Source organism: Colias philodice, chromosome 7 (assembly GCF_061535455.1).
Source record: "Colias philodice isolate Cphi_HAF_F1 chromosome 7, ilColPhil1 Martin Lab GWU primary, whole genome shotgun sequence".
NCBI classification, from domain to species: Eukaryota; Metazoa; Arthropoda; class Insecta; order Lepidoptera; family Pieridae; genus Colias; species Colias philodice.
The window spans coordinates 3,545,947-3,784,152 of record NC_143092.1 but is presented as its reverse complement, the minus strand read 5'-3'; the positions used below and the strand labels follow the sequence as shown (position 1 = coordinate 3,784,152).

Genomic DNA, 238,206 nt, shown 5'->3' with positions numbered 1-238,206 from the left:
TACAAATAATTTTTTCCTTATTTTTTGAGTGATACAATTCACAATTATTGGTCTTAATTGTCTCGTATATAAATTTCGTTTATTAACAAATTGTCGCCCTGGCAGTTATTCATTAGCCATTGAAGCACAGAGTTGAACAATCATTTCGTCCAAACACATTCGGAGAAAAGATACTTGGACATAATATTTTAATTACAAACTTATCAGTTATCATAATATACGGAAACTCTGAAACAGATAATTTTATTCATAAGTATTAAGAAAAAAGGTAAGTGAATAAAAATTCACAATAATTATTCATATGAATAAATTTAATACTTTATAATAGATTCATGATATTGTGTTAATCATAATTAAAACGCGATTTATCATTCGTCTATCATTTCATAATATAGTCGAATGTATAAACGATCATTCATATTATGTCGTATTAAATAAATATATTAATTCAGATAATTGGAAATTTTTTGTCCCCTTTGGAATCATTATGCCCTTATCTGGCAAGAGAACTCCATGGGATTGCCCATGCTGCTCAATTATATTATATTTATAGCTAACTGTGAGAGATAAACCATTAATTAATACGCATCTGTTAACAGAGAAACAACACTATTGTTATTTGTATTTTTAAAACTACATATTAAATAAAACAATATATGTACTGAAAAATATAATAAAAATAAATTTTTATTTGGTAATTAGTATAAGTGAAGTGAAGAAGTTATACTATGTTATGGTAACTTAATTTATTTGTATGTTCGTTCTAAAGTTCGGTTTAAATTACATAGTTCCAAAAAATATTATTATTCCTACAGAAAGAAGCAAAATGATACATTTCCACATCAAACGTGTGACGAAAAACGACATTGACAATGTGATAAAATTTTTAAAAAGGTATGCTATTTTTCGTCCTTTTTTATATGAATATTTTCATTGTTAGCATCAACTTTAAATACTTTGATATAAACAAAGGAAGGCTTAATACTGCCAAACTATGAGCAGAATAATTTCATGACTAAGCATCTCAATTGAGTCAATGGTATAATAAATCCAATTATATTACAGAACATACTTCCTTGATGAACCGCTGATTAAATCATTAGAATATTGTTCATCAGAAACTGAATATTGTCCTGAGTTAGAGGAATATTGCCGAAATGTTCTGACAACACTTTCAGTGATAGCAAAAGATGTTGAAGGGAACATTATAGGTGCTCTTGTAAATACTATAGGTCTTATTCATGATGTAAGTATCTAAGAATTCTTTTAAAATAATATTTGGCGTTGTCTCCCTGATTTTTTTCTCTGTTTTTACATCCAGTATGTGAATGATGTTTGATTTTTTGTTTCTTATGTGCTGCTTCGGTTATGCTTGTTTATGAATTATGCGGTCTTTAATTTAAAAATCAGTAAATAATACTTATGATAGGTATATATATATTATAAAAGAGAAAACATAAATTCCTTTAATATTCAACAATTTTAGAAAAATCAAAAATTAGCCTGTATTTATCCATTTGGATTATTTTTTTTGGATATCTACTAAAACGAATACCTAAATACAGTAGTAAATTTATGTTCCGTGTTTTTTCCCTAAAAAGTTTATATTTACAATGCCACTTAATTATCCGGTTGCCAAATTTAGAGTAATGATAATTTATTATATGGAATTAATATAATAAAATTGTACAATCATGTAACTACTAAATTATTATTAAATATGAACAAAATATTACGTAGAACAATGCAGTTTTCTCAAAGAAATCCTCAAAGAATACAGCATCTACACGCATTTTTTTTATTTTATTTTTTTTATTTAGTTATGACGCTGAAAACCCAAAGAGAACTCTCCACCTTCTCCGGTCCAGCGGTCTCTTGCCAATTATTATTGGCTCGTAGCACGCGCACAGCATTTAATTCCTATAAATTATTTCAGCCAATCGACTACCTACTAAACATAGACAAATACGAAAACATAAAAATACAAAAGTTCATACGAGTTATTGCCGGAAGGTCGGGAGCCAATTTAGAAGAGAAATACCCTGATGATAGAGAATCATTTTACATCAGCCTTGCGGCCACTGACAAGGCGTGGAGGAATAGGGGAGTTATGAAAAAAATGATGGAGGAAGCTCAGTAAGGATTTTATTGTAATATATTTAATTTAATAATGGAACAAATCTATATACCTACCTTTAAAATGAGAGTGGCTAGAATCTCGCATTCTGTCTATAGTTGTTTATTTTCTATTAGCGGTCCGCCCCGGCTTCGCCCGTGGTACATATTTCGCAATAAAAGGTAGCCTATGTTCTTTCTCAGGGTCTAAAGATTGTCTGTGCCAAATTTCATCAAAATCGGTTGAGAGATTTATGCGTGAAAACTGAAAACCATACATACATACATACATAATTTCAAACCTTTCCTCTTTATAATATTAGTATAGAAAAAATATCTGGGTCATAAAGTTGAAAAAAAAATAAAAGATTCCTCCTCGCCTCTATTAAAAGGGCTATATGCTATGGCCAGCGCTCGACATAGAACACCTGTTTGAAAAAAAATCATACAGATCGACCGTTTTGCATAGGTAGGTGTACAGATGGTGTATGATGTACACCACCACCACCACCACTTACGTATGATGATTAATTACATTTTCCTATGACACTATTACCACGAATATATGATTCACGCATAAAAATATTGCGTAGGTAACCGGAAATTATATTTAGTCTCTTTATTATTACTGGTGTAAATATAACACTCTATTTGCATTTAATACCCTTTTCCCGGTCGGCTATATAATTATGTAAATTACTTTCTTTAATTATATTGTAATAGTGCTGCCATAGTTTCTGTGATCTGTGAGTGCTGCCAATATACAGAATATACAGTAGGTACCTAACTATTCAATAACGAGTTATTTATAATTTACAGGAAAATAGCACGAGAACATGGCATCAGATTGATCCAGATAGACACATCTAGCTTCTACTCAGCCAAAGCTGCTGAAAAACTCGGCTTTAAGTGCATTTACGAGAGACGTTACGCAGATATTACATTTAACGGCAAACCAATCGTCGTACCTGATCCCCCACATACTATGGACAAAGTTTTTATAAAGGAACTCTTTTAAAAGTACAGAAATTCGCTATGAATAGAGACCCTATGTTATTTTTGGGCAAAAGTCCGTTAAAAACTTCGATCATCAATTGTTGTTATTAATGAAAGTTCCTAAAATTTTATCGTAACCCGTAGAAAATAATTTTCTGTCAATCACTACGACGAAGTTCTGCAACAGTGTGATCTAGCGTCTCTACCGGTTATGTGATGCCCTAAAAGCACGACTAATAAAGTCGCACATATTTCCCTAGTTTTTTCAATATTCTCCATTCTAGATCTGTATAGATTATGTTACTATACATCAATTATATTGGTGCATGTATAATTTATGTGGAATTAAAATAATACGCTCGTCGCTACTTCGACAGTTGAGAAAAGCTCATCTACATCGTTATAGACTACAGGCCCGTGTTGAAAAAATTATGGGTCATTTGACCCACCAGGTGACCTATCTAGAATGATATAAGAGCATAAAATAATAAGATTCAGCACTATGACGTCACTTGTAAGCTGTCCACCTGAGTGCAGATGAGAATTCGAAAGTTGAGGTAGAGATTTTCTCCCCTTGTCTCCATGATTTTTGTACGGCGTTGCGGAATAATTGATTAAAAGTAGTATAGAAATAGTACACAGATGCCGTACAAAATCAAATGACCAAATTTACCCCGGCAACTGTCGAAAAATAAAAATAAATTCCGACTTTGTGGACCACCATTTTTGTACGGCATCTGTGTCATACTATTTCTATACTACTTTTAATCAATTATTCCGCAACGCCGTACAAAAATCATGGAGACAAGGGGAGAAAATCTCTACCTCAACTTTCGAATTCTCATCTGCACTCAGGTGGACAGCTTACAAGTGACGTCATAGTGCTGAATCTTATTATTTTATGCTCTTATATCATTCTAGATAGGTCACCTGGTGGGTCAAATGACCCATAATTTTTTCAACACGGGCCTGTAGTCTATTAGGGAAAATCAATTTGCCGTAGCCTTCTTTAGAGCCATTTAGATACATAATATTTAGATACCTATTTTTAATTATTGTAATGTCCAGTTAAGTAACTAGATCTAATAATATACTTAAATAAATAAATCAAATGTGTGAAAATGAAAGTTGTTGTTATTTTACACCTACCCTTACAAATAATATTATATTGGACGTAGATAAGGATAAAGGAATATTCGATAATAATATGATTATCTTTCTGATATTATGATATTATCTAAGAATAGGTTATTATATTATCTGGGGAGTCTTCAATAATCTTTATCTGAACAAATAAATAAAACGCAGCTTGTTTAGCTGTGTAATAATATAAGAACATGAATTACATTTTAATGAAATGCTCACGATATCTTTGCCAATAATAAAATTGGAGTGTCTGTTTTTAGTATAATACATATCACAGCTAGAGCTCTATAATTAATATTCGATACTGAACTCAAATCAGGCATTAGTAAATTTATATTTTTTTCGATCTATCTGTACTTGTACTGTGTACCTAATATGTGTGTATCATTCTAACGTAACTACCGAATTGATTTTTATTACGAAACGTAAAATGCTTTGATTTAAAAAAATAATGTTTGTGTAGTCTGATATTATTAATATAATACTTTTTGTTAGAATTATGGATCTAAAAATATTAAATGTAAGTACTTTATAGAAAGTTTAAGGATTTATAATTCAGAAAATATGAAAATCACAAGTCGCAGTTCTTATTATAATTTTGCTCCTGTTAATAAAACCAGAGCAATTTATAGGTTCGTGATTTGACTTTGGTTCGAAAATCGAAATATATTTTTGATCATTCCTGATTCTCACTCATCATCATCTCCCTTGCCTTATCCCATTTATTTGGGGTCGGCACATCCAACACTCTTTCTCCACATTGTTCTGTCCTTTGCAGCTTCAGGCGTCAGGCCCTTCGTCATTAAGTCTTTTTTGATGGTCGAAGTCCAGTTAGTCGGTGGACGGCCTCTTCCTATTTTTTGTTGGTTTACCGTGGTCATAGACATTACTTTCTGGATCATGTGTTCAGGGTCACGGCGTTGCACATGGCCAAACCATCGCAGTCTGCTCTCTCTCATCTTGTCTCGGATATCCGCGACTTACTGATTCCTGATTCTCACTACATAGGATAAAACATAGTCCTTTTCACTGTCTGTCTGTCCCTATGTAAGTAATAAATATAACTAATTAGAACTTTAAACTTTAATAGATAGACAGGTTTAAGAGGAAGGTTTCTATTATGTATAATACATCAGCTGGTAAGTATTTAGTTTCTTCTTATATTTGTAATAAGCCAATATGGTTGTAGATGTTTCTTGCTTTCAAAATTCCATAGTAATAAGTTCTAATGTGGTTCTAATTGATCGGACGAAGAAGCGAATCTATAAATCAAAAAGTTTTATAAATCTATAATTCAATCAATCATAATCAAAAAAATAGATAATGTTTTGTTTTATCATTGACACACGCTATTATAATAATTCATTTATTGCATCATCTTCCTTGTAATTCGAAGAATACAGAGATAACAATTTGACTATTTTTTATTTTATTTTAATACGACTTTGCTCATAGTCATAGTAGGTACGTATAACTATTATTCACTGGTGCATGAGCGTAGAACTGACTTGACCCAGGTTCAATTCCTGGTAGGGACTAACAAAAAAGTTCCTCTCTTGGGCAGCACACAGGAGGCAGAAGGTACATCTACTTGTCTGTAAAGAAAATCGATCAGTGAAATTAATCAACTGCATCTGCCTCATACCATACCTCACAAGGGGACACGCCAGTACACTATTTGTCCCTTTAAATAGGTACTTAGTTTAAATTGAAATACATATTCAGTCTACGAATAATTAACAGTAGTAGTACAATATTTACAAATCTAGTGAAATGGACATTACAGTGCAATTAAACTCCTCGCGCTACAGGCAAATTACAATATAAAGTTGTAATGTTTAAAAAACATATTTTCAGATCATAACAGCCGGGAATTCTTCGAACTACGAACCGATGTGGAATAGTGACACAGCAATATTACATCGTTAATTTAGAATATGATATTAACGGCCCTTCCTGTTTAATACCAGCCAATAATAATTTACGAGTTCAAAGCTATGAGTGGTATAATTCTGTAACATTATTATTGGCACATCGGCAGATTAATAAGAATTATATTATTAGAGATTAATAATAATAGATATGAAGCATCGGATGACAATATTTTTAATACTCTTGAAAAAGTAGATAATTGATTTAATCTCAATCCAAATAATAATCATTAAGATTTTAGATAATACATGGTCATTCTTGATTTCAACTTGTTAATTTTTTTTTCTACGAGCTACTTATCACTCTACTCCATAGCTCTACCCCGTTTAAAAAGGATTTCAGCATATTAGTGAAGCAAGGCATAGAGTCAAAGAAATCAAATTCTTAATATGTAGTTTTAACATGGTTTTAACGGTACAAAATTTGGTTCCCAGTTGAAGCCTAATAGATAGTGGTCTGTGGGGAGAAAAAATGCGTTCATTAAAAAGCACCCCATCAATAAATAATACTACGATCGACCTTTATAAACCCCCAAATACAACCAGACTCCACACACAACGCACTATCATCACAATCAAAGCCCAACGTGATTTCCGATAAAGCCATGACACTCAACATAAATTCTCGACGCTATCACAGTATGTTTACGCATTACCAGTCAGTCCAGTCGAACATTCACGGCTACCGGTTGCTGCCAAAATAACGCGCGAATAAATACAAATAAAAAGTGAATGCATTTTCATCATTGACATCAGTTCTACTTTTCTATATATAGATATTTGTTAAGTACATGAACGATAACAGTGAGTAGACTTTTTTATCTTAAACAAATAGAGCGATAAAGTGAGCATCATTTATTTTTATAAGTTCATAACTTGCTTCAACAAAACATTAGAGGGAAAATTGTTTAGCGTATAATATTTTCACGGGTCAAAGAGTTACAATAAATTATAATAATTATCTCTAATGACTAATCTATATCTATTCTTTTTCTGATGCACTCTATATTAATGTTAGGTATGGATTTTGTGTACTTTACCTACACATTTTGTTGACACATACATTACACGAACTTTAGAAGTTTTCGAACCGGTATATTGTGTTTCTCATTTCTCTACTCTTCTTCTCTCTTTTTTCGTATTAGTCAATAAAACAAGTTCTTAAAAGTCCATCACATACAGAAAATTTTAAAACATATTAACTAATATACTCACAATCCAATTCAGAATTGTTTTGCATTTACACATTTTATTAACTTCGCAATAAAATACTAGTGATGCTCTTTTTTCTGATAGCGCATCACTATCCATAATTTTTTGTTTGAACTTCGCAATAATAAGACAAAAACTAACATAGTACATATTGACAATGCTATCGCTAATATTGACGGCTAACATACTTACTTAGTTTTGTTATGAGTTATGAAAACATTAGTATTCACATGTAAGACTCTCTCGTCTGTATATTATATCGTAGTTTTAACCTTGGAAACTATTTTCGATGCTAGTACAATTAACAATATTATGTTTTGTTACAGTCAAAATACAGTAAAACTCTCTGAAGATTTATTTAGAAAGAAAGCAAAAATGTCCTCTTATACTATTGAACGGATAGTGGCAGACGATACGGAGGAAGTTATGAAGTTATTGAGACGGTAAGTACCTAACCTCTTTTGTTTGATACAGATAGAGCAATTACATAATTTCATTATAAAAAAAGATAATTAATTTTTAAATATTTGTAATCTTATTCAGAACAACTGTAACATTAACAATTTTTTAAAACATTTACCTACTTTGGATTAGTCAAGTATTTTCATCGTAAAACTTTTTGGCGCCATATGGCATAGCGCCTAGAGCGGGATTCCCTCGCGCTACCCAATAATAAATTATTCTGCAATAAAGACAATTTTAAATAGTGTTTTTGTGTCTAGAATGGCGTAAAATTATGAATTATTTTTTATTAAGGTAGGTCTCACATACCCGACTAAATGTAATAATCCCATTAGATCTATTGTTTGATCGTGATAGCAGAGGTTTAACGAAACTAGATAATAATTGATAGTATTTTATAAAACTACTCGTTATTAGAGGTAATGTTTATATACAACTGTAAAAACGTTTCATCACGTTTAATTAAAATATCCTGTGTCGAAATGGGTATTTTCATTCTGTAAGCAGCGTTGTGCATATTACTACATGTCATGAAGATTAATATAAGTATTAATATATATAGTATGTATTAATCTTCATGACCTTAGCCTTAGCCATTAGTTTAGTCATCAAAAAGAAGTAATACCACAGACTAATAATAATATACTACGTATACAAGTAATACTTCATTTTGATTTTTGAAAACAAAATAATTTTAAAGGTCAAGTTTAAAGGTTGGAGAGTTTATGATGTTCACTAAATTGTTTCGCATAATAATCGCTTCATAATACAGACAAACGACAATACATAGATGTTACATTTTTTCACGCACCATTCATTCGCGGAATGCACGTAAAATTATACTTACATAATATAATTTTCATGTTTAACATCATCTATTTAAAGTTAATGACACCAGGAACAATCAATATACCCATTTTCTTAGTAGATACCACATAATATAATATAGATATAATAGATAGCGCCCGGCAAACTTCTTGGCCAAAAAGTAGCGTGGTGGTATATATGCGCATTGCGCAAGCTTCCCCCAAGAAGTATGCCGGGCGCGGCGCTAAGCCGGGCGCTATAGGTACCTAATTAACGTTAAATTTTTATCCTTCCAGCAATTTCTTTCTCGACGAACCGATTAACAGAAAACTGCAGTACTGCACTTCGGTAGATGACGATTGCCCTGATTTAGACGAATACTGCAGATCCACTTTACCGGGAATATCATTTAAGGCCATAGATGCTGATGGAAAAATTATTGGAGTTCTTATAAACGGAATCAGTGCTGTCGACTATGTAAGAAATATTGTCCCGACCATAGAAATCTAAATAACAAGACACTAGAAGTCGTAAGCGTGCGTGACCTTGTCGCCACTCAGGTGATTTGCACATCACCAGTGCATTCGTCACTGTTCAGTTGCTCTGGAGACGTATGAGTGTATACATGGTGTGTTTCAGCAATTCCCATTGCGGAAATTCTTCCACAAGTTGTAATTATACTTATAAAGGAATAATATTTCATCGGAAAATATTTTTTTTTAGAAATAATGCCGTTTTTCCTTAAAATTATAGAATATTTACAAGTATTACGAGTGTCACCATAGTAATCGAAATAACAATGAATGACACAGTCGACCATTCTTATTATCACGTTTGATCGTATTGGAGCAAAAAGTCTCATATACTTAGGGATGTTATTCTAAAATAAACCGTAAATTCGTGCGTTAGGATACATATTCAAAAGCTTAATTTAATAGATAAGTTAGTTTTCACTAAAATCAAGCTGTCCAATAAAAGGCATAGTTTACTTGTGTGTACTGTTTAGCTTTCGGTTTGAATGTGTTGATTTTGGCGACAGCGGTTTTCATACGAATTATGACATTCTAGCACTTCTATGTGTCTTGTTATTTAGATTTCTATGGTCCCGACCTAGTTTTAGTTTAATTCGTAGTTGAAAGATATAACTAATAATATGTTGTAATAAATAAATAAAAAACTGAAAGATTAACATGAATAGTACCTAGACTTTTACTTTAAAACACAACACGTAGCCGATATTGCTCACTCAACTCAAGTTGTTGTGGTCAATTGTGTGAGCTTATTGTGGTTAATGCCATGGTCTACAATTATGCATATTCCAATAAGCTTAACGAAATACTATTCTAAATGCTTAACTAGTATCTATTACACGAATGTAAATAAAATATACACTTACATTTATAATTTATTTTACAGCCCATAGACTACGATACAATGATAGCAAACTGCGCGAACCCAAAATTTAAGAAGATCCTAAACATCTTGCTTATTCGTGAACAAAATGCTCAGCTTGCTAAAAGATACCCGAATGAAAATAAATTATTCGAAGTCAAACTAGCGGCAACCGATTCCAATTGGAGAAACAAGGGAATTATGAATAAATTAATGGAATTAGCAGAGTAAGTTTAAGCACAGATAATTTATAGAAGTGGATGATAAGACATTTCAATAACATATGAAACACTAGATTAATGACTACGTACATAACTACTAGAACCCTGCCATTGTAGGTGTCGCAATTAACATACCTATCGTCTTATTTTACAATAATATCCTTATTTACGCGGTAAAATTGCAAAATACCAAGAGCATGAGCAATAAATAATATCACACTGTATAACTGACAACTGCATGATGACCAAGCGAAAAAAAGACAAACTTTTAACTTCCCAATGTCGATAGGTTTATAGCGGAATGCGTATTCTACTACATGTACGACATAAAGAGTAATTTTTAATTGATTCCATCGACTTTCATAGAACCAATTTGTTAATAATATTTCAAACAATTTTCAAAAAAGTTACATATATTAAATCAGAAGTAACATGTTTTAACTCTCAACCTCATATAGAATTCGCTCATCAAAAAACAGGAGCGCGAGCACGAAAGCTATCGTCAAAACGGGAATTTGAAAAGCGCCCCTGCCGTCCGTAAAAGGAACTAATTTATTGCGATAGCTTTCATGCCATCAAATATTAAATAAAAACCAGAGGGTGCTAACATTCTGGTTTACTACATTAAATTATTTATATACTTACCATAAATACACTAATAACAAACTATGTATTAATTACAGAAAATCAGCTCGGGACCTCGGCATCAGATTATTACGTATCGACACCTCGAGCGAATACTCCGCTAAAGCTGCCCTAAAGTTTGGTTTTACTTGCCTTTACGAAAGGGCGTATAAAGATATAAAACTACCCGGAGAAAGTGAACCTATAATTGTCCCCGACCCACCACATGTTACGGATAAAGTATTTATCAAGGAATTGTTTTAATGTTTAGCTTCACCTTCAATAGTTAAGAGTAGATTATTCTGGTATTACCTACTTTAAGATAACCACATAACTTTGGTACTTAAATCCCAGTGATAAGGATCATCTATGTCTGTTTTCTGTGACACAAGTAATAACCTAGTTCAGTAGACAGAGCAATAATATTATGAACAAAATATGTAAAATTTGAGAAATTCAAGCCATGAACTATTAGACTGAGTTATTACATTTATTACATTTGACGTGTTGAAGTACAAAATAAATTTAGAACTGACTTGTGACTTCTTTTGGTTTATAATATTATTACGCTGTACGTACACTTTTAAACTGAGAATTTTTAAAGTCATAGTTTGTAAATATATTGTTTCAATTATCAATGCATTTTTACTTATATTTATATAATAAATAAATTGGATATAGATATAAGAATATAAAAGATTTTGGCATATTATAGATTACAAAGACAATTTTACCTTACCTACCTCCAACTGTCAGATAAGTAGGTATTGTTAAGTAATTTCACGTAATGTACCTAACATTTTTAAATTTATGCCCCTGAAATTTTACATTATAGTTTAAATTGCTCCGCTTTCTGTAGGCTTTCTTCGTTATGTCATCCAAAATTACAGTGTTCTATTGAGGTTCTATTATTATTTATCTGTCATAATGACATTTCACGCATATAGGCTATTAATTATTATAGTCCAACTGGGTTTATTTTATATTGCAATGTAATAATATCAATCTATAGGTAGGGACGACATCTTATCTTGGACATTTTTGTAATATGATTTGAACTTATTAGATTGTTATGAAGATAATATTATAATGTACCAACTAATTAGTTCTTAGATTAAGGATTGGTCTCCGCGCGCGCGCTACGACTAGATGCCGCCGGCGTACTTGAAAAATGCGGCAACTAATAGTACGCCGAATTCGGCGTACCCAAGCCAGTCGTGTCACAAGCATTGTGTGGAGAGGGCGAACCGATAGTTTATAAAGATTTTGAACAAAATCTGAAGTAAAATGCCTATTTGTGCCATAAAACTATTTAAAAATAATACAACAAAAAATAAGAAAGACACTGGGATCACGTACCATCACTAAGTATCGTATTATTCGAAATTTCTCCTTTACTTCGAAATTTTTTTCTACGAAAATACGACGCCATTCAGTGTTGCCGTACTGCATATCCAAAAAAATACATGTGGTTGAGGAAATCTTTTAGCAATAATTTGAACTTTTTTTCAATACTATTACTAATACATATATAAAAGAGTATAATAACAATAATTTATTTCTGTTTAACCATGTTTAACTGACTCATATAATGTTATTTTTTTTATTTCCGCTTTTTTACTTTTAAACAACCTTTGTGACTATAGTATAGTAGCGTCGCAAGTGGATTTGAGTCATGCGACTCAAATCGTTCATGGATTCGATTCCCGGCCAGGTCAGGATGAAAAAAAATATTTTTCAAACTTCTTTCCAAGATGGCAGATTTCCCATTTATGAGGTAAAATTTATGTAGCTGGCAGCCCAATTCTTCACACACACTAGCGTCTTTACAAATTGCCTAACACACACTACAGAAATGAGTTGCCGCACTCACAGAGCTATTGTTTTTAGGTGGGGCGGTATCTAGTCGTAGCGCGCGCGCGGAGACCAATCCTTAATCTAAGAATTAGTTATATAATTCAATACTTCATTGCATGACATTGTACAAAGTAAATTAATTTTTTTATGTTCCTCTTAGTATATACTTAATACTGATGATGATGATATAATAAAAGAGATAATTAATTTAACTATTTTATTTACACAGCTCATAAAATATTTACAAAAATAAATTGAGGTAGTTACACCACAAAATCTTTATGTATTTTTTTTAATACATTTTTGTGTTAAATTTGTTCAAAAAAAATTCTATTCCTAGTCACTGCATTTTTTATCAATTTTTAATCATTTAATAAAATCAAGTAAACATATTTTTCTAATTTGAATAATTAATAATTTATCATTAATAATTAAATAAATAAATAAATTGCAATATCAAATTTTGAAATAAATTGTTCTAAAATCAGTTACGTTGATTTGTTAAATACTCTGTATAATTAAATCACAAAAGGCAAACACTTAAGTTTGTACGTATAGAAATATATTTTTTTCACTTTTCAGTAATTGTTACTGAAAATGTTGTCATTTTCTTTAAAAGATTATCGAATAAAAGTGATAGTCTATCACATAGGGATCTTTTCTACCAGAGATGTGGTATGTGTGCTGTAACACAGCTTAGCACATCTCTAGTGGTAAATCACTCTAATTGTGATTTATCGTCTATGTCACTCTACATCTTTTATAACAATGGTCTCACAAAAATTTTTTTATTTGTCATGTCAAATGACATTCGTCAGAGCAGCCAGCAGCCATTCAGATATTAATGAGAAATATTATTAATAGATATTAATGAGAAAATTATTATTATTTGTGAGTTTGAATGAAGACTAAGTCCCCTCAGTTATACCAACAGCCTCTTCTATTTATTTCTCATGACCTTTTATTTCTTCTCGTTTGCAAGCGCGTGTCCTAAAGATGCAGTAGCGACTGTCGGATTAGCTGCATTCACTATTTTCTCTAATAATGCCTTTGTTTGCATCTGAAAAATAACATAAATTAATGAGTATTTTGAACAATATTTAGCCAACAAATATTTTAAACTAGATACTTTTAAGAACTAAAAGAAATAGTAAATAAATATGCTATTGGATGAAATGGTTCTCTAATACTTTTGTTTTTTTTTTTCGGTAGCTTAAAAGGATAAGATTATAATAAGATTTTTACAAGTAAAGTTTTTACAGGTAACTTCACTATAATATTTGTAGCTACTGAATGAAAAAATTAATAAAAATAGACAAAGACAAGCAATTAGTTGGATTTTCTATCATTTCAATATTTGAGTTATCAATCAAATCAGACCTTTTCGAGTTATACTATACACCAAAACTTATCTCTAGATAATTAAGGCGATTTAATACTTACTTCATTAGTCTTCCCTTGAGCATTGGATCGAACCCTGTCCAACTCTTCAGCTAACATCATAGACCTTTCCTGTGTCCTTTTACGATGAATAACATAGGATTGTCTGTAAAATAAATAAAATATCAGGAATAATCTTCTTTATAATAAATATGAATCGCCAAATGTGTCGATTTGAGAATGGAGATGTACACATAGTTCAAGCATAGGTTCCTGTGGAGAGAAAATGTGGCAATAGGACAGAACGACGTCTGCTGGGGCAGATACTCGTTGTTAAAATTATGTTTAATTTGTACCCATGACAATCTTTAAACAGATTTAATTGAAATGTCTAGTCTTTATATACCTTCATATAAAATTTACGTGTCACATTGTTTATCCCAGACAAAGTGCCGTCCGCGATGGCCTCTTAAACTGTTGGATGGATTTTAAATTTGATTTGCACCGTGGATGCAGTTTTATCTAACTTTTAAGATAGGACAGGTAACATCTCAGTTTATAATCGCTATTTTATTTTTTTGCAAATTATTTGTCTTTAATTGGCAGTCACCATTATCTATATATTATGTTGACATCTGTTGACTAAATTGAATAAGTCTCCAATAGATGACGTTATATTAAAAATACAAACCATTTATATAAGAGCTACAATTTAATACCAACATGTATTGCTAAGACAGGACAACATTTGACAGGTAAGCATTAAGGTGATTGCAACGATCTGTTCCCAGCCAATATCCCGCTAGATGGCGCTGAATTCTACATTTCTAGTTTATTTGAGTTTTTGCGTAATTGGAATAGTCATCAAACCTAGGAATAGTCATGGCGGTTACTGAATATTATATTTTATTGAAATATGTTATATCATTGCCTTAAAATCCACCCAATTCGGTAAAATTATGCGTTTTAACATCTGTCATTGCATACAGGGTCGTTTACACACACAGACGTATACAAAAATGATAAAGATTTAACTCTAGATGGCGTGAATGTAAAGCGCGTCACACACGGTGAAGATACTACCTATAATATTTTATCTAATCTAGTAATATTTTATATTACAGTATCTTAAGGTATCCGGTATCAGCGTTCTGACCATCATTTTTCTTTTTTCGCTGTAGAACCGCCATCCTGTTACAAATGACCCACAAAGGAGAATGACCACGGGTGGTATCGGTAAAATTTTAGTTGTGCCACGTATTCGTTATATTGTTAATTCCTATTTGTATTTATAATGATCATATGTATCAATATTAAGTCTTAATTAAACCGGATAAATTGAAATAATAGTAAAAGTAAAAGTTTTTCTTTTGAAACATGTATGAACTTTCGCATTAGTAGGAAGTAGGATTGTTATAAAAATAAAAGTTATATTTGTTGGCGTAAACTATTTTATTGTAATTTTGGGAAATAAATAATGTCAAAATTGATTACCTACAATAAAACGCAGTTTTATTTTATTACCTACATTACACTATTGTTTTTTTTTTTATCAAAACATGTATTTGAAGTAGCAAATATGATATTATGCTGATCCAAGCATTTTCACTCAAAACTAATATCACTAATGATTTGTAAAAGTAAATTATTTCAAAATACATTTCATAACCAACAAGTAAGAATAATTATTCATACAACAACAAATCAAAAACACTATTTACTATGGAAAAAAAACCAGGAAGGTGAAAAACATATTTACGATTTCGATGCACTCGACTTTTAGTAAAATAATAGGTAAAAATATTATTATGGTTTTGATCACAGACATATCTGTGGTTTTGATTTTAGCTACTAGTATCAGAAAGCTGCGTGTTCAATGCACGTCGGGGTCCCACAACTGTGGAGGAAGGAAGGTAGAATACCTCCATCGAATAAGTGAAGTTTCTCGACATACTCGATTTGCCGGCCGGCCTCAATGAAGATTGTCCGAAAGTTGTATATGTGCTCTGTAACGAAAAAATTTCGCTAGCGCGATTCAGAGTGAGGTGTCGTACAATATACCTAATGAAGTTTTTCATCTTTTTATTTTACTGCAAATACAAAATAAAAATTAAACAATGGTAATGTAAATTCTAAACAAACTACTACCAAAATACAATTAGAACAAAAATCATTTGACTTGTTTATTTCACCCAGAGGCCAGAGGCGGCTCGTGACAAAATTGTATAGGTGTTCACTTGAAATAAAACAACGAAAATACAATAGCGTTCGGGATGATTTATTACAAAAAAATGAGCACCACATTTTATAAATGTCTATAACACTAAAAATTACAAAGTACAGGCTATTTCAAAACGAATTCAATGACTAGGTATCAATAATTAGTAAATCACCGAATTTGCATTCGCGAGCGTAGGTATCCATAGTGTTTGTCACTGACGGTCACTGACCTCTATAACTTATAGTTATAGAGGTCAGTGGTGTTTGTTGTGTAAACATGTATGTATTTGAGTAGTTAGTAGCATATTATATTCTGAATTTCTGATCCATGCCTATTCACTCAAAACTAATAACACTAATGATTTGTAACAGTAAATTATTTCAATAGGTAGGTATTTGAACATTTCCCAACAAGACGTAAGAATAATTATTCGTAGGTATACAAGATACAATAACAAATCTAATACACTATTTATTATTTTATTATTTACTAGCGGTCCGCCCCGGCTTCGCCCGTGGTACATGTTTACGTTTTCTCTCCATAAGAAGCTAGAGAGCTAGCGCAAAGCTACCTGTATGTATTTGACCAGACCTGGATTTTTGTGTGTTGATTCCCCTATACCTACTATACATGAGATGAGGAGTCACTAAGCCCAGAGTGGTGGACGGGGCGCGCGCTTAGGTAAGACAGGTGGAAATTTTTGGCGAACTTTGAAACCATTTGACCACGTCTGCCATTTTGATATTTGAAAATAGATTATTATTACTATCGGAAAATAACAATGGCAGACCATTATCACGCGGATAACATTCTGGCAGACACTTATGAAAGTGCTGAAAAAAATACAATTTTGAAAGTATTTGACCAGATCTGCCATTCATATATTTTATTTATTAGGGTCTTAAAAACTTATTTTCGAAACGGCAGACATTTTCATTGCGTACAGACTTCAGCAGACAACAAAACTTTACAGACTTCAGCAGTCAACAAGACTTAGCTTCTACATGGTCAGATGTATATATGTATTACGTTCCCTGACCTTACATCAATGATTTACTTTATTAATGTTTTTATGGTCATTTACATTTAATTTTGAAAACTATGGAATAAAATTTATAAATTTGATGATACAAAACTAAATATACATTTGTAAAGAATCTCAAATATAAAGTTGTGTTGCAAATAACAAATCATCATTTAAATATTTAGTTTATTTCTTTATTTAAGAAACAATTAACAATTACAAAACAACATAAAAAAAACACGCATGCATTTATTGAAATGTTCATTCATCATCACTATCGTATGGCGTTGTGTGACTCGTCTTCATAATCCATTGAATCGGATTCTGTAAAAGTAAAACGTAAATTATATAATAAAAGAAATGAGTCATTATAAACTTACCTAGTAAGGCAATGCCTTTGATGTCGCACGATGCCGCCGCGCCGCCAGTGTAGGTACTTCTGCTGCTACATGAAAATATGCTAGGGTTGCAACAAATGGGAAATAAAACAATTGTGATTATTACTATTATGATGTAATCATTTATTCATATTATGTACATTCAAAACAATTGCTATTATTAAATCTGATGTAATTATTTTTTCATAAATATATAATTATTATTAATTACATAATATATTGCACTGTGAAATATTTACGTATCACTTTATTTTTGATGTTCTTAATTGTCTTTTATAAAATTTAAGTGACGCATTCGCATTGGGATCAACAATCCGATAAGAAAAGAATGGAGACAACATATACATAGCTTTGATTTCAATTCTACAGATACAAAATATACAATCTATCTAAAATGATACAACGGATGTTTCCTGCGTTTTCTCGTCAAAATACCGAAACAACGTAATTATTGTATAGTAGTTGGGCGTGAAAGTAAAAAAACAAATGAAAAGTGTTTTCCATATGATTATTTATTAAATTTACGCGATTAAGAATAATTTCAACGATACAATTTAGTAACCGAGAATTCAGAGGATTAAAGAAAATACCTGCCTGATCATTTTATCAAACTCTAAAAGAATTATGGTTATTTCGCATCACTCGGTTTATTAGTTTGGTAATAATTATTAAAGGTAGTTACAACCCTAGCCATTGAGTCGAACGGTAGGCAACACAATATCGACTTTGTGCGGGTACATATGGTACATTTCTTCTTGCTGTGAAGCGTAATTATTATTATTAAGATTTTTTAGGCTATTTTGAATCAGCTGTTCTAATTTAATTCTAGAAATTTATTAAAACGTGATTTTCTTAAAAGTATATTATGAGTTTATAAATACCTCAACCAATAGTTATTGTGTCCTATCCTCATTTCTTTATATCTTGGTAGTTAACTAAAGTGTTAAATTTACATAACCTCAACAACAACATTTACACTGCCACTGCACTAAAACTAAACTAACTAGCTCTCTAGCTATAAGAACCATCCTCGTACTTCAAGGGATATAATAAAAAAAGAATTATCGAAATCGGTTCAGCCGTTCTCGAGTTATGCGCTTACCAACACATTTTGCGATTCATTTTTATATATAAGACTAGCGGTCCGCCCCGGCTTCGCCCGTGGTACATGTTTACGTTTTCTCTACATAAGAACCATCCTCGTACTTCAAGGAATATAATAAAAAAAGAATTATCGAAATCGGTTCAGCCGTTCTCGAGTTATGCGCTTACCAACACATTTTGCGATTCATTTATATATATATATACTAGCGGTCCACCCCGGCTTCGCCCGTGGTACATAATATTTACGTTTTCTCTACATAAAAACCATCCTCGTACTTCAAGGAATAAAATAAAAAAAGAATGATCGAAATCGGTTCAGCCGTTCTCGAGTTATGCGCTTACCAACACATTTTGCGATTCATTTTTATATATGTATAAGATAAGATTATGTGAAAATAACCAGGAAGGTGAAAAACATATTTACGAAAACATAGTAACATAATACCTATGGCTGTCGCTACAATAATTATATTTCAATTTTATCTTTTTATACCTAGTAGAACTGGCCGACGAATAAAAAAAATCGTATTAGAATAAATACAATAAATTACGGAACAAAAAAAGGATTGTAACATGATTGTAACTGAATTGAAATTGAATTGAAAAATTGAATTGAAATGTTTGTTTCTGGGCGCACCGTTTTCGACGACGCGACGCGCGACGTAAGCGTATAGGTATAGGTACCTACTTTGCTAAAACAAACTAATAAAATTGTGTGTCTGTCTGAAAATTCGGAAAAGCATATTTTGCAAGTTTGTAATTACTTTGATAGTTTACCGATTTATAATAATTGTAATTGTAATTGTATAATATATAATTTGCAATGTGGTGAAATTTCATAAAAATCACGGGCCAATTTTTTGTTTTGAATCCCACCGAAAATATAATTGCGTTATTAGAATAATTAATTACTATACCTACCCACGATCAATTATTACAATATAGTCTCAAATGCATACTAGAGAAATATTGCAATTTGATTCAATTAAAATGCATAGCATACAAAAATAAATTCACAACACAAGAAATTCCGCGCGCAAATCATAGCGCGTGTCAATGAAATCAAGAATGTTTTATATCAAGCCGACGCGGACGACGACGCGACGCCGAACAAAAGTACCTACGACGGACGACCACGCTTCGAGTTGCCAAACAACATGAGTAATAAATTGTTTACAAAAAAAACAAGTTTTCCATTTTTCTGTATGAGTAGACAGAACTTCAAAACGCCACCTGCTACGGTTTATATTATGAACGATTGTTATAAAAATAAAAGTTATATTTGTTGGTGTAAACTATTTTATTGATCAATAATTTTGGAATTTAAAATTGTCAACATTGATTACAATAAAACGCAGTTTTATTTTATTACACTATTGTTTTTTTTATCAAAACATGTATTTGAAGTACCATATAATATTATGCTGATCCAAGCATTTTCACTCAAAACTTATATCACTAATGATTTGTAAAAGTAAATTATTTCAATATACATTTCATAACCAACATGTAAGAATAATTATTATTATTCCTACCTACAACAACAAACCTAAAACACTATTTACTATGGGAAAATAACCAGGAAGGTGAAAAACATATTATTATTTACGATTTCGACGCACTCGACTTTTAGTAAAATATAGTAGGGAAACATAATATTATGGTTTTGATTTTTGCTACTAGTATAAGAAAACTGCGTGTTCAAACTACTTGTTTGTCTGTCTGAAAATTCGGAAGTACTTTGGTAGTTTACCGATTTATAATAATATTGTATACCTATATCGTTGTTTAAAAAATATTCAAACACAATAAAATATGATATATGTACTGATTTATCACTGGTTTCAGTGATGAACTGATGAGTCAATTATAGCCACTATACTTTCGTCATACGTGTGTATGATTGATGTGATTTGCAACGTGGTGATATTTCAGAAAAATCACGGGTCAAATTGTCCCACCGAAAATATAACTGCGTTATAAGAATAACTATACCTACGATAAATTATACCTACATAATACAATATAGTCTCAAATGCATACTAGTGAAATATTTTATTTGAATCAATAAAATAAAAAAATAAATAAAAAATAATAATAATACAAAAATAAATTCACAACACAAGAAAATCCGCGCGCAAATCATAGCGCGTGACAATGAAATCAAGAACTTTCGAGCCGACGCGGACGACGAAGGAGCCTAACAAAAGTACCTACAATCATAGGCGGCTCGTGACAAAATTGTATGGCCGTGTTCACTTGAAATAAAACAACGAAAATAGGTACCTACAATAGCGTTAGCAGTACAAAAAAAATGAGCACCACATTATAAATGTCTATTTATACACTAAAAATTATAGAGTATTTCAAAACGAATTCAATTATTATTTAGCAATAATTAGAAAATCCCCGAATTTGCATTCGTGATCGTATTCATATTGTTTGTCTACACTAATATTATAAAGAGGAAAACTTTGTTTGTTTGTTTGATTGTAATGAATAGGCTCATAAACTACTGGACATTTTACCAATGTTTGCAAGTTTGTGATTACTTTGATAGTTTACCGATTTATAATAATTGTATACTTATATCATTGTTTAAAAATATTCAAACACAATATGATATAGGTACTGATTTATCACTGGTTTCAGTGATGAACTGATGAGTCAATGTTAGCCACAATACTAATCACTTTCGTCATACATGTGTATGAACAGCTATGATTGATGTGATTTGCAATGTGGTGAAATTTCATAAAAATCACGGGCCAATTTTTTGTTTTGAATCCCACCGAAAATACATATATTACTAATTGCGTTATTAGAATAATTAATTACTATACCCACGATCAATTATTACAATTTACAATATAGTCTCAAATGCATACTAGAGAAACATTGCAATTTGAATCAATTAAAATGCATAGCATACAAAAATAAATTCACAACACAAGAAATTCCGCGCGCAAATCATAGCGCGTGTCAATGAAATCAAGAATGTAATTTTATATCAAGCCGACGAGCGACGACGCCGAACTAAAGTACCTACAGTACCATTTACCTTCAGTGTACAATACAGTTTACAGACCTACGACGGACGAACAATAATGAGTAATAAATAAAAAAAAACATAGTTTCTAAGGTCATTAGTTTTATTTTATTTTATTGTTATTTTCTTTGAACGATTGGAAATGAAATTACTCAATTTTTACACAGAACTTTGATTTATTAGAATTATGCTCATTATGCATAAGATAACGAACGCGAATGCACGACATCTAGCGCGTCAATGTCTAAACATCGCCTTTCGTTTAGACATTGACGCGCTAGATCTGTAATAAGTATATAGTCTATGCGCTAGATGTCGTGCTTTATGTCGTGTTTCGCTTGGCAAAAGTCACGCACACTACTGTAGAAGTGTCAAATTTTTCCGGTATTTTACTGTTGTTTTTCTAAGTAAATATTGTAAATTATTGATTAAAAAGGTCGAACGCGCACACATTTCATTATAGAGAAGTGATAAAATGATTAGTTTTAAAGAAATAGTGTCTGTGTTAAGTGTTTAGAGGTAATCAAAAATGTATGGAGGGACGGTCGGAACATCAACCTTAAAGTAATACATTAAACTTCACACAAGCATGGATAATTTGTTAATGACTAAATTAAATAAATATCAAGGTCAAAATTAATACTATTAATATAATAACCCTAAAAATTATATAAATGAGGCAAAATAAAAGAAACTAAAAAACCATACCTTATAATAAAAACTTGAAATAGTGTCCCGACTAAAGCCACGCTAAAACAAAGTAGTATTATTGCAATATTTGGCAGTTTCTTGAGACCTTTTACTCCATAGTAGTCTGTGTTTGTGTTCTTGGACTGCTTCGGTGGATCATAAAATGGATTCTTCCCATAACTAAAAATTAATACAATTGTTTAGCTATCGATAATATGAATTCATATATAATCGTTTTCTTTCCCGTGTTAGGGCATAAATTACTGTACAGGCTATCCATACATGGCTAGGCTTGCTCGAACAATTGCATATGAGAAAAATAATAAGGAGCATTTGGAAATTAACTTTGTGTATATTTTGATGTTTGAACCACTGTATGCAACTTGCTGTATTTATATTTCAAAACAATATTATAAGATCTACAACCATGCAACGATTTTCTTATTAAAATGAACTTTCTGAAGACTTTATAGGAGTTTAAAGATTAAAAAGAAATGACTATTCCGTGAAATTTTGCTGGCATTTCATTTCAAGTCCTATTGATACATAACGATTGTAGAGTTTATTCAATAAAAATCAAATTCTATTACATAACGTATGAAACTACTACCTTATTACTTACGTATATGTATAAGGATTATGTGTTTTATAAACATAAGAAGCACTCTGTGCCCCAACATTCATCACATGGTCGTAATGTGCTCTGCTGCTCGGCTTGCTCAGGGTATTGTATGCGTCTACGATTTGTACAAACTTGTCTTGCGCCTTAACATCTTTGTTTTTATCTGGGTGATACTGAAATAAGAATTAGATGACTATTAAATTGATATTTAGAATGGTGGGTGCTTCACCTAACCCTATTCATCTATAGTAGTATGAGAAGTAAGGAACTGATCACTAGATAGATCAGATGGCCAACTCATAAATCACTAGCGGCCTTACTAATAAAAAGTTAAACTATGGATAAATTTCTACCATTTTCTAATATAGCTGTGTCCTGCTCTTGCTCACATGAATCATCAATCATAAAAACAAGACAGGTTATTGCAATAACTAATCCATTGCATAGCGAATGGGTAACATTTTATTAGTAAGACCGTAGATAGATTCACATATGAGTTACAAGCTGGTTGTGGTCTTCTATTTAATATTCTATTCATGCAAATAAAACAAACCAAAAAATATCAATGAAACAAAAATTTCTCTTGAAAACCAGTTATATAAACAATAAAAGGTGCTTAAACTGAATGATTGATTCACCCACAGATTATTCTTTTTTTAGTCATGTAAATATAGCATGCATTTCATTAAGTTTTTCAACGGTCTTTGTCTAACAGTAATAGGTCAACAATCCCCAAGGGTCAGATGAAAGTGAAGCTACTTTTTTTAAATTTAAAACTAAAGTTTTATTTTGAAACAAACCACATAAAATGAAGTGCTTACCTCTTTGCTCATTTGTATGAATGCATCTTTTATTTCTTTATCTGTACAGTTCTTCTTTAAATTAAGGACTTCGTAATGGGACTTCCTATTTTTACTAAAATGAAAACGAAATTATGATAGGTACCTTGTTTCATATTATATTGAAATAAAAATTATGTTATAATTTCAAACCTGTATAATCGAATAAAAGAACATATTGAATGAAAGTTATTATTGCGTTTTAAAAAATACATAACGATTTTGTAAATCCTAAATGTAAAATGAATTAAAACATATTTGTTGTTATTTGGCAATTTCCATTTTTTAAAGGCAATTGACAAACTTTCAATGTCATCAGTCATGTGTCAATGTCAATAGACAGATTATATATTATTTTTAGAAGAAACAGACGGTAAAAAATCTTTAGTCGCAAATAAAGTTTAAGAACGCGTCCTGAAATCCAACACCAAAAATTACCTACTAAGTTATATCACCCTGCACAGACAGATAGGTTAGATAAAAATAAGGTATATGATTAATCATTGTATAACGGACGCAATTTTTACCTAATCCATGCGCAGCAATCCCCTCATCAATTCACTTAGCGCTATCTACATGCTGGTAATATCCTTAAGATCCTAATTAAGTGCATAAATAATAGTTATCTAAATACGTGGGAAAAATAAACTTATTAGCAGGGTGTATTATTCACGAAAAAATTACAAATAACACAGAAAATTACGTACATCCCCGCCACCTACAGCTAGCCCACAAGCCCACAACGTCAAGCCGACGGCTGCAATTAATTTCATAAAAAAAGAATTACTTTTTTTTTCATCAGATTTGTAGGATTTAGCAGTGAGATCTTGTAGGTACGTATAGGTAATTTAAGAAATACACGCAGTGAAGTTTAATAATTATTATTAAACTAAATAAACCTGTATTTAACTGTAATTTACCTTCGAAATAAGATTGGTTAGCTATGAATATTGTATATATTTCGATATAATGACAATTTTAAATAACTAATTGTAACATACATTTTTTTTAAACAAAAGAATATTTTTATTTAGGTCGTTACTTCAAAAATTAAATTAACACAGGCATTTCAAATGGTTCATAGGTATCCAATAGGTACATTCTCAATACATGCTCAATATCTTGATCATCAGGTGAACATCATGCAATAAATTATATCTATTATCTATCGAAGAATAAACATTATTAAAATTACGATTCTTAATGTTTAGTAAAATCGAAGCTTAGAACCTGCAAAGTGCAAATTTTATTATATCTTTTATATTTCAAGAAGACATATTGATCAATAAGATACCTACTTACTTATTATATTTCTGTGTTAAGTTAATTTTTTGTGAAATATGCGTAAAAAATGGTGTGTAAATATTTTTATTTAGGATAGGTTAGTAGTTAGGTAGTTAACTAATATTATATACTTAAGTACAAACGGGTTGAATAATAACAACTAGGTATAACAACATTGAATTTATAGAAACGACGAAATAGATTGCAGCGTTTGTATTTATTTGCTCAGCTATCTAAAAGTTTAGCTTTTTACTTTTTAGGCTTATGATATTTATATTTTATTATTTTATTTCTTTCAGATGCCCTAATAAAGTAACTACCTACCTATTTATTTATTGCGCGGAAAGTTTAAAACGTTGTATAAAAAAATCTAAGTTCATAATTAATTTAAAATTCAAATATCCCGCATTCTAAAGTTGAAAAGTTAAGGTTTTTCAGTTTACTTTATTAGCTAATTGCACTGAAGTTTGAACCTTGAGCGAATGAAAGCTGTGTGCAGCGTTGAGCCGATGAGCGCAGTGCGAGCGGCGCGGCGCGATCCACTACGTTGAGCGCAGTGCGTAGTGTTGAGTGCGCAGTGCTGAGTGCGCACGAAATTCAGTTTTCGCGCGGTAAACTGCGCGAGTAGACGTACGGTCATGCGAGAGTCGGCTAACAGGATGGCCGAACTCGAATTCGAGGCGCCGCTTGCCCAAATCGAAGATGCTGACGATTGTCTCTCCACTGCGGACTTTCCGCAGAAAACTATCAACGGCAATGACATAAAATTCAATAACATCAACAACCTAAAAAGTGAAATAGTCAAAAAGAAAATTGACTCCAACAAAATAAACGATAATGACGAACCGAAACCGGTGAAGTGTAAACAGGATAATATGCAAAATGGTGAGGGAGATAATTTTACGGAGACTTTCTCCGGCTCACTGGAGGATCTGGTGAACACGTTCGACGAGAAGATCACCAAGTGCTTCGGCAACTACGAGGAAAGCGTGGAGAAGCTGGCGCCGGTGCAAGTTCGTTCGCAGGAAGAAATTATGAACGAGTGCCAGTGAGTATTTGTTATCAGTTAATTAGTGAATTGTCTTAAAGTGATATCATCGGTTTAGTCATATTTGTAAACAATAAGCAGAAATTTTGTTCTTTGAACTATAAGGATAAATTCGGGGAATGGTAATGGAATAAATTACATAAAATTGTGTTATAAACAAAAAGGGCGGCTCTGCGCATGGCTGTAGTGGTTGCGGGATCGATCGATGTTTTACTTGGGGGTAACCAAGGGGTGCGTTGGGGTGGCATGACGCATCGTCACTCCCTGAGGGTTGTCAACTTTACTATTTTATCCCCAAATTAAAAGACCCCTCTAATGTTATATTTAATTAGAGAAACTATGCCAATGCAAATGCTGTAAACATTTTTGTCGTATGATAATACGACACGATACGCCTACCCTTTCGATTATTGGATGAATGAATTAAATTATTGTTTTATCAAACCCCTTTGTGTAGATAACAACAAAATATATACAAGACCAATAAAACCAATTAAATAAAAGACTTGGATAAAATAAATTTCTTTATCGTGAAATTCAATCATCCGTCCGTCACCATTTAAAGTTTCACCCATGGAAAAGTTATTTAAATTTTAAATAGCACCAGTAAACATAGATTCACAGAATAAATAAAAAGTAAATTGAAAGCCCTACATTGTTCCCATTTCGAGTTCAACGAAATGTCGACCAGACGCCAATCGCAATCTCGCGACAACGAATCCCACCCAATTACCCATATTAGTTTCACAGTTATTACTACGTGATACTAATAAGTACGAATTAATTATGACTATATACCTACCTAGTACTTTTTTAATTCGGTTGTAGGTACAAAATTGAGTTATATTTCAGGATCATTCGAATGGATGGAGCAATTTATATTCTTGGACTTGAAGTATTATTTTAACCGACTTTTCCAAAATAAGATACTTGGTAGGTAATAGGTATATTTTATTTTAGTGTATGTTATTTTCTGCTGTAAAAATAATAGGTAAATAATGAAAAGTATTTTTTTTTCATATTTACGATATAATGATATTTGATTACAATAAATTAAAAAATAAATAAATAGGTACTTTCATAATTCATTTCATTTATTCAGCAAAATAACACATAAAGTTACACATAAAGTTAATATCATAAACTTATTTGAGAAAATTATACAATAAAAATAGGAGGAACTCTTGTTATTCTAAGACTATTTTCAAGAGCATATTAATTAAGGACCTAGGTAGGTAGATGAATTATATAGTACCTATACCCACCTGTTTCATGAACATATTTTGCTTTCATGAACAACGTTTTATTTTCATAAAATCCAGCATCCATTAAAGTTTTCTCTCGCAATTATTAGATTCGATGACATTCAGAGACAAGAATCTCACAACCACAGACATATCTATATATATCTATATTTTCTAGACAAGTAGGTACATAGGTCTATACTGTATGCACAGAACAATATATGTATTATGTACATTTCTCTCGACTTTCCTTCAAGTAACAATCAAGCTCGTTTTTCACATAGAAGTGAGCTCAAACACAATTGTCTAGCTCTCACCGTCTGCCCATTGTTTTACCGAGATAAAGAAAAAAGAAATATCTTTTTTGTAAGTTCCACTATTAGTATACTACAACTCTGAAGTACGCTTACTACGCTAACTATGTAATATGTAGATTTGTATTAATGGACCTTACATTGTCTTTTCGATTAACATAGTAAGTATATTCAAAGTGGGTTGATTTGGAAATTAACAATATAAAATTAAAATATTTTACCTACATTTAAGAACGTATTCCTTTTTTATATAATATAATATTCTTTCAAATAAAATAAATTAGCCATATTATGATAACGTAAACCGAAACATATCTATAATATCGTAATAAATAATAATTAATAACTAGTGATGCAACGAATACTGCTTTTACGAATACGAATACGAATACGAATATCAAACCTACTATTCGGCGAAGAAAGAAAGACTTATTTATTTAATGAATGTTTGCTCTTTTAATAATTAAAATTTACAATAGGCAAATTTTTATTTAAAAAACATAAAATTCTTAGATTTTCTGGTTTTAGGCGATTTTTTTTCAGTCTGGATGTTTCCAGCCGTTGAAAAAAGTCTTTTCGAAGCGACTGTACATGGCTTCAGTGAAAAATATTTTTGGGCGAGTTTTTTCTGACTTGGAAAATGGACATCTTCTCGCCAAAAGGCCAGTGGATCAGCAGTCTCTGCACACGTCATATTTTTACGCGCGATTTTTAAATCTGTAGTAAATAGAGTTGCGTACAAAAATATTCGTTTTTAAATATTCGTATATTCGCCGAATACGAATATTCGGTAAATGTCTACTATTCGGCGGATACGAATATTCGTATTCGTATTCGTTGCATCACTAATAATAACTAATTGACGAAGTTTACAATTTTTATCTCCGACGGAACCTAGAAGGGTGCAACTATGCGTGTATTATCCAGCTTTTCAGATTCCATTTACAATAACAACTACCTATTTTAAAATATTATATAAACAAAAGTTTATTCTTTCGTGTCAAAATGAATATTTTGGAAGCTATCCAACGACCTACTTGCCCAAATGTCGGGGAAACCAATAAATCGAATTCGCAAACAGATGAGGGATGCATCCTGCTCCATTCATACCTCTAAACGAGTAATTAACCTATATTACAAAAATAAACTCTAAATAACATCTTTATTTCATTTTTATGAGTCGTACAATATTATTGTGAACTGTCCCACTTCGCGATCTCAGTTACATTGTTAACAAGTTTGTGTATTTTTATTGCATAATTCGTAACAATAGGTATGTTTACACATTTTATTTGTTATTATTTTGTTACTCACTACACGAATTGTTATATTTAAGACATTGACCACAGTCTGCATAATTATATTTAAACATTGTAATTTATTTGCACATTTACCTCCATACTAAGTAATACCACTAGTATTATATTATCTGTGGTAATACGTCTTAAATATTTGCTTGTAAATAAACACAAAGAAATAAGGCTTAATTCCCAACCAACCCTTTGACTGCATTAAAGGTAGCAACTGATCCTCAAACAACAGGTGCACGCATTGATTTCCCCGTGATTCGAACACATGTTAGCAGATGTCTGACCAGCTTGTGTCCGACACACCTTGCCGAATATCGGATCATATTGCAAATTATAACAATTGTATGTACGTATACATACTACCACTGCCCTGCGGCATAGCGTGATGGTATATCCTATTATCCTATTAATATTATAAACTAGCGGTCCGCCCCGGCTTCGCCCGTGGTACATGTTTACGTTTTCTCTACATAAAAACCATCCTCGTACTTCAAGGAATATAATAAAAAAAGAATTATCGAAATCGGTTCAGCCGTTCTCGAGTTATGCGCTTACCAACACATTTTGCGATTCATTTTTATATATAAGAAGATGTGAAAGTTTGTAAGTATGGATGAATGGATGTTTGTTACTCTTTCACGCAAAAACTACTGAACCGATTACAATGAATTTTAGCACACATATAGAGGGTAACTTGGATTAACACATAGGATAGGTTTTATCCCGGAAATCCCACGGGAACGGGAACTATGCGGGTTTATCTTTGAAAATGCGGGCGAAGCCGCGGGCGGAAAGCTAGTAGTCTATACTTTGTATAGACTACTAGCTTATACGTTGACCCGACCTGTTAGTAATACTCATGCAAAATTTGAAGTAAATCCATGCAGTTCTTTTTGAGTTTAGCTCGGACATCCATAGAGACAAACACACATACATTTTTAAATTTCATTATATGTATAGATTACCAGATAATTGGTTAGTTCCATTCATATTCATGCGATCGATAAGCATATCCGCTTCCAAATGCAACATCCGAAAATTAAATCAATTGAAACAATGAATCATGTTTATAATTTACTGCCTAATTTGAACGTGGCGAACAAATTATTATGTATATGCTATTAGCTTGAAATTATATTAATTATTTCATTATCAAAAGTTATGGCATTGATGCTCATAAATATTGGATTCACGTATCATATTTTCCTTCACGATTTATCAACACTGTTTGGTATATGTACAATAAAGAATAAATAAATAAATAAATAAATATAAACTCATTTCAATAACACTCCAAATAATACCAGTTATTAACTTATAACGTCGTTATTATCTACTGAATATACAAGCTCAAAATCAAAATGCAACAAGCGCAATGAACCGCGGTACGATATTCAGAACTTTCTACAAAAAATTATGAAATATAAACGAGATCGTATACATTCTCCGTTCTATTTAGTATTCATGGGGCTTTTTGCATTATCATCGAGACGAGCGTGGCACACGACTCACGTCCGTCATCGTGCACCCCATTTTGAATACTAAACATCTTTATCATTTATTAAAAAAACAACCATAAACAAAACAAAACTCCAGCAAAATGGTTATAGTTTAAGACGTGGTCTGGATATAACTTCTATTCCGTTTAAATCATTGCCAGTTGTCAACTCATGCTGGGGTAATTATGCCATTTAAAACAGAACTGGTATAAATGTTCTACGAGTGCATTTATCTTGATATTTTATTTTATGGTCAATGCATTTAAAATGGAACCAGTATCATCTATCACAAATTGGATACCAATACGAGATAAGAATACGTGGTCACTATAAAAAATATCAAAAAAGTCGTACAAGTTTCCCATGCAGCAATTACAAAAAAATCAGTTTAGTGCAAAATTCAATACGACCCATATTGGTATGTAAAGCAGTCATTAAGCTCATATGTTAAGCCAACGATGAAAATATTTCACCCACATTCTTGTAAGGCGACACGTCAGCTTATTACCCACATCACCACCCTCAGACCAAACGCAAACACGCTCAAGAATGCAGTCGAGGATTTCATCCGACACAAATGCTATATTTTGTTAGCAGTTAACACATTGTGCGTGTGTAACCTGTGACCTTAGCTGTACCCAAACAGATTTCGTAACGCTTCTCGGTTTCCAAGCAGTAAATATATTGATATACTTGCGCTTGCGTGCTGGTACCAATAATTACTGCTTAATTGGACTGGCCTTCCTGAATATGACCACTTTCTAAAACATTGGAGTATAATTTCGCTTGTTTATTGAAAAGTGAAATTGTATCGTGAACTTGACGGACCAATACCAAAATGCAATATAATAACTATAACTTGAATATAATTGAAAAATAAAAGAGCAGTGTTATTTTTCAGTTTCTGTTCTATATCTGTGATTATCTAACACCAACAATTTTTTACTAGAACCCTTTGATTATTTACACAATGTTACTAAATCGAATTGGCACTCTTCCCAACAGCTTTTAAATGAAGACAACCTAAACTCCAATAAGTTTGAGAAGATTAAATATAGCGTTATCGTTTGTGTATTGTTGAGATTTAAGAATTATTACTGTTACAAGTATTCTACTGAAGTTTAAGTGATTGATCAATCAATCAATTAAACTTCAGTAGAATACTTGACTATTTGACTATTTTCAGCTACGCACTATTACATCCTTTTTTCATATGCAAATACGAAAATATGAATACACTACCATTTGACTAGAGAGACGATTGCGACTTCTTTCCTGGACCAAACTTCGACTTTATAATTTTTTTTACCTTTGTCCATATTTTTATCCACCAAGACAAGATGCCTATTTACGTAAACCTAGACGATTTTAAATAACCATATATTTACTCAATAAACTACAATGACAAGTAAAGTCATGAAAAAGAACCATCGTTTAATCCTATTTAAGGATACATGCTAAAGATTTTATGTGCTCAGGCCTCAGACTTACGACCATTGATTAGTTATGGTTGCTCGATTATGCAAAAACTAATCAGCTGATTGTTGGTTAGCCCATAGTAATCTTATAATGTATCTGACATTATGGCTTGTTCCAACTTATAGGCTATTTTTTGTCCGAGTACCACACAAGCTAAGCCGCGGGGCGTATAAAAATATGGAGCTCCATTTCAATCATTTAAATTGCAAAATAAAACCAAGCTGCAGTTTTATCAACAATCCGCAGCGGATGCCCTAGATACAGTGAACACAAATTATCAGAGACCTGCAGCTTGTAATTTACATATTTGCATTTTAAGTAAACGCTCAGTATTTTTTCTTCCGCATACCTAGGTATCTGTGGAGACCGTTTTAAAATTACGTACCGTTATATTTGACTAATTTTAAAAATTGTTTCCATTATTTAAATTGGAATACGAGCGAATAATGGAATGAGAAAATGTACTTACAGAATAATTTGTAGATTAAAAAGGTCTATTCTGGTACAACAATGTGATTTGACCCGATCTTAAATACCGCATCTTAAGGAAGCGTAATATCTTGAAGTCATTTGATATGATCGGCTTCCCTCTTCAATGTAATATCGAATACAATCAAATAAGGAGTTCATATCCTTATATCACCTACGCATGCGGGTCGGGGTGAACAACCTCTATTTCGCGAAGACTTGCCCGCATACAAGATATTTGTACCCGCAATATCACAAACATGGCAACTAAGTACAAGTTTCCCGGAATTCCAAAACCAGTTTCCAGCCAGTAAAAAAATTTATGATGTAAATCCTGTCATAAGAAAGCGGGTGTTAATTGTTAAGTTATAGATGGCCCTAAAATTACGTAACGTTAAATCGAAGAACCTTTAGTATAGGCATAGTCATTAATTTTATGAAGAAATATAAGAGGTATAAGCGGAGGTCGTTTCGATTCCATTCGATATGATAAGATCGAAGATTTAAGGGCATCGTAATATTCAAAGTAAAGAATCATGTATCAATCATAATGTATACAGGTACTTTCTTTGTACGGCACTTTTATTTCGGCTCTAAAACTTTCAAAGAAACACAATACACTTCTGTTTTAAGTTATAACTTACACAACAGACAAAGCACCATAAAACACCATTAAATTTTATTCGTAAACTTCAAACGATTCTTTAATTGGAATTCTGGATCTTACGACAACATATTGAAAATTACATTCATCATAAAGTTTTATAAATCTAATAAACACAGTGATTGAACTTAATTTATAATCAAATTTAAATTCAGGTACAGCTACTACATATCAAAGGTACTGTCCCAAAACGTTTACGTAGGTAGAATTTGACCGGTGCTTTAGTATGAACGAAACTTGTAAAGATTACTTCCATTACTTTATCTACCACGAAGAGGCATTAATGCATCTTAAACGATGAAAGTGCGTGGGTGAATAACACGAGGTTGTTTGTATTTAACGATTATTCGATTGAGTGACCGCGATAATCGAATCGGGAGACAAAAGCGTGATGCTTTGTTCCAATAAATTGTCTTGGCCCTTATTGTAACTGAAGTTCTATTATTGAGATAACATTTGGGTACCGTTATTCTGTTATGAAAGAATAATGTAACGATTAAATATTGGATTCTATTGTAAACGTAATTTTGAAATATGTAATATCTTTGGGTTCGATTGAGCCATTGTTGAGCTCAGAGATTTTTAAATATGTTTGATTATTAAGAAAGTATTTTAATGTCGCTGTTGCTTATATACCTAAAGTAGATTCTGGTTCGCTATCAGGTAACGCACTCTTGTTCCAATTTGATAAATCTTTTATACCTTGTTCAAGAGATACGTGCGAATATTGCAAATGCATTTGTCACGTTCGTAAAAATCACTGATTAGGTGAAAGTAATTTCATTTTCTCCAATTTCTAACAAGGTAAAAATACATCAATCTATTCTAAGGTGCGGTTTGCAATTGCACGGTCGAGTAAGCCATTGTAACGACAGCTTTTAGTAATGTTTTCATTTTGAATACAATTCACTGGCCATTCAATAGAGCCTGATGAGCACATAATGGATTGTTTTAGGGTGACATTTGAATGGTGGATACACGCTTTTAACTCCAATTATGACTCAATCATTTGCCTAACAAGTGAACGCCTAGTAAAAAGGTTTCAAATGGTAGATATCATTTCACCAATATTTTTTTCTATCTTCATGGCAAGATACGTATGAACTTTTTGTTATTTGTGTATAATGTACATCATAGAACACATAATACAGAACATTGTTAAGAATTTAAAACCTTCAGAAAAATATTCGAGTTAATATAGTTAGTTCACATATTGAGATTTAACACAGTAAAAATTCACTAAGATAAAGGGAAAATAAACACATTTCTGCAATCGTTTGATTGTAGGTTATCGCTTTAATCTGGCAGCAATTGTGACCTAAAGCAATACCATATATTTCATAAAGTTCATAGACTTTACCATATTCGTAAAGACAAATTAGAAGTTAAATAGACTTCAGAGGTGACAAACTACTTTCCGAAAAGGGTATGAGACCCAAATATTTCTATACAATGTATATGGGCTTCACTTGGTAGGCTATTTGAATATACTTCACACTATATTTAGCATTTTGTTTTGCACTACGTAATACTATTATCAAGGCAGACCTGACGTGTGACACATCGTGGCCATATGTCGCGGTTTCCTTGAATTTACCCACATACATACAACATCGAAGCATACAACCAACATATTTACCTCCGCTAAGAATCCCTTTGTAAACATAAGAATAGAAACTAGAATTATGATGGTCGAGTTCAAGATAAATATTTAATAATTCGATTTATTGTCTAATTTTAGTCCCAATCTCTTGTTATTTCAAGTCCATTTATAATAGGCATTGTTATCATAAATTTTAACTATCACTTGTATAACAGGCACGCATCTCAACTACGTCCCTAATATATTTCAATGAATTTCACATTGAGAGTGACGAGGCAAAATGCAAGATGGAAGAATCACTGCAATTGGCTTGAATGGTTAGTGTGTACTGCGGACGGATCCGAGTTACGATTGACGTTTTTCAATCATGATAAATGATTATGACCCATATTGTACTACTAACTAGGTCTTTATATTCTGTTTATTTTTTAACATGATTGCGCATTTTGCTCGTCTTTTACCAAACTTTTTTATTTAACATTAATTTCTTGTCTGTTTTACACTGTGTGTATACTAAACTACTGAATTTGTCACAGTTTAAAATTTTAAACTTATTTTGTATGTTTATACAAACTGCCCAAAATGCAAGGTGGGCGGTGGCTTAGGTGGTCTTACCTGCGCATTTCGGATATGATGCCCATAAAAATATTGTTACAATACAGGAGAACACAAATACCGTGTGTTATGTTTAAAAATTAAAACATATTTCCTTAAACCAGAATACGATCGTAAAACGTCACGTAATGGATGGTTTATTTATCCAATACCCATCGTAATCACTTAATGGGGCCGTATATCATTCTTCACAGTTTTTTTTAATCGGTATGCCCCAACTCCGGTTAACGCAGTAATAATTCTGTTCACATGTAATTTTGAAACATGCGTAGTGTATGCGTAGTCTCCGCTGACCTTCCATCAATCTAAAATAGATTGGTTGGCTGTGAGGTGGGTTTGAACTTGTAAATGATACTCCTGCGCAGTACTGAATACTGGTTTCGAAGCTTCGGAGGCAGTTTTCTTTATCGGGCTGTAGAGCGGATAAGATTTGCAGAAATTATTTCTGCAACTGTTTTATTTGAAATTATAGCGGCAGGTATCAGGTGGTCCATGGTTATTGTATCTATAGAAAAAAAAATAGGAGAAATACAATACTAAATTTGGAACTGCTACATACAAGTACAGATAAAGCCAATCCCTAGTTAATAAGTTGTCACAAAAGATTACGTTGACGGTCTCAAAAAAAACCCAGCAGGTTTCGTATTACGTTTGGAAATATGAATGCTTATTTCCATATCCACCTGCGATAGCCTTTAAAACTTGTTCTTCCTAATATTAGTGCAGCTGATTGTATTTTAAAATAGTTGTAAAAGTTGGCTAATACCAAGCTGTAAAACGTATTCTAAGAAAATTATCTAGAAATATCAGAGCATGAACATCGAAGAGTTCTACAAAAAGAAACGGTTATATTTTATAATATCGGACCACGTTATCTAATTTAACACGATAGATCTCCGTTGATTGATGGCTGCGATAAAGTGATCTTCACTTCTAAGTCGTTTTTGCTTATTATAGGTTGATGCCGCTTGATGCTCTCCGGCTAGACCGTTATGTCACAAAGACAAACACATGTAGGAAGTGGCAGGACAAAAAATACCCTGTACTTATGTGATTTTAAACGATGTGCTATGCGGCCAGTGAGAAGGATTGAAACAACTGTAAATTTCAAGTAGGTAGATAGTAGCCTCTTTTTCTTTGTTCTGCAAATATCAGTAATTTTTATGTACATATGGAACCTCTTGAAGATCTTTTTAAACAAGTTTTACACAGTGAATAGACTCGAAATTCACAAGCAATCTGTAATTGTAATTTTAAGCAAAAGGTCACCGACATTCGTTAGTTTAAAAATGTGTGATTATTTTAATAGCCCTCAATCTTGTTCAATTTTACCAGATTCAAATTAATAGTCATCCTAATCGACCAATTACTAATACTACAAAATATGCTATATTATATATTATTTAGTATTGGCCACATGGCAAAGGTTCGTATAAACTGAAAAACTTTGTTTCTCAGTTGATTTCTTAAGAATCTTTCGCATTGACGTTGATTACCTCAGCGTTCCCAGTGTTGTTTATAAATACAGCCACTAGTGGGTTATTCGCGATATTCACGTCATCCCATCTGGATTGTTTGTATGACCGCAAGTATGACTAAAACTCTAATATTCCCTGTTGTATGAATGAGTAATATTGTACTGAGTATTCAATAAACGCGTTGTTTCATTAATTGTGCTCCAGTAGATACCACAAACCGCTAAAAAATGTAGAAAATTCTAGTACTTACTTAACATTTTTTGTATGATGTCGACTATGTTAAATCGTTACAATATTTTATATATTTATAGAACTAGAAATACGGTTAAAAATTAACTAAATTGTCCATAAAAATTACAAATATGCCAAGAAAGATTCATACAAAGAAAACAAGATACAATTTGTTGTGATAATTTAAACGTTCTCTCTTTTCTGTTGTGCTATCAATATTCTGTACAACCTTAAATATACCTATAGGTACTTACTTTCCAGTAACAGCAAGTCCTCGATAAAACTGGAAATCTGCAATCTTACGTGCTCAGATACGCGTAACCTTGCCAAACAGTCTTTCAAGGACGAGATCCGTCGCCCTTTCATCCGGCCTATCAAAAGACCCTCCCACCTCGCCACCCCACCCCACGCATGCCGGTAATGGATAAGAAAGACAAAAAGATCTTCAAAGAATGATTTATGCCTTATGGTCTTCAGACACGCTGTAAAGAACCTCACAAGTTGCTAGACTTAATTTTGAACGCTTCGCCTGCAATGTCCTGCTCATCCCCAGGACATAAGATTGGTCACGCACCTCTTCCATCCTTTTCACTCTCCTAAACGGCTTTATTAAAGGCCACCACTTCAAGTTGAACTTCAAAGGCTTGACGGGGCTTTTAGATTTAGTCGGCTTACAGCGTCTTTATCTTTGCACAAGTTGCGAACTGTAAATCCATGTCTTAAAGGGAACTTTGCACCATACATATTTGTCTGTTTTAAATAACTCTAGACGTCAGCTGAAAGTAACTTTGCTAATCGTCTTCCTTAAAATAGTCTGGAATTTCCTTGCCTGGCGTCCGCTCCTGACAGTATATTAATGTTATGGTATTCGCTACATCGATGATAATAAATAATTGTATACTGCGAAGTGAAACATTATCTACCGGGGTATATGAATAAAGTGGAGAATGTAAGTACCACTAATTTGCAATGCAGGCTGAAATAAATAAAGAAATTGATCGTTTTACAAATTATAGTCTGCCTATTAAAGATAAACGCAGTTTGTTCTCGGTTTCTATGGAACTTTTATAAATGTAAATGTAATCTAAAATATAAACAGCTACACTATGCATTAAAAAATTAAAATTGAGATAAATTCACAATCACGAATAGGTACGTAATAGCTATACAATTAATCACGATGTAGTTTGTAAATTGTCTACAAAAGTAAATGTAACATAAAACATAGTTGTACTTGTATAATAGATCATACGCTATTAAACGACGTGTTGTAATCTCAAAATTTATCAGCACATCACCAGCCGACAAATCTGTTACATAATCATATGTAAGATGTAATTAAAAATCGTATTACGGTATTGTGGTCGATATAATTGCTGTACGCCGCTTGGGGATTAAATTCCCGTGTTAGCAGTGGCGTAGCTATCATAGGGCCAGGTGGTGCAGTGCACCAGGGCCCCGGAGCTCAGGGGGCCCTCAAACCTCAGCTTTGAAAAAAAAAAGTGTGTGCGTGTAACCTTTACGCGCGATTGAAGTAAAACGCACATGTCAATATAACCTTGTTATTGAATATTATAAAATGTCGCAATTGTCAGAAAATTTATTTTTAATTTACTTATTTTAAAAGTAATAAATATACAAGTATATTTAGAGATTTTCAAAAAATTTTGCAATTTAAAATAATGTTTTTAAAACTGTTGAATTTTTCATTCACTTTGCTATTCACAATTGATCCGTTTGAAAATTTGAAAATAAATAATCCTAATTGATTATGATATTTGCCACTAGCTGGCGTATAAGTCAAGAAGCGTGTAGTATATGACATAATATACTTACAACCAATCAGAATTATTATTTTTAAATGGCGGAAACTACACAGCGTTACTTCCGTCAGAAAAAAAATCTGAGTTACTCCCTAGTCGCGCCTAAAGAAGTTTTACTTCAAAAAAATATTTTTTTTAATAAAAAAAAAAAATTTACGACACACTAAATTCATCAATGTTTCCAGTAAAAGTGTTCAACTGTCAAAATTGGATGACATCACTGATTTTCATACTGTACGCAGCAGCAACGGTTACAGTGTTACTAATAAATAATTAAATAATGTCCTATAATATTTATTTTATTTATTTAGTATTGACTACCCTCTCAAACACCGAACGGCCCGATCGGGCCGCGCTATGACGAATTACGCCATTCTGTTAAACATCGTGCGGCCCGATCGCGCCGCGCTTCCTCATTCGACTTTGGACGAAATCATTGGACGAAACAACGGATAAATTGAAAAAGTATAGAAATGACTTCGAGTCCTTCAAATCCAAGGCCACCGAAACCGCGAGAAAATACGATATCGATACTACCTTTCCAGAAAAGCGACGAAGAAAAACTAAAAAGCATTTCGATGAATTGGCTTCTGATCACCGATTCGAAAACCAGGAAGAAGTATTTAGAGTAACTGTTTTCAACAATGTACTCGACATAATAATCAATCAGTTAGATGCGCGTTTTATTGGTATGAGTGCAGTTTGTAAATCGTTCGACTTCCTGATGCCAAAAAACTTGCTTAGCTGGAATGAAACGATTTTACTCGAGAAATGTGATCAGTTTCAGAAGAAATATTGCGATATAATTGGACCCAATTTCTCGCTCCAATTTCTTAATGTATATCATCTGATTCTCCCTCAATTGATGGAGACGTGGTCTATTCGCCAGCTTTGCAAAGAAATTATAACAAAATTTGGCGTGCTCGAATGTGACCTTACGGAAGTGTATACAGCGATGCTACTGTTTCATACAATTCCTGTTACTTCCGCGGCAGCAGAAAGATTTTTCAGTAAACTGAAGATTATAAAAAAATATTTAAGAAACAGCATTCGACAAGATCGCCTCCGACATTTATCGTTAACTAGCTTTCCACCCGCAGCTTCACCCGCGCAGGCAAAGAAAAACCCGCATAGTTCCCGTTCCCGTGGGATTTCCTGGATAAAACCTATCCTATTTCCCGGGATAAAAAGTAGCCTATCTCGGGTATCAAAATATCTCTATACCAAATTTCATGCAAATTGGTTCAGTAGTTAAGGCGTGATTGAGTAACAGACAGACAGACAGAGTTACTTTCGCATCCATACTAATATTATAAAGCTGAAGAGTTTGTTTGTTTGAACGCGCTAATCTCAGGAACTACGGGTCCGATTTGAAAAATTCTTTCGGTGTTAGATAGCCCATTTATCAAGGAAGGTTATAGGCTATATATCATCATCCTAAGACCAACAGGAGCGGAGCAATACGGGTGAAACCGCGTGGCACAGCTAGTTTATAATATTAGTATGGATTGCAATAGAAAATGAGACGGCATCAAACTTGGATTTGAGTGAAATTATAGACGAATTCGCAAAAATTAAAGCGCGCAAGAGATTGTGAATTGGGCGGGGAATTCTGTTAAAAATCGTTTTTTCCATTAATTAATCTCATCTGTATAATAAATATTCTATACTAGAGGTCCGCCCCGGCTTCGCCCGTGGTACATATTTCGCAATAAAAGGTAGCCTATGTCCTTTCTCGGGTATCAAAAGATCTCCATACCAAATTTCATGCAAATTGGTTCAGTAGTTTAGGCGTGATTGAGTAACAGACAGACAGACAGAGTTACTTTCGCATTTATAATATTAGTATGGATTGTCATGTGCGTCGTTGTTTATTTATTCCCTTTTTCTTCTATTAAACACATGGAGATTCTAATCGAGACGATGTATGGATTTAGCCTACTAGGGATAAGTTCACTTACTGTTTTCTATTCTTAATCTTATCAATAATTTTGAAGGCAAATACCTATAAGTTCATACTACGCGGAAAGAGAGGAGGAGGAGGGCCCGATTCTTTCCCTATGCACCAGGGCCCTTGTCCCCCTAGCTACGCCACTGCGTGTTAGATGTATATTAACAATATATGCAGTAAATGTATCGTGAAAATATGACTTGTATTATCTTGATTCACAATCTTATTCATTTTTGAAGCACATTACATGACATGACCGTTGTATAATGTTGCTCATAATAAAACCGAATCCTTGGCTGAGAGAAATGACGTAACTTACACGTCTCGAGTACTAAAGTAAGGCAAAGAAAGCCCACTTCGATCGGACTGGATCGGACAATCCGGTAACCGGTTTGACCGCCGCAGATCCTGGCAGAGTCGAGAACAGTGTATGAATAATTTTGGATAATAAACTTTGCAATCAGAATAAAATGAAGTTTTCAAGGAATCTGGGTTGTTATAAATTGGCACATCTCTTGTTTTATGAGACGAACTCAAATAAGTTTTCCAGGGATTTGATTGTTCATTCGAACTTTTAATATTTTACAGAAATCGCAAATTATTAACCGACGGCGACGGTATAAATCTTTACGGACATAATATATATTTATTTATTTTTCGTCAAACTATAAAGATGAAGTTATCTCAAGTGAGTTAGTTAGTTTCTCCTTACTTGGTATAACCGTTTTTAGATTGCATGTCGATAACGCAAATGTAGGTTTATGTAATAAAACTAAACTTAATGTAGGCAGAGAAAGTACGATTACATTTACAGAAAAGGCTATAGAATCCTAATGCGCACGTGTTTATCGCATAATGCCTATAAAAAATATAGCACAATAAAATGATATAAAGCATTTTTATAACGCGACTTTTACCGCAGTACAAAATACATACCTATATTAAATTTCATAATAATGCGATTACAATTACTTTATCTGTACTTTTTCTTGTTTATCTTCGGGAGAAATAGATTTTCTTGCTTCGAAGGTTGCGACAATTGTGAAAATATAATCCTTTTAAGCATATTATTCTGCAATTCAGTGTATCTGTCTTATGTACAGGCTAATTGTATTATCTGCGAGTTAAACAATTGTTATGCACAATAACATTTGTGTATCTTACGTTATATTTGGGTTTGTTATTCACTATAAATGCCACTTACGTTATATTTGGTTTTAGGAACAATATTTAAATCATTTATTAAGCAATTCTTCAGTTGTGAAAACAACTTGCATAAGTTATAATAATATTGAAATAGAACAACACGTGATTAAACAATATTACAAATAGGGATGTAACGATACCGATACCGATACCGATATATCGGCCGATTAATCGGCAAGCCGATATATCGGTATCGCCGATAATAAAACAACCGATACCGATATCAAACAATTCAAAAAACCGCGCCCAATGAACGATGCGGGAGGCCGCCCACGCGTGCGCACTTTGTTTTCTGAAAAAACTCTACCAATAGTAAACTTTTATTAGGTACTGATTGTATGTGTATTACTTAAAGTTTAACTGACTTTGTAAAATAATAATACTAAAATAAATGGTTTTGTTGTTTTTTGATTTGGCATTTTTATTTAAAATAATACGATTAACAGTTGAGTCTCTGTTAAATGCTGGTAATTTTTTATGCATAATTCACTATTTATTTTTCTACCAAGCCATCGATATCGGTATCGGTATCGGTATCGCCGATACATTACTACAAATATCGGTATCGGTATCGTATCGGCAAAATCATGTATCGTTACATCCCTAATTACAAACATTACATTTTGATTAAAGATTTATTAAACTCAGAGTAGCAACAACTTTAGATAAACGCCTTACTTTTTGAAATTAAATATGAACATACTATTTAAAAAGTTAATTTGGCGAGAAATTAATTAAAAATGAGGTTATAAAAATGTAAGTTCTGTTATAAATTTCTCTTATTTAAATAAGTTAAAACGCATAAAACTACAAGTTCATACGATAGAAAATAGTAACAGTTAAGTTAATATATATTATATTATGTATTATGTTTGTGCCAGTGACTTCAATAAACTATTTTCCTCGCGTGCATTGCAGAAGCCAATAAACATAATCTTTCATAATCTCGTCAATTGTCATTGCTTATTATCTTTATTTATAAGTAATAATATAAGAGCCCACGACGGCCAGACTTTCCTTTCTTTCGGAAAGTTGAAAGTTTCTCTGTATATGTCTCCGATACAGATAAGAACGACTAGCGATTATCAAGTCTGGGTTGTGGTTACTTTGGCAGGAAACAGGTAGTAAGGGTGTATAAAATTGTACCTAACTTTCATTATAGTTTAAAAGCTAAATTTTATATATGTTACTTGGGGACCTATAAAAAGACATTACCTTAAGAGCCAGACAGTCTTCATGGTTCTTACATCTAGCCAGACACATTTAAAAAATAACTAACATATCATCAAATTCACATAACTACCTAAAAGCGTAACAAATATGAAATAACCCACTAAAAACATTAGTTAATTATAATTATTAAAAAAATAAAAGTATAATATATAAGTAATAAAGTTATTACTTATCTTTTACTTAGACTTATGTTGATGGAATTTCACGTATCCCGATGACTTTTTTATTGTGTCATCGAGATACGTGAAATTTCATCAACATAAACCCCCGTAAAAGATAAGTAATAACTTTATTACTTATATATATTATACTTTTATTTTTTTAATAATTATAGTTAACTAATGTTTTAGTGGGTTATTTCATATTTGTTACGCTTTTAGGTAGTTATGTGAATTTGATGATATGTTAGTTATTTTTTAAATGTGTCTGGCTAGATGTAAGAACCATGAAAACTGTCTGGCTCTTAAGGTAATGTCTTTTTATAGGTCCCCAAGTAACATATATAAAATTTAGCTTTTAAGCTATAATGAAAGTTAGGTACTATTTTATACACCTTCACAACCTGTTTCCTGCCAAAGTAACCACAACCCAAACTTGATAGTCGCTGGTCGTTCTTATCTGTATAGGAGACATATACAGAGAAACTTTCAACTTTCCGAAAGAAAGGAAAGTCTGGCCGTCGTGGGCTCTTGATCTATAACAATTACTACATATATTGTAAAAATACATATATACAATATTTTCTTTAATAGTTCTTCTACTAGCGGAGACAAATAAAAAGGTCGGCTAACCCGTTTTCATAAAATTATATTTTAACGAAATAAAAAGAAAGATAAGTATTCGTATATGTATTACGTACTATTAAAAAACTCACACTATATTCAGTGCCAGCAAATTATCTAATATCTCAAGATAAATGGCCTTCATCTTATATATAAAATTCTCGTGTCACAATGTTAGTCTGCATACTCCTCCGAAACGGGTGGACCGATTCTCATGAAATTTTCTGTGCATATCGGGTAAGTCTGAGAATCGGCCAACATCTATTTTTCATATGTACCACGGGCGAAGCCGGGGCGGGCCGCTAGTCTTATATATAAAATTCTCGTGTCACAATGTTAGTCTGCATACTCCTCCGAAACGGGTGGACCGATTCTCATGAAATTTTCTGTGCATATCGGGTAAGTCTGAGAATCGGCCAACATCTATTTTTCATATGTACCACGGGCGAAGCCGGGGCGGACCGCTAGTAAAACTATAATTGTTTACCGACACTACGTTTATTTTGCATTTATCGTTTAATTATTATGTAAAACTAATATTATAATTTATTTTATTTAATATTAACGTAATTATTTTAATAAGAAACCAAATACCTAAAAGAGCTCATAATTGCTGATAAATATTTTATATTGATATGAATTTTATACACGAAATCGTTTTAATTTAAACTTTGTTATATATGTACTTTTCACTCGCGGACTTAAACCACGGTAAATTTTTTATCCTATTTTCATCCCTTTAAGGCTTTATTTTAAAGTAGCCTATATTTTACCCTGGATCTTCACCTACTTTAATACAAATATAATTCAAATAAAAGGTCTGTGAAAGCGTAAAATATATTTGTGAAGCATTTTGTGAACGAATAATACCATTTTAAAATATTCTGTCTTGGGCTATTTTAATAGTCCGCCTGAAAATACATGTTTATTAGAGTATAAAATTCTTTTGTATTGTTAAAGTATCTCTTTTAATATCGCATTTTATTATATTCAAAGAACAATGAATTATGTATAATATTAATAATAACCCTACTGTGTATAAAATATTTCTGCAATGCTTTTGTGTATCGACAGGGATGATAATACCCAGCCTATATTAAATGCCTGTTTGTTAGGCTTTGTGTGGGATTATGAAATTGCTATAAATTCTTATTAAAAAGCTTGATAACGGAATATAAGGCAAAATCTATCAGATGTTAAGATAAAGTAGGCAAGGGATTATTATGTATCGTTATTAAAATGATAATGTATAGGAAAAAAAGGTCTTTATAGAGCCCTTGTAATTTTAGAATAACGTACATATTATTTAACAATTATAGAGTAAGTAATGATTGAGAAAACTTTTTCTGAGGTTAAAGTGCGTCAGGTCAAAATGAAACCGTTCGAATCGGATTTTGCCGTCGATAGAAAGTTATGTTGCTGTTTGAAATATAAAACGATGACTAGTCGCTTTTATTGCTCTGTGAGTTATTGCAGCAATATAATTAAGGATTTATTTACGCTTATGAAAGTTTATTGTTCTTATTTTATAGTTTATACGATAAAAACAGTAATTCAGAGCTAGGATAGTAGTAGTCTTGTGTTCAAAAACATCCTTATAAACGAAAATTCTAGAAACATTTTTACCGTCGTTTGATAACGCTCTAACACCTTGGCCACGGACACCGGCGGCGCGACCGACGGCGCGACGGGCGGCGCGGCAATTCGCGCGGCGCGGTAAGCATGCCACGGGCACACAGAGTACTTTTATATATATAGGTACACGGGCAGTTGCGTTCGCCGCCGCGACTAGTGTAGACGAGGAGACGAGATGGCTTTATCAAAGTTAGCTCGACGTATTGTTTGGAGAGTAGCAGCTTTTTTGCTCAAGATTTAATGTTTGGAAGATATAGTGGAGTACACGAATTAAATAGAAATCGTGTTACAGACGGAGAATTCCACCAAAAATATGAAAAATATAGGCATGATGAAAAATTATGTTGCGGGTGGCTAGACTTCCAAATAGCTGGTCTAGCTAGAATTTCTGCAATAAAAGCTTCCGTCTCCATTTTCGCGAAAAAAAAAACAAACTATTTTAAATTAAGTTCGCTCCGGGAGTAGTCGCCGCGTCTGCCGCTCGACTCCGTGGCCTGCGCCGTAATAACTCATACATTTGTTTCGATCGCTAGTCGTGCCGCGCGATTCGCTCGGGGAAATTCGCCGGTCGTCTCGCTGGTCGCCGCTGCGCGTGGCATGCCCAGTACATTTCCATACATTTGATTCATTCGCAAGACGCGCCGCCAGTCGCGCCGCGCGAATTTTCGCTATAGCGAATTGTCCGTGGCCAGCACGTAATAAGCATCCATAATTGAATAAAACATAGTCACCGTTACCCAAACAAATCTTCCCACGCCTCGTCGTAGTTTTTTCTCATAATTATTTATTTTGCAAAACGTATGACCGAGGTCACTGGCCCTTAGCGCTAAGTGCTAACGATAAAATACATTTGTTCCACTTTTATTTCCTTTGTTCGTTCGATAACTTTATCTAGCGACGAAAATTAACATAACCAAGCGTCTCTGCAAATTGCCGTACCTATACTTCAGATAATTGGAGCCTTGTTAGGTAAAAATAGGATCCTTAGATAAAATTCTGTTCTAATTGGCAATTCTGAAAAATTATGCTAGCGGTTATTTTTCATTATTGATTCTACAAACAAAATCTATGAAACATAAATTTCATTAAAGCTTTCCAGAGGTTGATTTACTATTTATATTCAGTGTTTGAAGAATGGATACTTATTTATTGTAAGCAGATTTATCGACCGTTTCACCCTTTCTCGTAAAGACTTATGTTACACATAATAAAGAGAAAATTTCGTAACATGAGCTTTGAATACCAATTGTAAATGTTTACTTGTGTTTGTTTATTTTGTTGCAATGAACATTGAGATTTACAAAGTATGCATCGTAAATAGCCATATGAAAATAAATGCATTGAATAAGACGATATTTTGCAATCTTGCAAAATTACAATTATTTACATCGCTTAATCGAATATTTTAAAATGGTTTAGTAGGTACTGTAATTGTTAACAACTGCCTGTTATCAATTCATAAAAAAAATAAAAAAGCATACTTAAGTATAATATTATTTGTACAAGCGTTCCTTTCTTAAATCTATATGCATAGCTGAAAAAGGGACGGAGCAAGAGTAAATACGTTGCAGACTATTGTTTTTTTTTTAACCACAGACTAGATAGAATAAACAAATACAGACTGCAGCAATGATAAAATAGATAAAACCAGCGATAATTATTTTATTTATTTTCATAATGTATTTTTTATTTTTTTATAGTTTCTAAACTATCTTCTTTAAGTACTTTATTATTATTTTTCATCAGTTGTAAGAACATTGAAGTATAAATCGAAATTAGTAATTAAGATTCCCTTTGAAGCCAAAGCTTCGAATAATCCCTTTGAAGTTGTTTTGCTAATTAACTGATATATCTGAAATGATCTACAAAACAAGATGATTAGTTAAGTTAAGTAGTTACTAGCAAGAACAATATCAAATCAATAGACTTTTATCGCATTCTTTCAAGCTATTAAAAACGGATCACCAATGAGTGTCAACAGCGTATTATAGCTTGCGGCGCGGCGTCATACAGGCGACCTAGATATTACCTAAATCAGGTCATCGGCAGAACGGGGACAGCTCTCCTGCATGGTAATGCAGCTGTTACTGTTTTGTCTGTAAGTTTGGCACTGAAAATATTTAGGGGTTATAATTTAAGAGGGCTGTAAAAGTGATCTATTATTTTGTGTTATATGTTTTACATTTTAAATTTTAATACTTACATGTATTTTAAGGAGTATATCGTTACATAAGTTAATTAATATATGTATTATAAATGTGATAGTGGATTTGTTCCATTAAAAAAAATCATTATCCTGAATTTAATTAGTGATAAAAATAATTAATGATTTTAACCCATATCCATCCTATTTAATATGTAGCTATATGTAGTCGCATAAATTCTATTGATAAAAACTCGATAAAGCCTAATCACAAATCCAATAGGCTGACCTACCTTACGTGATCACACCAAGGGGCATTTATCTTATAATGGTATTTATTTAGTTTGTAGGCGTATTGACCTTGTGTGGGTGGAGCTGGCGACATCAAGCACATTACAATAAATAATTTCAGTCACGCACATACAAATTATTAAATTAAACAAACAAAGTATAACAGGCGATCAAAATCCACTTCAAGATTCGTAATGGGCGTAAACTATAGACGTCAAAGCTATCTGAAGTTGATTTTTGTGTAATAATACGAATCTAATGTTAAATAGAATTGCATTAAGCGTGAAATAAACAAGTCATTAAACTTCTTATAGACCGGGAGATACTGACACAAAATTTCGAGTCATTTGTAACAAGGATGGCGGTTCTACAGGGGTCTTAGTACGCAATGACAAAAAGAAAAACGATGGTGTGAACGCTGGTACCGGTGGCTTAGTCGCGTGGGCATTTGTCGAACTCGTCGGAAAAATAGCGAAAGTCAAACGATTTGTAACACAAAAATTTTAGAATTTACCGATAGCCCATAAAAAAGAAGTAGGCGGTAGTGTCATGCCATACTTTTCCGGTGTGACTTACAGCCCGCCATACCGACGCGAATGTGTTGATTTAAATAAAACAATTATTCAACCATTTGTACCAGGCTAACTTTTGCACAGGTAACTATCGTCGTGCAGCCATTTACGAAAATCGCCATGCCATACTTTTCGGACGATTCCAAATGGTCGCCATACCGCCGAAAATCTGCAAAAAATTTTTATTTCGCCAAACTTTTTGTACCAGTATTGCATTTGGATTTTTGGAGAGTATTTGATAAAATGTGACCATTATTATATTTGCCATACTTCTAGTAGGGGGAAAAAGTGCTGTCATACTTGAAAACTTAATTTATTATTAATTTATATAAGTGAAGATTTCCAACACATAGATCTTTGAAATTTTGTATTTATATTTGTTGATCCTCAAACTTACAGGAAAAATAAGTGCCATACTGTTACAAATCGTTTGACTTTCGCTATTTTCCGACGAGTTCGACTAACGCCCACGCGACTAAGCCGCCGGTACCAGCGTTCACACCATCGTTTTTCTTTTTGTCATTGCGTACTAAGACCCCTGTAGAACCGCCATCCTGTTACAAATGACTCGAAATTTTGTGTCAGTATCTCCCGGTCTATTATTCTTGACAACCAATTTCCTTTGCAGCATGATATAAATGAAGAAATAAAAATAAATAATGTCGCGCGAATTGCAAATGTGCAAGTGATGTGTTTATATCATGTTAACGACGATAAACAATATGACATGCAAATTTCTTTATAGTTTAAATAAACTGCATTGTTATAAATTATAATCATAACGGATATTAGGGTTGTCAAAAATCATTATAAATATTAAATATTAAAAATATTTACTCAAGGTAAGTGGTCAAAACTTGAAATTAAAGAGATATAACATAGGTACCAATTTACAAGTAGGTATATTGTATACCTACATCATAACTTTTGTTTTTTTTTATCCACGTTTGTCATTCTCAGTAGACGTGAACTTTGGATTTTATTATTGGTATACAACGAGCTAATTTTGAACTTTAAAAAAATATTGCCCGTCCATTTAATACTACATGAAGTCTATGTCATATATTTAAACAGTAATAACAACCGAATGCCTTCATGAAGGCAGCTGGCAACAGGAAGAAATGGGGACAATTGGAGGAGGCCTATACCCGAAAGGGGCCAGGACATTAATCCGAATTACATTATAAATATTAATATTACTTTCTTAAGTGTACTTTGCTGTAATTTGTGTTGAAATGTCATGGAATAATAAAGACTAAATAAATAAATAAAAACAACCGAATGTTGGCAACCCTAACATCACTTACATACGTTATATGTTGGACAACAGAAAGTAGGTAACCCATAGTTTAGTGCATCGTAACGTTTGGTCCACAAGTCAACAAGACAAGTTAGTAGGCGGTAGCCATATATTATCTGTGGCGATAGATTCGAAGATACAATGTGAATTGTGAGGACGTATGCTAATGTTATACTTGACTCGCGTTGACATATGGCTCAACTTGATGACATTATTGACTTTTACTTTCAATTTGTAATCACAAAATACGTTCGTTTATTATTTCACGGTTACGAAAGAGCAGAATATTCAGGCTTCTTTTATAAAGTAAGATAAATTAGTAATAATTCAATACTAAACACGCTTTCCTCTAGGAAAATGTATTGCAAAAATATCTAAGAATAAATTTCAAACATCTTTCATCAGGATTTGTACATCATCATCATCATCATCGATATCAAACGTTATATTTACTTTCAAGTTTCAATATCTACCAAATATAAATAAATACTCTACTAAGTATAAAATACTATAAAAAAGTCTAAATAATCAAAAGCAAAATAAAAGCAATTCATTTACTTACCTCATAATAGATCATAATCGTATTTTCTGGCATTAAATTACGATAAAAATTAAATAAAACTTTCATATTATTCTAACCAAGTCTATAACTAAATTAATGCCACATCACGCAAACCATTTAACAATTTTTTTTCAACTGATTTAAACGCCAGCTAATATCCCATCATTATGTTATAAGTTTATAACTGAATTGAAACAGGTTAAAAATACAAAAACAAAAAACAAAAAAATCCTTAAAACTGGACCAATTATTGTCGTCGTGTGGCATCCATTGGAACGCACTTCCTAACCATAAATTATAACATAAACTATAAAGTGAGAAAGCTATGGTGTAGCAAGAAATATTAAACAAAAAACACGTTTTAGTTTTTAAACGAAAATAACCTGTACGCATCCCGTCCCTGACTTAACACTTACACATTAAGGTAACGTTAAAATGTATTAAAACTTTTTATATAGGAAGTCGGTTACCTTACCTACCTGATGCACGGAATGCACCTGCTATCGTTTGAATAGAACGGACCCATATTGTGTTAAACTGAATTGTATGTTATATAACCGGAGACCCGAGCCTACAAAACCTACGTGATTTATTCACAATTTATCATATTCGCGACGCAAACGGTGAAAAGACGAGAAAGTTTGAGAAATTTTTGAAATTTTGATGTGTTAACTTTCATGATAAACCAATCGATTCTGTAAGTTATCTCTAACAGCTCTTCATTAATAGTTATGTAATACAAATTAAATTATAATGTTTCCATCATGGTTTCCATTTCCCGAATTTCGAAATAACAATTTTTTTTTCTCTGAAAATATACACAAATTATAGCACACACATCTGCGTCTATTCACGGTTTCTCCATTCACACTTACTGGCCAGCGACAACATTAGCAAATAAAAAAAAAGTTCGAACTGCGACTGATATAAAATTCTAAATTTGAATCTCTCCCGCCGTTCTGAATTCTGAATTGGCCGCCATTATATCACATGACATAATTTTTTACAAAAGTGATAAAACAGTAGTAATGGGATTACGTATAATATAAATTTATTATTGAGTTGATGGTATTGGTATTCATATTAATTATGAAAAGATTCATCTGTGGGGAATGGGGATTTGTTATCTTAGAAAATAATAGGATGTTGCTGTTAGAAAAATGACGCCCGCTAAATCTCGTTGCAGTAGGTAAGTTTTAAAATTTAAAATACTTATTTTTAAGAAATACATATTTAGAAGTTATTCGCATATACGAGTAGGACAAGACTGAAGACTATTGTGGTTACATCACTACGGCAACGTTGATCGATATCACATACAATTCCGTTCGACCTTGTTTTTAACCGACTTCAAAAAAAAGGAGGAGGTTATCAATTCGGCCGGTATGTTTTTTTTTTTTTTTATGTATGTACACCGATTACTCAGAGGTTTCTGAACCGATTTACGTGATTCTTTTTTTGTTCGATGCGGGATGGTGTCGAATTGGTCCCATAAAAATTTTATTCGGATAGGCCCCGTAGTTTTATTTTATGAGCATTTTTGTCTGTATTTGTAAATGTTGCAAGTGCAAGTTTGAAGTCGGTTGTTTTTAACGCAGTTATTGACTTGTGTATGAAAATTATCATACTTAAATATTTAAATGAGATGTAAATATGACTTTGAACTTCGAATAGTATTACAGGACAAACGAACTGAGACAATTTTTATACCAAGTATGTAATTATGGAATGCAGATATTATTTTTGTTGACGAAATATAATCAAATTACTCGATACAAAGCACTATGTATAAAATATATCTTATTTATTTTATGTCGTGTACAAAATAGCTGTACAAGACATGCTTATGTAACTATCAAACTAATGTTTCATTTCATAGAATAATATAATATAGTTCTTTGCGCACAAAGGTTATTTAGGTCATCACTTTTTCAAGAACAGTCACGTCATTACAAAAAACTGCATAATCATACACAACGGTTAGTTAGTCTAATTACTATTATCTATATTTATATATTATTATATTATATGAATATTCTTGCAGAATTAAAGTCTCGTTGTTATACAGATAACATAGTTTATTTGAACTTAACCCCAATCGTTATCATCAAGCGATAATTAACTTTTAAATGACACGTTTACATATGCAATTCTTTAAAATATTAATTTTTTTAAATTGTATGTATCATTCATTTGTGAAAATCATACTCTGAACATCTTTTAAATTTAGAAAGTGCTAACTTTTATTTTTAATAAAGTTATAAACATTAAATTGGTCTGAATAGGTGTACACTGTACAGTAAGATAAAGTGGCAGATTTTTTAATATTAAAAGTTGTTGTTCGCCTTTTCCTATTTTAACAACTGTACAGGAAAACGCTATTTTATCTTATTACTTTTTAGAATAACTATTTTACATTAATTGTTAAGGATAAACTGAATATATAAGTGAATATGATTTTGAGAACGAAAATAACAAAATTATATTTAAAAATTTATATCATTTCTTTAAGATACCTAATTAATTAAAAGAGCAGCGTCCTAACGCGTTCATTATGTATATTACAATGAAATGTTATATTACAATGAATAGTCAACAAATAAAGCTTTGACACACTGCGGTATTGAGCATAAAACATTTTATAGAAAAGTACTGATTACATGCAATTATATACACGAAAGGAGCACATAAATATAAAATAGAACTAGTATAGAAACCTCTAACACATCATTATACAGTACAGTACATAGCTAGCGGTATTTTTATATGAGAAATTTTGCTTTGTGTTAGCCGCATGCGGTATGCCTCTTATGGTGAAGAAGGTTGTAGGGCTGCTAACAAAAAGCCTTAGTTATTTTAGTACCAGACCACTTCAATATTTTTGCTATAGAAAATTTCCTCAAGTATTAAACTTCAACATTATTAAGATTTTCTGATTGTAATTAAAGTAAACATGTAATTTTTTAACTATCTGCACGAAATATCACATTCTTACAACAAATTTTAATTCAATAAACATGCCAACCCATCAACATGGAAAAATAATATCACGCATCAGTATATATTTATTATCTACTAGCAGTCCGCCCCGGCTTCGCCCGTGGTACATATTTACGTTTTCTCTACGTAAGAACCATCCTCGTACTTCAAGGAATATAATAAAAAAAGAATTAACGAAATCGGTTCAGCCGTTCTCAAGTTATGCGCTTACCAACACATTTTGGGATTCATTTTTATATTAAGTATAAAGATTTATAATCGAGTTAAAATAGTAATAATAACTCTTCAACGACTCTCGACAACCCTAATTAAATTCCGTAAAGTTATCTCTGTGGTCAAAATCCAGTCTCGCCAGGATTCCTCGAACTAAAACTGGGACCGAGGTCAATCCCACTTTTACCCTGTCTTGATTCTTGAACCAATATATTTAACACTACCATTAGTAACACAAACCGGTTTCATGATGCTAGTACGGCACCACAATCTTATGTTAACTTTATTGTTTTTTCTGAGGTGTTTTTGGTCGGAAGAGGCATATATACTTTGTATACAGAGGATGATTGAAATAAAAACAAAACACGGATTTACTTTAGCCAAAGCTTTCTTTGTACCTAGTTATTTTAATAGTTGTATTAATGCTCATATTATTTGAATGTATAACAATTTATGATCTTAGGTTATAAGAGCCATTTATGCTTTAGATACAAGAGGATGCAGAAGGCATAAATCTTTTGATGTCTTTCCTTTTAAGAAACATAATCCAATTCCGTCCTAGCCATCCATAAACATTAGTTTGAAATCACGTTAAGGATCGGGAAACTGGATGGATTTTCGCAACCGTTTAGTTTTGTTACATATCAAACAAGTAACATCAATCTTTCTTTAGAATATATCACATAAAGATTAAAGAAATAATGTCTCACTGCTCACAGAATTCAACAAAGTTGGTAAGAAGTTTTGACTTTCACGTGAACGGTGAAAACGATTCAGCAATATGCATACTACAAAATATAAGGTTAATATTAGTTGATTTATGAACTCTGTCATCTTCCACAATCTGATAATATCCCCTTTGCCCAAAACATATAATTTTAATAATGTAATACATAATGTCAAGTAAAACGTAACCCAAAAAGTAAAAATGTAATAAATGTTGTTCACATCATCTTTTTTGCCAACTTGTATGTAATGACGGACCTTTTATAGTCATCTTGAATATTCATCATGAGCGTGGGATGTTGAAACGAATGAGGATGACCTTTACGTTCTTCTAATTCATTTAATAAAACCGATTAGACTAAAGTATTAGATATAATATAGGTGCTGAAGTACATTTTATAGTGACTAGCTTTCCACCCACGGTTTGTTTATGCGAGTAAAGCATTTCATACACGATAACCTCTATTTCTCTATCTGTATCATCAAGATAGGTTTCATGAAAATCAGTGCCAAAAAATTTAACAAAATTTTAAATTTATAATACGTTTATGAGTTGCTACTGCTGCCGCTGTGTATAATAAATCAGAAGAGCATTTGTTTCGGTCTAAAACCAACATCAAAAATCTTATTATATTTATGATAAACATAAATATATATTATAGGTACGAAGACTATATTTTTACTAACAAGATAGGCAGCATTAAATTTTCAATTAATCATAATAGAGGTATTTCAAACATACATATTAAAAACGCGTGAAGTGTAAAACTCCATTCATTGTAGCATCACATTTCATTTTATTCATTATACTAGACATGCATTGTCGGATGCAGAAATGTTTTGCTGATCCAATATTTATTTTCGAAGAATGCGGACGTAGACAGTAAGTAGATACATGCGCAAAATAAGCTAACTACTTATAACAACAATGCTCTATGCTTCCCTGTTAACGCGATTATAAAGAATCAAGCCTATGCTTCTATACTCTTCTATAAGTAATCTTAATAAATTGAAAGACGGGAAATATAAGAATTAACCACCAATTGTTTTTTATTCAAAGTATTTTTAAAAATCTCTCGTTCGTCGGCTATTTGGAACTTTATTATCTATGGTTGCTATCTTTATAAATATTTTATTTAGTACTAGCTTTCCACCCGCAGCTTCGCCCGCGCAGTCAAAGAAAAACCCGCATAGTTCCCGTTCCCGTGGGATTTCCGGGATAAAACTTATCCTATTTCCCGGGTTAAAAAATAGCCTATGTCCTTTCTCGGGTATCAAAATATCTCTATACCAAATTTCATGCAAATTGGTTCAGTAGTTAAGGCGTGATTGAGTAACAGACAGACAGACAGAGTTACTTTCGCATTTATAATATTAGTATGGATTGCAGCATTAACGTATAATTAATCGAATGTTCGCCCACCGTCATTTAACATTTGTCAGATAAAAAAGATTCTGGTAACTAATTCGGAAGCCACATTTCTCTCCTATGCTACTAATAGTTTGTCATTTTTAAATCGACAAAGTCGCATACACAAGCTAGTGAATAGACGACTACTTAACGGTAGTCTCATTGCATCAAATAAGAAAATGGTCGACACTAATTCCATATTAGTTGTAGAAAAGTTTCTCTCGATGTTTTTGGAGTCTACCATTTTTGTAGACGACCACGCAGTATGCGCAACACAAATGTTTAGCATTTAGACACCTCATTTAGAGTTAGTTTATCGTAAAGTTCGTTCGCATCGATAAATCTTTTGTATCTTGAAAATATCGGAGCCAGTTTTATTGGTGTCTAGACTTATTATTAGGTGATTGATTATATTATTAGCAGGTAACGTTGAATTAATTTTTATTCTTTTATATTCGCTAAATAAACTACGTGTGATGTGTTATTAATCAATTCATTTTGCTACTTTGGCTACTGCCAATTTTGCATAAATTTTAACAATATCTATATTACAGTTAAAAATTATCGCCAATGTTATTAAAAGGATTGCTTAGTTCTTTACAAATAAATAAATGAAACAGGCAGCAAACCCTAGTCATAAGTCATATTTATACGCGTCTTCTATTTTAACTTACAGACACACCAATGCAAACATTTTATCCGCACATGTGTCAAGCGTCCCTGTGACGTCATTAATTAGCCAAACAGACCTTGTGTTCATGCTGTCATCTGTTTTTCAAATACCACAGATAAAACTAAACAACATTGTTTATGTAACAAAACACCTACACAGATGATAAACTGACAACAAGAATGTTAGCAGTTTATTTAATTCATAGGACGGTACGCATTTAAGAGCGAAATATTCTGTCATTAAAATCCAGATTTACAACATTACATGCACATCTTTTAGAAATTGGCTTACCAGCTTATAAAGGTGAGGTGTAATCATGCAATTAATAACAAATGTCAGATTTTAATGACTCATTATGTAACTATGATTTAATAGGGAAAGAAATCTTCATGTTAGCGGTTAATTTAATATTGTTTTCCTGCTGTAGTTTTCGTCATTTGGTTTACAAATGTTAGCTTGCTTCGAATTATTTGATACGCCTATCACCAATGTAACTAATAACCCAGTATTATTTATGGTAAAGCTGGTTTGATGATAGTATCAGCAGGGGGCCATAGACACCTCTCAAGACGTCTCGATTGCGTAACATAGCTTAGTGCATTCGGGATCATTGTATTCATAATATTGACCTATAGCCTATGTGTCTTATTCTGATGATTGAGTTTGGATATAAAAGCTTATTTTGAATACAAATTTTGAATCAATTCCTGCTGATAAATCCTCTATTTCGTTCTCCAAAATAAAATAGTTACTTTTCCATTATTTATAGTACCTTTGTTGTTTAAAATTAAAATTTAATACATATTAACAATTAACGGTAGGTATAAATTATACAGACCGCAAGATTGACATGACCATAATATGAGTTACCGATATAGGTAGACGTTGATAAGCAAACTTTCTCATTGCTTATAGGTCGTTTATTATCGGTGTTTATAATTGCTCAGATGACTGAGACTCATAAGTCATAACATATTTGCAAAGTATAAATTATGACTTGATTATATTATTATTAAGAGATAGGTATTTTCTATATCATCCTAAAATTGTATAAAAGTTCGAATTTATTAGCCCCAAATTATATTAAAGATTAAATTTAGCTATAGTTCAAAAAAGGACAAGCGTCCTAAAATAAGTAATAATATGTGTTTGGTGACAGCTTGGAAATATTTTAGGACATTTCTCATGAGACGAGTTATGACTTATGACGTGAACGTATGGGCAAGTGACATATTTCTATGGAAATATACAATTTGTTTTCGGCGCTATTCCAAGTCGGAAGTATATTTTATGATGGCCCAAAGCTCAAGTTTTTATGGGAATTATAGTTCTTATTAACAATTTTGGTTTCCCAGGTTTTGGTATTCTTTGGGATTTTTATTAATAATAATTAGTTCTCAAAACACAAATTTTACGTTCGTCTTATAATTATATTTTTTTAGTTTATCACGCATACTGCACATCGTCCGCATTTTCCCTGATCATTATCAATTAAGGGAAATAACCTCTTATCTATTATCAAATATTAATCACGTAAATAAATATTTATGCCAGATATGAATACGTCTAATTTATGATCTTATTATTATTATACAAGTTTCCCAAAAGAGGGGGCGTTATTTTCGGATCATCACCCGTGAATCCGAGTTCCTCTCATAAACTAACATACCAGAGGTACTGGTAATAAAAATGACATTCCTCAATTGAGCTGTGACGAGTCGAGATCACAAATTGGCGCCAATTTGAGTCTCCGGCGTCCGCTGACTCACGGGCCACGGCATGCTTTGCATCCATGTGTTGAGCGCATACACTTTGTGAGATATGAGAATCTGTCTCCGACAAATCCGGTGCGTACGTAGACACTGACCGATCCGTTGGATTAATTTAAGAAACGCTGTTAGGTTGATAAGTCAGAACTTTTGGGAATTGATCTCGATTTCGTACGTAGGATTCGTAATGATTTAAAAGTACGAAAAGCAATCTGAATAAAAACTAGAATTTAACAAAACGTTTCTAAAAGCATCTTTGCGTCATTTCAATGATCCACGTCGTTTTAATTTCTCGTCCCCTCTTCAAACCCATTTAATATCATTCGACTGTAAAATAAAAAATATAAAAGGTTTTAGATATATTTTTTCACAAGCATTACAATATTTGTAAGTATTCCACGCTAATCTGTGTAAATGTAGGAAGCTAATAAGTTTATAGCTCATTGCACTTACGAGATTGAGCTTCGTGTGCCGTATCAAGTTGAACCCGTTTGATATCACGCTTTAATCCTATTATCGACGTCGTAAATGTACTCGAATATCGCGGATTTTATAGCATATTCAAAGTTTTAGTTTATTATTAATGTAGCTTTAAAAGAAAAGTGTCACGGTCACATAATGCTATTGAAATAACAGACCGAATTCTGTTTCAATTTTTGTGATTCAGTTGTTTTAAAATAAAAATATAAGGACACTTAAGAGGGCGTATAAAGCCAGATAATTCTACGATTAAGCCCCGCACATTACGCGCCATGCCGCGCGCCCTCACAATACCCTCATACACCCGGCTCATCCAACGTACGTAAAGTTCATCGCACGCTAAATTATACACAATATTCTTCGCTCGTTCAACGCGTATTTTCGGTAGTTAGTAGGTATGTTGTCTAAAATAATTGTATAAAACAGTGAAGTTGAAATCATCACAAATTATGTAATATGTCTTTTTATTATTATTTGTTTATAATTATTAATGATAATCGATACATATTATAAAACAGTAAAAAAACTGTCTGTATGTAATATATAAAAAAAAAACAATATTAGGGAAACAGTATAGAGCACGAATCCGTAAAAAAAGTCTGTCGAAATAGCGAGTATAGATACTATTTTTAAATAAACATACGCAGTCGACGACACACATTCCTCCAGAACTTTATTTTGATTAATTTGGTTATAGTCCATTGAATGAGTCCCTCCAAGGGGGGTCTAGAGTGGATGAGTTAGTAACGTAAGATGTTTCTTCGGAAACATGTCAAGAGTCCCTAGGTAATAAACATACTAAAACCCCGGGCCACTAGGAGGAGCCCCGGAGTGGGGGGAGGGGGGAAATGGGTCCATTTTTTCATTTTTCGCTTAAATCTCAAAAACGGTACATGTTAGAGAAAAACTTTCAAGGAAAAATTGAAAGGCCATAAAATTATCTACAAGTTGTACCTGAATCATTTTTTCCTATATCCTACCGTTTCTTAGTTATACGCAGTAAAACATGATTTTGGCTCAAACAATTTCCACATCAATCGATCAAAAAATATTTCTTTCTTCCAAAAAACTCAAAAGTGCAACTTGTGACCGGTACTGATAGATTGCTCTTAATTAGGTCTATAATTGGTAAAATAAACACATTCCTCCATGGAAGCCTTTAGGAGGAATCGATTGTCAAAATATTATATTATGGTAGTTTGAGTTACTGAACTTGATCTTTTTATTTTTTTCTTCCAAAAAACTCAAAAGTGCAACTTGTGACCGGTACAGATAGATTGCTCATAATTAGGTCTATCATTGCTAAAAATACCAGATTCCACCACGGAGGCGTTTACGGGGAATTGAATTTTATCAGGGTAGTTACGATACATGAACTTTTTATTTTTTTTCTTCCAAAAAGCTCAAAAGTGCAACTTGTGACCGGTACAGATAGATTGCTCATAATTAGGTCTATCATTGATAAAAAATACCAGATTCCACCATGGAGGCGTTTACGGGGAATTGAATTTTATTAGGGTAGTTAGTTAAAAAGTTCATGTGTCGTAACTACCCTAATAAAATTCAATACCTCCTAAAGGCCTCCATGGTGGAATCTGGTTTTTTTATCAATGATAGACCTAATTATGAGCAATCTATCGGTACCGGTCACAAGTTGCACTTTTGAGTTTTTTTGGAAGAAAAAAAATAAAAAGTTCAAGTATCGTATCTACCCTAATAAAATTCAATTCCCCGTAAACGCCTCCATGGTGGAATCTAGTATTTTTATCAATGATAGACCTAATTATGAGCAATCTATCTGTACCGGTCACAAGTTGCACTTTTGAGTTTTTTGGAAGAAAAAAATAAAAAGATCAAGTTCAGTAACTCAAACTACCATAATATAATATTTTGACAATCGATTCCTCCTAAAGGCTTCCATGGAGGAATGTGTTTATTTTACCAATTATAGACCTAATTAAGAGCAATCTATCAGTACCGGTCACAAGTTGCACTTTTGAGTTTTTTGGAAGAAAGAAATATTTTTTGATCGATTGATGTGGAAATTGTTTGAGCCAAAATCATGTTTTACTGCGTATAACTAAGAAACGGTAGGATATAGGAAAAAATGATTCAGGTACAACTTGTAGATAATTTTATGGCCTTTCAACTTTTCCTTGAAAGTTTTTCTCTAACATGTACCGTTTTTGAGATTTAAGCGAAAAATGAAAAAATGGACCCATTTTCCCCCTCCCCCCACTCCGGGGCTCCTCCTAGTGGCCCGGGGTTTTAGTATGTTTATTACCTAGGGACTCTTGACATGTTTCCGAAGAAACATCTTACGTTACTAACTCACGCACTCTAGAATTTTTTATTCAATGGACTATTAGATTGTACGACATTTTTCGACTCAGCAATTATTCTAAAAATAAAATCATTCTTATAAATGTGTAGCTGGGCTCTTATGGGTCTATATCAGATGTTCCAGATCTTTGATTTTTTTTAATCAACAGAAAATTTCCATCAGACGCAACAATTTTTGTTGACGTCACTCCTATAAATGTTAGAGTGTGATCTCAGGGTCCCTCATCATACATTCTAGATCTTCGAATTTGTATATTTATATTGCCCAGATAATACCTACACAACAAAATAACTTTCATTCAAAGCCGTCCAATAGTTCCGGAGATTGGCGTGTACAAACAAACAGACACATAGAGTTTTTTTAGGATTTACGGGAACAAACCTATCCAATGTCCTTTCTCAGGTCTCAAGCTATCTCTGTATCAAAGTTAGAGCTTAGAGAGCCAGACATACATACAGACAAACAGACAAAAATTCTATAAACTATGTACCTATATTTTTGGCTCCTATATCGATTGAAAATCACGCCCCAAGTAGGTATTCGTAAAAATATTCAATGTACAGTTTTTACTTTCGTACAATTTTTTTTATACCTATGTGATTGTAATATTATTATCTAATACAGATTGTAAATATACATAATGTGTAGTTACTATTCACAACTTGTATTGGTTATTTACTGGAGCAAACATAGGAATCTACCTATAGTAATACTATAATATATATACATATATAATATTATAAAACATTCCCGATTTTCCCGAAACGAATTTACAGAATTTACACAAATAATAATATCCAAACTCGCCTGGATAAACTTTCTCAAATGAATCTATAGTTTAGGTGGTCTGTTGCGGTTCTGCATCAGGTGTTTCAGTTTTCAAAATAAATTATTATTTTATATTTCCCGGATAATATAATAGTACCTACACAACAAAATAACTTTCATTCAAATCCGTCCAGTAGTTCCGGAGATTAGCGTGTACAAACAAACAGACAAACACAGACAGTTTTTTTTATTTACGGGATAAAACTCATCCTATGACCTTTCTCAGGTCTCAAGCTATATCTGCACCAAAATTAGAGCCCAGACATACATACAGACAGACGTACAAAAATTCTAAAAACTATATTTATGTATAGATATGTACTACATATTACTATGTAATACAGATTATGAATATATTATATATATACATATACATATTATGTATATTATAAAAAAATACCTATTCAATGTAAGTACAGTTTTGACTTTCGTACGAATTTGTTATACCTATGTATAGATGTTATGTATGATTATCTAATACAAATTGTAAATATAATATATATGTACTATTCACAACCGGTTTACATATTATTGATATTATTATTTACTGGAGCGAACATAGGATCTGCCTATAGTAATAATAATAATATAAATCTTTCTTGACTTGATTGATTGCACCGCGACTGTAAGAATTAGGTACCACTATGAATTTTATTTACCTATCTATAGTTGCTGCTGCTATCGCGTCAATACTCAGCCCGCGGAAATTATTTTACAGAAACTAAACTTTCTCAAATAGGTAAATCAAGACTTATCTTTTTATATTATAATTAAGTATTATTTATTAATATTATAACAATACTATTATAACTTACCTTCGACATTTAGTTATCTTTTCAATTTGAATCTTTTTTAGTTCTCGTTTCTTAAGTCTTTTCATTTTGTTGTTTACAAATCAATATTCGGCGTAATTATAAAACACGGCGCAGCAATTTTAGCGTGGTCTACTCGTCTCAACAGAGCGATAGCGTCTGATGTATGAAATAGAATTATGTTTTTAGCTCCCGGAACGTGCGATGGAAGATGATTTCTTGCGTAATTAAAAATATAGTAAGCGCCAAAAGTGTTTTATCGTGATTAAACCAAAACTAAAAGTAATTACACAAAATGCTCTGACAAATATATTGCAAATGTTTTAATATAATTGTTTATGAAAAAAAAATCTTAATAAGTATTACCATGTCCAGTAAAAAACGTAAAAGTGTGAAATTTAGAGGTAACTTCGTGAATTTTTTCTATCGAGTCAATTTCAATATTTTATGTTTTTGATCTGACAATATAATCGAAAATATCATCAAGTTTTACATATATTTTATTTTTTATATTTGGTCTTGAATATTACACGTATCAACTAAAAGTTGATTGGTGATTTGACTTTATACGCGCCCTTAACGTACGTCTGTATACCCGACAAACAACAAACTTTTGAATTTTAAGCTGGATTTTTAATGGTGCCATGAAGTTTTACACAAAGCATGTGTAAACTATAGCTGTGCCCTATTTAAAAATAATCCTGTCCGTAATTATGAGGCGGGGTTGCACTTTGCGCCAGGAGTCAGGACTGACCCACATTCCTAATTGCCATTCTTCCACATAATGACCTTATTATACGTTTAAATTAAATCTACTATGAAGCTCGTTACTAGGTACGTAATATTACTCTATAATTGTTGTACTATATGTAGATACCTATACTACCTATATTATTAGGTAGCATTCGTATTTGCGTGTTTTACAACGTTTATTTTTATGATTACCAGATTTTCCCCATTTTAAAATATGTACGTATTTCGTTCGAAAACAAAGAACGACGTTTCTTGAACCCACGAGTAAACGGTCAAACTATCATTTATTGTAGAAATAATAGCAAAAGCGTCAGTGCACGTTCCCAGGGGACCTTGTAGAACAAATTGTTTAATGAGAAGAGACAATTACTTTATCCCAGTGAGCTGCGAACGTGCTAAGAATTGTGGGAACATACCTTTGAGTACGTGACTCTGTGAATAAAAAAATTATGACACGTGACGGTTGCTAGAAGTCCTTTCAGTAGGTATAATGTACTCCCCTGCGCATTCAGGAACATCGCAATTATTGTCGACAAAATTTTGTGTACATGATAGTATTTTTATGTATTCTTTAATGCTCATATCATAAGAGATTCTTCTGGCACCAGTCTTCCTTTGCCTCCTTGTCAGTTATTAACTATTCTAATTCATATGATGTAAAATGGCGTTCACAACTCTTATAAATATTTGGATGCAAATTGCAATCGAACAGCATTGATACGTGATTCAAAATTCAATGTCAACTTAGCCATCCTTGTATTCAATCAAAATAATATGTACATCTTAAGATTATATAATATGCATTGTATGATTAAATACGTCGTTGTTTAAATACAATTGCATGTTCGAAATCTAACAGCCAATCATAGATTTTTATACTGAAACTTGATAGTAAATACATTACATCCCGTTATTTTGATGCAATCAAAGATACAAAGATCCCATACTTCATAAAATATTATTTGGGATCTCCATTCTTTCCCAACTCTAATCGGATACAGTAGGTATCTCTAGTGTTGTCGTTAAAGACGAAAGTAGACAGCATTTTTTCTGTAGACTATAAATACGCAATTGGAATATCCGTGTCAGCTTTAGATAATCTGTTTAAAGATCAGACAAATTTAAAATTAGCCGTCGGTAATCTTCAGAAACGACACTCGTGACAAATATCTACCTTCATTAAGCATTTGAAAATACCATAATACGAACTGTACTTCAAATTTTCTAATTAGTCAAGTGAGGCCAAGTGTAAAGGAATGAATGAAAGCTTTTAATTGAAAGTCGATGCAGATATATTACTAATACCATGAGCATGAATGTACCAAAATTATAATCGCCTGCAAATATGATGCCATAATAAATAATAGTGGGTGAATCCATTTACTATGGGTATGGGGTAATATATTACAAAATCACGTTCTAATTGTATCCATAAAGCTTATTGCGTGCAGAAATATTAAATTATGTTTCCTTTGTTACAGAATGTGGTGGACAATTACTGGAAACTTCGGCAACATTCTACCCATAGACTGGACTAAGTCCTTCTCGCGAAAAATGCACATTCCCACCTTAAACCTAAGTGATAAGAAGGTAAATACTTTAAATATATACAGTAAAACCTAGTAATTAAACATCGTAGTGAGTAGATTTAATTACAATTAAGTACAAAATTATGTCACTGTAATATTACGGGGTTTTTTAAATCTTGTAAAAAAGTAATGAAGTGTCATAAATAATTGCAAAAATGTAACGCGTACATAAAATTCAATGCAACACTGTATTCTCCAATAAATATAATCGTAAAAATCATAGGAATTTTTATGAAAAGCATATCACACCGTGGTACTGAAATAGGATGCCTACATCCAGATGATTCACGGCTAAACTCATACTGCGTAATTTGGTATAAGGTCACGCGTGATTGTTTCACTTGTAGCCCTCGGTCTATCGTGTTATCATTTTTAATATAACGTTTATATGAATATTGTAAATGTTTGACCTATATTACGAATATTGGAATTTTCGTATAATTTTAGTCGTTAATCTAAGAATAAAATATAAAATAAGGTATTGTATATGTCGCAGGTAAATTGTATAATCTCGCCGTTTTACAAACGGTCGGCATTTTGTAATATGCCGAAATTCGTCTTTTTCCAAAATTCCACAAAAAGACGGTCGCGAGCCGACGGAGCCCCACTTCATGGGGTTCCTGTTTCTGTGTAGTTTTAAAAAACACGAACCTAACCAAACCCACCCCCTTATCCAAACCAACAATTTCTGATTACGAATTTTCGACATATTACAAAATGCTGACCGTTCGTAAACGGCGAAATATTACAATTTGCCTGCGACATATACATATTTCATTTTCGACACAACAAATTACTTATTTGGCGTTAAATTTCAATAATAAAGAAATAAATACGGACGTCAGAACTGCTGTATTACTCGCTATATTTTCAAAAGCACATGTACATATAAAAGATCAAAACGCTTTTGTTTTGGTTACCCATTTCATTTGAATGGAACGAATCCAAATAAAGTTCTGCTTTTCTCATATTGACCGACTCTGTAAAATGTACGTGGTTTGTACTTGTGGTTGAATGGAAATTGAGGTCTGAATGTGACTTTGATCAAGTTATTAATTAGTGTACCGGAATATTGTTAATACGAATGATTGAAATCAAAACCGAATGGCTAATTAAGTTAGGTATCGTCTTTCTAATTTCTTCAGAAGGGATTATGCGTTACACAATGCGTAACTAAAATTATTCTAAGTATTAACTTCATTACTAATTAGTAATTACGCAGTTCACGAGTACTTACTACTATGTAGTAGTGAATCCTAAATGACGTGAAATATTTTTTTTCCTGCTTCATTAAAATCGTATAACGTGGTATAACTATGATAATTAGGGGAACTAAAAGAATATAGTATCAAGAATTTTTGGACGTACGTACAACTGTACAAGATGTTTTTCATCACTGACTCAAAAATTAATGAACTGTTTGATCTAATCAGTTTAATACTTTTTATAGGAACTCTAGTCTCTACCCTTAGCCTATAGGAATATAATATGGCATATTTTTTACGTAATTACTTATTAGTAGTACAATAGTTACAATAAATTTAATATAATGCCTAGCATAAAATTGACCGCATTAATCTAACAAGTAGTAATGATATAGAGCGGCTACACCACTTTCCAGAGCGCCATGACGCCGGACGACGAGATCCACAGCTCGGAGGACGAAGCCGTGGCCTCGGATCTCGATATGCACGCGCTCATCCTGGGCGGTTTGCACCAGGACCATGAGTGTCCCGTTAAAACTGCTGATGAGGTAATTTATTTATTTATTTAATCATTTATTGTACCACACCATTTAATATTACAATGTACAGTATAATATTATATATTTGTATGGATGCGAAGTACAAAAGGTGACCTTATCGCTTAAAAGCGATTTCTTCCAGGCCACCTAGGTAATTGATAATAATAAATTCGCAGCTTTTCGCTTGCTTTGTTTGCCAGAGATCGTTCAATTAGAATGCCTTCTGTACATAAGATAACAGTTAACCTTCTGTAGTAAGCTTTCTGTACCATAACCTCTTTTTTTTGGTTGTCATTTTCGAGTATTTAAAAAATTCACATTTAGATAAGCAGCTTTTCCTGAGCTTGCTTTCCGAGCATAAGTATCTTTCTAGCTGTCTGGCAGAGATCGTTCAATAAGACGGCCTATACCATAACCTGCGCCATAACGTCTTGTGCTTTTGTTTTTATTTTTAATCGGTTTTCATTTGACAGAGATCGTCCAGTAATACCAACTTTGGTACAATAATTATAAAATCCTTGTGTTTTTGTTGTTTTGTTTGTTTGGTCCACTGTACACGGTTCCTCATAATTCGATTAATTTATAAGCGAATTTTATCATCAGCGTTATTTTACATTAATTCCTTAATATTGAGCTTTAACTAAATTGCTTTGATGAAGTTTATATTATTATAGAGACGTGATGTTCCGCAGTCTAAGACCTAATGTAATAATATTTCATAAGTCATAACTGTCCTATTACTTAATTTTATTGAACCTTTTAATATTCTATTATTATGCCACTTATGGGAATTGAGAATAACGTAACTCGTTGTTAATACTATAGGTACCTACCTATGTAATATGTATAAATATAGATTAATTTAAAAAAGCAATAGAAAGACCGTAAAAGTTAATTTTACTCGAATCGCCAATCGGAATAGGTACATATTGATGTTGTTAGAAGTTAGAACTATAATTACTGAGCCACTCATTAAATACAATGTAACAAAGACGTATTGAATTGTACCATTAAGGAGATGGCGATTGACAAAAATAAATAAATTTAAATTCTTGAAACAATATCAAATTTACACAGACTTTAATAAATGTTTATACATATATTATTACGTTTATTGTTTTCTATTTATATGTTTTTACTATCATAAGTGAACTCAAAGTTTAAACACTTGCAAACAATTTTACTGTGATTGATTGTTTATATATTATCAATCATTTGTTTTATCTGAATAGGAACTATTCAAGCAACGATCCATATTTTCTACGATCTTATTAACATATATTTTCAATATACAATTACATTATCTGATATATGAGCAAAATTGGTTTTATTTATAGTATTTAATGAACTTATATTTATGGTAATTGAATAATTGTAGGTGATACAAGAAATAGATGACATGATGCAAGAAACTCCATCATCTGAAGGAGACATCATCGAGTACAACGAGGCTCTGGAGAAAGGGAAGGAAGTTCTGAGCTCGCCTCTCTACGAAGATAGTGAGTATTTTTAACAAACACACAAATTTTCTTTACTACCTTTTAACATATTTTAATTTTTAAAACAAGTGAGGTCACAAGCATACAGTTGAATAATTACCATCTATGCAAATACCTTTAATTTCTAAATGTTATAAATTTACATAAAAATATCCTTGAATATAAAGAAACTCGGTATGAGGTTGTTTAAATAACATTTAGTAAACAGTCCGTGATGTTTCTGCTTACAAAGAAATATCAGCCAAATTATTTGTGTTTATTCTATTTCGTGTACGAACATTTAACTAATTCAAATTTCAAAGTGAGGTTGCAACATGTAAAACACTCAGACGGTTGTTATCTTCAGACAAGACGTTTCACGTCTAGAGTCTAGACATGAAGACAGGTAGAAATTTTGAAAAAGAACAGAGATTTTTTTCTTTCGTAGCACTAGTTGAAATGCCACTATTACCTGATTAACATAATTGTGGTTATTAGCTACTATATAAAAATACTCCTATAGAACAGGAAAAAAATAAACATTCCCCTATACCAACATAAATTTTTTTCTTAAATTCTTCCCAAAGTTTATTCGAAAAGGTTCAACTTCATACCTACGTATTACACTACTCGGCGTCACTAATCAGTAATCGTGTTGTCTATACGTGACCATGTAGCCCGTAATGAGATGACCAATGTATTCAGGTCGAATGTGTCTATCACCTGTGTAGCAATACTGTGACTGTGCTTTGTGACTTATACATATAATTGAACGTAAGATATACGTCAATATGTAGTGGTATCTATGGGAGTATCAGGAATAATAAATAATGTTTGTTGTTTTATAAATCTGGTCGTTTTCTAATTATATTGAGTGATTATTGGGTGATTTGTTACTAGGCTTATCTGCCATCAACTGTTGTTGTAGGTAAGGGAGATAAATACGTCTAATCAAAAGAGTTAGACAATAAAAATCACGCGCCATTTCTCTGTATAGTCGAATAAAAACAAACTCATTCATTGTAATACCACGTAACTGAAAGTTTCCAAAAACTCCTTTACGAAAAATTCACATTTACAAATATCAGATTCCTTCGCTTGACTCGGCTATTTCTTGTTATGAACATTGGTAAAGTTTTATTTATTTACGCTGAAGCGGTGTTTTCATTATGAAATATGATGCTGATCAGAAACGATAGCGTCAGTTATCCTTAGTACTTCCCCTGATGTGACTTGTCATGAAATACGAGGAGACTAGATTTCTTCGAAGCTCATCGAAACTCGTATCATGTTCTATACATCATATAAATATTTCATTATTATTATAATAAACATTTTAATATTATACTCAACAATATAGGCTTTAATAATTATGTTTCATACATTTCAATTTACTTAATTTGGTGACATGAATCATGACTTGTATTTTTAGGTATTAAATAGGTAACCTTGTTATTTAATTTTTATTAACTACTAGCGGTCCGCCCCGGCTTCGCCCGTGGTACATATTTACGTTTTCTCTACATAAAAACCATCCTCGTACTTCAAGGAATATAATAGAAAAGAATTATCGAAATCGGTTCAGCCGTTCACACGTGATGCCATGACAACGCGAAACGGGTGCAGACCCGCCACCTTTTTATAGCTCCCGCCGCGAAGCGCGTCGAACGCGGCAACTGATACACAAAAATAATCCTTATGGCTGCATGATTCTGTATTCACGCGCGATGACTATATAGCGTATTTCATGTATAACTTTGGTGTTTCTACACCGATTTACATGATTCTTTCACTATAACCTGCCCAGGAGTATGAAGAATAATTGTGCCAAATTTGGTTAAAATCCGTCGTGTAGTTTTTGTTTCTATAACGAATATACAGACAGACAGACAGACAGACAGACAGACAGACAAAAATTTTACTGATTGCATTTTTGGCATCAGTAGCGACCCCTTATCACCCCTTCATAGTTTTTTTTTAAATATATTTCATGTACAGAATTGGCCTCTCTACAGATTTATTATAAGTATAGATTATCAAGGCCATTTCAATAAGCCCTTAAATGTGTAGTTTGATTAACTATAATTGAGATATATAGCTATGTCATCATTAAAAAGGATAAAGATACGTCCAAGTAGTTCTATCATATTTAATTGTCTATTGACTATTATAAATTGAACTTGCACAATATTCTGATCATTGAATTGGTATAAATATATTTTAAAGCATAAGGTTTTATTACGTCTTATACTTATGCGTTATTAGTCTAAGTTAAAAACCATAATTAGTACCTCCGAAATATTTCAAGGATTATTACGAAGAAATTATTACGAAAAGCGAAATATAACCTCAATTTTTTCCTCCCATTTTTCACTAAAAATAAATATTCTTCTCCCTTTTCAGAACTACGCCATCTCTCTCTTGCCCAACTGAACGAAATTTTCATGGAGTTAGAGGTCCTAATCCGCGAGTTCTCTGAAACTCTCATAGCAGAACTGGCCCATAGAGACGAACTGGAGTATGAGAAAGAGTTGAAGAACACGTTCATATCTCTTCTATTGGCTGTTCAGAATAAGAGGAGACAGTATCATATAGAGAAGAAGAAGAGATCTGGTCCGCAACGCTCGCCGTCGCTTAGTGTTACTACTACTGCTGAACCTAAGGTTGGTTAATATTTAAAAACTTTGTGGTTATTACTATATTATGTGGTGTTTATTTTACTATACAGGGTGTAATCGTTAAGTGTGCACAAGCGATTATTCCGTAACTATTGCAGATATCAAAAAACTTTAAACTGATATCGAAAGTACTTAACCTAATGAGTAAAATGGCCATAATAAATTTTTAAAAATAAAACGAGAAATAACCAAAAATGTTACATTAAACGCTCCCATACAATTTATTTCCCATACATTTTGTATTCATAGTAGATTTTCGAAGTGACGTCCTTATTGTGCAATACAATGAGGAGGTCTATTTACAGTTTCTAAATGAACTTCCCTCCAAATTTGCGAAGTAATTAAAGTAGAAAACCAAAAAAACAAAAAAAAAAGCTAAAATCTTTCATATTAAATGTATAGGTTGATCCAAAAGTAATGATAATTGGGTATTTCCTGTGCACATAAAAATATAAAATAAATGTTTTATGCTTGCTCATGTAATCACTAAGTTATCACAAAAAAATTATATCTACAGGCCACGTTTCCAAGTATTAACATTAATTTTAATGTGAACAGTGCGAGCCAGAATGTTTCCCGACGAAAAGAAGAAACAACGATTCGACATTTAGAGGGTGAATTTCTAAATTCTTAATGAGATCAGGATAATTTTTTGTCACGATTTGTGACCATGGGCGTTACCTGGGTTCACCATGTTTATGCTGAAACCAAGGAACAATCAATGGCCTGGATGCGAGCTTCCAAAGTGACGGTGAAGATTTTCAAAGTGAAAATTAGTGGGATAGATTAAAGCCGTAGTTTTTTGGGACGCTGAAGAAATGTGGAATATTTTAAGAAGGTAGCCACTACTACACAGGGCTCTTACTACACAGACCAAATTAAAAGATTGCGGGTAGGTTAGTAAGAAAAAGAGACATGGCAAACTTCGGTCTTGAATGTTGGTTCACCAAGACAACGCACCAGATCACAAAGCGTCAGTTGCGATGGCTGCCAATCAAAAATCGGCATTGAAAATGCTTGAACACCCACCCTGTTTGTAAGATCTAGCTCCTAGTTAATTCTATCTCTTACCTCGGCACAAGAAACACCGTCGATACAAGAAATTTTAAGACGACAGCGAAGTGATGGCCGATTTTGAGGGGTTTTTGTAGATGAAGTCAAAGTTTTTTTTTTTCTAAGTTAAGGAAAAAAAATATCGAAGTATATTATCTAGTTAGAAGACTATCTAGAGAAATACATAATTATTTTAACTGTAATGACCTTGTTTAATATTGATTATCATTACTTTTGGATCAACCCATGTACCTACATGGGATATTCATATCTCATACTAAATGTATGGGAGGGTTTAAAGTTAATTTTTTAGATATTTCTCGTATTATTTTTAAAAATTTATTATGGCCATTTTACTCATTAGGTTAAGTACTTTCGATATCAGTTTAAAGTTTTTTGATATCTGTAATAGTTACGGAATAATCGCCTGTGCACACTTAACGATTACACCCTGTAGACTTTGAATAAAACTTTGGATATTTTTGATAAAGTAATTATCAAAAATATTAATTTAAAATTATAATTAATTAAAATATTTGAATATTTTTGATAAAGTAATTATCAAAAATATTCAAAGTTACTACTAGTTAGTTACTACCTACTAAATACATAGTAAATTTTATCAAAAATATTCAAAATTTTCTTGGAAATTGTTATCTTGGAAATGTTAAAGTTTTAGAATTGTTATGGTTGACTTTTAATGACCTATGAAACGTTTATATAGGACTTGTTGTTCCTTACTAATATTATTAATATGAAAGTTTGTTTGTTTGTCTTTCTTTAACTCGCAATGTAGCGATTTTATGATATTATTTTTGTGTCTGTTGGATAGGAGACTAGAGCTAGAGTGATAAAGGTTTTTTTTTACCACAGAAACACCTTCTTATTTACCTTTGACTACGCAGGCAAAGCCGTGGGCGAAGAGCTAGTGTATTAATATCTGTTGTATGCATAAAATATTACTCACATTAAAGCGATGAATTTATTTTAAATGAATGTAAACAAAATAGATTGAATTCCTAAACAAAAACATGCCATTATACAATAATGTACAACAACTGGCTTATCCAATAAATAAATAGGTTCTACTCGTATACCTATATAATATAACCTTACAATTTACATTTAAACGCATGGTTACGTATGCTTGAACCGGGATTAACAAACACATAGGAAAGTTTCAATTAGCTAATAGCATTATTCAAGCGACAAAGCTGGGAAGGGTAGCTTGTAATAAAATAAAAGTAGGAACGGGCTGAATAGTTACATTAGTTCATTATTTATCAAGTTACATACTAGTTCAGAAATTTATCATATTAGCTTTCCGCCAGCGGCTTCGCCCGCTTTGTCTAAAACATAATAAATTATATACTAAAACCTTCCTCTTGAATCACTCTATCTATTAAAAAAAACCGCATTAAAATCCGTTGCGTAGTTTTAAAGATTTAAGCATACATAGGGAAATAGGGACAGAGAAAGCGACTTTGTTTTATATTATGTAGTGATTATCTCTTTTTATCCTTGAAAAATTGTCACCTATATTAATAAAATACTAATGTCCAATAAATATATTGCAGTACTTGACCACAGTGATCCCGTTCCACCTGGATAACGGGCCGCCCGACAACCAGTCGCTGCAAGTTCTTATCAAGAGTAAGTCGCTCAACTAAACAAATCTTATTAGAATTTTGTTTTTATTTTCCGTGTCCTTTATGTGTTGTGTTTACAAAGAAATAAATTTCTAGTCTTTATACTTTATCCGTGATACTTAAGTCTTAAATTTTTACAACAAAAAAATCTTGAAAATTTGTAAAATTGGAAATTGGAAATTTTCTTATTACAATATAAAATTTTATTTTGATTATTTTACGATATTAATATTCAATAGCTTTTTTTTACATTTTGATAGACTTTTTTTTTAATTTTAATTTTTTTTTTCAGTTCTAAAAGCCATCAACGAAGACAGCCCTACAGTACCGACCCTGCTCACAGATTACATTCTCAAGGTCCTGTGCCCAACATAAATCTCAAAACTTGTTTAGCTAATTAAAAAAAATATCCGAAACTACTTTATTTAAACAAATTTTGATCTACATAATCAATTTTTCATCATATATAGGTATTTATATTATAATGTCAGTTGTCACCGAATAACAAAAACAGTATCGAGTGTTGTATCGACACTTAAACCTATAAAAATACAAACTTTTTACAAGTTCATTAATTTCAATTAAATCTTCATGAGTTTAGCAAGGGTTAGAGATTATTTGTTCTGAAATATATTATTTTGTCTGTGGTCGCAAATAGGTTTATATTTTGTAAGCTAGACTACTTATAATTATATATTAATGTCCTATATTTTCAATATCGGGTGGCTAATGCATATTTTTATTTATATTGTAGTAAAGTAAATTTAAAAGGAAAAAAAATATTTTTTCAATTTCGTCATTTGAGTAACCTTAAAATATTTTAGATATTTACCGTTTCATCAAAACAAAATTAAACTAAAATTTATATGTATTTACAAATTCTTTTATAAGTTTTATGTATTTTTAGTGAAATAAGTGAAAGTTTAATATAAGCACGCTACATGGCAAGTGGCAACATTTTCGTGTTTATCTGCAAGTGTGTGTTCTGCCATGAGTTCAGTGTTGCCATATAACGCGTAGTTGTTTGAAAACATTTTAAACATTATTTTACTTTTTTGCATAAATGAACTGTGATATCGTATGATAGTTTTTTTTATTAATGCTTCCTTTTTAGATATTAATGTTTTAATCTATTTTAGTTGGTTAATATTCATTAATAATTTATTTAAGTGTATTCGTTTTATGATCATCCCCGTCGGCTCATTCGATCGATTTTATTGTACATATTATAAAAATATTAATGGAATTGTCATTCAAGAATACAATATTTATTAAGAAATGGTGCACGAAGAGGCTTGTAAATATCTAAATATCTCTCAATAATTTTGTAGATATAGCTAATAATTTGTTTATGTCTACCCGTCTTACTTTATTTTATTGTTATCAATTTACAGCATTAATTATATAAGATACCGGTTAATATTGTATTCGTCTCGAGTGTAATTGTGCTAAACATTGCAATAAATATATTTTGCTTAGGTAATTAAATATTAATGATATAATAACACGAAGTCGATCGTTGATGTATTAATGTAATGTTTGTTATTCACCACGATTCCATGCAATTGTTATTTTTACAACTGATTCTGTTTATTGCCATTCACGAAAACAAGTAGTCTTTCCTGAGTAGCTGTTTGTACGGAAACCCAATTTTTAAATTATTTACTGGATCCTTATAAGTTTTATCTCATTTTTTATGTTTAAGGGCCTTATGTTAGGCCCATAAACATAAAAAGTTATTTTTGCCTTTTAAAAGTTATTTGTGCATCTTTTAAAATTATACAAATAATAAAATGTTAAACTTTATGGCCAGTGTTTCACAAAGCTCAGAAAAGAAGAAACTGTTTTCGTGGATGGTAACATTTAAATGTGCACTATATTTATATGTTAGTTTCTAATGCTTATATCTAGTCTCGACAATTTTAGTCATAATTTTGTTAATAATACTAAAATTTAATTCAATATTTTACTAACGCAATACAATGTTGAATATATCGTTATTCTTCTACTTATTGTGTTAGCAAAATATTGATTATTAAAAAAATAATATCCTAGTAAGTACTGTTGTAATAATGAAAAAAAAAAACTCTTTAAATAAACATTGAAATTAAATGTAAAAATTTAGGAATGCTTACGTCGCACATTTGACTTAGTAGCAAACACCATTTGTTGTCTGTAATCTAAATGTCATGAAGGTACCGATTTATATTTGTCGTGTTGAATAAAATGTATGAATGTTTTAATTTAAACCTCAGATAGTTAGAAACAATTTTTTGTAACCTATTGCGCCCTGTCAATTTTTGTTGGTAATTAAAAGGCATATTCATTTTTTTAACATCTTTTTAGTATTAAAGTGGAATTTACATTCAATCGAATAAAAAACATAACACCATCAAATCTAACTGTCAAATAAACGATTAGATTTTGACATACAAAGCTTGATAAAAAAAGAAAGTGACAGAGCGCGGCAGGTGTATGGAATTGCTGACAGTAGCGGCCATTATGATTGTCTGAGGACGCGTGGTACCTGGTCAGAATAAAAGAGCTTGAAAAATACATGCTATTTGATTTTTTGTCGTCCATTTTTATCCCAAAAAATACCTAGCAGGTGCATATTTCGAGAAGGTCATTTATAGAACCTATTTAAACTATACATGTGTTCAAAATTATTAAAATCTACTTTGTCGTGAACTCTACACAATATGTACACGATCTTTGCATTTTTTTATGACATGAAGGTCAGATGAAGCAGTTTTGTAACACTAAAGTAATTAAATAAAACACATTTCTATTTTATATCTAAGTTTATTACAATAATATAAATATAAAATCAGACTTAACATATTATGACTAATCCTTTATAAATAAAAAAACCAATTCAATCTTCTGACATCGTTGCACTTTACATGTGCTGCATAATAAAGTTATAGAAGCTGGTAACCCTGGCGAATCCGGAGGGATGTGAGTTTTGACAACCAGTGTTGGCCACGAAGGAGCTGATACCAATCTGTAAACAACAATCAAATTGTAGTTATGACATTGTGATTTTATTAGAAAGTATTCCTAAGCATAATTTGTCTGTGTTTATTTTGAGATAATTACATTAAAAATATGTTAATATTTTGTCAGTTATCATACTACATATATACATTGCAGAGCTTGTATTATAATACAAGCTCTGCAATGTTTGACACTAGGTGGCATTGTTTAACAGGCAACAAAAGACTGGCCTAGCAAACAATGTTGCATGTAATCTAAACTACCAGTTCTTCAAACAGTCATAAAATACTAAAAGTATTATGAACTCCCTTTATACACATCATCTTCAATGTACTAGTATTAATATAAGTAAACAAATTACCAAAATGTGTTCTCCATTACGATTAAGAACAAGAGGACCGCCAGAGTCCCCAGAGCAAATGCCGGTACTCCTAGCGCCGCTCGTACACAGCGTACTCGCTTGAATAATAGACCCGAACGACGCACGGCACAACACTTCGCTTATAACTTGCAGCATCACGTGGCTTACTTGCGCTGCTGTTGTGATCGAAGATTGAGCTAAAAGAAACAGAAGATAGTAGGTATTTGAAAAGTAAAAAAGGAAGAATAGTAAAGAGTTTTACAGACAAAATTACGTAAAATAATATAGGGAATGAAAGAAATAACCAATAATTAATATTTTTATTCAAGTACCAAGACCACTTTTATATTTTAAGTAGGTACCTAATTGTTTTACTTACAATCACTGGTCTTTCCGTATCCAGCTGCCATTGCCCATTCACCGGTAAATGTATTCCAAAGATCGTTGTGTGGCAAGGAGACGGGTCTGATGCTTGCTGAAATTAAATAAAAACAGAAAAATAAAAAGGCCTCTACTTTTGTTGGCAATTTGTATCCATTAATCCATTAATGAGTTTGATGAATTTTTTCTTTTAAGTCGCAAAAAATATAGTTGCTCTTGTAGAGACAAAATCACTTGGATAATAAATTATTATAAAGTATTGTGTATGTTCTATTTTACTCACACGACACTGAAACACTCCTTGGCAGATAAATAATAGCGACATCGTTCATCAACATGGATGGAATATATTGTGGGTGCAAAACAACATGGTTGGTGACGATTCTCTCGCCGCCGTGGAAGAGGTATTGCGAACCGAGGACCACGGTGAATTCGCTCGCACTGAACGAGTGTCGCCAGCAATGCGCGGCGGTGACCAGGCGGTTTAGGGAGACAAGGGTGGATCCGCAGGCTGATGTACCCATGTGGTCGTGGAACCTAATCACCAGACCTGCCTGAAATATAACATTTGATTAATTACATATTTATATAAATACGTAATTGATTTTATGCATGAGTTTCCTCATGCATTTTTTACATTAATTATTAGTTATTACATTCTGACTAGTTAGGTGTTATAAAAAAATCAAATTTTAATTTTAAGTTTTCTAAGTAACTAGACAGAATCTGAGAACTTTCGTTAGGTATTATTGTTTTTCAAAAATTAAATAAATCCAAAGGAAAACATACCAAGTAAGGATATGCATCAGCAGGCGCAAAAGCACCGCCAACAATTCTGGATCCGCTTGCTATAGCTTCATCTTCTACCTGCTTGATCCTGGTTGCTGCTGGAATGCCGATATTGATGTGGTAGTCTTTGGAAAGATCTACTTCCAGCAGGGCGTTGGCTGCCGCAAGCGCAGACAAAAATATCAACAAACGCATTATTATATCAGCAAACCAGCAATAACAGTTGGACAATGTTTTTGGCTGCTTTTATATATTTGATAGCAGTGATTTTTGTAATTAATTTAGATTAATACTTTAATATCTGAGGATCCATCACAAATGAATGATAAGTATAAGTCGTTGGAGAGATCGGTATCAATTTTTATTTTTGAAATAAGAAATGCTAGTGATTTCGCAGTCTAGATGACTTAGTGGTTTAGATTATTCTCAAAATCATAGTATTAACGCATCAACTATCAGTGCAATTACCTACATCCTATACCATTCGAATTCTGTTATTCTGATGTATGTTTTTCTACGTTCACATGGGAACCTTGCGTATTTACGCAATTTATTGATATAGTAAGGCAACTTTTTGTTTGCAGTTAAACATCTCATTCTTTGACCTCATCCAGACCAGACTCGACGGAAGAAGCCGTGTGCAACAGCTACTTGATAATATTATACTTATATAATAGAAAGCATGTAGATTTTATACTTTGTAAAAATAAATCAGTTTTTTATATTCTCACGTGCAGCTTAACGTTAATCCCTCTAATTTTGATTAATTATTTCTTAATAAAGAGATAAACAAATAATTAATATGATATTCATGTAGAGATAATATCAAGTTGCAATATTCATAAGTCTTATATTTATTTAGTATTTACCAACAATGGAAATTTTAAAAACGTAAAAATATACTTAACGTAAAGTAAAGGCAGAGGGATATATTTTTTGTCAGAAAAAATCTGTCATAAAACTAGACGACTTTTATTCATTATGTTATAAAACTTGGTTAGTTCTCTACGTTAAAAAGTACAGTGTAAACTCTATATAACGACACTCCATTTAACGTCAAACTCCGTATAACGTCAAGATTTCTCGACTTTGGTTGGTTTATATTGTTGTCTATACAATAATACACTCCATATAGCATCACGCTCACTCTAATTAACGACCACAATAAGACATTACAACTAGGAACTAGGACTAGGAAGTACTGACTAAGTTGCCGAAATCAATGAAAATGTAGTTGTTTACATTCTTTTTTACTGACATACCGAAGATTCTCAGAAATGCAGTCGTAGAAAAATAAAGAAAAAATTCTGCATGCCGAAGAAGATGGACGATCTGCCAAAAACTTGAAGAAACCTCAATATGAAGACCTTGATCAAGCGATGATAACATGGTTTCATAGGCAATGTCAAAATAATATTCCTGTCTCAGGACCAATCATGCAATTTTCCCTTTCTCTCCATTTAACGACCACTCTCTATAACGTCGAAAAATGCACGGTCCCTTAAGTGACGTTATATAGAGTTCACACTGTATTTTTTTTTCTATTGACTATAAATTAACACCGAGCTACCTAGGTAAAAAGTCTTCCTTCAAGTTGTAATAAAAGCATTAATATATTAATTATAAATGTTAAATAGGTAGAACGGACATGGCAAAATAAAACAAATATTATTTCATATAAATTTCTTTATTCGATTAGATGATCGGTCTTTAGTTGAATAATATACAATATTTTATCTTATCAAATAATAAGTGTTTTTATAAACATAATCATAAATCATTTATTACAGTGAAACCTGGTTAAGTGAGACATCAAGGGACCTGCAATGTCGTTTCACTTATAGAGGTATTCCACTTACCCAGTGTCTCAGATATACAGGTATACATAAATATCTGTCTCATTTACGTTCGTTTTGACATTTTTCAAATAAACATCTGTATGATAGTAAAGCGAAACTAAAACTGAAGGTAATTGAAGCTCAAAATTTGTACTTACGTACTTGGAATTACGTGTGGAATTTGTGGGTTGAATAAGAATGAGTAAACAAACAATGTTATCTCAGTTACAGAGGTTTATGCATATAAAATTTACTCGCTGTCTCAGTTATAGAGGTAACTATGATGATAAATCGAAAGAACAAATACCAGATATAGAGGTTCACCTCGTCCCACTAACAGAGGTAATTCAGTGCCAAAGTGTTGGGACCTCAGCATGAGTTCCAGTTATGGAGGTTTCTCACTTATCCAGGTCCCACTTAACCAAGTTTCACTGTATTAGACTTACATTATATAACTGTAAAAAGTGTAAACTTTCGTATTTTTCGTCCTAAACTATTGCAATACCATTCCCGTTACATTACTAATCCAATCAAGGTAAAACTGGACCCTTGTGAATACTGAAGGCACTTCATCATTGCAGCCGCTCGAGTCGATGAACGTTGCTACTCCAATCTGTTGTACATAAGAATTAATTTAAAAACATGTATATTTATACCTCAGATTTTATGTCTAAACAATACTATTAAAAAGTCACATCTTTGCAATGTGTTTAAATAGTTACATAATATTAAAAAGAATTTATCCAAAGGTTTTGAATAAAAAAAGTATGAGACTCTTTTAAATATAAATACATAGCCGTTCTTACCAAAATATCTTCTTCTGTGTTATTATAGAAAATCGTCATTGGGCCACCGTTATCTCCCTGCAAATATAATTTATAATTGTCTTTTTACTAAGTTACCTAAGGTGTAACTTAAGGTGTGTTTGAGAAAAATAAGAAGGATAGTAATTAAAACTACATTGAGGATAGTTGATATTTTATTATAGAATTATATTATATTTAATGTTTGTTTGAGATGTTTTTAGTTGTTAATAAAATCATAATATAGAATTAATAAAAATTGAATTTAAAACCTTTTTCAAGTTAAAAACACAGACCTTGCAAGTTCCAGCGGTTGGGCTAAACCCGCACACAACGTTAGGCGGCAGACGGTTGAAGTACGTCGAATTGCAGAAGATATTCGTCATCACCGTCATCACCTTCCCACGGAGCGTAGGAGACACAAATGTTACTTCTGAAGTTAATTAAAGCACACATTTGTTAATCTTAACTTCGTACAATTTCTACGGAATCGATACCTTTCAATATAGAGCAAATTTAGAAGTACATAAAAATTCCTATAAGTAATTGTAATTTGTCTTTTAATCCTTTTATCATGGAAAATCACAAATAATTACAAGCCATCAATAGACTGAATGTAAAATACATACGTGGTCCAGCAATACCCCAGCCTGAGACTGTACCGGCTGCCCCAGCAAAGTTATGGGTCGAAATGTTCAGATATGGCAACCTCACCACATCGATGGTATCTAAATTGGACAAGAATAATTTTTAACAAAACATGAGATATTTCATTGATTTTATAATTTGAGATGATAAGGCAAAAATCGTGTAATTGTGAAAATTGAATTGTGTGTACATTTAAATAATTAGACTAATTTGCTTTCTATTTTAATATTTGCACACCCAATCGATGGGTATAATGTATTAGCCACATAATATTGTAATTAAAACATCTGTAATTTGTAACTAAGTACCTAACTACATTCTTGCAAATAAATATAATTTTAATTTTGATAGATCTAAACAAAAAAAAGTGTGAAATGGTTAGAAATTTCCCATTCTGAAAAGCAAAAATGCAGTTTAATCGAATATTAATTATCTTTATAATATGTGACTACGCATACAATCTTTTTTTATGCATCAAGCCACGTGTTATGTGATTGCAATCACGACCAGATAAGTTATACTTATGACACAAGTGATGGTAATCATGCATGTTAATAATCTGTTAAATAATTTTAAGTGGCTTGATAAGTATAAAAATGCATGATAAATTTTTGTTTTTATAAATGTCATTATCAAAATAGATACCTCCAGGAAATATTTTATAGACTCTGTATGAGAAGCTTACCAGTTAATTGCACAACATTAGCTAGTCTGAGAAGGGCCAAGTCGTTGGCAAAAGTAGCCGGGTCCCAATCGGGATGTATTTCTATTTGATCCACAGTAACAACTCGACGACCGTTTTCATACCTGTCGTAGAGAGAATGCGCTCCTAGAATCACCTGTTAATTGCAAAAATATAATACAACTTTACCGAGCACTAAATAAGAGAGATCTCATATAAAAATAATTAAAATGACTAGGTGTAAAGTGTTATTGATATTTTATACTACCTATAGAACGATCAATATTATTATTTCGGTAACTTGGAGAATTTCATACATCTAAGTTATATTTTTATTTATAACGCACCTGAACATTATCTACTATAACATCGTCGTGAAAACAACAATGTGCAGCGGTGATCACCCATTGCTGATGTATCAGGGAACCGCCGCAGAAACCCAACTGACCTGTTGTGCCCACTCGTAGGTATAATGCAACCTGAATTTGGGGAGCGTTAGTAAAAATGATAACGTGGTTTGAAATTGTACTGTTTTTAGGAGACTAGGAGAAAATATTATTTTCTATCAGAAGTCATTTGGTTTTTGGCTGAATCTGAATCAGCATTGAAACTGACCAGAATTTTTAATCACGTTTCGATAAATGATGATGATTCTCCATCAGTATTTAACGTTACAAAGATAAGAGATGGGTGGTTTATTTACACATAATATATAAAAGTACATATTTTGAACTTAGCATATTATTATATTTGAGATATATTAAAAAATCATTATTTTAAATTTTCCTAGAGTTGGAATCAATTAAGCACAAAATATAAAAAATAAAAATAGTCTACTGTTACTGTAAAAGTTTACCTGAAAGGGTCTAGAATTTTGTTCACTCCTTTCACTCCCTATCATTCTAGAAGTTCTTACGCATTTTTGATCATTGCAGAGCGTAGACGCACTTATTATAAAGAATGTAAAAATCACACAATAACACCACATTTTTTTTTTAATTTTGGATAAAATATTGCGTGTATTCTAACCGGTATATAGACTATGCAAAAGTAAAATATTCTCAGTTATCTTTATCCGACGAAGTTATCATTTTGAGAGATAGAAAGTTATCTTGACAAGAAATTTATGTGACCTAATAATAATTGTAAGATATTCTCTGATATTCTTGGGAATGTAACGTCATATGTATATCATAAGTGCCTGATACGTATATTTATTTGCGTGTTTTAATTTTTTACGACTCTTTCTGATGTAAGTAATAATATAAAAAGTAGGTACATATGTAAATTAACTATTTTTTTAAGATACATATTAATTACATTTATTTTATTGTCTGCAAAGGTACCAATTGTAGTTGTACCATGTGGATCCGTGTTTCTAATTAAACTGATTATGAATGAACATTAAATATACATACTTACATGAGAACAGATTAATTTTAAAAAATATCAGTATATTTGATCAGTAATGTATCATGATTATGTGAATTATATGATAGATATGATATAGATATATGATAGACGTAAATGAAACACAGAAGTATTTGAAAACATCGTTTATTATATTATTATATTAAAATTTAAAAATAAAATATTTAAACGTAGGTAATACATGCGGTAGTGTGACATAGGCGGTGCAAGCGTCGCCGGCACACACACGCATCGTCTATACAATAATATTCATACGCAAAGAACTAAAAATGTGTGATCGTAACATCTAAGTATAGGGTGAAAATACGTATTATTATAATTTATTAGAAAAAAATTAACAATTTGTGAAAAATGGCAGTAAAATAATTATTAAGAAATAATACGTTATTCTTATAAGCACATTACGATGCGAAGCATACTTACAAGTTTACTAAGTCGATACCCCGACATCGCTCACCGCGCCCGACTACCGGCTAGTCTACACGCAAATCTATCAAGAAATATATTATGAAATTGATATAAACGTTAAATTTAATAGCAAACTTGAAATCTCGCCAGTCAGCGACGTCGGTGTACTTCAAGAAGACACTTCATTAATGGAAATTATTTCTAAAATATACGTAGCTTAAAATCACGTTCCACCAAGCTGTCAAACAATAAACGTCGATCACTGGATAATAAATTATTACTGTTAAATGCGGTTACAATCCTAGCTATAATCAAATGCGATATTCAAATTCCGTCAATACATAAATTATTGGTCAATAATTAATAATTATTACTCTATTAAAAACATCTAGAATTTTTGATCAGCTGTTAATTTTATCGAACGACATACATTTCTAGTTCAAATGAATATACATTTATATTTTAAATTTTCCATAATATATTAATATCGATATATATAAATTACATATTATATTTATCATCTGAGTTTTATAAAATAGAGGTCGTCTATGAATAAATAGCGTCGCATTTAGAAATTTCTATAACATGTCTCATTTAAAATAGTTAAAGTCACAACAATTATACGAGGGTGGGATCATGCATACGTTAAGTCGGCCCGATTCGCCGAACAATAAATATCGAAGGCAAACAATTCAAACACTCAAATATCGAACAGTCTTAAATAACGTATTTTTGTACGCAACAAAATAATAACAATCATGTTGATAAGACAGTCGTCTTGGGGCCGCTCGACACGATTTCGTCATTAGCAAAGCTTACGGCAGCAAGCGTCGTGAGAAATTGCATCGTCCCGGGTGCGTACGCGGGCGTGCGGGCGCACTGTACCGTACGTACTGTACCGTACGTACTGTACCGTACGTACTGCACCGTACGTACTGTACGTGCCGTACGAGATGTACGGCACGGGCGGTATGCCGCACTGAGTACGGGGGGACGAGTGCGTAATGACAAACATGTGATGCTGGCTACGGGCGGCTGTCTCGGGCTCCCATGCTGCTTAGCTGTGGAAGAGATAACAGTATTATTAATGAAGGATTGCTGATTTACATGTCATTATAGGATCGAAGATCATAACTAATTGGACATTGATACAATTTTAAAGATACGTAGATAACATTTCTTGCGATTTTTTGGAAAAAATTCAAAATTCATGTCAATATTTTGATTATAAATTATAATGATTTCAAAAAATAAATTTATACTTCAAGTTGCGAACTAAATTAATCTTAAAAATAACATGCAAAGGGCATAAAAGCATGCAAGATTGGGGGAAAGGGTTAGGAAGGTGGTTTCAAAACTCAATACTGCCAAAATTGTAGGACAGGATGTTCTATTCACAAAATACTCGGATATACGCATTTTTTATGTGTTTTTTTTAGGGTACTGTATGTTCAGTCACTGTGCGAAATAATTATAATTTTTGCTTTTGTCATCGGGGTTATCACACACGCCAAAACTACATTGACTTCAAGCTCAAACAGTATCTAAGGAGGTGACGTCACTATAAGCACAAATAATACAATTTTATCCAATTAGTATTAAGGTTTTGGTCTAGAAATCTGAAGTCCCGCCCCTAAGCGTGGTATTGAATCACGGTTACCTATTTACTTACTGATTAATTTCTCAAGAAGGCGGGACCATTGGTTGAATTATATTATTTGATGCAGTTTTTGGCGACTGCTTATGAAATAAAGTCAAATGATTATTCGTAAGAACGAGCATCACATGTTCAATTACGCACACATATACGAGCTTTTTTGTATGTACAGTTATTACTAATGAGTAGAAGTTATTGTTACATAGAATATTGCTTTTCTTTGATGGTTCAAATTATTTTAGCAATCAGCTAATCTCATTATTAGCTCTATTTTTTAGCGTACAATTGAAAGCACGGAATATGATGTTTGAAATGTTGCCTTAAATTCTTTTGCACAATATCCATTTTTAAAAGCGACTCAATTAAATTTTGAATAAACTGGGGAGGGGTATTTTATGACGAGTAATGAAAGAACCAGATCAAAGCAACTATTCAAATAAAGTTAGAACAGGCTAGATTGTGGTGATAGGAGAAGGGAGGTTAAAGCGAGTAGGTAAAGGAGTCTAATAAAATATCGGAAAGGCTAGGCTGTGGTGGCCGAAGAAAGAGTCAAAAGTCAGATTATTATCCACTCAATTAAATCTATACTTAATATTATATAGCTGAAGAGTTTGTTTGTTTGAACGCGCTAATCTTAGAAACTACTGGTCCGATTTAAAAAATTATTTCGGTGTTAGATAGTCCATTTATCGAGGAAGGCTATAGGCTAGATATCATTATATGAAGGGATAAAGCACACAATTTTCGAACATGCTAAGTATGTATGTATGTGTGTAGTATGTGTAGGGAGCAGGGTAGGGGGGGTGGTATCAAGGCGAGTAGATGAAGGAATCAAATCAAAAAGCATAATGTATGTATGTGTATATGTATGTAGTGACGAGCAGACAGGATAGGGGGGTGTGGTCAAGGCGAGTAGAGGAAGGAGAGCGTGCGCACTGACTTCTTCTTGAGCGTGAAGAAGGAGCGGCGCTTGGGCTCGCTGTGCGCGTGCGCGGGCAGCGTGTGCGAGCGCGGCGCGGGCGCGGCCGTGCGGGCCCGCAGCGACTCCACCCACGCGCTCATGTCGCCCTCGTCGTGCGCCTGCAGCAGGAACTCCGCGCCGTTCGACAGCCTGCACACAATACATTATTATTACATTCCATCGCGTGTCACAAAACAATACAGTGTAAAAATTATAAAAAAAGACGTGTGGCACTCGGGGACTGCCGCGGTAAAGCTATTGCATGCTATGCCATCAAGCCACACCTCCGCGCCCGTCGGAGTGGGGAGCGTGAGGTTTTTCGTTACTAAATTTCTGGATTCGGTCCCCGCGCTCAAGGCCCGCGATAGAAGCTATGCAATAGGTTAAAAATATTGTAAGATATTTTATTACACCATACTTGATGATATCTTATTGGATACTTGTTCACGTATATTTATCACTAGCTTCCGCCCGCGACTCCGTCCGCGCGGATGTCGGTCTTCGCGTGGATGGTTTATTTCTCCATTTTGAGTAACTCTGACAATGACATCTTATAAATATCTATTGGACCCAAATACGGCTAGGCCTATAATAATACGCAACGTGTGTTCGCGGTTCTACAGAACAACGTCTATGGATAAAACTGAAAAATTAAGATTAATTTTTTTTACGTATTTTTCCAGGATAAAAAGTATCCTATTTTACGCCCAGGATAATAAGGTATAATTATACCAAGTTTCATCGAAATCGAACCGTTAGTTTTTACGTGATGCCTGAACATACAGACAGACAGACAGACAGACAGACAGACAGACAAAAATTTTTTTAATCACATATTTGGGTTTGGTATCGATCCAGTAACACCCCCTGCTATTTATTTTTTCAATATTTTCAATGTACAGAATTGACCCTTCTACAGATTTATTATATGTATATCATTTATAATTTCAACTTACAAGATAAGCAATAAGCATGACATATCTAGAAGCATTGAAACGAGCCATTAATTTTTAACTTATTCATCTATTTAAATGTAGAGACAAAAACAACATAATGTTTATTACTTTCCATTACATTAAAATGAATTCTTTCAGTAAGACCACTGTTCAATTCGATCAAACTCAATAGAATATCTTAATATATATAAATATCGTGTCACAATGTTTGTCCTCAATGGACTCCTAAACCACTTAACCGATTATAATAAAATTCGCACACCATGTGCAGTTCGAACCAACTTGAGAGATAGGATAGTTTAAACATGTAGGTACCACGGGCGAAGCCGGGACTAGTAGCCCTATAAAAAACTAGCTTTTTAGGCATCATCACCTGAGACGGAAGACGTGCTTCTTCTTAGTATAGTTAGCGGCCTGTTCGACGACGGCGCCGTTGAGGTCGAGCGGCGCTTCGCCCCGCCAGTGCTGCTCGGGCGCCGCCTTGTACGCCTTCGCGTCCTTGTAGAACGACATGCGCCCGTCCTTCGCCACCACGTACACTTTGTCCCATGATCTGTGCAAAGTACACGGGCATATAAGACATGAATAAAGAAAAATAAAAAAAAAATAATCATATAAATGAAGGTGTCATTGTAACAGCAAATGAACTGTCTTAAACTGGGAAGTATTTTAAAATTATAAATCTATAGTAGAGCCATTTTAATAGGCAACATTTGACAGTTCAACAAAATTCAACAACGTAACCTAGTAACGACGACATAGAATAATATGATATTTCGTTTTGTTAGAACTGCACATTTGCTTAACTTTTTTCAATTACGATAACATATTTATAATAATAATGACCGATACAAGTAATTTTAGGATTTGATTTTACTGATAAACCATTCTAAACATAATAAACAATTTCTGATTTAAAGAACTGACGTTGCTACAATTACAAAATTGTCACACAATAATTGACACAAGTCAATAAACCTTTTTTCTTTTTAAATACCAGAGACGTTACTCTAAAAATCGAAATCTGACATCTAGAATCGAATGCATTGATTACTTGGGAATAAAAATCATCATAAATTATTGACATGTGTTTCAAGTTCGATTGACAAATGTTTCAAGTCCGTATCGATTAATTCACTTTAATCGATGTTTTTAAGCAGGTTACCACCCTATGAAGATAAAATTGATAGACGTCAAATGTTGCCTATTAAATTGGCTCGACAATAGTTGTTTTTTTATTGAATACGCTATAAAAAAAAGAGGGGTTGCACTGGGGGAGTGCCGGCAGAAGTGAAAACTTGATTATTAACGTTCAGCATGTTTGATATTTTGGAATGGTATCCGTCTTACGCATGGAATATAAGGGCTAAAAAAAATCCGTCTTACGCTTTTTCAATCAGGCCACGTTATGTTATACCCAACGCCGCTAAAGAAGTTTTCACTTCAAAAACACTTAAAACAATAAAACTGAACAAAAAGTTATAGTTAAGACTACTAAAATCATTGTACCTGTTGGAAGCGCGTTTGGCAGCCGACTCCCATTCGTGTTTGCGGACCAACATGCCCTCTACGCCTTCATCCTCCCCTCCGGGACTAGCGCCCTCTGTGTAGCGATTCAAATGTTACAAACACGTCTTAGAAAATCACCTGAAACTTGCTAATGATTATGCATACTTTGATACGACCCTTGATTTGAAATAAAATATCTTTTCAAAGGTCGTAGAACATACTAAAAACTTAAACTACTTCTAAAGCTAATGAACACGTGTGGTTTGATACGTCACTGTGATTTGAAACTCGTGAACCTAGAACCTACTCGAATAAAACTCGAAATTGTTGGATATACTTTTATTACGGTACACACGAAAACGATATAATCAAATCATGCGCTAGACAAACATAATAGCACACAAAGCGTTCATCGCAGACAATATTGCACAATTTTGACTTTGGTAATGTTCAGAAGTGGATAGCTGTCTAAATTTTCCTGTTATTTTAGAATGTTTCGAAGTTGAGTTGACTTTCAACAATTTGCCAAATTTTACATATCATTTCAGTAGTCATATGACTAATGTATGTACCATTTATATATTTTTTTGGATACAGTCATAAATGTATGTCCCCCTTTTCTTATCGTAAATGCCATCCACCTCTATCCACTACCATGGGTACCTTCATCATCGCTGTGGTGCGCTCCAGTGAGCAGTTTCTTGGCGGTGCGCCAGCGGAAGCTCCGGAACGGCGACTTGCTCCGCGACCGAGACTTCACCTTACCGGAAGTCGACGGCGTGGCCGGGGTCGAGCTCGTTCCGGGCGCTGTTCGAGTGACCGGGACACGGGAAGTGTGGACATGTGGTAGGGGTTCGCGGAATTCAGAAAAACAAGGAGTTTGAAGAAGCAATGTAATGGAAATGTTTGGAATGAGACAGCAAAGGATTTTCGTAATTCAAGGATAATAATTTAGAAAGGTTGAAAGACGATTCGTTGGGTGGAGGATCATTGTCAGGTGGGAAGGGGGGAGAAAAAAAACAAAAACAAACGTAATTCAAAGCAACATAAAAACAACACTGCGTCGCAGCAAAATAAAACAAAAGCATTTACATGCTCACTAAATGAATTCTTGTATTAAAAACTTAAAACACCAGTACACCAGAAAACACAGATTATGTTAAGTGGAGGCATGCCTTAAATAATGACATTAGTCATAACACACAAATCTACTTCTATTGATATTAAATTAATGATTATTTCTACCATCTGCATTGGTTCTATGTGAAAATGACCGTTATCGATTCAAATTTGATTTAACTATGACTACTACTACAATTTAAAAACTGACGAAATAATGTTTCACTATGTTTTCTCCCAATAAAAATGATTGCAAACAAAGTTAGCTAAGTATGCGTATGATTCAACGGAACAAGAAAAACAAAAAGCTAGTTTGGAAGTAAACCAAAAATAAATGTTATTACTTATCTCTCAAATTCAATTTGAAAGAGATTTCTTTATTTCAAATTTCTCGATGTTACTACTATATCATTACATGAATGAGTTTATTAAAGTTTGAACAAGCACAATTTGAATCAACAACCGTCCACTGTTACCACGTGTCATACTCACTAGAGGTGCGTGCGGGTTTAACGGGCGTCTGTTTCGACGAGGAGGGGCGGGGCGGGGTGTCCGGCTGCGGGGCCGCGGGGGGGCCCGCCGGGGGCGCCGGGGGCGCGGGGGGCGGGGGCCCGGGGGCGGGGGCGGGGGGGTCTGCATGCGTACATCTACGTGCTAATTACTACACGCTACGTGCATGCATGCTACGTTACGTACATGCGTCCGTTACGAGTGCGTCGCGCAATAGTTCATACGCTCTATGTGAAATTATACGTAAGAAATTTACTTTTTTTGAAGTGAAAACTTCTTTAGCGGCGTTGGGTATAAAATCTTAAACTCGCGTCAGGACACGTGACTTGATCGAAAAAGCGTAAGACGGATACCATTCCAAAATATCAAACATGCTCAACGTTAATAATCAAGTTTTCACTTCTGCCGGCACTCCCGGAGTGCAACCCGTCTTTTTTTTGTTTTAATTCGAGCTTTGTGCTAGAGCGAGGACGCACTTGTAACTGTTTATTAAATAATAAAATCGTGCTCACAACATTCTTTTTGTTTGGTATAGTTTCCCTACCTATGTAATATTAATAAACTCATTGTTTAAATATACCCCTTTTATTATTTGTTATTATTAGGTTTTAGTGAAAACATTAAAATGATTAAGCTACTGAATACATTAAAGCACATGAATATAAAGCATAATAATAGAGTGTAGTAAACACTAAAGCAACTACAATAAGTCATGATACATATAGTTCATGGCATAATATATATTTAGAAGCTAAAGTCAAGCCGTGCATATAACATAAAATAGCAAAGAGTAACGCTGTTACAAGACATATTATGATACCTACCTTACCGTAGACAGCTTCAAGTGACAGTTGATAGACACAGCACAATATATAGCTCAGCATTATTAAAGAAACACATGAATAGACAAAGGGAAAGACAAGAAAGTATCAAACCATCACCGTGATTAGCGTTTACATTGGAAACAGAATTATGACATTGTATAACAGCACTGCAATGAGAATTGATTATGAAGATGCAAAGATGACAGATATAATAACAATCTAAATAGTATGTGCATCGTTGCAACTTTAGCGAAGATATAAATATGATAAACTTCACATGAAATGAATTGAAATATTGCTAAAGAAGAAAGTTGTGCATATATGGAAAACATCATAGAATATGAGGCGAGATTTTAATTATATTTTTAAAACATCATTTTAAATACACAAATTACACATAATCCAACATTTTATAAATACGATATAATTGTGCAAAAATAAATAAAACTGTGCGGCAAAACCCAGCTACGGATAGAACCTACTAGACGTCCCCCGAAGCTAATATCTACCATCCCTATGCGTTATTGGGCTATAACCCTTCCAAATTAAATGGTTGTTCAAACTACGATGTAAGCTCATGCGTACAACTAGCCCCGGGTACGTTTTACATCGGTAGTATAAGCGCGGTTACCTGGCTGGGAATGCGGTCGCTCTTGGGCCTTTTCAGCCGCTTTAGTGGATGTTCTCCTTACGACTACGCGTGTGCATGTTGTGAACAACACATATTTAAGTTACGACCCCCGATTATATGGCGCATCACTCGCCGAACGAATTTGACATGCCTGATGCTTGATCACACCAAAGACTTTAATTCTTTGCAAATTTATACGTCGATTATACCAAATTCAAATGTCAATGTAATATATAAATGAAATATTAGTTTTTATATAAGAACATTTTAAATACCGTTAATATGAAAAGAATATGCAGCAATTCTTTGAAAATGTTAAAGGCGGTTTTTCAAATGCCAGATAGTTCAGAAATGACTACACATATATTTTCTACAAGTCTTTAGCATGATCACAAAATGCATTCAATTAAAGGGGGAAAAGAAAAATCAATTTCGTTCGCAAGTAAGCGAAAAAGTCACAGAGTAAAAAAACTTGACACGTAAAGCGGCAAGCGACGCCAAATGTACTGGCTGTATCGCAGTGCGAACGTGCTAAGTCTTGTAACGGAATATAACCCTTATTGTAATAGTGTTATTGTTTGTTTTTGCAAGCATTCACCAGTTAATCGGTGTCAGTTAGTAAATTGTTCGTTCGATTCGTCGTTGTGCGGGTACACATGCGTGCTAGTTGCAGTCCGTGACTTGATGTGTTAACTTTTGACCATGTGTTTTCCTTTTTACTTATACCACGATTTTTTATATTTAAAATGTACTTAGGGAACATTACTATCTAGATTAAAAATTATTATTAAAGTAAATTGTTAAATTCATTAGGGTTGACCACTTTCAGTAGTTTTATGTACATGTTATAAAATTATTATCACAATTTAAAAATATATTGCCGAATCCGAAAAATATTACATATAAAAAAGAATCCAAGAATTTGCTTTTTTAAAAGTAGTCAAGCCTTATATAAATCTCACCGCTAGCTGAATATATCGTAACAAATCTACCCTAAAAGATAAAATTAAATGCAAATGCTTCCATCTTATATACGGGGAGATCTACACACATTTCAAAGAATAAAGTAAACATTAAACAAACCGCATTACAAAGGTTAATATAAAATTTTAAAACAGGACAATCTTGGAGCATTCCTATAAATTAACTACACATTCGCAAGATATATCAGATAGCGGTTTATAGGGCACAAATCTTAAAAATTGAATAAAGTTATATTGAAAATAAAAATCTTAAGATTCATGCCACTTTAAAGTGACCTATCACAAAGGTATGTGTTGATCGTGCGCATTTTCTAATGATTTTACAAATTGCTAGTGTTTTTTTCTGAGATTCGACTGTTCTGTTATAGTATCAAATATACACATTAGAATCGTATATAAAAGTTCCTCGCTTCATAAAAAATCATTATATTCACTGTAGAAATAATGTATATTTCTGTATGATGAACTTTTTAATCCCAGTACCATTTAATCCTATAATTAAGTTACATCTATATGAGCGTATTTAAATTTAACGCGCACGCTCAACCACCAATGATAACCGAGTGAAAAGTTCGAGAACATTCTAGTATTACTATATTCCTTACCGGGTTGTTGTGGTTCGGGTGATGCAGCGCGGTCCACCGCGTCCTGTGCAGCCGCTGCAGCCGCTGCAGCTTCAGCGGCTTCGCGCTCTTTGCGCTCGCGTTCAGCCGCTTCAGCCGCTTCTTGGCGGCGCTTCATTTCTTTCACTTCGAACTGAAACGTATAGTGAACGTGTTAGCTTCCATTTTTAAACACGTTGTTAAGCTGATGGGCTTTGATTTAGTAGTTGTTAGGGCGATGTCATTAAATAGTATTGTGGTTATGCGTGTGTTTAGTGTAGCATTAACAGCAGGCAAAATGCACAAGACTCAGAAGGCATATAGCTTGCAGATAGCATTTTATATTACAATTTATGCATGCACAGACCTTCGAAAAGAAGTAATTATATAGGTAAGTTTTATAAAACATTTTTTGGATAATACAATATTTATAAATTACAACTTGGAGTCCAGTCCACATTGCCTATTTAACATAAAATGTTGTGTCTTTACTAACAAAATATTATAACCCAATTATAAAACCTTATAAATTAGGAGAATTATTTTTTGAAATTAAAGATATCATATCGGTATTATTAATAAATAAGCTTTACAAACACATAGGGCTACAAGCGCGTGCAATATACCAACACCACACTTACACCATCCAAATAATCATAGTACCATGCACCATCCGGGGATAGGATATTACGGGTTTGCGTCAATAGCAGGAGGGAAGAGGACAAAGGTATTGATTTCACATCTTTTCCTAAATCATTTATCGTTTTATTGCTACTAGTTAGCCCAGGCAACGAGAGCACGGCAATATCGCTCTCACTATCACAATCATAAGAACGTCTTCTCCATGACAACCTGCGTAGCGCATTCTTTATAGTTCCCGATATTGACGGCGTACTACGACGCTTGAGCAAAGAAACATTTGGGAAAATATTCATGTACGCAAGTCTTTCCCATAATATGAAATCGACACAAGCCAGCTTTTCGTTGGTTTCTTGATTGTGACTGGTGTATTCAAAGAAAACTGAACTATAGATATCCGAAGACTGTGGTGATTTGTAAGGAGACATAGGTGTCATCGGCGGACTACTAGTTTCAGATATTGTGGATAAACTCTGATTTGTGACAACATTCCACAAGTGTGAGTCATTTTTAACCGGCTGTTTCTGCGAATAATTTATGCTTATTGCTCTCGCATTGTATTTTTCTGGAAGCTTATACTTTTCAGATTTCAAAATGATGTCGTGAACAACTTTTCCCACGTGGGGTTCGTTTTTGGGTATCACAAGGTTTTGAACTCGGGGTGCTTTTTTGGGAATAGGAGGTGGATGGTATTCGAAGGAGGATTCATTGGACATTATCCACGGTTTTGCAGTGGGCCATAGAGTTGCAGCGTTCATTTCAAGCTAAGTGTGATTAAGAAAATAAAAATTAAAATATGTATAGAGAAGATACGAAAGAAGAATAGAAGAGAAGCATTTGTACAGTGTTTTCCTTTAGTTTAATTTTGATGCTTATATTATGAAAAACATGCACAAGACTACACACAATATATTGTTTTTAAGTAAACCACAAACATTAAATTGCCGATGAAATAAAATGTTTTCAGTTAATTAATGGATTATGTTCAATTAATTAGTCAACTTATTTTACTACTCAGTAAATTATAATTATTATAATTATAAATATTAATTTAAAATGGAAAACCAGTAAATTGTTATTTGTTGCTTCCTCTTGTGCTGTTCTCTTGCGATACCACTTTTTGTGATAATAAATGACCATCTACCAGTACCATATCATAAAATAGATCCATCTACCCTCCACAAGTGTATATTAATATATGCAAGGTTGAGGTTGATGTAATCATTAACCTCAACCTTTCCACACACCCAAAAGCTTCCCAACCAAATTTTCAACCCTTGTCTTACGTCACAACATCTAGAGGTCCGTCCCGGCTTCGTCCGTGGTACATATTTCGCAATAAAAGGTAGCCTATGTCCTTTCTCGGGTATCAAAATATCTCCATACCAAATTTCATGCAAATTGGTTCAGTAGTTTAGGCGTGATTGAGTAACAGACAGACAGACAGAGTAACTTTCGCATTTATAATATTAGTATGGATGTAGGTATTACCGTGGTGAGTCTCTGCAGCGCACTAAAGCGGTCCTCCTGCGCGGCGGCCGACTTCTCGAACGCCTCGTGCTTCTTGATCAGACTTTCCACCTCGTCGATAGTGTGGCCGAGTTCCTGTGACATGAGATACGGCTCCTGTGCGATCAGCCACGCCTCCGCCACTGCTGCGTCACGCGCGAACTGGTACACTTCGAGGACTGTGGGAGGTTTGAAACAGTTGTAAAGGCATTTTGTGAAATTGGTACACTTGAAGGACTTCGAAAAGTCACGTTTTATGATACATTTGTTAAGGCATTTTGTGATACTGGTACACTTCTAGGACTGTGGAAAGTTACGTTTTATGATACATTTGTTAAGGCATTTTGTGAAAATGGTACACTTTCAGGACTGTGGAAAGTTACATTTTAGGATACAGTTGTTTGGGCATTTTGTGAGGTGTGTCATGTTCTACAGTTTGGCATGAATTAGTTATCCAGTTGGGTATAGTTACTTTTTAAGACATTTAATTATCACAGTTATTATAACGCGTGTTGTAACTGTAAAATATTGTCTGATCTAAAAATTGTAACAAGAGAAAGTTAAACACAAAAAGTATATCAGTTTTCGGGACATTTAAGCAATTTTATGTACTTTTCAAAAAATTAAAAAAAAATCTGCATATTTTTTTTCCATCGGTGTCGTAGCCAAACTACTGAACATACGAGTACAACAATCACTCACTGAGCTGCAAGTTCTCCCAGCGCTCCTCCCAGCGGCGCAGCAGCGCGTTCCGCTGGTCGGAGAGCGCGTGCAGCTTGTCGCGTATGTCGGCCGACGCGTAGTGCTGCCGCGCGAGCAGCTCGCGGCCCAGTGCAATGCACGCCGCGAAGTTCTCCTCGCGAGCTTCTATCTCCGCTTTTAGCGATTGGTGGTTGTTCATGAGAAGCTCCACGCCGCTCACGTCTCTGAAAACGATAAATTTAGGCGTTAGAAACGTATTACGAAATATTCAGAAAGATTCGATCACTACATTATCACATAATATTATAATGATAACTTTGCATATTAAGGTGATTGCAACGATCTGTTCCCAGCCAATATCCCGCTAGATGGCGCTGAATTCTACATTTCTAGTTTATTTGAGTTTTTGCGTAATTGGAATAGTCATCAAACCTAGGAATAGTCATGGCGGTTACTGAATATTATATTTTATTGAAATATGTTATATCATTGCCTTAAAATCCACCCAATTCGGTAAAATTATGCGTTTTAACATCTGTCATTGCATACAGGGTCGTTTACACACACAGACGTATACAAAAATGATAAAGATTTAACTCTAGATGGCGTGAATGTAAAGCGCGTCACACACGGTGAAGATACTACCTATAATATTTTATCTAATCTAGTAATATTTTATATTACAGTATCTTAAGGTATCCGGTATCAGCGTTCTGACCATCATTTTTCTTTTTTCGCTGTAGAACCGTCATCCTGTTACAAATGACCCACAAAGGAGAATGACCACGGGTGGTATCGGTAAAATTTTAGTTGTGCCACGTATTCGTTATATTGTTAATTCCTATTTGTATTTATAATGATCATATGTATCAATATTAAGTCTTAATTAAACCGGATAAATTGAAATAATAGTAAAAGTAAAAGTTTTTCTTTTGAAACATGTATGACTACGTATGGAATCGGTAAAATACTAGTTGTGTCACGTGTTCGTGATATTGTTAATTCCTATTTGTATTTATAATGATCATATTTATCACTATTAAGTTGTAATTATACCGAATAAATAGAAATAAAAGTAAAAGTTTTGTTTTGACACATACCTATATCTATCTCTCTTGCAAACGTCATATGTCATAGTTTCTATTTGAAATGTCAAATGAATGTGTTCGACGCATTGTTCGATGTTATTTTGAAATAATGTTTAAATTACGATTTACTTTTCACATTTGTCTTGTAAATTAAAATATTACCTATGTAATAAATGTAAAACTTAACGTTCATCGTTAGTTTAAACTCGATTAAGTAGTTTTTTGAAGTGTTGAATAAAACTATTGTTTTATTTTTAGAGCTAGCGCGCACCACGACTTTATGCAGCGTGATTATTTTATCGCAGAAATACAACGTATGAGTTACTATGACAATGCGCGCACATGCGAATAAATAATCGCAGCGATTTTAAAATTGTGATTTGTCACATTTTGCTGCGACTGCTCGCGACGCGATTGTCGCGAAAATGAAATGCAGAATATGAAATTGTATGGTACCGCGCGCACTGCGATCATAAAATCGCACACTCTGGCCCGGCCGGCACTTCACTTGTGTTTCGTCTGTCCAACAGTAAACATCATAGTGTTATAGGTATTGTTTGGTAAACATAAACTCAGTAATCTGTCAAAAGTTTGAATTTATTTATTTATTTAACACTTTATTGCGCAAGAAACAAAATATACATAAAGGTTACAATAATAAAAAAAATAAATAAAAAAGCACAAAGGATGGCCTTTTGGCGGAATTTTCATTCTATAATAGCCAAAGAATTTTTTGGGATACATCCATATCAGAAATATATACCATACATGGAAGTTCATTGTATTTCTGATAAAAGAAACCTTTGACAATTTTATCTGCTGTAAAAGGATGAGTCTAATATTGACGAATTTTCTTTTTTTTTCTTCTTATCCTCCGAAGTAGTAAATAAACACAAGCAACTTGTACGAAATCCATGATGAAAGTGAGTAATGATCACTATTAAATTATCGCTGTGCGCGCACCGTACTCTCTGCGATTTTCTACAGCGCGATTTTGAAATCGTGTCGCAAAAATTAAAATCGTGGTGCGCGCTTGGCCTTATTGTCGCGAACTGCGGCTTATTTACATAAAAACTTTAATCATATCTAAAAGTACTAACATCAAGCTTTAAATTGAGCTATATTTCATCTTGACACAATAAGTTTGATTGCGATACCAAGTGCCATAGTCACTTGGGCAATCTCTTGTGGTTTTCATTTTTCTGTATGGGTAGACAAAACTTCAAAACGCCACCTGCTACGGTTTATATTATTATGAACGATTAGCTTTCCGCCCGCATTTTCAAAAAAAAACCCGTATAGTTCCCGTTCCCGTGGGGTTTCCGGGATAAAACCTATTCAATGTGTCCAAGTTACGTTCTATATGTGTGCTAAATTTCATTGTAATCGGTTCAGTAGTATTTGCGTGAAACACACACATACACATCCTCACAAACTTTCGCATTAGTAGGAAGTAGGATTGTTATAAAAATAAAAGTTATATTTGTTGGCGTAAACTATTTTATTGTAATTTTGGGAAATAAATAATGTCAAAATTGATTACCTACAATAAAACGCAGTTTTATTTTATTACCTACATTACACTATTGTTTTTTTTTTATCAAAACATGTATTTGAAGTAGCAAATATGATATTATGCTGATCCAAGCATTTTCACTCAAAACTAATATCACTAATGATTTGTAAAAGTAAATTATTTCAAAATACATTTCATAACCAACAAGTAAGAATAATTATTCATACAACAACAAATCAAAAACACTATTTACTATGGAAAAAAAACCAGGAAGGTGAAAAACATATTTACGATTTCGATGCACTCGACTTTTAGTAAAATAATAGGTAAAAATATTATTATGGTTTTGATCACAGACATATCTGTGGTTTTGATTTTAGCTACTAGTATCAGAAAGCTGCGTGTTCAATGCACGTCGGGGTCCCACAACTGTGGAGGAAGGAAGGTAGAATACCTCCATCGTATAAGTGAAGTTTCTCGACATACTCGATTTGCCGGCCGGCCTCAATGAAGATTGTCCGAAAGTTGTATATGTGCTCTGTAACGAAAAAATTTCGCTAGCGCGATTCAGAGTGAGGTGTCGTACAATATACCTAATGAAGTTTTTCATCTTTTTATTTTACTGCAAATACAAAATAAAAATTAAACAATGGTAATGTAAATTCTAAACAAACTACTACCAAAATACAATTAGAACAAAAATCATTTGACTTGTTTATTTCACCCAGAGGCCAGAGGCGGCTCGTGACAAAATTGTATAGGTGTTCACTTGAAATAAAACAACGAAAATACAATAGCGTTCGGGATGATTTATTACAAAAAAATGAGCACCACATTTTATAAATGTCTATAACACTAAAAATTACAAAGTACAGGCTATTTCAAAACGAATTCAATGACTAGGTATCAATAATTAGTAAATCACCGAATTTGCATTCGCGAGCGTAGGTATCCATAGTGTTTGTCACTGACGGTCACTGACCTCTATAACTTATAGTTATAGAGGTCAGTGGTGTTTGTTGTGTAAACATGTATGTATTTGAGTAGTTAGTAGCATATTATATTCTGAATTTCTGATCCATGCCTATTCACTCAAAACTAATAACACTAATGATTTGTAACAGTAAATTATTTCAATAGGTAGGTATTTGAACATTTCCCAACAAGACGTAAGAATAATTATTCGTAGGTATACAAGATACAATAACAAATCTAATACACTATTTATTATTTTATTATTTACTAGCGGTCCGCCCCGGCTTCGCCCGTGGTACATGTTTACGTTTTCTCTCCATAAGAAGTAATAGCTAGAGAGCTAGCGCAAAGCTACCTGTATGTATTTGACCAGACCTGGATTTTTGTGTGTTGATTCCCCTATACCTACTATACATGAGATGAGGAGTCACTAAGCCCAGAGTGGTGGACGGGGCGCGCGCTTAGGTAAGACAGGTGGAAATTTTTGGCGAACTTTGAAACCATTTGACCACGTCTGCCATTTTGATATTTGAAAATAGATTATTATTACTATCGGAAAATAACAATGGCAGACCATTATCACGCGGATAACATTCTGGCAGACACTTATGAAAGTGCTGAAAAAAATACAATTTTGAAAGTATTTGACCAGATCTGCCATTCATATATTTTATTTATTAGGGTCTTAAAAACTTATTTTCGAAACGGCAGACATTTTCATTGCGTACAGACTTCAGCAGACAACAAAACTTTACAGACTTCAGCAGTCAACAAGACTTAGCTTCTACATGGTCAGATGTATATATGTATTACGTTCCCTGACCTTACATCAATGATTTACTTTATTAATGTTTTTATGGTCATTTACATTTAATTTTGAAAACTATGGAATAAAATTTATAAATTTGATGATACAAAACTAAATATACATTTGTAAAGAATCTCAAATATAAAGTTGTGTTGCAAATAACAAATCATCATTTAAAAAATATTTAGTTTATTTCTTTATTTAAGAAACAATTAACAATTACAAAACAACATAAAAAAACACGCATGCATTTATTGAAATGTTCATTCATCATCACTATCGTATGGCGTTGTGTGACTCGTCTTCATAATCCATTGAATCGGATTCTGTAAAAGTAAAACGTAAATTATATAATAAAAGAAATGAGTCATTATAAACTTACCTAGTAAGGCAATGCCTTTGATGTCGCACGATGCCGCCGCGCCGCCAGTGTAGGTACTTCTGCTGCTACATGAAAATATGCTAGGGTTGCAACAAATGGGAAATAAAACAATTGTGATTATTACTATTATGATGTAATCATTTATTCATATTATGTACATTCAAAACAATTGCTATTATTAAATCTGATGTAATTATTTTTTCATAAATATATAATTATTATTAATTACATAATATATTGCACTGTGAAATATTTACGTATCACTTTATTTTTGATGTTCTTAATTGTCTTTTATAAAATTTAAGTGACGCATTCGCATTGGGATCAACAATCCGATAAGAAAAGAATGGAGACAACATATACATAGCTTTGATTTCAATTCTACAGATACAAAATATACAATCTATCTAAAATGATACAACGGATGTTTCCTGCGTTTTCTCGTCAAAATACCGAAACAACGTAATTATTGTATAGTAGTTGGGCGTGAAAGTAAAAAAACAAATGAAAAGTGTTTTCCATATGATTATTTATTAAATTTACGCGATTAAGAATAATTTCAACGATACAATTTAGTAACCGAGAATTCAGAGGATTAAAGAAAATACCTGCCTGATCATTTTATCAAACTCTAAAAGAATTATGGTTATTTCGCATCACTCGGTTTATTAGTTTGGTAATAATTATTAAAGGTAGTTACAACCCTAGCCATTGAGTCGAACGGTAGGCAACACAATATCGACTTTGTGCGGGTACATATGGTACATTTCTTCTTGCTGTGAAGCGTAATTATTATTATTAAGATTTTTTAGGCTATTTTGAATCAGCTGTTCTAATTTAATTCTAGAAATTTATTAAAACGTGATTTTTTTTAAAGTATATTATGAGTTTATAAATACCTCAACCAATAGTTATTGTGTCCTATCCTCATTTCTTTATATCTTGGTAGTTAACTAAAGTGTTAAATTTACATAACCTCAACAACAACATTTACACTGCCACTGCACTAAAACTAAACTAACTAGCTCTCTAGCTATAAGAACCATCCTCGTACTTCAAGGGATATAATAAAAAAAGAATTATCGAAATCGGTTCAGCCGTTCTCGAGTTATGCGCTTACCAACACATTTTGCGATTCATTTTTATATTAGACTAGCGGTCCGCCCCGGCTTCGCCCGTGGTACATGTTTACGTTTTCTCTACATAAGAACCATCCTCGTACTTCAAGGAATATAATAAAAAAAGAATTATCGAAATCGGTTCAGCCGTTCTCGAGTTATGCGCTTACCAACACATTTTGCGATTCATTTATATATATATACTAGCGGTCCGCCCCGGCTTCGCCCGTGGTACATAAAATTTACGTTTTCTCTACATAAAAACCATCCTCGTACTTCAAGGAATATAATAAAAAAAGAATGATCGAAATCGGTTCAGCCGTTCTCGAGTTATGCGCTTACCAACACATTTTGCGATTCATTTTTATATATAAGAAGATAAGATTATGTGAAAATAACCAGGAAGGTGAAAAACATATTTACGAAAACATAGTAACATAATATGGCTGTCGCTACAATAATTATATTTCAATTTTATCTTTTTATACCTAGTAGAACTGGCCGACGAATAAAAAAAATCGTATTAGAATAAATACAATAAATTACGGAACAAAAAAAGGATTGTAACTGAATTAGGTATGTTTGTTTCTGGGCGCACCGTTTTCGACGACGCGACGCGCGACGTAAGCGTATAGGTATAGGTACCTACTTTGCTAAAACAAACTAATAAAATTGTGTGTCTGTCTGAAAATTCGGAAAAGCATATTTTGCAAGTTTGTAATTACTTTGATAGTTTACCGATTTATAATAATTGTAATTGTAATTGTATAATATATAATTTGCAATGTGGTGAAATTTCATAAAAATCACGGGCCAATTTTTTGTTTTGAATCCCACCGAAAATATAATTGCGTTATTAGAATAATTAATTACTATACCTACCCACGATCAATTATTACAATATAGTCTCAAATGCATACTAGAGAAATATTGCAATTTGATTCAATTAAAATGCATAGCATACAAAAATAAATTCACAACACAAGAAATTCCGCGCGCAAATCATAGCGCGTGTCAATGAAATCAAGAATGTTTTATATCAAGCCGACGCGGACGACGACGCGACGCCGAACAAAAGTACCTACGACGGACGACCACGCTTCGAGTTGCCAAACAACATGAGTAATAAATTGTTTACAAAAAAAACAAGTTTTCCATTTTTCTGTATGAGTAGACAGAACTTCAAAACGCCACCTGCTACGGTTTATATTATGAACGATTGTTATAAAAATAAAAGTTATATTTGTTGGTGTAAACTATTTTATTGATCAATAATTTTGGAATTTAAAATTGTCAACATTGATTACAATAAAACGCAGTTTTATTTTATTACACTATTGTTTTTTTTATCAAAACATGTATTTGAAGTACCATATAATATTATGCTGATCCAAGCATTTTCACTCAAAACTTATATCACTAATGATTTGTAAAAGTAAATTATTTCAATATACATTTCATAACCAACATGTAAGAATAATTATTATTATTCCTACCTACAACAACAAACCTAAAACACTATTTACTATGGGAAAATAACCAGGAAGGTGAAAAACATATTATTATTTACGATTTCGACGCACTCGACTTTTAGTAAAATATAGTAGGTAAACATAATATTATGGTTTTGATTTTTGCTACTAGTATAAGAAAACTGCGTGTTCAAACTACTTGTTTGTCTGTCTGAAAATTCGGAAGTACTTTGGTAGTTTACCGATTTATAATAATATTGTATATATCGTTGTTTAAAAAATATTCAAACACAATAAAATATGATATACTGATTTATCACTGGTTTCAGTGATGAGCTGATGAGTCAATTATAGCCACTATACTTTCGTCATACGTGTGTATGATTGATGTGATTTGCAACGTGGTGATATTTCAGAAAAATCACGGGTCAAATTGTCCCACCGAAAATATAACTGCGTTATAAGAATAACTATACCTACGATAAATTATACATAATACAATATAGTCTCAAATGCATACTAGTGAAATATTTTATTTGAATCAATAAAATAAAAAAAAAAAATAAAAAATAATAATAATACAAAAATAAATTCACAACACAAGAAAATCCGCGCGCAAATCATAGCGCGTGACAATGAAATCAAGAACTTTCGAGCCGACGCGGACGACGAAGGAGCCTAACAAAAGTACCTACAATCATAGGCGGCTCGTGACAAAATTGTATGGCCGTGTTCACTTGAAATAAAACAACGAAAATAGGTACCTACAATAGCGTTAGCAGTACAAAAAAAATGAGCACCACATTATAAATGTCTATTAATTATACACTAAAAATTATAGAGTATTTCAAAACGAATTCAATTATTATTTAGCAATAATTAGAAAATCCCCGAATTTGCATTCGTGATCGTATTCATAGTGTTTGTCTACACTAATATTATAAAGAGGAAAACTTTGTTTGTTTGTTTGATTGTAATGAATAGGCTCATAAACTACTGGACATTTTACCAATGTTTGCAAGTTTGTGATTACTTTGATAGTTTACCGATTTATAATAATTGTATACTTATATCATTGTTTAAAAATATTCAAACACAATATGATATAGATACTGATTTATCACTGGTTTCAGTGATGAACTGATGTTATGTTAGCCACAATACTAATCACTTTCGTCATACATGTGTATGAACTATGATTGATGTGATTTGCAATGTGGTGAAATTTCATAAAAATCACGGGCCAATTTTTTGTTTTGAATCCCACCGAAAATACATATATTACTAATTGCGTTATTAGAATAATTAATTACTATACCCACGATCAATTATTACAATTTACAATCATCGAGATAGAATGTACTACGTACTAGAGAGGCGATCGCTACTACACTCTCTTTAACACGAGCTAGAGGTAAGAATCACAAGTCTCTTTAGTCTGTGTCGGACTGTGCCCCCCGCTTGCCGCGTCAACACGTGTTATTGCTCTGTTCAAAATGCCTTCGTGTTTGCTTAGATATTGTTTTAACAGTTCCCATAATACAAACAAAGCCCGAGGAGTGACTTTTCACCAGTAAGTTTCCTTATTATGAGTAAGTCATGCATTTTACTAATATTGTTATCATTTTGCGAAAAATCACCACGCGTTCTGCGTTTCGCGCCATTTTTCATAGACTAACAGCACAGACGTGACACTATCGATGAGTCTGTTAAAAAAATGTAACTGGATTTTTTTAACTATGTATATACAATATCTACTAGGAAAGATTACCGTGGTGTAGTACCTAAATATTTATACTTTTACCCGACTACGCAAAGTAAAACGGTAGGTTATATTAAGTAATATTTATTTATTTACCTATTTTTATTTATTAAAAAAAGCCTAATCAATAGTTGTTCCAATAGGATTTATAAATTATTATGCACAACAATTACAAATAAACACAACATTCACAGAAACTAATACAGTAAAAGTTCCTTAATCGCGCTTCCTTTATTCGTGTTTTCACTATTCGCGGATTAAAAAAATGCGACCCAATTTCTATATTCACGACTAAAAATTTTTTTTATTCGCGGATTTAATAAGTACATACATAATAATAAAATTATTCCAATAGGTTTCTTACCCAATATCCTTGTCAAATGGACTAATAAGAAAGTAAAATAGATCTTATAACAAGTTTGCCTAAAGTACATAATATTATGTTCTTAAATGATATCGCCGAGGCCTTTGACACAAGCCGCCTTTGTCGCAAGCCACCTCTGCAGCGATTGATGTTTTTGAGAATGTAAATAAACAGAATGGAAGCAACCTTATAACTCAATAAATAAAGTATATTTTTAAATGTAGTTCCGTTTATAGTAAAGTTACAAAAATTGTGATCGAGTAAGGGGGCGTCCATAAATTACGTGAGGTGTTTTTTAAAATTTTCTGCACCTCCCTCCCCCCCTGGTGAGATGTCGTGAGAATTTATTCAACCCCTCCCCCATCCTCGAATCTCGCGTGAGATTTTTCAAAATGTGAGTTTCTTATACGTAAACGCCATCAACATTGAATCATCGTATCCATTTAAATTACATCATGAAGCAAAAACTGATAAAACTATGGATTACTACACAAAACGACAAAAGCTTACTAAATTGATATTATTTAAAGGAAATTAAAATACATAGTTTAATATAAAATCCTCGTTTTATTAATTCCCTAGTATCAGTACCACCAGATAGTACCGAGTAAACAGATTGCACAATGTGTCGCATCTGCACGCATTGCTTAATCTTTGAACTTGAAGCCACGCCTCGCTCGTTCCACACGTACCCCACCACATCGGCCGCGCGCAATGTTTTTGTTTGGAATAACCCCTCTAGTAATATATCTCGATGTTTACAATATAGTCTCAAATGCATACTAGAGAAACATTGCAATTTGAATCAATTAAAATGCATAGCATACAAAAATAAATTCACAACACAAGAAATTCCGCGCGCAAATCATAGCGCGTGTCAATGAAATCAAGAATGTAATTTTATATCAAGCCGACGAGCGACGACGCCGAACTAAAGTACCTACAGTACCATTTACCTTCAGTGTACAATACAGTTTACAGACCTACGACGGACGAACAATAATGAGTAATAAATAAAAAAAAACATAGTTTCTAAGGTCATTAGTTTTATTTTATTTTATTGTTATTTTCTTTGAACGATTGGAAATGAAATTACTCAATTTTTACACAGAACTTTGATTTATTAGAATTATGCTCATTATGCATAAGATAACGAACGCGAATGCACGACATCTAGCGCGTCAATGTCTAAACATCGCCTTTCGTTTAGACATTGACGCGCTAGATCTGTAATAAGTATATAGTCTATGCGCTAGATGTCGTGCTTTATGTCGTGTTTCGCTTGGCAAAAGTCACGCACACTACTGTAGAAATGTCAAATTTTTCCGGTATTTTACTGTTGTTTTTCTAAGTAAATATTGTAAATTATTGATTAAAAAGGTCGAACGCGCACACATTTCATTATAGAGAAGTGATAAAATGATTAGTTTTAAAGAAATAGTGTCTGTGTTAAGTGTTTAGAGGTAATCAAAAATGTATGGAGGGACGGTCGGAACATCAACCTTAACCCATTGAGCCCCGAACGGCCAGATCCGACCGCGTCACAATAGATTTTCTATTGTGTCTGTAATTCCGGGGCCTGATGGATTAAATAACATAAAAACGACGGTTCTATTACTTTATTGAATTAATAATTACAATTTTAATACCTTTTAAAAAGTTAAATAAAATAAAAACTACTCGAATCTAAATAATAATCATCACTAATTCCCAGAAAATAAAAAACGTGTTAACCATTTCGTCTATCATATACCATACAAAAGCTGTCCTCACCTGGGCTTCTCCCCCGTGTTCATAGAGCGCACTACATCATCCATCCATATGGTGAGCGTGCGCACCTGACTCAGGAACCGGTAGAGCTGGTCGGCGTCCTCCAGCTTGCCGCGACGCGCCTCGCACGCGGCCTGCAGCGCCAACCACGCGTCCGCCACTTCGCCCGCGCGCCGCGTTATTTCGGCGGCTTTTTCGCCCGCGTATGATGCGCCTAAACGCGAGCATTCCGCGTTTATCGCCTCGACCTGATGAACACGCTCATTAGTTAGTAGGACGTTATTTTCATAAGATCACTTATTTAATGTACAATATTGCGCGTTTATTCAATACACGAAATAGTTTGACGAGTGTAAAAATGTAAACATTGTATTCAGGTATGTAAAATACATTGCAATTATAGAAATGCTATAGAATTTCATTTCATAAAACAATTTTATACTTTTCAAGAATCTTCCCGATATTTACAGTAAATTCTTTTATTTCAAATCATTAATGTAATAAGAAATGAGTATTTTTTCTCAGCATAGATTATACGTAAAAGTCCAGTTCTTTTTAGTTTAATGCGTCAATAAACCCAATGTACTCTTCAACAATACTCCATTATAGGTATGTATCTCATGGGTCGCGGAAGAATTCTAACCAATACCCGCGGCCCCATCATTAAAGCGGCTCGACGGAACACAGTGGGGTTTTAGTCGGTAAGAATCCGACATAACCCACGGCTCCTTCCCCGGGGGCCGTGGGTATCTTTGGAAGATTTCCCCACTATAAAAAAAGGTATGTATCTCATACCTGGTTGTGCAGCGTGGACAGGTCCTGCATGAAGTTGTGGTGCTTGCGCTGCAGCGCGGACACGGAGAGCGCGTCGCGGCCGAGCTCGTCGCTCACTCCGCGCGCCTTCTCGCTCACGCGCTGCAGCGTGTCCTTGCAGTCGTGGAAGTACTTGTGCAGCTCGCGGGACGCCGCCAACATCTGGGTTACACACGTTCATTAATTAAGCACTAAATTAAAAAAAAAGACGGGTTGCACTCCGCGAGTGCCGGCAGAAGTGAAAACTTGATTATTAACGTTGAGCATGTTTGATATCCATCCGTCTTACGCTTTTTCGATCAGGTCACGTGTCCTGACGCGAGTTTAAGATTTTATACCCATTACAGAAAAAGTGCTCAACGCCGCTAAAGAAGTTTTCTCTTCAAAAATTCTCAAAACTTTGCACACCAATTACTTCAACATTACTCATTATTTTTATCTCACCTGTGTCCTAGTATCAATAAGCTCGAGCAGATCCTGCCAGGTCTCCTTAAGGCCCTCCTTCCACTGCGCGATGGTGGCGTTATCCGAGTGTCCCATGGCGATCATCTGATCGGCGATGCGTTCCGCGGTGGCCACACGTTCGGAGCCCACCATTTGGGTCTCGCGAGCGAATTCCTTGAAGCGCTCCCAGAGCAGCTGCAATAAAAAAAAATAGAGTGAATTTATAGAATACTTGCTTCGCCACATGGTTTCACACACAATAACCCGCGGGTAAATCAACTATTCTTATGTATTACATATTAAGCTACATGACTGTAAAGTATCATCAAAGCCTGTTCAATTGTTTTAATAAATCAATACACTTCTGACAAAGTTTCATATTTATAATATTTGTAGAACTAGTAGCATATGATAATATCTGAAACTGGATCAGTTTGACGCGACTTTTATAATAAAGAAAAACCCATAGATATTATAACACGGATTAAGTCACTTTTGGCAGCTTATAATGTGATTTGAGCGTTTCTACCAATATTAAAACAGGATGGTTCTCAAGAGTACTGTATATTTAAGAAAAATATGTGTCATTACTTACAGTAACATGTTCATAATCCTGTCCGAGTTCTTGCGAACTAGCGACCAGTTCGCGCTCAGTGATCCATTGCTCCAGATCATCGACTTCTCTCGACAGTTGGAAGAGTCGTAATGCTTCGTCGAGTTTGGCGCGTCTTTCACCGGCAAGGTCTTTCAAACCGGCGTATAGTTTGTCCACTTGGGACTGTTTCACGGAGATCTGTTCGCTGTTGGATTAATTTAGCTTTAGTATTATAAAAAATGCAATAAATTATTACTCTAGTTAACTTTTCGCTATATAATTCTTCCTATTTGTGTAAAACAGACAGAGAACGAGATAGAAGTAAACATTCTGTGATTAAAAAGCTCGAGCTGTAATCAGCAACCACATTTATTCCTTCTTTCTTTATATTTTCAATGTTACTACGAATTATTATCAGATATTACATTTTAGTCAGCACATCATTTGATCAATCAAACTGAATATAATATTTATGTTAATTCCAATTTAGACTGTCGTTTGTATTTAACCGAACTCCGACTCGAACCCGCATCCTTTCGCGCCATTCCGGGGCGGATGCCTGACCAATTCAGCAATTCAGAAAGGATGGGTTTGAGTCCCGCCTCGTGATCGAATTTTTTCTATTCTTTATAAATTTATATTTATAAAGCATTTGAATGCCATAAAACCAAAAATATCAATTTCAATAAATATGATTATTAATTATTACCTTAGAGGATGTTCTTCAGCAGTGAGCTGACGGACAGTTTCACCTAGTTGACGGATGGTATTCGCGTAGTCATCGACCGCTTGTTCCAAGATCTCGTGTTTCTTGATCAAGTTCTGAGCGGAAATCTCGTCTTTACCACGGTCTTCTACCATCATGTATAATTCTTGTTCGCTCATCCATGCCTCTGCTTCGTTGGCATCGAATAGATACTGGTGAGCCTTCTCCCATTGAGACAGTTTGTTCTTGCGTTCTTCGATGGCATCTTAAAGTGAACATTTGTTTAGACATTGCTCTATTTACTTTGTATTTAAATATCGTGATATCGAATATAAAACGGCCTATTTACATATTAGTTATTTTTGAAGTGAAAACTTCTTGAGCGGCGTTGGGTATAAAATCTTAAACTCGCGTCAGGACACGACGTAGCCTGATCGAAAAAGCGTAAGACGGATGGATATCAAACATGCTCAACGTTAATAATCAAGTTTTCACTTCTGCCGGCACTCCCGGAGTGCAACCCGTCTTTTTTTGTTATACATATTAGTAAACGCCACGTACTAAATGGCGTATACAGTTACAAATAAATAAATAAATTATATTTTATCTTTACTCACCTTTAAGTTCTCGCCACCGCGCGGTGAGCTCGTCAATAAGCCTCTTGAATTCGGGCGAATCTTCGTGACCCTCGTCAATAAGCTTTTGTCCATTAGAAATAACTGTCAGAATTCTTGGCTCGTGGTTGTCAGTCTCCGTTTTCAATGACTGATTCTTCTTCTGCAACATTTGCACATTGAATAAGGAGTTGCCATAGTCTGTGCTGGTCGCTATTGGCATCTTTTCATGGATCCATAACTTCTCATCCTCGATATCGCGACGGAATTGGAACGCTTCCTTCTTCTTGGCCAGTTGGCGTTGGCGCTCGAGCAATGGCGCTTTGAGTTGTTCGAAACGTTGCTCCACAAACTTCTTTTTCTCTTTAATCTCCTCCATTTTGTCAGGTACGGTCTTCTGCAGGTATTCCGCTTGCGTTTCGAGTTCGGTGACCTGCTTGGCTTTGACCGCCATCTGAGTCTCGATCATCTGTTGTTTCTGCATTAGAATATTCACAGATGCCAGATCAGTTCCCGTGTCTGTGTTTTCGATCTGTTTCTCCAACTCATTCATCCATGAATCGATATCGTCACAGGTCTGGTGAAGAAGGACTTCGCGGTTGGCATCGAATAGACGTTCACCCTTATCCTTGGTTGTTGTTTGAAGATTTTCAAATTGATCTTGCAGTTCATGCATTTTGGGTGAAATAATTTCGACGAACTCCGGTTTCTGTTTCATGAGTTCCTCAGCCGCGTTCTGTACTGCGAATAAACGTTCCTTGTTCGCTGCGATTTCGGCTTCGAAGGCTTGATGACGGGTCCACTTGGAGTGAATGGTCTTCGCTGAGCGGTAGGTGTCGTCTTGCGCAGTGACGTTCTTTTCTTGTACCCATTCACCGAGCTCGTCGCAATCTTGAAGGAATTGATGCAACTGTAGTTGATCTTGGAGCTTCTCCATTTGTTGGAGAGCCTTCTCTCTGTTGGCGTCACGTCTGGCGCGGATACTCTCAGCCTTGCGTTGGATTTTGTCGGCATCGAAGTGTCTCTCTTCGACGAGGCGGTTCGCGAATTGGACCACAGAGTTGATCTTGTCGTCGTTTGCCTCCATAGTTGTAAGGAAGGCTTCGTGTTCCTTGATCATGTTCTCCGCTTGTTCCAAATTTGCTGGTGGCTCGGTCTTTGCTAGCCTGAGAATAAAAAATCGTATTAAAATACTGAATTTATCATAAAGATTTAAAAGACATTTAAAAGTCGTCGCAATATCTTTTTTATTATTAATATTCATGCTTAATTGTGACAAAAAATAAAATTATCGAAGAGCACTATAAATAATATACAATTAATATGAATTAACTTAATAAAGGGCGCAAGATAGCAGCGCGTACCACTCGTCACACGCAGAGACAAGACAGCATAGACTATAGACATTATATTTTATAGCTAACCTGTGGTCCTGGTGCGCGAGCAGCACCTCGGCCTGGCGCGCGTCCCGCTGCAGCAGCTGCAGCTCGAGCGACTGCGTGAGCAGCTGCTGGCGGTTCTCCCACATCTGCTGCAGCTCGGCCCAGCCCTCGCGCAGGGCCTTCAGCCGCTCGCGCAGGAACATGTACTGCGGGTCGTCCGCTGTCGATGGCTCCTGTAAATAGCATATATTAACGCCTCCATATCACACGTTTCGTAGTACGTAATTTAGCCAAATGTGAGTTCGAAGTATGTTCGTATATTGACCATTATATTCGGATACAACGCAATGCGATATTAAATTTAATCAGATCTATATTTTTCTGATTTATGATTTACTAATACACTAATATATTGTGTTCAGTATCAGAGTGCATTTTTATCATAATACTATTCAAATAAAACATAATTGTCTATTACACGTAGTAGACAGCTAACGATAATTTTAAATGCAACTTAAAAATATTTTTCATCCATATTAATGACAATTACAGTACTCCAAAATTAATAATGCGCATGCAAATCTTCGCTAATTGTCGTATTTCCGAATGCACTCGAATCATTGAATCGTAAGAGCCCTAAACAATGCACTTGCATTTTACACCTTGTTCAAAAGAAATAGAAGTCAATTCACGGTCATACACAATCAATAATATTTGACGTCATAACTGCGTTAATAACAACCGACTTCAAACTTGCACTTGCAACATTTACAAATACAGACAAAAATGCTCATAAAATAAAAACTACTGGGCCTATCCGAATAAATTTTTTATGGGACCAATTCGACACCATCCCGCATCGAACAAAAAAAGAATCACGTAAATCGGTTCAGAAACCACGGAGTAATCGGTGTACATACATAAAAAAAAAAAGCATACCGGCCGAATTGATAACCTCCTCTTTTTTTTTTGAAGTCGGTTAAAAACAAATCGGGCGGTAGGTGACGGTAGCCTGTCAGTCAAAAAACTCAAAAATCCGTCAGTCGTCTTTAAATATTGGTGGTGACTGCACGTGTTCTCTCTGTGTGGAATTATATAGAGCTGCTATTACATACCCGTCTTGGTTTTGTTTTTAAAGGTGAATTGAATTAATCGATGAAATGATTTACACAGGTGATGGCAGTAGGGAAAGTGAAAATGAAGAAGAGCATAATGAAAGTTCCGATGTATCTAAAATGTCAGAAATAAATATAATCCCTGATTTTGATTGTTTTTATTTTTATTTATTTGTAATTGTAATAATATTGTTGAATGATCAGTACTGTAAATACTTTTGAACTGAGATTTTAATGATTAGATTTCTATGATTTAAATGTAAACCTGTGTTTGAAAACCATATTTTTTACAATATAAATCTTGTGTTATTTTAACCTTCTTTTCTTCCATCATTACACCAGTTTCAGTAAGACACTGTAAAAGTACTATAAAATTTTCCAAGTAAATCAATCCAACAAAGATATTTTCGCAATCGTGGGGTTATCCTCGCTATTTACTTACAAGGAATTATCTAAACAAAATCGTTACTTTCAAATCAATGTTAATCTCTTTTAGTACAAAAATCATAATTTTACTAAATTATGCATGAAGAAAATGTATTTAACCACTCTTAAACATATCGTCTTCGGATGCTCCGGGAATATGACAGTTGCCGAACAGAGGCGAAGATTTCTATGCGCATTATTACTTTTGGAGTACTGTATAAACTTACGGCAGTGATCTTTTCTCCGTACTCCATCATCTTCGCATACTCGTCCTTGTAGTTGTCGATCTCCTCCTTGATGGTCTGGTGTTGAGACAACAGCTTCTCTGCCTCCGGGAGACTTGATGGAATATCTGTATAAATGTTTAAAGAATTTTTTTAAGTCATAAATAAACTGTTTACATTCTATATAAATTATTATTTATAATAAAGACTAAAGGACTAAAGTGACCTAAGGAATAATTTTTACTTTTTTGTATATGTAATGTTTGTCCATAAAAATTCTTGTATTTTAATACCAAGTCACCATATTATAATAATTGTATTAGTGATAATTATTTTAACTCAATTCTCACCTTCTGAAGCGACATCCGTCTGTGTCTTTGTGAGCCACGCTTGGAAGTGGTCCACGGAACGCAGGAAACGGTGAAGATCACCGGCCTCCTCCAATTTGGCGTCGCGTTCTTTGAGCTGTTAATTATAATAATTGTTTTTTAGAGCTTTGTAAAAAGAGTAATTATTTTAAACAATTTTTATTCTATGTACATCCTATAATTATTATTTCAGAAATGAAACTCTTTATTTAAATTTTGGTTTATTTTAGTAATATGCTAGTGGTGTACTATGCTCCATGGAACTGACTAGTTTTGCATACGCTGATAACGTAAAAAAAAATTACAAAAAACGAAGCAACAAAATTTTTATTTAATTTTTTCTTAAACTGTTTGATTACATCCTTCACGCGGCCCGGACAGTGTTTATAAAAACAACATGTTAAAAATGCGTGTGGTTGGCAAGGACGCCTTGCTAGTCTGACGCTGTAGACGAAGTTTTTATTTGAATTTATAGTAAAAATGCGCCGGAAATGTTTTGAGTATTTTTCGTGCTTTCGTGTTCATATGAAAAACTATACGTTTGTTTGATCTAAATACACTAAATCTGTTACATCCTGTATATACCGAATCCGATTAATTCAGTATTCGGTACATGTTAGAGTCGATACTATGCTATGACGTCATCTCTTCAAGCTTACCATCTGCGTGAGCTGCTCCCAGTTGTCCGTGATGGTGACAACGCGGTCGCGTATGAGCCGCGCCTCGTCCGGGTGCTCGTCCTCTATCGCGCTCGCCTCGCTCTCTAGGGACGTGATGCGCGCTTGTATCGCGGCGAGATCGCGCTCCATGCCCGAGAGACGGCGCTGCAGTGTCATAACGCCTGCGGATTGGGGTTTATTTTCATTTTGTTCATTTATTTGTCGTAATGTCAACGTAATCAAATAGCAGATTCAACCAGGCAACGACTAATAAACCATCTTGTAATAAGCGAGTGATTGCGCGTTATAGTGCGTTCATTGCGACAAACACGAGTAAATAGTTTGACGGAAAATTGGTGACACGCGTAACGCGTCTTTGTATAAATCACGAAATATTTTCAATTCTGTATCTATTCTGTATATTGTATATAATACTCATTTAGAAAGTAATGCGGATTTTCAACGCAATTTATGAATTATAATTGTGATATTCCAAGATTATGCTGAAGTCACTAACAATTCGGTATTATACAACATAAATAACCACTTACCGTTGAGATCCATCTCCAAGTTGTCTGTCTGTTGCAGGATGCGCTTCTTGTCTTCGATCCATGAGACGGTTTCGCGGCACTCGATGTAGAACGTCTGTACGCCTTGAGCGGACTTGAGTTCGTCTTTCTTTGCCTCCGCCTAGAAAACAAAAATATGTATATTATGTATTTTTGTGATTAACTAAGTTGGTATCTTTCTATTTCCATTTTATAAATATTTCAATTATTGGATACTTAATTAAAATTTGATCGTAATCAACGCTAATATTATAATAAAGAAAGAATACAGAACTTATACCGATCTTGAAATTCCTTTTGCTGGTAAAGAAATGTAAAAGAAATTTCAACATTTCATTTTTTTTTATCTCGGTCCATTCCTAGCAAAGCTAGAGGAAGTATGCGTAGTAAGTATATATTTTTATAAAGAAACGGATTTATTCGCTAAATTTGTATTTGAACATCAATTAACAAAAATGCTATGAAAATATTATAAACAAAAAATCATATTACCTTCTCTCTCAATCCGCTCCAGGCCTGGTTGAGTTGCGCTTGTCGCTCCTGAATGCGTGGCGCTTCAGGGTGTTCAACATGAATCAGCTGCCTAGCCAACTGATTAACCACGGCTACGCGGGACGCGTTTGCGTTCATCTCCTTGTCAAAACCGTCGTATCTGTGAAACGGTCACGAATTAGTTTTTTTTTTTTTTATGAAGTACTTTCGAATACTGCACACCTCGCATTACATGTTTATTATCCGTTGATAGTTAATGGTGTATATAATATACAGCTGCGTATGCGCCAGTTCCTTCTGCTCGCTCAGTCACACAGAACCGAAAACGTCAAAGGTAAGCCTGTACATAAAAGTTACCTGTGCTTCATGATCTCCACGTCATCAATGTCCTTGGGAGGGTGCATGGTATCTAACATGCGGTCCTTCTCCGCGATCCACTGGTCAGCCGCATCTGCTTCAGCGAGCAGCTTGTGCAGGGACAGTGCGTCGAGCAGCCGCTGCTTGCGGAGCCGAGCAAGCTCGGACAGCTCGCCGAGCCGCGCGTCCATAGCGCCGAGACGGTCGCGGACTTCGGCACTGCTTGCGTCCTCGGGGCTGAGCTCGCTTGCCTGTAACACGTCATTATTTTAATTTATTACTTTGTTTTACATGTACAATAAAACATTTATTAGTTAAAACAGCAGATGAAAGAAAAGTTTAAATGTGTGTAAAACTTGCAACATAAATCCAAATGATATAATCTGTATACAAACATATGGTTCTAAATAAAAATATTTTTCATTTTCATAAATAATAAAGTTAGCAGTTGATTTACGTAAGATAAATAAAAAAATGTAAACTTTAAAAAATTTGCTAAAACGTAATTTAAAATCGCGCTTCTCAACGCAACTGATACGCTACGCAACAGACGAATACGAAATTAATATAGTAATACAAAAATGTACATTATGTAGCATAAAGGATATCATACCTGTTGCTTGAGTTGCTGAATAACATTAGCATAGTGCTTGAGTTCGTCTGTAACGTCCTTGTGTTTCTTCAACAAGCTTTGCACTTGAGCTTCATCCACACCGGTGTCTTCGGATGATACCAACCTGAACAAAAAAATCAACAACATATTTACAAACTTTGTGCATACATATTTTACAACTATATGAAGAACCCTATAGATCACATGTCGATTGCAAGTCCAAGATGACTACAAATTTCGCAGTCATCTTGTTGAATCTGCTATTTGATTGAATGACTAGTGCAACCTCTTCGCTGAACGTCATTTAGCATAGTCATTGGTTTGGATAAGGGGGTGGATTATTTTACGTTCATTGTATTTTAAACTATATCGAAATACCGGCTCGTAACCGTCTTCCTGTGAATTTTAGAATTGAATTCTGTCGTTATTTAGTAAACGCGCTGGTCATTCAATAAAATATCAGATTCAACTAGATGCCTGCGACCTAAATATGTAAAGGGCACTAACCAGACAAATTACATTGTTATTTTGTAAAAAAATTTGTGTACAAAAAGTTTTTAATAAAGTTTAAGTTTATTAACCGCAAGGTGTCCAGCATCCAGGCGTCGATGTCGTCCGCGTCGGCGAACAGCTGGTGGTAGCGCACGGCGGCGTCCAGCCGGTTGTTGCGCAGCGACACCACGTCCAGCAGGTGGTTCCACTGCGACAGGATGTCGCGGAGACGCTCCTGGACAACCATTGTAATGTCACATTACGAAATTATAGTCGTTACACGGTGAAGTTTAGATAAGCCAATCAGGAGATACGAGCCAAAGCTACATAGGTCTTGTTGTTAGATAAACTAGCTTAGGGACACTATTCAGCGACTACCGCGCGCATGTTTTACTGTTTCTTTGTAATATTGACTATATTGTTGAATTTTCGGCTTTTACTGCGACATTTTACTATTATTATGTTGCTCTTTAATATGTGATAATATGGTGTTTTTTATACAAATCACAATTGCAATATTAAACTTTTAATCGTGTCGAAGATGATATGAATCAAACAGCATTTTTATAAAAAAAAAACACAAATATTTAATTCCAAGCAGTTGTAACAAAAGCAAATTTTATTATGTACGGGCCTATCCCGTACGTGTGTATGATTAATTAATATTGAAATAAAAGAATTATTAAAATATAAGAAACTTGTAATTAACTGAATATAATAACTATATAATGGATGGATGAGTCACGCGAGGTACTCTTAATGCCCGTCGACGATGAACTGATTTTAATTTAATATAAAGTGTAAAATGTTGGATACAATTTGCAAGCAAAGCGCCTTGTTGCACTTTGGACGTGCTTGCTCGTACATATTCCCGGGCGGGAAAGATGAGGGTTAGTATGAGATGAGGTGACCCCATGATACAAGGTGATAACAATTTTTTCTTAATTATAGTGAACCCCATGATTAAGTATACATAATTATTTCTTAAACTATAACTTATACAGATCAAATATTCTACGGGAACACTAAACCTAGGTGTCTGTTTCACCATTAGGTACACACTATAACACTAGAACATTCAATTTGTTTACACTACACTGCACTTTCACTGTGGACGGGAGGGCCAGGCCGCGCCAGGGCCGCGCGCCTGTTGCTGTACTGGAACCGCTTGCAAACATTATTGCTCCGCCGAGTCCAGGATAGGAAATAATATATGTATCGCAGCGTAGTATTACTTGATTGGATCAGCTATTGGTTCGGTATTTTCATGTATTGAATATTTCTTTGTTCTTAATCTTAATCTTGATGTTATGCTTACGATAGGTATCATTTGTAGAAGATGTTTTATTGTGTATGTTTAATGTTATGTTATTGTTTACATTGAGTCATTAACAGGCTATTATTCGCTCGCCTCGTGCCGTGCAACATGACTCCGTAGCAATATGATCGCGATTGTATTCTTCCACAAATCTTATCTGGGTACTTCATATATTTTTCCATGGCCTTATTGCCTTCTAATTAGGGTTGAGTATTGTAATATCCAACTAACCACCAATCGTCTCTAATTATTTGCATGTATTTAATGCGATCAAAACAAATACTATTGTTACTAAGTTAAGGTAATTTACTTATGCTATTAAACCATGACCTACAGCTATCTTAATACAAAATAATGATAAAGAAAGTGCAACGGATGCAAAACTAAACGTTTTATAATTTCGCACGAGTTTAATTAATAAGTTTGTTAATTGTTTATATCCGTACTAGGGATTTGATTTACGTTTTCATTTACGGGTAACCTACATAACTTAACAACGGGCCGTTTCATGAAACAAATACTCTTGCTTTTTAGCTTTAGCAGTGAACCTTAATATCCACGCTAATATTCTAACAGCTTTAGATAGTGAGCTTTGCTTTTCAATAATTTGCTTAATAATTTCGCTTCCGCATATAACAATATTAACTTGTTTAATAGCCTTCAAGTCTTGATCTGTGCTATAAATTTGTTTATTTTGCTTATCAGGTATATAGGTAGGTAGCCAGGCTCGTAGCTGAGAAGCCGTAAGACCTCGGCTAGCACAATCAGCTGGGTTTTCTTTAGACGCTACATATCGCCAACAGTCAGCCGACATCGAATCTGTGACTTGTTTCACTCGATTTGCGACGAACGGCTTCCATCTGTCGACCTGCCCGTTAAGCCAGCCTAGTACTACCATCGAGTCAACCCACCCGTAGACGGTGATGTTGTAGTTGACGAGGCATTTTTTAATTTTTGCCATTAATTTAGATAATAAAACTGCACCACATAATTCTAAGCGGGGCAGTGAGCATTTTTTGCTTAGCGGTACTAATTTTGTTTTTCCCGCCACTAGAACAACTGACGAATTATTATTACGCGTAATTTTACAATATACAACAGAGCCGTAAGCTTTCGTGCTTGCGTCACAAAAGCCATGCAGTTCTATCAAATCGTTCTCTTGAGTTTGCAGCCACCTTGGTACTTGAAACTGGCTGATGGTGTCGATATCTTGTTTTATCTTACACCATTTTTCAGAGATGTGTTGTGGTACGAGCTGATCCCATGCTAAGTTTTCTCTCCAAACATCTTGAAACAATATCTTAAGCTTTGTTGTGAGGGGAGAAAGCCAACCTAGTGGGTCGAAGATCTTAGATATCTCCGACAATAGAGATCTTTTCGTAAGCTTTGTACACGTATTTAACTTAGACTGAAATATAAAATTATCGTTTTGCGGATCCCACCCAAGACCTAAGGTCTTTGTTGACTCCACTTGTTTGAAGTCAAAGCAGTCTTGATGCTGTATAGTTACATCAACGTGCTTAAGTAGTTCAGGCGAGTTTGATTTCCATTTTCTTAAGTAGAAACCGCCCTTCTTCAACAGATTAATCATATCTGTTTGTAGCTGCTTGGCTGCCTGAAGTGAGTGGGTCCCATGAATGAGGTCATCCATGTAAAATGATTCCTCAAGGACGCTAGGCGCTAAACTATCCTGAAAGTTCGACCTTTCGTCATGAGCTAATTGTTTGAGTGTCATCATGGCAAGGAACGGAGCCGCTTTCGTTCCATATGATATGGTAGCCAAGTGATACTCAAGTAAGTTTTTATTTGGACTATCCCTCCATAAAATCATTTGTAAATACTGATCTTCAGGGTTAATCCATATTTGTCTAAACATTTTTTCTATATCGGCCGTAAATGCATATTTAAATTGCCTCCACTTAATAACGAGACTAAATAAATCTTGTTGGAGATTCGGCCCCCGATACATAACATCATTTAAACTAGAGCCTGATAAAGTTTTACTCGAAGCATTAAATACAACGCGTAACTTAGTTGTCGTTGAATCGTTTCGGGTGACACAATGATGAGGTAAATAACACCTAAGGTATGTGCTACGGTCATCAGTCGCGGGTGTCATATGTCCGAGCGACAAATATTCATCAATGAATTGCACATAATCATTCTTAATAATTTTATTACATTCGAGTTTCCGTTCTAAATTATAAAATTGAGCAATTGCTTTTGATTTGGAATTGCCTAATTTTTCCTTGTAATCGGGTAACAACGGTAACCTGACCTCATATCGTCCGTCTTCCCGCCTTTTTGTAGTTGACTTATAAAACTCTATACACTTGTTATCTTCTAAAGACAAATCGGATTTTTCGGAAATATCTTCAATTTCCCAAAAATTTTGTATCGCTTCGAAGTTATGTAAAACTACGTTGCATTGAAACGTTTTTGTATTGCCACTCAAAATCCAACCGAGCTGCGTCTGTTGAGCAGTTGGTAAGGTCGAGTTTACTTTACATATTCCATCCATAATAACAATAGAATATATATCTGCACCTAATAAAATATCTACGGGGCGACTTTTATAGAACTCAGGGTCCGCAAGGGTAATATGATCTAGGTATGACCAGTTTGGTTTTTCAAAAGTACAACTAGGCAAGTTTTTAATAAGTTGTTTCATAATTAACGCGTCGGTTTCAAAGGAAAAATCGCTTACTAGAGATGAACACTTTAATGTGACCATACCCTTACTATTGCTTTCCTTATCGCCGACTCCCGAAATAACACCCTTACACCGCTGCCTAGGGATTTTCAGAGCCTGTGCTGCGTGCTCGGTAATAATACTAGTTTGCGAACCTTGATCTAGTAGAGCCCTAAGGATACAGTAAGAACCATTCATGGCTTGCACCCTTAACATTGTAGTAGGGAGTAGGACCTCGTTGGTGTCCTCCTGAATTGACACGTGCGAGTTACGTGGGAGCTGTTTTTCAGCGGTGGCATCGACCGCTGCATTTGCTGAGTTGCCCCCGCGCACGCTCAAGCCCTCACCGCTGTGACCGAGTTCCGCGCGCGTGTATTGCGATTGCGCAAACGCCTCGTGTAAAAGACGATTATGGGCCATATTGCACTCGCGACAAACTTTATTTGATTTGCATTAATTGCCATTATGATTAAATAAACAACTTGTACATAAATTTAATTTAGTAATAGTTTTAAGCCTATCACTAGGTGGCATTTCTAGAAATTTTTGACAATAATATATTCCGTGATCATTACTCCTACACAATGAACACCTAAATTTTAAACTTAAATTGCTTTTATTATTAAGAACTGGCGAAGTTACTTTACTACTACTTAACAACGTTTTATGATAATTAGGCTTATTATACTGCGGACTAATATATTGATTCTTATTGCTAACGATATTTTTTTGCATAGGGTTATCTTGTTTCCTATGTGACGATTCTAATGAAATAAATTTAACTTCTAAATACTTCAAATATTCCTTAAGGGATGGTAAATCTCGTGGGTTTTCTACCGATTCCATGTAATCAGTAAAGGACGCGGTATCTAATTTTTGACTTAATAAATATACAATTATAGGATCCCACGAACTAATATCTATCCCTAAATTTTTGATCGCATTAAGACACTCTTGTGTAGTGTCATGCATACGTTTAATTAGAGCGACTGACCGCTGTTGCATTACAGGTAAACTCATTAATGCATTCATATGCGATTGAAAAATAAGCCTTTTATTATTGTATCTCTGGTTTAGAATGTCCCAGCAGACTATATAATTATCTGAACTTACAGTTAAATGTTGTATCAGCCTCTCAGCTTCGCCTCTTACTTTTGTTTTAAGATGTTGCATCTTCTGAGCGTCCGATATTGAATTATTGTTGTGGATTGTCTCGGTGAATAAATCCTTGAAAGAAACCCAGTTATTGTAGTCTCCATTAAACGTAGGAATCTCCAGCTGTGGCGTGGACTTCGCCATATGTGCCGCCGCCCAAAGTTTCTTATTAATGGCCTTCTTGATAGCCACGTACTTACTCTCATAAGCCGAGTAAGCACGTTCATAGTCTTCATTTGCTCCGTCCAGCTCCAGGTCCAGCTCCCAGTGCAGCGAGTCGATCGCCGCCCAGCGGGACTGGACCGTGTTGAGCAAATCCTCCAGATCCCATCGCTCATTGACAGAATCCAAATCAATGCTTCCGACTGTTCGGTCGAAAGCCTTAAAATTTACTTGTTGCTTTCTCAACAGAGCAGCCTTGCTGCCGCCCGTTTGTTGGTCGCCCTTTTGTGCGAATCCCTGCTTGTTGGGATACATTGTTGTTGATGTAATATTAGGACTCTACTACCAACTATTCACTTGCTAGAACAGTATATAGTAGAGAGTCACTTGTCTATAATGCACTGTATTGCAGGTGCACAGGTCTACGGAACCACACACGCGAACGTACAAGGGTCCCGCTTTATGGTAGCTCGAAGGACCAGAATGTACGGGCCTATCCCGTACGTGTGTATGATTAATTAATATTGAAATAAAAGAATTATTAAAATATAAGAAACTTGTAATTAACTGAATATAATAACTATATAATGGATGGATGAGTCACGCGAGGTACTCTTAATGCCCGTCGACGATGAACTGATTTTAATTTAATATAAAGTGTAAAATGTTGGATACAATTTGCAAGCAAAGCGCCTTGTTGCACTTTGGACGTGCTTGCTCGTACATATTAATTAAATTGACAACATTTCATTTTTTATAAGGCCATGAAAGAAAAAAACCGTTTCTTTATTTTGCTATTGCGATTACAGAAAAAAATTTATTTAATTTTTTTATCGCATATTTTAGGAGAAATTAAATAAAAACGAAAAATGTTATGATGACGTCATACATACGGAGGAATAAAAACGCGCCCTAGCCTAATTTTCTATGTTAAAAAAAAAACTATCAATTTGACGTTTACATGGCAATGGCATGTCCTGTCACCTGTGTCATATTTCTAATGTCAATAGTTGTAGTGTTTACTGTTTACTGTTTGTGATTATTCAAATTTCAAGCTAACGAAGTATTGTTATTAGAACGTGTTATTTTGTTTTTGTTTTGGATTTTAATCTCACGATGAATCTAAATGAAAAATATACACCTTTTAAAGAGGCCAAATATTGTTTTGTTCCTTCCTGCAAGAACAATTCTATTAAACATAAAGAAAAAATGTTTTTTGTGGTGCCCAGTGCGTCTAAGCAAGACTGGTGTAAAGCAGTGGGTGTTGATTGCCCTAAGCGTAGCCTTTACATATGTGAAGATCATCTCAATGTAACATTATTCAGATTTTAGAATAGCAGAATTGTTTTTTTGAATAAATTTGTTTACATAGATTTTGATTCTCAAATCAATATTTGTGTTCTCATTAAACTAATTAAAACTATTATAGTATACTTGAATATTTTTCTGGCAATATATTTACAAACTTAGATTTCTTTCAATCCAGTATTTACATCAATATTTGTTGCAGTTAAAAGAAGATATAACTAACTACATGTATTGGTCAACTATGAGAGGACGACCCAAACTCAAAGCTTCTTTACCGCAGTCCCTCCTACCTAATATATCTCCATTAAGGGAACCTCAGCCTAGCACATCATCAGCAGCAATTCCAATGGAGATAGATAGTGTCACAGAAAATAAGATGATTTTATTTTGTAATAAAGGTGTGCAAGTGAAACCAAAAATGGCAGATCGCACCACTAACTGTTCTTTGAGTAAAATTAAGACAGCTCCATTATCTTTTTGTCAAGATGATGATGACTTTAATAGTGAACAAATTGATATTGATGATGCCATACCATCAACACAGGGTAGCACTACTACTACAACTTCTGTAGATGTTTCTGACATTACAAACGAAAACATACAAAAATCCTTCATGCTAGAAATAATTGAAAAAAGGCCATTAGATTACATAGGATTACCACAAAATTATTATTGGTTAATAAATTTTTTTGTGTCTCATTTAAAATTAAAATCTATATATATTATAATAACATTATACAAAATTAAAAATAATTTATCATTCAGGCAAATATCAGACATGTTTTGTATATCTCTAAGCACTTTATGGCGTATATTTTATAAAGCTCTTTATGTACTATCTAATTTTTTTAAACAATTGATTTTTTGTCCCCCTATTTTGACTGTAAAACGAAACTTACCATCTTCTTTTAAAACAAATAAAGAATACTCAAATATATATTGCATAATAGATTGTTTTGAAATAGAAATAGAAAAACCATCCAAACCCATAGAGCAATCACTGACCTGGTCTCAGTATAAAAATGCTAACACACTAAAATATTTATTGGCTTCAACACCTGATGGTTTCATTGTTTTTGTATCAGCTGGCCATGGTGGTAGGATATCTGATACAAACATAGTGGAAGTATCTAGATTTTTAGATGTGTTACCACCTAACTGCTCAATATTAGCAGATCGGGGATTCAAACATATTGTCCTTTATTCTTCGTCCACCAAGTGTTGCAAAAAATGTAAAATTAACAAAAAAAGAAGCCATTCAAAGTAAAGTTATTGCCAGTCTACGCATTCATATAGAGAGGGTTATTAGGAGAATAAGATTATTTAAATTGTTAAAACCACATTCTGTTATTAATAATAAGTTAATTCAATACATCGATGAAGTGGTAACAATAGCATGTGGTTTGATTAATTTACAAAGTTCCATAGTGAAAAATTGTTAAAATAAGTTAATTCAACAGATAGATGAAGTGGTGACCATAGTACATATGTGGTTTGATTAATTTATAAAGTTCTATAATATAAATAATGAATATTCTGTAAAAATAATTTTAAACAGTGTCATTTCTGTATGTAAGGACATTTAGGTTAAATTTACTAAGAAATTATTAAGTTCAAACTTAAACTTATGTATATGTATGTAGTTTTGTAAAATACTTATTTTATTTAATCTTAATATGCCTATGATTTTCATAATTTCCTATAAATAAAAGACTGTTTTTTATAAAGTTCTATTTATTTAACACTTTCCAACATTTTTGGGAAAATATATGTTTCCCAGAAATTTTCAGCACCCCTTAACAAATGTTGCATATAATCATCATCATAAAGGATCCAGTATTTGTGGATGATTTTGTTTTGTTCAAAATGTGGATCAGCTACACAAAATAATCCTTTTTTCTTTTTAGCAGCAAACATCTGAAGCATAATTTGTGCTTTAAATTTTTCTTTTATTTCATTTTCGTTTATGTACCTTTTCATTGCTTTTTGACTCATTGGACTTTTTACTTCAATGACAAAGTCCTTGCAAATGCCATCTGGGGATACTCCAATTATAGGGGATAGTAAAATTAAGCCTTGTTTTTCGATGTGGATATTTAGTTGTATTTCAAGCTCCTGAATAACTAGATTTTCTAATGTTTTGCCTCTTTTAATAGCTTGAGTCTCTGGCACTTTATATCCCCCTAAAATACTGTTGACTAATGCACCATCTGTAGTTTTGCATTTCACTGCCTCATAAATTTTGGAGCCAGTCACTCTACCCTGACGCATTGCATGCCACAATTTAGAGTCAGCCTGTTTTTTAGTTTTTTCAGCTATTTGGTTTTTGAGGTTGTCTGTAATGATGTTTGCATACCATGATTTAAATGCCATGTAACTGTGATCATATTGGACATCTTGAATAAACTGGAGCATTAAATTAAAAACGGTTAAATCAATCAGTGCAGGCTGCTGTTCTTGGCAATATTTTAAAATCATTCCTTCAGATATATTGCGCAGATTACACTCATTAGTAAATGTGGATAATGTTACATTCACATTTATATCTTCAGGAACTTTCCTTTTTCTTCCCAAATTTTTAGCCAAAACAAACTGCTTATCTGTAACAGCTGCGGCAAGTCTGGGTTTAGTCCAATAGCAAACAGTTGATGTAACCGATGGCTCATCTGATCGTTTAACAAGCCAAATTACAAAACAAATGGCGTGTTTGCACCCTCCTGCTGCTGCTGCGCAGTCGTTACATTCAACTTTTATGATTTTTTCTGCAGTCTCATCTATTGTAGCAGACACGACGTATAGTTTCCCTTTAACTTTGTGTTCTGGTGTTACACGGCATTTAATTATACACAAATTTCCTTCCCGCTTAACTTCGACGTATCCTACTGCTGTTTCGACGTAAGATTCTCGAGATGCAAGTAATGCTTTAGCACTACGAGTTTCCGCAGCATTGTAGCAATCGTTTTCATACATATATTCCATTATCATCAGATAACTAACTGAAGGTAGGTTTCTATTATCAGCAGACTGAAATCCTTCGGAAACTTTCATTGTGTAGTATAAAATTACAACAATCTATGTTAGCTATCAAAATTTAAGATACTCGAAAAGACTTGCAAATAACGGTGTGTAGTTAATTACAAAGCTTGGCGAATGGCGGTTTATTTTAGTGTCAACTGTCAAGAGTGATAAAATGTTAAATGTCAACTGTCGAGTTTTTTTTTTTTAATCTAAATTACGTCGCAAAGGAAAAAATCTATTCCTCCGTATGTATGACGTCATTTGGCGTTTACGACATTTTAGAATGAGATGATTTTCAAACTCAAAAAGATGAATGAAAACTTTAATATTTTGAAAAAGCAAAAAATACGTGTATAATAATTTTTGATCTAGTTTTGATTAAAATAAAAAAATAAGTAGGTTAAAATTTTGAAATGTTGTCAATTATACCATCCCATAATAAAGTTCCATAAATCCCAACCACAATACATAACATAAAACATAACTAACCTGTATGCGATCAGCTCCAAAGTGTCCCTGCGATATGAGCTCATCGCCCACCGCAGCGACGTCCATGAGTTGCGGCTCGTGCGCAGAAACATCTGCCTCTAGCGCCTTGTGCTTGGATATCAGCAGGTACACTAAAACAAACATTTCAAATTTTATTATGTACTTTTGGTGCCATTTTATAGCTCGAGAAGTCGAATTAATCGATGCAAATGTCTATTGACATTTTAATAGTTGGCATCGAAACATTTAAGTATTTTATATGAATGCACAAATATTTTTAGTGCTATGCCTATATGCTATCACAATAACATTTTTTGAGCTCTGTTTCGTACAAATTAAAGAAGAATATAACATTTAAATTGAATTACATTTAAAAATATCTAACAATATGATCTTCTTAACAAGAATATATACCGTTCATCCTATAATAATATCTCACTTACCAGTTGTAAGATCATGACCGATGTCATCAACAGACACGATCTGCTCCTTCTCCTTGATCCAGTTTTCTTCATCGGCCATGTCCCAGTAGAACTGCCACAGTTTGCGGCTGTCTTCAAGGCGCTTCCTGTTAGGATAAACATTTTGCATAAATTATTAATTCTGAGTTATCTTACAAGAGCGTTTTTTTGTAAATAATTCACATTCTTGTTTTTCTTAGGATTATTAGAAAATTTCGTAGGATTATGTTAATTCTGAGTTATCTTACACGAGCGTTTTTTAATATAATTCACGTTTTTGTTTTATTTATAAGGTTGATATAATGAAGTCCAGAAATCTTATAACATATTTGGTAGGAATATCAACCAATTTCCAAATTTTAATTTTCCATGTATAACTGTGTTGTAACTAATCTTACTCCCCACCATGTTAAAAATTAGTTAATTTTGCTCTAATAAAAAACATGATGATTGGCAAAAAAAAAAGTATGAGCTGAAATCTCCAGTCATATTTTCATCCAAATGTGGAATATTTATATGTAATTTTTTTTTTCAATCCTCTTTTAGCGTACCTCCTTTCAACAGCAAGGTGCACGAGCTCAGCATACGCGTTCTCCAATTGTTGTATGCGCTCCACGGTGATGGCCGGGTCACATGGCCGGTAGTTGCCCTCTTCCACTTCTAGGAACCGCTGCGATTGGCCTACAACAACCTGCAGAACGAATAATTAAATATATAAATTTGAATTTTACAAAATACAAAATTTTATCCCTGAACGTGAACAATTATAACTTTTAACATCTCTATTATAAATAGTGGAGAAATTCGGCATTATAATATCTACAAAATTTTATCCCTGAACGAGAAAAATTATAACTTTTAACTAACTAACTTCTATTATAAATAGTGCTAAAGAAGACATTGAAATGTTATTTATTCATTTCAAATGAAATAAAATTTAATGTTGAGCCAATACGAGAAATAGTAACAATACTATCCTAGAGTAGCTTGGTTGAGAGCTAAAAGAATAGCCAAAACGCAATAAATAAATAAAACATCAAAATTTATTCCGTCATTCTTCAGTTAAAAAATAAAATAAATTACCTTGACTCTTTCCCCAAGTACGTTGATGTCGGCTTCAACAAGAGCGTGCTTCTGCAGCAAGTCCTCAACGCCCATGAGATGTTTGCCGTAATCGTCTGTGAGGAGGCGCATCTTGATCTCCTCCATTGAATCCAGAATGTATAGCATTTCCTGAAATATTATGATTAAGTTAGTAACTTAAAAGTGATTATTAGTATGTACAAATAACTTTAAAGACTTTATTTTATCATAATACTAGCGGTCCGCCCCCGCTTCGCCCGTGGTACATATTTACGTTTACCGGGATAAAATATAGCCTATACGGATTTGGAAGAATCCCTCTAAGTAATGGTAAAAGAAATTTTGAAATCAGTCCAGTAGTTTTTGAGCCTATTCAATACAAACATACAAAAATACAAAGGTTTCCTCTTTATAATATTAGTATAGATAATCTAGAACTTGAAGTTGTAATCCTTATTTCTTGCTGAATTAATGATATCATCTAGGATGTTTCACTTGAAAGTTAAATAAAAAAGATAATTTGTTTAATTGTTAACAAGGTGAGTTTGAACCTGACGAAATTCTAGTTTATTAAATTACTAATATTTTGTATGTTATACTTACATCTGTACATGAATGTTCTAGGCTTATTGTTTTTACGAGATTTAACGATCAACACGTTCAATCTCCACTTAATTTATCTCATAATAATATTCAATTCACCTGGAAGTTCTGCTGCAGCTGCAAACTGAGTTCCAAACGGGCTCGACGCGCACGCAACAGTTCAAGCAGATACGCCCACAAACGTAGAACGTTGTCACGACGGGCACACACACGCTCAATGTCATGGTACCTGTGTAGATGTTTTGTTACGTTTTCAAAGCTGCCTCTAGTTATTTATTTATTTATTTATTACTCTTTAATAAAACTATACATGGGAAACTTATTGCTAATTTATACAAAGCAAAAGAAGAAAAGTATAGTTTATTAGGCGGCCTTATCACTTAGTAGTGATCTCTTCCAGGCAACCTGGGCAAAAGGTAACAAGCTTACTGAAATTACGATGGTAGGTAGAAAAAAAGAGGCAAGTTAAATGTGGTTAGGTGGCAAATTGATTTATAAAGTTGGTCTTGAATATTAATAGAAGATTGGTAATTTTGCTTTAAACCCCCTCTTAAAGATCCAAACACACAGACTTAACGCGGGAAGCGACTTTTCTATATAGTGATAATATTAGTTTACTGTAAGCCCCAATAGATGGCGCTACTGAACTTTAGCGCGAAACAAACTCGCGCTATTGATATTTTTTCTTACTTTCATATTATAAATTTGTTTGAGTGTGATGGCCAAAGTTTGTTTGAAAACGCTAATTTAATATTTTTGCTTGTGGCAACTAGGTGAATCTAGTACGCCACTTATAATATATTTTGCAAATTTAACAATTATGGAATTTGGATCACAATGACAATGAAATTAATAATGAACCTGGGCAACTGATTACTGAAGCTATCTGTCTCCTCAAAGGCTCAAAACATGAATTTTTGAAGTTGATAGTAAATGATCGTCGTTGTTTGCCGACAATACGGCGATTATGAATAGATAGACATCTACAATGACGACCGATCGCAGACATTCAGACACAATTTAGGGCTCCCACACTAAACCGCATGGACATAATATTATCTTTTAGGCCATCCACACGTCTGCCGAACAATGTGTATGTGTCCTTTGTGTTCGTTGTTTGTCACGTTGTTCGGCAGACGTGTGGATGGCCTTTTAGGTTAAACAAGCAAATTGATTGGTTAATCTAAGATTATATGTCCATGTCCAATTATTATGCCTTTTGTTATAGTATAATTTGATGCCAGAAACAATTGTATCTTTTGAGTTGTCACATACCGTCATTAGGTTCAAAGTGTCAAATTATATGTGTTACAAAAACCTTGAAGGATGTGTATCGAAAATAAAGCGGTTACGTTCCTGTCTCGATTTGTCGGTTTCTTTTAAAATCTGATGGAGGTTATTACCATAAAATTTGGGTTTTTGACGGTAAAGTATCTTTCTATCACTTAGGGCCGATTTTTCAATGCTTGGATAAAACTTATTCGTCGAATAATGTATAAAACTACCATTTTAAAAACGTATTCTAATTGTCCGTATTTGACAGTTTACGTGACATATTAATATTATCGTGTAATACATTATTGGACGGATAAGTTTTAACCAAGCATTGAAAAATTAGCCCTTAATTTAATAATAATATCTCACCGTTCAGCCTGCAGTTCCCCGCATACAGCAACTACCGCTTGCACTCGCTCCTCATACGCGAATATATCAGTTTCGATAGCTTCGTGCTTCTTGGCCGCCGCTTCAACGGCCGTGAGGTCGAAACCGAAGTTGTCCTGGCTTACTAGCCGCTGGTTCTCAGAGAGCCACGTTTCACGCATCTGTGCTTTGCGGTTGAATCTGTCGGAATTATGATATGATTAAATAATAAAAAAAAATTGGATTCAACTACTAATGAAATTTAAGATTTCAAAATCTGTAATCATCGAATTTAACTACTAATTTGTTTCATAAGAATAATAATGAAAAGTAAAAACTACACTTAGGTATTTAATTTTCATATTGCATTCAATATTGCGTTTTTAATGGAAGAAACTTTGTTTCCAATCATTTTATTTTATATCACTTTCACTGGAAGATTTTCTTGTAGCGCAAGTAAATACTTTTTTTTTTTCAATTTCGAACGTAATTTTTTAAGTAACATATCAATATTTTTACTGTCTTTTACCCCTTCTTATACTTTACATCAAGATTGTTTTATAGCAAAAAACCCTATATCAATATTTAGTATAACATTTTTTTTTTTAATTTTGCATATCCCTACCTAGCAGCCAACTGCTCCAATTTCTCCTGTCTAATCAGTTCCTCCCGCAACGCAAGTTCCCTCTCATGTTCCGCCTTCTCAAGTCTCTCCCAGGCTCTATTGATGTCATGTATCATGCGACCTTCACGGGGAGTGTAGGGCTTTTGGTTCGCCGCACGCATTCGGGATTGCAGCGTGAATAGTAGCACTTCGAGGTTGCCTTTTTCTACGAACCTGCGGGAGTTAAAAATTATATTAATTTGGTTAAATGAGTGTGTGAATATATGAGTTGAATACATATCATGATGATGGTGATGGATTAAGATTTCAGGTGTGGATCGTTCAATTCCAAGTCTGTAATGATAAATCATTGTATGTGTTGTATGTTCATAATATTATAAATAATATTATGAACATAATATCATGATGCCTTATGCTCGATCCACCACGCAGTGATAATGTTAAATAACATTTTATTTGACAAATTAAACAAACTACAACGAATAATCCTGTAACTTACTTTACACTCCAATTGCTAGATATAAATTGTTAAAAAATGTATGCGCGTGTACTAGAGTACACACGTAAGAAGTGAAACTTCTTTATGACCTTAAATATGTCACGAGTACGGCGTAATGCAAAAATGTCACGCGTACGGCGTAACGCAAAAATGTTACACAAAATTTTTGTCCAACCCCGATAAAGAAGTTTCACTTCAATAAATAAAGTTCAACTCACTTGGGCGGTTTCTCAACAGTGCGATAGTTGGCAAACTGTATCAGTTGTTGTCTCACACCTTCCAGGGAATTCGCGAACGTGCGGTCACCGAGCGCTTCGATGGTACGCTCGATCCATTGCAGCAGATCACTGAAATAAACCAATCACAATATTGAAAATTAATTTTACATTTAATATTAACATTTTAATAATAATTAATACATATATGTTTCCGCAAAATTGACGCCAATCACCTATTTTTCGTGAAATGCTAACATTTACACTACGGCCAACGTAACTTGGCGGGCCTGAACTTCGCGCAGAAGGCTGCGCACGAACGTTTTTTAGGAACGAAATGGTGGCAGGAGGCGGCGTGCGCGGGGCGGAGATCTAGGCTAGGGATTGACTCTATGTAAACACAATCATCCCTTTATTCGAACGAATATCGCAATCGATTTTTATCGATTTGAAATTTATTGATTTTTGTTTATATGAGATACTGAACGAAATAGCTTTACAAACTTATTGAATTTTGTCGTTAGTAAAAGAGATTTCGAGTTTAATAGCAAAAAAAACTAATAACATTTTATTTTCATGGTTGTAAGACATGATTTAGTTAAATATCATTTATTTATAAACGACCACTACAATAAGGACTGATTGAGAATATTTGAAACCTATTATAAAATTAAATATAAATATATTTCACAATTCAATTTCAATCGATTTGAAAAAAAAATCGATTAATCAATATCCTCAGACACGCATAGTGGACATCCCTTTTTGTTTACGTCGTATAACTTCGTGCATATTCGGCAATTCTCGGTACGCAATTATGTATCTCAGTCACACGTTAACATTGGTGTCGTGTTCGTGTCGCTATCTCTGTCTTGAGTACAGGCGGTTACAAAAGTTTTCGTTGAGTTGATCGTTATTATTTGTTATTATTATATTGTTGAGTGTTAAGTTTAAATTTGTTCGTGTTTAAGTTTGTTTTAGTGATAATTTGGAATATTCTACTTGGAATTTTGTATTATTCGGGAACAAAGATGCCACCAAAGCATAATATGGTTTTAAATCGCCAGGCGAGAAAAATAATATTCGATTTAACGCAGTATTTTAAAAAAGAAAAAGAAGAAGGCGTAAAAAATGTTGACAGTTTTTTTAAGAGTTGCTGAGTGAATCCTGAATTCATTAGGTTATTTTTATTGCTTTATGTCTCATAGCGTTTTGATATTTATTTTATTTGTACTTGGTCTCTGTATAAGGAAATTTTTATTCGAATATCAGTTTAAAAGAAATAAATGCCTATAACACTTTTTTTTACGAGTGTACATGCGCAAAAGTTCGTAGAGGCTATGTTCAGGCCCGCCAAGTTACGTTGGTCGTATTGTAACATTATATTATTATTTCATCGTGGCATAATTACACGACTTCTTGGCTTCTAGAAAATATTTGTCTTGCATTTTTAGATGAAAAAGTGCGAAATCCGACGTCCTGGTGACAGATATTTTTCTTCAATAAAATAACCTATTTACACAAATTAAAAATTAAAAATAAAATTTTATACAACCGGAAAATAATTTTAAATTTACAACTCACCTAGTCAAAGTCTCGTATTCATGCATCATTTTCTCATTCTCCATAGCGATACCGACAACTTTGCCGATCCTCTTGCCCTGCACTGTTTCTTGCTTCATCTTACTAAAGTAGTGATAGTAAGTCACTACGTAGGTAATGATAGACTTTTCGTCCGGGTGGTCGACGGCGATATCTGTGTAATAGATATAAAATTTTAAAATTTTATAAAATTTTCCAAAAATTATCAAGTAGTCTTTGTTTCTTAGGATATTGCCTGTATGAACATCTAGTTTTAAATTTATATTTAACAAATCTAGTAAGTAAACCTTAATACCATCGGAAGTATTCATACATATTAATATTTTGTTTATTATTCAATATTCAATACGAATTATATCAATCTCATGGTTACCTTCAGCATCCAACAGTTTAGTAAGTCCGAGTTTCTCCTCAGCAACATTGAAGGCGTTATTCAAGTTATGCATCGGATTGCTTCTGTGCAGTTTCTCAAACTGTATGAGATCTGGTCTGTGCTTGTGTATGATAGCGTTGAAGGCCAAACCATCACGCCAGGAAGTCGTGAAATTGCGTACATTCACGTTGTTGTAACCGGCCGTCTTCATTTGACACCATAATAGGAGCGCGTCCTTGGCGGATTTTGTCTCTTTGTTATCTGTCTCTTCTATGGTTATATCTTGAATCTATGAATAATGTTCAGGTTAAGATTATGTTCATTGTTGTTTCAATTAATTAATTTACTAATTATTAAAAATATGTTTATCGTGTTCCGCCCATAAATACTACCAAATGTATCGTGGTATTTATTCAATGTAGAACTAACGCAATGATGAATACATACTGAAGTTTATGTACAAATAAAGTTATATTTTATTTATTTATATGCAACAGGCGCCCAACGTGTTTAATAGCCTAAAACGTTACCTGGAATCGTAAAATGATAGTCCATATGAGACCCAGGTTGAGCCTCGGGTTTCCATCTACGATGTCGTGGGATCCCATGTTCTCGAGATGCACTCGCTGCTCGCGCAGAAACTGCAGCGCCTTGTCCACGTTCTCCAAGCAGTGGATACGCATTTTGCCTTTCGTTGGACGAGGCTGGAATAAAAAGGGTAATTTAGATATCTATTAGTATTATATCTTATTTCAAACCGAACTGTTTCTTATTTCGTTCTTGAACTTCTTTTCGGTTAAGACAGCTTCTGCCAATATCCAGCACAAACATTGGATATATAATTATTTCAATAAACACAGATTGTTTCAACAGATTTAATGTTAATTTTAAAAACAACATAAGTAATTACTTAAACGATTAGATCAATGGATAATGTGTTGCTTATAACTGGTATATGTATCTTTGGTTTAAAAAAAGCCGGCCATATGAATGAATTGAATATGTATAATGTATTCGATAAATAACTAAATTAACTTACCAATCTCTCCCCTGAGAGTACTTCCAGCAGTTTGATGAGCATCTTGCCGTCCCGCATGTCCACGTAGAGGTCGCCGATGCGGCAACCCACTCGCACCAAGTGTGAGTTCACCCATTTTTGAAACGTCTTCTTTTGTACGCTCTCTCGTTCGTCTGGAATGTACGTATTGAACTTACAATGGTGATACATATAGACAAGGTATAGAAACAGCAGCTTGCCGAAAAAACGAAGGATATTACAAAATAAGTATAGAAGAGCTTTACAAAGCGAAAACAATTTTGACCTTCCGTTTTGAACAAAAGTAAACATAATTATGATGCAATAGAAATAACAGTAAATGTTAACACATTAACCGCCAGTGGGGCAGGCCGCGGCGAGGGCACCGGAGTTTCCTCCTTGGACACCCGTCCGGATCAGCCAGCGACATCGCAGTAACTCACTGCAGGATTGAGTTCAGTAAGCGATATGTGAAACACAAGAAGATCGAATGTCGCCCCACGAGCGGAACTGGAGCGAAGTAAGCTTATGTAGCAATGCACCAAGTCGTAAATATATATTTCTTTTATTTTACATATATCACAAAATCACTGCTCCCTATGAGGAATATTAGAAACACCACTGTTGACACAGTATTCGATAAGACCATTGATAATAGTAATTATAAACATAGCCTTCCGAAAAAGGACATCACATTTCACGTTCACTATGAACTACACCATTCGCAAATAACCTTGACCAAGAACACCGCATCGCGTCACTAAAACAAGCACTTTTACGAACCTCTGAGTTCAATTACAACTTTATCATAATACAACTCCAATCCGGGCACTTCTATGTCGACACCTCTCTTGATGAGATCGTAGCACTCCGTCGATGTCATATCACTAGCATGGACTGATCACTAAGCTCGTGGTTCGAGACGAAAGACCGGTAACAATTAGAGCGACAAAATCTAACCAGCTACTGAGTAAGGATATTCGATACGCACGCTTCAGATGTCGTCAACTACGGGGTAATGAACTACATAGAATCCTTATTGTATTTGTCTATTGTTGCACTAAAGATTCAAATTCTCCGCGAGGTTATCAGCTCTTGATCGTGATTGGCGATGAAATCAAAGTCAACTATGATATATCTACCCGATAGAACTATGGATTTCATTACGTCATAGTAGATTTTGAGTACGAACAGTTTTATTTTAAAGTATTTACACGAATTATTTTTGACGCACGCTTGCGTCTTCGAGTAAGTTCACTCATGGTAGAGTATAGATAACACTGTACAGGCGATCTTATCAAGTATCTTTTCAGTTACTGATAAAACTTCGTTTCGTACGGTATAAAAGTATAAACATAAATTCAAACTAACCAAATGTTCAGCATACGTGTATTATAGGGAAAAAGGAAATCGCTCCATGCTCGATGATAAGCAGTAAGCTGTATTGGCATTGGTTAATTATATTTGTATGTGTTGTGATGATATTTTAAAGTTTACAATTAATTATTATGGTCGTCATTAAGTAAAATGCGTGTATTATTGTATAACACCGTAACGAGTATTGCAGTATAATTTTCCCGCTACACAATGAATATAATACACGGCTGTAATCGAACTCTTTATCAGTCGCCTACATTGGCTACCAGCCGTATCATTATCAACATTTCTTTATCATAATAGGATATCGAAACTATGTTAAGAAATATATTTAAACAAAACATAATGTTGTTAAGCAATTTGTGGTATGAGAGGCGATTTTAGATCTTTTAGATCTGCCTATAAACAAGATGGAGTCGAATAGGAATTCAAAATAGATATTTTATAAAACTTTAGATATTCAATTAAAAACATGCACATTGCACAATGCACAGTTCTGAAAAATCAAAATCAAAGCAACTTCTTAAATTTTATTGCAGGTATTAGATATCAAAATCTTTATTTTGAAAGAGCAAATTAAGAAATATGCATGTTATACGCATAAGATTTTTATTATTATGTATTTTATTTAATGTAAAACGTATGTTCTTACTTTTAAGTAGATATTATTTAGGCCAAACTATCCATAAAATGAACTCGTAACTTTGTAGCTCTCACACTAAACCCAGTTTTATTATTTTATTAGAACTCGCTTAGCCTCACTTCCTTGTCGCATAAGTCGTGCATCTGTCGTTTTATATTATAGCCTGTCCATCTGTTTTAATCCTTAATTTACAGCAGTTTCTACGCGAACAGAGACTCGAATAATTTCTTATTTTATAAAAATAATCAAAAATTAGGGGATTATAATCCTACTAGAAGACGAATAGTAAGTAGATAATTGAAATGAAATGAAAGTAATCGCGATTAAATTCGTTAAGATTAAATCAAGTAAAATGCAATATTCTTAAATACTGCCTATCATCAGTAATTATATGTATAAGTCCTTCCTCCCATTCACCTTCCCTATTTTATTAAACCTATAAACTTCTAAAAGCAATCACCTGCAAGCGCCTTGATGCGCGATCGTTCGAAAAGCCTCGACGACGAGTTGCCGCCATCGTACTCGATCTCATCGATGATCTCCTGGCCGTGGCCCACGGACGGGTCCCAGCGGGACACCGAGATGTCGGTCGTCATGGCGACCTAGTGCACCTCACCGCGCCACAATCACTTCTGCAAACAAACGGGTGCAATATTAGCATGTGTTTACATTACACATAGAAAGAGCATGCATTTGGGTCACGCGCGCGTGCTTTCGCAGTAAATCGACATTTCAGCGCAACATGGTTCATGTTTTCACATTTCATTTGACTAATAAGATGGACCAACCCTTTCCGTTCCGTTCCTATAGGTAGGCTTTCCGTTACCCAATTAAATAATTCAGAAAGTCAATTTAGAGATTGAAAGTACATAAATTAAAGTATTTATTTATACTGGAAACTATTTTATGGGGTAGGCATTTTGTAACGACTGACGATCATCATTGTTAAAAAACCATTGAGTTCGACGACGTTCAGGTCAAGCAGATGAAATAATATGGTTCAATATCTTATTTGCTACTAGTTTTTTTAAGTAAAATTAAACACTGTTATTGCAATTTGATTTAAACTATGACAATATGATGCTTTTAAACAAGTATGGTAGTGTATGATAGGTAGTCGATGAAGTAGTTAGAACATACTAGTAATTTTTATTATAATGTACTTGAATTACATCAAACCAAGTCCAATAATGGCTACAGTACCTACAATATTTTCCACTGTTCCAATATTTACCGGCGACTACTGATAAACCAAATACTAAATAGATAGCACCAATTGCACAAAATCGATACTTAATTTTGCAATGCAAATCGTAAATTAGCTGGTTCAACTTGTACATATTCCAAAATTATCGCATTAACAAGCCATCCTAGTAAATGATTTAAAGTAGTATTACCGAAATATTATTCAATCTATTTAAATTTTAAATACATGCATAGCTACATATTTAAATATGCAACTTATTATTATACTTAGCTCCACAGTAAAATAAAATCACTACAAATGTGCACTCACATTGGATTTAGATCGTTCAAAAGAAGTTCTTGTTACAAAGTCATATCAAAACTGCATACAACTACATATTTTTGTTATACTGATGACGTCACCTCGATAAGATTAGATAGGTGCTGGTTGTTCAAGACTTATCGCATGTAATTACTGGTTACTAACAAAACAGAACTATTTGAACAATGAACCGTTGGGTATTTTACGGATGGTCACGATCCAGCCATGGATATTATCCATTCTTCCTTCTAAAGGAGCAACAATCACTACATAGTATAAAACATAGACACTTTCTGGCGTCTGTGTGTATGCATATTAGATCTTTGAAATTATGCAACATACATATTTTCATGTTTTTTTTTTAAAGATAGAGCCAAGGAAGGAGCTATTCAAGAGGAAGGTATGTTAATAGTTATTACCTGTGGTTATTACTAGGGATGTAACGATACATGATTTTGCCGATACGATACCGATACCGATATTTGTAGCAATGTATCGGCGATACCGATACCGATACCGATATCGATGGCTTGGTAGAAAAATAAATAGTGAATTATGCATAAAAAGTTACCAACATTTAACAGAGACAACTGTTAATCGTATTCTTTTAAATAAAAATGCCAAATCAAAAAACAACAAAACCATTTATTTTAGTATTATTATTTTACGAAGTCAGTTAAACTTTAAGTAATACACATACAATCAGTACCTAATAAAAGTTTACTATTGGTAGAGTTTTTTCAGAAAACAAAGTGCGCACGCGCGGGCGGCCTCCCGCATCGTTCATTGGGCGCGGGTTTTTGAATTATTTGATATCAAAAAAATTGGTTGTTTGTAAAGTAGGTTTACGATCGAGATGTTTACGTGATAACATAATGCAGTGGCAGCGCTCGAGATGAAACGGGAGATCGGTCCGTCTCTCTCTCGTTATACCTGCGATCGCGCTCGTGAGGTTTTGGTGTGACACAAGTTTATGAACATGTCACCCGACTAAAACGATTTTAAAAACGTTATCACGTTAAAAATTAAAAAAAATTCAAAATTATTTATTTCTTTCCTTTACATAAACAAATTTGTGATTGGAACACTCCTAGTAAGCAAATAAAATGCTTGTGTCAGGAGGTTCCGCTCTTCCTTAACACTATTACAGAAACGGAAATAAAACAATATGAATGAATACAATGCAAAAACATAAAAGAAAAGAAAGAATTTAATAAAAAAATATCGGTATCGGTTGATTTATTATCGGCGATACCGATATATCGGCTTGCCGATATATCGGCCGATATATCGGTATCGGTATCGGTATCGTTACATCCCTAGTTATTACCAAGTTTCTTATCCTACACATAGATTCATGCAACTTAGAATACTGTTGTTAAAATAATCTTTATTTGCGACTATGAGGTGTTAAACATTTCAAGTTTCGAAATTTGAATGATTTGCAAATTAGTATACGCAGCTATGAACACCTATTGTTTTTAGCTAGTGGCTTCATTTTTATGGTCTGTTTCAGCTTAATAGTTTATTAGTGCTGTTTTTCATTGAGAGTACATATAATGATTTAAAAACATTTTTTTGTACAAAAATAGAAATAAACTTTTCCGTACGTATTAAAAATAAACAATCACATTTTCAAAGACTTTGGGGAGCTTTTTCTTTTGTGTCCCACGTTCATTATCTTAACACTTGAATGTCCCCCACGTTCAGAAAGCTAAGGGTTCTTAAAAATTGATCAAGTCAGCATATTTATTTTATTATGATTCTTCTAATTATAGGTATATCGAATAACAAAGACTAAACTAAATGTTACTTTTATAAGTAACATTTAGTTTAGTCTTTGTTGATGAGTTTATACTCAGAAACATTTCTTCTTTCTTACGTGTAATACAAAAATATTTGTAAATTCTTATTAAAAAGATAGGAATGATTTTGATCATGTAAATCAACATATTCATTAAGCCAATTTATTAGAATTTCAGAATATATTAAAAGAACAAACCGTACCATACTATAGTACGTATCGTACTTTATCTCGATTTCAACCGGCTAGATAGACACATTTAATCATAAATCAGGTCTATAAATACATAAAGGTTCGTCAGTGAGTCAGTCAGCTACGATTTGGTCGAATCACGCGAATTGCTATAACCCCAACAGTTTACTCGTCTCTGACCTTCTTCAACAATAGTTCCACTTTTTGAACGAAGGCTGTTCGTCTGTTCGAATTGACCAACCGTAAATGTCCCTTGATATCAACTTATTTGGTATAATTTATCTTCTAACGATTACGTCATTTATTGGTTTCCAAATAGTTTCATGTTGGTTAATGATACGAATGTTTATCAATCTTGTCGATTTGTTGCTGTGTAAACAAGTTATATGATCATGCAAATCATTTCCATTTTCAAGTCTTATAGGGTATTAGGATAATTCTAGATATGACTTAATCCTTAGCTTTTTACTGCGTGACTAATGTGTGAAACTAACAAATTCAATTCTCACAATAAAATGAATACGATGTCTCAATATTATCGCATGAGAAATCACGTTGGCAAAAAGTCCAGTTTATTAAAAAATATGACTTCACTTCAAGATCGGATTTGGGAAATAACACTTATAAAATATTTTATATTGGAGACATGATTATTATTCCAAAAACGAGAGTACATTCCAAATATTCATGTTCTACATTTTCTTCAAGTTCTAAGTTTTTTAGCGCAGCTCTACAATATAATATTATTCATATGATGTAAGTGTAACTGTACGCGTGTAAGTCTATTACCATTATAAGATTATAATGAGTAACTAACGGTGACTCACGCTAATAGGTATAAATAACTCATCCTTATTAAAGCCAAGATTGAGTAAACAAAAACAGAATATATCTACCTATAGCTAAATAAGTATGCGACAGCCACAGATTGGAAAAAAAACCAAAAAACTTTCTAATACTTTAATTATATAAAAATTACAATGAAATATTATATCTAAAATTATTCTAATACATTCGACGATCGAATATAGAATGAATATTTTAATTAAATTAAAATAACATGAGTTGCCCAATTGAGGTCAGCCGTCGTCACATCCACAATACGCTGAAACTGCAACGTCGGCGATCTGCTTCAGTTAGGTATACGTAATTCCTCCCCCCTTGGAACGGCGACTATTTTAGACCTTCAGTGAAAATATCGCCGGAACATTTTCAGGGTTACCCGTTTTCCTTTCTGTCTCGGTTGCAGATGGTTGCTGGTGTTCTTTCCTTCGGTTACGTCTCTTTATGCGCTGTCTAGTCATATGTATGAGAGCCAATATGACCGCACACAGAAGTATTGAGTAGACAGGTATTGTTGTGTGATGGAGGATACCTGATTGTACGCTGTCAATGTGTAAAGGATGCTGGATTAGGATTTTATCTTGGGCGTGGTGTAATCCTCGCAGATCGATGGAGTTGAGATTGATGCGGGCTGCTGCAATCTTTTGGTTTCCAATATCATAGGATATGTTGATTAATTTGAGGGGTTGGCCTCTGATCTCATCGTTGTCGTTAGCAATGGTTAATTGTCCTGTCTTGAAACGACATCCGATAGGAACCGTGATGAGATAGCTTCCTTGAAGTGATGTGTGGCTTCTATTGTTGCAAGTGAGATGTACTTTAGTTTGCTGAGGGAATGATACAACGTAGTGCTGATCATCGAGTTTTTCCATGGCCTCCCGTAACAAATTTACAGTAGTGAGTTCGCAGGATTCCTGAAGGGTTCGGTTGATGATGAGTTCTTGGATGCAATCCGATTTGGTGCGAATCTGATGAACAATCGCTTTACCACAGAGATACCAGTTTTTTAACTTCGGGCATTCTGCCTCTATGTACATGAACGACAACTCGTTTGTTGCTATGAAAGGAAAGGGTGGTATAAGGGCTTGGGCGTGTTTATTAGGAACTATGGATAATCTATAAAAGTCATACTTATCTCTAGATACTATAGGAAACTTAAAAACGAAAACTATATTTCTATCGACATAATATGATGCCGGAATAATAACATCATAATATTCTCTAAGTTCTAAATCTAAAATCTGCTCTCTACCGTAAATTACTTTTAATCTACTAACTATTGATTCTAGTATATCTATATCTATCATTGAATGATGCGTGCTCGAAGCACGAATAAAAGCTAAACTATTTTCTATCCTAAGTAATTCTTGAGTTAGATCTTCTACATTTTCAGTTAACAATTCTAGAAGTTGAGCAAACTTGGCATATTTAACTAGACTTTCTTCTCTACGTACATCACTATTGATAATCAAGTTCAACGTAGTGTTAATTTTGATCTGGTTTTCTAAAATTTGGGTTAACACACTACTATGCTTAGACATCCACTCCTTGTTAATACTAATATGATTATTAAATTCTTTAACTATTTCATTCTGATTGGTTTCTAACGTTTTAATAGCCCTATTATATGCTAAAGCATCAGTTTGATCTAAATTTCCTGTTATTCCTTTGATGATTGAACCTAATCCATCTACAAGACCTCTTTTAACGCGATTCGGTTCCAAAGATCGTAACTGCTTAAGAACTTTGTCAAGCTTGTTAGAAAGATATAATATCTGAATTTCATATATTGGAAGGGTGTCGTTTGTTAATCGGTCTTGGTAGCTTAGTAGTTGAGATTGCATCGAGTGGATATTACTCTCTATGTCAGTCAAGTTTACGTACTGAAGAAATGTATGATGGTGTGTCGTAAGTCTCATAAGTCCAAGTCTGTAGGGTAGTAACCCGGGTCCGTCATCCAGGTTCTCAAGTTTTATCTCTTGAGGTCGCGTCAATGGAAGTACCGTCATTAGCAGAATCCTGTAACAAATTGGCCGCTTTAGGTATACGTTTCAACCTTGATTTTGCTACAGGGCCGCGTTTTTTCGACGTATATATATGAATGGGTAGATTAGCTAAAACTGTATCTTGTGTATAGCGAGGGGCAGTTTTTTGTCGACTAGCAAAGGGGTTCTTAATAAAGACCTGTTGTTGGGGTGCGTATTCTATCTCGGGTTCACGAGTCTTATTTCTATTATCCATTATATCGGTACGGTGAGCAAGGGATGAAGAGTTAATTATGTCATATACTTTTGTCATTTGGTCTCTGTGATTTTGGACGTACTGTTGTAATAATGTCTGTGTAAAGTCAATGTCCATGCAGTCTCTGGGGTCAAAATGTCCTGTTAGTAAGTCAAAGGGCCTACATCGAGTGAAACTATGTATACTACTATTATAAGCTATGATTGCATAGGGCATGAGATTAATAATAGGTTCTTCTTTACGTTGTAATTTAAGAAGCCTAAGGTGTTCAAGGATAGTCAAATGAAACCTTTCGATATTTCCATTATCGTTAGGAGAATGAGCTAATATTCTATGATGGTTGATCTTATGTAATCTTGTAAATTCCATAAACAGTTGGTTGGTGAACTCGGTCCCATTATCCGTTACGATGGTTAAAGGAATACCATGATGCGTGCAATAATGTAAGAGGGATTGTAATATACTAACAGCTGTTCCGTCACGTAAGTGGTAAGCTTGACCGTATTTAGTGAAAACGTCTATAAATGTTAAGTATTTCTCGCCTTCTGCTGTAAACAAGTCTATATGAACTATTTCAAACGGCTTGGTAGCTGGAGGTACAATGTTAAACTGAGGTCTAACGGGATGCCTATCATACTTTGCCTGTCCGCATAGTGTACATTCACTTATGAATTTTGTTATGTGTTCCTTCATCTTTGGCCAATAATACTTCCGGGATAAAGCCAAAAAAGACTCATTTATTCCTCTATGGTTGGTTTTTCCGTCATGGTAGTGGCGGATAATTTCCTGTTGACGAAGGTAATCCTTAACATTTTCCAATTCCATTTTAACTAACACAAGATTCATGGATGAACTTCTAAATTTATCTTGTAGTATCGGGATAATCGAATACATTCCCAATGGAGGAGTAATTAACAGGGCGGTTTTTACCTTTGGATTTACGTATTCTTTGACGGCGTTGATTACGTCTTCCTCTAAATTAGATTCTGATAATTGAATACTAATGCGCGTGTGAGTATCAAATGGTTTAGTTACCTGGGGCCGCTTTTTAACACCATTCACGATAGTAAAGTGTACTTGTCTATTGAATTTATTGAGTGGTTCGTCTGTGATAGGGATTTCCAAAATTGGATTCTCATTACTAGTGTGAACAGTCTCAGTAGATGAATTAGCTTGAGCTCGTATGGTATCGGATGGATTTCCCATAATTGAATTAAGCTCGTCAATTTCATCTATCAAAGACATTACGTCTTTGGTGTGAATTTCTACCCGGGAAAGAGCGTCAGCATTGGTGTTAATTTTACCTTTTTTATAAACTACTGTAAAATCGTACTCACTTAGTTTAAGTCGCCATCTTGTAAGACGTGAATTCGGCTCTTTCAGATTCATCATCCATTGTAGTGGCTTGTGGTCGGTTATGATCTTGAACTTTCGACCAAATAGATAGGGTCTAAAGTATTTTGTAGCCCATACTATAGCAAGCAGTTCTTTTTCGATTGTACTGTAGTTCAACTCACTTTCGTTTAGGGTTCGCGATGCATAACACACGGGTTTATCTGACCCAATCGGACCCTGTGATAGGATGGCTCCAATAGCAACATTTGATGCATCCGTAGTTAGTACAAATTCCTTGGTAAAATCAGGATATTGCAGGATGGGGTCGTTAGTTAAGAGACTTTTGCATTTCTCAAAGCAATTTATGTATTCATTGTCGACACTGATTTTCCTTCCTTTCTTCAAACATTGAGTGAGTGGCTTAGTAGTGCGAGCGAAATCTGGAATAAATTTCCTATAATAACCAAGTAGGCCTAGGAATTGTTTTATCTCTTTAGGTGTCTTCGGGATGGGGTATTTTCTTATAGCCTCTATCTTGTCAGGATTTGGTTTGATTCCATCCTTACTGATGATGTGTCCAAGATAAGCTGTTTCAAGCTTCAGAAACTCAGATTTATCCATCTGAATTTTGAAGTTTGAATCTCTAAGTCTCTGAAAAACCTTTTCAAGATTAATCATGTGCTCCTGTAGGGATGTGCTGAACACTATTATATCATCGAGATACACTAGGCATATCTCGTTTTGCAGCCCTCTCAGGACGTTGTCCATTACTCGCTGAAATGTGGACGGAGAATTTTTGAGTCCCATAGGCATACGTAGAAATTCAAAATGACCGTGTTCAACATTAAATGCTGTCTTTTCTATGTCCTGTGGATCCATCTCCACTTGATAAAATCCACTCGCCAAATCAAGTGTGGTGAAGTACTGGCACTTCCCTAACTTATCCAGAACATCACTTATATTGGGAATAGGATATTTATCGTCTAGCGTTTTTTCGTTGACTTTTCGAAAATCAACCACAAGACGCCATTTCTGCTTACCAGATGCATCTATCTTCTTTGGTACTACCCAAATGGGTGAGCTCCATGCAGATTCAGATGGTCGTATTATACCCTGTTCCAACATTTTCTTGATCTGGTCCCTTACTTCCTGACGGTGTACGAATGGATATCGGTAGCTCTTTGTATGAACCGGCAATTCATCAGTAGTTCTTATTCGATGTTTAATTTTATTCGTAAAGGTAAGAGCTTCCCCTTCAATGTAAAAAACGTCAGAATAGCGGGAGCAAAGCTTAATAAGATTAGCTTTTTCCTCTTCGTTCAAGTGATCCGTTCGTAAACGTGAAATGACATCACGTGCGCGTGAGTTTAATTGTTGAGTACGCGTGCACTCAACATTAAATAATTCTGCGTGCGCTGGTGTATCTAATGAAAATATGATGTCATTTGGTGTAGGATTCTCAATCTCCAAATAACCACGGTTATTCTTAATAGTAGTAATACATTCGTGAATTATGCAATTACAAAGTACTTGCTCCCTAACGAGTACATCACCATCAATCGTGTCTACGGGAATACGAATGATTTTAGAAGTTCCCGCTGGAATTATATCCTCGTATAAGTTCACGTTGCAAGAGTTGTACATCATAATAGGATTTGACGCAGAGCGAGTTAACAGTTTACCTTCTCTTAAATCAATTCGAGCTTCCCAACCGCTTAATAAATCTAAACCTATAAGTCCGTCGAAGTAGTCATGAAATCGATATATGAAAAGCTTCATACTATCAGGGTCATTAAACTCATCGAAACATGGTAAGGTTATTGAATAGTTATTCCTACTGGTCGCATGTATATTGGTTACTTCAAAAGGATCGAAATTGAGAGGATAATTTGCAAAATATTTCTCGACAGCTTCAGGGCTTATGAAGGATTGGTTGGCACCCGTATCAATAAGTAGTTTCAAAGGTGGGTTCCTAATCTGAATGTATGGTAACTGTCTTTGCGTTTGAAGATTCAATTCTATCTTGGTTTTGGTGAATTCGAATCCTCCTGAAAATCCTGTTCGGTTTGATTAGGTCCTAAATGCGTTTGATAGTCGTCATGTGGTGGGTTGTTCACAGTAGTATCGTAATACGTCATGTCATAGGTGGGTTCATGAGTAAGTCCATTATCAGAGTAGTCATAATACTGCGTATAGTCAGGTTCTTGATAATAACCACCGTAACCGTAGTAAAAGTCATTATAAGCCGCGGAGTCGTTCAAGTTAAGTTCATGGGATTTAAAATAATTGGATGGTGGTGGATTACCAAATTTACTCCAATCATGACCCGCGATCATCCTATTAGTCGGAGGCAATTCTTTAGGAGTGAATCGTTGTACCCCACTCATAGGCTGAGGGCCTTGTGTCTGTGGTGAATTATGGCGTGGTTGTAATCTAAATACATTACTCCGAGGATTATAGTTAGGTGGAGGTGCAGCGAACATTCTTTGCGTGTTAGTGGGCATACGATTTTGGTTAAATGGGTGTGTAGGAGGCCTAAACGGGCGTGGTGCCATAGGGGCCTGCAAGTTGACTGGTGATTGGTGATTCTGTAGACGCGGGGGTGTGAAAGATAACGAGGGTTGTGCGAGGTTAATCTTAGGAGTTGGTTGGGTTTTAGTAGTGTCATTTCGCGATTGGAGGTACATTACATTAAGTTCCTCCTGGACGTATTCGAGCGCCTTTTCGATAGTAGGAGGGCGCATGCAGCGTATACGGGAACCTAGAGGTTCTTTAAGTCCTCGTACAAACGCTTGCATCGTCACTTTCTTATATAAATCGCGTTTCGCTTCGATGGTAGTGGCAATACTTTCATGTAACGTCACATAGGTCATGATAGTGCTGAACAAAGTTTGACAATGCTCATAAAATTCTTGAGGTGTTCTACTACCTTGCGTCGTTAAGGAGAGGTCATTGTACAAGGCGGTTTCATCGCGTTGATCCGAAAAGTTATTAATCAGAGCACTTCGAATACCTAACCAACTATCCGGTATGCCATTAGAATTAATTGTACATGCTGCGGTCCCAGTTATTTTGTTAAGGATACCATTCAGCAAGCACAAATTTGAAAACTCGCTACCCGGTTCGGTGCTCAAATATTGCACAACTACTTGATCGCATATTCTTATAAACCGAGGTAAAATGTTGGGATTTCCGTCAAAATCGGGAACTAAGCGAAGGGCTTTAAAAATTGTGTCCGGGTCTCTAGGATGTGCCATTTCTAAATTGAATAAATTATCTAAAAATAAACTATTATCTAAATCTGTATCTCTATTGTTATCTACTACACGTTGGCGGGCCTGACGCGATTCAGGGTCCCGCGACCTAAAGGCTCTAGGGTGATAAATTTTGTGCTAAAGGATACACTTAGGAATAAAGGAAGCAACACGAGAATAATTCAAGTGTACTTACATATACTGCATTTTCTGGTTTCTCTCCGTGAATCGAAGTTTGGATTCCCCTGGGCTGTTGCAGAACTGTAGATTCGTGATATCCGATGCCGGTGCTTGAAAGCCCCCAAAGTAGCTTCTCGACGTATAGTTATATCGATGTAAGATAATTGGTCTTGAATACTACTTGCGGATATCCTACCGACTGCGCCAAATAAGTATGCGACAGCCACAGATTGGAAAAAAAACCAAAAAACTTTCTAATACTTTAATTATATAAAAATTACAATGAAATATTATATCTAAAATTATTCTAATACATTCGACGATCGAATATAGAATGAATATTTTAATTAAATTAAAATAACATGAGTTGCCCAATTGAGGTCAGCCGTCGTCACATCCACAATACGCTGAAACTGCAACGTCGGCGATCTGCTTCAGTTAGGTATACGTAATTAGCTACTTTATCTTAAAGTTTGATAATACAAATATTTACGAATTTTTGTTAACATAAAGACTACATATAACAAAAAATTGAGCACCTATCTTGTGTTAACAATGTGGTATTATTAATTTTTTAAACTTCCTAAGATCGTCGTGATGGAAAGTATCGAACCAAGTGATTGTGTAGCGAGGTCAATGGCCTCAGCAGGCAGACATGGCGTCGTCGATACCATGGTAGTTACATTTACAATCATTAATAAACCACGAATATAAGCACAAAGCACTAATGCATTTATAATTTTTCTCTGATTGTGTCATAAATTCGTAGAAGTCATTTAAATACCTGATTTTATGCAAAGCGGTTGCTGCATTGCAGATAAATAGACCGTACAAAAAGTGATTCAATTAAATATTTAACAACCTACTTAAATTAAAATTCTTCTGGCAACAAAATCAAAGATAAAAGTGATATTTAAATTCCTAGCAATTGTCATGTCTTTTTAATGTTAATTAGTAATTACTAAAAAAATATTGCTATCACCAGTACTATTCTTTAAATTTCCTTCAAGTAACTAAGATTTCATGACAAACTAATAACTCAAAATTCGAACGCAACACTAAAATCAATTTATAAATATATACATATAATACATAATGTAAATACGTAAAACCCCCAACTAAGGTTGGCAAGGAGCAAGAAGCTTTTCGCTGAAGTAAGTTATAATACTTGTTATTACGCAGTCACGTGTGCATGTAAGGATTCACTTAATAACTTCCCCTAACCCTTACTTTGCAGACCTTTTACGTGTATGAAGAGTTTTCTTTCAAGCCTTTTGTAAAACCTGTATTAATTAAATAAACGAAAGCATATACTACCCGTATATCTAAAACATGTGTAGTTACTAGTAGTAGCTGATGTATGTGTGATGCAGTCAATCTATCATGTTTTGCGATAATGTCAAAATGACTGTGAAGGCAAATTATTTATGTAAATAAATAACTTTTTGTACCTCACGGTTGTGTTTTACATTTACCAGTGTGAAATTATTAGTGCGTGGGGCCTATAGCGTGTTAAAAATCCTTTGCTATTATTATTCTTTATACCTAAATGCTATTGAAATACAAAAGCACTAAATCTAGACAAGAGTCCTGCGGCACGTGATACTGTTCGACTCCGCACCGCCCGCGCCCCCTCGTTCAAATGAGTAGACGTCACGACTCACGCTACCTCCATTAAGAGGGGCCCATGATAAAGCCGAGTGTCCCTACACAAGTACAAAACACCGCATAGCAAATGACATAATATGCACCGCGTCCATGCAACTCTGACATTTATCGACAATGGCATTAAGGTTATAATAGCGAGCATCTCCGCAATAGATCCACCAGGAGACAAGTCATTCCGGTTCGAAAGACGGATGTCCTGATTCCGGTGACTACAAGCACTATCTAGGCTAGACTATGTTGAAGATTGATCACTAAGGCCCATTACCACAGACATAGATAGACTACGCAAGTACCGCGATCTGTATGAAAACCAAGCGTGTCATATTTTTTGTACTGACCTTGACGCGTTATGACGTCACGAGCGCTTTTTAGTGATGGTAATTTCATTTTACGCTAAATCGATTAGGACGCCACTCGCGCGGCGATTCTAGTATCGTCCTATCCCATCGAAGTAAATCGAAAGAAATCAGATCAAACTAGATCTATGTCTAAGAGGTAATTAAATAAATGAATCGTAATCGATTACTAAATCGATTCAAGACAGAAAAATGATAATTACCATAGACAGAGGAATGATAAAATAAATTTATAAACCTTTTAATATTCTAACAAGTAAACTAATGTGTTTTAGCTTTTTCTTACATATGCCCATTGAGTTACCGTGTAATACGTACTAGAGAGGCCATCGAAAGAAAGTAATGAAACTGTCAATCAATCAATCTTTATGTCCCGTTGCATCAATCCATTTTTCTTTTATGTTCGGGTTACTTGGAAAACTGAAAAAACAAACATAGTCTAAGCAATAAGGAGTTTTGACAAAAAAAATCTATGCCTTTTTTTCTGAAAAATTGCTCCTTCAAATTATCATTTTTCTGTTCGATTATAAAATCGATTAGAATCGAGAACTGTTGCATCAAATGAACATCACTAACCACAAAATTGGACAGAAAAATGAGAACAGAAAAATGAGAAGACGCTATACATTGCTTGTTATCATACGACTCGATCTTTACCGTGCCAAGTAAAAGCCGCAATGTATTCCGAATCATTTCGTATGATTTGGTATCCGTGTTTGTCACGATCGTTTTCCACAGATATTCTTTATTTGATTTTAAAATAAATAGTGCATATTCTGATTAGAAAATTACTTACCGGTGGAAGGAAACATCTCTGCTAACTCGGCCACTCACAGCTGTGGAGTTTCTACAGTTTATAACGGCGTAATTCGGCATTTTACTTTATTCAGCTTCACGTCTTTCCTTGGCGAACTGCAAGCGCGGACTGAGTGTAGGCCAGCGTCAAGTAAGTTTCATAATCTTAGTTTGGACACGGGAAGTACATACACTCGCTTAGTCTATCTTGATACATGTCCGTGCCCATTACAGTTAACGACTTCGATAATTATAATGCAATTATGAAAAACACAAGTATCTAGTTTGATAAGTTTAGGAAAATAACCATATTCAGAATTGTAACTAGTAGAACCACTTCAAGATAAAGCTGATATAACATAACAGCATGCAACGTATTAGATAATACCCACTCACATAACTGGTCCGTAGAATACGACCATAGAGACACACTCACATCATCTGGGGGCACGGTAGTGCCCCCGCCAAGACGAGCCAAGCGACTACGCGCACGGGCACTACCTACCTTTTCTCGAAGCGCTTCGACGTTTTTTTGAACCCTCATAACTTGGGTTTGGATTATGCTAGATTAACAAAATTTTCGGGATATATTGTCAATAGCGGACTTATTGAACATATTAAGTTTTAATTACATTAGCTTTTATACTTCAGATTTTATTTATATCTAAAAAACGCTAATTTCGTCACTGACTCACTGATGATCATCAAAATTCTTAAGGTATTTCCTAATGCCCTAGAAAGCTGAAATTTTGTATGTAAGCTAGTATTAGCACACAAACAACAAAAAAATTATAAAACTTGTAACTTTCATCCCCCAACCCCTTAAACTAGGGGATGGGAGTTTGTATGAGACCTGTAATTTTAAATTAAATTTTGATGACGCTAGAGGTCTAATCTAATAATCTAAAACTTGGTTCCCCTAGATATATATATGTATAGGTACTCCTTGTTAAAAAAAACTTTAAAAATTTAATCGACATATATTGAGACATATACTTCAGATCAGATCATATAAATATGAATGAATAGAAGTGTTGCGAACGTCTCCTGCCTCTTACGTCCACACAGTAGCTAAAAATAAAAAATAAAATTGTTACAAACAACTTACAAAAAGAAATGAAATCCCACCAAAAACATTTTCATGTAAAATGTTGCCAAGACGAGTCCATATGACTCGCACTGTCAAAAAGTTATCAGATCTCATGTAGAGCCAAGCTTCTAACACTACACGCCCTAACTCTACAAGGCCTAACTTCACAAACTCTACACCTTAGTCAAAATATGTGGCTTGGCCGTTCGTTACTACAAGAACTATTGTATAACACAAAAGTAATGAACAGTGAATTAATTTTTCACCTTACGCCGATGTGAATGTAGCGAAATGGCCAGGCCACATATTTTGACTAAGGTGTAGAGTTTGTGAAGTTAGGCCTTGTAGAGTTAGGGCGTGTAGTGTTAGAAGCTTGGCTCTACATGAGATCTGATAACTTTTTGACAGTGCGAGTCATATGGACTCGTCTTGGCAACATTTTACATGAAAATGTTTTTGGTGGGATTATGTATTCTGAACATAGTAGGTATCATTAGGATCTCACTAAGCGAAAAATAACGTATACGACCACGTAGAATCGTTTTCATTTCACGTTTACTTTTAAGTGCGAAAGAAGTACAGCTACTTCACCGATATTAATATAGCATTTATTTCAAGTATCCAATTGAAGCCGTATTCCGTTATATTACAATCCATTTTGTTTTGTTACAACAGTGAAACTTATAATTCCATATCTTTTCATCCTACAGCGAGAACGTAAACTTTGTAATTTAAGACGATGCATTCATATCCATTTAAGCAAATGAATGCAAGGACTATACCGAGGTCTTACTCATATTTTTATACCGTGACGATATTGAATATGGCACTTTAAGATAACTTTTAATCAATTTTCTTTTACATTGAAAGAAAATCTGCATGCTCAGTTACAAGTTCAGATACTGGTGGTTACAACCGTTACAATCTAGAAAAACAAAGACCGGGCAACAACAATCGTCTGAACACCGACAACGAGTCATTAGCATGTGCGTATTGCATAATATAAAAGCGCAGGAAATGATGCGATTTTAATCACGATCACGGAAGTGTGAAAGCTTTTAAATCAATGGGATAGAGTTTATTTTGAGTGCTCTCGACTAACTGTTCATCGTTTAGTTTATTCAAGCCCCGCCCCGTCACAGAACGCCGCGTGCCACGAAATTCCTACGTTTTAACCGTACTCGCTAGAGCTTTTGTTTTGTTTGTTTGTTTCCATAATCAGCCTGCAGCTATTATGCTACGGGAGCACAATTTGCAAGACATTCTTTTGTAATGGATTTTTAACAATATCGTCCTCGGTTTCCGGCGTCTAGACACATTGTTACCTCACCAAGCGCTTGAAGTTTTGGATTATATTTCAACTTCTCTCGTTTGCTTGTTTATAAAATAAAAATTAAGACAACATCAATTGAGCAGTCGTCACGATTTCAGCTTCCTATTCGCTATGTTGTGTACGTTCAGTGTTGACACCGGTCAGCTCTAAATATAGAGTCATTAGCTCAGAACTACTGGACCAGATTTAACGCCACGAATACCATGCGAGCAATCGAAATATTGTTTCTATACAAACATTTGTAATAGCTGCGTTCGTGAAATATGAGATTAAACAAACTATCAGTGGTATGGAATTAGCAAGCGACCCGACAGACAGGTACCTACTTCCCATGTCGGAGTGCGGACGGATCCATTAACCCAAATATAGACCGCGCCCGAAGCCTTGTGTGGCTTTACTGCCATACAATCCGTCTCTATTCCACCTGCTTTATTAACCTTGCATTAGTGAGAGATAGCTAAAAAGTAGCTCGTCATAGTACCGGTCATCACTCTTACCGTATCATGAAGGCATGTTACCGAACTTATTATTTAATGTTATCACGAACGACATGGAAATAAAAGATTATGTTAACTAGACTGTGTAAGTTTTTTTTTTATTCCACTTGCAAGTTAATATATTAAATAACAAGTACATAACTGCTATTGTAGTAAATACGCAACAAAGTATAACAAAACCTTGGCGTAGTTTCCGATGCAAACAGTGCGTTAAACATTGCACTGACGCTGCGCTCCCCTCTGACAGGAACCATGACCACGTGTTATAAATAATTGTTATAAACATAACAGCGGTCGAAACGTGATGATTAACAGAAGCAAAAGGTAGCGACTTACTATTTGCCTTTTGAATTATACTAGCGTCTAGCTACATCAAAACAAACATTGGTTTATAATCGATTATTATTTTATATCAATTAGAATTTAGAGTTCACCCAAAATAGTCAAAAATGCCGGGGATACAAATTTAGGTGGAGGCGCAGAGAACCTCATAAGAGTCATACAATTTTCACATCTTGATAATCATCTTACTTTTGGCTGACGTGATGTTATTTTTCCGTCCGTATGACCTAAAGCCATTATTTTTAAATTCACGTGAGTACATTCGGTGCGAATTACTTAAACAAGACCAATGAATCCAATTCAGACTTTGTTTATCAAAACGATCATACTAAATAATGACGACCAGAGAATGATTGTCATAATTTAATTTAGTTTTCTATTGACGTCTGTTTATATTGTTTGATGTTATGTTCATCAGCAGTATCTCATTGTTAATCACATTAAGGAAATAATATAAAAGCAAATATAATCACTGTCACAAGTCAAAACCATGAATTCGATTCGTCCAATCCACCTTCACATTGATAAGATTACGATGCCAACGAACGATCGCGTTCCGAAATAGTTGTCCCAAAAATAGACGGGGACGTCATCTATGTACCAACCTATAATTTAAAATTATCCCATTGTTTGTCATTCAATTCCCATTCCGTCACTGTTATTACGGTTGCACCATCATAGCTGCGAGTTGAGAGTCAATGAGATTGCGCGTGGGTGTCGGCACTGAACTCTACTAGAGCAGGATGAGTCTAATTTGTTGCCAACCACGTATACCTCTATAGGTAGGCATAGTTAATGGCGCCCAGCGGAGGTCATTTTATACCGCTACATGAAGTCAGTGCCGAGAATTATCTATTTCGTACTTTATTTACATACCTATCAGAAACATTACAATGCAATGTTTTATCACTATTATCACACATTTCATTAATTATATGGACGTCAAAAGATTATAATTCGAAAGTATCAGTAATACGATAGTAACTACACATGAGAGATCCTACCTAATGAAAACTTACAAGTGCCACAGATGGGTCGTGTTCCCAATTTTTGGTTATTTTTCTTCCCTACCAAGAAAGTCACAATTTATTTTAATTTTCATCGTTCGTTTCATGTGTGGGTTCAATACTTTCAGGAGTACATGTAAAACAGAAAAAACGTTGTCAGAAAATTCGTGCTGAGATAAATGTTGAGGAAATTTCAAGTATGTGTTATAAATTCTAATGGAACTGTTCGTGCGGAGCAAATCATTTTACCATTATTGAGAAAATCTATCAAATGAAGCGTAAATATACGTACGCAATAACAGTCACTTGTTGTCTATTAAAAACACTCTAGTTTAGGGCTAAGATTTGTAAGTCCGGTTGGCATTGTGGCGAGTAATGATAATGGTATGACATAAGCAGGTTGACGTCATCGGGCGTTGTCAGCCTGTACAGTATACAGCCACGAAGGCCGGCTCTGTTTGCAAGTCTGACCGGTTTTTGTTTTTTCAGAGTGCACTTCGGCAAGAGGCTGCGAATGTAGCACACAATGTGTAACCACTCCATCGCAACTAAGTTCACATGCAATAAACTTTGGATAGGTACGCAGCGGCGTAGCAGAGTTACTTTCATTTGATTGTACGCGTTAACGGGACTTTGTCGTTAAGAATCGATTACCGGTCTTTAAAATAATGTTAACAGGTAATAAATTTCCGAATTTAAATTGTTTACATTGATAACTTTACATACTTGACTGAAAATAAGTAAAACTTTTCCATTTATATACAGACCTTTACCCTAAAAACTTTCCTTCGTCCATGATCAATGATTTTGTTAAAAGATAAAGCAAATAGCAATAATTTTGCATTACTCCACTCCTGGTTTAGTCATTTCTAATGTGAAACTTGGCAGTGGTCCCATTCCAAGGGTTATTAAATCCAATTTTTCTTCGGTGCACACAAGAGCCACGCCCCATGCAAGATCTGTGCCTCGATGCGGCGATGACGCTATACCTTATTTAGGTCAATATAACTCGTGCCCATAAAAAATTATAAAATTGCTGACGTTGATGTTTTAACTAGTTGGCTTGGTGCTCGCTAATAAGGGTCTTTTTTGAACTGTAAATAAAGATGAAGTGGTGACAAGGATACCATAACATTGCTAATAAGAACATAGGTACCTACGCAGTATTAAGATGAAAACAAGCTAAATTTATCTCTAGCGGAAATAGCCAGTAAATTGACTTAAAAGTACTCTTAAATTCAGGATTTACAAAAAATAAGACCAGTAGTATCGGAAATGATTAGACTGTTGTTTTAATGTTAATTTAAAGACAATTCGAACGACCAGACACCAGAACAATGGAACAAAAAATATAGCTCAAATAAATGATTTCATGGTAATGGTTCTTTCTGGAAATTCAGCGAGAAATCAGATCCAGTTTCAGCGATACTAGGAATTAATCAATCATTTAACACATTGAAGATACACATGTTACTCTCGTATTGAATTACCAACAAATCAGACAGTTAGGTATCTGTACAAAACACAATACTGATAATGATAATGAAAAAATATAATATAATAATAGTAGGTATGTAGTTAAATATACATTTAAAGTTTACATAGGGATGTCTGTAAAAAAACGCGAAGCAAATCAAATATTCTCCATTAATTTATGCAGGTTCAAGACATTCTAAACATCCGCCCTTGATGAGTGAAACTTAAAATTACTTCATTAGACACTAATTAGCGATCAGAATGTTCAAAGCGAATTCCAACGTGAACGCAAGTTAATCTTTTAATTGCAAGTACCGATAGCATGGAAAAATAGGTTATTGTGCGACAACGGTCCGTGTCAATAACGAGGTATGAATTATTCACCAGGCTAGACAGTACAGTGAAATGCATCGCAACAAAGGCATCCATAACATGATAATCCGTAGATAACGAGCACTGTTTAATATTAAATTTAAAAGCTATTTTTCATACAACGATAATATTCACTACAAATTATACGTAAACAGCCTTGGTTGTATGTACCCTTGACCGATGACCCATACATTTAACTTTCGCTTACTAAAACAACTGTTGAGATATTGTGTTTCGTAAATTGTATTGTTTAACACATATTTATTATTTACATTAGAACATTAATATAATTTTTAACTTCGATTATAAGTAAAAATTTGCAACGCAGCTATGAGAGACTATTTCACCAGTAATTTTTCAATGATTATAATAATTATTCATACCATATATTCATCATCATGATGTCCTGAAAGTACAAGGTAGGTAAATATCGTGGTATCATTCTCATATTTTAGTTTAATTAACAATTAACGTTTATATGCTGTACAAGGTCGTTAATTTGTAATGCACATACTGTTTACGCAATTCAGCCATTAAATAGTAAACATGTAACTGAAAATCAAGCATTAAAAAAAATATTCGAAAAATTGGGTCCGATTATTTATAGTATACTTATCACATGTTAGACAAAAATCTTTTTAATCGTTCTTATGATAAAAATTGTACGAAGTTATAGTACCCCACCATTCGCGTTCGATATAAAAATCGTGTTCGATATAAACTCGTTTTTGTTTCGTTACCATGTAATAAATACATGGTAACGAAACAAAAACGAGGTGAATGACGTGACTGAGTACGTTACTAATGATTCGTACTTACGTAACAGTAAGTTAGAGACAAAACAACCACATCAAGACACCAGAAGAACGGCTTGATTGCCACAATTGCGAACCAACAACCGACAAATTGTTCTGTCAAATTGAATGCTGCATTCTAGTACAGACTTGAATGGGCTTCATTATAAGAGATAAGCGTCTCCATTCATATTACATAGTAACAACTAACAAGTAATTGAAATCACAATGAAATTACTTGTACTTCGTAAGAAAAACAGGACAAATAACCGAAGATTAAGAAAACAACTCACTTCTGTAATTAAGAGAATTAACGGACCGGTTAAATGAATTTTATCTGAGTTCTGATTACAGACTTGCACGAAAACACTAACACTAAGAGCTTTAAATATAATTCACTGCAAATAAAAGCTAACATATTATGTAATAGCAATGTTTGCATGCAAATGGATATTTTAATTTTTAAAAGGATGAGTTAATCATTCACAAATAAAATGTATTATTATCAAGCATTGCCTTAGAAGATTGTAAACAATATAATTTATTCATATATTTTATGAGTCACCAATTCACCTTACAGCATTGCATCGGTCCAAACTCTAGGACACTGTTCAAAGAATTGACATTGATTTTGGATAGCAATAAAGAATAGCTTATGTGATGAAATGTAAAATTATAACATTCCACCATGTGATAAATATTATGTTTTTTTCAGACTACAGACAGCTACATTATTAACTAATTTCAAAGACTAGTAAAATAGTCTAGCCTATTTCATAAGTTCCTTTGACTGTATACACGATGTCATAACATGTACATACACAATGTCATTTTAGGTACATATTCCGAATTATCAATATTTGATAATAGTGATAATACCGTGCAGAAAGAGCCCATATTGTATACAGAAAGCGGTAGTTACGTGAGCTAGCGACTGCAAGACATGAACTGGATTCGAGTTCATTGACTCTTATAGAGCAGGATTCAGGAATCGACCATCGGAATATTAAATTTTATTCCGTACGGTCCAATAGTCTTCGTATGCCTTTTGTGGCCACCGGTGCATATTATGTACTTACTAAATCTATACTAATATTATAAAGAGGAAAGGTTTGTATGTATGTATGTATGTATGTATGTATGTATGTATGGTTTTCACGCATAAACTACTGGACCGATTTTGATGAAATTTGGCACAGATAATCTTTAGACCCTGAGAAAGAACATAGGCTACCTTTTATTGCGAAATATGTACCACGGGCGAAGCCGGGGCGGACCGCTAGTATTATATAAATAATAGCATAAATAGGTACTTACTAAATATTGTACCATTATTAATTGATAGAAGCTAATTAAATATGTACATATTAAAGTTATGTCTAATGACCTATTTATATGAAAAGTTATAAAGTCATAAATTTTGTTGCACAAAATAGATGATTCGTATATAACACTCGAGTACCTGTAATATTGGTAATATGCAAAGGTCAACCAATAGAGACGGCAGAACAAAAGGTTGCCTACAATACGTAAGGCATCACAGATCACTGCCTTCAATAATATTCTCTACCTATATCAATAGCAACTCAATGTAGGTCATGTCTGCATGGAAACAAAACAACTTTAACGATTACAGTCTTAGAAAAGGATTAGAAACACGGACTTCAATTATTGCACTCTACTTACTAACATATTATCGGCTACCATAAAATATAAAGACGCTCACTCTAGACGTAATAACAGAAATATGGCTTCTTTCTGGCGATCGTTAGCTTGTCTGTACTATTTCCGACGCAGCATACTTTTTAAATTTTGTAACCTAATAATTTGAAAATGATTACGTCGGGTGCTTTGATTTAACCATTAGTTACTTAATAAATACTTTATCCTTAAATTAAGTGCTATGAAAATCATCCAACGACATAATATTACATTATTACAATTTACAATGAAAGAAAACGACATTTTTAGTAGCACAAGAATGCGTACTATGCGTGCCAAATAAGAATAGGACTGTCAAGACGCCATATTGTTCAGTAATACGCGCTAACTTCATTACCAAAGCGTATGGTGTGCAAAAAAATCAATAAAGAAATAATATTCAGTTTAAATATTTAATGTACGCTTTGTTGGTATTTCTAATACATTTCACGCCAAATTTATTATGAATGAGTAGGATTTGATAATAAAAGCACGTATATTAAAAAAAACATATATTATTTCAGTTTTTATCAATCGGATAATATTTCCTCTACACCACTTAACACAGCGTCATCGTCGTCGTATTCTGAATCTTCATTGCTGTCGCTGTCACTGCTATCTCCGCATTAACTATGAAAATGTTAACTTTTTATGAATACTGTTTCCATACCTGTATAATTAATTTATCCATAATCCATCAGTGAAATTCAATAAATAGTATTTTTTAATGAATATAACGATTATACAATAATTAAATATAATCATGAACAATAAAAAATAATTATGAGAAAATTCTTTTTCGCACATTTTTTTGCTGGCAGTACTAATTTGAGAGTTTTCGTGTGAAGTTGGCAGCAAGCGCGGTCCTATTCTTAGTTGGCACGCATAGTACTTCGAAGTTTAGGCTTTCTCCACTCATGACCCTTTTGTTAGCGTAATTATCGTGCCGGGTTACTCAACCGTGAAAGGGCCACGGATGTTGGCCGTTCAAATTTCAAATTGACTACAGTGAAGCATTGTTCAAAGTGCGGCATTTCTATGGTGGTAATAACTTCGTCAAAAATCAACAGCACTCAATAGTTCCCGAAAGTAAAATGTTCTTTTGTTTATGAAGAAATGTAGAGCTAAATGAAATTTATTTATTTAATTTCCATTTAAGTAAGAGTTATAGGTAGCTTTATTGCGAAAATGCAATCATCGATACAAATTGTTCTTCCTGCTTTATTTCGTCATATCGTGAGAATATAAGATAGATTCATAGTCCTATATTTAAACCTGATATTCCATGTCCGGTATTCCATGCGTCTGGCTAACCCAAAACTATATTTAACCATCTGTGAAAAGTAGGTATATTACAAATAGCACCAGTCGAAGGTTTGCGATAATATATGTCGGCGCAACGACGATAAACGACTACCCTCAAACTACTAAATAATTATAACTAGCTAAAGTTTACTTTGATCTTTTTTAAATAAGTGGTTGATTCATTAATCAACCACTAATGAAATAATTAAATTAACGAAATAATTAATGTTTGTTAAAACTGATGAAAATTCATTGTAAAAATTCGAGTGGCAACACTCAAACTAATTCTTGTGAGTCATTGTTTGCTTTAAATACGAGCGACCGACGGCACAGCGCACATTCACTCGCCGGCCGTCGGAGCGTACGGAGCTCTCTCTATAATTTCGACGTAGATTAAAAAAGGCAGTAAAATACCAACGGGCGTTCTACTTCGAGTATGAGCGTCTGCTCTGATGATGGTGACGTCAGAATTGCTGACGTCACTCTTTTTAAAAATAGCCTTTGGGCCCTTCTCCCGTCATCAGAAGTGGGATAGAATTCAAGCTCTCTCTTTTTAAATGTTAAACGTTTACGTAGTTTTGTAACGGCATACTGGCGTTTGTGTTTTTTCGTGCGTTGTGTAAAGTAAAAGTTTGTTACGTGGATTATTGTAACGGGAGTGTAGTTCATCGAAGGAATTGTGTGTGTTATCTGAGCTGCGCCTCTCTTTGTGATAAGCATAAATCTACGAGAAACTCCGAGAAATCTACGAGAACCTTCGAGAATCTGCCTATATCACAAATGAGTAGGTGTTGATCACATGATACGCGAACGGACTGTCTCTGTCATGTGGAGTGCTCAGTATTCTGAAAGGTCAGTGTGGCCGAGGCAGTGTGTTTTTGAAATCCCGAGATGAACTGCCGTAGTGTTGTAATACGAGAAAAGGCGTACGAGGACGTACGATTGTCAGTATGGCCGTGTTACACTTAAAATCTACGAGAACCTCCGAGAAATCTACGAGAACCTTCGAGACTCTCCGAGAACCGACACAAAATACGCCGAGAATCGTTCTCTTCTTCTTTGTCGATTCACTCTTGGCAGAGTGGTCGTGGTCACGTTGAGACATCCACATTGGTAGTGGAGGCGGACACAGCTTTCCGCACGATCTCCCGCCATGTCTTCCTGTTACTAGACTGTCTGGTGCAGTCTGATACACAAATTCCTATAGCAGATTTCACTTGGTCAGTCCAGCGCATTAGTGACCTGCTTTTACAACGAGACATTTACAACGAGGCTGGTGCAGAGCGCGCACCGCCTGTCAGTATGGCCGTGTCGGCGCAACGACGATAAACGACTACCCTCAAACTACTAAATAATTATAACTAGCTAAAGTTTACTTTGATCTTTTTTAAATAAGTGGTTGATTCATTAATCAACCACTAATGAAATAATTAAATTAACGAAATAATTAATGTTTGTTAAAACTGATGAAAATTCATTGTAAAAATTCGAGTGGCAACACTCAAACTAATTCTTGTGAGTCATTGTTTGCTTTAAATACGAGCGACCGACGGCACAGCGCACATTCACTCGCCGGCCGTCGGAGCGTACGGAGCTCTCTCTATAATTTCGACGTAGATTAAAAAAGGCAGTAAAATACCAACGGGCGTTCTACTTCGAGTATGAGCGTCTGCTCTGATGATGGTGACGTCAGAATTGCTGACGTCACTCTTTTTAAAAATAGCCTTTGGGCCCTTCTCCCGTCATATACAATACATTTTAGTATAAAAATTGCCAAATTATCTGTTTTTTGCATGATCACGTATGACAGATCAGACATGATTTTAAAGAATAAAATTTTCCTCATTTTCAAAATTCGCTACTATCATACCGGCCGCGGCATAATTATAGTCAAAACGGTCGAAACACTTGATATTCGTACTGATAATATCAGAATCGATTCAAGAACAAATAACATTTTATTATGTCAGTCATCGGGGTCGATTAATGGGTCAAATACGAGAACAGCGATAATTTTACAGCCCAAATTATATGATTCACAATTCACATATGTACATCGTGTTTATTTAAATTATACAAGCATTATCGAGTACTATCTTATTCAAGGGTAAACACAGTTACTTCAAGTTTTGAATGCATTACAAAATAATTTGGTAACAAACGTATGTTCAGAAGAAACGGACCTTTACAAGCATGTAAATCAATCATACAAATCACAATGAGATATTACTCATCTCAAGAAGGTTACGAAATCCATCAAATAAGCATACCTCAGACGTCATAATGCTAATTTGTAGCAGAGTCCAGTGTAATTTGTACTGATAATTAATATTTTATAATATTCAATTGTTTACGAAATAGATAAACAATTTATAAAAAAAAAATTGTAGTTAAAATATTCATATTGTTATAAGTATAAGTGGTTATTTGTATTATTTTATTTTTTTACTATAATAAGGAGAGACATCAATGATGGTACCCTTCGTGTTTTTTTTTTTAATTTTAAAACAACAAGCCATAAAAGTTTCCAACCGAACAAGTTCCCATAACATTAAAAACCATCATGATTAAAAAATGGACTTAACAGTTAAATATTTGTAATCGGTTGGACAAAAAACATGAGGTAACTTATGCAGTTGGAACGAAGCTTGTTGCATCGTTTTACAGGTTCCAATACGCCAAATTTGGGAATACAACTTAAAGCTGGTTGGGCAAGATATCCAACGAAACGGATGAAATATTTGTCAACTTATATTTACATCTATACCTACATTGAATAAAATTGTAGGTAAACTCGCAACTGTAAATAGTTAGACAGAAAAATATTACGTCCTTGTCGCAATTGCCATCTGCGACAGCGTTTATATTATTGTATGACATCACTGCGACAAAATCGGCAAAAACCACATCTTTAAATTGTATTTGATGAATATCTTGCAGTTACTTATAAAACTAATGACATCATACGAACGTCGAGACGCTAAGATCGTTTTTAAATAAGAACATCGTTTAATATTTTAGTGTTATTGTAATTTGTAGCGTAAGATAACAAAACCCAGCATCTCCGCAATCGCGTCTCTAGTCGGTTGAAACGGACGCCAAAAATAAAAGTACAAAGTGTTAATGTTAGATATAAACATTATTGAGAGGCGTTCGTGCGTTTCGCCGTGGGAGAACGCTAGAATAGTGAATGATATTCGATGTTTTGTACCAACTCATCTACCTATTGTGTTCATTTTGGTATCGATAAATATTTCGGTCTTTATTAAAGGAAGTATTATGTCCATTTTAAAAATACATGTATGGGAGAAGCCAGACACTGGACAAAAAGTGATGACGCACAATTACGCAGATGTGCATGTTATGACATATACATTAGGAAATTACAAAGAATGCTATTGAAAACCAAAAGAGCACTTTTTCTCAAGCTCATTAGACACAACATAGTGGCATGCACAGGGAACGAAACTTGGCGTAAAACATCGGAGGAAAATCTTAAAACGCTGTTTCATATTCTAAATACATACCTCCGAACTTTCGCAGCAAATGTCTTATTACAATGATAAATAATAAATATAAAGAACTCTTTATGTAACTGATAAGAAGGTACTTCGATCTTGCTACACATCTAATGGAATTTAAATGATTACTACATGTCTCCCACTTAATTATGGCAGCGAAAACAGCCGTCCTCGGATCATATCAATTAACCTCATGATAATTCTTCGGAATTTAAGGCTAGACATAAAGTGAAGTGAAACGAAAAATCCAATTTGTCTGTCTAGACCCGTCCGCGCCTGCTCCCTATACCTAAATTCCCAGTTTTCTAGGTCACCTGGGCGTGGAGAAAAAAATCTAGCCTGATATTTTATAATATTCAATTTAGGAAGCCTTGATTTATTAAAGTTAATCATTCGTTTTTCTGAAACAGTTAATGATTGATTCCACGTAGTCCAAAAAATGGTTTTCCAGTACCGATATTCAGGTTTCTTATTAGAAAAGCTTGCTGGTTTTATAAAATATTCTAGTATTGTTCCAGAACCAGGGTATTTCTAGTTGTTATATTAAAAAACTATGATTAAGAAAAATTTTCAAACAAGCCATCCTCCCAATTAACGCAGAAACGACACGTCAAACTATCGATTTACGAGACGAGCGTTACAAAAATGAAAGAGAACAATGCGGTATCTCGAACCTACCTTCCGAAGCGGGGACTATCTCATGTCAAATCCAAAACACAAATTCACTGCACTGTATTTTGGGGTATTATATGATACGCGAGCGACGCACAAGAGCGGACACAGCAATCCGTTGTACTGTACTGTCGCTATTGATCGAGCAGCGAACTCCCGGCGCCGGCCGACCGCATATCCCTATTGCACGCACGCCTACCCCGCCCCCCACCCGGCCATTCCACCCCTGTTATAAACTCGTACACCCTCGGTCATATTTTGAAACGTCCGTTACGGAATACATCGCGAATCTGCCATAACAATATTATGAGACTTACAGAATGTTGTTTAGAAAAAAGTATCTTCCTTAACAGGAAGCTAAGTGAACTGCGATATTTTACACATTTGTCCTTGGTAAATAGTGAAAAATAATGGCAGTGTGCACCCTATTTTTAAAACAATTTATTGTACGGATTTAAATCTGATTATCGCAGAATTTTATTAAATTTCATAAAATGATCTGTTGAAGCAGTACTATTTCAGGCTGACGAGGCACTGATTATCTAGCAAAAATAATATTTTTAAATAAAGATATTTTAAAATATTGTTCTTGAGCAAAATAATCAGTTCCAAAAATAAGGCTTTAATGATTTAAATCATAATAGTGGGAGGTCTTATTCATCTCTACATTAATTATGCATGCCACAATAGTAAACCTATGCATTATGCAAACAACCGCTAAATCCTTGAAATAATAACTATCAATCTATACTGGGCATTCTTTAGGGAATATTTACTTATTTGCCCTGTTAGCATTAAATTAATATGATACTAAGTCATTACCAAAATTTAAAGACTATGGGATCCACAAAGATTTTCTCATATTAATAAACTCATGCGGTTGATCTACATTTCTCAATTTCTTCACAGAAATTTTTATGGTGTTTATTATAAAAATTCTTAAGGCAGGCTATACATTTTCAAATTAAACTTTCTCTACATTCCATTATAAGAACTACCTTAAAGCCTAACGAATTCAAGTATTTTCTAATTTTTTACAGCATCAGCTGAGAGGCAGGTTTTTGTTTGTTTTAATGTGCGACGCGACCGAAAATCCTGCGTCAGCACAGCACCTACAGCTTCTTTTTCCATGATTAACCTTGTATTTAAAATGTGCCATTTTTTTATAGAATTACATGTTGGCTTACTCTTAGTACCAAACTTAAAAAAATAGATAACTTCATTTGAATTTCACAAAATATTTAAAATCTCCAAATATTTATTCTAAACACTTTCGTATTCCTATAACCCCGAGATAGTGGGAGAGAGATTAAACTTTTAATAATACAATATTGTAAAGTTGTTTGATTGATAGTCTATTTGAACGAGTTTCTGTCAGGAACTTCCAAATTCAATTGAAATATGCTTGTGATGAATTCATTTATAGACAAAGTTAAGTCTGTTCAAAACATCACAAATGAAAATTAGGAAAAATATATCATCAGAGAAGTTACGTCATGTAAAAGTTTAAATAATCTTAAAATTACTGACAAAAACATTATCAAAGGATATAAAACTAAAAGTACTACATATTTACAAATCCCAAATACACATGACGAGTCAATGACATCATTCCCACTAGCCTTTAGCCTTGTTACAATTGGCACTTTACTTTAAAGCAATTTCTATGGTTGATGTCATATTAGAGGTGAATATAATATTAGCGTAGTATTAATTAATTGATCCATTAATTATATTCATTAATAATGTAATCTATCATTTAACAGATTAGAATTATATTGTAAATTATAATGATTAGGATTACCTTTATATTCAGGCATTAATGATTGGCCCAGAAGTTTATTTGTGAACAAATAACGTAACGGCACCGGTTTCCGACTAGCCTCCTCTATCCGACCATTTTGATTTTTATTTGATAAAACGTTTAAAATACGCGCGACATTCGTGAAACTGAAGGCTTTCGATCCAATCACTTATCGTACGTCATCTGTCCAAAATTGGGTTTCAAATTTTAACCGACATTTCGTCAATCCAAGAAAAGCTAGGCGAGGGTGTAGTTTGTATTGGATTGAATGCGAAAAAAACATAAAACGGTGAAAATAAACATGTGGATTTTTACGTTAAATACTCTGATAAGTTTGTGGTTAATTTACTTTAAACGTTTTGTTGGTGTTTTAAATTATTAATTTTAAAATATACATGCAAAGATAGCGTGTTTTTATAGGTTTTTTTGGACAAATAATTATGGACGGAATGAGGAGCTTGTCAAAATAACAACATTCCGAAATCCGACCGAATCGGTCGGTAAAAGGAATTTCGCACTTTTTAAAAGAAGGTAATTTTCTATTATGCATGTTGTTTTGTGGAGGTTTCGTATTAAGTTATTTATTCTAAACGCTATGCTTACATACAACACCTGTATGCGACCAATGCTAACTTTAATGGATTATTTGTAATATTCGTTTTAACTGACACTCTTTTTTGATTTTTTTGTTATTCATTAACAAAGACCGGTCTGGTTTAAAAACCCTATATTTTACGTTTATGACACATAATTGCATAACTACGAAATTGTGAGATCTTTATATATGTGTACATATGAAATAGAAATGAACTAAAAATGAATATCAATTTCGGTTTAGAGGCTTTATTACGCAAATGTAGGTTTGGTCGGAATCTAGGTGCGATTTATTTCCCTGTTTCCGTCCAACTGGGTTGCTTTTGCTTGCGCTGTGCTTGAGTTAAATTGCATGCGTTTATTTCAGGTCATCATCATGAGTGATAAAAAAGAGGCTGAAGTATTCTCATTAGCTGAAATAATACTTTTGGTGAAATGGATTTTAGAATTGGGCAAAGTAGTCAATGGGACATTCTAATTTAGTGTGGATGACCAGTGAGGCATTTTATGAGTTTGAGTTTGTAAATGTAAATGTAATTGCACGCCTCATAAGCGAAGCGTTGAGGTGGGTACTACTGTCACTTCGCGCAAAACATCTGATTTTTCAAACTTAAAATGTCTTTATGTATCATACATTGCACTTGTAAGATAATACATACACACACATATTAAGAAAAAACACTATTTTTAACATTCATGATATTTTTGATGTCATTTTTGTTATTTAAACTAGTTAAAAAACAGTTTAAAAAAGTTCTGTCTTGGACGTCCGTGTGTCTGTATGTGCGGAGGATTTTCTTGTTAACACGATAGCGACCGAAATACTTTACTAATCGAGTCTTTTTTTTTCTCTTACGCTTGAGTATGCTCAGGAATAGAACCCTTTCATTTTTCAGGGTCTGATTCGATGTGGTTTAATTGTTATTAAATAAACAAAAATAATAATTAATAAACATTTATTAAAAAAAATTATGAGGCGTGCACTTTTGGATTTTCCAAATTATTTTAAACTACTACAGTCTAACATAGAGTTAGTTTTTGTTATTATAATAAATGCTCAAATATTATTAAAACTAGCGGTCCACCCCGGCTTCGCCCGTAGTACATATTTAAAATATCTCTCCATAAGAACCATCCTCGTACCTACTTCAAGTAATATAATAAAAAAAGAATTATCGAAATCGGTCCACGCGTGATGCAGTGAAAAGACGAAACGGGTTTTTACGAATTTCCATTGTATTTCTATTATCATAAAGTTGATTTTAGTAGAAAATATTTGGCTGGTCGGAATCTAGCTACTCAGTGGTCGGAAACACGTGCATTCGTACTCAGTCGGTCGGAAAATGGTGCTTTCAGTTAATTTCCAGTCGTGACAGTTAAAATCCAAATTTAAGTAATAAAAAGCCATTATGAAATACAATTATGTGCATATTTTAAAATATAAGTTCGTAATCTTTCATAATATCATTTTTTCTTATGACCTCTAGAGTATTTAATTTATCTTTTAAAGGATTCATTTAGCCGTATCAATCAGTGGTCGGAATTCGGTGCCATTACGTTAAATAAATAAGAAATATTATGAGGATAGTTTTGTATATTGTGTGAGAATTATTCCTTTTTCTCTTAGTTTCAACTGTCTAGATTTGTACAAAAAATATAAAAATAATATTTATGAACTGCTCACTCAAGCAAAAGATTTAATATTCTTAATAATTTCTGGTTCTGCGCAAGAATGGGATAATCTAGACAAGTCAAGAATATTTTTTTTATATAGATTTAAAAATTTACTACCAATCCCCATGATTGATGGCAAATGAAGTTTTTTATATGATTATTCATGTCAAGATTTGGTTAGAAGAAGAAATAATTACACGACTTGAGGTTTCCAACTTATATTTTGAAAGGTATTTTTTTAGTATTAACTATTTGCAAACAAATTTACTCTATTAGTTTTTACTTATAAAATAAATTGTTTTTGTATATATTTGTTCGTGGAATCTATTTATATAGATGCACATTATCATCAGACCTTGCACAGCAATGAATGTGAGGTGTGCGGCCTTAGCACATAGCAACATGATAGTCACAGCTCATTCAACATACTATAGGATCAAATTATATGTACTAGGTATATATTATATTATAATATATAAAGTAGTAAATATGTATACTTACTAATTAATCCATACTAATATTATAAATGCGAAAGTAACTCTGTCTGTTACTCAATCACGCCTAAACTACGGAACCAATTTGCATGAAATTTGGTATGGAGATATTTTGATACCCGAGAAAGGACATAGGCTACTTTTTATTGCAAAATATGTACCACGGGCGAAGCCGGGGCGGACCACTAGTTATTAATATAGATGAAACTATCTTTATTAATTGTCGTTAGAAGCGATATTTCGAATAGGTGGTTGTAAAATAAGGTATAAATAGGCACTTGTAAGTTTTCATGTACAAAAATGTTTGCAAGATGAGTCGATTTTTAAATGTAAAATTTGCTTATTGGTTTTGATAAGATAAGAATAAAACTTAAATAAATATATACTTTCTTTAACATTATGCAATCTGTTACGGGTGTGGACTGGAGTTACTAATTATCAAACAGTTGATAAAATATTTTGCTTGGCGATAAATATTACAAGTTGTTGCCTATTGAAATACAATTATATGTTATTTACCTTCATACGTATATTGTAGATTTCCACTTTTTGTTTGATTAAGTATACAAGCTATCAAACTCGATTTGAAAAAATATTTGGGACACCTACATCGAAACGTTCATAAACAAAATAAGTTTAAGATTGTATTTATCTACCAGATCTGTGATAAAAAATATAATACAAGTTGATATTATTATTTAATCATACCTGCAAAACTAATCCAGGAATGTATTCCTCGGGTATATGTAGTTCTTCAGTTCACACAAATACCGCTACCACTTTCGGGCTTACTCAGAAACCCAAGTCAAACTTTACACCAATAACTAATCGTTTTTTTGCCGGTTTTATCTTTTTTATGCATAACCCAATCACTTATGAATATATCAATACGTTATTATTCACTTTTCACATACAAATCTTTCTAATTATCATCCGTGAATACGAGTACGAACACGGCATCGAGGGCAAGGCGAAAGACCGTCGCGAAGCATCACCTTACCGCCCATATCATAGATTAAGTAAATTGTAGATAATGCATGCGCTAACAAAGATTAATATTTAGTACATACTTTCAATACTTTACATTCTCTGCTTTGTGCCAACAGAAAGCTTTGTGTTATCCCTAACCTTTTATCAGTTTATGTATATAATATCCTAAAAGTAAATAATTAACTAAGATATGCCTTAATATTATTTTAAATATAGATTAAAAGTTAAGGTTGAAAAGTGAAAAAAAAATCCTTAAAATAAGCCCATAAAGATAATTTACCTATGTCTTGCATTGATACTAGTTTATTTCCTTAATTGAGAAAATGTTGAATAATATTAACTGTATTAACTCTTATAATAATTGCTTATTCAAATAATAAAAATAATTTTTCAAATACAAATTTTATAAGAAGTAAGAAACAAAACATACTATGCTTAAGGATTGAATGAAAAGTAAATCTTAAAAATATATTATTAAAAGAGAAAACGATTTTAAAGGTAATTTCTTTTTTTTAATCTTTGAGCAAGATGATGTCATGCACCGGCATAGAATTTTTTAGGCAAAAACATAAACCAAGAGAGTCTATGGTTATAATAAAATTAAACTTGCTAACCAATTTACCAAGTGGAAATACGCAATCCAGTATTTATTATTCATTTAGAAAAATAAACTAAACTTATATGTATGGAATTAATTTTTAATTTGATTTAAATATTTATTGTTTGATAATCTATGTCGTTTCAATATTTTATATACTCTGTTTTTTAGTTCTATGATGAAGCCATAGATGGCGTTAAACGAAATAAGTTTTTTTTCGCATACAGCAACTTGAAATGACTATAATTTTATAAACATGAATATGTAAAGTAATATGTTAGAACACGCTAAAGTATTTATAAATTAATAAAATAATTTTAAGTGAATTAATTTAAAGTTTATTTTCTCACAGCTAGCGCCATCTAGAATGCATTATGATAATCGACCGAGGGATGTTAAAGTAGCGGGAAATTCAAAATCAATGCATTGTGTATAAGAACCATTTAATATCTAAGGTAATAAACTAATAACTATTCCAACTCCCAATTCCCATTTTAATTATTATTATTATACTTGAACTTGAATTTATGATGTTGGTAACCTTTGGTAACGAACAATTTTCAAATAGCATTTATTTCCTAGCAGAAATATAATAAACGTCATTATTTTTAAGATAGGTAATAGGTACATGTATGTAAATATGTTTATTAAGCTATTGCATAGCTTTTATCGCGGGCCTTGAGCGCGGGGACCGAATCCAGAAATTGCGTAACGAAAAACCTCACGCTCCTCACTCCGACGGGCACGGAGGTGTGGCTTAAAGGCATAGCATGCAATAGCTTTACCGCGGCAGTCCCCGAGTGCCACACGTCTTTTTATTTATTTATTTATTTATTTATTCTTCACTGTATAGGAAATACAAAATGAAGACGACACAAAATAAAAGATACAAACGGCATACAGTGGGCGGCCTTATGGCTATAAGCCATTTCTTCCAGGCAACCGTCGGGTAGAGGATAAAAATATAATAACTTCGGTAGTGTGAGCCAAAAATTAACATGAATTATAAATATTTAAATAATAAAATATATAGTAACACATACCTATACATAAATATTATATACGTACTTAAAGAATATAATAATCACATAGATACATACATACATACATACATATACAAATATCATACACATATTACATAATATACTTACAGATACAAACAGAAATACGATAATTACATAAATACTACAATTAGAGGGAAAGGTAATAATCTTTCAGCATTTTCTTGAAAGAGTTTATTGTTTGAACACAACGAATTCTCTCAGGTAGGTTGTTCCATAAACGGATCAAAATCATTTATTAGGTATCAAAATAAAACACTCCAGAATTGTTTTACAATTTTATTTTAAACTGTAAAAAGTTAAAAATATGCATAGAAAGATCCATAAAATATTTATCACATTATTTAAATATATTATATGCGGGTGTAAACATTTTCTTAAATTTTAAATAATTCGAGGAAGGGCTAATGTTCAGTGAATCACTATTATAACTACGTCTTATAAATTATACTATTGCCATAATTATTAAGTATATAATATACGCTTATTATCTATTACCACTCCCGTTATGATCAGTTGGTATTATGCTATAGCCCAACTTACAAAAGCTCTTCCTCAAAAGCGAATAACTTAAGATTATAAATATGGAAGAATTATAAACTAGGTAGTACATATATCAATGAAAGATATACAAATAAATAAATCATAAGAACAGTCTTGTATTGTTTGTATAACTAATACATTTTAAAATTAATTTAAGCCTGTTTATTTCATCAAGCTTCAAGCCTCTTGATTTGCATTTACAAAGTTCCTTTGTGTAAAAATAATACGTATTGATTTTACATTGTAACATGATTATAACTAAAGCACTCAGGTAGCCAAAATGGCTTATAAATTATATAATATTTTAATAATGATATGCTTTTCCTACAAAATTTACATAATTCGCGTCTATTCGCGTTATGTAAAATTATATAAAAATTCATCCCACCATAGGAGGAAATTTCTAGAGGCGGGTCTACGCTAGACGAACCGAGCACCAGCGAAGCACAAGCGGAGCCGTTCCCGGCTTCGCTCCACTCGTGCTCTACTCTCCTAGCGTAGACGCAGCTTAGGAGTTAAATTCGACTAAAACGGTCGAGGATATGGCCAATTGTTACTTGATGATGAGTGATGATCCATGTAAGGACTGTCTGTTAGAAGTAATTTACTCCCACTAAGACCAGAGCTCGAACTTTCGCTAGAGGAAAATAAGCTCTTGCTGCCTGTGTAGAACGAGAGGGAAGTATGAGGAGGTTCGCGGCCAGTGCGCCGTCTCGCTCGCACCAAGGACGCAAAGGCTATTGCTATTGCGCATAGAAATATTATGCCTAGTACACAAAACGCAAGAGCTAATTTTCCAGGCGATAGGCATATTGTTTTATCGCCTGGGGAAAATTTTCGGACTAACTCTTCATCGCTTTCAAGTCTTCTTGAACCTGTAATTTAAAAAAAAAAATAACTCTTAGAATATAAGTTTCATTTGATTAGTCTTTACTCCTTACTTCCAAGTAATGACTATCTGTATATAGAAATTTATAATAGTATATAGAATTTTATAATTTTAAAAATTAAACAAATCTATTAATAGTAGTAGAATAAATTATAGGGTAAAAAAACCTCAGAATTTTTCGGTGCGCTTTTATAAAAGCCTTACCTCGAATAGAAGCTTCATCTTCCAGCTCAATATTTGGTGCCAAAACCTCTATACTATTATACACTTCCAATCTATCTATAACCAATCCTTTGGCCTCCTTGTCCAACCTTGCTTTTCTTACTAAACCTTCTTTCGTACGTTGCGGTTTCTGCAGTGCCTTACAATCGATATTAGGGCATGGTCCTTTGCACAGTTCTATCCCACATGATAAGTGTAATTTGGCTCGATCCGGAAATTTGAAAGCCGCAAATGTAGTCACTGCGTGTTGATACGTCATGAAATTTTTCAACACCTGCTCTGGATCGGTCTTGGCCATTTTTAGATTTTTGTTCTCTTCCATGTTTCTTTGTGTGTCTGCTGGTTCAAGATCGCTGAAGTCCATCTCAGCGCTATAGTGATTATGTTTGTGTATTGAGGGCTTGTTGAAGATTGTCTCGTCTATGGGACAACCTGCTTCATCTAGAAGTTTCTGTGACGCTTCTCCTAAGCCGTCGTGGGCCACGCAATTGGTTATTCGCAGACCGACACCAACTGAAAATTGTAAATACTCAATTTTATTATTTGTGACAATGCAATGTAATTAATAAAAATATCCTATGAATTACGAAATTGCATTCGTGACAGATGCCTGTAAGCCAACCACAATTCTTCAGGTTTTTCTACCCAGGTTACAGGTAAGTTTTTAACTTGAATGAAATATTTTTATAGGTATGTAAGTATACGTTATTAAAGTGCATGAAACACAAAATATAATGAATGTGAGATATATAATATACTACATAATAAACAATTTCTTTCAATAACTCATTTTAAAAGTCTCAGTAAAAAATTACGCGTACCCGGTAAAGTGCATTGTATGAGCAGTCTAGTAGGCTGGCCAACCTCAACAGTGGCTGGTTCAGAGCCCGCGACAGTCGGAGCTAACTCCATCCACGCTCGAGCTGATTCCAGCAGCCATTCCCTTTGTTCTACCTCTATGGGATTCTCCCATCCTTGTCGATTGCGGCCCGTTCTGAAAACAAAAGAAGATTCTTATTTGAAATGATGAATTAAATTCGACAAAATATCCTAGCATTTCTTCTATTTCTCAGGTAGGTACATATTACGGTTTCATTAACAAACTGTATTTCTAAAATCTGTATCCAAACTTTCCAGATATTTTTGTTGAGCTATTATTACCACGAAGTAATAGTATACATATCACGTATATTTTATGTTTTATTAACCAATTTCAGGATCTATCTACAGGATTAGTATTTAGTACAGCCAACATAACATCTTTGAATTAAATTAGCATAGAAACTTTATTGCGTATTTCAATAAAATAGCTATAGGACCACCTATTAAGAACACAAGTCAAAGTAATTAGGAACTAATAAAATTTTAATAACAGTCAATAATAATTTGCCTTTACCTTGCTTTCTTCCCATCAGAAGCAGTCATTTCGCGTAATTTAGATTTTATGACGCCTTCTAACGCCGAACTGGTAATTCGCACTGCACGCGGCTGTAACTTACATCTGAAATGATAATTAATATTTTACTTCAGTAGAGATTCAGAAAAGGACAAAGGTTAAGGGCCTACCCTCTTAGAACCCCCTAGGTAGTAACTATTTAGCAATCTGTACCTCTAGAGATGAGGTTTGAGAAATATAAAATATTAAAAGGTTAATTTTCAACAAATCGATTAAATAAATAAATCATATCCCCAAAACATCTAAAAAAATAAATAATTGAAACAGGCATGCTCATGCAGCATGACTATTTGAATATTAAAAAAATAGGGCTCTTATCGACAAATCATAGCAAACATTAACCAAAGAATGTCAATGGTATTTGCCTTTTTAACATACCTCACGATAATTTCTTGATCAGTGGACTGCTGTAACTGTCTGTCCATCTGCACAACTAGTTCTACATTGTAATATAGATCTTCCCTATCGTCTGGTTCTTTTACTGTGGTATTCAATGTGGAAGTCCTCACTCCACATGCGTTTGAGGGTAGATTGATAGACACCGTTTTCTGCCTTTGCCCTGTAATATTTTGATAGTCAGCACAAACATTTATTTATTCAACTAGATTTCTCATAGAAGCTTTTAATTTTAAATCACAATCTCTGTAATGAAAATCTCGATAGAACCAATCAAGTACTTACCAAAGATAATAATAATGCCAAAGCTTTTTACTGAGCTATAAGTTACGGGATTTTTGTTCTATATTATTTCAATACGAAATACTAAAACGAACGTTGTACCACATGTTTATCTAATTCAATGAATTTTTACTTGTTTTAAAACATGTTTTGTATAAGGAAAAATTATTGGCTCTTACATATAATATATTTATTTGTATTAAAATTACAACTAACCTTGCACTCGACATTCTCTAGAGAAGTCTTTGCTAAATATGAGACCCTTGAAAGGCTGGTCCATAGTTACGTGAACGCTGATGGAGCTCTTGTCACATGATGTAGTGACGTCCACCACGCGGTTGGGTTTCCCGTACCCGAGGTGGAACGCCAGGCAGAATAGCAACGCACGCCACATTTTGGCGCGCTCTGGGGACAAAATGTTGTTTATTAGTACATACATATTAATTACTAACTGAAGCCCACGGCCTCACTCTCACTCATGTGAAATCTGGTTAAAATATAGAGTCCATTTCTCTATCTATCTATCGGTAAAATGTTTATAGTTGACAAAGATATTTTTGCGTGAAAGACATCCAGCAATCCATTAATTCAATTAGATCTTAAAACTTTAGCTGACAGTGTTGGCTGTTTTAGTCAGAATTAAATTAAAGGCCCTAAAAGCTTGCAAGCACATTTCTGTGAGGATTTAACTTGTCATATAAAAATACAGATCGTTAAATCTCCCTAAGTTTGCAATGAGAGGTAAGTTATTTTGAAAACATTATCTGAAAAATAAATTCGAGAGCTAATATTATTATTCAAATGCTATTAAAAATAATAATAAAGCGCATCAATCAACCAATCAAGGATCAAAATTATATTAACATACTTAATACAGACATTATTTTTAAACGTAAAGACTGATAAAGATCTTAGCGCTACGAGGCCATATTTATACTGTAAGATACACGGCTTAATTGTCTCACAAATAGTTTTAATCGAAGTGGGCTATCTAACTATTTGCAAAGAACGGAAATATGGCGGAATGGCATTTACTGGCTTAGAACAGCAGAACACTTTACGACTTACGAGATAGTATTTTTAACTGTGTTAGCTTACATACAAATTTTATTTATAATGTCTGTCAATTTGGTCACGAAAGCCTTAAAATTTAATGAGGTTAATTCATTGGAATTGTTTATATGGCAGATTTATTGAAGAAATACATATATACCAGTATACATACTACTTTAATATCACATTATTTTACAAATCACTGGTTATAACAAGCTCTAAAATGAAATAACGGTAATGCCGAGTTACATTAAGAAGATTACATACAATGAGAACTGTTTAAAAAGAACGGCATGTTGTGAATTCCGTAAGAATACAGGGCTGCTGAGACTTGATATTTCTGACTCATATTTTTCCATTCAGTCCAAAGATTTGTCATTTTATAGGGTTTGGCGAGTGAGATGAGTTAGACCATTTTTTTCCCTTGGACAAGGACAACTTTTTTCCCTTATCTTTCCACTCATCTCGGGAACTACTGGTCCGATTTGAAAAATTCTTTCGGTGTTAGATAGCTCATTTATCGAGGAAGGCTATAGGCTATATACCATCACGCTACGACCAACGGGAGAGGAGCCACGGGGGTGAAACCGCGCGGAGCGGCTAGTGTATAATAAGTGGGTAATTTGGTGTATCTAAAGCTTAATCTGAGGATATAATTATTATTCTTGGCTTCGGCCTTTTCTGCAATTCAAATAACTATTTCGTCAATAACAATACGCAACAAATTTTTGAAGTGGCCACCGTTTATATTTTTGCTGTTTTGCAAAATATATTGTAGACTTACTGATTTAATTAATAATACCTTATGAAATGTCAACCCTGAACGCGTGGTGTGTGGGAATAAAATATGGAGTAGGAATCCAGTAATTAGGAAATAAAAACTTAATGCGTGTTTTTTCCCGTCTCTCGTACGCATGTAGGTATATAAGTATAAAATTATTTAAACGCAAAACAAATTTAACTTGTCTCTATTTATGACGATGAACTTTTATTAGCTTGATTAAATTAGAGACTGTGCAATTAAACTGACATCAATTCGTATATTTGGTCGTCGAATTCGTTCTTATTTCAAAGACGATGAATAAGTAATTGATATTCGTTCGTGCGTTGAAATTATAATTAAAAATTTAATCACAGCTATATCCACTCACTCGCTATAGAAGAACATAAAACCCTATGGCACAATTAGGTGAGTGAAAGCTTCGCGTGCGTCCTGATTCCACTGACCGAAATGTATAATGACTTTCCAATCGTATAAGATTCTGTGAGATAGGTGAACTACATTGTATATCAATGGAGCTGAATGAATAAGAATTTAGCGGACGATTTATCGAGGTGCATCTACGAAGGCCGGAACATTCTTGTGTCCTTATTGAGTGAGCGCGGCTCGCTCAAGGCATATCAAGAATGATTTTAGATAAGTGCTTCTGATTGTGCTGTAGCTTTAGGCTTTACTTTAAATTAGTCTCTTTGTTTTGTAAAGGACATGTTAATGTTACATAATTAACATTAGGACTTAAATATTTGGAGCGATTGCAGCAGATATTTTCTACGTAGATAGTAGATACTTACCTATTTAGATAGTAAAAATTGCTTTATTTATAGCATCTACATCCATTCACTACAAAAAAGTGAATATTTTAATTTCTATTCTAATAATAAGTAATAGAGATTTCTGAAACAAGTAACATAAAACATTAACATCTTGTAAGAGCTTTTAGCTGAAAGCTCAAACGATATCTAATTTTATGATATCAAATTATTAACATAATAGACATTGCAATTATTCGTTTAATTTTTTTAGAACTATAATTATTATCCTATTAAATAATTGAATTAACTGCACGTAAAAACACATTTTATTCATTCAGCATGCTGGTGAGATGGCATGAAGAAGATTATCAGCTTATTTGCACCTCTATTGCACTTTACTTATCGACATTCCTAAGCCAGATCGTTAAGTTGACTACTCACTTATAGAGATAACAATCCGTATGAATTATCTAACTACAGATTTATAAACAATTTTTAAAGAAAACTTTATTTGTTTACACCCTTTTTATATTAATTATGTAAAAGTGAATTAGTGAGCTTTTATGTAAATATATAAATACTAGATTATAACATTCAGAAAAAATATATTGTAATATCTATACGTTACTAAATTGCACGGTTAAAAACTTTTCAACTTATACATAGGTATGTTGTAAAAGCTAACAACCAAACAAAAAGGACCAACACTGTCCCTATAATTCTAAATAGATTAGTCAACAGGTCAATTCCGTGGATACGATACGATGACTTCTCTAAAATTATAAGGATCCGAAGCAAAACGGTAACGGTATATCCAGTAAAAAGTCTGTACCCATATCTTGCATGGTCATACAGTAATGACCTTCGTTCTTTGTACATTTACGGCCTACGGTTCCGAGCTTATAATAGCCAACACCCCGCTGCTTGTAGTTATAATTTACACCTCGTACTCTATGATTATGCTCTACTATAGGTGGAAGTTCATTACCATCTAATTTTGTAACCAATTTGCTGCACTATTATTTGAACTCAATGTATTATGTTTGAAATAACCACGTAATAAAGATTAGATACTTAAAAAGGTGTGTGTGAAAATTGTTGAGGTATACATAATCACTCCATTATAGCAGCTTGATAAAGAAGTTAAGGAAATGGAAGATACCTACTGTGCAAATTATAAGTATCCGTATAAAACTGAACAAGTTGTGTATTTATCAATACTTATGGAAAAAGCTCATAATGTTTCGGGTTAAGTAGAGACATTAAAATTTAATTCAAGTTCCTATAGAATTAAAACGAAAACTCTTGAAAACAGAAAGTTTGAAATATCTTTTTTTACGAATACCCATACTCAAAAAATCAGAATAATACATTTACATAAATCGTTTTGTACTTTTATCATTAGCCTAAATTTTACAAAACCGTTACGAAGCGTGTTTTCTTCAAAGTCATTTTTGCAAATTACTGTTGAGATTAAGATGAGAAAATAAAATAGTGTGGTTCTTTTATGGCTCGAGTCAAGGTGAGCTTTCAAAAATCAGATCATTAATCTGAGAAAGTAAATGTTCTTGAAATTTGGCATGAAACATTAGCTTTCTTTAGTGTGCTTTTTCACCTTTGAACTGTTTAACACAGGCGTATAACATTAAGTGAACCTAATGTATTGAGAACATTTATTCACATACCATGTAAGTATGATTACAAATTGATGGTCATGTTGTTTTTGTTAGAATTGAAGATGAAGAAGAATGGTTTAGTTCTGACAATTTGAAGACGGTTTAGATTTTGATAAAAAAAATACGTATTCAGACGCCATAAAACGCACGTAGCTTGGAAGTAGTACTTGGCGTAGTAGCAAACAACCAATAAACATAAGTAGGTAATAAGTATATATTCTGTAAAATAATGTTTCCCAGCAATCAGCAAAGAGCTGTTGTTTCACTTACAATTTAAACGTGCAAAACAATTATACCAAAGCCAGAAAAAGTTAATTTGTTTTAAAATAAATGGATTCTTTAAGAATTTCTTTCGATTATTAAAGTACCTACATAGTCAGTCTAGCACGAATATAATGATGGTTCGCGTGAGATGTCACTGATGTGGGCGTCCTGAATACAACAAGCCCATGGTAAACTTTAATTGGCATAATCGTCGATAAACAATCTTCGAGGCGAATGTAAAGTGCTTAATCTTGTCTCGCCTGTACAAAAAGAAACAGTGGATATTATTTACAAGCGCTCTGCGGTAGATCATACAGTATTGGAATGAAAATATAGTTTAAACTAATTTTAGTTTAATAAATTAACTGAATAGTGCAAGAGTAGCTAATATAGAAATATTGAAAGGTATAATTTGGTGGTAGGAATAGAATTATCTGTAATTAGTCTACTCTGGCAGATTACGATGAACCATAGTATCTAGAGACTAGATTTTCATTGTTTTTAATCTAATCTGTGTAATAAACAAAATACGATTCGAAAGAAAGTTCTATTACTTAATTCTTCGATTTGTTATTACATCTGCAGCAAAAACTTAGCAAAATAAACCCATAATTTTTTCCTATTTACTATAGAACAAAGTTACAATATACAAAAATTCTCACGCGCTTCACTTTACTACAATTCGTATCAACAGTCCAAACGTATCTTAATTTTAACAATAAGAGCACACCACTATAATGTTTATCATTACGCAATACAGATTATTATGGCGTGGATATATTTACTATGTTGTTTACAAATTCCCACAGAGCATTGTGTGGAGATTTCTTCAGAGGGTATGGTTGACGATGAGTTTCACCTTTTTGCCACGTTTTGCCGGAATGGTTTACTTCTTATGACGACCGTAGAAAATTATTGATTGTCAGTGATTTTACAATGATTTCCAAGTATGAACATGTATGGGATGAGCGCGCTTTTCTAAATTTCCTTTCCCATTAACCGACATTGTGACTGTTATAGACAAAACAGTAAATAATATTATATTTGGAAAATCCAAAAGTGCACGCCTCATAATTTTTTTTTAATAAATATTTATTAATTATTATTTTTGTTTATTTAATAACAATTAAACCACATCGAATCAGACCCTGAAAAATGAAAGGGTTCTATTCCTGAGCATACTCAAGCGTAAGAGAAAAAAAAAGACTCGATTAGTAAAGTATTTCGGTCGCTATCGTGTTAACAAGAAAAAGGATCCGCACATACAGACACACGGACGTCCAAGACAGAACTTTTTTAAACTGTTTTTTAACTAGTTTAAATAACAAAAATGACATCAAAAATATCATGAACGTTAAAAATAGTGTTTTTTCTTAATATGTGTGTGTATGTATTATCTTACAAGTGCAATGTATGATACATAAAGACATTTTAAGTTTGAAAAATCAGATGTTTTGCGCGAAGTGACAGTAGTACCCACCTCAACGCTTCGCTTATGAGGCGTGCAATATTATCTAGACTACTTTCATACATGATATAAGTGCATAAAACAAATCTAATCTTTTTATGTTTTAAATTATATGAATATCTTTACGCCACGTCATTTGTACTTACGATTTTAAATTGTTGTTTTAATAATTGCACTTTACCATAAGCAAGCTTTTGTTGTGTTCGAACTAAAACTTTCTAACTAAAATTATTTTTATAAAATACTCTATAGTAATATGATATGGAATCATGAAGTTCTTACGAGTGACTTCTACTATCTCTTGTTTAAATTTTATTTGACAACTTTCTTCTGAAAAGCAAAATAATGTGGTACCTATTGTTAGTCTCGTACTTGCAAAAACTACTGTAATTGGCTTATTATAACAAGAATGTAAAGCGCTTATTATTTGTTTTAATGTCATTAAGATTACTTTAGCAATGTGCATTCTTGTTTATGTATAAAGATAGGTACGTTTCTGTACGAGATTTTTAATATAACAGGAAATTATCTTTTTAATGTAAATTCAAATTATTTTTAGTTAAGTAATCTTAGCATGAACGAAACTGATAAACACGAATTAATTTTTGTATTTTTACGTTTAAATTACACAAAATGATATCGTATTTGATTTTATAACGAAAAGAAAACATCGGTCATGAGACCTTTTTAGTTTTCCCATAACAAGAGCATTCCAAATTAGTGACGGTTGCGTGCTCTACTTTACAAATTACTAGACTAAAAGCTTCATTTGTTTGTCTGTTTACTCTAAAAACACGTGAACTCAAAACTAGCAGATTATCGCAATAACTGGAACGAAAAGCCCGGCGTCGGAACGTCAAACAGTTAGATTTTCCGTTAGTCAGTAACGAGCGACCTTCTGGGAACATTGAGAAAATATGGGATAAATTTTGAATTCATTATAGTACTGTTAACGACGGATGTAGTGAACTTTGATTCGATGGTTGAGTGTACTAGAAAATAAAAAATATGCAAATGTACATGTTTCGTGCTTTTTATCCAATTTTATCCCAGATTAGATGGAGATTATGGCCTTATTATTTTACTACACACGTTAGGTACATCAATATATAAAGAATATTAATCCTTACGGGCTACTCGAACTTGGGCTTAGATTGTGATTGCATTATGAATTGTAAATAAATTATTGCCTTGAAAGCGTCGGAACTCGGAACTCTACATTCGTGATATTTCCAAATCTACAACATGATTAATGGTTCGTTTTCTAAACTTTGGTTAAGCGTAAATTTAACAAGCCTACTGGCGTTTTGGATTTAAGAAGTACTAGTTTGATGGATCGACAGGTTCAAAGAAGCAATTACATAAACTCATCAAGTTTGAGAGGCTGTCAAACAGTTACATTCCGTCCGTTATACATGAGGTAATGAGACGTCACGGCCTTGCTAAAGCTGTGCGGCTTACTTCATAACTCGTGTGAGCTTTACTGTTATAATATGTGAGAAGTAGAAAAAAATTTTTCAGGCGATAATATAAGACAAAGTAATAACACAATAATGTATTTAATCTCATTATGACTGTAAACAACTTATACATATAGGTCATTCATTTAACATCATTTAAAAACAAATAATAAAATCCAGTGCTTTTGGAAATGTTTCTAATGTTTTTAGAACCAAATAAATTTTACTTATATGTATCAGTATCACATATATTACACACCAGAATATGTAGTCACTATTAAACCTAAATTAATATGCTAACACGTTAGAAATTTATCAATATCAATACCTTTAATATAAATAGAAATAGCCCAACAGGTTTAGATATAAGTTAAATATAGATCATATTGTTTCTGTGAGCTTCAGCCCCGAGTTCACACGGAACTGGCCGCAAATCTGTGGCTTTACACCAATCGAACATGACATAAACATTGCATTACGACTATGAGCCTTTTCCACTAGTACTCAATATTCATAGATGACCTTTGTTATTCAGGAACAAGTTTATATTGTTATGTTATAATGAATGATTAGTATGCAAATATTTTATTGAGTATGCTTTAGTTTTCTATATTTTACTATCATAATATAATTTTTTCTATATAAAACTACTTATGTAGGTAACACTTCAGAGTTCCGTTTCTAAGTTCTGATTTCGTTTCGACAATACTTAGATATACATATATCCAAATGATTATATAAATATTTTAGGCAGTACTATAAGATTGAAATAATTATTGGTAATGCTAAATAATTTATTACCTATGTAATTCAAGGATTTTCCTTTGAACAATTGAGATACCTACCAGTTGCAGTAGAAAGATTAAAAGTAGTACATAATTTATTAATTTAGCTAGATATTATTATCTATAAATAACATAATATTATCGTTTTACATAATCGTATTGCGATAAAGTAAAATTTAATTAATATCAATGAAATGAATGATTTATGAAAATCTAATTAAATTCATATAACACGTTGAATGAACGCATTAGTGCATTAGTTAAACTACACAGAGATTTATTGGCGAAAGAAGAGTATTCGTATAAGTAGTTATTTGCACGAACAACTCGCAAAAAATAAGGATATGCTAATGAATCGGACGTTCTTTCGTTATGTAATGAACGGTGATGTATTTGCTTCGTAATAACAGTTAATTTACATGTATTGTGTGGTGATGCTTATTCATGAGAGACAGCAGACGCCTAATTTACATACAAATTGCCTATATTTGTTTAGGTATTACGTATCATTAGAAAATCTTGCATTTGGGATGTCTAGAAAACCCTATTGGAGATTGCGAAATTGACGAATCTTGGATAGTAGATTTCCTTTTCTACGTTTTATGACACCCGCTAGGCCGCTGGGTCGCAACTCGCAAGTAATACGAACACTCATCACAGTATGAAGTAACAAGTAGGTAATTAAAAGTAGAGGTATATATTATTATCAATTCCATTTAGATTTCAAAATTTTTCAATTTTTTTAGGTTTTAAACTTTTTTGTCTTAATTTTCTTGGAACTTATAAAATACATTTTTTACGACTCGGAAGACTAGGCCATACATTAATTAATAGAGAATAGAGCCACAAAATATTCAAATAATGCTGTCCGAATGAAGTTATCGAACAAATCTAAAGATAGGCTAATGCCATTAATGCATGTAGTTAATTAACCAATAAAGATAGGTAAGTGAATATTAGCAGCAATTAGAGATGAAAAAGTGAAAAAGTTATTTGCGATATCATCATGAGATTTATAACATTACAAAGAGACTTTCAACCATCGTCACGGCTTGATTTTTATTCGCTTACTCGTGTTTACTGTTAGATAAAGCATTAAGATACTGTTAGTGGCTTTACTATTTCGGCAATTACTTAAACTAAGTGTAATACACATTAAATTACTTAATAATACTTATTCATATTATTAAGTAATTTAATGTTGAATGCTCAATTAATTTTTTAAACGCATGATTGTTATTTTTTTTTTGTATTAGTACCTACATATATACGTACGTATGTAACAAATTGTTAATCATGAATTCTTATTACCAAATAAAACCAATAAAAATATACGTATTATACACGTATAAACATTGAACGAAACGATAGTGTTCTACGAGTCGTCACTGACATTATTATGATTTTGTGTAGCCACCTGTGGTAGCCACAAATTACAAACGAGGCCAATGAACGATTAACCGACTGAATGACGATCTATTTACAAATTTAAAAGTGGAATAATTTGAATATTTCTTAAATATAATGATTTCTTGCCGCCAAAGTTGAAGATGTTTTGACGTAAGATTGGAACACATGTGAACGGCCCGTAACGCTTTCACTCTCGCGTCTGATTGTTATCTAACTGTAGGCATAAGATGACATGACAATCGTAACTCGGTTATGCTAAATAATTATAAATAAAACTATTTATATTTACTTAATTAAATTAATTAGAGTAAATCACGCTATCTTTTTATACGTTATCATTAATTCTGAGCTGGTTTGTATTTGTTGTGTAATTAATTACTTACCTACCCATTAGGATGAGGTGAAAAGTACGAAAGAAAAATCTTTTGAAAATTTTATGCTTATCTGCATAATAACGCAGTGAATTTAACTATTTTCTCTTAATTTGTAGTGACTTTTTATTAATCGCTGCCTCTTGTAGATCAATAAAAGTTTTAATAAATGAACAATTTTATTGAACCGAAAATAATTTATTATAACTTGTATAACGGATTTAAAAAGCCGACGCAACCATTAAAAAGGCTATAAAGCACAATAACACTACTTTCTAGAGTAAAAAAGTACGGACACATTAATTGAAACAAAGTCGAGTGCCAACGGTCCTGTGTCCCGCTACTCCGCATAATCATTCAACTTAACATCCTCATCACGTATCAAACATGTCTTCGTTAAAAATAAAGAATACAAAAGTAGAACTTATCAGGAGTAAATAGATATTGAATTGGCGTGGCGTTGGATTGGAGCCAAATGGTTACAGGATCGATCGGTATGAGCACCTTGTGGCGACCTTTTGTGCCTGTGACCCAGAGAACCTTGACTTCGTGAAAGTTGGGGAAAGGGGCAGCTAATAGGGATGCCATGATTCATATTAGATAGATTAGTCTACTTTCGTTGTGCTGTGGTCTGTGCTGTGATTGACATTGAAATTAGATTCGTTAATTTTTTCTTATCAACATCTATTTGTATCGTTGATCCTGAAACTGCGTGCAACTTTCATTAGGTACATATTTTCGGTTCAATTGATAATTTATAGTTATTAAAATATGTATAGTTATACTACTTATTACTACTATTATTACTTCCTACATTCGTTTTAGTAATTACTACAGGTATTTTGCTATCAGTAGGCACTAAATTACTAGATAAGGATTAACTGTATTTTTAAGACCTGAACTAAAGAATGTTCATCTAATAAACAAGAACATTAATGCCAACTAATCAACCTTAGCTCAAAGAGAATCGTAAAAGCTGGAACCTATCTACCTCTCATCACAATATAGTTGTACACATACTAAACTTACATCATTAGCACGTAATAATATCCCGTAGCAATTTCAATGAAATAATAAACGCCGATACATTAAGATTTACTATCCGAAGATCATTGGACCCTTTTTCTAGGGCGCTTTAAACCGTTACTTGACCGTGACCGAATCGAACGATGACTTGCTTCAACGACCTTTACAACGTAATACCAGGTGGAGTAAGGAAGTACTGAATAAATGCCTAATGCACTTAGTTTGCGGTTGGGTCTATCTATTTATGCCTGACCATAGTATCGGTAATAATAGAACGCTTATTGTTTCAATTCTCTTGGTTGCTGGTATAGAATAATCTTACTAAGTAATCTTTCTTGCCGTTATTGGAGGAAATAGAAATGAATGAAGAGACTAAAAGTGGTGGTTCTTATAGAAAAAGACAAAGACTTTGGTTTATAATAATTTGAATGTTGAATTAACAAAGAGTTAATCTATTTATAGGTATTTTAGAAGCTCTTCTTATGTGGTCACACATTTTCCCTAACAATTACAACATACTACAAAATATTTCTTTACTATCTAACATATCTGAATATGCAGTGTCAAATCTCCATCACATTCTAAAGATACAGAATAGAACATTACTGTCATCATGTGCGCAGTCGCAGGCGCAGGTGAAACCGCTATCAGCGCAATATTGTCACCTGTCATACACTATGATGCAACGATGTGGGTCGAATGCTCTCCGTTATGTGAGATGAGACGGGACTGTACGGTATCTAATGGCATGTGAACATGTTATGTATTCATTTGTTCATGTGAAGTCCCAGTGTAGGCTGTAGCTCAATAGATAGTTAATCCTAACGTGGATATGAGTTGCTTTTTGCAATGGGGTAAAGATTCCTTTGGTCAATATAGATGAGTGCCTCAAAGTTGGTAGCAATGTCATTTTCTGAATCGAGGTCGATCACAGGCCTATAGGCTGTATAATATAAAGCTATAAACAAAATAAAGATTTTACAATTTAGTAGATATTACTTATGATATAGTTAACTAATCACAACAGCATTATAGATTTGGACGTGGAGTAAGTATTCGTAGTAGCTTATCAATTTATCATAATTAAATATCTAATATCGTCTTAACATGCATTGACGTCAATGTTAACATGTAAAGAAAGTGCTTAAAATTTAATGTGTCTCGCAAGTTGTTTGTTATCTTGCTGAGTAATGATTTTGACCAGTAATGCTCGAAAAATTAATATACGTGTAATGTGCTTTTAACTTTCATTCAAGTTTTGCATTTCTTAAAAAGAAATGTCTCTATGTTTTATAGGTACTAGTCCTATTTTGTTTGTTGAGAAAAATTAAGGTGTGTTAGTCTCTAGCAGAATGGCCAGAATTAATAAATTTTGTGTTAAAATATACTAGACGCCTTGATAGACAATAGATTGCACAATAGATTGATTATGGAATTGAAGTAGAGCTTAATGTAAACTTATGTAGTTTTTTCTGTCTCAATTTTTCAATAAAATGATGGCATCGCTGATTTTACAAATGCCATGTGTAATTTTAGATAGCATGATCAAAATCCACAACACACAATACATACTCACATTCATTATTTTTTCATCAATTATTATCTTTGTTCAATACCTAAGTTTCCACAGCATTCCTTCATAATTTCCTTGTTACGGAGTAGACATGTAAGCATGGTTATGTTAATTTAGTTAGGTTTGTGTTTGTAAACGTGGAAGGGAATGCTTACCGTTACTTGTGGTGCTTAGACCTAAGTGTAATGCCACAGTATTTATGTATAAACATCTTTAGTTGTAAGATTGTGATAATCTGTATGTACACTATAAACTTAAGAGCAATTGTTATATTTACATAATTATAAATCATAGCGAATAATATAGACATTTTATGTAGGTACCATACTTATTAAGATTTGGGCATTGGTAATGTTGATGATGCAATAATGCATGCGTGTAGTACCTACATTTTATAGGTTGGTCGATTTTATAAGGTAGATGCAGCAAAGAACGAATACTTTATAGAAATCTTCTTAAATTTATTTCGAAGCTTTATTGAACTATATTTATTATTCATGTCTAAATGCTTTTTGTACAAAACGTAATTAAACGCGCACTAGGTTTATGACGCGTGGGCGACTTGCATTATTGGACCAATCTCTACAAATTCTAACGGTTTCAAGTAAGCACCGCTATTAGTAAACTCAAAACAATTATAATTTATTTTAATTATCTTACATAATGATTATAATTTTACGCAATTATTGTAGAGATTTCTTCTTTTGTAATGGAAATACGAGTAGGTACTTTGCAAATTGCAAGTTGTGTAATATTTGACTCTTTGATTCGATTCCAAGTTGTGATCTTTCGAATAAAAAGCAATATGCATGCAAAATACGTTTTAAAAAGTATTGCAGAATGATACGTGTATTCAAGGCTTCGTATAAAAGTTACAAGCCAGTATACTTTAAATTTATATTTTAGGTACATGGATATATTTCATTCTAAAGGCTCTTCTTGTAAGATACCTAGATAATATTATACAGTTTCATTCAGTCATTCTATAATATAGCTCACCAATTGCTACTGGCAAGACTCCACGCTATTTTCTCGCGAAATGATGGCGTATTAAATTGAATGCAGCCCCATAAATAAATCGCCATTTCACAATATTGTATAGGAATGTCTGACGGTAACTGTAACGTTTATTATACGGATAAATAGCTTAAGCAGGCCACTTCCCGTTACTCACGCCCTGGGAGAGATCAGGGTGTAGACGTTAATTTGACGCTAGACCGGTTCCCATGAACGAAATAAGCACTATTTAGCTGCTACTTGGAGGTACACGTAATGCCCCTGTATACTTGCCATTTCCCGTATAACGCTTTCAGCTGACTCATCCATTTAAAATACTTTCTCGAATAAAACTGCCCATAAACTCCGTAGCTTTGCGGAACAGTAAAAAATAATTTAATGAGTGTACTGGCGATTACTCTTCAGTCCATTGTTTTGTTATGTATTGTTATATTGAAGTAAGAGAATGAACGTTACGAAAAAATTAAATAACAGAAAATACAAAACATAAAATTGTGTATTTATAATCATTTCAATTCATTTTCCTGAAAGGTAAAAGCCATCTCAATCAGACTTAGAAGTAATTAATGATTTGATAACCTCAAGTTGTTTTAAATAACAACGTAAAAAGTTAACTTATAAAATAATTAAGTATTCAAATATGCAATGTAGAGCAACTTTAAAATATGCATGCGAACAGTTATTTTTATTATCGTAGTTGTATAAATTCTTAATTTACGAAAGTAAACTTATTTTGTAACAAAGAATAAACCGCGAACCAAATGAATAATTTATTTGTACATCTAAGAATGTTTAGTAGTATATTATCTGTGGATATACTCTCGCGGTATTTTAATACAATGAGACTATTAGTTCGCGTGATATAACCCGCGGAAGTGAGGCCTACAGCGTTCACAGTCAAGTGCAATCAACCTGAACTGCATTGTTCTACAGATATACATAGACTAATAATAATCTAATAATCATACTATTGGAATTCATGTATGTACATTGGTTTGTGAATAAGTAATTTGTTATTTTGTTAAATAATCGAGATATTGACTCGATTTCGATTCGCTTGGTTTACCTCACATTAAACATCTCGTATTTTGCATAATTAATTTAAATAACTAATACTAGGTATCAATACTAATATTATAAAGAGGAAAGGTTTGTATGTATGTATGGTTTTCACGCATAAACTACTGGACCGATGTTGATGAAATTTGGCACAGATAATCTTTAGACCCTGAGAAAGAACATAGGCTACCTTTAATTGCGAAATATGTACCACGGGCGAAGCCGGGGCGGACCGCTAGTATAATATAATCCTTTCACGTTCGTTGACTGAGAGCTTTTTTGTTAGAAAATAACATTTCTTTTCTCAAGCTATACCAATTATATCATTCAGTAGTGATAGTAGGTAATTTCAGATGTTACTTGTTTCCATTTGTTTCCTTTTGTAATTCTAGTAAATATTCACCCAAATCTACAACTAAGCGCACACTTCAATACAGTTAAACGCCGTAAGGTATGCCACTACAAATATTTAAACACCATTAAAATTTAATGTTCGAATATCGGCCCAATAAATCGTTTCTCATAAATCAACATAGTAAACGATCAAAATGCTATCGCTGCTATTACCGCGCTTTTCTCCGGGAACAAAATCCAGTTCAGTACGCTTCAGGGACGGATTTTGTTCTACAAACTTGAAATTAAAACAATAAAAAATAGGTATATAATTAATAAATGTGTGCTGCTTTTATTTTAAGTATATGTAAGTTATATAATTTTATGTTGAATTTCAACTATACAAAACACACAAATCTTTCTGACTTTGTTTATTTCTAAATACGCAACATTAAATATGTACCTACTTTTTAGTTTTTAGACCTCGAACGACCTTTTACAAACATCGGCTTATCAACGACCTTGAATAAATAAAAATAATTACGCATCGAACTTTATTCCCAAAATTGGTAGAGAATTTACACTTATTTATTCCTAGAGTTCAAATTTTTAATACCTACATAGAGTGCTCTACAATTTGCCAGATCCTTTTACGTTCAAATCCAACCCTGGTTTTGTTAGTTTTGTTGGATCCACGACTACGATAGAAGCAAATAAATAGACAGGAAAGCTTTGCGGATATCTAACAATGGCTATACAAATGTTTTGTATCAACAATCGAATCACGACTGGGGAATATTGCATTAATTGGGATTAGTTAGAAAATTAGAGGGACCTATGTTAAATAAAGTGCAAAGTTTTAGCAAACGAATTGAATTGAAGATAAGGAAAAACATAAACATTAAACATTTTGATTATCAAAGTAAAATGTGCATACTGCTTGTACATTGAACGGAAACTATAAAATAATTATTATGATTTATGGCGTAAAAAAACAACTTACATATCGATGACATGAAATGAATGGACATAGCTAGGTAATATGATTCATGCTGGCATTGCTGGCAACACTGTCCTAACAAATTGTGTTTCGAACTCTGATGATCTTTGGTGTAGATAAATTTATTTAATTAATAACTGGAGTCGGTCAAGGTTTCAAATTCCCGTTTTTTTAAGATTAATAATCTATTATAGATATACCTTTCACCATAAGACGTTTAGGAATTGTAACCGGTTATCCTACAAATTATGTATTTATACTATGATCTGATTTACTTTCAGTGTTTGAATTAAACTATCTTTTAGGATATTATAAGATAAATGATCGTGGCACACTTATGGGTATCTATAACATAATTGTTTTTACTGTCAGGCAATAAATACTACGGCACTAAGAAAGTGTTTGATTTTCAATTTTCAGTGATCTTGTATGGCATTGGACGTTTCGTGATCGAGGTATAATTTTTATAGCATCCTTTTGTTACATTATTATATGACGTGTTTTTATACATTACTAGCTGTGCCGCGCGGTTTCACCCGCATTACTCCGCTCCTGTTGATGATTGATGATATATAGCCTATATTACCTACTCGTGGATAATGTAGCTTTCGAATGGTGAAAGAATTTAAAATCGGTCCAGTAGTTTATGAGCCTATTTATTACAATCAAACAAACAAAGTTTTCCTCTTTATAATATTAGTGTAGATGTACTTCCATTTTACGGTTTAATTTTATCGATAAGAAGAAAAGCCGGTATATTATTTCCTAGTCGTACTGCATTCTAATATGCAATCCCAATTGATAAATAGCTTGCAGCTTGCAGCATATCCGCTAAAAATGCATAGTTTTTCTTGTTTATAATTTACTCGTTTATCATGTACAGGAGTGTAATTTGTGAAATATGCACAATATCTGCTATTCTATTAACTTTTTCGAATACATATACATACAAACAAAATGTTATAGTTATGTTATTTTTTCTCGTGTGGATATTTAATATCAATTTAAGTGTAAATTAACCAATGAATGTTAAGAAGAGAACCCGAAATAGATTTTAAGAAAATTTAATTAATTTATTTAAAGAGTGCCTCTATATTTTTTGGATTAGTGATAATTGTATATTCATCTGTTCTTTAACAAAGGTAGGAGATAATTTACAAGCTCACATACAAAGTCTAAATAGAGATGATTGTATGTAATTGTCGTCATAGCAAAAACACTAACTCCTCCTTCTACCTTTTATGTTGAAAATGGGTCATTAGTTCTTGCTCGAATATTTTAAAAGGACTTTTTGCGGCTCAGTTAAAAATAATTGAGTCACGTTTAAACATCAGATACGTGACATTTTTAACATCATTATACAATTGTATACTATTATGAGCTATGCTTTTTCATACTCTGAAGAGAAATTAAAATTAAATCTCTTTTATAACAGGAATTATACGAGTTACATAATGATGCATATGCTATGGTGCTCCTGATAGTTCGTATTTATAGAAATTTATAAGGATAGCACGAAGAAATTATTATGTCTTACGCAATCGATGCTCCTTTATTATAGAGTTTATATTTATTTTAAAGTCCTGCTCTTAGTTAAAACATTCATTAAAACCTTCAAAGAGGGTTCTTCAAATCTACAAATAAATACGAATCGAATCTGCGACATGCGACAACTAAAAACGACAATAACAACGACAATATACAAAATCCCACAGCAAAATCCATATAGCTCCATTCACAAACACCATAGAGTTAAGTATTATAGACGCATTCCGACATGAAAGCGTATCGGGAACACCGTTACCCTGGAACCGTGTTCTTGAATGTACCGAGAATGCAAGACTTATGGGGAATGCAGCAAGAAATAAGTCAGTGATTTTGTACAATTCGTTTGCAATTAGTAATCGTATATCTTACAGTTTTTCCCTCGCTGAGTGATAAGGCTTTTACGACATCGTAATATGCCAAGTTTTTCCCGAGCTTTTATTTGTCAATAGACCGGGAGATACTGACAGAAAATTTCGAGTCATTTGTAACAGGATGGCGGTTCTACAGGGGTCTTAGTACGCAATGACAAAAAGAAAAACGATGGTGTGAACGCTGGTACCGGCGGCTTAGTCGCGTGGGCGTTAGTCGAACTCGTCGGAAAAATAGCGAAGTCAAACGATTTGTAACACAAAAATTTTAGAATTTACCGATAGCCCATAAAAAAGAAGTAGGCGGTAGTGTCATGCCATACTTTTCCGGTGTGACTTACAACCCGCCATACCGACGCGAATGTGTTGATTTAAAAAAAACAATTCAACCATTTGTACCAGGCTAACTTTTGCACAGGTAACCATCGTCGTGCAGCCATTTACGAAAATCGCCATGCCATACTTTTCGGACGATTCCAAATGGTCGCCATACCGCCGAAAATCTGCAAATTTTTTTTTTCGCCGAACCATTTGTAACACCCTAAATTTTTTTTTCAACAACTCCTGAATGATTATAAATAGAAGTGTGATAATGCCATATCTACCTGTGGGAGGTGGCGAATGTGTATAAGATTTTTTTTATTGTATGATTTTATTCGTATTTTGAACGATTTGTAACAGTATGGCATTAATCTTTCCTATAAGTTTGAGGTTCAACAAATATAAATACAAAATTTCAAAGATCTAGGTGGTAGAAATCTTCACTTCTATAAATTAATAATAAATTTATTTATGAAGTATGGCAGCACTTTTTCCCCCTACAAGAAGTATGGCAAATATAATAATGGTCACATTTTATCAAATACTCTCCAAAAATCTAAATGCAATACTGGTACAAAAAGTTTGGCGAAAAAAAAAATTTTTGCAGATTTTCGGCGGTATGGCGACCATTTGGAATCGTCCGAAAAGTATGGTATGGTGATTTTCGTAAATGGCTAGACGACGATGGTTACCTGTGTAAAAGTTAGCCTGGTACAAATGGTTGAATTGTTTTTTTTTTAATTAACACATTTGCGTCGGTATGGCGGGCTGTAAGTCACACCGGAAAAGTATGGCATGACAGTACCACCTACTTCTTTTTTATGGGCTATCGGTAAATTCTAAAATTTTTGTGTTACAAATCGTTTGACTTTCGCTATTTTTACGACGAGTTCGACTAACGCCCACGCGACTAAACCACCGGTACCAGTGTTCACACCATCGTTTTTCTTTTTGTCATTGCGTACTAAGACCCCTGTAGAACCGCCATCCTGTTACAAATGACTCGAAATTTTGTGTCAGTATCTCCCGGTCTACAAGTATTAATGTCTTTCTATAATTGACACTTACCTATATTATCTGTAAATGCGAATTGTATGTTTGTTTGTCACTCCTTTGCGCAAAAACTGTTGAACCGATTTTTATGAAATTTGGCACACAAATTGAAGGTAACTTGGATTGACAGATAGGAGTTCTTATCCCGAAAATCCCACCGTACTTGCGGGATTTTCTTTGACTACGCGGGCTTAGCTGCGGGCAAAAAGCTAGTAGAGTCACTAGAGTACCTATAGTTTGGTGTGAAGTAAAATATTTTATCGTGGTTCATCTTCGTTTTTACAAAGCCTTGTCAAAGGATTCATTAAGCATCATAAAAAAAACCTCACGCAATATTATATAAAATGGGTGTTTAAGAACAATTAAAATAAGTAGGCAAATAAAATAATTGAATAATTTGACCTTTTAAAGCCCTCGTGCTATTATTATTAATTCATGATTATTAAAACATTATTAAGTGATAGCAACAACTTTTTTCAAACACGCAATTTTTTAATTAGTTGATAAATAAATCTTATTACGAGTCATATAATTAAATATAGCTACCTAATTATCAAACAGGAAACTGTTTACATGGATAAGTTAGTATCAGACATTGATGGGTTATGAAATCGATTCAGAAACTAACATAAATAATTAATAATTGTACGTTTATTGAACCAATTACTGCGTTCATGTTATATGTTTTTTTTTACATGATATTTTAAACAGGTAAGTATATATTTATTATTTATGTACAAAATAAGCATGAATATACTTAAAAAGTTAAAAATTAAAATATCGATAGGGATATTCCGATTTAAACATACACTCTTTATTAGCCATTCACTTACCTTTCTACATAAGTTTGATTACAAAATTTATAAATAAATACACTTTTTAACAATATCAGTGCGAGTTTTTTGAGAATGATTCTGAGAAAAAACTTTTTTAATAGACGATTGATATCGTTTCGAACAAAAATGTTTATCAACAAAAGACCAACACAAATGTTTGTTACTCAACGGATAATAGCCGCGCATAAAATAAACACAATATGAGCAAATTAATAATTTTACGTAAAATTGGTTATTTTCATATCGTAATATAAGATTAGCAGGTGTTGCGTAATAGGAAAGTGTTCGGCCAAGCGCGACTGACGTTCCACGCTTCTGCATTTCCTTCCCAGAAAACAACCTAAGAAATGTTTTGTGGAATAAATTTGTAGGTTTTTGTACGTACTATACCGACGGACGACGTTAAAAAACTGTTTACGACACCATTCAGACCAATTTATTATTCGTATTTATCTTATTTGTGGGCTGTTTCTATTAGCTCTACCATTTTATTCTGGAACACGCTACTTTTAGGCTTTGCTTTCGTTGGGTTTTCTGTTTTTGCTTCCTAATAAGCGACGAGGAAATAAGAACATGATTGCGTGACTTCGATATCAACACAATTCGATATGCTAATCTGCGGTTGGCGGAATTCGCAAAACGCAGATGCGAGATTATAAACATGTAGAAAGTGTAATAAATTCACTAGTGTTTACGCCGTTATGTAAAGGATGCGGTATTGATCTTGAATACAAAACACATGTAGTGTTAGCTCAGAATTCAATGTTTATGCAACTAGAATGTCAAATGTTTTAAAACTTTTTTTATACATAGATGTAACTAATAACAGAAATTCGTACACGCCCCTTCCATTATATGTATGTAATATGCATGCACGACCTTCAGACAATATTGTGAGAAGTAAAGATTCTTGCAAACACATCTATTTCCTTTGTAAGGAATTCGATACGCGTACAAAAGTGAACGTAACATGTCTTTGTAACCAAAAACTATGCCAAAAACTAACATTATCTGTCAATACATTTAACGAGTCTTACTTCACGCTGACCTGGCTTTGTCACGTCTTGTAAAACTTTAAAAATATGGATTTAGGTCGCCCCAATTTTGAAATGTTGTATGGGATTGAACAAGGAATGAACCATTTGTTGATGTCATTATTTGCAAAATAACAGATGTTACCATGAAATAAGGCACATATGATATACCATATTAATAATGAAACCTAAACTTACCTGTACAAATTTCTTCCATTAGATAGAAACAACCTTTTTAATTGTTGCAAAAAATATGTCAAGTTATTTATTTGTAAGCTGCAAATAAATTCTTAACGTTTCTTCCTTTAATGCGATAAATATAGATAGGTAGGTACAGCGCGACCACTGAATGCTGGATGATATTATAATGACATAGGTTCATTTTAAATTTTTAAATAATGCATAAACTTAAACATATAACATAGAAACAATCACGTATATGTATAGTTGTGAAGTAATCGTGTGGTAATAGCTAATAGACAGTTCTCGTTTAACTGAAAGTTACCTTCAAACAAAGCCGGTCAGAAGAGACTTGAGTCTGATTGTGAATTATACCATTATTTGTTTAACACGACCCCATATATCACTGTTTTGTAAGATCTACAATGATCGGAATACAATGGACGAACCACGCCGGATCTTTTGCAAGATCATTTAGTACAGGTAAGACCGATTAGGTACTTCAAGGAAGGATGAATTACTTTGTTGATTGATTTGTTAGATGAATTAGATTAAGAAATTTGTATGTTCCGCAACAGAGGTGATCCACCTTGGAAAAGGAATTCTCTAATTTGTAAAGTCATTTTGGGTCTTATAATTTTCCGCTCTACATTCAATAGGAATTTCATAATTAGGCATCTTCAAATAAGAAGCAATTACAAATGACAAAAGCATAGAGAAAAAAACTATTGACTAACGTTAAATGTTGAAATAAACTTTTTTGCTTCAATTGAAAAATTTATTCTACGACTATTGAAACTCAAGGACTCCTGAACGCGAGGGTTGAACAATAATTGTAACATATTATGTATCTTAGTATTCTAATGATTTAACTATAACTGATAAAATAATTCTTTTTTTATTTTATTTTCATACTAACTACATACAATTATTAGCTTGTTGCTTTTGAAGATTTATAAAAGACTCACCAGAAGGCAGAGACAGCAAAATATACCTAAGTTAATATTTCTTTATTGATGAACATTAAATAAATAACTAAATAGAGGGAACTGAAAAGAAATACAAATTTATTCCTAACAGTTGCCAATTAAACTCAAACCCGAGTAGAGATTTCTCTCTAAATCACGCGAATATAGTGCCACTAAAGCAGCAATCCCAAACTATAAACTTATTTATTTTATTAGTTTCTGGAAGCGAAGTCGTTTATGCAAACGGAAACGCACGCGATGATCTCTGCCGGTTTATAGTGTATAATTATATCGCTAAGCAATTATAAATAAGCCTGGGAAAACTGGCTGAAGCATCCGCGCCAGAGGAAATCTTGAGATGCAAATGGTAATGGACGCTGTTTGTTGTGATGTTAGCACTCAGCAGTATACCGATTGTATTTTATGAATTATTATAGATAACCATTTTATAAACACTTACATGTTGGTCATCATTTATGTAGTTATGTTATGTATTCAATGAAGATGATTGTAGACTTTAGGAGAGGTGATATAAATGAAACAACTCTAATATAGAATTTATTTTACTGAAGTGATGGGAAAGAGGATAAAGCCCGGAGTAGTACTTAGTTTACCTTTACCATAAACCAATATTACCATAACATACAAAAAATCTCAATGACATTCAAGCAATAATTTTTTATTGATAACTTTTACTTAGAAACCTTGATATGCGTATTAAAAATTTGTTTATTTTATTCACGAAAATGTTAAAACAATGTACACTAGATTTAGTGGTTTCCTCTTCCTGTTTCTAAGGTGAATAACAAACGATTTGCTATCATTACATTCTCTGTTGGAACGGAACGGACCGTGCATCACGTACTAATGTCTATTGCTTACAAAATTGATGGAATAACAGAAAATACCGCTTCATTTCATTCTACGTCGTTTAGTGGCAAAGAACTTTTTTTTTTTGAAAAATTTGTAAATTATTGCCTGATAATATGTTGCTAGCTTTTGTCTATTGAAGTATGTATAATTCTTTATTCTAGTTCAAGTGCTTGAAACCAAAGAAAATAATGATTATGTTTCTCGTTTTAACACACGGATACCACCAGAAGGAAGATACCCGGTCCTTTGGACACAGGTCCAATACGCAGAGAGTAGAGACCCTTGAGATATTTTTTTAATCATTATATCTTCTGTCACAATGTTTGTCCTCAATGGACTCCTAAACCACTTAACCGATTATAATAAAATTCGCACACCATGTGCAGTTCGATCCAACTTGAGAGACATGTATGTACCACGGGCGAAGCCGGGGCGGACCGCTAGTTATAATATATTGCTATAATTACCTACTACTGCTTATCATGATTAAGGTGCAGTATTTTAGGCTTACCTACTTGTGAAAAGTAAAGTATTGTACTTTAAAAAATTTACTCGCTCGTTGATGAGCTGATATTTCATTTTCAGGCAGTCAATTATCTTTCTAAGGAATTCCACTGTTTTCTCCGCAGAGCGTTCATTATTATTACTTTATATTATAACTTTAGATGATAAGCTAAAATGTGCACGCTTTAAAAATATTTAATGATGTTCAATTTAAACTAATTTTTTAAATAAAAAAAAAATGTTATTATTTACAGATGTAAATACCGAAGAACGTGCTACTTATCTATTTTTTATTAACAACAAAATACGAAAATGATCCCCTGCAATGCGAACCTCTTCGAGACTTATGAATTTTCATGAAAAGTTCCCCTCTAGGCATAACTTTTATATGTTAAAAGCCCTTCTAGGGCTACAGGAAGTTGTTGAAATTAATGTATTTTTTTTAATTATTCCATTTTTTTTATTTTTATAAGCCTTATTTTAAATTAGTTAAATGAAAGAACTCACCACTAGTGTTTTAAAATAAAAAAAAATCCACTGCCAACTTGGTACTTATTAAACTTTATTTGCATACATTCCACAACTATTGCTACGTTCAAAATAATAAAAAAAAATTAGGCGCACTTTTTAATTTTAAATGTCATTTTTCCCGCGCGAATTACACTGCTATGGCAGCCAGTAGACAACGCGCGTGCTCTACAACGCGCGCTCTACGATCTACTGAATATGAATCCCATATGAATCCCCGTTTAGTTTACACTTTACAGTTTACACCACAGTTCACAGCGAGTTTTCTTTCAAATTGCTTTATTTACATCATTACCGTAATGGTATTATGAATGAAATTCAACTTTTAAAATAATAATTTCATTTTATTTTTCTCTAAGTATCGGAAATAACTCTATATACATACTTATGAGCTTAAAGCTTAGTTCTTTCACTTCTCTCTTATTTATGTCTTTTAAAGCTTAAAGTTTGTAAATAATTTAAGGAATGGAGGAAACATTAAAAGAATATATTTTATTAAACAATTTTATTTAAATCACTTTTTTATAACATTACATTCATGCATAAAGATATGAATTTATAATAGGAGTTTCACATTTTTTGATAGAAAAATAATAAAATATAAATAAAAGCTATCCTGAATTTAATACCAAATAATACCGAACCAAATAAATTTAAATAACCATAGCCAATTAAACACTACATAATATATAAAATTAACAAAAAAAAAATAGTCTTTTTAATACCTTCACCTATGACCTAATATAATTTTTCAGTCCAGTTTTTTCCTAATCTACTAGCCAAATACCTATTGTTTTCTTAAATTTCCTAAGCCATATTATTTTTACACTAACATAAAAAAAATTTAATAACATAAATCTTTAGCCTTTTCAAAAAATACTGTGAATTTAATTTTCTTAAAAGAAAATCAAATCAAACATTAAATAAATAATAATAAACTAATATTATTTTTGGCAAATTCAAGTCTAAACCAGTTTCAACATTTATATTTTGGTTGTGTTTAAATTTAAAAAATTCCAATAATCATTAATCATTATAAAGATATAACCTACTTAGGTATTATGGTACATATTTTTTACGACTTGTATAAGTTATCAGAAAGTTATAACATTAGCATTGGATTGCTATGAAGTGAATATAATAAAAAAGGCAAATCCAACCCAATTTGTTTCTATGAAAATTATTGTTAAGGATTGCCACTCATATTATATTATTTATAAAGTACTCAATATCACAGTAAATAGTATTAAAAAAACAACAGAATATAAAGTTGAAAATTTTGGGAAAAGTATCAATTTTAAAACAGTGAAAAGTCAAATTTTCATCTCCACACTAAAAAAATATAATAATATAGGTGGCAAACTTAGATATTATTTAGTCCATTTACACAATACACTAAAAATATGGGATTGCACAACTATTAAATACAAAATATTAAATTAAATGAATGACTCATACTCAAGTGAATGACCTAACAAATTTTTAAAAACATTTTCGACTTAGAAACCTGATTGCAATGCATGTTTCACATTAAAAAAATTTAAAATCTTAGAACAAGAAAAATAATTAAAATTGCTAGCAAAAAATACTTCTACATTTCAATTAGGTGTGTATGGTTTAACATGAATAATCTAAATTATGTTTCTTCAATGTTAGGATTTTCTGAGAATAGCTGATGATCATTGTAGGTTCGTAGGTATTTCTTTGTAAATATATACAACATCAAGCCCCACTTCATCATCATGAAGGACCACACCATTCTTATTATAATACTAGACTTTATCGGTAAAATATCTGCAAAGTAAAATGTTGATAATAATCAAGCAACAGAGAAATAGCCAAAATTTAAAGGATCTTCAAGTTTTTGAATAACAAATAATGGAAATATTTTGTTTTTTTATGTCAACTGTTAATAAATAAAAAGACGATGTTATTTATGTTTAGTTTCTCCAATGATTATTAGTTGAAATTGGACACATGATCAAGGATTGATATTCAAAATAGTTTATAGGTACCTGCTTTATAATATATTTCAAGGAATATATAGAATAATGTCAATGCAGTTCCTGATATAAAGCCCACCATTCCAAAATCTCCAATGTATTGAAGAGCCTTTCTTGAAAAGTTCACATGTAAAGATTCTTTTAGGTAATGACAGTGCAGCATTAAGGTCAACGATGCATGAATACCTGTATAATCATAGAAACATTAATAAAAAAATTAAAGTGATACAAAAACATCAGCTACCAAAACATGTAACAGTTGCAAATTAACACTTTCTCAAGGAAATCAATGGTCTGCTTCTAAAGATCAGTTTAATTTCCAGAAAAGGGTACTAAATTATCTATACTAATAATATATTATAAATATAAAGCTGAAGAGTTTGTTTGTTTGTTTGTTTGAACGCGCTAATCTCGGGAACTACTGGTCCGATTTAAAAAATTCTTTCGGTGTTAGATAGCCCATTTATCGAGGAAGGTTATAGGCTATATATCATCGCGCTACGACCAACAGGGGTGGAGCCACGGGGGTGAAACCGCGCGGAGCAGCTAGTAAAAATATAAGACTTACCGGATAATAACGCCCACATTCCAGCTTCAATATTGGCGTAAACAATACAAAAACATATAAAAGCTGATAATCCGAAGAATGCACCGATAGCGCTCAGCGCTATATGTATTTTCGTACGTAACATTCTTTGAATGATGCGCCAAAATAATTAATAAATAAATCTATGCGTCGTTTATCCCTAAACATAAAACAAAAACAAACAAGGATGAAAGAAATAGAATATATATTCACGAAATGAGAATAATACTGCTTTGACAATGACTTTGACGTTGACAGTAAGCGACTTTCCAATGGCTTGGATACAAAGAAATTGGACAAAATATTTAATCAAAGTGTATTATGCTGTGGTATTATGATTTGTGTGCATTATGTTTTTTTTTTCTAATATTGGTAAAGTTCAATGTATAATGTATTCAAATGTAATTGGAATTTTAAACAACGCTTTTTATTTTCCAACAACGTTTATTCAAATTTATTCCAAGAAAATTATTGCTTATAAGTTACATAATATTATTATCTTTGCAAAAATATTAAACTTAATAATAGATACTTACTATCAACATAAATTAACTTTTTCACTAAATAAAAATATTCTTTATTTAAACTGAGCATATTGCACTTACACAACAACTCAACTCATTAAACAAGAACTAAGGTATCTTTCTTTTTGTTTATAATCTACACAATGGAATAATTTTTTTAATAAATGTAACAATGGTAGAGTGGTCAACAATTCAACACACAAAATAACATATAGCTTATTCAAATTTACAAAAATATAACTAAATTAGGGCTTCAAAAGTTTTAAATAATTGGGTCTTATTTTACTTAGAGTATTTGCATCTAATTCTGATATTCTATGTATTCTAAGATGGCTTTTCATATTCCCCCTTTGTGCGTATCCTCGTCCACATATAGGACATTTGAATGGTGTTTCGCCAGTATGCAGTCGCATATGTTCTTTTAAATAGTCCTCATGGTAGAAACTACTATCGCAAACTGAACATACTGCTGGTCTTTGACCTGAAATTAAAGAAATAATATTGACACATTAGTTAACCCTGAAATATCGATCAGACTTGAGACTTAAAGATGAAAAGGTACAGACATTAATTTATAATGACTTATCCTATACTAGAGGTCCGCCCCGGCTTCGCCCGTGGTACATATTTCGCAATAAAAGGTAGCCTATGTCCTTTCTCGGGTATCAAAATATCTCCATACCAAATTTCATGCAAATTGGTTCAGTAGTTTATGCGTGATTGAGTAACAGACAGACAGACAGAGTTACTTTCGCATTTATAATATTAGTATGGATTATCATAGACAAGATTCATTTTAAACAGATTTGTTAATAAGTAGATATAACCACAAAAATCTTGAAAGGTACTTACTAAAATAAAATAAAACTTACTATAAAGCACATAGGAATATTCCATTTTATAAATTTATTAAGTTAAAAGGATCTTAATTATGGGGAAATTATTAATAAAGTTCTTTCATACCTGTATGCACTGATCTCTCATGAACTATAACTGATTTTCCACATTTATATTCTTTATTGCATATTTTGCAGGCATATTTCTTTTTGGGTAATAAATGTTTATTGTGAACATTTCTATGATGAGTGGCCAGTTCTCCCTTAAACGCAAATGCTTTACCGCATACTGCACATATAAACTGCCTCTCAGTTTGATGTCGCCGTCGCAAATGTCTATTTAAATAATATTCAGAACTCAATATGCGGGGACATTGGGGACATTTCTTTGGATCCTTTGGAAAATGGACCTTTTTCTTATGCCTACATAATTTTTCTTGTGACGTAAATATATCTCCGCAAAGATCACATAATTTGGGTGGATCAGGTTTTTTCACCTTTGGTAATTTGATATGAACTCGTTTCGGTTTCTCCACTGATTTTACGGGTGTTTCCTTTTTAATAGTTTTGGTATTTTTAGGTTTAATACTGAAACATAAACAAAATAAGAAATTTGTTTTTTATATGAATTTTTCAATAAATATTGTAAAGCAAAAATTTACCACCATGTGTCACCAATCCAAAAGAAATCACCTTCTAATATAGAAGATGCTATTTTATTTGTACACTTTGCCGTTTTTAAAGTCTTTCGTTTTGGTTTTTCAGATTTGATTGCAACATTTTCCTTTTTATTAGTATCTGCTTCAAGTTTGATTCTATTAAAGTCTTTTATATTGCTAAGCAATTCATCATCGCTGCTTTCTTTTTTTAAATTCGTTTCTATTTCAATTTCAAATCCATTATCGTGACAACTATCATCACTTAAATCTATTTGTTCTATTTTCACTTGTAAATTATCTTGTAAAATTCGGCATGATTCCTTATACTTTTTAATAAAATCACATGTTTGATCCACAGTTACATTACACTTCTTGCATATATTTCGTGGATAGCCATCAATGTCTTCAATCTGAAAAAGATTTAAAGAGAAACATAAGAAATAGACATAGAATACATTGCAGGCTTACTAAGCTATGTTTATTGATAGGTAGTATAAATTCCAATATTGTGTTGATGTTTTCTTAATTTCATAAACTTATAAGATTCTTATATGAAATTTATAATTTACAAAACTTCAGGCTGAACTCTTGTTAATAAAAGCAGCAAAGAATGTAATGAATGAAACTGGTTCCTTACCTTTTCTTGTAAACATAGTTTCAGTTTTGACAGTAAACTATTTTCGTCACCAGTGTTTTCAAACAGAGGAAGTTTAGCTCCCTCTTCAAGGCATATTCTACACAAACTTACTGGCATGTTTAATGTATTCGCGCTATTAACTTTTTAATTCGATAGTCATACAAACATTGCTTATAAGATAATAGTGAGATAAAACTTCAAAACACAACCGCAATGACACCAAGCATGCATCCACATGCATTTTATTATATTCTAAAATATGTTTTACCATTAATTATTTTTAATTTTTTTACAATTAACTAGAATTATTTTATTATTTGCATTACTTATTTGTAAGAAAAACATTAGATGGTAACTTTAAAATAGGACAAGATTTCTTCTACCCACACTTCTACCCAGCTTTTATTAATTTAAATATTAAATTTTAAAATGTCAATATTTGACACAAATGAGATTTGGGAAATCAAAAATGTTTACAGTGTAACCAACGCATAAATTTTATTTTACCTAGAAATAATATGAAATATATTTGAGTTTTTTTATTTTCAGACTTAATTAATTCTCAGATTACTTAAAAGTACTTAAATGTTCAATATATACTAGTAGAGTCATGCTATATTGATTTCACTTCACATTATATTACTTAAATCAGCCAAATTTTTGTTCAGAGTGAGGTAAAATAAGTCTAAATTTAATCAAGGATATCATACAATAAAAATACTAAAGCACGACTTCATAAATGCCTAGTTAAGTATTTTAAACCAATATGATTTTAATTTATAAAAAAATTGTGCGTGTACTATAAGTGTACACAAGTAAGAAGTGAAACTTCTATATGACCTTATTTTTCAAAAAATAATTTACTTTAAGCAACTTTACAGAAATACGTCAATCACGCGTGGTAGGGATACTAACAAGATGGCGCATAACGAAAAAATGTTACACTAAATTTTTTTCCAACCCCGTTAAAAAAGTATCACTTTAAAAATAGTCTGCAAGTCTCCTCATTGAAGGATAAATTTCTAAGTCGGCAATACTCATTTTTTGAAAGATAGATTTTTTAAAAGGTGATCGATCGGTGCCACGGTGCCAAATGTGGTGCCAAACATTACGAAAACAAAACCAATTTTTTTAATACATAATATATCGAAAGACAAAAATCTTTCTTTTTATTTATTTAGATGATACACCAAATGCCTATTTTTAAAACTACAATAATATCGTATTGAACTCCATATTATTTTATAAAGGACTGTCACGTTTTTGTAATACATACTACCCTTACTACCATTTTTATATAAGGCATTGTTTATTACATTAAATTCAAGCAGTTTTACAATTAATAGCAATTATGTAATGATCCTACATAGTGATATATTTTTTTAATTAAATTTTATTTAAATTATACCAAAAGCCATACATTCTCTCTCGGTTTTTGAGAGCAAGATCACAAGACTAGGCATAGACAAAGTGTTGCATCGAGCTGTCTTCTGTCATCAGGTGATCGGGATTGGGAGTGAAATTTGCGACGAAAAGATTACATTTTATAGCTCAAAATGTCTGGAAAAGAAAAATTAGCTATTTTCCCCTCCCGTGGGTAAGTGTGCATATTGATATTTTAAAAGATAGCGTTATGTTCAAGTGAGATACCCCGTAAAGAATGTTTCATATGTAATTTTGTGATTGAATTTCAGTGCTCAGATGTTGATAAAGGGACGTCTGGCTGGAGCACAAAAGGGACATGGACTTCTCAAGAAAAAGGCTGATGCCTTACAAGTGAGGTTCCGTATGATCTTGAGCAAAATCATCGAGGTATGTAACTTTTTTGCCATCCTATAAAAAAATTTGGGTACTCCATATAAATCTTGAAATACTGATAACAGGTCTGTCCAGTGTTTATGCATGCATGTGTTTGAATATCAGTTGATTGCTACTATTCAAGTATAAATAATAAACTTAAGCTTATTATTAGCAACCAATGTCTTTACTCTCTATATTTATATTAGATTTTTATATTTTTAGATATTTAGGTGAAGTAAACAATCAAAAACTTTTTATTTTACAAATAAATTTACCCTGTTTTCAGACTAAAACGCTCATGGGAGAGGTGATGAAAGAAGCAGCATTCTCTCTGGCTGAAGCTAAGTTCACTACAGGAGACTTCAATCAAGTTGTCTTGCAGAATGTTACTAAGGCTCAAATTAAAATCCGCTCCAAGAAGGACAATGTTGCTGGTATGTTTTTAATTTTAAGCTAATGCATAGCTTCTATCGCGGGCCTTGAGCGCGGGGACCGAATCCAGAAATTCCGTAACGAAAAAACCTCACGCTCGGGTTGGCTTTAGTTAACTGCCGCACGAATTTGTTGGAAATATTTATATTTTTAGTTAGCTAGGTAATGTAAGATTGTAATTCCAAAATATTATCGTTAGGAAACTTGTAGTTTTTTAGTTATTAATTTTTAAAGTTAATAATTTTTTGTGCGAAAAAAGTGCATTTATCCGTTTTGTTGTGCAAAAAAGCGGACCAAGACGTTCCATTTCACTGTACTGTGATTTTACGCTGCGGCCGGCGAGTGCCAAAAGCGATTTTAGGGCGATTCCTACTCAAACAAAAAAAAATCTACGTAAGTAGGTTAAAAAACTATTAAACTTTTATTTTTAATATCCAAATAGGTAGCGAGGAGCGAAGCGACGAGCGTGTTAGGTTTACTCTTGAACTGCCGCACGAGCCGAGCGAGCGAAGCGAGCGTGCCGCGGCAGCGGCCGGCGAGTGCCAGAAGCGACTAAAGGGCGATTCCCACTCAAACAAAAAAGACGTGTGGCACTCGGGGACTGCCGCGGCAAAGCTATTGCATAGCATGCCTTCAAGCCGCACCTCCGTGCCCGTCGGAGTGGGGAGCGTGAGGTTTTTCGTTACGCAATTTCTGGATTCGGTCCCCCCGCTCAAGGCCCGCGATAGAAGCTATGCAATAGCTTTAAAAAAATCTACGTAGGTTAAAAAACTACCAACTTTTAGTATTCAAATAGGTAGCGAGGAGCGAAGCGACGAGCGTATTAGGTTAACATTTGAACTGCCGCACGAGCCGAGCGAGCGAAGCGAGCGTGCCGCGGCAGCGGCCGGCGAGTGCCAGAAGCGACTTTAGGGCGATTCCCACTCAAATAAAAAAAACTACGTAGGTTTTCATAACTTGTTTGTATTTTATTTATGTATCGTAAAATTTTTGTTACACCAATTCCATACATTTTGAGGTTAGAATAGGAAAATTGATTTTTCTCCAAAACTATTGGTTTCCTAACTTTCCCCTTTTGGTGGGAGGGTCCCCCCCTCCTCCCCCCCATCCCCCACCCACAAAAAACCTATAATACGTGCGGCAGTTCTCTAAAGAAACCCCTCACGCTCCCCACTCCGACGGGCGCGGAGGTGTGGCTTGAAGGCATAGCATGCAATAGCTTTACCGCAGCAGTCCCCGAGTGCCACACGTCTTTTTTTTATTTACATCTTGATCATAATAACTAAAAATGAATAGTTTGATTCATTGATAGTTATATACTAACTAGATTTCTGCCCGCGGCTTCGCCCGCGCAGTCAAAGAAACACCCGTTTAGTTCCCGTTCCCATGGGTTTTCCGGGATTGCGTCATTTTCCCGGGTTAAAAAGTAGCCTATGTCCTTTCTCGGGTATCAAAATATCTCCATACCAAATTTCATGAAAATTGGTTCAGTAGTTTAGGCGTGATTGAGTAACAGACAGTGTTACTTTCGCATTTATAATATTAGTCTGGATGGTTATAATGTTCATGCTCTGTCATTAATCCTTATAACAAATTAATTAATGAATGAAGCATTTGTGTAATCATGTTCTTGTAAAATTGTAAGTAACATACACAAATGGTTAAGAACTTGAGATAAATCAGATTTTGATGATTTAAAAGGTATTGTCAGTATTGTTCATTTTTATAAACAGCGCTGAGAAAGTATCTGTTCTCAAAATTTAATCGCAAGAATGTAGGTATTATCTTTTCTATTTTAAGAAACCTTAAATATTTAGGTGTGTTTTATTGTATACTAGCTTTCCACCCGCAGCTTTGCCAGCGTTTTCAAAGAAAAACCCGCATAGTTCCCATTCCCGTGGGATTTCTGGGATAAAACCTATTTTATGTGTTAATCCGAGTTCCATAAGTGTGCTAAGTTTCATTGTAATCGTTTCAGTACTATTTGCGTGAAAGAGTAACAAACACACACACATCCTCAGAAACTTTCACATTTATAATATTAGTAGGACAATTTTATACAATATTAGTAATTTCCTCATCACCTCCTTTCGCATTTACAATATAGCAAAGATTGGATTTTAATTCACGCTCAAAAATAGTTTTTTTAATAAAATTTTAAAGAATAGAAAAAAAAATCGATTACGAGGCGTGATTCGAACCCGCGTTTTTCGCCATTCCAGGGAGAAGCCTACTCGGCCATTGTCATCGACTTTTTTCTATTCGTTTAAAATTATTAAAGTGAAACTTTTATTACATCGTCTCAAACTTTTTGGTCTGTGTAGCGCATGTCGCGTGTATCGCTACACAAAGCAGTGTTTGGGACCGTTCGAACAGTTTCACTTTTACCGTGGTTTCATAAAACCACACATTTTATATTTATAAAGCACTTTAATGCCATCAAACTCTATCAAATAATTATTTTTAAGGTGTCACGCTCCCAATCTTCGAGTCGTACCAAGACGGGTCGGACACCTACGAGCTGGCGGGTCTCGCGCGAGGTGGTCAGCAACTCACCAAGCTGAAGAAGAACTTCCAGAGTGCTGTGAAGCTGCTTGTTGAATTGGCTTCGCTGCAGACGTCATTTGTGACCCTCGATGAAGTTATCAAGATCACCAATAGACGTGTTAACGCTATTGAGCATGGTAAGTTTATAGATATAAGTATTAAGTAATACTTTATTTATTATATAACTTGTTTTGATGAATATTCTCAATGTTGTAGAAAAAAAATCTTTTGAACTTACTGACCGCCTCCTTGGTACAGTGGTTGACGCGTGAGCGTAGAACCGAGGGGTCCTGGGTTCGATTCCCGGTGGAGACGAAGAAAAAAAAAATGTCTCGGTCTGGCAGGACACAGAAGGCTGATCACCTACTTATCCCTAAAGAAAATCGATCAGTGAAACAGATGTATGAATAATGCATCTGCCCCTTACACCACTACGGGGACACGGGACTTCACTCATAACTTTACTAGACAAAAATTATTGTATGCATGTAACTAAAATATAGAATTTTGACAATATTAAAGTTTTATAACTTTCTCATAGGCTCTTTATTTTTACAGTTGAAAATGTATGTGTTTTCAGTAATCATTCCCCGATTGGAAAAAACATTGGCTTACATTATCTCCGAGTTGGACGAACTTGAGCGTGAGGAGTTCTACCGGCTGAAGAAAATTCAGGACAAGAAGAAAATCATCAAAGACAAAGCGGAGGCTGTAAGTTAACTATCCATACTAATATTATAAATGCGAAAGTAACTCTGTCTGTCTGTTACTCAATCATGCTGATACTACTGAACCAATTTGCATGAAATTTGGTATGGAGATATTTTGATACCCGAGAATGGACATAGGCTACCTTTTATTGCGAAATATGTACCACGGGCGAAGCCGGGGCGGACCTCTAGTACTAAATAATTTTAATCTCAATATATACTATAAAACTTTTGTTAGTCAAAAAGTGTATTACAATTTATAAACAATAGTATCTCTTTGAACGCTAAATGAAGTTATATGATTTGGGTTCTTTACAATCACATCCCTATCTACGCATCAAATCATCATCATCTTTTTCTCTGGTTGAAAAGCACCCTAAGAATGGCTGAATGGATTTTAATAATTTTTAAGTACAATGGTTTCAAGGTTTATTCAATTCAACCTAAATTATATATAAGAGGATAATACTACAGTAAATATTAAATAAAGCATTCTAAGTGTGTGTTAATTAGAATTTATGCATTCTATTAAAAGAAGTACATTAATTTAATGGTTTGAAGTACATATTTAATAGAAACCTTCATATTTAGCCAGTCTCATCACATCCAGTGTGCACAAATGTAGTCTGACAATGACGATTATGCAAATTAAAATTAATAAATGTGTTATGTATGTGCATTAATGTCTGTAACGTTTGTCATCTTACGTCAATTAAAGTCAGTACGTTAACAGCCGTCTAGCGTTTCATTCGTGTCCTTCCGCATATTTATCAGTGGCGACGAGATACCCGCGATATAAAAAAATAAAACAAAATGTCGTTTTCGAATATGAGCATTTTATCCAATTTCGATCACAGTCTGCAAACGTGGAAGACTTTCAAAAGCAGGATAGCTCAATGGTTCATCGCGAACGACATAGATGCGGTGAAAGACCCCTTGGGAGTGAAAAGACGAGCGTTCTTACTCAGTGCATTGTCAGATAGTACCTACAAGTTGGCATCTGACCTTGCGTTGCCGAAAGAATTACAAGAGGTGCCATATGAAGACATTCTACGTCTTTTAGATGCACATTTCACGCCGAAACAAGTTGGTTTTGGGGAACGGCATAAATTCTATTCGGCAGAACAACTACCAACGGAATCGGCGCAACAATGGGCGGCGAGACTTCGCGGCCTCACAGCGTACTGTAATTTCAGTAATGTAGAAGAGGTGTTGCGCGATCGGTTTATTATGGGAATGTTGCCTGGACCTGAGAAAGAGAAGCTGTACGTGCAGGACCTGGGAGAGTTGACATTGGCCAGAGCAGTGGAGTTGGTCGAGAATCTACGCAGCGCGCGCGCGGCCGCCATTGCGGCTACGCCAAATTCATCGGACGCTTTGTTCAAGATCGCGAAAAAAGTGCCATATAATAATAACAATAGGGAGAATAAAGAAAAGTGTTCAGTGTGCGGCTACAAAAATCATAAGTCTTCAGAGTGTCGGTTCGCTAGTTTCATTTGTAGAAAATGTAATAAAAAAGGTCATTTGCGTCGAATGTGCAAAGCGGTGAAGTGTGTAAATACGGATGCGGCCGGTGAGAGTGATAACGATGATGGTGAGTTATATCTTATTCGATCATTTAAAGGGGAGCCATTAGTGGAAACAGTGTGTGTAAACGGGGTAAAAATTCCTTTTGAAGTGGATAGTGGTTCGGCCGTTACTGTCATGTCTAATAGAACATATTCAATGTATTTTTCTAATGTACCATTATCGAACACTAATAAAAAACTCATCAGTTACACGGGGGAGATCATTGCATGCATAGGCTGTGCACTTATGACGGTCGAATGGAAGGGACTTACGCATAAACTTCAAGTTTATGTTGTTCGTCACGGCGGGCCGCCCCTCCTCGGCCGAGATTTTATAGCGAAATTCGAGTTACAACTATCACCGGTATTCAATTGTAAAGTAGCGAGTGATATACATTCACTACATTTACGTTATCCAGACATATTCTCCAACAAGTTAGGTAAATTTAATAGGCATAAAGTTACGTTATTTTTAAAACCAGAAGCAAAACCTTTATATTTCAAAGCGCGCCCCATGCCGTTCGCGTTACGTGATAAAGTAGACCAAGAAATAAATAGGCTTCTAGATTTAGGAATACTCAAACCGGTATCACACTCAGAGTACGCGTCGCCGATCGTTCGTGTGTTAAAACGCGACGGGTCGTTCGATTGTGTGTTGATTATTCCGTTAGTCTAAATAAACAATTAGTTGTTGACAAATATCCATTGCCGACTATAAAGGAGTTGTTTTCCAAGCTTCACGGCGGCCAGCAGTTTACGAAATTAGACTTATCAATGGCCTATAATCAATTTATTCTAGACGATCAGTCACAAAAGTACACCTGCATCAATACCCACCGCGGCCTGTTTGTATTTACAAGGTTAGTCTTCGGCTTAGCGAGCGCGCCTGCTATTTTTCAGCGCGCAATGGACGAATTGCTTTCCGGTATCGACGGCGTACTGTGTTTATTAGATGATGTCTGTATCACGGGCCGAAACCGTGCTGAACATCTCGAAAGGTTACACACGGTACTCCAACGCTTACAAGCAGCCGGCCTCGTTTTACAGAGCGAGAAATGTGAATATTTTAAGGATGAAATTAACTACTTAGGATACACTATTAACAAGGACGGATTAAAAAAAAATCCGGACAAAGTCAAAGCGATATTGGAAGCCCCCATTCCGGCTAATGTAAATCAGCTACAATCATTTTTGGGATTAATTAATTACTATAGATGTTTTATACCAGACGCTTCGACGATATTAAGCCCTCTATATGAATTATTAAAAAAGGGGATTAAGTGGCGTTGGTCTGACTTAGAAAACAAAGCGTTTATTCAAATAAAGGAAATATTAGCTTCCGATCAAGTATTGGCACACTATAACGCTGATTCAAAAATTATTTTAACGGTTGATGCGTCACCATATGGCTTAGGTGCAATTTTATCACAAATTGCTGATGATGGGCAAGAGAGACCGATTGCTTTTGCATCTCGTACTTTAAATAGTGCAGAAAAGCATTACTCGCAAATTCAAAAAGAAGCTACTGCTATTATTTTTGGGGTGCGGCGGTTTCATCAATATTTGTACGGCCGTCCCTCACCGTTTATTTTACGCACGGATCATAAACCCCTTTTATCAATATTCGGTCCGTATAAGGGCATTCCAGAAGTATCCGCAAATAGGTTACAGCGATATGCGCTATTTTTAAGCAGCTATAATTACGTGATTGAATACGTTAAAAGTAAAGATAACACAGCTGACTATTTATCACGGGCGAGCCTACCGCTCACAGCGGCGGACGGGGGGAAAGCGCGCGGGGAGGAAGACACCTGCGACCGCGCAGCGTATATTCGATTTGTTTTTCAGGGCGCGTTGCCGATTACTATACGGGAATTGCGGAATGAAACCGCTAAAGATCCGATACTAAATAAAGTGACTAGTTATGTTTTAAACGGCTGGCCTCGAAAAGTTAGCGACGTTTTGATTAAACCCTATTTTTCTTGTAGATTACAGTTATCATATGAAAACGGGTGTCTTATGCGCGGACACAAGATAGTTATACCGAGTTCTTTGCGCAATCAGGTTTTAAAGGAATTGCATACGTCACATTTAGGTATAGTTAAAACTAAAGCGGAAGCCCGGGCGAGATTTTGGTTTCCAGGTATAGATGAAACAATTGAAAAAATGATAGGTACGTGTGATATTTGCAATCAATTAAGGTCATCACCACCGAAGGCGCCTATTGTTCCGTGGCCGCTTGCCCCGCATCCATTCTACAGAATACATTTAGATTTTCTGGGCCCTTTAAATAATCGGATATACTTAGTTATAGTGGACGCATATAGCAAATGGGTCGAAGTTTACGAGATGAATAGTTGTAGCTCGAGCGCCGTAACCGATAAAATGTACGAGTTTATGTCTCGTTTTGGGCTACCTAACACGATAGTGTCAGATAATGGTACAGCGTTCACTTCAACAGAATTTAGAGATTTCTGCCAGTTAAACGGTATTAATCAGCTAACGTCACCGCCTTACCACCCGGCTAGTAACGGCCAAGCAGAAATATATGTTAAAGTTGCAAAAAAAGGGATTAAATCTAGTATATTGAATAGTAAAAATATAAAAGATAGTAGGTTAAATTTGCTCAAATATTTGTTCGATTACCGAAACTCTGTACACTCAATAACAAATGTTTCTCCGGCTCAGTTAGTGTTTGGGCGCAAGTTGAGGTGCCGTTTTGACATAATGAACCATACTCGTTCTCCGCTTCCATCGACCGCATCCGCTAATAGTAATGTAACATTTAATCAGTGTACACAAGCTAAAAATGTACGTAAACGAGATGTTGTATTTGAGCCTGGTCAATATGTTTTATACAAAAAATTTTATAATAAAAAAGACTATAAATGGTGTAAAGGTATAATTATAAAAAATGTTGGGAAAATGGTATATTATATTAAAGATAGTGTTACAAATTCGACAGTTAAAAAACATAAAAATCAGATTATCATGTACAAAGGCGATATTTTAGTTAAGCAACCTTGGGACTCGGTAAATTCTTACGAATCGGATATGTTATTATCATCGCTTCCTCCGACGCATTCACCGACACGTGAAGCGTCAGTGGCGAGTGCAGTGGCGGATGAGAGAGGGGACGACAGGGTGACAGATTCGCCTGTAAACAGCGGTTCGCCTCAACCGGCCACTGACGGACAGCAGCGCTCGCCCCCGTCGTGGGTGACGACGACGCGAGGCGTGCGGCGCCCGCCCGAGACCGATGTGGAAGACGAGTACTTCCATGACGCGGAAGCGAGCCAGCAGCAGGGCGAGGAAGCCCAGCCGAACCAATCAGCCACAAATGCACGTGAGAAGCGCAACCGTCCCAAGGTTGACTTCAAGAAGTACTTTTAAGTTATTTTGACTATGGGGGAGGGACTGTTATGTATGTGCATTAATGTCTGTAACGTTTGTCATCTTACGTCAATTAAAGTCAGTACGTTAACAGCCGTCTAGCGTTTCATTCGTGTCCTTCCGCATATTTATCAATTATTTGTTTAAATTATGGATGCGTTTTATTAACATCTTATTGTTTATTTCAGAAAAAAGCCGCCTTGAAGGCAGCTGGCGTAGAGTTACGCGGTATCGCAAACCTATTGGACGAAGGCGACGAAGATTTGCTCTTCTAGAACATTCGCCGAACGTACTCATGCAACTTATAACCCTGTAGTAGAAAAGCTGGCACACAAACCAGCCGCCATTTTGTTGAACATGAACTGGTGTTGCCAGCTTGAAATGTTATGATATTAAAATTCATTACTCTGTACATACCTTAATGTTGTTGTTATTCACTCGCTTAGAACATGGTTGAACTGTGAATTAGGTATGTGATATCGGCTTGTCTTGAGTAGGTGTCTTGTATGTAAGCATTCCACAACTTAGTTTGTACTCTGGTTTTATTTATAATCTAACAATGTTTCCGATTTTAAATGTATTTTACTGGTTTGTTTAACACTTTTGAAGTTGATTTTTATTGCTATGACCTTTTAAAGTTGGGGCAGTGCTCTTAAAACGCATAACGCAGTATAAGTACACCGAATAGTATTTTTTTTCTTTTTGTTGTTTAGGTCAATATATTTAAGTAAGAGATCATGTAAATACAAGATTGTGAAGCGATATATGAAATATAATTATTATTGATTGAATGTTATTTTATTTTTTTATTTTTATAGTATCCCTTAATTTAATACTATGATTATTTTATAGAGTGGAATGTAGTGTAGTAGTTTAAATTAATCAAATCATTCCATTATTTTAATAAGGAAAGCAAACTGTATTCAAAGGTTCCCGAAAAGTCGCTCACCACACCCGGGACACGAGTCGACTTTTCCCTCTAGGTGGCACTAAAAAATTCCACTCTGTATAAATGTCAAACAATTTCTATTATACTAGGTTTGCTTATTTCGAACTAGATGGCGTTAGGAATCAATTTAACTAGCACCTTCCGGCTTCCGTCGCAAAGTATCAATAACATCAAATTAACAGTTATTGGCTACCTTTGCGTAAGTATATCGTAATCTAAAATTGGAACGATGGTAGGGCAATTTGTAAATCAGTTCGAAATTAAAACAAGACTAGGTATAGCATGTATCACATTAATGATTAAGGATGTATTGAAGCAAAGGGAACTGAACCTACGTACAAGTACTTTCCCTCCGGGGCGCATTCAAAATTTCCATCCTGTAGGTATGTTTCCATGTTTTGGGACTGGGACTAAGTTTTGGACAGTAGAAACTGCCGTGACAAACACCCCTTATATATTACATATCTTCTCAAATAAATTGACACTTTCACATAAATTATTAAATTTTATTAAAACTTAAATTATTACAGAGAACAAAGTAGTAATAAGAGTAGTCCCAATATTATTTTTATGTTATGTTTCTAGATTCAAACATACATGATAGCAATGATAACGCGAGTCAGGTACGGACACACATTTTAACATTTAAATTTAAAAAACACAAGATATTTTTATGCACCAAATAAGATTTCTAAAAGTAGGTACTTTTAATTAGCACCTAGGACGGTCGATCTGTTGGCGCCAGAAAATAGCGTTTACCGCGCTTTTGTAAAAGACCAAACTCAACTGCACACCTCAGTATTGTCGCTATGGATTTACCGCTTCTTCCCGGATTATCAACTTTATAGTGCCTTTTTAGAAAATTTATAAGCCGCTGTGATGTTAAGCCTTCTCTCGCAGGTATTCTGTGAAATGCCCAAAGCACTATTGAGGCGGGAACAGATCTACGTAGCCCGTAATTTCTTTGTCGTCTATGATATGAAGGATTTGAATGGCATGAGCGTCGGGACGTTATGGAGGATATTGATCGAATATATTTCAGTTTTGATTTCATCGTTACACGAAAATTTTACGTTTTTTTATATATTTTTCGGGTTTGAATTTGTGAATTGTGTCAGTTATCTGGCATAGTAATTGTTGACATGTTGACTTATTTTTTTTATTGACAAAGTCTATGTAATATTTTTAGTCAATAATAGACAATACTTATTAAACCTACCTAATAGGAATCATATATTGGATACGAATTATTTAACCAATATCGTTTAAATACACAGTGATTCGATCACACATTTAATATGTTTAATTAAAGTAGTTAACGCTAAGCTCGACAAATCGGCCGACTAGTTGACACACCAGTTGGGTTACACGAAAGGAACGAATCCGTAGGGGTGAATTATTGCGAGTTCATTTACAATGACGCAGGGTGTACTCTGTGCGATGAATGTGGAACAAGCTTTGTGCCTTTTATGGATACGCTGTGAAGGAATTTTCTTATGTTTTTCGTCGTATGATATTTCATTTGTGGGTAACATCTGAATTATTGTAAATTTATTCTGGGTTTTATTATAATAATGAGGAACTGTATGTATGTACTGAACTGTATTATAATAAATATAGAAAAATCTGAATATGCATAGGTACCTTCTATTTCCCTACCAACTGAATAGTAGTAAGTAGAGCAATGTGCCCTTTACTTAGTAGGTATCTAATCTGTGCCTTTACCATGTATAAACATTTTACTTTTGCCCTACAAGGGAAGCTTTTGTAGCAGGCATTGTTAAATAAAGAACCATAAACGAAATTCGAACGTTGTTCGAAACGTTTATTTGCATTACGAGATACCGACATTTGTTTGACGGCAATTCGACCTGAAATCCCCAACCAATTGAGCATGTGCCACTAACTCATAACTCGCGCTGATAATAGACTTGGGTTTAGATGATAATAGGTTTCTGTAGATATTATTAAATTTAATAAACATAGTATGCTTTTGAATAGGTATGGACAGGTAAACTAGAGTTCTCTTTATATTTGATATTGTTCTGTATATTTAATCATATAGATCTACGTCGAGCGAGTTATGTTATGGGGGAATTGATGAATTTACTTAAACATATTCCCAAAAAAAAATACCTATAGAGTTTCTAAATACTGTCTATGTTATATGTAACTAGGTATAAGTATTGACTATTTTTTAAATAGGTATAGTAGATAATCTAACCATTGTGTTTAATAACTTCAAATTATGTGTAAATAGACCAAAGGCTGCAAAAAGGCGAAATTTAATATTAAACCTAATATGTATAGAAAATAAAAATATGTAATTGCAAATAATTATACCTAAGTACCTATTGTTAAGGCGCTAACCGAGACTCGCATAAACTAGATAATATTATCAAAAAGCAGGATATAAGCAGATAAGTATGTAAAATTCCAGATAAGAATGCTAATATCGATACTGTTAACATGTTTTAGAGTAAAAAATACGTTTTGTATACCTATTAATAGCGGTTCATCCCGCAGCATTAACTTGACATTTTGTGTCTTTGATCAGCCTACGAGCCTACTGTCCACCAACGCGTTATGAAAATCGGAATATCCCGATTATCTAGAAAGACCTTTAAACTTTATATTGTTTAGGCTTCGTTGCCGCTAGCCACTTGAACTTTGAACTTAACACGCCTCCATTGGCTTGATACGTTTATACGTGTATAAAATTCAATCTAGATCAATCGTTGGCGGAATAGAATTTAATATGAATTTGCGTACCTACGTATACGTATATTAATTTATAGGTAGATATATAATATCTATTCCCTATACCTGTGGTGTTAAGTTCGGATTACTTAGGTACCTACTGTTTACTATTATGATAGAGAACAACCTACGTAATTCAACAACCTATGGGTTGTAAAAGTGTTAAGTTGGTATTATATTTAATAGGTTCAACTAAATGCTATTTTTTTCAATAATTAGTAATATTGAACCTACTTGTTATAACTACAGTATATACAATTAGAAAGCAAAACAAAACCAATCTTTACTAGTCATTTACTTTTCGATTAGTCTGCAGCCTTCAGCCTTGACAGATTTCAGGTTGACAGCAGGGACCGAAAGTGAATGAACGAAATGACTGAAATACGGCGAAATTAAATTCACAAACCTAGGGTCTTTGAATTAGGTGATTGCCTTTAGGCTCGATACACACATGTTTTAATATGTTTTTTGTATTTTTATGCTTTTTGAAGGACTTTATACTCTTTGGCTTATTTTATGTATGCGTAATGTAGGATAACTACAGACTAAAATTAAATTATAAAAAACTATAAGAAATAATTTCATTTCTACAGGATCTATGCATGTAGGTATATAAAAATAACACCTATGTACCTACGTTTATTTTAAATATTTTTTGATAATTTAATATATAGATGTAGGTACCAACATGTAGAAATAATAAATGTGTCTCTTTAGTGGGTATATTTAAAAGCAATAAACTTAATAGAGATATATTATTCGCCTGGTTAGAGCTTTACAGTTGAGGTGCAAAAAACTTTGTTCCAAAGGACTTGCTGTAGAGAAAATCCAATAATGAGCTCTTTGCTCTACAATTTAAGTAAAAAAGCAAAAAGGTCACCGAAATTAATCCAATTTGACTCATCATTTCATAAAATCTTAAAATAACAGATACGAATTTTAGTTGGTACTATTTTTCACAACAGTCGAACGTACAATGGTTACCTAAGTACCCTTTTCACGTAAAAAATAAGCGTAATAAAATCTTATAAAGCTTCACAAAATATCGACATAATTGTTTTTATACTCATATGCTATTTCTGGACCTCAATAAAAGAGCTAAATAAACATCAAGTTTTAGTCGTTTATCAAATGCCTGTTTTTTTAGGTACACGAATACTGAATAGTTCCTTATACTTGGTATAGCGCGATCATAGGTGTCAGCCTTCTCGGAAGGCGATCAGTAATTAACTCTTAATGGTTCTTTGGAATCCGTTCTTCGATTCAAATTAAAAGTACTGTTCGGAGTTTTGGATTAAAATTAAACTGTGATTGCTTGAATTGAAATGGTGTTATGTTAGGTTTGATACTTGTAGCACCGTATATTTAATATTTTGATTTTGTACATTGATAGCGGCTTTGTCTCTAGGTAAACTTTTACAGTGTAAAACTAATTCTCAATTAAAACTGTGAAAATTGGGACAGTAGATTTTGAATTTATCGCAGAGAGATGTACAGACAGTCATACAAACGTGGTCGAGGACTCTGCTTTATAATACACTTTTAACAAAACATAATATAAGCTTTTACTAACTAATCTCTATAAAATTTAATCAGCATTCAGTGTAGCGGGATTAGGAAATAGCGTCCAATAACGTTTTTGAATTTGCATAAATAATAAATCGTGTTCAGAGAAATCTCTTAAGATTTGATGGTACAAATGCTTGATGATGTATTTATATTATGCTCTTATTTTATTTTTTATTTGAGGAGCACTCAAGGCTCTTTGGGTTTGAGTTCCCATGTTTTCCCCGAGGTGATTGTATACAAAATGTTATTATTATAATAATTATGTAATTCATACATAGAAATATGTATTTACAGTATTTTTAATAACTTTTTATACATACATCTCCAAATTCACTTTGTAAATTGCAATAGAAATGTAAGTTAGTTTTAAATTATTATCAATATCTAAATTTAATTAGCATCTTATGAAGTTCAGATGACTTTGTTGAAGAACATTCAATGAAACTCGTATCTTAAGATTTTAAGTTCCCGCTCGAACTATCATATTTATGAGTCGAACATGAAACATTAATAAATGTTATTTAGTTATAAATTCGTCAACAAGACGTTCACGAATCCTTGGAAACTGGTACGTTGAATTAATAGGAGCCGACAAATTCGAGATATTTCGCTAAACCCAACTTAGTTACAAACCTGTAAGCAGTGAAACCTTAGGAGAAGCCCCTTACTCAAATCTTGCTTCAAATTCCGATTGGATTGTTTCAATTACGTCTAACGTTATAAATATCTTATTGAATAATATTTTATTCATATTTTAATCGTTAATGAAGTATGTTTAAGACTTTCTTAAGAGTTAAGTCCGTGTTTATCAGTAATTTAATTTAATAAACTTAAAAACATATTTAAATAAGCATCGTTAAATCTACTTTACAAAGAAATCATCGTAAAATATGTTTCATTTTACGTTAACTGTGGCTTTTTAGTTCAAGTTTGACTTTTTTCCGTATAAACCAAACACGACTTTCTTCGTAGTATCGCCGTAGCACGTACCAGAGCGATGGTTAGGGGAGGGGGAGGCTCACAGGGGGAGGGGAGGGGTCTCGAGTGTTGTTCCCTGTAAACGTCACGAGTGATCATCGTTTGAAACGTAACTTCAGATAGGTTTTAAGCGAAACCGCAATAAAAAATAGAAATTACCGAGTAATGTCGCTTTAAGTGTTAGTATGTTTTGATATAGGAATGTGTTTTAAATTTTTAGGCCCTTTATTTGATGTTAATGAAAAAGTGCATAAAATAAATGTATAGATATGTTTGTATAAAACGTGATAAGTAACTTGCAGTCCCCGCCTAACGGGGTAGACAATTTTTTGTTCCTTTTGGTCGTATTGTTTCGTTTACGGGAAAGGAGGGTTCGTAATATGTTTGAAGCCTTTGTCTGTCGTAGAGACGCGGCGTCGCTGGTTAAAGCGAACTATTTTGATTCTTAGGAGCTTCATTTAAATAAGATAGTAGAGATTCTAATCAAATAATTTAATGAGGTTAATTTTCGGATAAGTTATTCTTTAAGTGGGTTGCTGTGAAATGAATAGAGTAATATTTAATAAGCTGTAATGAAATTAGCAAGTTTCATAAACATTTATGGGTGTTTATCTGTTGGTAAAAAGACGCAATTACTTTTAATATACTTCTTCATAAATTCAGATGTATCGGATTTTTAACGGCGTAACTGGCCTATTTAAAAATTGTTAGGTAAGTACAAACAAAATAAATAATAATACCTCAGGTATCAAATTCATCCTTCAATTACAAAATCTTATTTACGATATAGTAATGTAAAATTACAAAGTTACATTCCAGACCATAACGATGTCAATACATACTTCGACTGCTGTACACATTTAAGTAGGTAGTATGTATACCTAACAATTAGTGTACCTACTTACACTGTTCATTTATTATTTGTCCCTCTGGAACATGTTAACATAATTTCTGTATAGCATTATAAATATTACAAAAAACGTAGGAATTAAATTTTAAAATATGTTTAAGTGTAACTTATTACTATACGTTTTATGCTCAAAATGGTAAGTGAAATCCAAACAGGAGGTCATGATTTCCTACTTCAGTACAGTCAATAATATGGCAGACTATATATTTCTTGGAAAGGAAGTAGAGCGCAGAGGAAGACAATTATTTGAAATATATCCGCCCAACGCCCTCAGAAACTACGTAATTAACAGTAAAGCTGTAGCATCTTTATGTAGCCTATTTATGAATGCAACGTAAATTCAGTCCAAAGAAAATACGAATAGCTATAAATTGTCCTTAGGTACATAAAACCATTAACATAAAGGAATTGCGTGCGCGATTATAACGATTAGAAGCTCTAGCTACGTACTGTCCTGAAACATGAAAGGCTGACCTAAATGAAACCAAGGCCATCCAGGTTCTGTGGAAAATTGCGATTAGAACTCTTTAATATATTTTCACTTTTAAACGAGACTCATCAGCGTCGTCTGTTATAATCCTTACTTAATGTTACGAATCTCAAAGTTTCTATGTTACACTTTCAGGTGTATGATTTCATTCAAAGAATTTTGGCAAAGAGAAATACAATTGGAGGAAGATGAGGCCTTGAGCTTTTTGAAAACAAAATTGATTACGCAAGAGAGAAGTAAGTACCAGTGGTCTGCGTCTCCTTGTGGGGTGTGGGGCAGAAGAATATATCTTCTGTTACTGTTACATTGTAAGATTTTTCTTTATAGGAAGTTAAAAGTATGAGAGTGATTATTGCCTAAGTATTACAGTACTCTTCCAGATGCAGACAATTTTTTTAGTTCTTCTCTGCGATCGAATTTAAAAAGTCTGTATTACACTAGAAGTGGGTGGATATTTGTATTGTGAGCGGCTGTTGTGCGATAAAGTATAAGTGTGGGCGTGCGAAATCGCGGTCCGAAAACTAGTTGAGAATTATTACCAAATATGACTTGGCTATTTCTTGCTAAATATCCAACGATAAAAATAAAAGTAGTTTCATAACATCGTATTTTACGAAAATGACAATCGGACTAATTTTTAACCCAGTGATTTTTCGCGAAATGAAGTCTAATTATTTTATGCGGTGATTAAAATTACTTGTTGATAGCGTTGTTGGTTTTCTACGTAAAAAGAAAATGTAAATATACTGATATTTACATATGAAGACAATCATATTTTGTTTACTTTATCTGCTTTATTAATATACCTACTTAACAACAAATTTCGTCAATAATTAACTATTTTCTTTATTCAATTTCGCCGTAGGATTTTGATCAAATTGTAATCATCAGAATTCCTTGAGTCAATAGTTCTTATGCATCTTATTGGAGGAGCAACAGACATGTATTTGAAAAAAGTCTTATGTTTCAAACAACTTTTTGAATAAAATATAAGCAGAATTCTATTTAACAGTAAAATGAAAATGTAAGGGTTTTTCTTTTTCTAGAGTAATGAAATGTTGTATGTAATTTTTTTTGCACGTTATTTTAGCCAATTAACCAACATGCTCGCATGCTCATAACATAATGCATCATAATTGTCTAGTGTCTGCTTTCAGCGGACATTTAAACAAAAAATAGCACATTTTGCTCTTTTTAAACATTTTGCCTGCAATTCGGACATTTCAAAGCGTCTCGAAACTTCGGTCACGTCGCCGTCGCGCGGTTTCCGCACTCAAAATTAATTTTTGATCAACAATCGTGGGATTAAAGTGAGAAACTTTCTAAATTACTACCGACATTATGTTTCAGAATGCAATTTTTACGAATTAACGTGTGATTTTGTTTTATTGAAGCGTTAAAAATGTTCTCAACTTAATCGAGTTTTCCGAAGTTTTGATGCGAACTGTGGGAGTTGTAGCTAAAGTTATATTGTTGTACTTGTACAGTACACCTAAGAGCTAAGTTATATAAAATAAAATTATTTATGCGTATTACTTGGTGAGACGTTAGATCTATTGCAGTCTGGCTTAAATACACACATATTCTACGCTATATGCATATGAATTAATTAAATTATCGTTTCCTTTGTCTCTTGAATGCTGAGATCTTAGTTATTCTTACTTTGCAATTTTCTGATAATGATACCACGGCGATTTTATTGAAAGATATTAAATGATTAATTACATGTGATAAATAAAGAATAAATAACAAAAAAAAAAGTTGCACTCCGGGAGTGTCGGCAGAAGTGAAAACGTGATTATTAACGTTGAGCATGTTTGATATTATATATCATATTATATATTATATTATTTTATATATCCATCCGTCTTACGCTTTTTCGATCAGGTCACGTGTCCTGACGCGAGTTTAAGATTTTATACCCATTACAGAAAAAATGCTCAACGCCGCTAAAGAAGTTTTCACTTCAAAAAATGTAGTCTAAAATAGTATTAAAAAAGTGGGTTGGTATATGTAGATTTAAATTGCTTTGGTGTGAATTTGTGAATTGCTATGGCCTGAAGTCGGTTCTCTATCCATATATGTAATGAGGAACATTTTATGTTAATTTAATAAAAGTTTATGCGAGTTAGTCATAGATCTCAAGTAACTTTAGAAATACTATAACGACGCCGATGACTGTAAGTAGGTATTGTAGGTAGTAAGCTCATCAGCAGCTTTTGTCAATCACTTTTTTAATTTTTATGTACATTGTACATTGCACTTACATTTCCCAAAAACTATAGCTCGAGATAGATTTTCTATGATTTTATACCAATTTATATTAACAAACAGACCCTATAATATTATGCCACATGAAATTGGAAACGATTTTTACTTAGTTTATGAACTAAGAGATGGGCAAGCATACAATGAGACTATTTTATTAGTATATATAAACTCTGCTTTCCTTATTTTTCGAAATTAATTTATAATAGGAAAGGAAGAGAATGACATAGGTATAATAAAACAGAGCTTTGTTTTGTGTGTCAGTGTGTGCTTAATTAAAGTTAGCTTCTGTCTCTTAACATGCAAATTTGTAGCATTTACTGGAACCAGTAGCTCTTAAAAGTAGATCTAAATCATATATGTATATGTGGATTAATCTACGAAATCAAGTATTATTAAACGTATTATAAACAATATTAGTATATTATTTAAATATTAATTTTATAAGAAATATTATGTTAATTAATGATAATAATTGTTATAAGTTAAATCTTTAAATATTCTTAGAAAACGAATGAATTTTAGTAAATTCCCATTCGGATCCGGATATAAGTATTAGTGCCACGTGTGACGCCCTAAGGTTTTTTTCACGACATGAGGCGATAGCATCGAAACTATTACAGAGACTAAATTGCATCTGTGGCAGGCCATAGGGTTACCAGTTGAAGAAAAAGTTTTATTATTTTTTGTATTTTTTTTTTGTTTAGATAACATTATATTGTAGATAAAATACCTGTCCACTATTAAATTGATTTTTCTAGTATCATGAAAATCTTGTACAGACTTGTTGTGCATATCTACAAAGCCTTTACAGATGTACTCTTTAGGCAAGTTAGTCAAATAAGCAGTTATTTTTTCTGATACATCATACTTACTATTCATACGGAAATCATATTTGAACAATAATTTTGTTTTACAACGTTTTTTGTGTAGGGTCAACCGGGGCAAATGCAACTAAAAAATAACAAGTTTCAAGTTTGATCGGTTGCAGTTATCTCCTTTTATATTTGGTCATTTATTTGACCCATTTAGTGATTTTTGTATTTATTCAAGATTATTTTCAACCAATCAAGCAATACAGTAGTCTTATAAATAACTGGTAGTGAGAATATTTCCTAAAATTGGTAGAAAAAGTTACATTAACCCCTAGTCGGGGGTAAATGCAACTAACTGCCATAGCTCTTCTTCTATTTCATATAAAACAACGAATATAGAATATATTTATGAGATTTCATGTTATTCATAGGATTTTGAACTGGATTACCGTGTAGCAAGAACGAGTTTTCAGGAAAAATCTTATTTTTCTGATTGTGGGGCAAATGCAACTATTTGTTAGAGAATTAGTGTGGGGAATGCAAAAAACTTATTCATCGATATACTTTTATTATTCTATATATATATACAATAACGTTATCTATACAATAACGTTGCGATCGTAGATGGCGCCGCATTATTTAGAGGAAAAACTCATGTACCTACTTTGATTTACCACTTTAAATCGCAACAAAAAAAAATAACAGTGTACTACCTACTAAGTCAATTTTAGTTTTTGGTCAGAACAAATAATATTCTTTGTGTTAAATATTGTTAAAAACGTAAACCAAACAAAATACGTTTATTAGTTAATCAACCGTTTACTAAAAATTACTTGAACAATCACAGAACTATCCTACCTATCGTTTTTAGTTACTTATATTCTTTAACCACGCTTTATCTAATTTGAATTTTACTTATGAACCCGTCTCTGGGTATAATATCGAAGAAATAATCGATGGTTCTTCTTTAATTAATCATAAAGAAAATATATTTTGACTACTAAGAAGGATACATAATAAAAATATCGACACTGTCACATCACTAGTGTTTTTAGTTTCATACAAAAATATAAGGGGCTATTGTAACTAACCTCACAGTTGCAATAACCCCACAGTGAAATTTTCATGAGGCAATTGTAACTGCATCAATAACACAAAATAGAGTCAACTAACGCACTAAAAATATAAATGAAATATGCTTAACGGCTTGTGATAATCGTGTCCAATCAAAAACACCTGCAAAAAATCACTCCTAAACAATTTTTTTGTCTGCAAAACTCGCCACCTGTTTTTACGCACACCAACTTCAAAATAGCGGTTTGACACAATGGCCTATCAATCAAATAGTTTTCATCGTAGGGGCACCATCTATTACTTGTAAGATTTATTAGTCGTTGAGCTATTGAATCATAGGTGGCGATTTATTACAACAACTCTAATAAATTAGTTATGATAACTAGTTGCCATAGCCCCATAGTTGCATTTGCCCCGGTTGACCCTATACATTTTGAATAAATTGTAAGGTGTGGCAACCCTCATGACGCGATCAGGATTTCGTAGACCGAGTCGATCAACGAGTTGGCCGATTCATTGTTATTTGGTGACATGAGTTATAAAACACAAAAATATAGAACGAAACAATATTTTGACATCGATATATTCAAATCAGAATCTAAATGTTGATGGATATAGGAATAAAATTGCATATAAATATAAATAATTACTTGGAACAATTAAATAATTAAATACAATATCGTAATTCATATATTTATAATATTTCATACCCATTAAACACTTTATTATATAATGATCAAGTAAAATACGAAATTTAATACCGACCCTGTTCTATCTTTCGTATGAGAAATGTCAAATGTTTATAGCGCCATTTATTTTCCGCCTACAAAATTATAAGTTCCTCAGATTATTCCCGAAGCTTTGAAGAGATGGCGCCACCATCGCATAACAGGCAAAATATTATTCAATAATAATTAATAATATAAGTATTTTTTATAACTTCATTCGATTATATGATATTTATTTCGTAGTATTATGGTCTTATGAGGACCAAATTAAACAAAACAATTGAACTAATTGACTTGATTAATTTAATCAACGACGATATACTATTTATTCCATTTTTTTTTATATTTTATTCGATTTGTTCAATTTTTTGTAGGTACTTAATAATATTATGCGTGTTGAAATCATTGTGCATATTGTCGAATTGATTGTTTCGTAAAATATCAACATTGGTTTTTTCTAATGTACTTTCTAATATATACTATAGACATTAATTATTGTTGACAGCTATATTAAAAAAAAATATTGATTAAAAGAAGCATTCAGACGATGAACTAGGTATTTTAGAAATATCTATAATGGATCATTATCCATAAGCGATCTTTAAAAAAGCGCCATGAAGTTATAACAAGATAACTAATATATCCGTCAAGCTGGCCACAGATAATATAGTATAAAAACTGCGCAAACATCGCGTCTGCAACAGACGACTAAAAACGAAGTGCCATCAACCGCTTCCGTTTTTGTATTGAAACTAGCGAAGTATATTAGGGCTTGTTTCACCTTTAATAAACGTTTTTAAACTATAAAAATTACCCATATTGACTACTGTAGAGATATAATGTAAATAGTAATAAACATGTTATTATTATGTCGAATACGGAATAATAACGCTAGCTTTCCGTTTGCAGCTTCGCTCGCGATTTCACATTATTGTGAATAGCTTTTATGGGGGCTTTTATATAAGCTTTCGTTCCTTTTTTCACTCCCTCAACGTTTATTGTCGCTAGAGAAATTAGACAAAGTGGTCCTGTTAGTAAATTTTAAGTTTATAAATAGTTTCATGTTTTTTTGTGAAATTGTACTATATGTATGTATACTTAGGTTTACATTAATAATATAGGTATTATAACTTTTCTGTTATGAAACGAAATGTACTAATCTTTATTATTCGAAGTAATAATAACTGTTAGAAACAACTCGTTGTATGTTAAAGTGTCCATACGTCTCTTAACCCCTCTGCATGTAAAAAGATTAACTCGAATGAAGCCCTATGAGCAATTACAGGTCGTTCTTCTACTTATTACAATATGGCTGGATTATTTGCACGTCAATAGAGATAAGAACTTATCCTAAATTTACTTTTATATTTGATTTAGAAAGGAAAAAAACACTAAATTCTAGTGAATTAAAATGCGTAGGAATTGGTTTAATTATTACCTTAAAAAGGAATATACTTAGTCAGTTTAAATATATGTTTTAATTACTGGCACTCAAAATGTATGCCATCAACTGGAGTGTTGAATAAAAATCCCTTTATTGTAACAACTACATATTTGTTACGAAAACAACAAAAGTTAACAAAAAAGGGCCTATATCACAGGCCTATATAGAGCAGAAGTTAACGCATCATCAGTTTCTGTGTGGCTAACATTTCTAGTCTATTTTTCGTGTAACCAATAAACTTAGATCAGCTAAAATCTAAGAATATCAGTGCAATACAATCCACCATGACCATGTGTTGCCGCAACAAAATCGTGCAGAACGGAGCGTTGCGACTGCGTCATCGCGTCGTCACGTCGCGGCGCCGTGCGATTGGCCGCGGATTGACCCCACTGTCCTCTACGACTTCAACTCGCCACGCAACCGCTGAGCAGAACACTCCCTCACTAAAATTAATTAATTCTACCAAACGCACTTTGTAATTTTAAATATTAAACTATATACGCACAAGTTTATTGTCTTCTTCTTTCGTCGTCAACATTTTCTGGACCTTCGACACCGGATCACATCCTGGATTTTGGAGACGCAATCGGCAAGGAAGTCGCAAAATTACAGTGCAGTTTGGTAAGACGGCCAGCTAATTTATCCAACCCTGTAAAGCTTCATCTGAGTGATACTGTGCTTTGTATATTCCAGAGCTTTCGGTGTTGCTTGCCTCCTCACGTGCTTTTACGCAACCGAAGAATCTGCTTCACGTGGCACGTAAGTACTTGTAGCTTTTTACTTCAGTCATTATGTCTCTTTCTGAGCAAAAGGAGCTTAAGGATTTGAGGAAAAAAAGGGGGTTAATCAAATGTAGGCTAACGAATTTTAAGAAATATGTTTCGTCTTTTGAAAACGTGGATCTTGATACACATCAAAGGGCAGAACTAAAATTACGTATACCAGGTGCACAAAGTTTAATGAACGATTTCAACCAAGTACAAAGTAAAATCGAAGATCTTGTCCCGGAGTCAGAAACGGATAAACTCATAGAATCACGCGTAGAGTTTGAGAGGGAATATTATGTTGTCCTGGCGATGCTGGACTGCATGGTAAACCCAGATAATTCCGAGGATAGATCTGTTAATAAATCCATTGACTGTTCCTTAGCGCACGACCATACGACCTGTAACAATTTTAATAACGATTCAGTAAAATTACCGACTATTTCTGTACCTAGCTTTGACGGTTCACATGAACACTGGGTAGAATTTCGCGACACGTTTTCATCCTTAATTCATAATTCGAAAACAATACCACCGGTTCAAAAATTCCATTATTTAAAGGCGAGTTTAAAAGGCGATGCCAAAATCGTTATAGAAAACGTTGAATTTTCATCCGAAAATTATCTGGTTGCATGGGAGCTTTTATTACACCGTTTTAATAACACGCGATTGATAGTGCAAAGTCACATTAAAGCAATATTTTCACTTCAAAACGTCTCAAGAGAATCGGCTAGTCAATTACACAATTTAATTGATACAGTTTTAAAAAATTTACGTATTCTTAAAATCTTAGGAGAACCCACGGAATACTGGGACACTTTGATTATTTATATCGTAGTTTCAAAGTTAGATCCTACCACTGAACGCGAGTGGGAACAATTTAAAAACACTTTTTATAAAATAAACAAGGACAAAATTATTAAACTAAACGATTTATTAGAATTCATTAAAGAAAAAGCCGATTTATTAACTACACTATCCGTAAATCACAATAAACCTAGTATTTCAAATAACTCAAATAAATTTTCTACTTACCAAAATAAAAATTCATCATCCAAAATTCATTGCAACATAGTTTCGGATAACAAACAATCTAAATCGCAATCCAATAAGTCGCGCAGCCATTACAAGTCATGTTTGCTATGTAACGAAAAGCATCAGCTGTATTCATGCCAGAAGTTTCTCGACTTATCCCCGCAACATAGGTTTAGTTTCATAAAGGATAAAGACTTATGCATTAATTGTATGCGTCCAGGTCATTTAGTTGGTACTTGTCTTTTTGGTCCGTGTAGAAAGTGTGAACAAAAGCACAATAGTTTACTTTGTGATGCAATTAAATTATCACCAATTAAACAAAATACAGTGACGTTAACTACGTACGAGCACCCCTCGCTTACTAATACGCATCCCGTTTCAGTGGTTTCAGTAGATAACGCACACATGCAACCTCAATGTATTAATCACGCACAAACCGTTATGCATACAAAGGATGACAATTATTCGCAACAGATTGTCATATTGTCTACGGCGATAGTTGAAGTATATAATGAATCGGGTGAGTATTATTGCGCACGCGCAGTTCTAGATAGCGGAAGCGAGCGATCCTTTATAACGCAATCGTTTGCAAATAAATTAAATATACGAATATTACAGTCCACTCAACATATTCACGGTGTAGGTAATTCTATTACGCAATGTTCGCAATCTTGTAACATTGAAATTAAATCGCGCGACGGGAGCTTCACTGCCCGTTTTCAATGTTTGATTTTGCCCCAAATTACATCAAAATTGCCTACAACCACGGTTAATTTAAATCAATTTAATATTCCTCACAATTTATTGTTAGCTGATCCCAATTTTTACGAAAGTCAACCTATTGATTTACTGATCGGTGCTGATTTATTTTGGGAATTAATAACCGAAGGAAAAATGCGCCTGAAAAGTGGTCCTTTCCTTCAAAACACCAAATTAGGTTGGATAGTGTCAGGTGCAATTAAATCTTTTCCGTATACTAATAATAAAAAATTATCACATATTAATTGTAATTATTCGACATTATCCACGGAAGATGATTCACTCGATAAGTTAGTTAGGAATTTCTGGGAATTAGAAGAATTATCCGCGCCTAGCAATAAATTACAGCAATTATCGAGCGAAGATAATATTGCTTGTGAGGAACATTTTATTCGCACAACACGTCGACTTTCCGATGGTCGTTTCTGTGTTTCAATTCCGTTGAAACAATCACCTGAGTTATTAGGTAATACACGCGCACAAGCTGAACGTCGTTTTTACGCGTTAGAGAAACGTCTTCAGCAAAATACTAATTATAAAAAGATGTATTCTGATTTTATACAGGAGTATATTAATTTAGGTCATATGAGTCTCGTCAATACGTATGGGAATCCGCACTATTTCGTACCGCATCATGGTGTGTTTAGGGAGCACGCCACCACAACTAAATTACGCGTAGTTTTTGATGCGAGTATGAAGTCTAGTTCCGGCGTATCATTAAACGACATACAAATGATTGGACCTGCTATTCAAGGTGACTTGATTTCTATTTTATTACGTTTTCGCGAGAATAGGTATGTTGCATGCGCTGACATTGAGAAATTTTACAGGCAATTGAATATTGCTGAAGATCAGCGTGACCTGCAGCTGATCTTGTGGCGGGATGATCCCTCAGAGCCGCTGAGGGTGTACCGACTCAACACCGTGACGTACGGAACGGCATCCGCACCGTATCTAAGTTGTAGATGTTTAAAGGAATTAGCCAAACACTCGAATATTCCGTATGTAGCCGATACTATTAATAATTGTTTTTACGTTGACGATCTCATAGTTTCATCGAATTCTATATCCGAATTAGAAAATATTTGTAAAGAAACTAGTAGTCTTTTAGAGTCAGCTTGTATTAAATTACGAAAATGGATTTTTAGTCATAATTTAAATTTAATTACGCCTAGCGTTAATGAATCGCAAACACACGATCTATGTTTACTGAATAAAACTTGTAACAATAAAACTTTAGGTATCGGATGGAATAGTCTCGATGATTATATTTATTATTTCACGCAAATTATACAAAAGAGTGAAGTCGTGACAAAACGTATTATTTTATCGTGCGCTTCACAAATATACGATCCGCTAGGATTATTAAGTCCGTTTATTACTATCGCAAAGCATTTATTACAAAGATGTTGGTTGTTAAAATTGACGTGGGATGAATCGGTTCCTAACGAAATTTCGCAAATATGGGATAAGTTTATAAATGGATTATCTTTTCTTAGTAGTTTACGAATACCGCGTCACGTTATGTGCATTGATCCAGTGCGAACCGAACTACATATATTTACCGATGCTTCACAGGTCGCGTACGGAGCTTGCGCATACGCTCGTACGATCAATGCAACAGCTGATGTCACAGTGCGCTTGATATGTTCGAAGGGTAAGATCGCGCCGACTAAACCTACAACTATACCTAGATTAGAGTTGTGTGGTGCGTTGTTAGGTGCACGATTATATTATAAGCTTATTGGATCACTGCGTTCAAAATTTGATAAAATTGTATTTTGGACAGATTCAACTATCGTTTTAGGTTGGTTAGGTATGCCTATTAATTTATTAAAACCTTATGTTCAAAATAGGACGGCAGAGATTCACGAGCTGACCAAGGAACATCCATGGCGTCACGTCGCAGGCAAGGATAATCCAGCCGATTTAGTCTCACGCGGGCAAAGTCTAGAAGCGCTTAGCTCCTCATCTTTATGGTGGGAGGGTCCGTTATTTTTACATAATGTACATTTTGAATTGTCCGATTTAAAACATTCCAAATTAATTAATACAGATTTACCGGAAATTAAATCTACAAATATTTGTTGTCACATAAGTAATAATTTAAACGATAATTTAATTATTTTTTCTCGATTTTCACAATATAATAGACTTAAACGCGCAGCTGCTTATGTATTACGTTTTATTAATAACGCGCGAAATAAAACTAATAAGTGGACAGGTTTATTATCAGTCGAGGAATTAAATCGTGCTGAATTAACGTTAGCAAAGTTGAGTCAACAGGAATCGTTTCCCGATATTTACTATGCGCTTAAAAATAATAAAAATATAACGAATATATCAGGCTACAATCAAATTTCTAAATTAAATGCATTCTTTGACGCAAATAATAATTTAATTCGTGTAGGTGGGCGTATTCAAAATTCGCCAAATTTTAGTTTTAATAAAAAATTTCCTATTTTAATCGCAGCTAATCATCATTTTTCACTTTTGCTTTTTCGGTTCGAGCATGAACGTTTACTCCACGCCGGGCCACAGCTTCTACTGTTTACGCTCAGAGAGATGTGGTGGCCGGTCGGCGGCAGAAACCTCGCTAGGAAGGTGGTACATTCGTGCATGCGCTGCGCACGACTGCAACCGACTACGGTCGCGCCTATTATGGGGAATCTACCGCAGGAGCGTCTGGACCCAGGTTATCCGTTTATACGTTGTGGTGTCGACTGTCGACTACGCTGGCCCAGTGTTCACGTTGAATCGTAAAGGCAGAGGTGCTAAATTACAAAAATCGTGCATATGCTTATTTATATGTTTTGTTACACGCGCGGTTCACTTGGAACTTGTTAGCGATCTATCGTCGGAATCATATCTATTAGCTTTGAAACGTTTTATATCGCGGCGAGGTACACCCGTGACTATCTTTTCTGACAATGGGAAGAATTTTGTCGGTCTCATGAATGAGTTCAAAAAATTTTTAGCTACCTGTTCTGATGAAATTAAAGCATATGCAACTTCGCAAAATATTAATTTTAAAATGATACCTTTTTACGCTAGTCATTTCGGGGGATTGTGGGAAGCTGGAGTAAAAAGCTGCAAGCACCATCTCAAACGTGTAGTAGGTAACGCACATCTAACGTTCGAGGAGTTTAGCACAGTATTGACCCAGGTTGAAGCTGTCCTGAACTCCCGTCCTTTGACCCATCTTTCCACAGATCCCAATGATTTCCTTCCACTTAGCCCTGCACATTTCCTGGTTGGTCGTCCGCTGACTGCACCTGTAACGGCTGAGCTGCTATACGACGTGCCTGAGCTTCGTCTCCCGAGGTTCCAGAGGGTGGAACAAATACGCCAGCACTTTTGGAATCGTTGGTCCAAAGAGTATGTCTCCGAGATGCAAACGCGAACCAGATGGCACCAGCACAAGGGGGAGCTCAAGGAGAACACGCTCGTTCTCATTAAGGACGACCGATTGCCGCCGTTGAAGTGGAGCTTGGGGCGCATCCACGCGACATATCCGGGGAAGGATGGAGTAGCACGAGTGGCCGACATTCGTACTGCAGACGGCATCGTGCGTCGGGCGTTCACTAAAATTTGTCCGCTTCCTTCACCAGATAGCTGATTCTTCGCTTCGTGGTCGACAGTTCGTTGGAACCAGCACGTTCCAAGGCCGGGAGCATGTTGCCGCAACAAAATCGTGCAGAACGGAGCGTTGCGACTGCGTCATCGCGTCGTCACGTCGCGGCGCCGTGCGATTGGCCGCGGATTGACCCCACTGTCCTCTACGACTTCAACTCGCCACGCAACCGCTGAGCAGAACACTCCCTCACTAAAATTAATTAATTCTACCAAACGCACTTTGTAATTTTAAATATTAAACTATATACGCACAAGTTTATTGTCTTCTTCTTTCGTCGTCAACACCATGGATGGACCATTTCTATGAACTATACACGGACACAAACGGAATATGAAAATATACTTTATTCGCTAAACCATAAGGTTAAAATTTGATGCTATTATCCTGGCCCTTTCAACTCAGGTAATAAT

The 238,206-nt window shown here is 33.7% G+C and overlaps 12 protein-coding genes and 1 long non-coding RNA gene across 25 annotated transcripts; 5 read left to right on the top strand and 8 right to left on the bottom strand.

The window, feature by feature from the left end:
* Positions 1-596: 596 nt before the first annotated feature.
* Positions 597-3,508, top strand: LOC149486983 (arylalkylamine N-acetyltransferase 1-like). Its single transcript, XM_089697063.1, has 5 exons — positions 597-736; positions 816-894; positions 1,066-1,246; positions 1,937-2,136; positions 2,935-3,508. Exons 2-5 carry the CDS (start codon positions 827-829, stop codon positions 3,131-3,133), a joined length of 648 nt encoding a protein of 215 aa, XP_089553189.1. The 5' UTR covers positions 597-736; positions 816-826; the 3' UTR covers positions 3,134-3,508.
* Positions 3,509-6,844: 3,336 nt separating this feature from the next.
* Positions 6,845-20,167, top strand: LOC149486982 (arylalkylamine N-acetyltransferase 1-like). Of its 2 annotated transcripts, XR_016315862.1 has the most exons (6): positions 6,845-6,992; positions 7,727-7,843; positions 8,966-9,146; positions 10,086-10,288; positions 10,966-11,410; positions 18,927-20,167. XR_016315862.1 is itself a non-coding variant. In XM_089697212.1 (5 exons), the coding sequence occupies exons 2-5, from the start codon at positions 7,776-7,778 to the stop codon at positions 11,168-11,170; spliced, it is 657 nt and encodes a 218-aa protein (XP_089553338.1). In that variant the 5' UTR covers positions 6,845-6,992; positions 7,727-7,775; the 3' UTR covers positions 11,171-12,000. The 2 variants fall into 2 exon arrangements, 1 of the variants encoding a protein (XP_089553338.1); XM_089697212.1 differs by lacking the exon at positions 18,927-20,167 and having other exon boundaries at positions 10,966-12,000.
* Positions 13,168-24,390, bottom strand: LOC149486981 (dnaJ-like protein 60). Its single transcript, XM_089697211.1, has 6 exons — positions 24,244-24,390; positions 24,073-24,166; positions 23,252-23,424; positions 22,648-22,809; positions 14,207-14,309; positions 13,168-13,823 (listed from the first exon to the last, which is right to left on the bottom strand). The coding sequence occupies exons 1-6, from the start codon at positions 24,303-24,305 to the stop codon at positions 13,725-13,727; spliced, it is 693 nt and encodes a 230-aa protein (XP_089553337.1). The 5' UTR covers positions 24,306-24,390; the 3' UTR covers positions 13,168-13,724.
* A 1,478-nt stretch (positions 24,391-25,868) lies between these two features.
* Positions 25,869-76,581, top strand: Unc-76 (fasciculation and elongation protein Unc-76). Of its 2 annotated transcripts, none has more exons than XM_089697038.1 (7): positions 25,869-26,422; positions 65,316-65,424; positions 67,024-67,176; positions 68,546-68,666; positions 71,049-71,308; positions 73,954-74,029; positions 74,318-76,581. In XM_089697038.1, the coding sequence occupies exons 1-7, from the start codon at positions 26,013-26,015 to the stop codon at positions 74,398-74,400; spliced, it is 1,212 nt and encodes a 403-aa protein (XP_089553164.1). In that variant the 5' UTR covers positions 25,869-26,012; the 3' UTR covers positions 74,401-76,581. The 2 variants fall into 2 exon arrangements, with proteins under 2 accessions (XP_089553164.1, XP_089553165.1); XM_089697039.1 differs by having other exon boundaries at positions 25,870-26,422; positions 67,045-67,176.
* A 242-nt stretch (positions 76,582-76,823) lies between these two features.
* Positions 76,824-78,312, bottom strand: LOC149486979 (epithelial serine protease-like). The gene is made up of 4 exons (XM_089697099.1): positions 78,051-78,312; positions 77,766-77,861; positions 77,387-77,583; positions 76,824-77,032 (listed from the first exon to the last, which is right to left on the bottom strand). The coding sequence occupies exons 1-4, from the start codon at positions 78,289-78,291 to the stop codon at positions 76,928-76,930; spliced, it is 639 nt and encodes a 212-aa protein (XP_089553225.1). The 5' UTR covers positions 78,292-78,312; the 3' UTR covers positions 76,824-76,927.
* A 2,522-nt stretch (positions 78,313-80,834) lies between these two features.
* On the bottom strand, positions 80,835-83,629 carry LOC149486978 (brachyurin-like). 2 transcript variants are annotated; one of them, XM_089697097.1, is made up of 7 exons: positions 83,384-83,618; positions 82,875-83,006; positions 82,531-82,684; positions 81,827-81,925; positions 81,494-81,630; positions 81,201-81,257; positions 80,835-81,007 (listed from the first exon to the last, which is right to left on the bottom strand). In XM_089697097.1, the coding sequence occupies exons 1-7, from the start codon at positions 83,513-83,515 to the stop codon at positions 80,888-80,890; spliced, it is 831 nt and encodes a 276-aa protein (XP_089553223.1). In that variant the 5' UTR covers positions 83,516-83,618; the 3' UTR covers positions 80,835-80,887. The 2 variants fall into 2 exon arrangements, with proteins under 2 accessions (XP_089553223.1, XP_089553224.1); XM_089697098.1 differs by lacking the exon at positions 81,201-81,257 and having other exon boundaries at positions 83,384-83,629.
* A 439-nt stretch (positions 83,630-84,068) lies between these two features.
* beta-Spec (spectrin beta chain) lies at positions 84,069-172,246 on the bottom strand. Of its 7 annotated transcripts, none has more exons than XM_089697201.1 (38): positions 166,684-166,842; positions 138,853-139,024; positions 136,376-136,527; positions 135,867-136,040; positions 135,337-135,625; positions 134,946-135,117; positions 133,365-133,493; positions 132,648-132,860; positions 132,026-132,223; positions 130,481-130,610; positions 129,779-129,928; positions 129,247-129,386; positions 128,678-128,802; positions 128,235-128,365; positions 118,182-118,327; positions 117,601-117,724; positions 116,988-117,238; positions 116,631-116,790; positions 116,121-116,259; positions 115,570-115,751; positions 114,893-115,007; positions 114,546-114,670; positions 112,820-113,010; positions 111,399-112,561; positions 110,785-111,046; positions 110,076-110,280; positions 109,481-109,675; positions 109,019-109,198; positions 108,227-108,471; positions 96,969-97,192; positions 96,249-96,445; positions 94,122-94,272; positions 92,534-92,596; positions 90,113-90,256; positions 89,450-89,543; positions 88,314-88,493; positions 86,964-87,134; positions 84,069-85,427 (listed from the first exon to the last, which is right to left on the bottom strand). In XM_089697201.1, exons 2-38 carry the CDS (start codon positions 138,986-138,988, stop codon positions 85,424-85,426), a joined length of 7,050 nt encoding a protein of 2,349 aa, XP_089553327.1. In that variant the 5' UTR covers positions 138,989-139,024; positions 166,684-166,842; the 3' UTR covers positions 84,069-85,423. The 7 variants fall into 7 exon arrangements, with proteins under 7 accessions (XP_089553327.1, XP_089553329.1, XP_089553330.1 ...); XM_089697205.1 differs by lacking the exon at positions 84,069-85,427 and adding an exon at positions 91,061-91,201 and having other exon boundaries at positions 85,617-87,134; XM_089697203.1 differs by lacking the exon at positions 90,113-90,256.
* Positions 124,370-125,994, top strand: LOC149486977 (uncharacterized). The gene is made up of 2 exons (XM_089697303.1): positions 124,370-124,676; positions 124,930-125,994. Exons 1-2 carry the CDS (start codon positions 124,536-124,538, stop codon positions 125,992-125,994), a joined length of 1,206 nt encoding a protein of 401 aa, XP_089553429.1. The 5' UTR covers positions 124,370-124,535.
* Positions 172,247-174,157: 1,911 nt separating the features above from the next.
* Positions 174,158-202,123, bottom strand: cyr (cypher). Its single transcript, XM_089697198.1, has 7 exons — positions 201,901-202,123; positions 177,897-178,085; positions 177,381-177,561; positions 176,943-177,047; positions 176,368-176,540; positions 175,529-176,059; positions 174,158-175,310 (listed from the first exon to the last, which is right to left on the bottom strand). Exons 2-7 carry the CDS (start codon positions 178,072-178,074, stop codon positions 174,961-174,963), a joined length of 1,518 nt encoding a protein of 505 aa, XP_089553324.1. The 5' UTR covers positions 178,075-178,085; positions 201,901-202,123; the 3' UTR covers positions 174,158-174,960.
* Positions 202,124-202,411: 288 nt separating this feature from the next.
* LOC149486974 (heme transporter hrg1-B-like) lies at positions 202,412-204,701 on the bottom strand. Its single transcript, XM_089697197.1, has 3 exons — positions 204,493-204,701; positions 203,937-204,110; positions 202,412-203,715 (listed from the first exon to the last, which is right to left on the bottom strand). The coding sequence occupies exons 1-3, from the start codon at positions 204,614-204,616 to the stop codon at positions 203,558-203,560; spliced, it is 456 nt and encodes a 151-aa protein (XP_089553323.1). The 5' UTR covers positions 204,617-204,701; the 3' UTR covers positions 202,412-203,557.
* Positions 204,702-204,943: 242 nt separating this feature from the next.
* LOC149486973 (uncharacterized) lies at positions 204,944-207,648 on the bottom strand. Of its 3 annotated transcripts, XM_089697207.1 has the most exons (5): positions 207,493-207,611; positions 207,167-207,418; positions 206,533-206,939; positions 205,998-206,458; positions 204,944-205,515 (listed from the first exon to the last, which is right to left on the bottom strand). In XM_089697207.1, exons 2-5 carry the CDS (start codon positions 207,281-207,283, stop codon positions 205,280-205,282), a joined length of 1,221 nt encoding a protein of 406 aa, XP_089553333.1. In that variant the 5' UTR covers positions 207,284-207,418; positions 207,493-207,611; the 3' UTR covers positions 204,944-205,279. The 3 variants fall into 3 exon arrangements, 2 of the variants coding, with proteins under 2 accessions (XP_089553333.1, XP_089553334.1); XM_089697208.1 differs by having other exon boundaries at positions 206,536-206,939; positions 207,167-207,642; XR_016315860.1 differs by having other exon boundaries at positions 205,383-205,515; positions 205,907-206,458; positions 207,167-207,648.
* A 963-nt stretch (positions 207,649-208,611) lies between these two features.
* Positions 208,612-218,407, top strand: LOC149486972 (V-type proton ATPase subunit D). Of its 2 annotated transcripts, none has more exons than XM_089697209.1 (6): positions 208,612-208,763; positions 208,861-208,978; positions 209,253-209,400; positions 211,867-212,082; positions 212,526-212,656; positions 217,805-218,407. In XM_089697209.1, exons 1-6 carry the CDS (start codon positions 208,723-208,725, stop codon positions 217,889-217,891), a joined length of 741 nt encoding a protein of 246 aa, XP_089553335.1. In that variant the 5' UTR covers positions 208,612-208,722; the 3' UTR covers positions 217,892-218,407. The 2 variants fall into 2 exon arrangements, with proteins under 2 accessions (XP_089553335.1, XP_089553336.1); XM_089697210.1 differs by having other exon boundaries at positions 212,526-212,660.
* Positions 218,408-232,542: 14,135 nt separating this feature from the next.
* Positions 232,543-233,805, bottom strand: LOC149486971 (uncharacterized). The gene is made up of 2 exons (XR_016315861.1): positions 233,401-233,805; positions 232,543-232,766 (listed from the first exon to the last, which is right to left on the bottom strand). It is a non-coding gene; the product is annotated as an uncharacterized LOC149486971 (long non-coding RNA).
* Between the last annotated feature and the right edge of the window lie 4,401 nt (positions 233,806-238,206).

Excerpts from the sequence above, each read along its gene's own strand:
- LOC149486978 (XM_089697097.1), bottom strand. The coding sequence starts at position 83,515 with ATGTGGTGTTATTGTGTGATTTTTACATTCTTTATAATAAGTGCGTCT. Across the intron at positions 82,685-82,874 it reads TTATAGTAGATAATGTTCAG|GTGATTCTAGGAGCGCATTC; the intron begins GTGCGTTATAAA and ends TGCAATTAACAG. Across the intron at positions 81,258-81,493 it reads CAACCGCTGGAACTTGCAAG|GGAGATAACGGTGGCCCAAT; the intron begins GTCTGTGTTTTT and ends TTATATTTGCAG.
- LOC149486982 (XM_089697212.1), top strand. The coding sequence starts at position 7,776 with ATGTCCTCTTATACTATTGAACGGATAGTGGCAGACGATACGGAGGAA. Across the intron at positions 9,147-10,085 it reads GAATCAGTGCTGTCGACTAT|CCCATAGACTACGATACAAT; the intron begins GTAAGAAATATT and ends TTTATTTTACAG. Across the intron at positions 10,289-10,965 it reads AAATTAATGGAATTAGCAGA|AAAATCAGCTCGGGACCTCG; the intron begins GTAAGTTTAAGC and ends TATTAATTACAG.
- cyr (XM_089697198.1), bottom strand. The coding sequence starts at position 178,074 with ATGTGGCGTGCGTTGCTATTCTGCCTGGCGTTCCACCTCGGGTACGGG. Across the intron at positions 176,060-176,367 it reads CATACAATGCACTTTACCGG|TTGGTGTCGGTCTGCGAATA; the intron begins GTACGCGTAATT and ends TACAATTTTCAG. Across the intron at positions 175,311-175,528 it reads AGATGAAGCTTCTATTCGAG|GTTCAAGAAGACTTGAAAGC; the intron begins GTAAGGCTTTTA and ends TTTAAATTACAG.
- beta-Spec (XM_089697205.1), bottom strand. The coding sequence starts at position 138,988 with ATGACGACCGACATCTCGGTGTCCCGCTGGGACCCGTCCGTGGGCCAC. Across the intron at positions 117,239-117,600 it reads TTCAGCAACTCAAGCAACAG|GCAAGCGAGCTCAGCCCCGA; the intron begins GTATGATATCCT and ends GACGTGTTACAG. Across the intron at positions 108,472-109,018 it reads TGTCCACGCTGCACAACCAG|GTCGAGGCGATAAACGCGGA; the intron begins GTATGAGATACA and ends CGTGTTCATCAG.
- Unc-76 (XM_089697038.1), top strand. The coding sequence starts at position 26,013 with ATGCGAGAGTCGGCTAACAGGATGGCCGAACTCGAATTCGAGGCGCCG. Across the intron at positions 67,177-68,545 it reads CCGTTAAAACTGCTGATGAG|GTGATACAAGAAATAGATGA; the intron begins GTAATTTATTTA and ends GAATAATTGTAG. Across the intron at positions 68,667-71,048 it reads CTCGCCTCTCTACGAAGATA|AACTACGCCATCTCTCTCTT; the intron begins GTGAGTATTTTT and ends CTCCCTTTTCAG.
- LOC149486981 (XM_089697211.1), bottom strand. The coding sequence starts at position 24,305 with ATGTATTTTTTAAAACGCAATAATAACTTTCATTCAATATGTTCTTTT. Across the intron at positions 23,425-24,072 it reads TCATACAAATGAGCAAAGAG|TATCACCCAGATAAAAACAA; the intron begins GTAAGCACTTCA and ends TTCTTATTTCAG. Across the intron at positions 14,310-22,647 it reads TTTCAAGTTTTTATTATAAG|ACAATCCTATGTTATTCATC; the intron begins GTATGGTTTTTT and ends TTTATTTTACAG.
- LOC149486972 (XM_089697210.1), top strand. The coding sequence starts at position 208,723 with ATGTCTGGAAAAGAAAAATTAGCTATTTTCCCCTCCCGTGG. Across the intron at positions 208,764-208,860 it reads GCTATTTTCCCCTCCCGTGG|TGCTCAGATGTTGATAAAGG; the intron begins GTAAGTGTGCAT and ends ATTGAATTTCAG. Across the intron at positions 209,401-211,866 it reads CAAGAAGGACAATGTTGCTG|GTGTCACGCTCCCAATCTTC; the intron begins GTATGTTTTTAA and ends ATTATTTTTAAG.
- LOC149486983 (XM_089697063.1), top strand. The coding sequence starts at position 827 with ATGATACATTTCCACATCAAACGTGTGACGAAAAACGACATTGACAAT. Across the intron at positions 1,247-1,936 it reads CTATAGGTCTTATTCATGAT|CCAATCGACTACCTACTAAA; the intron begins GTAAGTATCTAA and ends AAATTATTTCAG. Across the intron at positions 2,137-2,934 it reads AAAATGATGGAGGAAGCTCA|GAAAATAGCACGAGAACATG; the intron begins GTAAGGATTTTA and ends TATAATTTACAG.
- LOC149486974 (XM_089697197.1), bottom strand. The coding sequence starts at position 204,616 with ATGTTACGTACGAAAATACATATAGCGCTGAGCGCTATCGGTGCATTC. Across the intron at positions 204,111-204,492 it reads AATGTGGGCGTTATTATCCG|GTATTCATGCATCGTTGACC; the intron begins GTAAGTCTTATA and ends ATGATTATACAG. Across the intron at positions 203,716-203,936 it reads TGAAATATATTATAAAGCAG|ATATTTTACCGATAAAGTCT; the intron begins GTACCTATAAAC and ends TTTACTTTGCAG.
- LOC149486977 (XM_089697303.1), top strand. The coding sequence starts at position 124,536 with ATGAATCTAAATGAAAAATATACACCTTTTAAAGAGGCCAAATATTGT. Across the intron at positions 124,677-124,929 it reads AGCAAGACTGGTGTAAAGCA|TTAAAAGAAGATATAACTAA; the intron begins GTGGGTGTTGAT and ends TATTTGTTGCAG.
- LOC149486973 (XM_089697207.1), bottom strand. The coding sequence starts at position 207,283 with ATGCCAGTAAGTTTGTGTAGAATATGCCTTGAAGAGGGAGCTAAACTT. Across the intron at positions 206,940-207,166 it reads AACTATGTTTACAAGAAAAG|ATTGAAGACATTGATGGCTA; the intron begins GTAAGGAACCAG and ends AATCTTTTTCAG. Across the intron at positions 206,459-206,532 it reads TGGATTGGTGACACATGGTG|TATTAAACCTAAAAATACCA; the intron begins GTAAATTTTTGC and ends TTTATGTTTCAG.
- LOC149486979 (XM_089697099.1), bottom strand. The coding sequence starts at position 78,291 with ATGGGTACATCAGCCTGCGGATCCACCCTTGTCTCCCTAAACCGCCTG. Across the intron at positions 77,584-77,765 it reads ATACGGAAAGACCAGTGATT|CTCAATCTTCGATCACAACA; the intron begins GTAAGTAAAACA and ends TGTTTCTTTTAG. Across the intron at positions 77,033-77,386 it reads GTAATGGAGAACACATTTTG|ATTGGTATCAGCTCCTTCGT; the intron begins GTAATTTGTTTA and ends TGTTGTTTACAG.